The 288,358-nt window shown below is 40.9% G+C and overlaps 1 protein-coding gene and 1 pseudogene across 1 annotated transcript; both read right to left on the bottom strand.

The window, feature by feature from the left end:
• Nucleotides 1-63,075: 63,075 nt before the first annotated feature.
• RAB3C (RAB3C, member RAS oncogene family) lies at nucleotides 63,076-279,660 on the bottom strand. The gene is made up of 5 exons (XM_040977700.1): nucleotides 279,463-279,660; nucleotides 258,217-258,444; nucleotides 163,196-163,314; nucleotides 77,808-77,932; nucleotides 63,076-63,615 (listed from the first exon to the last, which is right to left on the bottom strand). Exons 1-5 carry the CDS (start codon nucleotides 279,484-279,486, stop codon nucleotides 63,428-63,430), a joined length of 684 nt encoding a protein of 227 aa, XP_040833634.1. The 5' UTR covers nucleotides 279,487-279,660; the 3' UTR covers nucleotides 63,076-63,427.
• LOC121154670 lies at nucleotides 179,478-180,256 on the bottom strand (annotated as a pseudogene).
• Nucleotides 279,661-288,358: the final 8,698 nt, after the last annotated feature.

The following is a 288,358-nucleotide window of genomic DNA, read 5'->3' as shown; positions in this document are numbered from 1 at the left end:
ACTAGGGACCCACATTCCCATTCTTGAAACTCCAGTCTAAATGCCCAGAGAGCAGTCTGTCCTTCACTGAGTTGGCGAGTCCGTCATCTGGTCCACCAGGTATAGGGGTTTCTGTCTCTTCACTGTCTCCCATAAACTGTGCAAACATAGCCTTCTTGATTTTTCAAACATGGTTTACATTCTTCACTGTCCATAGAGCAAGTTCTCAGGATTTAAATCAGTGGCCACATCTAAATGCCCCTCATCATCCTAACACCCTCCCCATTCTGTGTTGGCTCTGTGTAAGAGGCATCTTCACATTCTATTTCCTGCAGAAAGTGTTTACAAAGCTGGTAGGACACTTTTTTATTGTACAAAAATTGGACCTGGGCTGCTTGACACTGGAGAGTTGAGCAGAAAATGATATGAGAGCAAGACAACACATTTGCAACAGAGCAGTCACTCAAAGGAAGGCAGATTCCATGGTCCTAAATGAGCTCTTCCTCCCCTTGCAAGTTACCTACAGTGTCTTTTAAAGGAAAACAGGGAACTGGGGAAGGTGGTTAAATGGGTTTTCTGGATGGTCAGAGAATTAATAAGAAATCAGGCAAAAATTCAGTGGTTACCAATTATTCCCTTCCATCTCTTGTTTGGTTACCTTCCTGTAGTTTAACTTTCATTAGTTACTTAGAAGTTGAAAAAAGTAAAATACATTTTCCCACACAATTTTAAATTTGCAGCTTATCCCAAGGTTAGAAGGGAGGAAAGGAAGTATAGTACGATTGAAGTTTTTCTATCACTTTTCATAGTTCTTGCAAGATGATGCGATATTTGCTTTGAAGCAGAGACGGTCAACACACAGGTAGTATGGACATCTATCCTGCTGAATATGTGAGCAGCAACTACATCCTTTGGGGATTCACTAGGATTTATGACAGTTCAAATGTATGTGTATGGTTACTTATTTTTTAAACCTACAAATTAGAAGACTAGTTCTGAGGTTCTTGTCAACGTTGTTGCCCGTGTCCTACTGGTATCATGCAGCCTTCACCTGCTCATTTGTTGATTTTTTTTCTTTATCCATTTATGCATTTCACAAACTTTCATTGAATACTAGTCACTGTGCTACACATTGAGGCTTCAAGGGTAAACAGTATAGCAGTTCCTCTCCAATAAAAGGGAGATGTTGTGATGGCTAGATGGGATAATGGGTCATTAGGGCCAGGTCCCGGTTGGAATAAGAGGAGGAGGAGTCCCTTTGAAGATGCGTGGGATGCTTACTTTGCCCCAGAAGCTGCCTTTGCAACGGCAAAGCGCCAATCCCACACCCAAGTTTCTTCTGATGGTAGAAGGGCAAGGAGCCAATGATCCCACCCTTTTGAGTTCTTAGTTTATTAGGAAAATGAAAAGAATTTACCAATCGCACACTTCTGATGTCTTCTTGTTTGGGGCAAACTATTCTGATGTCTTCTTGTTTTGGGCAAACTAGACAAAACTAGAATTCCAGCCCTTTGAATTTTATGTCTTTACTCTGATTTGTAGCTGGTGCTCTGTTCCTACCCACCTTCCCAACTCCCCAGATGTGCTCAAAAGACTCTACTTCAGGGTCTGGTGCAGTGGTCCAGTAGCTAAATCCTCATCTTGCAAGTACTGGGATCCCTTTGGGGAGCCAGTTCGTGTCCTGACTGCGCCACTTACTATCCAGCTCCCTGCTTGTGGCCTGGGAAAGCAGTCGAGGACGGCCCAAAGCCTTGGGAACCTGCACCCACATGGGAGACTCGGAAGAGGCTCCATGCTTCTGCCTTGGATCAGCTTAGCTCTGGCCATTGTGGCTACTTGGGGAGTGAACTAGCGGATGAAAGATCTTTCTGTCTTTCCTCTTTATAAATCTGTCTTTCCAATTAAATGGAATAAAGTCTCTTTTAAAAAAGACTTTACTCTGGCCATTTTCTTGGTTCTTCCTTGCTTGAAGCTCCTGCCCACTCAGCCCTTGACTGCTGATTTTAACAATCTTGCTTTGCTCACTGCATTGTCTGCATGGAAATTCTTTTTCCAGGTGAGACAAGAACCAAAGCAATCTTTCTTTGCACCTTTCCCCCATGACAATGTCACAGAAGCATTTGGACTACACTGTGCTAAGTGTTCTGGTAAGAGGAGCATAAAGGACGGTCACCAGACCTTGCTGCGGTTTGAGGATGGATGGCTCGAAGTGTTTCTGGAGTAGATGCCTTCACGCTACCTCTTGGAGCTTGTTGTGCATGCAAGATAGGTAGTCTCTTAAGAATAAACAGCGTGTGTGTTGGAACAAGGACAAAAATTTTAGATTTAGTTTGGTTCCCTACCTATGTGAGCCTAGACTCTGCACCCTGGGGATATTTTCTCCATCATCTTTCTCAACCAGCCAAACTACATCCCCTACACTCCCAAGGAGATAGACCATTTCCTTGTTAACCCTCCCAGCCTGTTCAGCTCAGTAGGGTACCCTAGGTCACTTCATTGAAGAGACCTCTGTCCCTAAGGAAATCCTCTCTGCTTGCCATCTTCTGCAAGTAGCAGCCCATTTGATTGAGGAAGCTCACCTCAGCCCCGTATCCCATTTAGTTATTCTTCAAACACCCTCAACTCATCCTACCCAAGCTCTTCCCTTAATCCAGTTCAACCTCCTCTTCAATCGTTGACCCCACAGAAAAATTGGAAAGAATCCACATAATGCCTTCTCCCCAGCCCCTTAATGGCCCTTAGCTGGCCCATACTACATAAGCCTGACCCAAAACTAAGTTCTCACTCTCTTCCATGTGTTCAGCCTATGTGCATGCCAGCAGCTAACCCCTCCCAGGCTTATGTTTCTCTGTATTAATATCTTTGTCCTGGCTGTTAAGTTTGTTCTGTCTTATAATGTGCACATGCAAGGGAGCACAGGGCAGCCCGGTGCATGGGAGAGATTGCTCATGGCTGGATAAGCTTGTCAGGGAGTCGAAGGTGGCCAAGGAGACTGGGACTGATGCCATATTTTGAAGGGCTTGCTTCTACTCTGTTTGAAGGTTTACATGTTGTCCTAAAGTGACCCAATGTCTCATGCAGGTTTTCTCAATCACAGGATCTAAGAGTTTTATGAAATGCAAGTGAAAAGAAGATGTTTTTATAGAAATCTAGGTAAGCAATATTGGCCTGGCACAGATTTAAAAAAAAAAATGAAGAGAAGTGTTAAGATCCCAATGATAAAAACAATTGAAGTTAATGGTTGACTGAGAGCTGGGGAATGAGGGTCAGGATGTCTTCCCATTAGATAACTGGATGGGTACCACCGTCTACAGAGACAGAGGATACTCATGGAGATGTTGACTTAAGGTAGAGGCGAGAAGGAAATGTGGGCAAAGATAGAAATAAGCAAATAAAATAGAAACCAAAACCAGCCAACCAGAAAGAAAGGAAACCCATAACTAGGACAGCACAAGTAGTTTAGTCAAGAAATTTATCAGAAAGACAGCAGTGAGATAGGGAGTGAATGGGAGGTACATGGGAGGGTCGGATCGCAGTGCTGTTGAGCTGGGAAGCAAAGAGCAAGGGAGTCCACTCCTGAGCGTCAGAACTGGGGGCAGAGAGCAAGTCAAGAATGAAAGACGGAAGGTTAAAATGCAGGGGTAACTGCTAAGCCTGAGTCCCCAGGGAGAGTTCTTGAACACGGGGCAGCACTTTCCTGTGCAAGTCTTGTGGCTCTCCCAGGAGGCAGTTTGGAAACATGTGAGGCAGTTTTCCTTGTCACAGTGATTTGTCCTACAAAACAGGCAGTGAAAGCTTCCACAAGATAAACAGCTTCCAAATGGCCTGAGAGTCATCAGGCTTAAACACCATTTTAAACGATTTGCCTCTAAATCTTAACTGTTTGTTTTAAATATTTAGATAAGAAATGACACAGCTAACATACTCTAAATTTTTACACGGCTAACATACACTAAATTTCCCAAGCATGTAACCACTGTATAAATCAAATGAAAATTGTACTATACCACGTTGGGCGTTTCAGCAAGGATTGCTTATCATTTCAAGATGGTAACTTTGCACCTATTATTTCAGTTTCCATATTGAGCACCTGTATCAGTCTACACATTTGTATTTATCACACAGTGCTTCTACACTAACCAGGTGCAACCTTTGTCTACCCCATTATGTATGCTGGTATAGTAGGGCCTGAGCATTTACATATGGAAATGCATATTACTTTCTTTCCTTTCCCCTTTAGCTGATATTTGCAATATTAGATGAAATAAGAAATAACTGTGTCTAGCCCTGGTCCATTTGTGTTACCCAATATCACAAGCCAGGTACTGGGTATGAAGACAGAGACATAGAAGCCCCAGGTTGAGGGTTCTGTATCATGAAAGGATCTCCTTACTGTGCAGAAGATGATTGTGTGTGTGTGTGTGTGTGTGTGTGTGTGTGTGTGTGTGTGTGTGTGTGTGTGTAAGAGAGGAGGAGGAAGGGAACATAATTCTCTCTTTTACCAGGAACTGGACTCCCACAATAACTAACCCACTCCCAAGGTGATGACATTGGTCTACTACTGAGGGCTCATAAAGGTCCCAGCTGTTATTATTACTGCATTATGGGTTCAATGTTCATGAACTTGAGGGCCCAAGCTGTATTATTCTCTCCACAGTAAAGAAGAGGCAGGAATCTAGAATATTCTTATGTTAGGAGATCACTGGGTCTGACCCAGCTGAGGATGAGCAGCAGAGGTGGAGGCATTCAGCATAAGGCTGAAGACACTGCTGGGCGAGAGGATAAGAACAAACGGGACACAAAGTTGGTGGGGGTACATATACGTGAATGAATTCTCCTGTCGCTCATTCTCTACCCAACGGCACTAAAGTTCAGACTAAAGGAAGAATTAAAGACTGAAGGAAAGAAATGAGCATAGATGGTGACAGAGAAGACTAAGAACCACCTCAGTGAGCGGACACTGTACAGACCATGGGAAGACTTCCACATAGTGTTGGAAACACAGTCGAGGCTAGAGACCATGAATGTGTCAAGAGCCTCAATCAGCACGATGGATGACCTTGCCAAAAGTGCTCAGCAAGAGAACAGAAGGAGGCTGGCTGTAATAGTGGAGATTGGAGTAAGAATAGATGAAACAGCACCGACAGGCTGGTTTAAGTAGTAAATGGTGGCAGGAGCATTAGTGACTGCCCAGGGAGGTTCATGTCATTGAAAGCTCTCCCCTGTGTGATTCGGGTCAACCCTGGGATCCCCAGCAGTGGCACAGCTTTGCTCTTTTACTTCTACAAGTGAGTAGAGCTCTATTCCCTACCCGGTTTGTTATTCAATGGAGCTCTTAAAAACTGTTCCTCTGTTGAACTGCATGACATTTTTCACTGACGTTCATGGACTGACGTTTCCAGCACTCCAGCTAAAGAAAATATTACTTGATAATAAAAGGAACAGCCAATGGAACAAAGGATTCTTCTTCTCAAAATCAACACAAGATAAAAGCTCTGTACATTCCCACATAAACTCTGAAGAGTCAGCTGCTTTAGAATCAAGAGGGGCATTAAGCAATTTTTATCTAAATTTCTGTTTCCAAATCTCGATGTCTTGATTTTCACTCCTGATTGCTTCATCCAGACCTCTCCCTGTTGCCTTCAGCTTCTTCACTGCAGAGGAAGCAAAGAGTAGAAAAGGGATAGGTCCAGTATTTTATCAGCACGTTCAAGTTTGAAGACCTAAATGTGGAGAGAGGAAGAATGAGAGGAATTCACCAGCAGTGAACATGTACAAAGTAAGGACTTCAGGCAGCTCTGTGGTCTCGGTAGCACCGAGCCCAGGACTGCCATTTGGTTGGGGTGCACACTTATGCAGGAATGGGGTATGGGCTGCATTGCAGTGTGAGAATTGAGATCAAACATCTATAACACCTCCGTGATTAAGATGCAAAAGATATCTGCTTCCGAAAAAAATGAGAAGCAAAAATGACTAAGTCAAGAGGAATTAACATCAACAGTCCACCAGCAAGGAGGGAAAAGGTAGGAGGAGTTAGTTCACAGGAGGGAAAATCCAAATGGCTAATAAGAATGTGAATGTTGATCATTACAGAACTGCAAGGACAAATGAGTCCTGGACATAGGCAAGAAATTAGAAACCTACAGAATACAAAGCATCAGCAGAGTTTTGAAAATTGGGAATTGCTCAGCCATTGCTGAAGGAGGTGCAGACAGATACAGCCATTCTGGAGAGTGACTTTAATGGATTTAAATATGAGATGAATTCTTTTTATTTTAAAGATTCATTTGTTTTTATTGAAAGTCAGATTTGCAGAGAGAAGGAGAGACGAAGATCGTCACTCCCCAAGTGGACACAACAGCCAGAACTGAGCTGATAGGAAACAAGAAGCTAGGAGCTACTTCTGGGTCTCCCACGTGCGTGCAGGGTCCCAAGGCTTTAGGCATCCACTACTGCTTTCTCAGGCCACAAGCAAGGAGCTGGAAGGGAAGTGGAACAGCCAGCACATATCCCGGCCATATGGGATCCCAGTGGTTGCAAGGTGAGGATTTTAGCCATCAGTCTATCTCGTTAGGCCCTCAAGATAAATTCTTTAAAGGTTCCATTAAACAACGTCCCAACAATGCCATCAGGTGCTTTTTTTGGAGTGAGAAGTTGGAAGCCATAGGTGCCTATCACCAAGCAACTGCAACAGAAGTGTAGGAATACACACAGAGCATGATTTGGTGGCAATTAGAAGCAAGAACTAGATATGCTCATTGCAACAAGAATGTTGTTTTTGTAATAGTATTGAATAAAACATCTTAGACACAAATTGAAATGCATGCAGATACATTAAATGTCTGTATATATTGGGTAAAACTAGGAAATTGGATCAGTGACTATAATAGAAATATTCAAAGCAACAAGGGACTAAACTAGATAATTTATTTTTTTCCTCCTGCAATCCAGAAGTATAGAGTGCAGAATCATCAGGGACTTAGTTGCTTCTGTCATTTTCTTTGCCAACCTCAACTTATGGTTTTGATCCTGACTGCTTGATCTCTTTCCACCACAATCCCAATCACACCAAAAGAAGGGAGAAGAGGAAAGCAAAGAACAAGTGTCGGATCCGTAATGCCACAATCTAGAAGTCTCTTGTGTCACTTTTGCCCATATTCTACTGGCCAAAATTAAGTCATATGGTCAGGCCCTGTGCCAGCTACAAATTCTATTACTACATAAGGAGAAAGTCAGGAACAGTGCCTGCCACCATCATAGGCAAGGAACATGATTCAAATACATTAGGGAAGAAACGAGTGCAGATCAGGAAGGAAGGGGAAGAAGCACATGCAGGCAAAGCAAGAGAGAGCCCTGTGCGGATTCATGGAAATGACGGATCATGAAGTGTATCATAGACCGAGACTTGTGAAGAAAACATCCCTCTGCACATAAGGTTCTTTATAAAGAAAGAAAGGAAGGAAGAAAAATGAAGAGGAAGGAAGGAAGGGAACAAAAAACAGAGATTGTGGTGTGTCAAGATGGGGAGTTCTACAGAGAGTAGCAGTGTATGGCAGTGGCAATTGCATGTAAGTGAGTTTTTAGGTGTTCCATGACCACAGAGTAATTTCCTCAATATTCCCATGAACCCATGAGAAAGAAGCAGGGTTACCCTCCAATATCACAGATTATCTTAACCATTGGCTTTCCTTCTGTTCACAGACTGGTCAATATCCATTCTTATGTCTTATTTATTGGTGTTTGACTGCAAATTAGTCCTTTGGCTCCATGATCAAAGTAGTTTGGGAAATATGACGACAGCTCCCACAAAGAACCTACTGAGGACACATGAAATCAAATACATGACCAGGAGGCTTTCTTGGGGGACATATGGACTCAAAAGACAAAGGGGGTATTCTTTTACCTGGAAGCATTCTTACCAATGGCCATGACATTGAACAAGAAATGCCACTGAGCCTGTTGGAGGAAAACAGTCATAGAACAATTTTTGAACTTGGAGCATCTCAGCAGTCCCAGAGAACAGACCTGCTGGCTTCTGGGCACACACATAAAAGTAGACTAAAGGAGCCAGGTGCCAATTCATTCAAAATCAAGCCCCATAGAGAGTCAAATTGAAGTTTCTCCTAGCTCATGGACCAAATTAATCACCACAGAGCTCAGACTTCAAATACACCTGCTGGAGACACCAGTATTCTTCCAGGGATGACTTTCAGTATCTCCTTATAGCCTAGATGGGGAGAAATCTACTAACAGCTAGGCTCTTATTAATAATTAAATTTTATTACAATAAGATAATAAACTTTTATTATAACAAAGATTGCTAATATTAGCAAGTAAATTCTTTACTTGCTGGGATTCTCATGGGATAATTATACCCCTGGAGGATTAAGGTATCTTTTTGTTTCTCCATGGACAAGATCAAGCAACTGGTTCTTTCAATGATTTCCCCTTGATGGCTCATTGACTTAGGTGTGACGGTGAAGAAGGAAGAATGCATTTGTACACAAACTCATATTTTGGCTGACTTCTCAGCATAGATTTCGCTGAAGGATGATCATCCAAAATCAGAAAATTCATTCCCAAAGGCTCCTTGCTTCCACCCAATAAGTTTTAAATTTCATAGATGTGTATACAAGTGTATTATTCAAGGATACAGAAAAAGAACAATTAAGAGGTCAGTTTGCTTCGCTATGAAACAAGTTAAAACCATGAATAGCTTTCTGTAGTAGTGTTTCCATGAACTTTTTGAAGACCTCCACAGATGCATGGGTTTCCATGTTTTACAGCAAAATAAATGGATCCATTCATTCCAATTTCCATAAACAGATACTTCACTAGATATACATATATGTGTATATATACATTTTCATCGAACATTCACATATACACATACCTGAAAGGAAGACATATAAATAGCTATCTTTTCTTTTATGAAAGGGATCTTCATAGACGAATGGAGTAAAGACTCGCCTGACTCACTTCCACATTGCAGTTTATACCTAAATGAGTTTGTATGCTTGTACACAGTGAAAAATGAACATAAATTACTTCTCTTTTTGCCTTAGCTTCCAATGGTAACAATTCCATTTCTTCTGGAGCCTGGTCACCTCCACCCTGTTCCTTTTACATTATTTCCTTTCTGTCCTTTGATTTTTACTGTCCTTTGTTACATATGGTCTAATGTTATGAGATACTTTGAATAGCTCTGACTATCCGAATATTTTGAAATCAAGGACTTCTGCTCTTCTCTGATGAAATGAGTAGAATTCTATTATGTATTTTTTACCACATCTAGTAGTTTTGCCATAGTCAGTAAAGGTCTCCCTTTCCTTCCATCCAAGTTTGCTGTTTCTCTGGAAGGCATGCTGTCCCTTTAACCTTGGCCTTATTGGCCGGGCTTACATAATGATTTCATCATGCCTGCATAACACAGTCCCCACCCCCCCTCTATCTATAGCCAATCTTCCCTCGGTTAAATGCCCCCAAGAGATTCCAAATTGACCTTCTTTCCAGATAACTCAAGGTCTCATGGGTCGATCACTGCTGTGGTTAAATCTACGTATATGTACAATCAGCACCAAGTTTGCAATGAGGAGGTGGGAGCATATACCCGGTGGGTGACGGGGTTTGCTTCTCAGGCCCTGAGGCCTACATAGATTATTTTTTCTTTCTGGGATGATTGTATTGTTCTCCTTAAAAACCAAATAGAGATGGTTTTTCACTTCTAAGAATGGTTTTCTTGTCCTACAAGTCTAAATCCTGGCAGCATGGCCCGAGGAATTAGCACATTTATTACTAGACTAGGTGACAGACACTGACCCATGCGGTCTGTTATAGATGACAAAGGGCTAAAATCCCCCAAGGACCGGCAAAGGGGAGGTGTTCCCAGCTATGAGACTGCCAGGGCTTTCCTCTGGAGTACCCACTTTGGCTGGCCCTCCTGGGGGAACATCCATCAGGTCCCTACTGGCTTACCTCTACCTTCCCACCAGCATGAGGCTACAATGACCAAGCCATTGTTGGTTGGTATATTAGTTTCCAAGTGGTGCCATACAAAGCAATTAGCATTTTGGCTTCTAACAGGATGAAACAAAAATACTTGATTTAGGTTCTGAGTCTAGGAATCTCTAATCAAGGTACACTCTCCTATGGGTTGTAGAGGAGAAGCCCTCCTTGCCTCTTCCCAGCTCACAGTGGTTCTTCGCATTCCTTGGCTTGTAGCCACATCCATCCTCCACCTGCATCTGACACATGGCCATCTTAGACATATGATCGTGTATGAAGAATTATACTATAGTAATAACATAGGGGAACTCAGTGAGTGGGGAGGAGATAAGGGAAATCCCAGGATCTATGGAACTGTATCAAAACTGATCATCATCATAATAAAAAGAAGTAAAAGTTTAAAAAAAGAAAAAGATAAAGACAAAATATTGATCGATTCACTTACGGATCTAACTGGCTTTTATCTGCAGTGCATGGAGCAGGCCACACCACAATCTGGAAGTCAAGAATGCATGTTTTCATGTGTGGAGTAGGGTGAATGAATTTGGTTTATAGATGGGAAAGGATCTAGGAAAGTACCAACACCGAACAAAAAGTATATTGATTACCCTGAAAGTTACCTTCTTTCCCCACCCCAAAAATATATTTAAGGCATAGAGAACAGGAGATACAGATGTTCCATCTGCTGGTACATTCCCCAAATGGCCCCAATGGCCAGAGCCAAACCAAGTTCAGGAGCGAGGTGCTTTTTCTAGGTTTCTTCCAGAGATCCAGGGCCATCCTCTGCTGCTTTCCCAGGCCACAAGTATGGAGCTGGATCTGACATGGAGCAGCTGGGACCCAAACCAGCATCCATATGGATGCTGCTCCATATGGATGCTGACACTATAGGCAGTGGATTAGCCTACTATGCCACAGTTCTGTGCCCTCAAAGTTAGCTCTGGTAGAAGCAAAATTCTGGCATATCCTAAATTTAATCAGAGAATGAAGGAATCAATATCTGTGGCCCAAATCCACAAAGACTGTTCGTTAAAATCATGGCAGCAATGTCTTGGCGCTACTGCCTCCGGTTTGAAAAAAAAAAAAAAAACTTTCTAGAACACTAATCTCATGCAATCTAGAAGCAACCATCACTTTTCCTATACATTCTTTTCACATCTTCAAACTGTTTTCACTTTCAACTCAAATCAGAGAGGGAGAGGCTGAAAATTAAACCCAGTGTCTGGTCCAGAGGAATATCATTTCCAGGACATTGTGTGTTCTCTGCTCTTTCATTCCCCTAAAAATCATCTATCTGGAGCTTCCTCTATTCCTCTCTACCCTATGTAGGGGATATTTAAACTCGAAACATCTGGGCTTTTGTTTGAAGTTCACTTTTTCTCCTGGCTCCTGTGTATGTGTGCATGTTGATAAATGTGTTATATTTTTTCTCTTGTTAACCTGTCTTGCAATATAGGGATGTTATGAGCATGACTTTTAATAATTAGCAAGGTCAGGGACCTAGGTCAACTACTGAAAGTCCCAGGTGGAGAAAAAGGTTTATTATAGAGCAAAAAAAAAAAAAATGAAGCTTGCAGGTGGTTTTTCTGCTCTGTCTCACTTTTCAAAGATTGATTGATTTGAAAGTCAGAGTTTCAGAGGGGGAAGAGTCAGAGAGTCTTGCTTCTATTCCCCAAGTAGCTGCAATGGCCAGGGTTGTGACAGAACAAACCCAGGAGCGAAGAGCTTCAATCCCATCTCCCATGTGAGTGACAGGGGCCCAGACACATGGATGATCTGCCACTGCTATCCCAAGGCCATTCGTAGGGAGTAGCTAGGACTAGAACCAGCACCCACATGGAATCCTGGTGTCACAGGCAGGGAACCTGATCCGCCCCAAGGTCAGCTCCTGTTACTCATATTTGCAGCAGGTTTTTTGTTTTCATTTTGTGTAATTTTCCTTTCTCCCTAAATCATTTTAATTAGTGGTATCTATTGTTCTTGTCACTAGCAAGATATTAAAGTACAATTTTATCCTAAGTTACTCATTTTTAATATCTTCCATTACCTGTAGTCACCTTCATTTGTCAATGAAAGGAATTCTGGAAGAAGGTGCTGACTTTGAAATGAATTAGCCAGTAAGTAGCTGCAAAACTTTTACATCCAAACAGGTTAGTAAGCAAGGGACTGTCTGGAAGAGCTGCTCCAGTGATGCCGAAACAATAATGGCTACAGATTCCCCAGGTTCCTGGACTGCAGTCCAGGTCTTCTAGGTATCCCTCCGGACCCACAGCCAAAGTTACCTTTGCTCTATTTCCTGATTTCCAGGTGGATATGCCACGTACCCACCTATAGCATGGCTTAACTCAGAATGCAATAACGGGACCCCTGCTTAGCACCACTCTAACCCTCACTTTACTGTCACAACCACACATGGGGTGAACAGTCTTGAACTCAAACAAATTCTTTCCAAAGAACCACCCTCTTGAGAACTTGCTCCCAGTGACTTAAACATGTCTCATGAAACCTACCACTCCAAGGCCATAGTTAAGCCACTACCTTTAATTTATCAGCCCTTAGCATCAGAGGTTACACAACTACATGAGTCTTGGGGAGAGAATTCCTACAATTCCAACCCTTGACAGCTCTTATCATATAGATCATTGGTGTTAATCATGACAAAATTGTTAGAATCAGTTGAGGTGGTCCAGTTTCACTCAGAGAAATACTGTTCTATGGCTAAATTATAACGACATACATCACCACATCATTTCATGAGCTGCTGGCAAGAGGATGTACATAAAATGTGGCAAACTTCATCAATGCATCATTATCTCAGGAAGGACAGAGTCCCTGGGGAAGACTTGGCGGGGGACCCTCTCTGACTAGGGATAGTATGTTTGGATTAATGAGTTTGCACATTAAAATTAATGTTTTATATGGGCATCCTAGCTTCAAATCTAGTTCTAATTACTATAGGATGAGCCAGGCGGATAGCCACCACTGGAGTTCCTTTTATGGGGATGGCACACTATTTAATATCAGATATCTTAAACTAAAGCAATTCTTTCCAAACAGTTTCCTGATGTATGACTCACTAAAAAAGAGTGGAAAGCTAAAAACAAGATGTGACTTCAGCTGACATAAATTTGAGCACTTACCATGCTCTTTATTCTTTACCATCACCTCTAAAAAGAGGCCAAAGATCATGATTGCCCAATGACTGCAATCACTGTGCAACTGACACACATTCACAGTATAAAGATAAAAGCAGTGTCATTCAGGGTTCAAGGAAAAGAAAGCATTCATCTGGTGGGGAGGGTGTCCACTCTGGATTACATTCCAGAAAATTCTGTGACCTTGTAGAGCTATCGTGGTTCTTGCCCTGAACTGTGCTTAAGAAAACATGGCAGTGGCTTGTCTTCCTTGGGGTCCCTGCCTGCACATGGATTGCAGGTGCAGATCTACTGCTGTGGCAGGTGCTGCCGCTGAGCTACAGCAGCAAAGATGGTCTATGTGTTTACCCTTAGTGCTTCCTGGATCGAAACTTGGGACTCTTCTTTTGACTTCATTAATAATTAATAGGGAAAGAAAGGCGAATCTCCTGTGAAGCTTAGTGATGTTAGTAAGCTTTGTTTGCACCTAAGGATTTTTTGCTACTCTGCCACTTAGCAAAGCTATCGAATAGCACTGGAAGATGTCAATATAAGCCTCCTCTCTATATCTGGATTCTAGGGGTGGGCGGTTTGAAGTATTCTCCAAAGCATCAGCTGGGGCAAGGAGCCAGTTTCTATCTACCCATCCCCAACCACATGGCTGGCTGTGTCAAGGCATAGAGGAATGTGCCTGGAGGTGAGGAAGGGGCTGCCAGGAGCTGGGCTGCAAACTCCCACTTCTATTCTACCAAATAACTCTCAGGTTAAGAATCTACAATGTGAAAAGCAAAATGAGAAGAAAAAAAAAATCACCTCTTGGACATTTTTGAATACACCCAAATAAAGCCATGTCAATTCCCTCTAGATTTCAGAGTTTAAAATTTTTATGATATATAGCCAAATATCTCCTAAAATTGGTGTGGGAGAATAGCAGATTGGGAAGGTGGTGAAAACTAAGTGATGGAGTGGTCTGACATTTGGAGCTGCTTTGATAAGATGGGTTGAAATATCCAAGGCATCCAAGGCATCAAAAATGGGCTATTTTTAGCATCTAGTGCCTTGTCAGCATGCATAGGCATTCACCTTACTCAGAGAAATTTCAACATTTGCTTTGTGAAAAGGTCGGTGTGCCCTGAGGGAACGTGAGTGACGTCTGTTCAGAGCTATCATTCTGGATTCTGTTACAGTGGTGCCCATTTACTGCGGCTGGAACCACAGACACTTTTTAATGACATCGGGCTTTGCTTACATCTATAAGGCATGCAACAATAGAAAATCACCCTTGTCATACAGTTCTGCTTTCCCGTCCAGGATCACTGAAGGTGCCTTGGGACCATCACATCCTGCTGACAGAATGAAAGCTCCAGAGCACTCACTCTGCCTCTGAATCCAGTGACCTACATAGTTCACGGTCAGCCATTCACAGGCTCCTGCAGGAAACACAGAGTGTTTCTGCCTCTCTCCATGGTAATGATGAAGGGGAGGGAGTTGGGGGGGGGGTAGGATTGGACAATCAGAATAGGGCTATTCTTTGCAAAGGGCAGTGATTAGCATATTTGCCACCAATCGACATACATTTTCAAGTGCATGCTTGTGAAGGAGAAATGTAGGTTAAATTTTTTCAGTGAAAACTGATGTCATTCAGTAGTAAAAGCACAAGCTTCCAGCATTGCTGACCATGAGCACTATATGATCATTAGGTATAGGGCATCTTCCGTAGAAGCATTATGGTAAATCTAGGACTTTTACATCCTTCGGTTTCCCACAAGATCCCTTATTTGTAGTCTCAAAGAAAAGACTTCACTAGATGAACAGAGAGAATCCACAGGCTGCTCAGTGTCCTTGGTTTCCACGAAGGTCTCATCTAGTGTTCTGTGCTTTGGACTCCATAGGATGGCTCCCAGATTCTCAATCTATTTCTTTTCACCGTTCATTCTTTGGTTTAAGTTATTTCAGTTATTTTTCATTAGGCAACTTGTCTCAGGACTGGCACTGGCAGGCAAAACTAACAATTCATAACCCTTATAACACAAATGACAGACACAGCAAAGCCACTGAGGAAATGCCATAATATGGTGACTGTGTTTACCTGGAAGTCTTGGTTCACATCTTCTGACCCCTTTTACATCAACAACTCAGTTTATCAATCAATTCTATGTCACTCTTGCTAACAGTTTTAAGCTGGTCAAACAAGTTTTCATATAGAAAGCTTATTTTAGCAGAAGAGAAAATTCTAGATGAAAGGGAGAGGGGATGTTTAGTCCAGTGGTTTCCTTTAGCTACAGTAGTCAATAGATGTACCTGGGCATGGTTCAAAATGAAATATAGCTTGTAGCTGTGCCCTACCCCAGAGTAATCAGGTTTTGTTGATAAATAAAACATGAAGAAAGCAATGTTATATTACATTTTCCTTTACTGGAAAAGTCATATGTTAAAATCTATCTTTGTGACCCATGAAAGTAAACATTTCTGGTTTGAAAGAATGTTTCTTAGTCTACATTCAGATTTCACAGTCTACGAAGAGGAATGTCTACTCAATACTTGCATGATCTTCCTCCCACCTTCCATCTAATTGGATTCCATTCTCTGTTGCAAGAAAGAAAAACAGCAAAGGGACTCTCCTGTGTATGACATCTGAGGTGGTTTACAAGTTTGGGAGACATTTTATGAATGTCTATGACCACATGAAACTAGAACTTGGCAAAAGTCACTCTACCTCTGGTACCATAAAACATCTTCATTCCTGATAAAGACATAAGTCTTACAAAAATTTCATTAGTTTTGGATGCATACACTGTGTTTGGAATACTCAATTTTTTTAACAATATCTATAGCATATACTATATATATTTGTATAGACTTCAAGTACACACACACACACACACACACACACACACACACACACACTTAAAAGGAAGATGCACACAGAGAAAGAGAGAGAGATCTTTCATCTGCTGGTTCCCAAATGGCTGCAATGACCAGGGCTGGACCAAGCTGAATCTAGGAGCCAGAACCCCTTTGGGGTCTCCCATGCATGTGTAGAGGCACTTCGCCCATCCTCTATGCTTTCTCGTGAACACCAGCAAGGAGCTGGAGTGGGAAAGAAGAAGCTGGGACTCAAATTGATGCTGATAGGGGATTTTGGCATTGCAGATGGCACCTTAGCTCACTGTAGCACAATGCCCGCTAACATTTAACCCTTGAGTCTTTGCAGTGATTCCTTTTATCATCGACACTATGTCTGGTTAATCCTTTTGATGCACCTGTCACTGGGATCAGGTTGCTCTGCAAAGAGACATCTAACTTTTTGTTTGGCTTCACTATTGTTAACACTCAGTTCTCTACTTTTTCATTCTATCATTTCCTTTTTTATATTTAGTTATCTAGAAAGAGGAAGAAAAAAGCTCAAATTGGATTGCTTCATTGCATTTCATTTCAATATTAGGAGGCAAAACCTGCAGTGTATACATAAATTAGTTAAATAATATAAATCAAGTTAACATAGCCTTCCTTGGTCATAAGGTGCATACTGTGAATGTGAAGAGCCCTGTAGAACTTCCACTTTTTACTTTTTTCTGCTTAGCTTTTTCATTTTCACTACTAGTAGTATTTTCATTTATGACTATTGTAGACACTGTTACTTGTGAATTCCAGCTTCTTGTTTGTTGTTTGTTTGTTTATGAGTCAATGGCTTCCATTTTTGTTCTATTCAGTACCCTTTTCCTCTTTTTTCATCTCACTCTTTTCCCTCTCTCTAGACCAGCCCTCTCTCCCTTTTTGGCTTTACTTTCACTGTATTTTCAGATCCATTGTATTGCATATAAACTCCATTAATTTTAATAGCGCATTAGTTTCCTATTACAATGTAACAAATCCACTCTGACAAGTCAAATAATGTCCCTACCTCAAGATTCTTTTGTTTCCTCATAAAATAACATAAATTTCAGGGATGAGGACCGGGATATCTTTGGAAGATGTTAGTAGACTGCCACAAAGCCATGCTCTCCCCTTTTGTCATAAAATAGTTTTGAGTTCACAGTTTCCCAATAAAGCCAGAACTCCTGAGTCTGCAGTTACTCTGCCGTCATCTACATGTGCTTTTTTACTGAGTGTGGATATAAGGAGCAGGGTGAGAAGATAACAAACAGGACACAGAAGGAACAAAATTTAAGCAGATAGTTGCAGCTCATGTAAATTCAGAGTTAGTAGTTGTAAGCCCTTTGAGAGTGTGCCTCTTCAAATTTTGGACCCCACCTCCCTTCCTTCTTTACTTTCATTCTGGCTCTCATGTGCATCACAAGGAGCCACACTGTGCTGGCTCTGTGCAGCCAGTGCTGCCCCTGCTCAGGCTGTCATCTCAATCCACGTCATCCATCATTTGTGCTCTCCAGGCTTCAAAGCCAGCTCATCCACCAAGCCTTCAAACATGGAAAAGGGCTGTTTCTTTGATCATTCTGCTGGGGTCTCTGTGGAATCTCCCAACAGTTACATTTTGAACAAATTGCAACCAGAGACACCAACCATGATTGGAGGCTTGCCTATGTAAGAGTTACAGCCTGTACGACTGGAGTCAAACTGTGGTAAGCTCACGTCCCTAAAGAAGTCTAGTGGACTAAAGGGAGCCCAGTTATTCTTCCCACATTTGTCCCTTGAGTAAATGGCTCCATATTTTTTTAGGAAGGAACAATGAGTAAAGGGTAACAAAGAGCAAGCAAGAGAAATGCAAATCTAACAGATTTTTTTTTGCAATTGAAAGGAAATATTAGGAGAAGAATGATCTTTGCCTCTTATGCCATGTTTCTTTTGTCTTCTTTTTTTGTAAACTGTTGGATTTACTCACAGCCTGTGACCATCTGGAGATCTTTCTCAGAAGCCACTAGTGATCATGGGTATTATCAAGACAACCATTTTCATCCCTTTTCAAGGTTAAATTCCATTACCAACACTGCTGAGAGGGGTGCTGGGCCTGCTCATAGAAGTGTAGAATCTGCCTCTAGAATGATCTGAAGTAGATACAATGACCACTGAATTCACCTCCTCTCTTCCGCAACCCTTTATATCTGATTGTTTTGCCCATTGTGGCATCATAGGACCTGCCACAAGAGTGAATAAAAACATTGCTAAAAAACAAATGGTACAACTGTTGTAGCTCTAGAGCTAACCATGGTGACATAACTCAAACAGAAGTATAAATCCTATCAGATTGGAAGATGCTTAAACACATGAAGTCCAAACACTGTTGGGCAGTATCCAATTCATTGGGGTCCTAAAATGAATTAAAAGTCTAAAGTCCAAAAAGTTTCTTTCTTATTTTGCTTAGTTTCTATTAAAATCAAACTAACCCCCTGAGTGATACACAAGGGAAAGGCTTTTCAGATGTTTGTCTCATTTAGGATTCTGGCCAGTCAGCATCACTTTCCTGGCATGCAAGACCTGAAAACTTCAATTCACTAGAGAGAACTCTTTTTGGCATGACCTATAGCCTTGTGTAAAAGACAAAATCCATTTGGTATACCTCTTTGTTTTGAAAGCAGCTTTTGAGATATTGTTGCTTCCTCGAAGTGTTCAGGAGTTTTAAATGAAGGCAGCCCTAGGCACTACTTCCTATGGGAATTACTTCTTTCCTACCCAGCACAATCCAAATCTTTTTCCATTTCCTTTTGGAACACTGTGTTCCTGTCTTCTCTAATTTTTCCTGTCCTGTCCCATGCAGATTAAGAAAGGGAATCTGTCACCTTTCTTTGCCCTGCCTCTTGTACAGCAGGTGTTTGCTACTCTCTGCAAAATATCTTTTGTCCATGGCTTCATGATTTGAAAATTCTTAGCTCTAAATGTCTTCCTCTCATACGTGTTGTATGTGGAGAATCTAAGTAAACAGATTCTTGAACCAAAGCTACAGTTGATGCTTTTAGAACTTGTGTCCCTTAGGGCTTAGAAACCAGTGAAACTTCTCCAGTTGTCTCTTCAGATTCCACCTCTCCCTGCTTTTGAAGATCCCAGTCTGGTTCACCCTCATCCTGGCTTACACCGCTCCTCTTTCACCCTCCCTCCCTGCTGCTTTGCCACCATGGGGAAGATTTGATGGAACAATTTACTGCCTTTCTCAAACGGATCCCCGTTTTCAACACCACTTACCGAAAGAAGGAATTGACCCCTTGCACAACATTTTTCTTTTCATTATGGCCCACGTGTTTGCACTTAGCCATACTCTGGATTATTTTGTATTCAAAATGAACAACATCAGGTTAATAAGTTATTGCGTGACTTCTTCCACTTGAGTTCTATAATCCCTACTGGGAGACTTTTCTCCCATCATGTTGGAAGACAGTTTGGGGCCTGGTCTTCATGGTTCTCCTTTCATATTTTCCATGCTTTCTTTTAAAGATCTTAATTCTGCAGGTTTCTTAAAAGTATTCCATTGGTCTACTGGCTAACAATTCCAGGCCTTGGCCAGAAATTTCCAAAATTTTAAGGTTTTCTCTTACCATAGATTTTCTATTTTTCTTTTTGGGGACCCTTAAAATATTTCTAAACAAAATATTTTAAATCTCCAAAGATATATGTGAATCCCCAACAAGCACATAAAAGATACACTTTTGTTAGTTACTAGGGTAATAAAAAAATCAAAACTATGAGATACCACTTCACATCCTTTTAGAGAATTATCATAATAACAATAAAGGTCCATTTTAAACCAAGAAAATTACAAGTGTTGCCAAAGGTATCAAGAAAATGGAACCTTTGTACATGGCCATTGTGAATATGAAATGGCCCAGCTATTGTGGGAAAGAGTTTAACGGTTTCTCAAAAAGTAAATATTTATTTCTTGTGTATCCACTCAGAAAACATTCAAGGAGAAGGAACTTAGTCATGTCGAATGACTACCATTGTACATACATACAACATGCCTTCCTCCTAGCCCTGCACCCCAACAACCACAGAAAGAACTACCTGTTCCCTCTACCAAGAGGGATACAAGGCTCACAGCTTGCTGTGCCTGAGTGGGAAAGAAAGGGTTCAGATATTATCTTTGGGTTGCTGAAGCCAAAAGACACTTTAAGTCAGCTTAAGGACAACCATCTACTTTGTGTGGTAGTCATCTTTCTATCTGCTGCTGGGAGGGAATCACCAATATAACAGTAGTTAGAGAAAGGGGAGGAAAACAGTTTGGGCAGAGATGATGAGAGCCATTCCAGTGCTATGTCACTGGAGGGATTAAATCAACATCGATTTTTATATTATGAATCTTAAAAATTCCTCAAATGTGAAAAAGTTCAGTAAGAATTGCCGCAAGACTCAACGATTTCATTTACTCACAGGAACACTGAAAAGAGGCATTTGAACAACAATGGGAAGGTTTATTGTAAAACTATTCATAGTAGCTAAAGTATGGGAACAACCCAAGTGTCCACCACCGGATGAGTGGATAAACATTGCGGTACATCCATCCAATGGGATGCTGCTGAGTCACTCACAAAGGCAAAAATGGATGTGTCAATATGGATGATAGCTTAAAATACATTATGCCAAGCAAAAGAAGCCAGACACAAAAGTTGCATGCTTTAGATTCCTTTAATATAAAACATCCATAGAAACAGAAAACAGGTAAATAATTGGAAAGGATTTAGGTGGTTGGGAAGTGGGGTCAGGAATGGCTGATTAATAAATACTTACTAGATAGCTAGTCTCTGTCTCAACTCTATTTTTCCATTTTCACAGGAGTGAAATTCAAAGGGTTCATAGAAAATTTATATTATCTTTTAAATTCCATTTTCCATAAGCTCTTTAGGATCTCCTAGTATGCATAAATAAAACAGAATAAAATGAGCAAAACTAAGTGACTGCATCTGTGCCTTTGGGAACACAAATCTGATGTAGTCATTTTGGAAAACAGTTTGGCAATGTCTTATAAAATTAAACATACATTTAGCATGAGACTCAGACATGCTACTCCCAGACAATTATCCAAGAGAAAATTCCTATCCAGACAGAAACCTATGTTAGATGTTTAATGTTGCCTTGGTACACCTATACTTTTTAATACAACAACAGCCCAGTGGAATGCTGCTGGGTACTACTGCCTGTCCAGCCACGACTACCCCCATCCTTGGTTTTTAGGCTCACCAGTGGGAGCTGCAGCCCATCAGAGAGATGCCCTATTAGGCTCATTTCCAGCCCTGGATTTTGTACTTTTCTGGTGGTTCTGTAGTCTAGCTGGACAGAACTCTCTTTGGTTCCCAGCTGATGCTGCAGCAAAGCCCAATCAGCCTGCACATTCTCTGGCTCATGCATGCACCATGGGTACAGTTGTTTAGCCCAGCCTGGCTCTCCCCAACCCAGCTCACATGCAAGCCATGAGTATTGTAGCCCTGCCCAGCCTGTTCTGCCACGGTCCCAGTTCTCATGCTCACCAGTGGGAGCAGTGATCCAGCAAGGGAGTCCTTGATGCCTCCCTTCTGGGCTTGCCCTGCCCCGCCCCGCCCCGCCCCAATCCCTGGCCTTACGTGTGCCAGTGGATTCTGCAGTCCAATCTGGCATGGCCCACCTCACCTTGGCATTTGCCGGTGGGTGCTATTACTGACCTGGCCTGTCCTGTCCCTAGTTCCAGCTCATGCTGGTGGGTTCAGTAGGCCAGGCCAGTCTGTCCTACACTCACCCTGGCTCTCATGGGCACCAGTGACCTGCAGTCATGTCCAGCCCAGCTCGCCACCCCCATTCCAGCTCTCATGCTCACCAGTGGGAACTGCAAACCAGCTAGGGTGACCCCTTATCTTCCCTATCAGGCCTCTTCCAACCACAGATCATGCACATGCCAGTGGTTGCTCTGACCCAGCCCTGCACAGCCCATCGCCCGGATTGGCCTTTGCCATCTGATGTTGTAACCTGGCCTGGCCCAGCCCACCCCCAGTCCCAACACTCACTGATGGGTGCTACAGCTTAGCCCTGTCCAGTCTGCCTCATCCCTGTCTTTCATACAAACTGACAGGTATGCTAACCTAGCCTAATGTGGCCCATCCTCCATCCTGGCTCCTGCACATGCCAGTATGCTAAGGATTGACCTGTCCCTGCCCAGTCTGTCCTACCCTACCCCTACCCCCACCCAGAACCAACCCACACACCTGACGACAAGTAGATGTGCCTTGCCCAGCCTGACTAATACTCAGGCCTGACATGCTCACCAGGAGAAATGACGACCCACCCAGGGAGTTTTCCAAATTCCCCCGCCAGGCCTAATCCCAGACCCAGATCTCACATGTGCCAGTGGGTGCTGAGCCCGTAAAGGCATAGTCTGTCCCCTCCCTGCCCTTGGCCTTTGGGTGAGCTGATGGATGTTGTGGCCTGGCCTGCTCCCACACCCTACTCTTGTGTGCTCTATGGGTACTACAGCCTGGATCAGCCTGGCCTGTTCCCTATCCCAGTACCTTCTTTGGGTTCCATGGTCATGCCTAGCTCAGCCCATTATCCCTGTTCTTAAACAAACCAGCGAATATTGTAGCTCCACAGGGGTAAGCCCACATATCCGCCACAGAATCTGCCCCTAGATCTGGTTCTCATGTGTTAGTGTCATGGCCCAACCTAACATTAACTGTCCCCCTGTTCCAGTACTCACTGTTGGGTACTGTGATCTAGCCTTGCCAGGTAGGCCCCCAGCCCTAGCTTTAGTGCACACCGGTGGATAGTGGTCAGTGGTGGTCTATGTTAACTAGCCTAGCTCAGGTCTCCCACATGGGCAGGTGCCTTAATCTGACCCTGAAAGATCCTCTAGCTTCCCTCCTCCAAACTGCTCTGTCTCAGCCCCCTCACTTCTCTGTAAGTACAGTGGACCTGTTTGGGGAAGTCCCCCAGAAGTCATTCCTCGCCTGCAAAGTACTCTCTTAGCAGTCCTCCCTCCCACACACCCCCACACCCCCTCTCCGGAGTGATCCACAGTTCTTGCACCCAGAAGCACATGGCTTCCTCAGCCTGGTCCTTCCAAGCCCAGTCTTCCAGTGGGGTAGCATGCTGGCCTTGAGCTCTGCCTGTCCATTAGGGACCCAAGCTCCTGGCATGTGGGCTGGCGTGGGACCCTACCCTTCTGCCCACCCAAGAGCCAGGCATATTTATAGTTCCCCAAACTCAATCCACTAGCACGCCATGTCAGCATGCTAACCGAGGGTTCACCGTCCTCTCCCCCTCACTTCCTGCCCCACCACCCTGCCCACCTGGGATAGAAAATGTGTGGAAATCTCCAGGCTCCTTCCACCTGCCAGCGCCATCTCCAAGGCTCCCTGCAAGTCTGTACCCCCAGGCCTGCAGGAGCCTGCCTGCGCCAGCAGATGTAAATAATTATAATTACAAATATATATTCTAGAAAAGGCAAAACTGCGGGATAGAACAGAGAAATTAAATCGTTGAGATGCAGGGGTAGGAACTGACTACACAGGAAATTTGAAGCTAATGCAACTGTCCCACGTCTTGATTGTGAAGCTGGTTACCCTAGTTGTGGGCTTGCCAGTCTTCTGGGGTCCCAGCAAAAAATTCTATATTTTACTATATTGTGAAATGAGACTTTAATTTGGGAAACTGGAAAATATATGTATATATATCCCCATATTTTTGTCTACCACCTGACATATAAGAGAATTTCAAAAACTTCATGGGAAATGGATTAAAATATAATTTTTTTTTGTAAAGGAAAAAAATTGAAATCCTTGCATAATCTCCACCATACGTTTTTTCCCGTTAACCTTTCAAAGATCCCTTATAGACTCAGGCACTCAGGAAATGTGATGTAACCACTGCTTTCAACTTTTTTTGGTTTTTAGGTGTTAGCTGATGTTTGGATGTTACTGAAGCTTTCTGTAACAGCACTGCTGATAAGCAGAAATTGCTGGGGCATTTGAAACCACCAGAGTTGGGAATAGCTGATGTAAAATTTTCTTCCATATTTGAATATCTGATTTTTAGGGCAGATATTTCATTTGTCCTTGGTTTTAGCTGGGCCAGAAAGCACTCACCTTTAAGGAGAAAAGGGCTTAAAGGGCCCCAACAGCTATCAGAACATGTTCAGGGCCTATTGGAGGCAGAATGCAAAAGGTAACATAATACAGTGACTTTTATCCTAAAAAATAAACCCATCAAATATAAAGAACTGCCCCTTTTTTTTTGGTGGTGTGCACTTTCATTTCTTATTTTCAAGTGGGTTTTATTTAAGATATCATGGTGATATAGAGGACATTTAGTATTTTTAAAGTCCTTGAAAACAATGTAATGTTGAGGCTGGCATTGTGGCACAAGGATTTAGATAGCAACCCATGTTGGTGTGCTCATTCAAATACTGGCTTCTCTGCTTTTCATCCTGCCTGGGAAAGCAGTGGAAGATGGTGCTTCCTGGAGACCTGGATGGAGTTCGTGGCTTCAGCCTGGTCCCCATTGATGCAAGTCATTTAGGGAGTACACCAATAAATGAAATCTTTCTTACTCTCTCTGCCTCTCCTTGTCCCTCTGCCTTGCAAATAAATAATAAAATATCATGAAAATAAGTTTGTAATACTGTCTCATTATTTCCCCAGTACTTCTTCTCCGTCTCTTATTTACCTTTTACTGATCAGAAAAATGTAGGAATCTTTCCAGCAAACCCACTCCCGCTGGTTAGGAGTGAGCCAAGGTTTTCATGCACTGGGATCACTGGACAGTGGACATGAAACCCCATGACCATGGCTTTCATGTCCACTATACCCTAGTGCTGATCAGACTCTCGCTCCCAGCAGATACCAGCAAATTCAGCCATCTAGTGTTTCTGAAATGTTTTTGAAAATACACCAAGCATTTTCAAATTTTCAGGGATGTGCTCAGAAGTGTTGGATTTAAACATCAAAATCTGGGCTTTGAAGGTCACACATTTCCCCCACAGAAAGGGTGGAATTCACACCTTCTGGCAGCCTTTGCTGGTTCATCCTGTCTAGGGGAAAAACAAACAAAACAGCCCCAGTTCCATCTAGGCCATGTTTAGAGCAATTCTTTATCCTTGGCTGAACAAGAATTTATTTTTAAGTATTTATTTATTTATTTTATAATGAAGAGTTACAGAGACAAAGTGGGAGAGGGAATGGGAAAGGAGAGGCAGAGGCAGTGGGAAAGAGAAAGGGGAGGGACAGGGACAGAGAGAATCTTCCATTTGCTGGTTCACTCCCCAGATGGCTACAATGGCTGGTTGTCTGGTGCTGGGCCAAGGCAAAGCAAGGGGCCTTGAACTCTTTGGGTCTCCCACAGTGCCGCAGGGACCTAAACACTCAGGCCACCTTTGCCTGCTTTCCCACGCACATTCCTACGGAGGTGGATTGGAAGTGGAACAGCCAGGACTCAACAGATGTTCACGTGGGATGCCAGCATCACAGGATATGTCACAACACTGGCCCCCCAAAGATCTTAAGGTCAAAAACACCTCCAGATGCCACTTGACTTCAACTGCTGTGGAGGGTCCCCACGGATCTAAAGAGCATGTGACCACGTCTCCCTTGGTGCTGTGCAATGGCTTGGAACATGGTCTCTGGACTAAATATCACTCTGCAGCACCCCTACTGATGATGGTCTTTTTTTTTTTTTCTCCAGCTGGTTGAGATTTACCAGGCTGCTACACTATACTACACCTCAAGCTAATGCGACTTGAAGTTCAGAGTTGGCAAACAACACTCATTGACTGTTACGTAGCTAACATATTAGGGTTAATCTGAATTTATTCTGGCAACACCTTATTGAGGTCAAACATTTATTGTTTAGTGTTTTGCATGTGTGGTTTTCTTGTATTAATCATTCCTTACAGGCAGGCTTTAGACCAGTTATTCTTTGCCCAGGAGGCCACCAAGCCCAGCCTCCCGCCCACACACTCCCATCTCCCAATCTCTGACTATTGGAGTAGATAACAAGGTTGAACCCCTTGCCTCAGTGTGGAACTGAGAGAGAAAGCCTTTCTCTTTTTTAAGATTCATTTTGTTTCTTTGAAAGCAGAGTAACAGAAAAGTAGAAAGAGGGAGGGGGGAAGGAAGAAAGAGAAAGAGCATATTCCTTCTGCTAGTTGATTCCCCAAGTTACTACAATACAGGGCTAGACCAGGATGAATCTAGGAGAACCCTGGAAGCTCCTCAAAGTCTCCCATGTGCTTGGCAGGGGTCCAGGCACTTGGGCCATCATCCACGGCCTCCCCATGTGCATGAGCAGGGAACTGTACCAGAAGCAGAACATCCAATGCCCAAAACCAGTGCTCTATTATGGGGTGCCAGCAGAGCAGGCTGAGGAGGTACCACAACATCGGCCCCAGCATAGAGCCTTTCCATTGCACCAGACTGAAGTGAGTTCCAGACAGAGGCCAAATCTGACTTAGCTTTCCCTTGAGAGCATCGCCTAGTTGGATATTTGAACAGAAGTCCTTGTTGCAGACTCTCCTTAATGGTCACTTAAGACCGGCATAACCTTCACATCACCACAAATGATACGGGTTGGAAATAGGCCTATAGCCTTTAAGACAACTTGTCAAGAGTCCTGCAGACTATCAGTTCTCCATCACATGGCACCAAACCAACCCAGCTGAACCTCTCCAGGGAGAAAGTTGCCCACCATATTTCTGACTATTTTACCAAAAGATGCAAAGAATCATACTGACCATCACCAAGACACATAGCACATCATAGTTTAAATTTGCTGGGATCCAGTACCTCAATGTCCTATAGCCAGTATTATCACAAACTTGGTGGTTTAAGAAAGAAACACAATCCTTCATGGTTTTTGGAGTCCAGATGTTGGGATCAGGGTCCCTAGACTGAAGTGGGGGTGCCAGCAGGCTGTGTGATCTGGAGGTCCTACGGGAACACCTGCTCTTCACTCCTCCTGCTTCTGGTGGCAGCCACCATGGGGTGGCTTGTGGCAGCATTACTGCAGTCTCCACCTCCACAAACACATCGTCTTCTCCTCTTTGCCAAATCAAATTGAAAGGCAAAGTGACACAGAGGGAGAGGAAGAGGGAGAGATACACACACACACACACACACACACACACACACACACACACACAATCTTCCTTTTGCTGATTTACTTTCTAAATGGGCAGAAGTCCCTTCCAGGTCCCACACTTGGCTGTAGGGACCCAAGCACTTGGGACATCTTCTGCTCTGTTTCTGGTGCTTTAGCAGGGAGCAGGCAGATTTCAAATTGGTAGTCATACAGGATGCCAACATTACAAGCTATGCTACAGCACAGGCCCCATACAGCAAGTTCTTGATAACACAGTACTTACAATCCAGATCTCCTAGCTAAAGCGACTGATAGCTTGATTACAATTTCGCAGGTCTCCGGACTTAGTAACTTACCAACGTAACCATGGCTACACGGGTATATGTTAACACAACAGCATACCATGTTCTCAGACCAAAGAGAAAGGCTAAATGTCTATGTGGAGCTAAATTTGTCAGCTTAGGTAATTTTAACTTGCTCTGAAGCAAAAAAGATGGTATAATTTTCACTAAGCAAGAAACTCATGTTAGCTTTTCCCAGATTTCTTACTGAGAGATAGCATTGTTTTTTCACCTGTCATAGTTGACTTATTATTGGTAATGAGAAACTCTAAATTTTTATTTAATTGATAGGCAGAGATCTCTTTTAGAGTTTTGATGATATAAAAAAGAGAGATGTACTAAGACAAGGAGGTTATGTCCCTTGCTGCAATTTGCTGCTTTTGGTAATTGAAAAATCAGCATGTGGAGAAATCTAATTCTTATATTCTTTTTTTTAAAAAAAGATCTATTCATTTTTATTGCAAGGGCAGATTACAGAGAGGAGAGACAAAGATCTTTCATCCACTGATTCACTTCCCAAGTGGCCACAATAGCTGGCACTAAGCCGATCTGAAGCCAGGAGCCAAGAGCTTCTTTCAGGTCTCCCATGTGGGTGCAGGGTACCATGGCTTTGCGCCATCCTCTATGCTTTCCCAGGCCACAAGCAGGGAGCAGGATGGGAAGCGGGACAGCAAGGACATGAACTGGTACCCATGTGGGATCCCCGTGCATGCAAGATGAGGACTATAGCTGCTAGGCTATCATGTTGGGCCCTTGGATTCTCTTTTTACCTCAAGATTCTATTCTTGTGATAGAAATTGTTTTTGGACTGTTTAGATGAGTAGTTGGTGACATACTGATGTCTGCATTTTTTTTTTGTTAAAGAAACATTCATTTTTATGTATTTCAAAGGTTGAGTGACAGAAATGAAATAATCAAAAAAAGCACCTCCCACCTGCTGATTTACTGGTTGGGTCACATTAGAAGCAGGACCAGGAAACCACCCAGTGCTGCCAGATGGGAGGTAGGGACTCAGAACATGAGCCATCATCGGCTGCCTCCTAAGTGCATTAGCAGGAAGCTGGATCAGAAGCAGAGATGGTACTCAGTCCCAGGCACCCTGATGTGGCATGCAGGTATCACACGCAGCAACTTAACTCCCTGGGCCACACCTCCTCCTGATACCTCTATCTGCTCTGTTGCAGCTCCTGGTGTCTGAGTGCAGTCTAAGTTATCAAGGAGGGAGAAGATGGCTTAAAGTGGAAGGAGGTGGCGAGATGCCTAACAAGATGCAGGAGATTCAAGGCCCCTTGTAGAACATCCCTCCAAGAAGAAGAGAGCCATAGCTCCATTCTCTTCTTCCACCTGGCCTGCGTTGCCATGGTGATCTCCACAAGTGTTGTCATGGTGATCGCTACGCTGACTGTCACTGCAGATACTCAGGAGGCTCTCCTCTTCCTGACGGCCCACTGGAGGGATTTCAGGGGCTGCCGCTTGCAGGCGAGGCAGGCTGCAGCCCAGACGATGGCACAACGTCTCGGAACAGTGGGCACAGCTGTCAGAGAGGAGCAGGCGAGGGGAACTGGAGAGGAATTTTGAACAGATGGCTTTGTTGTCGAGTGAGGCATGAGCCTGGAAGAAGTCCAGCCTCACTGCTGTGTTGCACCTCTGAGGTCTGTCCTGGGTTCCCAGTTTGAGTGGAAAACAGGGGTGAGGCACAAAACCAAGGAATGTTTCTTTTTCTGTTTTTCCGAATTTAGCCAAATTGTGAAAAAACAGTCTCCCCTCCCCCCACCTCCCCACCCCACCTTTGGATGACAAAACAAGCGAAAATAGAATAAAATTCGTCTGTGACACCAAGAGATGAAGAAAATCAAAGAGTCATGTTGTATAGATTGAAATCAGCACTGACATCTATTTAAACTACAGTGGTTATGTTGGGAAGCTTGTTTTTAAAAAACAGCATACCCATTACCTTTCCATTTTCCATCTTAAATTCCTCCTAGTCATTCGAAGTGAGGGTGTTCTAGCTGACAAAGGTGCTGTTAGAATTGATGGACAGGCTCTGGAAACTTCTCTCACTTTTCTGTCAGCGCCTGTACTGTCTTTCCCAGTTTGCTCCCGTCTTTTCCCCTTTTCTCCCAGGTTCTCACTAACTAAACACGTGACCACTTTTACTAACATGGCTGGGACTAGAGACCCATGTGTAGTTAACAGCATCTCCGTCCACAGTAGCATCTTAGGAATATTCATGAAGAATCGGGTCATCAGGCCCCACCAAGTGGGCAAGTGGTGGGTAAAGCTGGGGACTTGGCATTCCTGCAGGGCTCAGCGCGGACCTGGGGTCCCTAAGCACCCTGAGGACCCTCCAGGTTCAGCCTTTGCTGTGCCTCTGTTGCTGTCAGTTTCTGCCCATTCTCAAGTTTCCATGCCTCCAACGTTCTCTCCACCTTCTCAGTTACTGCCCAGGTTACCGATGCCATGTCTGGCCCCCTCTTGGTCAGCACCTCACTTTTCACCAAGCTTTCTTTGGGAGGCCACCTCACAATTCCAGCACCATCTAGGTGCTTCCCTCAAGCAAAGTCCTGTACCATCCCTATTGGAACTGCTGCTCAGGACCCCTTATTCAGAGGGATGTTTTATCTGAAAAGGATTGAGGATTGCCAAAATGACTGTCTGCCACAAATCTGGCTTTTGGTAACAGTATCCATGGTTCCCACAGGTCTACTCCACCCATACATCATTCTGACATGGAACGTTGGTTGCTAGCAGCTTGGAGGGGTCAGAGGGGTTAAAAAAAGTGTGTAGCAAAAAAAGAGGGGAAGCTAGGTGTGGTTCACTAATTATGACAAAAATCACAACTATGAATTATTACTAACAGGCAAAGGGATGAAGTTCTATAGGATTCTTTGTATATAAGGGTTTTTTTTTTTTGTAAATTTGAAACTGTTCTGAAACAAAATGTTAGAAAAATCTGACATGAAAATAACTGCCAATTTATTTTCTTTTTATAATCCAGGTGGTATACTCAATATTTCTCTTTTATTAAAAAATATATTTACTGGGACCTGGCATGGTAGCCTAATGGCTAAAGTCCTTGCCTTGCATGCACCTGACTCCTATATGAGCACCAATTCATATCCCAGCATTCTCACTTCCCATCCAGCTCCCTGCTTGTGGCCTGGAAAAGCAGTGGAGGATGGCCTAAAGTCTCCAAGTCACCCATGTGGGAGACCTGGAAGAAGCTCCTGGCTCCAGACTTCAGATCAGCTCAGCTCTGGCTGTTGTGGCCATTTGGGGAGTGAGTCAGTGACTAGAAGAATGTAGAATTGCTTGTGTATCTTGTTTTAGCGATGCCATCTGGGAAAACACTTACATTTTGAAATGGACTAAGCTGAAGGATTATAGTGTTTAAAAATTCAGCCATTGCAAAAGGCTTCCTAGGGTCTTCTCCTTGGCTTGAAATCTATTGTGTTTCCACATTCAGTCTACAAGAGATCCAGGTTGCTATTAAATACCTACAGTTTTAATTTGCTTCGGATGCCAAAGCCCAGACTCTGATTGATAGCAGCAATTTTTTTTTATAGCGATGAAAAGATCTAAATCGCTCAAGTTCTCAGTAGCACCAGAATCCCAATTCTCACCAAGGCAGCCAGCGTTGAGCCCTGCACTGCAGTGTGAGCTCATCCTTACACAGCGAAGAGGATACATTCCTGCCAACTTGTGTCCCACACCTCTATTTATACATTCACATGTTTTCCGCTTCCTTCTGAGATAACAAAAAATCTGCAACTGAAATCACAAATTGCTTCAATGACCTTATTTAATCTGTTGGCTTCTTCCCAGGCTTGAAGATCATGTTGAAAGAATTTTAAAACTAAGGTCCACCTCTCAGCTTGGCCGTAAGGTCAGGCACCGTGTCTAGCCTTGGCTTTCATTACTCAGTCCCCTGCACTCCAACCACAAGCCTTCTTCACCAGCTTTCGGGACTGTTACTTTTCCCATAAGCACAGGCTAACACAGGCTCGGGAGGCAAGGAGCAATGGAAGAATGGAGGCAGGCTAGGAGCAAGAAAGGCTAGAACCTTCTTGTTAGGAGCAAGAAGTGCCAGGGCTCCACCACACAGTAAGGGTGACTCTTCTAGAGAATGCTAACATACTCTCTAGTTCTCTGACTCTGTGTGTCAAAATAAACAAAAATCCTAAAAAAGCAGATATTGGGAGTTTTCACCATAAAGAAATGTTAAAGGGTTGAGGAGATATAGTCATCCTGATTGTATGTTATACAAGGTACATACATATAAGAACTCCGCAAGGGGTACACAGACCCCATCACTATGCATCAATATGCTTTTAGGTGTCTGTTGAAACTTTTAAAAGGTACGAGTAAGAGCTGAACTAGCAGCAGCAAAAGCCAGTAGAACTATTTTCTTGTCACTTCTGCTGCCCTTCTGTCTGGTGTGTCTTTTTCTCTCCCCTGTGCAGGCTGTGATGCAAAAACCGCCAGGAGCATGTCCCATGGCAGACAGGTGGATGGGGATCCTGCCCTTTGAACTCCTGCAGCACTGACTTCACTGTCCCTCTGCGGTGTTCTCAATGGCTGGATCCACTCATAGAAAGTTCACCTGAGCACTCCACCCCTCCCACCGCTCCTCCAGAGGGTGAGTTCTTTGAAGCCACAGCTCAGCTTCACCCATCCCTGGCTCAGTTCCCTGAACGCAGTAAGCAGTCAGTAAGCTGGATTTCCAGGCAGTACGCTTTGGTGAATGGAACCATACACTCCATGTGGAAGGAAGACTATGCAGATCAGCATCGGATGCACTGGAAACTCGACTTTGACAGCTGAGCAACATGCCCAGTTTCCACTTCAAGCTTTGCCTCAGTAGCAAAGGGCAAGAATGGCTCTCTGGCCTTAGACCACCTTGAGGCTAACTGAACCCAATATACCTTTAACCTAGGGCCGTTAACAAGGGGTGTCAGGCATCCTAACAAGAGTCTTGGTTCTTCTACTTCCTGGATTCTTCCATGTGAGCAACTAATTGCATCTTCCACTTGTCTTAGAAACCGCCCCCTCCCCTTTCCTGCTTCAATAAGCTCTTACATGTTGCTATTATAGGTTACTTTCCCTTCCTCCAGGACAGCCACAGTGTCAGCCTGTCCTTGGTTGTCCCCATTGGAGGTGTCTTTATTCCAATCATGCATTTAACCCGATTTCCTGAACCCCCTGATCTGCGGCTGGAAGGAAGAGGAGTCAGTGGAGGCCCAAGTCAAGATTAGGAATGATGTCGGGCAGGATACGATGCCAGACAGGATAGAGACAGAACACAAGTCAAATCTCAGGGGAAGCAGCAAGCCTTTTAAAATTTAATCAATTAATTGATTAATTAATATTGGAGAGCAGAGCCGTGGTTTGGAAGGAATGCAAGGCAATACAACGTGGCATTCGCAAGTCAGGTAGATCGGTGAAAACAGAGAAGAATTGAGGTTAAAATGTCGTAGGCAGTGGAGTTAGCCTTGTGGCACCACAGGATAAAGCTGCCTCGTGTGACACCAGCATCCCATGTGACAGCCCTCACTGCTCCCTTCTGATCCAGCTTTCTGTGATGAGCCAGGACAGCAGGGGGTGCCCAAAGTGCGTAGGCCCTCGGTACCCACCCACATGCAAGATTCAGATGGAGTTCCTGGCTCCTGGCTTCAACCTGCTCCAGCCCTGGCCACTGCAGCCACTTGGGGAGTGAACCAGCAGCTGTGAACATGTTTCTCTGACTCCAAATGAGTGAATGATTCTCTTTGAACATGCAGCAGGTGGAGGACATCAGGAAAAACAAATGCAAGACCATCCGGAACTCAGTGAGCGTGATCTCAGCACCTCAGTTCGCCAGTTGCATGGCTGACTCAAGCTGGGGTCCAGGTAGAGCCCAGGGTGACAGCAGACAGGTCCTGGGCCAACCTCTGGGAATCCTCCATGGGACAGTCCCAAGCACACACCTATCACTCTCCTGAGATGGGCACTGGTGACGTAGCAGGTCCTGGGTACCGGTTCGTCAGCATCCCTTTAAGTCTCATTTCTTTCTCCACTGCAACGGCAGGAGAGCCAGAGACAATCCTCCCATGAAGAAGCAGGTGACCCCAGCCAGCCTGTGGCTGCCTGCAGGGAACTCAGCTGTCTTTGCAAATGGGATGGCCGTGTGCTTCTCTAGGGTTTCTCTATCGCCAGAGTCTGCACACTCTGGTTGCTGAGGTCAGCGTGCTGAGTGACAGGAAACAGAACCAGTGGTTGCCCTGCGATAGCCCTTGCATGACTCACTTCCTGAATGGCCACAACAGCCAGAGCTGGGCCAGGCTAAAGCCAGGAACCAGGAACTGCTTCCATGTCTCTCACTTAGGTACAGGGCCCCAAGCACTTGGACCATCTCCTGCTTTTCCAGGCACAGTAGCAGAGAGCTAGATCAGAAATGGAGTATCTGGGACTCGAACCAGTGCCCACAGGGAATGCTAGTGTCAAAGGGACAATAGCTTTATTCTCTATGCCACAGCGCCAGCCCAAGGAAAGTAGGAGCTAGATAAATGATCTTTCTGGGAGGTGTGTAAAAGAGGCTGTCATGGTGCAAGAAGACATCAGAAAATCTATGGAAATAAAAACTTAAGCTTTTATGCAAACATACTTTTCATCACCTTTTGCTAATGTGTAATATAGATTAATAGTACTTCATACATACCTACCAATAAACAAAGGTGAGTGTGCATGATCAAAATGTTTTACTAAGATGGGTAAGAAATTAAAAAAATAAAAAATACTTGGGGGATCCTGAGCAAAGTGAACTCTCAATGCGCCTTTCAGTTTTGAAGAGGCTGAAGCGTGGAAGGCTGGGTAGAGCGCCATCTGGCGGCGACTCCTCCCACCCGCAGCGTTTGTGCCAATGTTAGCATGCTATTGTCTCAGTGGCAGGTCAGCCTCTGGTGCTCAGGGAGAAGGCAACCCACCGTGTGGCACTGGAAGAAGACAAAGTGCAGTGCCACCTGCCCAAGGAAACCACTGGAAGAGAAAAATGCATGCATGGGCAGGTGTTGGAGAGGCAAGCGTGTAGAATGACAGTGGAATAACCATCTTTATTCATTACGCACAGTGAGACACCTGCAGAGTCCCCTGCAAAGATCCCTGTGCCATCCCGGGTTGCACTGGTCCAGGATGGCCCCCTCTCTGCCACCATTTTGCTCTCCAAGATTGAGGCTCATCACAGAACAGCGACACCTTGAGGCTGCACCCCACCTCCCCAGGAAGAAATCATCTTTAAAACACAAGAACACAGCCACAGCCCTCCACCCCTGTCCGTTAGAAGATGAAGGACATGACCCCTGCCGCTGCCGGCTGTACTTGTCCTTGAAGCAGCTGCTCCTTGGTGGGGAGGGAACTCTGTGGTTAAGAACGAGGTCAGCCTGCACGCAGCATTTTCCCAGGGCGGCTCAAGGGCACGTGCTGTAACGTCACAGGGGCAGCTCCCTGGGAGAGCGGAGCTGAGCCGTGACAGTTATGCCTCCCGCAGGCACTGGTGTCCTTAAGCTGCCTGCTGCTGCTCCTCCTGGGAGGAAAACGACAAAGGAGCCATTTGGAGAGCCCTGGGAGAGGTGCCTGGACAGTCCTGCTTTAATGTGTGCAGTGGGGACTCCTGTGTCTTAGAAAACACAGAAGACATGGGAGCAGACCACGCCATGCAGGCAGGGACAGAAAAGTCATGATGCTGTTCAAAGGCGGGAGGGTGCCGACCACACCTGGGAATGAGGCAGAGGATTGCACCAGAATAGCATGAGGGAGTGGTCAGAACCAGGACTAGGAGGAGTGTCCTGCAGGAGCAGGCACTTTCAGATGCAACAGGGACCCGGAGCTGGGGAGCTGCGGGCTTCCTTTCCCATTGCCCTGTGGGTGCCTGCAGGAGGGCCCGGCAGCCCTGCTGAAAGCAAGGTCTTAAAAAGAAGCAGACATGAGCTTTCCTGCACAGAGCTTACAGAAGAAGATTCCAGAGAATGCCCACAGGGCAGCGGCAGGAGGAGCATGCTGAAAGCTGGCACTTTGTAGATGGAGCCTCCTGTTGGTCACAGTCAAGGCCACTGTCCCACGGAGACTGCACGTGTGGTGTGGTGTGGTGGAAGGGGACGGGTATCTGCACTTGGGCCACTGAAATGACCTCTCGTTAGGTTTTGATGTTGGTCCCCTGACTTCTTCATCTGGCAGGTGGGTGTGTGGGTCCTCACATAACTGCACATTCCTTCACCATCTATCCATTCAGCAGTTATCACTGAGCCAGCGCTGCACACGGGCTGTGCAGAAACATCACCTGCTCCAAGAACTGTGTGTGTGCAATAAAAGCCAGCGGGCCACCCTTGCACAAACAAGGACACAGAGTGCAGAATTGCTAGGTGCCACACCAAAGCCACACAGCGGCCAGCAGCCAGCAACCCAGGAACTACATGGGAACGCAGGCAGCCCTGTACCCAGCCCAAGTCCCCACCCCCTGCCCTGCTTACCAATGATCATCTAGGATTGCCAGGCCATGAATGAGTTTGCTCCCACCCCAAAGGCCTGAAGAGTCCCACCCAAAGTGTCTCAGGTTTGAGGCAGGGCTGCCTGCTTTGGGGGAGCAGGGTGGGTTGAGGGGTGTTTCACACCCAGTTCACAAGGGTGGACACTCCCCCAGCTCCCCAATCCCAGTCCCTCCCTGGTTGTCTGTCACCAGCAGATGCCAGAAGTGGATATACACATGGGGTATATCGGGGCATAGTGTCAAGTCCCAGAGGCTGAGAGAAGGGAGAGAGGACTCTGGGTTTTGGAGGAGCCTCAGAGAGCCCTGTGCTGGGATGATTCTTCTCAGCTGCTTATTTTTATCCCATTGAGTAAAAAAGAAGTGGACGAAATGATATATTCCGGATGCCCTGAAATCAGCGACCGCAAGCCAGCGTCGGAGACCAGTGGCGAAAACTGCGATATACTGCCTTGGGTCTGGGCTGTGCTTCCGAGCCGGGTAAGCAGGCTAGAAGCGGAGTTGTCCTCTATCCTAATCCTGCTGTTCTCCTGGTCCTAACATGCAGATCTGAGAGTGGCCAGGAGTGGGGACAGAACCTAGGGTGGGTGGCAGCTAGTTCTGTAGGCATATACAACCCCTCACCAGGGAGCTGGCTCCAGGACAGTGTGGCCCATGTGGATTGTGTGTGCGCGTGTGTCTGTGTATGGAGTACAGCTGATTCTCAAGGACAGAAAAGAAATGTGTTTCTGGAAAACAAGCACAGTCAGCCAGGTCCCCGCCTCCAGAAGCAGTAACAGGCTCCCTCGTCTCCTCCACCTTGAAGGGAGCACAGCAGGTATCCCAAGGAAGGCGGTCCTCAGAGAAGGGTGGCAGTTGCCTTCCACTTAGGTTTTGGCCACACACATTTCCACAAATTTCTACTGCAGCACCTCTGGGATGTGGAGAGGGGGCGTCTTGACTCGGGGCTGGGGGTGGAAAACTCTAATTAGGAACACTAGTGGCCTAGGAAGGGATTCTTATCCCGGGCTTTAGAAACCTGCTCCTGCTCTCCCACTACCAGTCTCACCATCCCTGAGCCCGCAAGTCCAGAGTGTTCACCAGCACACTTGCATCAGTCAAGGACAGGCAGGTAGTAGCAGAATGTAAAGCAGATAGAGAGTGAGTGAGTGTCTGCCCACGTGCCGGCCCTCGGAGACTCTCGGGTGTGACGGGCTGCCTGGATCCAGCTCCCAGCTAACAGCCTGGGAAAGCAGCGGGAAGACGGTCCAGGAGTGTGAGCCCCTGTACCCACATGGAACATCTTGATGAAGCTTCTAGCTTCTGCCCGGTCCAGCCCTGACCACTGCACCCATCCGGGGAGTGAGCCCATGGGGGAAAGACCTCTGCTTCTCTCTGTAACTTTGCTTTTCAAATAAATGCAATCATTTGTTAAAGAAGAAAGTTTAAGAGACAGAATGCATCAGAAAGGCAGCAGGAAGAGTTCTGGGCTCTTTGCCACGGACAGCCCTTAATCTGGGTAGAAAAACCGCTGCAAATTGCTTCTCAGGGGAGCTTGTGACTTTGGGGAGCTACCCGCTATCACTGTCCCCATTTTCTAACCCAAGTAAATAGAGCTTTCTTCTGAGCAGCTCACACCTGCCCATTTCTGTTTCTTTCTTTCTTTTTTTTTTTTTTTTTTTGGTGCCAAAACAAGCTTTTTGCTTTCCCAACTCCGTGAATTTTCTGCAGTGCCCTACGTCCTTTGTGGCATCTCAGGGAACTTTAGGGGCAATCCCCGGATTGAGTCCTGACCACAGCCAGGAGAAGCGGGAAGACCACCCAGCTAGAAGCGCTAATCACCTTCCCGCACAAACCAAGTTTAGAGATCCGGAGACCTCAGCATTAGGTCATTTTCAGACAGGAAGGATGGTGGCCAGGCTTCCCCATTCCAGGCTAGCCAGAGAGCTCCCTCTAGTGGCTCTTCAGCGCATACACAGATCATTTGGCAATGCTGAACTGGAGCCCTCAGTGTCGCTGGCCCTTCAGCCTGAGATGACCCTGCACTCACACACTGCCATCAGCAGGTGGGTTTCTCTGTGAATCACCCTTATAGACTACTCGTAGCCAAATCTACTGTCAGAAGGTGGCCCACTTTACCAAGGAAGCTTCCTAGGTGAGGCTCATAGCTGGATTTTTCTAGTACGGCAAAAAAAAAAAAAAAAAAAAAAAGTAACCTTATTTTCTATTCTTCAATTTTCTTTTATCTAAAATATAAATAGTATACTATTTAATTTTCCCCTGCAGATGATAGTTCTGGAATAAATTTAAGCAATCTTTAGGTTTCTGAAAGATCTCCCTGATTCAAGGATTGACTTTGATAGGTATACACACACATACAGACGGGGCAGGGGGAGAGGTCTTTCTTTTGCTGGTTCACTCCCCAAATCATTGTGACAACCAGGGCCTGGAGCCTGGAACTCCATCAAGATTTCCCAGCAATAGGATCAAGAGTGAAGCAGCTGACACTCAAACTGGTGTTCTGTTGTGAGCTGCCAGTGTTATCGACGGCTGCTTAACCCACTCTGTGACCATGCATGCCCCCGAGGATCTGTTAAAGACTTGATGCGATTTGTAGAGCTGGATTCCAGAGGTCAAAACAGAAACTGGTTTGCAAGCCAGAAGGAATCAGGTTCGCAATCGACTCTGCCTTACAGCAGCTGTCTGATCCAAGTGGGCATTGAGCAGTTATGAAAGGAAGGAATTTAACCAGATAACTTTTCAGTCCCTGCTAGCTGCACTATCCAGTTTTGGTGGGTGCTGAGAGCAAGTTTATGGGGGTGGGGGGGAAACCGCCGTTGTGATTAGCAGTAATGTTGCCGCATGTGGCTAAGTCAAGGTCTTCATGACTCAGGGCCTGAGGGAAATGGACCAGCTGGCTCAGCAACTCAAGGTACCCACTCCCCTTGCAGTCACTGCGCAGTGCGTGAGAGCACCATGTCACTGGGCTTGGTCTCCGGTCCCCTGGGCTGCCCAGGGTCAGCCCTGCTGATGCATGGCCATGACAGCAGAGGTCCACACTTCCAGGCAGGAGTCGCTCCCCGACAGGGCTGTAGAAGAAAGTCAGCCTCTTTGGAAAAGTAGCAATGCCCAAGGCCTGGCTGTGTGCCACTGTCCCTGGGTAATCTCTACAGGGAGTAAGGGCAAGGTGTCAAGAACAGAGCTTGTCCTGGCACTGTGGGCCAGCAGGGTCAGGCCAGGGATAGAGGGAGGAGGACAGGAAGATTCAGCTCTCAGGGCTCCATCAGACCACACACTGAGCATGTCTATTTTGTTAATTCTGAAGTGATCAGCGTTTACAGGATTGTTTATTTTTTAAGAAGTCAAGCCATATGGGACCAATCTTCGTGGTTGGAAATAAGGAAAACCATTTTTTCTCAGTACTGGAATGGTAGATAGTAAAGTCAAGCAACTTAATAAAAAGGAGAATAATTTAGGAGAGTCAGCCGGGCCCTCAGTGGTGCAGTGTCAGAAAGGGTACATCAGTCCTGGCTCTCTAACAGTAGAATCCAATTCTGGCTCAATGACACAGAGGATGTTTTCAGAATCCTTGCAAAATATGAAAACCCTGGCTGGGAGTCCAGCCAGCAAGAAGGAGTCACACCTGCAGGCCCTCGCCCAAGAATGAATTCCATGCAGCTCAGACTTTTGCAGTTACAGACTGAAACTCTTTGGACGGTGCAGCTCATCAGAGCAGCCCAGCTGCAAGGGAAGCCGTGAACGTGCCCCCCCCCCCCGAGGCTTCTACTCTACAAAAAAGGGACAACTGTCCAGCCCTCATTCATTAGATTCTTGGCAGAAAATAGATGACACCCTCAACTGGGATGATTCCAAAGGCAATCATGAGAAAATGACTGCAGTGGTAAATGTCTGAATAGCAACAGGGAAAGCAGCAAGGGAAGGTCAAGCTCTCCCCAAGGGTAGTCAGGTGGGGAAGCCATTACGAACCAGCCCAGAGCTGCAGAGAAGGGAGGTGCAACCGCACCCTTGGGTGTGGGAGCCAGACCCGGAGCAGATGGAGGCAGCTGCTTCCAATCTGTGGGCTGAAGCGGGAGGGGGGGGGTGGGAGGGGTGGAGCCGAGATGGCAGATACTCGGGTCCTTCCTTCTTCCTGCACTGCTGCCTGTCACTGTTGCAGTTGGAAGCCAGGAGACTCAGGGACTGGGGACCCAAGGGGCCAAGGGAATAAGCCTTGGAGGATGACCAGTCTGGTGTACAGTAAGTTGAAGAGAGGCCCTGAAGGATGTTGCGGCAATCTCAGCAGGAACCAAAGGGGCTGGGTGTCCTGTGCCTCACTGAAAGCAAGTGCCGACTGCAGGCTTGTGAGGCGAGGACCCGGATGGAAACAGCACTATTGCTGCTGCTCTCAGCCGAGACACTGCCTCTTCCTATCAACAGGCCTTCCCCTTTCCAAGCCTTTTCGCTCACTCTCTCTTTTAAAGATTTACTTCCAATTATTTGAAAGGCAGAAAGAGAGATCCTTCATCTGCTGGTTCACTTCCTAAATGCCCACAACAGCTGGAACTGGGCAGGCAGGTGTCTATTATTGGGGTGGCTGGGACTCCTATACACTTGAGCCATCACCTGTTGCCTCCCAGGCTGTGCACGAAGAGGAAGCTGGGAGACGGGGGTGGGGGAGGAGCCAGACTCAAACCCAACAGTCCCATACAAAACGCAGTTGTCCCAAGCTGTGTCTTACCCACTGTGTCTGGTGCCTGCAGCCCTCCCTGTACTTCTTAACACTTTTCAAATGTTGCTCCATAAAACAAGTATTTAACGTTTTGTCCTTTCCTTTTTGCCTTTGCCTCAGGCTGTTTCCCAACTCTTTTCCTTTTATCTGAGTGAAAAGTGCTTTGGTCGGGTCGGGGAGGGGATCACCAGCCCAGATCCTCATCCTGGTTCTACAGGGCCAGGGGGTCACGGCGTTCTTGTGTGCATGGTGAGGCACCAAATTTCACTTCATTCACTGACTCAAAAAAATCTGCGGAGGAGCCGCTGTGTGCCTGGTGCTGTGCTTGGTGCTGGTGCTGCACCAAGTGAGGGAGGGGAGCCATGGTGCACCTCCTGAGACTGTGCCAGCTCACTCAGGAAAACAAGCACGAATGGCTCACTAAATCGGTAAGTGCTTGGAACTGTGACAAACGCTGCAGACATGCAGGATGCTGTGACGTCTATGATGGGAGAAACCAGCCTTTTGTCCTTATGATGCGGGTGGAGACAAGAAAGAGTTCCTGAAGGAAGTGGGCGGGCCCCACGAGGGCAGAGCGCTTGGCGTCTTTGCTCCCTGCTCCATCCTCAGGAGCTTGGAGAATCCCCAGCCCACACTGCGGGCATCTACTGAGTCCTGTGAAGACACACGAAGCAGGGAGAGCGAACCGTTCCAGTGAAGCAGGGAGCAAGGCTCTAGAGAAAGAGCCAACCACAGGCTGAGGACCTGAAGCAAGAAGGGGGCCGATGCTGTCGTGGCCTTGTGCAGGGATCAGCTCACAGGGCTCGCCTGAGAAATCTGACTTTAAGAGAATGGGGCGGGGGGGGGGGCAGTGCAGACTCAACAGGCTAATCCTCTGCCTGCAGTGCCGGCTTCTCACATGGGCACCGGTTCCAGTCTTGGCTGTTCCACTTCTGATCCTTCTCTCCATGTATGGACTGGGAAAGCAGTGGAGGATGACTCAAAGAAATAAACCTTTTTTTTAAAAAAAATAAGTGCATGAGGAGACTGAAGTAGTTAAGAGAGACACAGTGGAGTCTGCGTGCAGCTGGGCTTTGTGCAGTTTCATGGTTTCTCTCAGCCCACCATGGGTCCCTTTCACTCTTCCAGATGTTTCTCGCTCATACGTTTGTTACTCAAGCTCCTGCCAGGTGTGCACCCCAGCGGTAGACCTCAGGGTAACAGTCGTTCACACTATTCTAGAATGCAGTCATGGTCTCCTACAGGTGAACAAGGAGTCACGAGAGCTGCGCTGGACAGATGCAGGGAACCGTCAGCTAAATGCAATCAGAAATCACAGCAGCAGAGTCCGCAAGGCTCCGGGGAGGGACAGAGAGGTCATGGCACATCCCAGGCAGGAGGCGGGAAGGGCGCAGGGAGGAGGCCTCCCCTTCGAAACAGGAGGAGGGCTCTCGAGATGGCAAAAGGAGAGGGCTTTCCAGATACAATACGGAACATGGAGCAGACGCAGGAACACGCGAGGGTGCATGGGCAGTGCCTTGTGGTGGAAGATGAGAAAATGGGGGAGATGGGAGAAAGAGAGAACTAGAGAGAGGGGCTTTGGCATGTTGCTGAAGCTGGGTCACTCTGGAGTCATCGCCAAAGTCCAGGTGACAAAGACACAGGGCCTAGACCAAGGGTGCACCGATGGACATGGAATGGGGCGGGGAATGGCTGCCCAGAGGATCCGTGGCTTTCTGAGAACCACCCAGTGTGCTGAGTTCCTCCTAGCAACGCGCAACAGGGAAGGCCTGGAACTATGCAAAGATGCCCAAGCATTCAGGCCCTTGTAGCTAAAATGATTCTGGTTTCACTAATAGGAAGGGAAAGCTGGGAAAGAAAGGTGGCTAGGAAAGGGTGTCCTGATAGCTACTGCCCAGGTGAGAAATGGTCTCAGCAATGGAAAGGTGCAGAAAGACATTGTTCTCGCCATAAGAAGTACGGTGTGCACACTGGTGTGGAGCACACATGCGCACACACCCCAAATAAAGCACAAGTGGTGGTGGGTGCCAGGTGAGAGATACCAGAAAGCACACCAGGGGAATCCCAAGCGGGAAAGGGCTCTGGTGGGAAAGTTAAGGCTGGCTGCATGGAGGATGTGGGATGCAAGCTGGCCCTGGGAGAGAGGGCAGCATTTTGATAAATGCCTAGGTGGAAGATGACATAGGGACCTAACGGATCCTATCTAGTAACATTCAAAATTATATATTGTAGGGCCTAACGGGGTAGCCTAGCGGTCTAGTCTTGCATCACTGAGATCCCATATGGGCTCCTGTTCATGTCCCAGCGGCCCCACTTCCCTTCCAGCTCCCTGTATGTGGCCTGGGAAATCAATCAAAGATGACCCAAAGCGTTGGGACCCTGCAACATGTGGGAGACCTGGAGGAGGCTCCTGGCTTCAGATGGGCTCAGCTCCAGCCATTGTGGCCACTTGGAGAGTGAACCAGTGGATGGAAAATCTGCCACTCCTTCTCTCTGTAAGTCTGGCTTTTCAATTGCTGTAAAAAATCATACACAGTGAACCTGAAATCCCATTTGCAGTCTTACACTTTAGAGAAAGCCTAACTTTTATATCCAAGGATACACCTGCATGAAAGTTTAATGGATAAAATTAAGACCTACCTAAACATCCCTCTGCAGAATAAAATATGGTGTTTTATACAGTATTAACATGCTATGTAACTGTTAGTTTGAATTAAGGAGAGTTCCATGGGTCAATAGGGATATTTATAACAGTGTAATGATGGGAGAAAAACGCACATACTTGTGAGCCCCATCAAGAAGCACGGCACGCTTCATTCAATGAGGAGACGTTAGCTAGAGGTGCGTGTGGCTGAATGCAACAAGAGGATTGGTAAAATACTAGGGAGCCAGCACCCTAGGATATAGCGTTTGCATCCTTGAAGTGGCAAAAGGAGAGTGGGATTGGCAGAGCCTGGAGAGAGCTGAAGTCAAAAGAGAGAGCTCATGCCAGACATGGGGGCACTCAGGAGGCACAAAGCCGTTCGGTGGATGAGTCCCCCACAACTGCTCCAACCAGTGACCCGAAAGCCAGTGGGTTAAGACTTTAAGTCTGTTACAGCACAGATCCAGAAATCAGAAAACCAACACGGGCTTCCTGGGTTTCAAGTCAAGACCAAGGTAAGGCTGTACTTCCATTGAGAGTCCTGGGTGGAGGGAATCGATTCCATCTTTCAGTGCTGGGCATCGAGTCCCAGCTCATGAGAACCTGTTGGCATGGCTCACCATCACCACAGCTCTCTTGTACAACGGGAAGCAGGAAGCTGAGCCAGGTTACATAACTTTCCTGTGGTCACCCATCTAGGTGCAGGGGCACTGGACAGAAACCAGCCAGGGGCACTGTAGGGCACCTGCGCCTAACTCTTGCCTTTTGTTCTCACCCCAGGGTGTTTACAGTGGAAGAATCAGACGTGGCTCCCATGGACGAGGGCAAAGAGAACAGCAGCGGATCAGGGGTGTCACGCTTGGGTGACCCGAGAAGTCGAGGGAAGGAGCCGGAGTGCAGTTGCTGGAGAGGGAAAGGAGATCGGCGGTGCAGAAGGAAGATGTCAGGCTGAGGGGAGATGGAAGAGGATCCAGGAGAGTGGGAGGACCAGCTGCCCCTTGGGGGACGAAGCTGTGTGAGGGCGTGAGAGCCTCTGCTTTACCGAGAGGAGGAGGAAAGAAGAACAAAAGGCAGGAAGCACTCAAAACTGTTAAGACAGAAACAGCTTCAGAAACGCGCTTATTAAATATTTAGGAGGCTTTTTACTTGTACACGCTGCTTCCATCGGCCCTGGGGAAGAGGCAGCCGTCTTCCCCCTCACAGCCGCATCCGCCCACAGGAGCGCACCTGGACTTGGGTGGCTTTTGATGGAGGACCCAGAACCCGGTAGCCACAGGGCATGGCCACATTATTGATAGAGTCTGTTCTAATAAGGCTTAGCAATCTGCCCTTTATTGAAAAAGAGTTATGCTCCCTGGTTTTGCAACGCTTTTACAATCTGTCAACTATGTCTATATTCAAGTGGGATATCAAGCAGTAGTTGAAATAGCCAAGAAAAAAAGGGAGGGGGTGTTACAGGATGAACATTGCTGACATTTTTTAAAAGGTTCATTTATTTTTATTGGAAAGGCAGGTTTACAGAGAGGAGGAGAGACAGAGAGAAAGATCTTCCATCTGCTGGCTCACTTCCTAAATGGCCACAATGGCTGGAGCTGAGCCAATTGGAAGCCAGGAGCCAGGAGCTTCCTATGGGTCTCCCAGGCAGGTGCAGGGTCCTAAGGCTTTGGGCCATCCTCTATTGCTTTCCCAGGCCACAAGCAGGGAGCTAGACGGGAATGGAGCAGCCTAGATTAAAACCAGTACCCATATGGGATCCCAGTACATGCAAGAGGAGGACTTTAGCCACTAGGCTATTGCGCTGGGCCCATTGTTCACTTCTGAATTTTTAAAACTGCTTTGATTTTGGAGTGGGGTTGGGATTGAAAATGCTGGCTTCTTCTCTGTAGGTCCTAAGCAGACACTGGGGAGGAGGCAGAGGGTGGGGGATTGTGTGACTTTATTTTTCTCTGATATACTGGAGCTTAAATTTGAATACAATTGAGATCCATTTTAAAATACACTGAAGAATGAACATCTTTTAAATGAAAGGGGGAGAAAGAGAGAGGAAGAGAAAGAGGGAGGAAGGGAGGGAGGGAGGGAGAGAGAGAGAGAGAGAGAGAGAGAGCGAGCGCTTGCTCTTCATCTGCTGGCCCGCTCCCCCAGGCCGGGCCAGGCTGCAATCTGGAGCTAGGACTCCATCCAGAACATGTAGTATTATTATTCTGACCATACCCAATTTGCCAGTTCTCACCTAGTTCAGTGGTAGAGAAATTTGGGGATTGTGAGATTCTTCCAGTAGCTAAAAATAAGAATTATTGACATTCGCTTAGGGGGTTCCTACTCAGTAGGTCTGAAAGGGATCTAGGCACCCCTTAACCTTCCTCGCCCCCCAACACACACACACACACACACACACACACACACACACACACACGACAATGATGCATTGTTTCACAAATGAGCGTTGGAACCGCCTTGAGATGATCCTTTTGGGGTGTAAGGGACACCTAACCAACCTCTGCTCCCTGTTGGGCAGTTGGGGAAGCCCTTCCGGTAATGCCTGCAGCAGCCAGCGTGGGGCAGCATGCCAGCACATGTACCTGAGCGGTGTCTTTGTGGTCATTTCCCCAGGAGTCTATCGGCCTCATTGCTATCCTGGCTTTCATGGGTGTGAGGGTTGGTCTAGTGTATTGACAAAGAAAGTCATTCTTAACTAATAAAGTAGGAAAATTACCCAGGACTTCATTTTCGTTTGGAAAAGTAAGTAATTAAGGAGCAAAACCCACTTCGCAAAGGTCCAATTTGTGTGTCAAGCATCATGAATCCAAGCCGCTTTTAACAACAGCTGGCCACTGGCTCTCTTTCACCCATGACAGCTTTACCATTTCTGGAAGAGCTGGCTGCTGATGCAGCTGACCTGTGGGGACTCTGTGCTGCTCCCGGAGGAAAGTAACGCATCCACCCATGCCAAGGGATTGCCACTCAGCGAGACACTGACAAGGCATTTGAAATGACAAATCTTATTTTCCTTGGCAAGCATATTCCCTGCGCAGTCTCTGATAAGTCAGGACTGGCTGTACTTCAGCAATCATTTCCATCTGGGGCATAGTTATGCTGGTCTCAGTCCCTCCAGCATATTCTTGCTCCTGACACACACACACACACACACACACACACACACACACACACACACCTGGGAAGAGGTAGAGAGAGGGCGGTAGCCAGTTCTGGGACTCCATCAGGGTCTCTTACACGGTTGCTAACAATGCAAGCACTTGGGCCATCCCCACTGTCTCCCAGGAACATTAGCAGGGAGCTGGAACAGAATCAAGAGGTGGCACATGATGCCAGGCACTCGTATGGGATGTAGGTATTCCAGGTGATGGTATAACCTGCTGTGCCACACCCCCACCCTGAGAGTTTAAGTTTTAGCCTTTGATTTCTGAAAAACCTTTTCCCACCTGCATTGTTTAACAGAGAGCTAAATTAATTGTTTCTCTCCTCATTTAGTCTTTATATACCTCAAGTGTATATAGTATGGTATTTAGATTTTTCATGCATGTATTTTGTATATTTTGTTTCTCTTGCTCTCAAGATGGAAGGATTAGTAATTGGTATTTAAATGCTGAACTCTGTTGCATTCTAGTGTCACGTACCAATATTTGCATAAAGGTGCGATTATCATGAACTCTGCCCTCTGGTGGTAGCAACTCAGAGTACAAATGCTTCCTCCCAGCCTTAGCTGTATGGCCCACACATAGCACACATATAAACAGTAACATGTTGAACATGGCAATGCAGCAGCGCTGGGCCCTGCAACATTTTAACCTTCCTAATTTGGGAAGCTGTGGGCCCTGCAACATTTTAACCTTCCTAATTTGGGAAGCTGTTACAAAGAATTGGAAGGTCATGTTTTAAGTGTTTAAACCTACAGAGACAAATCGAAGGCTGTCCAAACCCACTCTACAGCCATCTACTGTAGGACACTCCCGGTAAAGGACACTTCCTTTTCAACATTCCTAACGGTCAAAACAGGTGGAACATTGGGTCTCTGAAAACTAGGTGGGCTCAAGGTCAGGAACCCTGGGCTTTACAGTTTTGCCCAGTCACAGTATCTGTCATTTTGGGCAAGGTGCTTGCCATCTCTGAATCTCCATCACTCCTTCACTACTGTCTTTGAGGGGTCTGGTGGGAATTAAATGAGTTCATTAAATGCAGACTGTGAGCAACTCATGTGATTAACATGCACAGGAAGTGCTCATGACCACAACCATGCTACAAAACATTGTGTGTGCCCAAATTCAAATTTGTTAGCCATACTTTGGGTTTTTGTCCATCGCACTCTTTTTTGGATGATTTCCCCTGAGATGTTAAAAGCAGCTTTCCCAGTAGAAACAAGCTTAACGTCTTCTGGCATGTCATACAGTTAATCCTGGAAACTTCCCCCTAGTTTATGAATGTTACTTTTGAGTCCGTTACATGCTTAGATCAAAATGAGAATTAGGATGTTGAATCTGCATGTTATTCTATTCACAGTCACTTTGGACATCTCATATTAAAAATTAATTCAATGGCTTCTTTGAGATTTGGTCACTGAACTGCATTTTATGCCAGATCATATGAATTTAACATTAATCTTGCTGACATCCAATAAAAATGTTGCAGTGAAGGAAACAAATGGTGTGGGGATGGCACAAATTCTTAAAACATCTCAGGGACTCATAAAAATATATGACATAATTTAAAAAATTCCCACAATGCTGGTAAGGATGTGGTGAGACCGGAAATTTTTATAATGTCAATGACTGTAATTTGGCATGGTGTTTTGGAAAGCCATTTGCAATGTGCAGTGTTAGAGCTGAAAAACCTTCAGACACATTGAACTTGCAAGAATCTGTTCAGGAGAGGCAGAAGCAAAGTTTCAACTAAAGAGCAAAGCTAATGACCAGGGTTCCATGGAGCCAAGGTGAATAATACGGAATCTCCTCATTCAACCGTGGTCTCCACACTAGAATGAATGGCAGCACAGCCATTCAAATGCTGACATGGGAGGTAGCTTGGAAAAAGGCTCATGATAGGGCCTGCCACATAATGGCTCAACGGGTTGATTGTCACCTTGCAAGTTCTGGGGATCCTATATAGGAGTGCTTTCCTGTCCCAGCCACTCCACTTCCCCTCTAGCTTCCTGCTTGTGGTCTGGGAAAGCAAGTAATGATGGCCCAAAGTGTTGGGACCCTGCACCCGTGTGGAAGACCTGGAAGAAGCTCCTAGCTCCTGGTTTTGGATTGGCTCAGCTATGGCTGTTGTGGCTACTTGGGGAGTGCACCAGCGGATGGAAGATCTTTTTCTCTGTGTTTCCTTCTCTCTGTAAATCTGCCTTTCCAATAAAAATAAACCTTCAAAAAATAAAAAAGACAAAACCTAACAGGCAGAAAATTAAGAATAAACACAAATGTATTATCATACATTGGCTCTGTTCTTTCAGCTCCTATCTGGTTCTCTGGCCGCATGTGTATTTAAATTGCATTTATTCATATTGCGTTTTAAATACAATATCTCTTTTCTATGTCATTCTCTAATCACTTCTCCTCTCCTCTCAATAGGATAATCAGGAAACTTTTGTACTTAATTAGAGCATTTCCATTAGTGCTGGAGAGAAAGTATCTCGCTGTCACATTTTCTACTTAGTTTATCATGGGTGTTGAGCTGCCTTGTTCGTAGACAACAGGGGTCTGAATCCAGAAATGACTGCTTTATGTTTATAACTGACGTGGCGTTCATAGCGCTTCCCTGGATTTTAATTGCCTGCTTTGCAGCAGTCTAGTTCTCTATGTGACTATAACTGCACAGTGCCATTTGATAAAGAGCCAGCCACTCCTTCAATGATAAACCTGCTAATTGGGTACCCTTGGCACAGTATACTTGGCTTTTGGCTTTTAAAATCACATTGTAAATATAGCAAAAATACCCTGTGTTCAAGTCAGCTAAGCAGTCCCTGAACGCCCATTTTGGCTGCTCACTGAGGAGAAACAGCCCCAGCAGCTGTAGTTCCTCCATGGCCCATCCCGGGGAGCCAGGTGTGAAACAGCCCACTGTGATATTACACGCGTGTGCAAAACCTTTCTGATTGTCTAGCATTTTAGGGTGCAGCTTAGCAATGCCAACCTGTGCTTTCATTCTATGAACAATCTTTTTTTTTTTTTTTGCATTTTCACTTGTGAATTGTAACCGACAAATAATAAACTGCACCTATTCTGAGCTATTTGATCGTCTTCACGTCAGCACATCTCTGATGTTTCAGTTATCTACTGCTGCATAAAGGATTTTCCCCCAAAGCGGCAGTTTCAAGCAACAGACGCATGTGTGATTTCACAGTTTCCGTAGAGGAGGAGTTTGAGAGTGGTTCAGCCGCGCGAGCCAGGTTCAAGAAGTCTCCCGTGGCTCCAGCCAGGGTGGTAGAGGAGCTGAACACTTCTGAACGGTTGGGGGAAGCTTTCCAGGTGGCCTGCTCTCACAGCTACTGGTAGAAGGTCTAGGAGGTTTGCTTGCTGACCCCAGAATGAGCCATGCAGGAGAGAACAAGCAAGAGGAAACGGCAGTCGTCTTTTGCAACTTCGCCTCCAGAGGCCATCATTACTTCCTTCTTGCTGCATTTGTCAGAAACAAGAGGACAAGCTCAGCTCGTAGTGAAGGGAAGGGCAATTTGGCTATTGTTAGTAAAAGGAGGATGTTTAAAGAACTTTAAGGACATATTTTAAAAGCACCTCACTCAGGGAGCCAGCAAAATGACCAGAGATAATGAAAATATCTTATCCTAACCATTTGGTTCAGAGCCAAGTGAGATGTTAGCGCCTGATATTTCAATTCTAAAGGAATCATTGCATTGCACAAAAGTGTTTTTTTTTTCCAAACCTCAGCTTGGATTTACAGAATACTTTTCAGTCTGAATTATTATCAAACCTGTTCAAATTATTAGCTGGCCCATCTTATATGCTCGAAGCAAGTCAGCACAGAAAAAGAACTTTCTTATTTTGAGGAGGAGGAGAAAAAGGATAGAGCAGGGACAAAGAAGAATATACTGTCTGCTCTTCAACACACTAGCAGCCTGACTTGAAGAGGAGATTATCTGGACATTCTGCAGAAAGTGAGTTTTGATAAACACTGAGAATATGCTGTCACTCCTGACATGCTCGCCCAACACCTCTTGCACAACTATGTACGTTTTCCAGACTCTGGGGTTATTCTAGCAGCAGAGCTGTCTTCTCAGTCCCTGTTGCCATCAATAGCAACTCCAGTGCCCACAAATCGGAGGCGCTATCCTTGTTGTAAACTTGCTAGTCTTAGTTCTTTCCATGAGCTCTGTGCTGGAGGGGTCGCAAGCCCTCACTGCTAATTTTTCTGCTAAGGATATTGGTGAAATGAACCCATCTGCCCTTGATTATTCATTCAAGCTGATTTTTTTTTTTTTTTGAGCAGCCCGTGTGCCAGATACCATTCTGATTGTTAGTACTGAGGATTCTACAGAACCAGAACTGCCCAAGTTCCACCCTTGACACGACACCCCTCCTCTGCTCTTCAGAAATACACGGAAGAAGCCAGACATTGTTTGAAAGTCTTCATCCCAAACAACTGTGTCAGCCACGCACCAACTTTGACGGGTATAACCATCACCTGAGCAGCTTACGGGGCATGTTCCTGCAGCTGCGAACTAACAGGGCTCAGGCAGCCGCAATGGAGACCATCATCTCAGGTGATTCTAAAATAAATGCTCCGTGTGCTGCACCCAGTAACACTACCCCAGGTGCACCACTATCACTATGGGAAAGGAAGGGGGACATTTTTTTCCACACTGTATCCAAATACAGTATCCTTTGTTTCTCCCCTCAATTTACAAACAAACAAACAAACAAAAAAAAAAAAAAAAAGAGAAAGAAAGAAAGAGAACCAGTTTCCTGAGTCCAGGTCAGTAAGTTCTAAGTTCATAATAATCTGAGACGCCTTTGAACTTGCTTCCACTTTCTTCCCTATTTTTGAAAATACAGCAGACCAGGAAATCCTTTTGAGAGACCCTGTACAATCACAGTAAGAATGGGCAAACTTACCTTCTTGGGCCACCAGTAGAAACCGGAAACCACTGGGGGGCTGGCGTTGTAGCACATCAAGTTTAGCCATCGCCTTCACTGCTGGCATCCCATACAGATTCTAGTTCAAGTTCTGGATGCTCCACTTTCAATTCATACCCCTGCTAATGGCTTAGAGAAGCAACAGAGGATGGTCCAAGTGCTTGGGCCCCTGCACCCATACCGGAGACCTGGAAGAACAGCTTAAGGGCCTGGGTGGAGGCTCAACAAGCGAATTCTTTTCCTTGCAGTACTAGCATGAGACACAGGGCTGCTGGTTCGTGTCGTAGCCGCTCCACCTCTGACCCAAATCCTTGTATGTGGCCTGGGAAGTCAGTTAGAGGATGGCTCAGGTCCCTGGGCACCTGCGCCCATGTGACAGATCCAGAAGAAGCTCTTGGCTCCTGGCTTCAGCTCAGCTACAGTTGTTGCAGCCATTTGGGGTGTGAACCAGCGGATGAAAGATCTGTCTCTTCTCTCTGTAAAATCTGCCTTCAAATAATACTAAATTAATCTTTTGGGAAAAAAAACAAAAGAAATAGCCTGAAGTAAAATGCGAGATGTTGAAGGTGCTAATTCCTCGGAGCTGAATAAGGCCACCTTGACAGTTTTCATCTTGCCATTCCTTGTGGATTTGCTTGGGGAGTTTGTATCTCATGACGCTGTCAGAGCTTAGCTAGTTCTGCTCTGGTTGAATCTGCATTCGCACGTGTTAAGCCTAAAGCAAACCAAGCAGCTGCAGCTTTTAGACCTGATCACTCCTGGGTGGTTACAGGATGCGGAAAGGTGGAAGGGCAACTGCAGTGACCTGGGAAGAGCTGGCTGACCCTGGAGGGTGAAAGCAGTCTTAATTTGCTCTTCATTGGGAACGCTGAGCTCAACAGTGCTTATTCATTTTTTTTCCCAGTGCCTCAAAAACTTAGGCTACAATAGAAATACCTATGAAGGCTTTAAAACATCCTTCTTCTGGGGTGGCCATTTGGTGTAAACTCTTACTTGAGATATATAACACTGTGCCTAATTTGAGCCATAATTTTATTTTCAATTCAGCTTCCCGAGAATGCATAAGCTCGGAGGTGACGAAGACAGTTCGAACAGCTGTGACCTGCACTGAGTCCTGGGTTTCTCTTTTGAGCCTGGGCCAGCCCTAGCTGCTTCAGGCATTTCAGGGGTAAAGCAGCAGATAATTTCTGTTTGTGAATCTCTGCCTTAAATAATACTAGATATTCAAATTTAATTGGTCAAGGTGGAAAGAGAGAATCAAAGTTTAAAACTTAAGCTTTTGAGATGTTTTGCTTAGGATTTCTTTGCTTTTTTTCCCCCAGATTTATTTATTTAGGAAAATCAGAACTGTAGAGAGGGGAAGACACAGAGTAAGATATTTTCCACCTGCTGGTTCACTCCCAAGGTGGCCGTAATAGACAAAGCTGGGCATGCCAAAGCTAGGAGCTTTCTCTGGGTCTCCCATAGGGGCGGCAGGGTCACACACATCTGTGTCACCTTCTGCTGCCTTCCCAGGTTATTAAGCAGGGAGCTGGATCTGACATGGAGTAGCCAGGACATAAACAAGCAATCACATGAGATGTCAAAATTGCAGGCAGGGGCTTTACTTGCCACGCCACAATACCAGTTCCTGGGTTGTTTCTACTCACATTGACCAAAGGCCGATGTGCTGTTTTCAGTAAGCTTAGAGGATGATGAAGAACTAAACTTACATTCCTGACACCTGAAGGCTTTTAAACTCTACTTTTCACTAAATAAGTATTGTAGGAAATAATACACATTGACGCTCTCCTGCTCCCACTAGAAGACTGGGGATATCATAAAACTGTACTTTGTTTCAACGATCATATCCTAGAGTAACCATAGGATGGCTCTAATACAGATGGTTTCTATTTTAAGTGTAAAGATCGGGTCTTGCACACTGCAATCACTGTGTTCATGGGTGGCTCGGGGATGATGGCAACGAAGAGCAAATCCCCATGAACTTATTGAAGTTTTCTCTATCCCGCTGTTCTTTGAAAAGATTCACCTTTCCTGCTGACAATACAAGGACAATCATCTATGTTTTATCACTTGAAGGCAGACAGATATGCAAGAACAACATGGAAATGTCTTCAACTGTGAGTTGCTGTAAACTTCCAAGACAGTTAAGGCTTAGGATTCTTCATGAGAAAAATTACTTTGAAATAGGAGAAGGGATGTACTTCTTTCAATGTCTTCTTTAGGTTCTGTTCATTTTATGATAATATCTAAGAAAATACAGCATTTTTGTCAACACTCTATTTGCAGCCCTAGAATTTGAACTTATGGTACCTGAGGAGCTAAGTAATCAAAATTTTTCTTATAAAAAGGGAACTCATGTTTTTCATATATACATTTATAATAGCATAATAGCACTAACCACTCTACCCTCTTTTCTTTTATACAATGGCATACTTTCAATTTTTTCTTATAATCACAAGACTACTCCACCCCACCTTTTTAAACCAACCTTTGCTTTGTTACTCATCCTCTCCAATCTCTATCAGTAAGCAATATCTTAAAGAAACCTCACTTTCCTTTTAGTTTAATCACCAACAAATGGCCTCTCATGAACACCATCTTTTTACTTGCTAAGCCTATAGTTATATGCTGCTTTGCAGAATTTCCATTACCACACCACCCTTCCTTCCAAAATTCTATTTTAAACATCCTTTTAGTTGTGGCTTGCTCTCCATTAGGTGACCCCCTCTCTTGACTTTTTTGATCTATGAATAGAGGCAAGGGCAAACAGATGCTGAAGGCTCCTCTAATTACACTTGTTCCAAAGCGATGCTGAACACATCGTACCCGGTGGTGCCTCCCCAGGCTGGTGGGGGTATAAAGGAGCCCCTGCCAACGTTTCACACACATTGTCTTCTTTGGTCCTCTGCAATCAGTTGGTGAGCAATGTAAAAGGCCTCAGCTCAGTAAGCCTTGTTACCCGCTTAACTAACTGCCTTCTAGTCTGTTATATTAACTGTCATCAGCTGTTCCTATCACTTCTGCATTGAGGTAGTCCTTTCTTGGTCTTCTGAAGGTGCCAGATAGAATGATTTAGGTCTAACTGCCCCAATGTTACTGAGAAAAAAATAACTACATAATAACTTTATTTTTTAAATTAATTAAAAGTCAAGACATACTAATGAGATGTAAAGACAGAGCTTACAGAGTCCATTGGATCTGGTCTAGCACAAGAACCTTGGGTCACCAAGAAAAAATGGATAATCCTTCTTGACTCTTGCCACTGGCAATGTTTTTTTTTTTTTAAAGTAAATTTTAGGTTTATTTTTGGCATTCTATCCTAAAACCCTTGTTCACAACATTTCATAGATACTTTTGGGAGTTCTTTTGAGATGAAACAAATTTCTAATTTTATGCAAGTTATTTATTAGATATATGTACCAGGAAATAAAATTTATGAACTGTGATAATTTATTAATATCAACTTGTTTGTTTTTATAACAACAATATGAGTTAGCTGAGAGTCTACTATGAGGAGTCTACTATATTTACTTTCATGTATACCAGAAAGGAAACTACAGAAGGCATTCTATAAAGGTCTATTGACAATAGAATGGGAAATTCCTAAATTTATTATTTTTCCTTATTTTTGATCTCTTACAAGTTTTGTCCACCAAACAGGTGACCTTCCTGCAACCAAGTTCAGTGTAGAAATCTAATCTGACCTATCTGGCTTTTCCTGGCATCTTCTTAGTTCGCTTATTGTCAGCAGAGTCCTAGAGACGATCTGCAGAGGCGTAACTGAAAGAAATGCTACAGAGTTAGAGTTGTTGACACAAGTTGAACCCCCAGAATCTCTAAAATACCCATGGGTCTTCTGTGATGCTGGATTGGCACTGTACTGCTTCATTGTGCCTTGGGACCCACAGCTAAGGGGACCTGACATGGTATCCTCCTGACTTCAGGAAGCACAGGGCATTAATCACACACCCGCCCATCCACATGTTCTAGCTGAGGAACCACTCCATTCGCTGAAAGTAACATTAAGGTGATTCCAAAATGATCATCAGGTATTAGACTTCTGCTATACAGACACATGGTCTTTAGGTAGCAGATATGGATTAATGCCTTGGCAGCTACTCTTGAGCCTATAGGAAAGGCCATTGTAACTCTAGATTACAGTTCATTCAGATCAAATATTACCTACCTTAAACAATGTAAGAATTGGAAGCTGCTTCCATGCCCAAACCAAACTCATAGCCCTAAATAAAAATGCATTCACTCTGTTCCCAGTCTAAGCTCAATGCTGTATACATGCTTGTTGAAGAGGAAGATATTAAGAAATAGAAAAAAGGTGTCTAGCAGAAAATGAAAGATGGAAAAAATTCAACCAAGGCTGAGAAATTCAGGAATATAGCCTCTTAGATATTTATTGTAATTTTCAAAAAATAAAACCAGATAAAGTCAAAGAACAGAAATCACTTTCCATACAGAATTCACATACAAACTGAATACCTAATAGAGCACATAACATGTTTTACACAATTAGTTTCAATAAAGAATTAAAACTTCACAATGTGAATACATTTCATAGTTTTAAACCCAGACAAGAGCTCCTGTGGACACATAGAGTCACAAATTTGCTAGGCAGCAGTTTTCAACTAAATGTCACAATCACTATATGAAAGCAGTAAGCTGTTTTCAGTATTTTCAAAAGAACAGTTCCACAGTGCAGTCACTGAGAAAGAGATAAAAGTGCCCGTGGTTCAGAGAAAAGTCTTTATCTGTGTATTCATTTCCCAATACCCTTTGTGGGAAATACGGAGCTACAGAACACATCTGAGTATACATCTGCCTGGGCAACATGGGATTAGACAATGTCCTGTGGTTTAGTATGCTGGCAGATTTCTAAATCAACTGCTCTAATGTGGCTTGAGTGCAGTTTGCATTCTGTGACCTAGTGTGAGGCTGCTTTGCAGGGAGAAATATGCAGATAGAGCAGCTCGTCTTCCTCACGGGAACCAAAGCGTGGGGGAACTAAATGAGGGTAACTGGACAGGTGTTGAAGAACAGTTTGGCTGTTTTGGGAAAAGCAATAATGTAAAGATGCCAGTTCTAACACTCTTCCGCTCACAAGGACCATCCTGTGACTTTTCCCATTGAGTTGCTTAGCACAATCTTCTTGCTACCGAGTATTTATTTTCCGCAATCACGTCTGACTTTCAGCAGAGCAGGTCACCCTTTCTCGGTGCTCCTATATCCCCATATAACTTAGTATTTCGATTACGTAGGGCATCTTCCCCTCATTCTCTTTAAGAGTAGGAACCTTACCTCTTCCATGTTTGGTTCCCACAACACTGAGCACATGGTGTTCAGTAACTATGCAGCAACTAACTCAACTTTTAATCATATTCTTAAATTATCCTTCTCATATTAGCTACATGCTTCCATTTTCTTTAAAAAAAAATTTTGGCACAAAGTCATCACTAACATATCTTACCCACTGTCGGTTACTTCTGTGGGTTTTGAGAACTTAGTACAAGGTTCAGTCTGTCATAGTTCAGTCTGGACCACACACTGCCCAAATATCACAGCAACATTAAATGTGGTTGGCACATCCTCATATATTAATTTGTGATCAAGTGCTTGAGAAAGAACTAAAAGCTTCATGTATGACGGCCATGACCTTCTAGAATCCGCTGCTCTCCCTCATTTTCAGTAAGTTTTAACTCATTTTTCTTCCTAAAGATGTCATGGCTTACTCCGATAATAAAACAGAAAGGTAAAGCGCAGTGTTAAAATGAGACTCCACCTTAAAAACTGAAATGTCAAAGAGACATGTAAGGTGGCTGACTTACCTTAAGCCTAATTTCTTGATTTTGCATCTCAGTGAAGTTCCAGGCCACTGATGGTGGGGTTAGCAAGGGAGTGTGAAGCTGAATGGATGAATTCATGATGGCATCCCAAAACGATGGAAGCACTCTGACTTATGTTTCTCCTATATCACCAGAGTGGGACAGTTGAGAATTGAAAGTGAATATAATGTTAGCCTCAACCTCAAGAGACACTGATATTTGAGAGTTCCCAACGTTAAATCACCAAACAAAATACAAAGTTGAATAACAATAAAATATACATATAAATACAAGCGTGAACATCCTTAGTAGACAGAATGTGTGAACAACCTTTTGAGAAGAAAACAAGCGGCTTTTCTCTGCACATATTTTTTCTTAGGTATCTAAACTAGTTTCTTGAAAGTAAAACGTACAATCACATAACATGTCTAGGGAAAATTCCAAATTGTAGCAGGGTATGCTTTTCTAAAACAAATCAACAGTCATTCTGTCTTGAAAACAAAACCCACATTTGTAAAAGGTAAAACTGACATGTATTTGCAATGACTAAACATTTGGTCTTGTAGGAAAGAAGTACTTTGAAGTAGGCACAGAGGAATTTCACATGACACCAATAAGATATTTACTGTATAAACTGCACCACTAGACAAATACTGCTACAAGAAATTATTGGAATAAGTCATACAGCCATCAAAGCATCGAGCGCATTCATTATAATTCACTCTTTCACACTAGTTTATATACACTGAGTAAGTCATTAAATATTGCACTTATTGGCCCATGAACCCTCAATTCTGAGGTGTTGAAAAATAGAAAACACATTATTTTTATAACATATTTCATGCAACATTTAAGACATTTCAGTTCTACAGACACCATTAAATAGTTGTACAACTGGACAGCCCAACAGTATCACACCACGTCTGATATTAACAATATATTAACAGGAATTATAGCACAGTTTCACTCAGCACACAACCTAGGGATGCTGAGACAATGCATGGAAATCATTGTATTGTTACAGCAAATGATCCTCAGACTTCACTTTCATTAGAAGTATGGAACCACTAGACAGATACAGGTCACGCTCACATCCCTGAAAGACCAGATATACCATCTGCATTAGTGAGAACAGCATTCGTGAACTTGTGTAATTGCTAGCCTCTAACAGCATGAATACACAGATATTTCCATTAACAAGTAAAACCATTGCCAACTCTCCACTGTCTGTGACGAAGGAAAGCATGAATGCAGGTGAATGAATGAGTGACACAGGTAACCCCCAATCTCATCTCAGGAAGTCATGACTAATGGAAGCTCCACCAATGACAGTTGTAAATGGGAGGGGAAATAATGAAACTTGATTCTGGTATTCTGTGAGGATAGTGCTTTAAAAGCCTGTAATGATGCAAAATTAGCAAGCCGATTAGAGCAAATCAAATAGGAAAGTCCATTTGGCCCACTAGCCAGGTGGTCTGATCTTCACACTTGAGCTCTGATTGAGATTTTGAAATGTTTACTAGAAAATGCATTTTTTCCTCACCCTCTGTGTTTAATGGGGATGAATTATGTGCACAAACACACAGACTAATCAAATCAAATCGGTGTGAAGAGCCTACTTCATGGGCCTTTAAAAACAAGATGTGGGCTGTAGCTGGTACATAGCAAAAGCTTCTCCCTAGAACCGAGAAAGCACCATTAACGGAATTTTCCCCTGCCTAGAAGAAAGTATGAGTGTTTCTGAGTATGTGTCCTAAGGGGCAGCACTATGTGTGTGGCTCAAGAGTAAATATTTATTTCAATCTACTAAAAGATGTTAGTTGACTACAGTGTCAAGCATTTTATAAATGTTTTTTTAAAAGAAAAAAGGGCATGCATTTATGAAATCCCACAACAAGATACATTTTACATAAATCTGTTCTCCTACACCTGTACAACTAGAATTAGATCCCTTTACATTTAGTGCAGTGGGTGAAGATGTTTTCATGTTTACTTTTCCTCTGGTTAGAAATTTCATCTTATACCCATTAGGCTAGACTCATTCTAGGGCATAAAACAGATTAATGTCTAATACTGACTTTGGTGAAAAATTCATCTACCACATGAAAACAACAACAACTGACCCTGACACTAAAAGATTTAGTGCAACATATTATGTTTTCCTAGCAAACAAGTGTGATGAATATTTACCCAACAAGGAGAGCTACAGATTGCAGTTTCTAGGAAATGATTAGAAAGGCCACACAGGGCTGGTTGCTGGGTGAGTGAGTATGTGGGAGGACAAGTTCCAGGGTCCACTCAGGTAACTAACAGAAGGAAGGGGCTCTTTGAGCAGCGAGTCAAGGTTGAAAGTATGCACTGCACTAAGGCTGTGAATCCTGGCAACACTAAAAAGATTTTAACAAACACTAACTTTTGGGTTCAGGAGGGCTTTTAGATAATTATTTTTCAGATGTTGGTGTTACTGTATCTTGGTATAGTTTGCTGAGGTTTAAATATTTGTCTAAAATGCCATGTGGCTAGCTGAAAGACTGGAGGATACACTTAGATGGCACTAGGACACATGTTGGATGCAGTATGTCACAACGGGCCATTCATTATAAACTAACAGTCCAAAAACTAATGCTGTCTTATGGGAGTCCAGTTCGTCATTGAAGGTATTTTACTTTCTAAGACATAAAAAAAAAAAAAAAACACAAGTTTTTAAAAGTCTATTGTTAGCATAGGAATAGTTAGAATTAGTTTCTTAAAAGCAACTAAATCTGCTTAAAGCAAAAGGCCTATCATTCATGTGGGTGAGCAGGTAAAATCTTGTTTACTGTGTATGTTGACACCTTGTACAATTTGAGCAGTTTTAATAAAGAATTTATAATTTCATGTTTATCATCACAGTGCTGTAGCTTTGCTACAACTGAAGGCGTCGTTATGGTTTTCTCTGAAGAATTTTAACACTTCTTCACTGGCCAGGAAGTGGGGGATACTGACTCCGGGCAGCTCTGAGGAAGAGCTGTAAGGGCCTCCAGCTTCTCCTACACTTGAGAAGGTCTTGGAGGCAGGAGAAGCTGCTCACTAGAGGGCAGCAGCAATAAGTGGATTCATGGTCCTGTTGCAATGCTCGCTGTGAGCCTGCAGATGGGGCACTAACGTTTACATCTCCCGTCTTAGCATTTGACACTGGATGCACTTTCAACAACCATTCACATATGAAAAGGCTCAAATGCTGAATCATTTTGAGGACAGCTACCGAGATGAAACAATTTTCAGTCCAAATTTTCCGTTGCATTGGGGAAAGAAGGCATGTGCCAACAAACGCTGAAGCCTGGACTAGTCAGGAGTTCATTCCTGAGAGTATTTTGGGTGGTTTGCTGATGAATAGCACAGGCAGAAAAATTGCTACTAAACACACTAGTTTAGTTGCATCAGATATAACTGGCAATGGTGCCTTAGAATTACAAGTTAAAACCAATATGCACTTTTTAAGACATCATGTTCTTTTCCATCTATTTGTTAGGCCACTGGCTAAAATGACGTGTGGATATTTAGGCTGTGGGCAGATGGAGGTACAGTGTGTGTTTGTGTGTAGTGGTCACTATTATTCATAAGTAACACAGCTTGAAGTAGCACACTTACTTAACCCCTCACTGGCTCCCGTATGTTCCATATTTGAATAAAACCAGGATCTACTGATGCAATGAAGACTAGAGCACAGTCTCTCCTTCCATGTACTCTGCAATGGAAATAAAAGTGTTCTTTCTCTTGAGCTGCGTGGAGTTTTTCAGAATGGAATTCAGGCAAGGAGAGAGTTTCAGAACTGAGAATCATCTGGGATATTCCACATGATGTGGTTAGGAAAGTCAGACGTTTCAAATATTTCTCAGTAATGAAAATTAGGCTATTGTTTCATCATTTTTTTCCTGACCTGTGTATAGTGGTTCAATTTTGGGGTGTCTGAAATAGTGTACATGGGCATTGCTTAAGATCCTCTAGTCTAAAATCCAATTAATTTCAGTAACAGTTCTTCGGGGAAAGGGTTTCAAGAGAGCAAAAACCAGCTATTTCCCTTTCAAGCTTACATCCTATCCTCTCACTTTTTTTTCTCACTTGACAATAATACACATATTGAGGTCCTTCTGTAAAAGCCATGTGCAATGTCTTAGCCAGGCCTTGCTATCTATATGTGTGTGGGGGTTGGGACAGCGAGGGAGGACAAGAAAATTTTCCTGACTTTATGGCTCCATGCTAGAGAGTAAAAGTGAGCTTAATAGCTATGTCTTTTAACACAGCCACATTCTGGCCCGAGTTACAGATCGTGACAGTGTTATGCAAACAAGCTCATTGTTATAGACAGTCCCAACCATGTGCCTCCCCTCTCTGCTTCTTCTATTTCACTGGCATTTCTGTGATTTTGAAGCTGGTTGTTCCATTACAATCCCATAACACATTGACATCTTCTTGTCCTCACTAAGTTGAGATCTGTCTCACAGTGTGCCAAAGTGGAAATTTACTACCAATTAGCAGATCTTAAACTAAGAAGGTGAGAAATTACATGAATATGCTAAAATCCTCCCAAATGCTTCAAATGTTTCAAATGCTTCTCCTGTTTTTCCATCTTTGCACTAGTACTGTGTGTGGCTTAGTTCCCTGCTGGCTGATGTTTACTCCCTAGAGATATCTTTATGTATGCATATTTTCCTATCAATGCCTTTGCCCAATAAACTTATACCCAATACGTTCACAAGTTCTTCTATTTTTGAGCAGTGAAAGCATCTTCAACGCAACCACTGAAAAAGGGGCAATTTCATCCAGCGTGAGTGTCCTTTACTATCTGCCAGACATTGTGTATGATGCACATGGCATGATGCTACACAGTGCTGACACCAAACTGGAGTTTCCTTTTAATGCTTAGCACAATTTGAAGGACTGGTTGCCTACTTGCTATTCGTGTATTTTCCTCAGGAAGTCTACATGTTTAAATGCTTTCTTCCTTGTCTGAAATTGCTATGGATTCCCAATGCTTCTGCTACTCTCAGCTACAAAGTGTTCTCCAGGCAGCCTAAGCATCTTGCCTAATGGGACTATTGAATGATGAACATCTCAGTTGAAATAACTAACGATGACATTTGCTCCTCTTTAACTCAGAACTCACTGGACTAGTATTCAAACAGTTCCTCAATAGACAGAAGGACACGGCCGGGGAAACACGTCTGCTCCTACAGAAAGAGCAGTCCTCATAGACTTTGCAATCCAACTTTGATTCCAAGAGTTGGTAAATGGTTCCAGAAAGTGATGGTAGTGAGGACGTGTATAGTATGGCAGTGGCAAGTCATTAAGGAAATGAGGGGAGTTGAGGCCTTGGAATTATTTAGGTACTCATGCCCCCTCTTGGTTCAAATGTGTATTGCATAACTGGCATTCAGCAGCCACATCCATTCAATGCTCTCAAATATTCTGAGAGCTGTGTAAAATCAGGAGAAAGTAGTCCTCAGTAAGGAATTTGCTTTTAAAGCATGTAGGCTAAAATTATTGTTGAAACCAAATTCCAATAAATTGAATGTCACATTTAGAGACAACATTTCAATTTCTTTGTAGTCAACGACCTCCCTGGTTATGTGTAACAGTGATAAAGAGATGTTTCCTTATGGGAAACTGATCAGACTTAGGGAGTGTCACTAACCAAGAGCAGATTTTCATTTGAAGTTCAGTTCAGGGTAAAGCAAATGCAATCTCCTGACACTTCCCATATTCTTTCCTTGGTGCACACACAAACAATTCCTTGGTGTTCATCCCTACAAGTGAAGAGCATAATTTTAATCCATGGCACAGAAGTCAGCTATAGTGAAATCAAAGTCTGATGCACCAGCAGCAGCTTAACTATGAAGGAATTTAGAAAAATAGAGAGCCTAGAAGACAAGTAAATAACACATCACATGCAAGTACTAGATGTCTATAGATGAATAGTCCTTACAAAGTTAAGATCACATATTTGTCACAGGAAATCACCCAAGATTTGAATGCATGTACGGGGCCTCTGACATCAAGGACTTCCTTCAAATAATTATTAGGCAGTATAAATGAAGGCTAACAGACCATTTATAAATGCTGTTTGTTGGCAACCAGAGCCCCTAGGAGCTTCCCGTGTGTGTGTGTGTGTGTGTGTGTGTGTGTGTGTGTGTACACTAACAGCCACAGGAGGACTGCGGTGGAGGAGGAGTCTCCTTGAGTCTTGTGTTCTGCTTTGCCGCAGTGATGGCCGGGTCTGTCTCCAAGCTCTCTGACATTTTGTCACAGATGATATCCACAAGTCGTTCAAAGGTCTGCTTGACATTAATGTTATCCTTGGCACTTGTTTCAAAAAACTCAAACCCTGGAAGAATACAGAAACACAGTTGGGTCATTTCACACTTTTTTGAAATGAAATGGAACTTGATTATGGTTTTGGATGGTCCTGGAGTGGTGGGAGTTTGGTTGGTGTAAGCATGAGGTACCGTTCAAGCAGATGCTGACATCTTGATGCCCATTAATCATGAACAGGAGGGTTTTGAAGTACAATTGGTGATGTTCACAATTTATTTTTCTCTTCCAATTCATTTAAGCTACCAGCATGATTGCACACCTTTTAAGAAAACTATCCACTTGCAAGAGTTAGTAATGGCAACATAAGAATCATTAACATCAAGTCAACCTTTGCCATCTCTTCTTTCCTTGTACTGTTTGACATTTTATTCTTTTCCAATTTCTGGATTCTACCCAAAATCGTACTTTTAATTTTTCTTATTAGCTTAAGGTTTAGAAGATTGTATGTTTATTTTCTGCTGCAAAAGAGACTATCAAACTCTACCATAAGTCAGCTCTTAGCTTCTTGCATGTCCAATCTTGCTGCTATTCTGTGATGGATATTGGAAGACCGGTCAGTTTTCAGTGACTGGTAGGCCACAAGGTGGCAATGGGGAGTCACAGGAATTCTCTTCAATCCATTCCAACTTCCTTTAGGAAAATTTTGAACAGTGGTGGTCTAACAGCCCCTGGGGCTTTTTCGAATACTGTACCAGTCTACCAGTTGCTGATGTCTCCAGGTTTCATTATCTAGCAGTAGCAATTTTGTTTCTTTTTTTACCAAAACATGGGCACTTGATCCAATGAGCTGAGAGAATGATGAGAAGACGCACAACACCAGGGCCAGAACCACCCTTCTCCGGATGTCACTGTACCTGGGCAGAAGCTGCCTTCACAGGCTGCGATAGACACACTCTTATCACTCTATTGTTTGCATTCACATTCCACTGGCTGAGCTTGCCAGTCAGTTGCCATGGCAACTTCCCCACTAGGCCAGACACAGATTGCTCAGGTCCATTCAGGGGATGTTGATTTAGGATGTACTGGGCTGCACACAGAAAGGCTTTACTAATCCATCCAGAATTTTACACCCTATAAATCCTTCTGGTTACATCTGGCCCTATCTCAGAGGAGCCACCTGGATTCGGAATGATTAAATCAGGCGGTTTCATCCCAGCTCCTGCGGCCAAAGGAGAAAGAACGAACTAACACTTTGCATCATGTGAAAATCCCTCTGATAACCTGGAAATGCTTACTTTCTTAAATAGTACTGCGGGGAGAGGGGGGAACAACAAAAAGCAGCTCATCTGAATTAACGTTTCTAATTTAATTATGATACTACTTGATTGGATGGCTACATCAGAGCCTGATTTTCACCAGCAAATCTGTCGCTAAAATCCAAGCGAATAATTGCAGGATTTGGGCTAAAAATGGATCGACAGAGCCAGGTGCTATAAAATGGAAGCAGACATTTGAAACCATCTTTGCTTGGTAATTCTCTTACATTTTGTCTCCCTGGACAATGCTTATATACTTATTTTAGAGTCTGTCTTTATAAATCTATAGGTAAGGCCACTCAATGTTAACAGAACTGTTCTTAAATGCTTGTTCAGGCTATAGCAAGACACCATTCATCATCTAACAATTCATCTTGGGGGAGGGTAAGTTGCTGAGATGTTAGACCTATTTGCATCTTAGTGGTGGATATTCCTAGTGCTAGTGGGGCAGGAGGGAGTGTGTGTGCGTGCCTCAAGGGGTGCCAAGAAGCTGCTGAAGAAGTCAAGATCCCTGGATGTGTCTTTAGAGGCAGAAATATCCTGCATATGATATAAAGGTCTCATTTACAGGTTCGATTCATTCATCTCTTGTGCTAACGTGTTTTTTTTTCCATTACATTAAAAATGTGAGTTTGGAAGGCACTGAGCTTGAAAGGATCACATCACAAAGAGAGAGAGAGAAATATTCCCTAATTCCCTATGTGCCAATTCATTCCCTTAAAGGCTGGCAACCAGTGCTAGCGCAGGTTGAAGCCAGGAGCGAGGAACCTAACTAGGTTTCCCATCTGAGTGGCGAAGACTTTATTCAAGCCATCATTGGTTGCTTTGGTGGGTGTGAATTAGTGGGAAGCCAGAATCGGGAGTGGAGCAAAGTTAGTTCAAGGCAAGCCTTAAACCTAAGAAGCTCAATATGGAATGCGGGCATCTTAAATCAGTGTCTCAACAGCCAGGTCAGTGCCTGCCCCAATATTTCTGCACTTTAATCACAGCAACACAAGCTCAATCTTTAACCTTGCATCCATAGACATCCACATCAACAGGGACCTGGAACGTTAGTCAGTGATGCTTTAAAAACACGCTTTGAAAACACAGAAGATTTTTTCCAATGCACTGGATAGGAAAGAGTGCTGAAGTCCGAGAAAATAAGTAGTCCAAGGTCACACAGCAAGCCAACTGAGAAGTCTGACAAAGGCCTCCTGATAAATAGGTTACAGAAATAGCTTCTAGCTGCAGACACCTGTCCCTCCAACATCAGTGGGTATTAATAATTTCAGCACACGACAATGTCTTAATCCGTGAACATGTTAAATACAGACACATATGCATCCTTTCTCATTCCTATCAGTACCTTTCCGGTTGTTCCCTAGCCGAGGCAACGGCAGTGGCTGGATGACCCATGTACTGTGTCGCAACACTTTTTTGTTTTGAGCTTTCCCATGCCTGATCTTGGAAAGACCACTCCTACCCTGTTCCAAAGCTACTGATGGCACAGTTGGACATGAATTTGTATATGACCTTTTGCTTTGGATTCACTTGTTATGAAGTGTTGTATCACAGCTTGCATAGATCTTATCTGGAAGAAAATGAAGAGCACAAAGCAAACTTGCATCTGCATCCCTAGAGGGTGCATCCCAAGGGGTGTCATCAGATATACTGATTTCATGGGGTCGGAGGTGCACCTGCACCAGAATCACTGGAAAATCCCATTTTAGACAAGCTGACCTGGTTTACATCTGCTCCCTTTGCTGTGCCTGGCTAAAAGAGGACTCTAATGTGGTGTGGTGAACTTAAAGGCCATGAGCTCCTCGCTGTTTGGCTGGCAGCATGGGCTGGTCCTGGACGTTGCATGCTGTGATTGTTTTTTCCATGCTGCTCCCTGGAAGTGCTCACACCAAGAGACTTCAGAGAGGTCTGGCATCTCTTGACTAATATACGCTGAGGGCAACAAGCAGAGCTTGTGGGTCAGAAGTCTTGCTCACCTGGGTGGCAGGCTTCAAGCTGTCACTCTGAAAGATCGCAGCACCCTACAGAGCATCTGTTCCACTTGGAAACATACTGTGTTAATAGTGATAGTCACAATTCCAGGAAAGGATAAAGCAGATTTTTTTTTAATGGCCATTTCAAGCCCCAGGTCCTGGCTTCCAGCCAGGCCTAACCACACGGTAGCTTCCTTTGGCTTTTGTCAGGATTCTGAAACTAGACATTCTATGGCTTGACAAACCCTGGTCCATGTAGAGAATGCTTCTTCTATCCCCTTCCCCTCTTGGTACTTGTGGAACACTTGCATTTGGCACTAACAGCACAGACCGGAGTGGCTGCAGCTGGCTGCTGCGGAGGCAGCACACGGTCCTGTCCATTGTTCTCCCAAGTGCCACAGTTATCATCCATTTGCTGCCTTTCGTCACTTCCCCTAGCCCAACACCGTCCCTGCACACGTACAAACACACCCCAAACCCTCCAGGTTAGCCAGGCTCGCCCCCTCCTGGGTGGTGAATGGATTTCACACAAGCCCTTGGCAGCCCTTCCCATGTGGTCTTCCCTTAAAGCACTCTACCCTACCTCTCCTTCTTCCCTGTTGAACTTCACCTTCAAGAGAGCTTCCAGTATGCTAGATCGGACCCCTAGATGTGTTGAAACCTTAACATCAAACTAAATTTAAAAAGAAATCATGTTTTCAGAGACCAGCATGGTGACACTACAGGCTAATCCCACACCTGTGGTTTTGGCATCTTATACGGGCACCAGTTCATGTCCCAGCTGCTCCACTTCTGATCCCACCCTGCTTGTGGCTTGGTAAAGCAGCAGAGGACGATCCAAGTCTTTGGGACCCTACACTCATGTTGGAGACTCAAAAGAAGCTCTTGGCTCCTGGCTTCAGACTGGCCCTTTGGGGAGTAAACCAATGATGAAGACTTTTCTCCTGTTCTCTACTTTCTCTGTAAAACCTTTTAAATGAAAATAAATAAATCTTTAAAAATATATTTTTAAATAGATAACTTCAGACATCTGGCTTAAGGAGTACTGAGTAGGTATGTGAGGGCCTCCCCTGGTACTGGTAGCTGGTGTCTCCGACTGACCATAATCCCTGTCACTCCTGACTTTCTTTGACACAAAATTTAAATTCCAACTGACAGTTCTCTTACTACTCACTTCTCTATTAACAGCAGGAACATGGGAGTCACATAGAGAGGTGCCTACTGTTTCAAGAACAAGAGAAAAGTTCACAACTGTTATAATATATGAACATATGAAGAGTTATTTTATAATATGCCACTGGATTATTATGTAATCAAAATAAATAATAAAATTTGTTTAGTTTGATAACTAAGTAGACTAATATTTTCTTTATGCGCTACAACTGATGATCTTAAATACCCCATTTTTGGCAGATCACTGCAAGGATAACTGGTCTAAAATGAAATCCAATCTGCCTGCTCCAAAGTTTAAAGCTCAGTACTAACTGTTCAGGATGTGTATGACAAAGTCTCTGTTATACAGTTCTTCAAACAAGACTCTTTGGGATGTGGCAGGTTTCCAACACTTAGATATCCCCAGATTTACATTTCTTTTGCCTAAAGGGCCATCTCCTGTTTGTCCACCTGTTGTGTCATATTCATGCTTTGAGACTGGGCTCACAGTTGCTCCATTGCAGCCTTTGTTGGGGCCTCCAGATGGGGATGATGTTCCTCTCATGAGCTCCTCTAACACTAAGTCTTTACTTCCACCATGGCATTTACATACTGTCTTCTCAGAGTCATTGTTTGTGTGTCCCTCGCACACTTTAATCTCCTTGCGTCTTGACATTCACTAGCAGTAGTAAAGCATTGTATCTTTACTCCTGATGGCTGCTCAGTACCTGGTGTTCAAAGATATCGAATGAACGAACGCATAAGTCAGTGAATGGAGGAAATCCTATCATGTTCCGCTGAATTCTATTTTGAAGTATCAAACTCGAGTGGCCAGAAAGTAATAAATTCCTAGCGTGACCTCATTGCAGTTTGGAAGACAGGCTTTGGCTCATTTATTTCAGCCAAGTGGATTATTATACAATTCCAAGTGGATATTTCTAAATCCTCATCAGACCCACAAATTATGCTTATCACAAAATCTCATATTCTTTCATGATTTTCGAAAGCCCTCTTAAGAATTTGTGTGCCCTCAGACCACGTGGGGGTCAGTCTAGGTGCATCAATAAGCCATTTTGGAAGAGCAGCTCCCTGTGGCTCAGCAAGGGCCCTGCCCAGCTGGGGGGCAACTTGATGGCTTCTCTGTACAGGCGCTCTGGCTAATCTCTTCTCCTTTCCTGTAGATCAGATTCCTTATCACATATAAATGTTGGAATAACGTGGGCCTTTAAAAGAAATTTGCTCTTGTTTGGATCTCATCCCACAGATTCTAATTAAATTGGCTTAGGATATAGCTCCAGCTTTGGGACTTTCTTTTCTTTTTTTTTGTTTTTTAAGATTTATTTATTTTTGGGCCCGGCACGGTGGCGCAAGTGGTTAAAGGTCCTCGCCTTGCACGCCCGGGATCCCATATGGGCGCCGGTTCTAATCCCGGCAGCCCCGCTTCCCTTCCAGCTCCCTGCCTGTGGCCTGGGAAAGCAGTCGAGGACGGCCCAAAGCTTTGGGAACCTGCACCTGCGCGGGAGACCCGGAGGAGGCTCCTGGCTTCGGATCGGCATGGTATCGGCCCGTTGCGCTCACTTGGGGAGTGAATCATCGGACGGAAGATCTTCCTCTCTGTCTCTCCTCTCTGTATATCCACCTTTCCAATGAAAAAATAATAAAAATAAATCTTTAAAAAAAAAAAAAGATTTATTTATTTTTATTGGAAAGTCAGACATACAGAGAGGAGGAGAGACAGAGAGGAAGATCTTCCATCTGCTGATTCACTCCCAAAGTGACTACAATGGCTGGAGCTGAGCCAATCTGAAGCCAGGAGCCAGAAAATTCCTCCAGGTCTCCCACATGGCTGCAGAGTCTCAAAGCTTTGGGCCATCCTCGACTGCTTTCCCAGGTCACAAGCAGGGAGCTGGATGGGAAGTGGGGCTGCCAGGATTAGAACAGGTACCCATATGGGATCGTGGTGCATGCAAGGCGAGGACTTCAGCTGCTAAGCCACTGCGCAGGGCCCAACTTTTCATTTTACAGATTTATTTATTTTTCATTGGAGATGTAGATATATAGAGAGAAAGATCTTCCATCCACTGATACAGTCACCAAGTGGCAACACAAGCTGGAGCTCAGCTGACCCAAAATCAGAAACGGGGAGCTTCTTCTGGGTCTCCCACATGGGTGCAGGGTCGCAAAGCTTTGGACTATCCTCTGCTGCTTTCCCAGGCCACAAAAAGGGAGCTGGATGGAAGTGGAACAGCCAGGATATGAACTGGTGCCCACATGGGATCCCTGCTCATGCAAGGCAAGGATTTAGCCACTAGGTTATCACACCAGGCCCAGCTTTGGGATTTTTACAAAGCCTCCTTTATTGTTGAAATGTGCAGCCAAGGCTGAAAGCCCTTAATCTAAATTCATCCTTCCTCCTACTTTTTTTTTTCCAAGCCACTGTCTTAGTCTTGACAGATTTGAGTTTCTTGAGGAAGAAGTTCCGAGTCATATTGGTGACTCCTGCATCTCTCTACTCTCAGACTTGCAGTCAGGAGTGGCTTCTCTCAGTGCCACAGCAAAAAGCACAGTTCACAATTCCTTGATTTCCAATTATTCAAGAAGGGACTTTCTTAAGTAGCCCTGATAACAATTTTTCCAAAACAACATTCTAAAGATACTGAGAAATTGCTACACAGATCAACAGTACTTATTTCAGTGTAAAATTTTAAAGCTCATAGCACCCAAGAATTGCCAGGATATTTTTGTTGTTGTTGTTTTTGTGGTTCTCAAAGAAGGCAAAGGATGGGTGGCTAATTATTTTCTAGTTTATTAGTTGGGGAAATTCCAGAAAATTCAGGAATGTTTCGAAATTAGAAATTACATATTTGAATAAGATAGCATTTATGAACTGGTCATTTTCTGGCATCTTTGACTAGATCCTGTAGCACTGGAAAATTGTGGGGGTTCAGGAACATAGTTTAAATAGTTTTAGCACTACACACAGCTCAGTATCCTCCTGGACATTGATAGACAACTACATGCATTAAAGAACTATTTTGTGAACACGTTGGTGGGCTAAGGGTCTGATGACTGAAGTGGAGTCTAGCAGTAAGAGAAGGTGCAAAGCTATCCTACTTTACTTTGGTGGAAAACCAACTATAAAAAGAATATGTTTGATAGGTTGAGGCTACAAGACTCTGAAGGCAGCATTCCCACAAAACCAAAACCAACCCAAGCATGCCCACCACCAAAATTAAGGGGGTGGAGGGAAGACTTTCCAGGCTTAGCTACAACGATGCTTCATTCACTTCAGTATTCTTGTCTCTGACAGTGGTACCAGGGATGTGAGGCAGCATGGTCAGTGTGCCCTACTCTTACCCTTGGTGGAACAGAAATCTCCCACAAAATCCAAACTCCTTTCATGAAGCATGGAGGATCTGCCTCCTCGGATTTATATTGACCCAGCTCTCACCTCCAGAGGTAACAGGCATTTTTGTGATGTGGAAGAGTATATACTATTCCCATGGAGGCTAACATTAAATTAGGTTAGCATTTATCAAACCAATATATTTCAGAATTCACACACACACAAAGTGTCTCTGTATTCCCCAAACAGAAATAATTCTCCATTCCTATAACTCTACGTCCTTTCTTCACCCTTCATTACACGTATATCAATACTTACCAGCCCCGTTTTATTCAAGTATTCATGACATGTGAGAATATTTCTCATAGACACACTACACCTTAAACTCCATGACAGAGATTGATATTTTATGAGTTCCCTTATATTGTTGTGTTTAATAAATGTTTGCCAGATGAATAATCAAAATACAAAAAAAAATCACTACATGGAAATAGAAGGAGAGGAAAGTTGTATTGTGTGGGAATCTTCCATGCCTATGTACTTTCTAGCTGGCAGAAATGTGCATGGGATTTCTCTGTTGGACGAGTGGAGATACAGGGGCCGAGAGTGGAGTATACTCGGACAGTTGTTTGAATGGAGAGGGACTGGGAATATCAGCTGCTATTTGATCTAGGAGGAAATGTTAATGAAAACCAGACACACTTCAAAAATGGTTCTTATCAATTAATTATTCATAATAAATCACTTATCTCCAGAAGCTATTTTAATCTATCTACAGTCTTTGTTTATTTGATTACATTTTGGAGAAACTTAAAGAGTTTCTGTACTTCCTGCCGTTTTAGAGCTTATTAAAATGTTTCAAGTACTTTTCCACCTAGAACTTCAAGGCAATACAAGTCCCTTCCCCTTTATACATTTTTTTTCTTTATTCCTATTTCCAGGCAAATTACTTCTACTTTCAGAAACTATATATCTTTAATTATATCTCCCATTTTTCTCATTTAACGTTTAACAGCTTTACAATTAAAACTTAAACTATGACAATGTAGTCTGGCACAACTTTTCCTTCTCTCCAAACACTCTGCACCTTGGAAGTTAGTGCTCTAAAATGTAGTATTATCTAGAAGCTATGTTTTTTTTATTTTTTTATTTTATTTTTTTTAAGATTTATTTTTTATTATTTTTTCATTGGAAAGGCGGATATACAGAGAGGAGAGACAGAGAGGAAGATCTTCCGTCCGATGACTCACTCCCCAAGTGACTGCAACAGCTGGAGCTGAGCCTATCCGAAGCCAGGAGCCTGGAGCTGCTTCTGGGTCTCCCACGTGGGTGCAGGGTCCCAAAAATTTGGGCCATCCTCGACTGCTTTCCCAGGCCACAAGCAGGGAGCTGTATGGGAAGCGGTGCCACCAGGATTAGAACTAGCGCCCATATGGGAATCTCGGTGCATTCAAGGCAAGGAGTTTAGCCACTAGGCTACTGCGCCGGGCCTGGAAGTCATGTTTTTAAAAAGATAGTTTCCTAGGCTTCAACTTTAAGAATTCAAATACAACAGGTCTTAATTGGGTTTCATAAATATGCACTGGAAACCACAGCTAATATGGCTGCAGATCATTGGCCCATCACTCTCACCCATAAATATGCACAGCTGAACAGGCACAGCTGGCAGGTGGAGAGAACAGCTAAAGCTTGATCGTGTGCTCATGGCTGCGATGCGATTTGGCAGTATTAGTGTGCAGAGAGTTAAAAGCTTGCAGTGGATGTGCATCTTCAAGGAAGGGTGTAGAGAGAGGAAATATGGGCCAAGCATAGAGGGATAAAGTACAAGAGACAGAAAGAGGAGAGGAGGAGACCAAGGAAACAGAACAAGACAAGACAGCCTAGTCCAATGCCACGGAGGTCAAAGTGGCGAGGAGCGACATACAATAAGGTCAAATGGCCAGGAACAGTAAGGCCAGTGAAAACCGTGTTGCTATCTGCATGATCTGTCTCAGGCTCTCTAATATTATTTCTAGATGGTAGGCTTAGTTGTCATTATATTCCCAGCACCTGGCATATTGTAAGCATTTAATGAATGCTATGCAAGCTAAACTGGATTGGCCAGGGCTTTTACCATACAAGAATTTTAAAGAGCTCAGCTATAACTTGGTTCCATCAAATATCCTCACTGGGATGAGCAAACATTATAGGGATAGAACATCCACAACGGAGAACTGATTATAACAGACTGATAGAGCAGTTCTATGAGCCACATGCTGAGAAGTGGTAATAGCCTTAAAAAAATGCCTAACCTCTGTGTGTGATAGTACTTTTCACCAGTAATTTAAAGACTAAAGGCCTGTAAAACCTTACATTTAGATTATGAGTTTTTTTATACACACGGTCTCTCCTGATCATTCGTAGAAGTGTGTGTAGTCATGAGAACAAGCACATTAAGAGGTAAATGACTCTCTCAGAATGCACGTGCATCGGTTGCTATGACGACTGTTGAGTCTCACTGAAGAGAGAGCAAAAAATCAATTAAAACCCATTGGAAGAACTTGCACAGGGGCATAAAATATTTCTGCCTCTCAGTTTCAGGACCCATCTCACATATGTGGCAGAATGCGAAGCATATATGTGTGCTGGCTGTTGGGAGGGTTCTAAGAAAAGTCACCCTTTTGATGTAGTTTTATAATTCTAAGGACTCCTTCCATAACTTAATCTTCTTAGCACACAAGTAATTTGTTTAAGCAGTAAAAGGTTGAGTCAGTTTCTCTGCTCTTTTATACCAATCACATTGAACAATTTTTAGTTTTAATCTATTTTTCTCTTTCTTTGAAGAAAAAACCCTCAGGCCTATATATAGAGGTAAAATGACAACTGCCTAGCATTTTCTGTCCTATATTGTCATTTCCCCTCACCTGCAGCCCCATCACAGTGGCATAAGCCTGGCTAGTCAAGAAAACGAAGGAAAGGAAGAGTTAGTTTCAGGAAGCTATTTTGTCCATCCATTTGTTTCTCCCTTTTCTTGGAGACAGAATATTTTTCATTCTTACCTTTCTAAGACACGAACGGCACTAACAGAACGATGAGAAGTCCCACGAACGGAGGAGATAAACGCTTTCAGTGAAGACTAGCCGCAATGAGACCGACCAGGCATTAACGGACAGGTTTTTCACGAGTGGCTCTAACAGTGTTTGGGTGGAGATGACTTGGGGCGGTGAAAAGGGCAGTCACTGCCCGTGACACTGGTATCTCAGATAGCACCAATTCCTGCTCTAGCTGACCCACTTCCATTCCAGCTCCCTGCGAATGGCCTGGGAAAATCAGTGGAATGTGGCCCAACTTCTCAGGCTCCTGTCACCTTTCTGAGAGATTGGATGAAGTCCTTGGCTTTAGGCTGGCCCAGCCCCAGCTGTTGTGGTCATCTGGAGTGGAAGACCTCTCTTTTTCTGTAACTCTCTCTCGTGTGTGTGTGTGTGTGTGTGTTTTGAAAAAGAATGTTCAGTAGAAATGTTCCCGTGATCATTCAGTTACAGCTTTCTGTGCAATGAACAGTGTAATGAATTGCAGCTCAGAGTGGGTTGCAGCTCAGCTAGGAGATCACACTGGGAGAGACTTAACCACGGATAGAGACTTTGCGTTGCTAATCTACGCAGCAGAACACCAAATCAACCCCCCAAAGCAACCATTTCATAAGTGGTTTTTAAAAATTATTCGTATTATTTCCCATGATTCAGTTTTGTGGGCTTAGGGCTTTCCCCATTTCCCTCCCCACCTGTCCTTCCTACCCATCTCTCATATTATTGCAGTAGTACAGTCCTCCAGCAATAATTACAAGTTCAACAATCTGCTAGCCATGTGCATCATGGCACTGTAGGTAGTGTGTAGGGTTTATAAGTCTCCACATAGCAGTCTGGGTTAGCAGGGGATCAACTTGGTGAGTTGAGACTATCATTACAAAAAGTAAGAGAGAAAATGGAGTGGATCTGATATAGTCAAAGTAGTGTGTTTTGTTCAACATCTGTTTTGTTCTCATGCTCACCCTCCTCCCATGTGAATGCACGGGTTGCTAATTGAGTGTAATTCTTACTGCAGGTCCTAACTTAAAAGTCACCGACAGTCACAAGTCCATCATTCCTCTATTGAAGTATATTATGTGCTTGTAGGTACAGACAATGGTAAAGTCCAGCACCTTATTGTCAAGATATATTTAATAGTTTTCTTTGAAGGTAAGACTCCTCAATGCTAAGAATTATTCAACATTTACTATGGTCCATAGGGGAAAAACCAAAATGAAGAAGCAGCTAAAAAGAATTCCAGCTTCTTCACTTCCAGGGTTCGAACTGTTCTCCGAACCCACAACTGACTTCTGTAGCTTTATGTTGGCTTTTAACTTCTCTATTTCCTAATCTTCAATTCAATTCCTTTCAATGTCTACATTCCACTTCAATTCACGGTGCCTCTCTTGGTAGCTTGTAGTATCTATCCTTTACAAAAAGGGCCTTTCAAGCCATATCTTTGCATCTAGCCCACACGATCTCTATCTCTTTTTGTAAGTCACTTCTTCCTAGTGGCTATGCTCCTTTCTACACATTCTCTCCCTAGCGTCATCTCTGTTTTGCTATGTGTCTGCCTCCTGTCCCACAGTTCTTGTTGGCGATGTGCTGTCTCCTTGTGTCTGCCTCTTCCCTTGTTGCTTTCCTCCTGACATGGGCCTTCTAGTGCATCACAAAACTGACCTGTTTTTTCTGTCTTGTTATTGCTGCACTCCTGCTTGTATTTCTAGGCCCTCTAAATGACTGACAGCAACTGGATCCTTGGAACTGCAGATCATATTTTCTATATATTGCATGATTTATGGTATAACCGAGGGCATGTAATAGTTGCACAACCAAATATCTTGAATCAACCATGCACTGCTCCTTTGAACTAAAATTCTATCCTGATATCTCTGGCATTTTTCTCTTTAGATTTGAGGACGGTTTAAAAAACAATGCACGGAAGAGCCTGGTGCGATAGCCTAGTGGCTAAATCCTTGCTTTGCAACTGCCAGGATCCCATATGGGAGCCAGTTTGTGTCCCGGCTGCTCCACTTCCCATCCAGCTTCCTGCTTCTGGCCTGGGAAAGCAGCTGAGGATGACCCAAAGCCTTGGGACCCTGCCCCAACATAGAAGACCTGGAGGAAGCTCCTGGCTTTGGATCAGCTTAGGTCTAGCTGTTGCAAAAGCTTGGGAAGTAAACCATCAGACAGAAGATCTTTAACTATGTCTCTCCTTCTCTCTGTGTATCTGCCTTTTCAATAAAAATAAATAAAGTCTTAAAAGAAAACTGCTTGGAAAATTGGAATCAAAATAAGCTTATTTTTGTGTAAAAAAAACCCTTGAATCCATGCCACCTTTTTTCTTATGATATGCATTTCCATTACCCCTTTGAAGAGTCCCTCGTAGAGGAGTGTTTGAAATGGCTCTACTGCTTCTGAAACGCTCTCAACTCTGTTACCTCACATGTATTATCTACAGTGATCTGGGTACACAGCCCGGGCATGATATTCTCTGAGGAGACTGGGTCACCAAGAGGTCTGTAACAAAATGTGGCTTATTAATGACATCCCTAGATCAGGAACTAGATCCACCTTGGCCATCACCCTCTTGCCAGGCAACCCTGGGAACAACAGCAATCACATAAAAGAAGTACTCCCTTCACATATGTGTACTCCCATACACATATGTGTATGGAGAAAAAAGGCAAGACTTTAACAGACCAAGTATAACTCATGTTCCCCATGCAATGAGAATTTGAACACCTCCCCTAGGATTAAGATCCTGGGTAACATTTTGTTTATGACACTGTGTTCCAATTCCAATTATGCCATAGAAAGAAAAAGGAAATGCACTGATCACTTACAGACAGCTTATTGTCTTCCACTGTCTGAAAACCTTTTCATGAAACTCCTCTTTGGAGCCCAGTGTGATGGCTCCGTTTGGTAATACTCTTCTTGGAAATGTCAGGATCACACATGGGGACCAACAGTTGTCCTGGCTGCTCCATTTCCCATCCACTTCCTGCTTGTGGCTTAGGAAAGCAGGAGGGCAGCCCAAAGCCTTGGGTAGCTGAATCCATGTGGGAAACCAATAAGAATCTCAATAAGCTGGGACACCTGCACCTGTTTTCCCCAGGTTGTTAGCAGGGAGCTGAATCTGAAGTGGAGCAGTTGGGATTCAAACTGGTACTCACATGGGATGCTGGTGTCACAGGCAGTGGCTGGCCTCTGATCAGCTCAGCTCCAACGGCAGCCTTTTGGGAAATGAACCAGTGCATCTAGGATCTTTCTCTCTGTCTCTCTTCTCTGTAAATCTGTCTCTCCAAGAATACATTAAAAAATAAATAAATAACACCCTATACTGACAATTAGCAGGGACTCTATGTGGTGTTATAAATAATTACCAAGTCTTCTTATTAATTCATTAATTAGTTTCTTAATCTTACCAAGCTGTTCTCCTAGACGTTGGCCTCTCTCAGTTGAGATGACCCGCTCATCTTCCATGTCACACTTGTTGCCAGCCAGAATAACCTGGGCATTATCCCAAGAGTATGTTTTGATTTGAGTTGACCTAAAAGAAAAAGAACAAGCATGAAATTGTCAGCAGAAAGCAGAGCAGCATAAAGTAAGAGGGAGAAGAAATAGATCCCGGTGATGACAAAAATAACAAAAAACTGAAACCCAAATGCATGACATTTAGAATTAATTAGATCAGTGCAGCTTCACTCTTTAGATACTCACCAGGGTATTGCGTGAGTCAAAAATCCAGGGAACAGTGATGTACCAAGAATTGTTTAGTCTCTAATGAGACTGATATTGCTATAGCTTCTTCCTTTTCCTAGGTCTACACCCTTGTTATACCTTTTCAGCAAGGAGTACCAAGCATCCAGGACTGCCCAACTTTTCTGGTTTTAGCAGTAAGTCCAACATCTTGAAAAGTCCCTCAGTTGTAGGCAAACAGATCTGGTTGGTCATTGTATATGCAGCGTATCACAGAAAAGCATCATTTTCTCTTTTCACAATAACTTAAAGAACTCATGTAATTCGGGTTTAGGAAATTCGAGACCATGATAGTTTTAAAAAGAAATATTAAGAACTAATATACTCATGTCTTACATTTTTAAAAGAAAATATCAGGTTGATGAATATAAAGATCATAATACAATGGACTGATTGTTTTTGAAAGATTTATTTGAAAGAACTACGAAGAGAGATGATGAGGCAGGAAGGGAATGAGGGAATGGAGAGAGTATGAGGGAGATACAGAGAAACAGAAAAAGATCTTCCACCCACACTGTTTTTATTCCCAGATTGCCACAGCAGCCAGGGCTGGGCCAGGCTGAAGTACAGAGTCAGGAGCATCTTCCAGGTCTCCCAGCTGGGACACCTGCACCTGTTTTCTCCAGGTTGTTAGCAGGGAGCTGAATCTGAAGCGGAGTAGTTGGGATTCAAACTGGTACTCACATGGGATGCTGGTGTCACAGGCAGTGGCTTTGCCTGATACACCATAATCCTAGCCCGCAGATCGACATTTTAGAAAAAGGATATGTAGAATTCAAAGTAAACCTCCAGTATGGATCATGACACAAAGGAACTTCTTGATTTTGAACTTCAATCAGATAATTAAATTGATTGTCATTTGCAGGTATTCTCATTGCTGTGCAATTAATTGCTTTGTATTGACTGATGAGCCCTTAGAATAATTTCAGCAGATATCATCATCTCCATTCTATAACTCAGCAAAATGTGGCATAGAGAGTTTGAATCATTTACTCAGTATCATGCAGCTGGTAAAATGACCGACCTGGATATCACACTGAGGGGATGGATTTGAAGCCTGTGCTCTTAAGCATGTTTCCATTCTACTTTTGAAAAGCTTGAGAAGCAGAGAGAGGACATTTAGCCTTCTTAGTAAGAAGTCCACCCTCCATATTGGAAGTCCTATGCTGACTCCCAGTTCTAGCTTCTTACTCCAGCTTCCAACTAATTGGATCCTGGGGAGCAGGGGTGATGGCTCAAGTCCTTGGGTTCCTACCATCCAGGTGGACTATCTGGATTGTGTTCCAGCTCCAGGTCCAGTCCACTTTACCCAGTGTAGGCAACTGGTGAGTGAGCCAGAGTATGGGCCCTCTTTCCCTGTCTTTCAAATTGAGAAAGTAAAGGGGGAAGAAGCTTGAGAAGTGAGGTCTTCATGTATTTATTATCTTCCAGAGAGAAAACAAGAGGAAGTTAAAGTCTACCCTCCTTGTATATTATTTGGGAATGACAGTTTAGCATTAAGGGTGCAGAGACCTACTGCCTAGTCGGTGATCAAGAGAGAGACATGGAAATACTGAAAAGCTAAGCACACGACTGAAGCCTGAAGGCACGGATTTGTAATGTGTGGGAAAGAGGAGCCTGAGACCAGGCTCACTAGCAATTGTCAAGCCCTCCAGGATTATTGAAAAGAAAGCCGTGAGGAGCTGTTCTCCACTTGATGACAGAATGAAAAGCAAAGAGCTCTCAACCGCGCCAGGAGAGCTTTCAGTGTGATGTGACGCCTGTTTGTCCCTCCTGAGAGCAAAGGGAAGAACTAAGAGGCAGAGCTGTATTTCAGAGCATTCCCCTGATTTCCAAATGAGATTAAAGTATCTGACACACTACAATGCTACTCTACCTGTCATCCCAGAGGCACAGAGTATTTTATTAGGGAATCTGGAGAGAGAAATGGTCTAATCTTATCTAACAATATATTCCTTTAGCAACTGTGAGATGTGGCTTGTATCCACCAACTAGGAAAGTGAAGAAAGAAACTCTGAACTCAATACTGTTTCCTCACTGCATCTTAAGTGTCGAATAAGGAAAGTGTGGGGTCATAAGGGAGGAATGGCCACAAGGAAAGGCTTTCTGAGTTTCCCGAGGTCAAGAGCTTGCCTGAGAAAATTCAGCACTGCTCTGACCTGAGCAAACTCATTGCACTGCTCCCCTGCATATCTCTTCAGCTCAGAAGAGCCTTTTGCAAAGGTCAGGAAATGACGCATCTCAGCACCTGCTGCCTGATTTGTGTTCTTTGATTGCATAAGGGAATATTTTTTTCCTCTTCTGTTGACACTGTAAACCATAGGGTTTTAGCCTACCACAATTCGTTCATGAATATACAACATTCCCTCTATCCTACCAATACACATAAGTACATAAAAGGAACATACTTTTTGGGCCATGAATCACATCAAAACTATCTTCCTTCCTTCTTTCCTTCCTTCCTTCTTTCCTTCCTTCCTTCCTTCCTTCCTTCCTTCCTTCCTTCCTTCCTTCCTTTCTCTCTCTCTCTTCCTTTCCTTCTTTTTCTTTCTTCCTCTTTTTCTTTTTACTATTACTTGCAATTATCTATTATTTCATTTTTAAAAATTTAATGTGTTTATTTTTATTTTTTTAAACTTGAAAGAGTTGTTTTTTTAAATAAAATATTTTCAGTTCACTTCATAATCACAGTGTTATACTTCTATTAGGTAAGTAAGTTAACAAATAGCAAGCAGAAAAAAATGTTCTTCAAGAATACATACAATATCCTGTACTATAAACAGGCTATAAACAATACTCAACTCTTAAAACATACTAGATTACATTTTTGTACTCTACATTAATACCAGAAAATCAGAGGAAACACATATTCCTCAATTTGGGGACTGAATTTTCACTAAGCATAATGGCTTCCAGTTAGAACAATTTTATTGCAAAAGACAGGATTTCATCCTTTTTATGGTTGAGTAATATTCCATCGTGTATGCACACCACTGTTTAATCCATTAATAGTATAAAGGACATCTGGGTTGATTTCCTATTTTAGTGATTGTTAACTGACAGATAATTCTTTCATATGCTGAATTCCCAGAAGTGGGAAGGTCAAATGGTGGTCTCTCCTGTCTTTTATAATGGTTGTACTGGCTTGCATTCTCACCAGCAGTGAGATACGTTTGTATCCATATCCTTGTCAACCTTTATTGTTTTCTGATTTCTGTGTGATAGCCATTCTGACAGCCAGTGATCCTATGAATTTTCTCATGTATCTGTTGGCCATTATAAAAAACACCTTCGAAAAATGCCTTTCCTGTTCTCTGCTGTTTTTTTTTTTTCTACACATGAAAGATGAGCTTAGGTTTTTTTTTTTTCTTTATTCAGGAAAACTTGGGAAAAGAGAAGGATAAACCTTTGAACTAGGAAACAAACAGATTTTCATATATCTCATCTATACTGGCATGAATTAAGGTTACAGGAATAATGGTAAAGTAATCTAATTCCCATCTTTCACAACTTAGAATTATGATACTTTGTGCAGCCAGTTTAAGGAAAAATTCTGCATATGGGGAAGGTGTTTTTGGGTCATTTAGTACTGGTATATTCACCCTGTAAGATGAGGCTACCTTTTTTTTTTTTACTCTGGGTACTTTGTGGGACAAACATGGTTTTAAGCTGGACCATGCTGTTCTTAAATTGCAAGTAACTCTTGACAAATGGAACACATTATTAGCTCTAGCTTGGGAAGCCAGCATTTGTTTTCCCAAATCCAGCTTAAATCATCCTTTTTAATTCTTATAACCTAAATATTAATTGGAAAATTTTCACGGAAGGATTTCAAATTCTGTCTTCAATAGATAATAACCCCCAGCCTGAGGCTCGAGACAAGTACATTTTAAACTGAGAGTAAATGATCTCTCTCTGGTATTTTTGTGAAGAACACAACATATGTTTGCAGAACACATTCTCCTGTCGGGCGGCAGTTAAAAATATTTACATTTTTGGTCATTTCCTGTGTTTTGCAAATTTTCTTATTTGGGCAAAGAGTTTTCAACCACCTCATTAGACGGATCTGTCTTATTTCTTGGCTGAGTAAATATACACATTTAAAGAAGAGTGGCTGTCACCACAAGATATACATACACGTGCAAAGATGACTTAGCAGTAGCTGCAGAAGACCCTTTTGGAATTACTGCTAATCTGAACAAGATTAACGGATCAGAAGCCAGATGCTGGTCACCATGGTTACCTTGCAAATGGCAGGCAATTCAGACCCCACCACGTGCTGATCATAGCTTAAAAAATAGGTTTGTTATTGAATTAGTACCCAGTAAAAATAAAACAAAACTCCCAAAACATCTCTAAAAAATTGTTATCTCAAGAGAAAAAAAGAGTAAAAGAAAAAGAAAGAGAAGGAAAGCACAGTTCAGTCTCATTTCAGCTCTTGTTTAAACACGAACAAAAGCTGGGATGAGATGAGGGACAGGAGAGGTTTTTTGATTTAATATTTTACACATAAGAAACTGAACTGTGTAAAAATTAACTTAAGCCTGGAGAGCTATAAACAGCCACCCAAGTACTCCAAACTTGCTTTCAATTCCTTCCTGTCTCCATGGAGTATGTGTGCCATTTCTTGTGAGTTGAACTTCTTCGCAGAGAGAACAATGGATTCCTGATGGTCACACTGTTGTCAGCAAGGGTCCAGACAGAATCCCTCAGTGAACCAAAATAGCAACTGTCTCCTCTGTCCAACTAGGCCGAACAGGGAAATATGAGGTTCCAGAGAGAAGGTAACCTGCTCTTCCTCATCCAGGGGTAACAGCAGTCCCCTTTTTAATTCTGGAAGCTGATATTTCATCACTGCATCCATTTTCCTGCTTTGGCTTCTCGGTATTGCAGCGTAATTCCAAGAAAACTTCCCAATCTGCTACTGTTTAGCACACAGGATTGGTTCTTTTGCTATTTTTTCCCATATATGTATTCAATTTTTCTGAACCTTCCAAGAATTTTAAAGTGGATCTCATTGCAGACAGTTAAATAATACTCTCTAGAGACTCTACCAGAAGTATTAAAAACACATTTCTCCAAATAATTTACATGAGCAATCATGGCTGATCATTGCTGGGATCACTCTTTTTATTACTTGCAAAAACTGGAGAAAAACAACTTGAGGAGGAAAGACAGAGAACTCCAATGTGTACTTCTCAAACGGCTGGGTTTGAGCTAGGGCCACAGCAAGAGCCGAGAGCTCAATCCGATCTCTCAATGTAGGTGGCAAGAACCCAATTGCTCGAGTCATTGTTACTACTTATGGCATCTGTTTTAGCAGGAATATGGGGTTAGGATATGAAACTGGAACTTGAACTCAGGTACTCCACAGATGTGTGATGTGGGTGTACCGACTGTGGGGCCAAACCGGCACTCCTCTTTCTTCATGTGATTTACAGAGGTAACATAAATTTTAAAATGAAAGAGTAATAGTAAGGAAACAGACTCAGGAACACAATAAAACGTGACGGTTTAAGTATGTATGCTGTAAATGCAGGTTTAGGAAATTAAGATGTTAGTCTGCCTATTTGCACATGAAGTCACTTAATAAACAAGTTAATCAAAGAAAAAAAAATTTAAAAGTATCCTCCAATAAATGCTAATATTTGATAAAACCTTTTCATATGGAAAGGACTAGGGTTACATATTTTGCTAAAATTGCCATATCCTCATAAAAATTCCAGCAATAGAGAGAAATCAAAGAGAAAATTTTCCATGATCAGAAACCTCCCAATGCCCTCTCCGAACATTCTGGGTAGATTCTGGTAGTAGTTTGAATTATTAGCTTCACAGTTCCCTGCCCTGCAGACTTTGGACTTCGGCGATTGGTCTGGCCAGCAGAATACAGGAAGGTTTGATATGCACCATTGCGGACACCAGGCAACAGAGGCGCGGTCAATTCCATCAGCTTTGTACATTCTGGCTCTTCATCAGGGGAAAAGCCTGCCAGAGAACAATCCAAGAGGGGCGCTGCTCTGTAGGCTTGTCTCTGAAGTGAGAAGACACTGGGAGCTCAGCTGAGTTCTGTACAGATCAGCCAAATCCAGAACAATCTAATCTTAACATGGCACCTTCATGTGAACGTGGGTTCCCTTTTGATCTTGATCTCCTGCTACCTGCCTTGCCCTCTATGAGTTTACTGACGTCTTTGAACTTCTCACATTTACTGCATTTTCAGTGAGCAAGGGCTACCCATAGGAAACAGGTTTTGTGAGGTGGAAATTTTTATACAAAATTGGGGGCTCAATTTTTAAGGACAGATGCAAATTAAATAGAAGGTCTGGGGATATTTTGAAGCAAGATGCTCTTGGTATTCTGTCACCCCACCCCCCAAGGTCTTACTTCTCTGTGCTTTCTGGCTGACTCCTAACTGTTACTGCCTGCAATTCTTTGTTTTGTAGTTTTCTTAAGAACCACAAGGCCACTCTGCCCATGAGGGAAGAAGGTATTTAATAGAGAAAAAGCATACCCAGGAACAGATCCCGGCAATGACTGTATAAATAGCCCAACTCCCTTTCTCCTCAGGTTACTACTACCTGATTTCCATGATTTTAAAGCAAGATTAAGGGCTAGTTACCCATCATGGTAACTGGCTTGATAAACAAACCTTTATTTGGCCATCTTCTCTTTCACATATAATTTCCCAGCCCCTGTGGATGTTTCTTACACTTTCTAAACAGGCTACCTGCATGCAAATTCCTTTCTCGGAGATTGTTTCTGGAAAAATCGATTGAGATCCATTCAGTAGGTTTGTCTCAGTAAAGGGCACAGAGCTTAACAGTGTTCTGGAGGTTGTAGTTTTGACTCCATTAATTCCACTTCCTTTTTTTCAAACAGCCAATATGCTAGCACACAACTGCAGGTGAGCTTCATTAGCTTGGCAAGAAACCCACAAGTACTATCACATATGCTATCTGTCTAAAGCACATTTTGTTCCCCTCCATCAGGCCCTCTCACTCTCTTCCCTCTAGTCTCAATATACACATTCCTCTGGTTTAGATGCTCCTCCATGTGGCCCACGTGGCTTTCATGAGGGCCCACGTCATATGCCAAGATTCAGTCACTTAGCCACATGCCTCTTAGACTACAAGTACAATGATGGCAGGGACCTCAACTGTTTGCTTATCCTTATGTCTCTGGTACGGTATTAGGTGCACAGATGGTATCAAACAGTAACAGTTCAGTAGAGGTTGAAAGAATGAGGGAATGATAGGCTGGCTGTGGCAAATTGCCTAAGAAGTTAGTTAATTCTAAACCGCAATGAAAAACATCAACAGACAACCTGTGTATGAAATTCCATCCCAGGTAATGTCAATTGCCTTTCTACCCCTTTCAGGTCATGATGCTAGCAGGGAGTTTTTTTTTTTTTTTTTTTGTGGTCTTTATTCTGGCAGCATCCATGACAAGGAAAGAAAATGTGGGTCCCTGAAAAACCTACTAATGAATCTGTGTGATTCATTCCTCTCTAGTGGAATCATAGTTTCCTATCTGAACCAGCATCAACAGCCTGAGTGAACACACAACAACAGGGAGCAACTTAGCACTTCAACATCACGGAATGTTTGCTCTGAAGGAGAGCTAGTCTCACTCCTTTACTTTCTAGGTGAAAAGCTTGGACTTTAGGTGTCAAGTGACTTAACTCAGATGATGCAACTACTTAGTGGTTGATGTGGATCCAAACAGTCCAAGCTTCCTCAGGAAGGCTCCTCTACAACACACGAGGAAACTTGACAAGATACTCATGTACTAATTTACTACCTTTTAATGATAAAAATAAATATCTAGGGGAACCAAACTTACCTCTGAATTTCCATCTCTAAGAGAGAGTCACTAGGCTGGATGGGAAGAATGAACAGTATTGGATGTGCCTCAGAGAACCCGTGTGATTGTTCCTCTCTTTGAAGATTCTATTGCTGAGAGTTCACACTGAGATTTATTTTAGGAACTGAGGTTCTCTATGATGCCACAACTACTGCGTACCTTACCTGACTCAAGGTTGTTAGCCCACATTCAACCTTAGGTCTATTTCTTTTATGCTTCTCTTAGAATTTCTGATCTCATTTTTGGCTTCCAAAAATATCAGATCCTATTTTTACAAACCACATGTGTGGTCAGAACGATTGGGCATCTCTCTCTTCCATGCAAGCAAAAACAAAAACAACAGCTAGTTGAGTTAAGGGTCACCATTCCGGACAAGTAAGACACAAGAATGGAAGCCTGAACTCGGAAAAGGGCCAGTGCTCTTCAGCTCACAAATGCCTTGTTATTGTTTCACAAGGGATAAAGCCAAAGTAGTGTTAATGGAAATGTTCTTTTTCTTAAATTAGACAAGATTGCATTGTTCTCAGGGGAACGAACGGTTTTTGGCAAGATGTGCTTGATTGTTGGCTCAGCGGTAAGGGACTCAGGCTTGATGAAGGGCATGCTAAACTTAAAGTGCAGCACCTACCCTGCACTCACTCACATACCAGGACCTCCTCCTTCCTTTTGTTCTCCCACCCTATGCCCACATCCAAAGCCTGAGCACTGATGTTTGCAAGATACTAAGTCAGGACTGTGGAGGAAGGAATTCTTCCTCTACATGGGGGAGATGGGGTTTTGTAGCCGGAGGGGTAGGACCATGAGTTTGTGCTGGGTGTGGGACTTCAGAATAGGAATTGCTGAGAAAGAAGGAAGCAGTTAACAGGCGATTAAGAGAAGGAAAGGAGAAATTCACCTGGGCCTGACTGAAAAAGATCAGATTTTGTGCATTTAATATACATAGTTTTAAGAACATAACAATACTTCTCACTCTCCTTCCAGTCTGCTTTTGTTATTTTTCTTTAAATTATTTGCAATAAGAAACTTTCACTTTATAATAAGTTTAATCCTCCTCTAAATAAAGAAGTCAACAAGTAGAAAGATAACTGTTCTCCCGGAGTATATGCAAAGGCTATACACAATAAACAAATCTCAAGATGCCAATGAAACTCACAAACCTTTGTTCCCTCAAGGATGGGAACAAAGCAGATGCAGATGCAACATCTATTCCTGCAACACTAGGCTTGCCAGGAATGACTGCAAAAAAATTTTGAAATGGGTCACAAAGATGGCTAGAGAGCTGGGTCCAGCAAAACTTTCCTGGTCATTTCTGTTTTACCTTTGTGTTTTAACAGTTTGTATAACTCTGTAGATGACAAAAAAATTGTTAATCAAACCAATGAGTTCTTGCTCATGAAAGTATAAATGAACTGTGTCTTGCAGAATGCGATCAATTATTGCCCAGTGGCTGTGAACCCCTGTTTTGCAACTCTTGATGAATTTATGTCAGCATTCTTGAGTGCTTCTGTGTCTGCACTAGCTGAATCTCTCCTTGTGCCTGTATAATACCTTACTAATTACATCTTTCAAGTCATGACTTAAAGTTTTTCATGTATCTATTTTATATTTGGATGAAAGCTGTGATTCTACTCTATATTTAAAATTTTTACCACAACAACTTCCCAGTAAAAACTGATGTAAGGGAAGGCTGAGATTGGAATGACAAGGCAATCTGAGCATGAGATGGTCAGTACCGTGAACCTAAAAGATAGCCTAACTTTCCATACTAGTGGCAATCCGCCGAGGAGCAGCAAGGAGCACTTTCTGTCATGAAAGTCAGACTGGCTGTCTTCACTGTCCCTCTCAGGTCTTTCTCAAGTGTTATCTTTTGACACTGGGGAAGACCCTGATCCTTGCTAACTCACATTGGGAGGACTGGCCACTGTGCTGGGGGTGAGTGTGATACAACAGCCATAAGCATGTAAGAATTGCATAGGATATATAAACACAAGCATAATTAATAATGAAACCAACTATTTTCCAGGCCAACATTGTCATTCAGATGTTAAGCTGCTGCCTGGGCTGATGCTGACATTCCATGTGGATTTACCTCCCTGCCAAACCCCAGGGGAAGCAGCAGAGGAAGGTGTACGTGGGTTGGGCCCCTGCTATCTACAGGTAAGTTTCAGATGAAGCTCTTGGATTCTGTCTTCAGACTGGCGCAGCCCTGGCCATTGTGGCCATCTAAGAGTGTACCAGATCTCTTCTTCTTTTGTAACTCAACTTTTCAAGTAAACAAACAAACCCGAAAAAAAGAGTACGGCCATTTATTAAACCCTTTCTTAGTGCCAGGCAATATACTACGAACTCTGCATGTATTATTTCAATTAGTTCTTAAAACAACCCGGTAAGGTAGGTTGTGTTTTCACTATATTTAAATGAAGAAACCATAAAATCAAGATTTATTTAAGGTAAGTTTCTAGAAACACTCAAAATATGTAATGGGATTGAAACATAACCCGCCCCCCCAACCCCGGATTATGAACTCAAAGTCCTGGGTTCTAGTTTTAGTATGTAGTCAAGAGAAAAGACTTCATTTTCTTAGTATATCTGCCTCCTCCTTTTACAAAAAGAAAAAAGCAAAGCTTACTTGTCTTCCTAGGATTTTCATGAGGCTAAAATGAGAAAATGTCCACGAAGTGTTCTGAAAACCAGAGCGTGCTATACGACAACATTATTGTTAGACTAATGTCGTTAATTACTCACATAGCACAGCACTGACCTATTCTCTCAAAATCATTCTATTAGCAATGCTCGGTGTAATTTTCTTGTTGTTTTGCAACCTCTAATTATGAAAGGTTAAGAGAGAAGAAAAACAAAAACAAAATACCGTCTGGTTCTATTCTAGCTCATCATGTAATGTTGAGAAATTATGTAAAGAGAGTGGGATGTGGCAGTAAAGATAAAAAATATGGGATCTGCTCTTGGAAATCTTCAATGTGTCCACACACAGGAATCCTCCAAATATACTCCAATCGGTAACTAATTATTAAGGTACCATGCACAAGACACTGGTGTCTAAAGCCTGTGGTGTTGGCTTTTTCAACTTTGATTAAGTGCTAGAATTGCCTGGAAGGTTTGCTAACAGATTATGCATTTCACCCCTAGATACGCTGACTCAGCTGGTCTGGAGTGGGCTCTGGGATTCTGCATCTCTGACAAGCACGCAGAGATGCTAGTGCTGCTGATTTACAGACCGCACACTGAGCAACATTGCTCTGGGGTACAGAAACAAACACTGGAGAAAGCCTGGCTTGCAGGATTCCTGGGCAACTCACAGGGATTCAATCGGCAGGGAGAAGAATCTGCTGGCTTGGGTTTGTGGTGATTGTTCCACAAAGGCTTTGGGAATTAGATGGGAAATGTATGAGGAGCAGGAACATTTGATCGTCTGTGAAACAGAGAAGGAGGTGAGGGTTGTATAACTCTTCCTTCCCCATTTTGTGGCCACCCCTGGCTGTATCCTCCTGCACCAACCCCGAACCCACCCCAAGTCTTTCTTTCCTGCGCTGTATACCCTGGCTATTCACAAGAGGCTGGTGTGCTCTTTGTTTTCCCTGTTTGCCACAAAAGAATGAAAAGGCAACGAGGCTTTCTATGATGCCCTGTGCCTTGCTTGTTGTTGTTAGGTCCAGAAATTCAGTATTTATTTTTAAATGACTACATTAAAATACATGTACATTTATTTGAAAAGCAGACAGGCAGAGAGAGAATGACAGGAAGCTTTGCCATTTGCTAGTTTGCCCCACAAAATGCATACAACAGCTGAAACTTGGCTAGGGTGAACCTGGAAGCTGAAAATTCAATCCAGGTTTTCCTTGTTGTTGGCCAGAACCTTAGTATTTAGGCCATCACCTGCTACCTCATAGGGTGTGCAGCAATAAGACACTTGGATCAAAAGGGGAACCAGTACTGGAACCCAGGTCCTCTAATATGGGATGTGAGTGTCCTGAGTAGCTTGTTAACTGCTGTGCCAAATGTTAACTCCTCGTAATTTAAAATACAAAAAATAATCATTGACATTTAAGCTTTTATAAGCCTAAAGAGGGATTTAATCATTGTGGTAGGGAAATGTGTGGGCTGGGGCAGAGGATTATGGAAAAGTCTCTGAGTGAAGAGCTGGAGGAGACCCTTCAAGGGACAGAGGCTGTTGGGAGTGCTGTGCCAGGCAGTGTTGGCAAGAGCCAAAGGGACAGTGGAGATGTGGGGCTTTGTAGAGAGCAACTCTGGGTTTCCACACCCATCCAAGGTTCACTTTTGTGAATTCAGCTCAGAGAAAACGATTGGGCTTTGGGAAAGGGACCATCCCAGTTGGCTTTGTGCCCTGGACAAATGGCAAGAATGGAAAGCCAAGGCAGAGGGGCAAGGAAAGATGGTCTAAGAGCCAACTAATGGTCTACACTGCAGTTACTGCTCTCTTCCAGACCTCAGGTTGTAATGAAACAGTTTTATAAGCGCTTAACTTACCTGCTATCTTCCAATACCATGCTGGCCTTTGTAACCTCCTAAAGCACATGTTTCTGAAGCATTTTTCCATGATTGTCGTAAATCCTATGAAATAATTTCTCCCCTTCTCTACACACACACACACACACACACACACACACACACACACACACACACACGAGTCTGACCTTTAAAATGACAATGTTTTTCTAATGAACTAGAACAAAGAGCTTCTGTCATAGTGGAGAGAACTCTGGCCTCAGGACGGCAAGAGAATATGAAAAGGCCAACCTCAACAGTTGCCATTTGCCCTGGTTGCAGGGAGTAATTGCTATTCAGTCCTTCAGTTCTCACTTCAAACAACAGAGTGAGTCCTGCTGCGAACTGTACACACACACCACAGCTCTCCTGCTAATGTCCTTTGTCATGCAGTGGAGAAGTCGTCCAACAAAACTCACACTCTTCAGATGCTCACATTATGGCTAGGTCTCATTGTCCATAGTTGTACCATCTTGGTGGGAGCCAATTCCAGAAGCCCACATTAAAGTAAGTGAGGAAGTCAAGCCACTACTGATGGGTAAGAGCATACATCAACTAAAGGATGCTTTAACATCCATTCTTAAGGACACACACTCCATTCTATGGAAGCTTTAAAAGAACTTATCCAGTATCATCATGCTTCCTGAAGGGATTCTATTACATTATAAGCGCATCAAAAATTAAACCAAACCAAATGAGTAGCTTCCGAGAACACACACACTCTCATACACACAGAGAGAGAGAAAGCTTTAAGAGAACTTTTGCAACAAGAGAGGCACTTCTGCTTTCTTGGTCAGCATTTTCTAGACATGTCAGGCACTTGTCTGAGTGTGCCGGTTTCAAATCTCTGCATTTGACTGGGTTTTCTGCCTGGAAGGCGGTAGACGATGGCTCGAGTAGTTGGGTCCCTGCCACAGATGTAGGAAGTCTGGACTTAAGTTTTGGAATCCTGGCTGCAGCCTGGACCTGCCCTGAATGTTGGCAGTCATTTTAAATTCTGTCTTCCAAGTAAAAAATGAAAATAAAATAAATGTTAAAGTCTAGGTTACTGCATGTCTCCAACTATTGTGGAGGCTTCAGCTGCCACTGCAAATTAGAATCAAAGATCAATAAATAATAAAAACATAACTAGAGGTTCTCCTACCATGACTTATCAATCGCAGAGATGGATTTTCATTAAATGGATATCTGTTGTTACTTAGAAGAACACTAAAACCTACTTGTTTTAGTTGTAGTGACTTTGTAGTATACCTTTGCCAGCTGTAACAAAATCCTATGGACTGGATGTTTTGAATGACAGAAACTTATTTCTCTCAGTTCGGACCCTGAGTAGCCCAAGATGAAACTGCCTGCTGAATCCATTCCTGATGAGGGCTGTCTTTCCAGTTTATATCCTCACATGGTGATTGTTCCCATGTTCTTTGTTTGAAGGGTACCCATCCCCTAATGGTGGAGGCCACTTAAATAAGCTGATCTAAATTGAATCAGTGCTCCAATGAGCCACCCCACATACTGTCACCATAAACTTTCACTTACAGATTTTGAGAGGATACAACTTGTCCCCATTTTTAAGTTTTAAGACAAGTTAAGCTGAAATATGGATTTGGGAACTTCCTGTGTCACTTTCTCTTACCTACCACTATTTCTCGTATTTTTAGATTCTGCTTTGACTAAGGTATCTTTTTTTTTTCCCTGAAAAATAGTTTAAAAAAAAATTGCTTTCAAAGCTAGATTTTTTTTTCCATCAGCGGTCTGCCTCCAAGAAGGTTTTAGGTACAAACTCTTTGTAGATATTTTGAAGTGTAAATTACCTTTTTTACTGGGAGTCACAGATACCCAGGATTGCCTTTCCTAACTAAAAAGAAACAATTTGTAGTCAAAATTAAACATTTTAACTCCAAGTAAATCATTTCACCTCCCCAGAATGTAACCTTGGATTTCATTCAGACAGTGCACTGAGTCCAAGCATTCTTTGGCTGCCTTCATTTTACTAGGTTTATGCTCTTACTGTTCCTTATGATAGAATGTCATTTTCTAGATAAGCTACAAACATTATCAATCCAGGGTATAGACAGTAAGAGGAAGCCATGACCACTGAATTTAGTACATGGAATTAGTCATATATGTGGTTAGAAAATAGAATGCTTATGAATCTCATTGTTGAAAGGGCTAAATGGAGACAGTAGGAAAGTTAATTATGTTGCTAATAATAGCGGAAGATTGCATCCTCTGTGGTTACGGCAGGACTTATTTTAAATATTGTAACAGTCCCAATAAAAGCAAATGTCAGGGAACAAGTAAGAAAACATAGCCACTATATAGCAGGAAATAATTCAGGGAACAAAAAGCTGAATGGTTAAATGTTAAGTTCATACCAAATATAAATTAACTATGAGTAGCTTCCCTTAGAAGCAATTCTTTTATTCACATCATCGTAAGTTACTTGTGTTACAAGTCAAGGAAATTGGAAATTGTAAAAACTCTTGGGCCATTTTATTTAGCTACCTGTCAGTACAGGATCTGTCTTGTGGTTTTACTTACCAGAGCGACAAAGTAAATAAATAAAATAAATAAATGAGGTGGTAAAGGTATTACAATGATCTGATTGAAAATATTAATTTTATTTCCTGAGACAAATACCTAATTTTCTAGTCTTTAGTTTCAGCTTTGGGCACATTTATTCTTTCTATAGTTTTCCTCTGAGCCCTGTATCAAATACACAAGGAAAGCCTTTTCATGCTCTGTGACTTCACAATTCATTTGTTTTTCCTGAAGCCAAATAAAGTTATTTGAAACATCTCATTAAACTCACGTTTTCAAATTTTGGTAAATTGATTTTACTTATTCAGAATCTGTATCTTTCTACATTTACTATTATTTATTTATTCTGATGATTTTTCTTTTTTTCATTGATATTACTGAACAGTATTCCCTGTACTATAGATTGTTATGAACCTAGAAATTCTTACGTTGTGACTCTAACACCAAATTTGCGTGGGGGTGCCTTTGGGAGGTAATTAGGATTAGACAATATCATTTGGGATGGCCCCTTATTGTTACAGGATGAATGCTCTGGTAAGAAGAGACAACCGGGCTGGCATTTTGGTGTAGAGGATTAAGCTACTGACTGCAATGTCAGCATCCCTTCTGAGTACCAGTTAGAGTCCTGGCTGTTCCACTTCTGGCCTAGCTCCCTGCTAATGAGCCTGGGAAAGCAGTAAAAGATGGTCCAAACACTTGGACTCTTGCCATGCATGCAAAAACCTTGATGCAGTTCCAGGTTCCTAGATGCAGCCTGGCCCAGCCTTGTCCATGTTGGACATCCGGGGATTGAACCAGTGGATAGGAGATACCGTTCTCTATTTCTCCCTTCCCCTAGAGTGTCTGTCTAAGAATGGTTTTTCAAACAAGCCCAATACAGCCATTTAGCCTGTTCTGAAGTACCCCACAGCAATAAGTGATACCTGCATAAACTATTTTTGATTCATTAGCAAAGTAGAAATACTTGTATTCAAACTATCATAAAATATACTCTCTTTTTTTAAGGTAGGCTAATGACTGGGAACAGCAGCCCACTTATTTCTTATTTTTCAGTCTACATAAGAAGTCATTAACAGCTGGCCTGGGGTCTTAAGAGTCAGTGGTAGGTGGGATTGGTTTAAACATTCTAATTTCTTTCCGATGGTTGATCAGAGTTTCTGATATCATTTCACCTCTAGGTATATCACAAATAGACTTTCCCTTTGGTCCTTTCTCCTCCCATCCTAGCACTGCATCTTCATTTATGTGTATTTTTTTTTCCTGACAATAACCATAATTATTAGCATTTACTGAAGAAAGCCTATGTTCTAGAGGCTGGGTCAAGGATTTTGTCAATCAGATCTCATTGAATACTCAAAATAACCCTGTGATATGGGGCTAATAGTATCCTCATTGTACTACTGAGTCAAATGAGATACAGTGAGTGTAAGTAGCTTATTTAGCATCACATAGTCAACACACGGAGGTGTGGGGTTCAGCCCTTGGTGTCCGGCTCCAGAGGCAGCAGCCTTCACTTCTACACTACTGTTTGGTCCGAGTAGATGCTCCCTCTCCTGCACTTACTACAGTTTGCTTCCTTCCTTTACTCATTTTTTTGTTGACAGATGCCACAAAGATATCAAGTCAGGATGATTAAAGGGACAGAAAAAATTAGGAAGGAAACTACCTAACCTGTTTACTTAAGTGTTTGCAGTTAAATTTTAAAAGGTAGGGCCTGGTCAGATACAGACTTCATGTCATTTCTCAGGGTGATCACTGTCAATCACAGATGCCTTCCCCGCCTTTATCCACCCAGGTCAAACACTCATGTTACCTCTCCAGGAACATTCCTTTCTCCTCCTCCGACTCTAGGTATCTGTGATCCCTCAAACAAGCCCAACTCATCATGTGGGGTACTTTCTCCATATTTTCCATCTGGAAGACCAATATCTTTATTTCCACAAATCCCCAATCTGCCACCTTTCAACTACCAGTGCAGATTTCACCTTGTTCTCGTATTTCCCATCCGCTGGGATTTTAGAGTATCTGCTATCTATACTGTGCATTGCCTCCTATACAAAGAAAGAACATTCCACTTTAAAACTGATAAAAACACAAAACAAAACAAAGCAAAACAAAACAAAACATGGGTTTCCTGGTAGTGGAATGAGGAACAGTACAGGATAAATAAATGGCTCCACATTGCTTTTTGCCAGCTAGCCTTGACATGAAAAAGAAAGCTGATCATTGCAGGTATGTCATCAACATATTCTATTAAAGAAATTCCACAGTTACCCAGATTTAGAGAAACAACAATTAACTAAAGATCATGACAGCTTACCAAAGAAGCCAAAGGGGGCAGGCATTGTAACACAGTGGGCTAAATCCCCACTTGAGTTGCCCCACATCGCATATCAGAGTGCCTCAGACTGAGTTCAGCCTCTACTTGTGTCCAGCTGCCTGCTAATGTGCATCCTGGGAGGCAGCAGGTGAAGGTTCAACTGGCTGGGCCCCTGTGGAGCGAGCTCTGTGCTCTGGGTTTCCACCTGCCCCAGCCCTTGTTGCTGCACACATTCTGGCAGTGAAATTGGCAGATGGAAGATCTCTGTCTGTTTCTCTTTATGTCACTCTGCCTTTCACATAAATAAGAACAAATATAGAGAACAGGCTGAATTCTTTCAAAGCCCATTGTTGTAGGTAACATTATTTTCTAGCTCCTTACTATCTTCTTTCATGACTTAATGTCGTTTGATCTGATCACACCATAAATTATCCCACTTCAGACAGTGAAGTAATATATTAATAAAGTTCTGCATCAATTACAAAAGGCAGCTGGCCATGAGAAAATAGCCTGACAATCAGAATCTCTTTTAATATTTATTGATATAGAGCTTGTTTTGCAAGAAAATGCATTAATTTCTGACAGTGAATAGCAGAGATTTGTCTGCTAAGATTATTGCACACCTCATTGGACATCCAATGGATGCTAAATTCATGTTTTACTTTCAGCAGTTTATGCCACAAAAATTTTAAAAAGTACTTAAAATGTCATTAGTGAAAATAACAATAAAAAAAAAAACCAAACTCAGCCGATTGCAGTGGTTTGGTTTTACTTCATTAAAAACTTTTCCCAAGAAATGGAGCCTGCTTTGTTTAACACTTCAGTCCTGGGAAGCCCAGCTGGAAGTGTTTCCAAAGAAAAGGAGTTAACAGTGAGAACTGAAAGACACTGGACTGCTGTCTATCTCCTCCTTCGGTTCTCTTCCTTTGTTCCAAAGACAACCAGCAAAGAATCTCAGTCTCTTTGTGGCTGTATAGAGCTAAATTAACAAGTGATGCCGAACGAAACAAGGGCAAACTGGAGGCTACAGGAAGGTTGTGTTTGCCTGGAAGGAAGTTGATTGCCCTCAACGGCCTCCTGTGTTCCATTTTGCAGAAGGACGGCATAAGCTATGACCTTGCAGGCACCATGCAGATGGGGTTAGCACCCTGTGGAGACTACAGTGATAAGCTGGAAGGAAACAGTGTCCCTGAAATGACCTTGGGGAGGTCTCCCAGCTCAGTCCAGCTGTGTGATCCAATGAGACATAAAGCGATGTCTTGCGTCATTTAGCTTTGCATTTTAGAATCCTTTTATCACAGCAGTTTAGCCTTTATGTTACCTATGCAATAATTTTGTCTAGATTTGCGTGAATTCAGTATGCCCCAAGAGCATTCATCTTTTCCTACATTCGCTTTTTTTCTGCAGATGCTTAGTCCACCAAGCAAGACTAGAAAATGCTTTTCATGGAGCTATTTTACAGCAGCAGATAGAATCAAGTCGTTCGTTCATCACTTAGTTTCAAAACTAGCTGTGATTTCCCAAATGTACCAACGCAGTTATTATTCTAATGTTCATGGCCAAGGCTCTTGGGTATGGGCTGACATTTCTTCTGGCAAACTGCATGGAATGTTTATGCATGATTTGTTTGTCTTTTGGGAATGTGCACAGATAGTCACTGCACTATAAATGTATTTCTTCAGTGTACACAATACCTGACAGGGGCCCTGTTTGTTATTCCTTTTAACCTGGAGCTAATGTGTGCTGGCTCATCAGTAAGGAATATAGTCCCATTATAAATAACAAAAAAGAAGCTCTCAGACAACCAAGAGTAAAGTGTGGGTAAAAGATTGACTGAGTATAATTAAATGCAACTTAATATTTTACCTTTCAAATGTACTATTTTTACATGTCCTAGATTTAAAACTTTTCTAAATATAGACAAGAATATTTTTTAAAATTCATAGAAAATGGAATTAAAATGTTTATTTTTGTGCAAACGATTTTTGAATGCACAGTCTCAGTTATAACTTTCTATAAATATTTTATCTAATATTTTACTCAAGGGGAATCACATATATCAGTGTTAAACTTTCACATATTTCCTATTAATGCAGTCAGGAGATTGTTCGATAGAAAATAGGAAACAACACTGTTTCATGCTTTCTTTGCTATGGCATCATGTCAGTAATAGCTGCCAACAGAATGATAGCTAAAAAGTCAGATGCGCTTTACAGAATTTACTTGATAGGTACTTTGATCACACCCCTAAACAGTCATTGCTGGCTCTTAACCAAGTTGTTCTGGTACTTTATGTTGTATCATTTCGAGACCTTGGCTTTGGGAAAACCAACATCAGTCCCATGATCCAGTGATCCTACACTTCCAGGAGGAGGAATTCTGGATTCAAAATAAAAGTTTCCCTTTCTGGGACCGAGCTATTAATTTCAAGTATTAGGATTTTCATCATTACCAATCCAAATGCTATGGAGACGAACTTCAAAATCCTCGCAGGAAGCTCGTGTCCAATGACTGGCTGGACTTTCACTTCGTTTCTGAGACTTTCTAAATGCTCAAGTACTCTAGCTTTCACTGCTTTAAAGTAATGGGGCTCCCCAGAGTCTATAGGCTCATGTGTCACTCTGTCACATGTGTGATTTCTAAGCCTGATTTCCCCGGTTTACAAAATCCTGGCCTTGCTCACAGTAGAGACGGTTCTTGAAACCATATTAGATTTCTGGTCTTAATCTTGCTGCCTTATTTCCAGAAGGTATCTGTATCTTATGTTTGTTTTCATATAAACCCAAAGTCCAAGAGAGATAGCTCTGCCACAGAAGGCACAGCTCTGTGGAGAAGGCACATTGCCAAATTCCTTATGGGGTTACTATTTTTCCCAGTCTCCATTAGGGTTCTTTTTTTTTTTTTTTCCGCAGCCTCACGGATACTAGTTATTTAAATCGATCCTCAGAAATGAGAGACTAAGCTGCTAAATAAATTGATGCGAAAAAAAAAAATGAGAGCCATGAGGTCAGCTCCTATTTTTCACTAAGAGTGACCAGGAAAAGCTGGAGCCATCATCAGTCATTTAGGGAGTCATTCAGTTCCTTAGGGAGATGAAGGAACTCTTCAAAAGTCCCTCGCAGCTTCCTGAGTCCCTTGGGATTCTCACATTTTCTCTCTCTTTTTGTCCTTCCCCTCAAGCTTCACCTTCCTCCTGTGGCAACTGAAAGGCAGCACAGGGCTGTGTGGCCCATGCCCTGATGCCTTCGCAGGCAGCTCTGAAACCCAGTATTTTCATTATACTTATGAGGACAAAGACACAGCAGGGATTTGCTTAAACATTCAAAAACACTCACATTCAGGAATAAAGAAAATAAGCATTTCCTACTTGGAGGGAAGTCCTAGCCTATTGCATTAATGGCTTAAAAACCCTGATCATATTCTCCTGCTCTATAAAGAAGAAAATTACTAATGGCACCACTACCCTGGTGAGAGCTTTTCTTTCCTTCTTTACAAAAGTCTTTCCAAAAAAAGATCTGGCTCTGGTCAGCAATTCATAGAATCCCAAAAATGAAATGTAGGGTATAAGTAGAAGACACCCTATAGGAGGAAGGGGAGCCAGTGCCCATGAACCATAGAAGAATGAATTTCCCTCCTACACAGTTATAGGAACTGAAGATATTTAAATAAGAATATTATTCAGATGCCATAATAATATATTTCTATGTCACATAAAGAAAATCTAAACTTCTAAACATCATTTACATGAGACTCTGGGCTGTTTTATCTGGCCATTATTTGAGATGAATACTTTGTCCAATGATACTGAGTATGCTGTTACATGATGAATCATCTCATATATGCCAGATAAATTGTTGTTTTAAAATAAGTTGATCATCTCTTTGAAGAAGGGGGCCACCTTGCAGAAAGATGTTTCCCTCGTTCTGTTTTCATTTAGGGATGATCAGTATAAATAAGCTTATGGTGAACTGTGTATTACGTTGCTTACTATTAAAGCTGTCTTCATGTTTGTTGACAGGTGCTGCTGCCTTGTCCACCCCACCCCACCCCTAGCCCTAGCTCTCATGCTCACCAGGAAAAGCAGCAGCACAGCAGAGGGGTGCCCACTGTTCCCCTACTAGGCATAGTCCCAGCCCTGGATGTTGTGCTTGCCGGGGGTACTACAGTCTCGTCTGACATGACTTGTACTCCATCCTGGCACTTGCCAAAGGATGCTGTGGCAAAGCCACACTTATTCTGGCCCACACTTATTCTGTCTCTTGCATGTGTCACTGGATGCAGTGGCTTAATTTAGCCTAGTTCTTCCCCAAACCCAGCATGCATGTAGGCCAATGGTGATATTGTCCTGCCAGTCTAGTTTACTCCCAGTCCCAGCTCTCAAGCTGACCAGGAGCAGTGGCCAACCAGAGAAGTCCCTGAAGTTCTTCTACCAGGCTTGGCTCCAGTCCCAGGTATTGTGTGTGCTGGCAGGTGGTGTGGCCCAGTCTGGCATGGCCCACCTTTGCCTTGGCATTTGCCAGTGGGTGTTGCAGCCTGGCTCAGCCTGGCCCACCCCTAGTCAGTCCCAGCTTATGCTGAAGGGTGTTGCAGCCTAGTCCAGCCTGGCCACTCGCAATTTCCAGCCTTTGCATGAATTAGTGGGTATTGCAACCCAACTTTGCCAGGTCTGTATCCTGTCCTGACTCTTGTCAGTGTGTCCTGTGCCTGGCTCAGGCTAGACCACCCCCAGACTCAATCCACATGTATGCTAACAGGTACTATAGTCTGGCCTGGCCTGGGCTGTCCCCAGCCTTGGCAACTGTGTTTACCAGTGGGATCTGTGACCTAACAAAGGAGTTCCCCAAGTTCCCCTAGCAGACCAGTTCTCAACCCTGGCTCTCATGATTACCAGTGAGAGCTGTAACCTGGTAGGAAAGTTCCCCAAGCTCTCCTACCAGGCATGGGCTGGGCTGGGCCAGGCCAGAGCACCCATCATTTTGTGTGGAAGATGGAGAGCCGGGGGCTCAACTGACCAGAAAACTGCATTTGCTGATACATGCATAGGCTAATGCTGGTGATAGACTGAACTGGACCCCATACTAGCTGGTATACACAAGAATCAGTTCTGGAGTCACTTATTTCTCTAATAGATACTATATTGATACCCAGTTTTATCTGGAGGAGTTTCTTTTCCAGGAACTCCAGGCCAGGAGCAAAAAGTAGCTGTCACCTACATACAGTACCCAGGCTGACTGAACTCCCTCTGCCATCTTGGACTATATAAGGTCCGAGAAACCATGTGGCAACCATAGGCAGGACATGAAATTCAATCAATCTCCAGCAGGCTAATTTTTGAGTTGTTAATTTTGTGTGGTCTGCAAATGATGCTACAAATACCCAAATGGCTCTAGGCAAAAGGAAGTTTTCCTACCCTAAGAACCTTCCTCCCTACACTGGGGACGCAGAGGAATTTTTAAAAATTATTTTCGATAAAGTGAACACATTTCACAATATAGTTTTAGAAGCACAGTGATTTTCCCCTGTCCCCTACCCTCTCTGCTCATGTCCCCCACCCATTCTCTTCTCTTCTTTCCCTCCTCTCTTTCTGTTTTTCTTCTTTTTTTTCTTTCTTTCAATTTATATTTGAATTCTCATCAGAAACCCTACAGGCTAGTAGAGAATGAAGTTATATAGTGCAGGTCCTAAAGAAAGAAACTGCCAACCCAGAATACAACACCCAGCAAAGCTCTTAGGGAGCTCAGGAATTCAGCAACAGCTACCCATCTCCCAGCCCAGTGCTCTGCAATACATGCCTCTTTTCTTAGGTCAGTAAAGGCTGGCAATGGGCTATGTGAGAACACTCAGTGATCGGGATTCTATAGCAACTCCAGCCAATTTTGAGGGTGTGCTATATCAATAGTTCCATTAAACCAAACATGAATTCTGACCTCAATACAATGACAGGAATATGTGCTTCACAGTCACATTTCCCCAAGTACTCCAGGATTATCTTTATATATGATTTCTTTTCTGATCAAGACTCTATTTAGAAACTGAATATTAAACCTCTGTAGTCAGTTTTAGCTTGGAGTGCTTTCCTTGTTTTTAATAACACTGCCATTGTTTTAGTCCTCAGGGTTAATTTTGCCCATTTGTAGAATGTGTCCGCATCTAAATTTGTTTCCTGTTAACTGAACTCAGGTTAAACGTTTCAACAAGAATGCTAAATACAGCCATGTATGATTTGAGTACAATCTCTAATACACTCCAGGTACCTAATGTCAGTTTCTCTTATTATAGGTGATGCTAATTTTTCTCCTAGGGTTAATGTGTTGCTAGATATTACTATTGTAAATATAATATTCTTGCCTTTGAAAACTTAGCATGCGGCACAAAGTTTTTAGTCTGGGCAAATATTCTAACTTGTAACAATTTCTTAATTTATCTTTCTTAGAAGATGCTTGGCCAAGTCATTTACTTCATGCGTGGACCAAAAACTGTGATTTCTCCCATTTTAGTTTTTCTTCCCCTGGCATTCTTCTCTAGAGAACAACCCCCTGAATATTATCATAGATTATTATTCTTGAAATAACCAGGTTTTAATCTAAAAATACCTATCATGGGGCAGTGAGAATTAGAACAAAAGTACCTAAAACTTTGGGCAAATGCCTGGAACACAGTAGGAATCTGACAAGCTATTGTTTCAAACAGTTATCCCATCCTATGTTTCAGAAACTAAAATATCAGTTTGACTTTGTTGAAGAAAAGCACCAACTGCTGAATCTTTTCCTTCCCCTGAGAAAAACAGTAATGAGACTACCTGGCCAAACAAGTTTTGGAAGTCCTCTGGGCCTGTGGATGAAAGCTTCCCTTTTTGGAGATGTAAATGGCACTTGCAGACTGCACAGAGGATTCACAGCTGCCTGTTTTCCAGTCACACCTCTGCTTGTCAAGACCTGCAGCAATGGGCCCTGCACAGTAGCCTGGTGGCTGAAGCTCTCGCCTTGCATGTACAGGGATCCTATATGGACACCAGTTTGTATCCCGGCTGCTCTACTTCCCATCCAGCTCCTTGCTTGTGGCCTGGAAAAGCAGTGGAGGATGGCTAAGGCCTTGGGACCCTGCACCTGCATGAGAGACCTAGAAAAGGCTTCTGACTCCTGCCTTAAGATCAGCTCAGCTTCGAACGTTGCGGCCATTTGGGGAGTGAATCAGCAAATGGAAGATCTTTCTGCATCTATTTCTCTCTGTGAAATTTGACTTTCCAATAATTGCAGGGTCTCCCACACAGATTCCTCTAGCACCCCATTGCAGGAGGGGGTGAGCGTACTGCCCATCATCCAGCCTCCTGGTGCGCGAGAGACAAACAGACGGACAGGGGTTCTGTCTAAGCAGTTCCGGTTTATTTGGGAAATTCAGTTTTTTACATAGAACAGGGAATAGCCTCAGGCCAGGAATTCCAGGAGAGAACTAGTAGCCAATCACTAGGAGCATGACTGCGGAAGCCACTTCTCATAGGCTAGGGGTAGGTGAGCAAAATGACCCTGGCCAATCGGTCTTTCTTTGAAACGACTTGACCCCTGCCCTGGTTCGCGCCAAGGGTTCTGTCCTTGGCTGCCTTTTGCTCACTGTGTGTAACCCAATGACCTTAACTATTAGTTGCCATCTTGTTGACTTAGTGACCTCTTTGCTCCTGAGCCCCACAAATAATAATTAAAAAAAAGTCTTTGGAAAAAAAAATATCCACGGCATTCCGAGCTCTCCTGGCTGGTCCTCACTACAGCCCCCTAAGGCCCAGTCACCTCCACCTGACTGTTCACTCTCTCTATGAAAGGAGTGAGAAGTCTCATCCTTTGGGACGACAAGCAGACCCAGTGTGCTGAGAATTCATTACTTTAATGGGTCATATTGGGGAAGAACAGTAATTAGGAACTAGAGGTAGCAGTGGTATCTGCTGAGTTAATTGTTTTATTTTTGTGGTTTTTTTTCCCCTTTCTGCATTTGTTGGCTTTTCAATGCTATGATGGAATACCAAATAAATGCTTTTTATGAAGGAAATAGGCTTATTTTGACACCTAGTTTCCTACTTGCCAGCAACCTTGTAAATAATTATAAAAGGCTCTTTTCTTGAGCCATTTGGGATGGACTCTGTTTCCTGCTAGGTCCTTGCTACATCTTGACATACCTGTTATCCAATGAGTTCTGTAATGGATGACGCCCAGTTAGTCTCCCAGCACTCTGCAGTGAATTATAACCACTCGGTTATCCCTGGGGGTCACTGAGGCTCAGAGAAACCACACGACGGGCCAAGTGTCAGACCTCTACCACACACCAGAGCCCAAGTTAGCATTTCTCTAATGCTACAGGAGACATTCCAAAAGGTGTGTGGAAAAACTGAATTAAAAATGAATTTTTTTGGGGGGGATGAGATATTTTGAAATTCATACCCAATTTTTAGATAACCTGCATTTCTCAGGCACATGCATAATATTTTCTTCAAAGACAACCCCAGGAAGGCTTGAATTTTATAGGTGAGAAGTTGCCTAAAGGTATTTATAGGCATTTGGATAAAACATCATAGGACTAACACTAAACACTAGGAATCCCCTAGAGTCTGTTAGACTTTCATTTCTCTGTCTAATCACTTTATCTCAAATTCAAAGGAAAGGTCATTCAGTGGGCAAACCTATTATATCAGCGAATCTGATTGGAGGAGATGCAGCTGTGAGAAGTAATCTTCCTGCAGCTGGGAATTTGCAGTCACCCTAGGAATTACAGAGAAGGGAGGCAAATGTTTGGTGGCGAGCACTGATGCACCATTAACCCTAACCACTGCCTGCTCTAGCTGTAAAAGTCTTTACATCTCCATTGCTAACACCTTCATGTTCTACTCCTATTCTGAAAAGTTCACTTTCACTTTTTTGAGACGCAGAGTCTCAGAATCTCTCTCTCTGTCTCTCTCTCTCTCTCTCTCTCTCTCTCACACACACACACACACACACACACACACACACACACACGGCTGGGGAAGAGAGGGAGGGAGGAAAGTGGAGAGAGGGAGACAGGGAGGGAGAGAGACTGAGACTTGTATTCATGGCTCACTTCACAAATGCCCACACAGGCCAGCAGTCAGGAGCTCCATCTTGGCGCTCCACATGGAGGGTAAGGACCCAAGCACTTGAGACATCACCTGCTGCCTCCCAAGGAGCTCATGAGCAGGAAGCTGGAGCTGAAGTGGAGAGGGAACTTAACCCCAGGCACTCCAAACGGGTTCCAAACATTTCAAGCAGGGGCTTAATTTGCTCAGCCACAATGCCTAACCCCTTTTCTCCTTTCTTTATGTTCAGACCTTACGCCAACACTTCCGCCTCACCTGCTATATTTCTGTCACTACTGTGGGATTTTTCTTCTTATCCAAAAGCTGCCTCAACTCCTGGTGGGTGTGCTTTCCTTTAGAGGAAATCTCTTTTTGTGGGGAAATAAGGCCTGTAACTGGGACAGCCAGTGAGACAGAGAAACCTAGCTAAGGCATTGTCACTAGGAAAGTTTTCAGTGAAGATTACCCAACAGGCCCAGGTGAGTAGCATGGGATAAGGCTATTGTGGCCTGTATTCTGAGGGATGCCCGGCCAAGAGGCAGAAGACATCAGGGAAACAGCAAGGGTGAGGGGTTTCCTGTCCTCAACTCTGAGCTCTCTCACAGGGCCGGAGACCCTTTTCTAAAGCTACTCTGAGGCATCACGATCATGCTAAAAACGTAGATTCCTGAGCTCTGTGGGGTCTACCAAAAGGGACTCAGGGACTGGGTTGGGGATCATTATTTTAAACAAGTTCAGAGGAGATTATTAGCTATATTAAATTACAACAACTATATGTGTGAGTGAAATACTTTGAGGATATTCCTTCTGAACCTTACCTTATGTGTAAAATGGGGAGAAAACCTCTTTCACAGATGTATTCTAAATGTTATCAGTCCTTTCTCTTACAGATAGTGTGCACTAATCTATGTCCATTTTGAAATGCATAATTAAAAGCAATGACTTCGGAGGTTTGTCCTGCTGGTAAAAGGCCTGAGCCTCATCAGCACCCCTGGATTCTCTGCCCAGATCCGGCTCCCGACTTCAGCTTCCTGTCAATGCAGCCCAGGACCCTGGGTTCCTGCCACCCATGTTGGGGAGCTCTGTGGAGTTCTTGACACCCAGCTTCAGCCTTAGTCACTGCAGGTATTTGATAGTGAACCTATGGGCCAGCAGCCTTCTCTAGCTCCCTGTTTCTCACACAAACAAAGAAGTTAAAAAAAATCCCAACAATTCTTCTATGATATGACTGATTAGCTAATATCTTACAGACATTCGCTGTTTATAAGGATACAGACACCAAAGAATGATTTAAGAGTTTAATTTGATAATGTGAACTACAAGTTGGGTTATAACCATATCAAAAATAGAGAAATTAAGAAAAATACTGTTTTGCTATTTCCTTTTGCATGAAAAATTACAGCTAGAGAAATCAAGTACTATTACAATTTCTATAAGTTTGCCTGCTCTTCTCTTTTCTCTTACAATTTTCCTTGAAGGACCAAGGCAAACAATAGAGAAGAATGTTAGGTAGGCAGAACAAGCCATTCTACATATTCCTTAAGGAATAATCCACCAATTACACAGGGGTGTGTGTCAAGCATGGTAATTTTTCATTGCATGGCTGGTATAGAAAGTTTTGAGTGATCTCACATTTTAATACATGCCTTGTTGAGGAACCTACAACTGAATTATCCTCTCAAACATGCAGCTTTGTACTCTCCATGCATACTTAACTGAAAATTACGGTTTCTAGAAAGGCACAGGGGGAATTTTCCTCTTCTAAGAATTCAATTCCAATAGTTATGTGATTTCTAAGAAGAACTAAGAACTAGATAATAAAAGGAAACAGAAATGCAAAATCAGGGTCACAGAAATTTCACTGAGGTAGAATAAATATTCTGAGCACATAGCTTTAAAAATGCAAATGATGATACCTGTGCCTGGATGGCCATCAGTAGCACAAGGACACTTTTAATTTTGTAGATTCTGGGGCCTCAAACAAGCAATACAAAGTCAGTCTATTCCAAGGTGAAGGCTAGAAACCAGACTTCACACACTTGAAAATAACAATCACAGCCTACACATGCATGCCTCTATCCGTATGTCTAAGACAGGTAATGCACACATATATACTAATTTATTCTATTAAAACTCCACTAAAAAAGTGAAGCCCACAACGCTTAGGGTAGGAATACAAGAGAAACGACTCTTTGCTTGTAAGTGAATTCTGAAAGAATTGTGATGGCATGGGACATAGACAGTCAGCGGGAGGTGATACCAGGAGCCAACGTGCGTGTTCATTTGTGCGTGGCACTAGGGCTTCACAAAGCCCTCAGCTTCACAGAGTGATTGCAGACTCTGGGTTCTTCCTACAGTGATTCAAATATTTTCCTGTTTCAGCTGCTGACTCTCCTTCAGCTAGGGGAGAGGGTCTCCCTCCGGCACAGGCAAAAAAGAGACTGCTGTATAAACCCCATATGATGTAAAATAATAAAACACTAAACATTTTCTATTGTCATAATGTGCCATTAATGTACATTATGTACCACTGATTATGTACATTATGTACAACTGAATACTCCGCCCTCAAAGATCAATCATTAGTTTGAAGTTCAACAACTGATTTTGAACTTTCATAGCAAATATATCCATACACACACACACACACACACACACAAGCAGTGTGTGTTTTAATTTAGAAACACTGAAACAAGGTGAAATACAGAGTATAACTTTTTTTTTTTTGCTGAGTTTGTTTATACATGAAATATTTTATGACACTTTGAAATATGTTGAAAAATTAAAGCTTGTATTTCATTTTAAATTGTTTAAAGACTCAAATCAATAAAATGTTGGTCTTTCAAGCCCAACCTGGACTCAACCAGTCACTGGACTGACCAGAAAAAAAAAAGGCAAAGAATGAACTGGGGCCTGAGGGTTAAGGAAAGTGAAGGGGATCTTTGTGGGACCGCCAGTTGCTACAGCAACAGCAGGACACTTTGTTCCCGGCAGGAATACACAGCTCAACAGTTCCGCCTGGTTTGGACACAACAGAAAGGTCTCTGCAGACCTGCTGGTTCCTGGGTGATTGTACACAGTGCTGGCTCTCAGGAGACAGACTCACTGTGTATCCGCTTAGCTGACAGATGGCAAGTGGGAGATGGGGAAACTAGACCTTTGAAGACAAATAACATCAAAATAAACACTTTTTGCTTCTTTTAAAAAAAGGAAAAGGAAATTGTTACTTAGTATACAATCCAGTAGTTGTCAGAATTGCCTCAGTTGGGATGTTTTACTTATTTGTGGTAGCATGATGTGTGTGTGTGTGTGTGTGTGTGTGTGTGTGTGTGTGTGTGTGTATACATATACATATGAATTTGAGAAGCAAATATTATGATTTATTTCTGGCTATTTCTCATTTTACATAACTCTTTTTTTCTCTTAGTTTTTATTTTTGCTGATGATGACGTGGTTGACCAGGGTGGGAAGGGTTGACAGTTAGGGAAAAGTAGGTGAAACCATTGTTTCCAAATCCTCTATTTCTTCTTGTCTCTGGGACGAGGGGAGAGATACAGGGGAAAGCCATACTCAGCTTCCCACATGTACTAGTACCCATGACTGGGAAACCGCCACCCAAGATCAACCCAGGGTACCAATAAACATAACTATTTTCTAAAAGAAAATATATATTTTTTAGTTATTCAGAAGGCAGGCAGAAAGATTCAGAGACAGAGACATATCTCCACCTGTCATTTCACTCCCCTGAATGCCCATAGTAGCCAAGGGTGGGAGAGGTAGAAGCCAGGATCTAGGAATTCACTCGAGGTCCCCCACATGTGCAGCAGGGACCGGTGTATGTATTCGCAGGAGAGTGAAATCAGGAGAGACCACAGAGTATTTGAACTCAGACACTCCAACGTGGGACACGGGCTTTCCAAGCAGCATCTTGCTCACTCTGCCCCGTCATAATTACCAACAAAACAGTCCTGATGTCAAGATGCAGTTGGCCCTGGTGTCACATACACAGGCCTCCCTGGGATCCACATGCGGAATGGTTTGAGGACAAACCTCCTCCCACGATACCACAACCATGGATGCTCAAGTCGCCCACACAACATGGCATGGTATTGCCTAACCCACACATATTCTGCCATATACTTTAAATCAATGCATGCAAGCACTACATGGAGATTCTACTGTATCAGAGAATAATGACAAAAATCGGAACATGTTTAGTACAGATGACTTTTTTTTTTTAAAAAGACGGATTTATTTCAAAGGCAGGATTGGAACGAGAGAAAGAGATCCTTCATTTACTGGTTCACTCCCTAGATGACTGCAATGGAAGGGACTAGGCCATGCTGCAGTCTGGAGCTTCCTCCAAGCCTTCCATAGGGCGACAGGAACCCAAACACTTGGGCCAACATCTTCTACCTTCGCAAGTATATCTGTAGGGAAGTAGGATCAGAAGTGGAAGAACTGGGACTTGAACTACAGCTTGTAAGGGATACTGATACCGCAGGTGGTGGCTTAACCCTCTGTAACGCTGGTCCTGAAATACTCTTTTCTAAATATTTTCAAAACAAGATTAAATCTACAGATACAGAACACACAAATATGAAGGATCAACTGTATTAGATAAACAGGCTGCTTTCTACTCCCTGAGTGCTTCTGTGGTTCACAGCCATCTCCTCTGGGCCAACTTCTATGCCACTCCTGTAGATCCTTGAGTTGTTATCTGTTCACTGTCCTCTCCTTTCCACTTTCATAAAGCAGTCTGATGGATTGCATGCATTGAGCTTCTCCATCAGATGTGTGGTTTCAACCACCACTGTCAGGCAGTGAGGATGTCCTTCCCTGGGCACACTTAGAACCACAGAAGGAATTTTTGCCCTTTGTGGCTGCAAGGCTGTTAACGTTACTTGCTTGAAAGCTGTTCTTTCCTGATTGTTTCCTTAATTCCCACCAGTATTCCAGATGTAGAAATCACCATGTTTATACAGGGCCAAAGTCAATAGCAACAGAACTTCGCCCATAATGCTAAATAATTGTAATAAGCTGCAGTTATGAATTTAATGAAAATGGAGGCAGATAAGATAAAAACAAACACTCCATTATCATCTAATTTCCCCATGTAAACTATCACGTTCAAAATCACACAATAACACTATCTCACATAGTTATTTGCATAGTACTTGCTATTTACAAAGCTGTTTCATATACGTCACTCTATTTGTTATTTATAACAACATTATTAGGTATTGTTATTACTGATCAATATTACACATTTTAGACAAGAGTAAACTGTTATTCATTACTTTCCCAGAATTACTAGGCGGTCAGAGGAAGAAAGAAAACTGACTGAGTATTAACGCAAATCATCTTTTTAAATATGAACAACTCTGGCTCTCTTTGCCTAGCACAAAGTAGGAACCATTATATTCATTCTGATTTTCTAGTTGGAGAAAGGCTAAAAAAAAAAAAAATCAGGGCAATGCTGATATCTGAACTGGAAAAATTTATCATCTGGTCCGAGTAACTTACAAAACATTAAACACTAACTTCTCATTTTTGTAGTTTCATGAAAGTTCAGCCCTCACATAAAATGCTGAATTTTGAGAAGCCCTCACTTAGTTTATCATCATAAAACCTGACATCAGGGACATGGATTAGCCAATGCTGGCATGGTAGATATTTCATTATAAATTTTTATTTGAGGAATCCAAGCATTCTAATGTAAGCATAAAATAATCAAATGGCTTCTCAGGGTCATAATGGCGAATTGTAGGGGATGTGGATTATGTTTCAGCAAAAGCAATATCATTTAAATATGAATATTTAAAATATCTTTTATATCTCCTGTTCTGTTCATCCTCTAAGACAAAGCCCAAATCAAACTTTCTTCAGTATCCTCCTGTTTTCTCATATGGACATGGTGCCTTCTCTCACACTCAACAAGGGATTTTTTTACTTTGTCCCATCTAGTATCCATAATTCAGAAAATCCACAGTTTACTATAAATTTACTCTTTTCTTACTGTGAGTCCACATAACTGAGCAGGTTAACTATCCCTTGATACCAGGGTTGAGTCTGTGGTAAAATCTGTTCAAATAAATCCCTTCTAGTTCAAGGTCCAATGCACCTCAACTGCAAAGGTTCTATAAGAGAGAAAATGACTCTGGTAGAATGACAGCAAGGAGGACAGAAGTCTGCACCTGTGACGGAGCTGACACCAGCATTGAAGCAGACGACAACCACAGGCAGGGCAAGGAAGAAGCTTTTCTAAAGTCTTAACTGGTAGGCAAAAGCCCTGATTCACTTTTAACGGGCAATAAGACCCACATGTTCATACCAGTTAACTTTCTGATGTGGATCGTTTAATTTGAGCATGATCTTTCTTTGGCATTCAAGAGGGGGCTCTCACTTTTGCAGCACAAGTGGGTGCTTCAAATTCCTCGGTGTTTGAAATCCAACAGAAGGATGATGAATTCATTGATCGGCCATCATGGTTTTGATTTTAGGATGGAGATAAAAGATAACTAATATATAATAGCAAGCCCTTCCTCAATCCTATAACAAGTGTTTGGTATTTTTAAAAATATGTAAATTAGGAAGAAAAGAGTCAAGTTTAAGGAAAAAGGACAAAGTGCTCTTTTGGATACATCATTTGATGCATGGAGGCTATCAAAGAGACCAGCTGCATTGATAAATGCAGAATTCATGAGAAGCTATAAGTGAAATACCTATTTGTCTATATTAGGACCACAATCATCTGGACAGCGTAAAACCCACAACGGCCAGGCCACATCCCTGACCCATTTCATTGGAAGCTCTGTATTTTTAAAGCCCCCTAAGTCAGTGCAATGTGTAACTAATATCAACACATAATGCCTCAGTATGTCTGGCTAATGCTTTAACTACTAGAAAATTCAGTTAACAATTCAGAACACCAGGGTTCTATTTATTAATTCAAGGAACAGTTTCTATTTTAGCATGCTCACGCACGTGCGTGCACACACACACACACACACAAACACACACAAACACACACACGGTTTTAACTATATGTCCCTTCCTGGCTTTTTCCTATTTCATCATTCGATGGCACTTTAAAACTAGAAATCACATGATGCAGGAGGAATACCAGGGGTCTCCGTGGTAGAACTGAATGTCTAATCCACTGGAGACCCTAATGGAGACACTATTCAGCCTCTTTGAGCCTGAACTATTCTTATTTATGAAAATGGAAATGGTCTTTTCAGAGGAATGAGCCTATCCATGAGATGATATAAATAAACTATCCCAAAGGGCCAGCAGTTTGCAGCTGTTCAGCAGCGAATGGTTGAAATGAGGTACACAGTTCCATGGACAGCAAGAGGAGCACATTTCAGTCTGCAGATGGTGGCTCTAAAGGCAGCTGGATTGGCAGCAATAGCTAGCAGATACACAGCATTCACAGCTCACATTCTTTCCTTCACCAAAATGGCTTTGTAATATTTTACCTTGATTAGGATTGTGAGCAAAACACATTGTAAATGAGGCAGCTGGTGCTCAAAGCTTAGCAGCAGCAATAAGATAAAGCAAAAAAAAAAAAAAAAGAATATATCATACAAGATATGGGTTTCTTACTTTGTCCCCTACCAAGCCCTGGCTTAGCATCTAAATTTTAGTTTTGCAATTCTGTATTTAATATGCATCTGGCTTCTCTCGTGCCTTTTTAAATGACTTTTCTCCCAGGCTGCTGGCTTCCACGCACCTTCCCGACCCTGCTTGTGCCTACTTAGTACACAGATCCCCTAGGCAGGCCTCTGTTTTTTAAATCTCAACTGTTCCCTTCACTCCAGTGGCATTATCTGGTTTTGCATACACTTTACACAACCTTGACAGGCGTTAAACCGTAGAAACAACCTAGGGAAAATAGACTGTGATACATTTACATGCCATCATCCAACATGTGAGATTTCTAGAGCTTATTTGTGATCATATCAATTGGCAACCATCTATTTCACTTCTTGGCACCTTTCAATAAAATGATAACAGAGATTTCAGTAGCACCTATTCAGAAGAGAATATTACATAAAGTAAACAAACGTGCCCCTTTCCGTCACTACACAGTATTCAATTTACTGATGCACTCCATGTGCAAAAAAATCCTTTACCAGATGTGTATTATGGCACACTAGAGTCAAGAAGTATTTTTACAAATATGATATTGTTTACACCTAAGCACCTCTGTTCCTGATATAACGTGACAGACAAGCAAAACTCAAAGCAATTTTCTTTGCATTCATTCACATCCAATAAAAGCAAACAATAAAAAACTTTAGATAATAGAATTCAGGAGGTTGTCATTTCAGGGAAAGACAGAATGCACAGGACTCACCCGGCAGGAGTTGGGGACAAGGAGGTGGCAGTGCTGCAGGTGTGAGGCCTACAGCACATGCAGGAAATACTCAGCCATCTTTGGCTATATTTTCAAAACAGAGGCAAGGGTGCAGCAGAAACACACCATGAACTCCTTATATGGAAAGCAGCCAGAATGGAGCAGCATCCGGGGAAGCCGAATTAAAATGTGCAGATTAAATGCACAGCTGGGTTTATGTATGTCAGTTAAGTTCAAAGCTTTTTGTCCTACTGATAATAGCCGGCTTGGCGAAGCAATGAACAATGACCTGGTGGCCTGGGGCCTGGCAGAAGGCAGTTAAAAGCTGCCCTTCTTCCCCTCACATCCATTTCTCTCGCACTGTTCTCTGCTTACTGGGGGATTTATCTACGAGCACTTTTGTTTGTATGGAAAAGACAAGGTTTGATTCCCACTTTAGTTCCGAGTCCCTAATCAATATTGGAATGGAGTGTTCAGCACCTAGGAAAAGGAGTTACAATGACTGAAGACTTACTAGCAATGACACTGACCAATGTAATCTAGAGAATGAGAAGTTTTACATTCTTAAATATGAACATTGTCACCAAACAGTACAAAGAGTTCGTCGTGTCACTCATGCTATTGTTGACTCTTTCTAGTTATCTGCAGGGGATGCCTACCTCAGCCCAGCAAGTTGGCCAGACTTTTGTAACCCTGCTGCCCCCCCCAGGTCTATCCATGGGGAAATAGTCTTTTCTTGACCATTACCCTATAGTCTAACCCAAGAAACTGGACACTCCACATTTTTTTCTTACAACTTCTTTTAAACATTATATCAACAAAACATTCTCCCAGGAAGTACAGACAAAAGAAAAAAGGTCAATTTCCCAAAAGTCTACTCCCTAATATTTTTGAGTATATCTTTCTCAATGAAGACTTCCCATGCTGTGTCTGAGTTTCATTCTCCAAACAAAACTACACTGTTTTATAATCTGCTGGGCAGTCATCTGCAAAGATGCCATAGCTGCAGTGAGCAGAGAAAATGTGTGTAATATCGACTATGTCTTTGCTGTGAACATGGGAAGGAAGTCAGCTGTACAGCACAAAAAAATGAGAAGCAGGAGCCAGTCTCGCAGCAGCTCCCTGTGAAAACGTCTTTAACTCTGAGCCCCAGGGCTTCTGGGGGGTGCAGGCAAGTGGAACCCAAGCTGTTGACAGATGCGTACTGCAGTGAGGCTGGCAGCAACAGTGGCTGACTTCACCCTCTAGGACTTAAATGAGTCTAATTTCTGAAATCTCGAATCTTGAAATGATACACTGAACTTTGGAACCCTCTGCACCTTATCTCTAAACTGACCTCCAACCTCCTGGGTTTCTTCATTTCCTTTCAGCTCTGTGCCAACATCCTCACAAAGCCCAGATGTTTTCTACTTCTGCATGTTGCCAGGCAGATGAGGCACACTTATAGCACTAGGATCTTTCCTGTGGGGGAGCATGCACAGGATGAAGCTAACCATGCTTATGTTTCACACATCAGAAGATGGTTAACAGTGGCAGGTTTATGTCCTTTTCTTCCCACATTGGGTCTGTTCCCTTTTTCTCCCCTTATCCCACACCTCCTTCCCCGCAGACCCATCTAGGCTTTATGCTTCAGGGAAGCTGTGCCATCTGGAAGAAAACAAAAATAACCTGTGTGTTTTTCTGGACTTTGTTTTTCAATCTAAATCTTTGGGAGAATTTAGGGAATTCATGAAGATATGCAGAGGGCCTTCAAGATTCAGAGAGGGGAAGAACTGAGAGAAGAATCTCCTGTTTCTTGGGTGGTTAAAGGAAAGGCAGAGCGATGAGGCAGGAGGGAGGAAAGGAGGGGACTGAGCTCTCCTTCTCTCAGTCTCAGAGTTACCGATTTCACCATAGATAGATCTGCCAAGATTGCACCTGCACAGGAACTGCTGAGGAAAAGAGGACGGACGACGGACAGGACAACCAGCTTGTAGCAATGCATCCCCAGACATGAGAACTAGAGGGAAAAGCAAAGCTGGAATTCAAAATCCCAGCAAAATCTGAGAAGGCAGTTTGGGAAATGGGGACTCAAGCAGGAAAGACAATGAAAAATGAAATGAGGTTCACTGTCCACCCAGGTTGTAGATTACAATCATACTTGTATGACTTCCCTATTCTACTGAATCAAATTGGCATAAATAAAGGTTTTAAACAATGAAAGCCTGTGATCCTACCCTTCTGCTGGTCAGAAGTTTGCCATAAGCTTTGCAAGGCTGAAATATTTTTTTTTTTTTAAAGATTTATTTTTATTATTTTTTATTGGAAAGGCGGATATACAGAGAGGAGAGACAGAGAGGAAGATCTTCCGTCCGATGATTCACTCCCCAAGTGAGCCGCAACGGGTCGATACTATGCCGATCCGAAGCCAGGAGCCTCTTCCGGGTCTCCCACGCGGGTGCAGGTTCCCAAAGCTTTGGGCCGTCCTCGACTGCTTTCCCAGGCCACAGGCAGGGAGCTGGAAGGGAAGCAGGGCTGCCGGGATTAGAACCGGCGCCCATATGGGATCCCGGGCGTGCTAGGCGAGGACTTAACCACTTGCGCCACCGCGCCGGGCCCAAGGCTGAAATATTTAAGTCCTCAGTCAGGCAAAACATTTTGCTGTAGGTTCTAGAAGAGAATCTAGAATTTTTCTTGCAATTTTTAGCATCCAGAGGACACCAAAACCCCTTCCTTCTTGGCCTGCTCCCTCTTCAAAGCCAGCAAGAGTCACATTTATCGCATCACCACACTTACACTCTGCCTCTTCACCTCCTTCACATTATGCCCACATGGACATCTCAAGGTCATTTATTTTGAAGTCTGATGATTAGGAATCTTAATTACATCTTCAACTTTTATTTTCCTTTCTTCCCTTAACAACATTTTCACAGGGTCTAAAGATCAGAATGTGGACATGCTGGTGAGAAGGGTATCATTGTGCTTATCACATACTTAACCCACACACCTAGATGTTACCCATTGTGTCTCTTTATACAGCCCTGTTTCCCTTAACCACATCTTGATGACTTTAATAATCTTCATGGGAAAGAGGAAGTTATTTTGAGTAATTTTTTTCTTTCACTGACATTCTGTGTCCTGCTCCTCCAAAGGGTGGCCTGTGGTAGAGCGGGCGCAGGAGCAGCAGCACCATCCGGACACTTGTGAGAAATGCCAATTCTCCTCCCACACTTTGTGAACCAGAATCTTTAACAAACATTTAGAGTACTGATTTAGAACATTCCTATCTGGGAAAGCTTTAGTGTTTGTGCAAGAGCAACATGCAAAAAAGTTGAGCACGTTTCTATCAAAAGAAAAACCTGAAGCTGAGAGAGGTTAAATAATTTGGCAAAACTCGTCTCATGTGCAGAGGTTGCCAAATAATTCTGCACACTAAAATCACTTAGAGATCTTTAGGACCTTTAAGAAATCCCAACAGCCTCCTGTAGCCAAGACCAAGGAAATCAGGTTCTCTGGAAGTGGACATTGCTATCAGGTACTTTTGAAACTCCCCAGATATTTCTAATGTGCAACTGGCCTCGAATCTAGGACTGCAATGACTTGGTTTTCAGGATGACCCTTTGTCTGGGCTTGCCTTGGATTCTTGTGTAGTGTACTGAGTCCTGTGTACCAGCAATTCCTCTGTGACTTGAGCATATTGGGACAGTTGATCATCTGTGCTTTCAGAAGCAATCCAGTCTACCTCACAATTCTCACAACAGTTGAATCTAGCTTTTCACCCTTAACTTCTTAACCGTTTTCTTCTTAGGTATGCACTGGTTGTGGATAAGCCATGGGAAAGCAGTGCCTGGACGCTGGGAGTTAGCCAGCCCAGTGCTCTCCTTTAGAACTAACAACACTCAGCTGTGTTATCTGCATTACAGCGCATATGAAATCTTACAAAGAGTTCTTATAGTGCCTCAATATCATTATCCATTACAGAAACACAATGGAAGGACACAATGTCGGGTCTCTCAACAACTTTTGTTTGGTTTATATTGCTTTCTCTTTACTGTAAAAGCGATGAAGTCAGCCAATGTTAAATTAATTCAGGGAATTCTCAGGGTACCTGCTTTACTTATGAAATTTAAAGGAAATTGTTGTTGGAAGATACTAGAAGTGGGCAGAAGAAAGGAGAAGTTCTTCATGTTTTATCCTCTAAAATAGTCTGATAGATTGGCCATGTGGGCAAATATGCCTATAGAATATGTGCCTTTATGGGATTTAGTATCCTCATTAATCCATTTCCTTTAGAAGTATTTGGTCCAAAGTGCCAGATGGAAAATATTTAGCTTTTGCTCTCTTGGTACTTTACATGTCAGGATGACCTAAAAAATAATTTACTTTTTAGTGTGTGTGTTCTCATGTCAACCTCAGCAGAAACATAAATAATTTATTTGGAATATGTTTTAATAAAAAACATATAATTTCTTGGAGGAATAAACCAGTTCACTTTTAGTGTACCAGGTAAAGGAGAAAATGTTTTTGTTCTAACTGATTCCCATGTTGTCTTTACTTATGCATTTCAGATATTCATTATTCTAAAGGACTGAAAGAAATGTCAATCTGAATTTTCTCACTCTACAAAAATAAGGTCACGTATTTTTTACTCTGTTGAACTGGAGGTGAATATACTTTTAACCTTTAATCTGAAAAATTCCCTGGATGAATCTCTCTGGAAATTCTCTGGAAAATGTTATGTCTAAAAAAATATATGATTTGGACCTTCATGCCTTATAAACATCTACACATGTTTGTTGCTCTCTGGTTGAATTCATTTACAACAAAAAAGAAAGCTAGACTAAGAATTGGAAGACACACTGAGACATGCCAGTGCTACACTGATGATAAAAAAATACCAGAAGCAAAAAGAAATCAAGTAGAATATAAAGTGTTACAGACTCACATTCTACATCTCTTTGAAATCAAGAGGACAACAGTCTCCCACCAGGAAAGAATGAAGCACTGGAGTAACATGACAGAACATAATAGAAACAAGAACCTTTGTAAAGAAAAAGCCCTCATATATTAAACGTAAAAGGCAAATGTGGTCTCAGAACCTTGCTCCTGAGAAATGACGCATTCTCTTATACTTTCTTAAAGGCTATACATACTCCGAGTCCAAAGCTAATATTCCCAATTAAGTTTTGACTGATTTGTACCGCTGCATAGCTTATGTTCCAACAGTATTTCAGAATTTTCAAACATAGCCAACTTTTAAATGTAATGTTTAAAAATTATTATAAGCATTGAAATGATATGAATAGGAAAAGAACGCTTAGTTTTCAAAATTGGGCTGATTTTTAAAAAGTAGCTTCCAGCAGTCACTAAAGACAGTATGTTATAAGCATTAAGAGTAAGTATTTAACATTTACTGTCAAAGACTAGCAATTATAGAATCAGAATGGAAATAATGAGCATTCATATCTGAAGTTGCTACTTAAAAAAGCACTAACTCGTGCACTGAGAAATTCTAGATTTAGACTAGGGTTATATAAGAGGAAGCAGAGGGCATATAGTATTTTGATGGGAATCAAAGCATAATGACATTTCACATGACAGAAAAAACACATATAAAGAGAAGAGGCCCAATGTATTCCAAGAATACTTCCTACTCCCAAGCCTCATTTGTTTAACCATAGGGCTTGAACCTGTGGCACACCGGTAGACGAGTGGCAATGTACTTCAAGTCACATTCATTCATTTGCTTTTATTCTTTCAACAAAGCTTCACTGACATTACACTTTCAGTCACAAGAATAAGAGATGAAAGAGCTTGTAGAGGAGGACTATGACACTGTTTGGCTCATTCTGGAAGTTCTTCAGAGGATTTAACAAAACATTCCAATGAAAGGTAGTGAGACGTGAGCGTTATGATAACGGCAAAATCTGGTAGAGATTAGCTAAGAGTAAAGTCCAAGAGAGTTTCATGCAAAAGCTAACCTTTGACCTTGGCCTTGAAAAATGATTAAGAGTAGACATAGAGTTGGGAGGCAGCGATGGATGGTGGGGGAGAGTAGATAGGAGGGAGACATTGTGGTTTAACCCAGCGTGGGTTAGAAAACTAAACAGAAGCACATTGGCTATGCTAAAAGGACATGAGAGGATACAGGCTGAGTATAGATGGTAGGAGCTCTTGTACACTAAAATATATAAAGCTATTTTCATAGGTACCAGGGAGCCACAGATACAGATTACAAAGGGTAATGACATGAAAGGACTGATCCAAGAAGAATCCAGTGAGTTTCCATTCCTTCCCTGGCTATGGAGAAAGACAGCTTAAGTATCACATAGCCATAGTCTGCTGAACCCCATGGAAGCACATAAAAGTAATACTTCGGACCCAGCGGCGGTGTGGTCTAGCAGCTAAAGTCCTCGCCTTGAACGTGCCAAGATCCCATATGGGCGCTGGTTCTAATCCCGGCAGCTCCACTTCCCATCTAGCTCCCTGCTTGTGGCCTGAGAAAGCAGTTGAGGATGGCCCAAAGCCTTGGGACTCTGCACCCATGTGGGAGGCCTATAAGAAGTTCCTGGATCCTGGCTTCAGCTTGGCATAGCATCGGCCATTGCGCTCACTTGCAGAGTCAATCATCAGACGGAAGATCTTTCTCACTGTCTCTCCTCCTCTCTGTATATCTGCCTTTCCAATAAATAAATAAATCTTTTTTAAAAAATAATATTTCAGGACTCTGAAGTGAGAGTCACAATTAGATATCCAAACTGAGATTTAGTGGGGACATGGACCCAAGCAGTACTTCCTTAGAGAGAAAGACTTGGAGGGGTACTGATACGCAAGGAGTGTTTTTACTAATCTGCTACACTAACATACATCAATCCTTAAGCTCCAGGCCTCCTCCATCAATAACTACACATGCACTGTCTTGCAGAATTCTTCCAAATCATATCATGTTTTGACTCTTGCAACACCAAATTTTGAAGTTCCATCTAAATTGTTAATTCTAGAAACCTAATCTTTCTCTAGAAGAGACTGTCTTTTCCAATCAGAGCTCTGCCTTCTATTTCTGCAATCTTATTTTTTTGGGGGGTGGGGAGATCCATAGGCCCACCATATGTTTTCATTTGATCACTGTTGCTTAGTTAAAGCTTGCTGTCAACAGTGTGCTCCTGACATTACTAACATGCTTTCTTCTTCTCCCCTTCAATGCTACCCAGCTATTCAGCAGCAGCAAATGCCTTCATAGGAAACATTTTCCTGTTCTTCATGACCACCTGAATGCAGGGGTCCTGCATCAGGGCTGTTGGCCCTGAATTTCCATCTTATCCTTTTTCTCGTAGCATTCCCCTTCCTTTGTGCAAGGTGGTCCTAGTTGGTTCTTAGATAACTGGTAAGAACTGTCGAATAGGTTCAAGTTATTCTGCATATTGCTTCTTTGTGCTATACACCTTTAGAAATACGGCTAAGAATTATTAAAATAATGGTTTTAAAACACTTAACCCTTTGTTTTTTGTTAAAGACGCTGTAATAACTAGGAAGTTTGAGATCTCACTATACAGAGACAATCTAACAAAGATACAGTTTGGGTCCTCTAAATTTCCTCATAAATCTTACATAACTACTGTTCCTAATGACTTTAACCTTGATGAGTCTATAAATGTGTTATTTGTGGTTGCTGATGACGTCACAAGATCCCAAGTTACAGTATGTCTTCAGGGTTAGTTGTATTAACACTTGGACCTAATGGTTGTACTGGCTATATGAATACTTGAACCTAACTGAGAAGGTACTAAGGAGTAAGAGGTGGATTGAGATCAGTCTGCCTTTGGATTCTTGTTAGCATAGATTGGGAAGTTTCTTTTTGAAGCTACTTTACAAGAATTCAACCTTAATCTGCCTATATCTGAAGAGCATCCCCGAGAAGGGGTGTCATGACATTTCACGTTAAATGGTTTGGCAGAGAAAGAATGAAAATGGTTTAGTAAATGATTGTTGTTGTTAGGATGCATGAGCTGTCAAAGACGATCCTGTGTTTTTAACCCTACCTGACTGGAAGAATGATGCTATTATTAACTGAGCAAGGGCAGAGCAAAATTGCAGTAAGCTTGGAAGTAAGGGTGATTCATTCAGTTTTGACATGCTAAATTAGAAATTCTTCAGGTCAGTGGCTGAAAATGTCACAAGTCAATCAGAAACAGAAAATTTTATAATAGAAATTTAAACTTTATTTTAAAGATTGATTGACTTGAAAGGCAGAGAGAGCAAACCATCTGATGGCTCATGCCCTAAATGAACACAACAAGTGAAATTGGGCCAAGCCAAAAATAAGAACCTGGAACTGCACCTGGGTCTCCCATATAAATTGTAGGGACAAAGTAACAGATGCACTTGCTTTCCCAAGTGCATCTGAAGAGAGTTAGATGGGAAGTAGACAGCCAGGACTCCAATCCATATTCACAGAAGACGCTGGTGATTCAAGCCATAGTTTTAAAAATTCAAAGTCTAAAATGATGGGCTTAGTTTTTCCAAAAATAGAAATATAGCTTTATTTGTATTATACTGGCTCAGTTATTCATGCAAATGTCAGATAAATAGCCACAATGTACAAGCTTGAGCAAGGATTAGGGATTATAAATCTGACCAATGGAATTATGGGCTAATCTCGATGCTTCCCCTCAAGAGATTCCCAATCCCATGGGACACTGGTAATATAGCATAAAAAAAAGTGGTTATACTTGCCAATAGGATACTGGAGTGTCTACCACTGTCTGTACCCACAATGTCAAGATACACTTAAGTAGCAGAATGATGGGCTTATGACAGCTTATGAAGGAATATACTATTGTAGTAATATAGGGGGAACCAGTGTGGTAGAGAGAGGGAATTTGGGGAGGGAGAAATGGAATTCCCAGAATCTATAGAATTGCATGATAAAATAAAAAATAAAAGTAAAAAAAATTAAAGTGGCTATAACTCAAGTTACTTAACTATCATAATGTTATGTGAATTGCTGTGGACAGGTATATTAACTGTGAAGCAAGGCTTGGGATGACTTCTGAGAAGAAGTCATACCTGAGATGCATCTTGGTGGCCTCAAAAGATTTTTGAGGTTGTTAATGCAGGGCTGGACTTTTCAGATTAAACCCTGGAGCATACACAAAGCTCACAGTAAACATTTTTTTTAAAAAAAACAAAGGCACTTTGACACATAAACTGAATGAGTTGCAGATGGGTTCGAAGGAGAGAAAGAAAAACAAAACTTATAAGATTCAATACATGGGTTGATTCTCAGGAGTCTGTTTTGAATGGACAGAAAGCATGACTGAAAACACTACAAGGGTATATTATTCTTACTTCTGCATTTTATTCAGAACACAGAGCTGTTTCATTTTCCAAACTTGTGCAAACTATTGGTGCCACATACCTGTGATTTGCGCAGGAGAACATGGGTAGAAGTGACAGCCACACTACTTCCATGCTTAGGTAGCCGCTTTCTCATGTGCAGTAACCCTCCAGGTAAGGTGTTGAGAATGGTCGTATTAGGAGACAGAAGACTCCTCTACAAAGTCTATAAAACAAACGGTCCTTGCTCCCAAACCCCTCGTGGACAGCAGCAGATCATGGCAGCCAATGGATTATGAGCAAGCAGTAGAGTTTTACTGTGGTTAACCACTGAGAATTTGCAGCTTATTTGTTTCAGTAGCTATTAGTGTTACCACTGTGAGCAGCACTGAAGGAAAGAAGGAAAGTGGTAGAGGTTGGAAGTTAACAAGAACATGATAAGCTTAGTTTACCTATGTTGAGTATGAAATTAGCACAGGGGAACCCCAAGGTAGTCAGGAGATCAGCAGGAAAATTAGTGTAAAGTTTAACACAGAGCTAAGGTTTTGGTTCTGTTATATTTAGAAGTCTTTGTAATAATATGGATGTATCCAAAGTAGGGAGGAAATTATTTAGCAAAGAAAAAAGACTACTCATTTTAGCATCTAGGCTGAGATGAGAATACAAGGGACAACTGTAGGGAGTACATTAATGTCTGCAGTATGGGAAGAAGAGGCAGATCAAGGGCGTGCATGGTGGCATAACAAGCTATCCTCTGCCTAGAGCAAAGGGTATCCCATATGGGCACTGATTTGAGGCTGCTGCACTTTTGATCCAGCTTCCTACTAATGCTGGGAAAGCAGCAGAGGAGTGATATACCTGAAGAAGCTCCTGGTTCCCAGCTTTGGGTTGGCCTGGCTCTGGCCATTGCAGCCATTTGGGGAGTAAACTCTTTCTCTTCCTATCTCTCTCTCTGTAACTTTGTCTTTCTAGTAAAAATGAGTAAATAAATCTCTTTTTTCAAAGAAGGAAATCTACCAAATAAATTTTGGATAACTTGGTAGGGGAGGATCAAGGAAAAAGAGACAGGAATATATTTTTCTTTCACTTAGCTAGTTCTCACCATGTAGATAACACATTAGATGCTTTTTCCACAAATCTACTAGAAATGACTTTTAAAGACCCAAGGAAACTGACGCTTCCCAACTTAAGAATTTAAGAGTTGGCATAGAGAGGAGATTATAACATTTGTAAGCTTGAGTATCTCAGAAGCCAAAAGGCAGAGATTTGAATCTAGCTAACGCAGTGACTGAAGCAGTCAGTTGTTGCAGAGAGAATCAATAAGCTAGAACAGGGCCAAGTCTTAACCAGGAAACAAAGAACACAAAAACCAAGACATGGGTTGTGGGGCAGGCAAAGTGATGCCAGGAACTCAAAGAGACGAGAAGATTTGAATTAGGGATGTGTTAAAACCTGAAGTTGCGTGTAGCAGTTTGGGGCTAGGACTTGGACAAACAAGGACTCACACTTCCAATCAATATTTCTCAGCACCGATAGAGTGCCATCATGGCACTTAGCAATTCAGCCAAGAGGATTTCAAATGCAGTGACCTGCTGGTTATATACATGTGACTCAGATATGCCCTTTTGGGTCCATAGTTATTTCCAAAAGTGTATGTTAGCTAACAACATTTAGAAATAGAGACACTTTACATAAAACTGGAAATACCGAAGTTGTTTTGAAAAATCAGATATCCTGGCAGTTCTGAGCCACTTTTCAATGAAGTGTCCTCTATTATGTGGAATGAAAAGTACCTACTATTTATCAGGGGGCATTTCATTTTGGGTGGCTTTAGCCCATTCCTGTTACCTGGCAACCTGTGGTGCACTTTAGCATGCAAATCTGCTCAAAGGAATTTAGAGAGAGAAATTCAAGCCTCAGGGGCTGTCAGAGAAACTTGCCAGATGACACTGTCTCACTTTTACTAGGTCATGGCGCAGTTGGCTTTGTTTTGGTTTGAAGCCCCAGATACCTATTAGAAGTGCTTGGGCATGGCATTTGGTATGTAAGTCTTATTATCACCTTAGCCCAGAAAGCTTTTCAAAGAGCAGAGAGGGTTGTAGTTAGGGCATGGAGGCATGACTGAAACTGTTGTTTTTACGAATGAGTTGGGAAATAGGGCTAGAGTAGAGGCTCCCAAGTCCCCTGGATGGTTGCACTCACTCCTAGCAGGGATCCTGCTTCTCCCTTTGCCTCCTCTCTTCAATCTCTCACCCACACGCCACAGTGCTCCTTTTCAATATACCAGATCATGTGACCCCTCTGCCCCAAACCTTCCCACAGAAGCATCCCCATTTCCCTAGTTAGAACACAGAATCTGTATTCATGACGCTCCACAAAACTCCCACGACCTAGTGCCCCATGCTCATATCCTACTCCAGTCCACTCCTAACTCAGCTCCAGTCACATGGGCTTCCTTATTGCTCCTTGATTTACACTAAGATCATTGCATCCTGACAGAGCACCTTCATGCTAGCTGTTCCCTCCTCTCTGAATGCAGATTTTCCTCATGTCTCATTTTGTCTTTTTTGTTGTTTGGGTTTTTTTTGAAAGATATTATGTCTTTTTAATTGGAAAAACAGTGCTATGGAGAAAGCGAGAGAAAGGGAATCTTCCATCCACTATTTCACTCCCCAAATGGCCATAATGACTGGAGATGGACCGGTCCAAAACCAGAAGCCAGGAGCCTCCTCTAATTTTCCCATGTAGGTAAGGGGTTAAGGCCATCCTCTGCCGCTATCTCAGGCCATTAACAGGAAGTGGAACAGCTGGGATGAGAACCGGTGCCCATATGAGATTCCAGCACCACGGGCAAAGGCTGAACCTGAAACACCATCACAGTGACCCCCAAGTTTCACCTAATTACTGACCTCAGGTACTGGTGTAGGTATCACCGATATCAAATGCTGGTTTTGAAAAATCATCCCTTCTCTCTCTGGTAGTCTGTACCCTGTTCCGTTTTTCCTCCACAAAGGCATTTAGGAATATCTATTTTTAAAAATTAATGATTTATATTTGAAAAAAGAAAGACAAAGACATCTCATCTACTTGCTCACTCCTAAAAAGCCTGCAACAGCCAGGCCTGGACGAGGCCAAGCTAGAAGCTTAAACTCTACAAGTCTCCCATACGGACAGCAGGAACCAAGTGCTTGAGCCCTCATTACTGCCTCCCAAGCTGCACATAATAGGAACCTTGAATCCAAAAGCAGAGCCAGGATTTGAACCCACTCTGATATGAAATGTAGGCAGATCAGGTTGTATCTTCGCTGCTGTGCCAAATTTTTATGTTTAATCCATTTGCTTTACCCTTTGGAAGGCAGAAGCTGTACCTGCTTTTTCTCCATGGATACCTCTGCAGTGCTTAGCACACAAGGGGTAGTCAAGTACACACTAGTTGGATGAAACAGCATGGCAGACTTAAGTACAGATACAGCCTACAATGTAGGGAATGGAAACAGAGACACAGACGATGAAGCACAGAATTGACAGAGCCCGATCTTGGTGGGGAGAAAGGAGTAGATCAAATCAAGAATTGGGTGGAGCAATTGGGCTGGAAAGGGCACAAAGAAACTTCCACTTTTCAGGTAAAAGGTGTGAAGGAAGCACAGAGAGGTCATCATTAGGAAGGAAGAAAAGCTAGCACTTTCCAATTACATTCACAAATGAATTCCATCATTTCACTCACACACTGCATTTCTGGCATCATCTGGGTTCCAGGGATACAGAGAATATACCCTCTGTTTTCTCTATGAGGCAGCAGCAAGGCCAGCAGCTGTGAATGACAGCACAACTACAGGAAGCTTGCAGGAGCATAAGGAGTGTGGAACAGCTGCTCTGGACACTGTAAGCGGAAGGTGGTTAGGACCTATGTTAAAACTGCCAAGGAGTCTGAAGGGTCCAGCTGAGGCTGTCAGGGTGCCAGTTGGCACAGGGATCTAATTTGCTCCAGCAGCATTTGCAGCTTGGGAGCAGCCGCAGAGAAAAGCAGATGGTTGGAATAAATTGGTCCTGGGGATTGCTAGCAGAGGATGTTAACAGGAAGGCAGGCTTTGAATTGAAGGGCTCCTCAGTCTCATGGTCCACAGCCTCTGCACCTTGACTCACTCAACTGGTTTGGAAGAACGACACTGACTAGCAGCTGTACCTCCTGCCACCCTCCTTCCCCCATGGGAAATCCTCTGGGGGTTCTTGATGCAGTACTGGCCTCAGTCGTGTGTAACCAATATGAGTTGCTCCACACTCTGTGAATAAGAGGAACTAAGGGGAACACTGGTATCCCCTCTTCAGCATTCCTTTCTTCTCACCTGTCATGAATTTTCCAAAAAGAGCACGCAACACAGAATGAAATCCAAGAACTAATCCTCCGCCATGCAATAGATATGTGGTCTGCTCTGTGATGAATCCTGATTTGTTTTACTTCTGGAACAGGCAGTGGCCATCTTTAAAGAAAGCATTATTCTCTGACTTCAAGTTAATTTACTATAGTCCCTTATTTGGATTCTCCAGAATACGCTTCAATTAATGAAGGTGACTTTTCCCATCCCTTTCTCTTTCATGCTTTAGTTGCCATAATGTTGGATACTAATCATGGCCAGTGTGTATCTTCTGGATGAGATCCATGCCTGTTGCTAGGCTTACTTTTCCTTTACTTGAACATATGAATATCTTCTTTAAATGCTATCAAGTTGATACAGCTGGCTGTTGCATTGTTCCATTGACTGTCTTTGAACTACTTCTGAAACATTTATCACCATTCCCCAGGTACACAGTATGTGTCCGCTGTTTTCTAGGAAGAATCTTGTAGTGATTTCTAGGTCAGAATTGTTGGGGAAATGCAAGAAAGCTATCAAACGCCTGCTCCTGCAGAATATCCTTCATTCCTATCTGGAATTTGACTTCTACACTTGACTGTACAGCTCTATGAATAGTATCATGACTTTTTTTTTCTGTGTCATTTAAAAAACACTCTACTTCTGCACTCTTTGTCTATACAATAGACCAGTGATATCCTTACCTCATATATAAAACTGAAGCAATTTAGGACTTTTGGTATATGAATGTGGAAAATGAGAAGGCAAAGATTTAGATCATTATGTTGGAATGAGCTATCAGGGATAGGTGGCAAGATTCTAAAATGAAACAAAATCAAAAGACAAGCCCCAGGAACTTGCCATCTTATCTTCCTTTTTCTCATAACTCTGGGGAACTTTCTCTAGGGGTTAAGCTCGGGCTGCCCTTAGCAGCCAAAGAGAATGGTGTATCACTGTGCACAGCAGTCCCTTTTTGTTTTTTACAACCCTTTCTTTATACAGAGACACTATTTTCAGCGTTCATTTTCTGCTCTTCTAATGGTTAGCCCCACTTACATGACAATGACCTCTCCACTGTTCTCCCTGCCCAAATCTCCAACCACCCTTTCCTGTATGACTCTATTTTACACATCACACATGCACAGTCTAGAAACACTGCTTTGGCCCTATCAGTCCTTTTTTTTTTTTTTTTAATTTTAACAATCTTTACATGGTTAATTTGTGCATAAAGGGTCAAGGGCTACAGGAAAGTGGGTAAGACTATTATTTCCATATGGTTTCCTTCATATATCTGAGGTAGAGGGGGATATTGAGGGAGAAGCCCCACCCGATTTCCCACCCACCCCAAGTCCCGCATGTGGGGCATGCTCCGAGATACTTGTTGAAGTGGTTTCAATAGGTCACCAGTTTTGAAATTGCTGCCAATCTTGCCTCTCCAAACACGATGAGGTTGTTGAAAAATCCATTAACTGACATTGTCCATCATAGCGTCTCTATTTGCCTGGTATTTTGTTGCTGAGGTGGTTGATTAACTTGTTCCATCTTCTGTCCCTTCATGGTTTGTGTTCTGAGTCTGGCATTTCAATTGGGCAGATCACCAAAGAAACTTCGTATGAGGTGTTCCCAGGCCAGATACTCATATGCACCAGCAAGCACCGGGCCCAGCACAGTCCATCACCCGGTCAGCTGGTAGTTGCAAGTGCTAGGTTGCTTCTGTTTTCAGCCCCACCTTCTACTGGAACCAATGGGTGTTGCAGTCCAGCCTGGTTCTGTACAGCACATACTTGGTCTTCACCTAAACCAGTGGGAGCTGCATCCTGATGAGAGCGACCCACAATAACCCCCACCAGGCCCACCCCCTACCCCGGTTTGCCAATATGTGTGGCAGACCAGTCCAATCTGACCCACATCCCCCTGGTTCTCGTACATGGCAAATGGCATTGAAGCTTGGATCCATCTACCCAGCTCAACAGTCAAGCCTTCACGGGTGTGCCTCTCTGTCTAGTTACCCCAGCCCCTGTCCTAGTTCTCGTGCCTTCCCGTGGCAGTGGTAACCCAAGAGGGGGGAACCCACTATTTCCCTCCCAAGTCTCTCACTCCCGGATTGTGCACTTTCCAGGTGGTTCTGCAGTTTAACTTGACAGGATTAGCCCCAGTGCCAGTTTCTGCCAGCTGATGCTACGGCTATGCCCAAACAGCCCTCTCCCATTCTAATTGTAGGTTGCACCCAAGGAACAATCAACCCATCCTGGCTTTTCCCTGGTCTAGTCCACATGAGGCGCCCAGGTGTTGTAGCCCTGCTTAGTCTGGTCTGCCCCCATCCCAGTTCATGCTCTCCAGTGGGAGTAGCTGTCCAGCAGGGGAACCTCCCCTTATTCCCCCGCTGGCTCTGTCCCCTCCCCTCCTGTTTCTCACGTGTGCTGGATGGGCACTGCAGTCACATTCGGCACAGTCAACCTCCTCCTGGCATTCTGTAGTGTGGACTGGTTTTTATCGCAACCAAACCTGGTTCGACCCTTACTCTATTCTGGTGCTCGGATTTGCCAGTGATGATGTTAACTGATTAGCCTGGTCTGCCCCCAATCCATGCCTAATGTTTGCCAGTGGGAAACTTCTTGTGGCCTGCTCTGGGCTGTTTCCATTCATGCTTCTTGCGCTTACCAGTGGGGTCTGTGTCCTGCCAGAGGAGTTGCCCAGACTCCTCCATCAGAACCTCTCCCAGTGCCGGATTTTGCGCATGCCAGTGGGTCCATGAGCCAGCCCTAGCCCAGTTCCTGACTAGCTTTTGACCCAATCTGGTTCTTGTTGTTGGATATTTCAGCCCAGCCATGGCTCGTCCAGTCCATTCCCACATACGGCTCACACATGGTTCAGTAGGGGTTGCGACCTAGCATAATCCGCCCCACTTCTATCCTGGTCCTCCAGGAGCACCAGACAGTACTGGGGTCTGGTCCAGCCTGGTGCGTCCAGTCCCAGTCCACACTTGTGCCAAGGGGGATTTCACTGTTACCGGAGCAGAACACAGCCCCCATTCCAGCCCACGTGCTCCTTGGCGGTAGCCTTAATCCAGTTAGTGTGTCTACTGGACAAGACACATGCCAAAGCTTTAGCATGAACTGGTATTTGGTGGTCAGCATTGCTAAGTGGTACCCCGTCTTTAAAGGAAGAGGAACTGTCATTGGGAAACTTTAGGATGTATTCAACTCCAACTCACAGAAACACATCGGGTTCAAAGTGGAGTGACATAAGCAGCAATTCAAACCACCAAAATCCCAGGGCTCCCCTGCCGGGCGGCCAGGAGGCAAAGCCTGGCACCAAGTGGCGCCCTGGCCGCCCAAGCCCGGTTCACCATGTGCCCATGATGGCGGGCATATAGGATCCGGACATGAGATGCCCTGTCCCGGGACCCACCCGCTGCCGAGAGGCAATGGGAGGTGCAAGCTCCCAGGTGCAAGGTCGCGCCCCAGCCCAATGAGAGCAGCGGGTGGGCCTGCCTAGCCCGGCTCCAGAGACCTCCCCCCTTGGTCGGTGCACTCACCCCAAGGAAGGAAGCAGCCCTGGAACTCCGGCAGGCAGGCCCAAGCCCGGTTCACCATGTGCCCATGATGGCGGGCATATAGGATCCCGGCCCTATCAGTCCTTAAGAACATTCTCCAGTTCCCTATTGCTAGCAAGATAGAGCCAGCGCTCTGGATTCAGTCATTTATGTCTGCAATCTGCCTGCATGCTACAAGCTAATGTCCTGTTAGCCAGAGTGTTTCACACAGCCAAGTCAGCACTGAGGACATGAGAACGGCACAAATCCAGGATGCTCTTTACTAAAAAGAATATCACTGCACACCTCTATCATATTCCCTCTAATTTACTCAGGTAATATTTCATTATTTCTCTTTTCTGTTTTTAGGTCTTGGGTTTCCCACACCTTCTCTTCTATCTTGGTGCTAACCGATGGGATCGTGATGCTTGGCCTGGAGAGGCTGAACGTCCTATTAATATCTTCACACAGACATCCTAACATTATTCTGCTTCATTAAGGAAGATTTCTGATCTCAAGACATTCACATGAGTAAACCCATTCTTGAATTCCAAAAACAGTTGTACATAACTATAATCATTTCTTTTCTAATTTTTGATGGCTTAAAATCTATCCTTGCAAGAATTACAAAAAATAAGTCATTCAATACTCAAGAAATTTTTGATATCCTCAAAATCCTAACCTTTAACACCACAAATTCTGAATAATTATTACCCTTGCTTATCAATTTCTTGTAAAGTATTATTCAAACAGATATTTAAGAACTTTAACACAATTTTTTTTGTCGTTTTCAAGTTCTTTCATTTATTAAGGTATAAAAATCCTATGACTTTTGTAGATTTTTATTCAAGAATTTTAAGAGTTTCTGTCCACTTAAAATACAAATGTTTAGCTAAATATTTGTGTGTACCTCTATAAAATGTACTAAATATGCATGCATACTTCATCATAAGTATTCATCTAGTATCTAGCATCATGACTTTTCCAACAAGCAATTACTATGTCATTTTTCTAGTACTTTCCTCATGGCTTTTGTCCAGAGGAAGACATTCGCATTTTGTCTGATTTATCTTGGCAGAGTAGAAGCCGACGACCCAAAGTTAGAAGCATGGCTTCTCTTTGTTTAGACAGAACAGAGAAACATTTTTTGTTTTAGGGGTCAGATGCATTTTCAGTGAGACATTTTTTTAATCTTCTAAAACATACAGGGTATTTTAAAATATTTTAGTCATTTTTAATCCAAAAGTGTGAATTTATTAGTTATTCTTTGGGTATGTTTTTCTGTGTGCAAGTGTATAAAAGTGTATATTTCAGAATGTAAAATATTCTTCAACTAAACAGTCTTCAGTTGCTTCCTATAAATTTCACATGCATACAAAGAAAGTCCAACAGTAAAAATAATTATGACTAATTATGGTAATTAATATTAATTATGGAGCATATCTGAACTGTTCTGTGAAATACAGTAAAATTTAGTGTTGCTTTTTCATTTTATTTCTTCCTAATGAAGCTCTGAATAAATCCCATGATCTTTAAATAATAGCAAAATGTCAATTATTAGAATAATTTGGGGTACTCAAAAAATGCTCAAAAATATAAAACAGCAGAAGGAAAGAAATCAGTCATTTGGAAGAAAACCTGAACCGGATTTAGCCTTCCATCAAATCCCATAAAGCCATCGTTTTCCTTTGCATACTGTCAGTCATCCAGACTGAACACTATGCCAAGCTGCTTGGCCGCTTATTCTGTCGCTTTGCCAATATCATCTCTGAATTGTAGACAGTGAATTCTTTTCCACTCCAAGTGATTTGGATAATCCATTAGCAGGAGACAATACCTAACATTCCTGCTATATCACACACATTTCTTTTTTAATCAATGAATTATCCATTGAGTTAAGAGAAAGGCTGGTTCACTAATTAAACATTCTACTCTTACCCCAGGGTAGAACACGGTAATAATTACCATACTATTCCTTAGTCATATTAGTCTGTGTTGAAGTGAATAATTAACTTACATAGAAACAACCCAGCAATGATAATTATAATTAACATGACAGAATGAATACTAACAGCATCATCACTGGACACAATGATTTTCTTTATTTTACAAAATGTATTTATTTAAACGGCAGAGTGACAAAGAATGATAAGGATTGATGGCTGGTTGGTGACTTCCATGAGAGGGATATCATAGCCCCTGCACCAGATCTCCGCCCTGGTCATATGACTTCATGGGCTGACAATTGGACTTCAGATTCAAAATGCCATCTTTAATCTTTCAATGGCCTTCTCCTGCTTATTTTTTTCAAACTCAGTGGTACCTAGATCGGTTCCTTGTTTGTATGAAGTCAGATCCCTGCCTGATGTTTTTTGTCTATGGGGACCAAAGGATGTCAGCCAGGAGCTGAACCTACACTTTGCACATTCGAGGCTCTGTTTATCTGCATGTCCCACTTAGTATGTCTCGTTGCCTTTGTTTCTCTATAGCAAGCCTTTATTTAGTTCAAAAGCCTCAGCCTTTACCTTTAGCTGTGTCCTGTCTATCTCTCAGATGCTGAACCCCACCAATGCCCTGTGGTTCACACCTGAATTTCACTATCATGTTCATGATAACAATATGCCCCTTCTGGAAGTTCTAGGAGATTTGGGTATTCCCACCTCCTAATTTGATCATTTCCTTCCTTGAAAGAATTATCCCTTCCCAAAGTGGTATTTGATTCTATAACACAGCTTTGTCTCTGGATTCTTGCCTTGTATCTGCAGTCTCACTTCTGCACTTTATTTCAGAATCATGTGGTTTCATGGGAAAACAGTGTGCCTGCATTGCAGGCTATTGTATAGTCATTAAAATGTCTGTATTGACACGAAGTATTTTCGGTGATTTATTCTGCAGATAACATTACAAAATGATAGGACTTCATTCACATTTGATGATATGTCTAACTATGAAATGAGATAGGAATGTAGTTTAACAGATAATTATGGCAATAAAGTTAGAAGTATCTGGACTCTCTCATTTACACATTATGTTTCTTATAGATCTAAAGTGAACAAGTAACATTTTTATAAAGAGGCAACACAATTAAAAAGGAGAAATCTTATAGTAAAGTCTTCCTACATGACTTTTCTTCTCGTATCTGCTGCAAAGCAAATTGAAAGAAATGTAAACCAAAGCAAGTGGAAATTAACAAAGTAGACCAGGAATAGCCTAACTTTTTGAAACTTAGGCCTTCAAAGGCATGTTGTACTTGGGACTTTTTCACTTTAAAAGCAGAATATCCTGGCTAGAAACAGCACAAGTCTATTCCGCACTGACTATGCTTTCCCCAAGCAGCACATCATCTTCAGCTGTTTGATCATATTATCTCTTCATATTGTCTTGCAAAATGTCTCCTGTTTTCCAGTGGATTCTCCTGACAGTCTTGAAGAAAACCAATGAATCTTTAAGCACAATATCACATTTTAAAAAGTGATTTAAAATTATAGCAATGTAATACATGGGGGAAAAAGGGAGTTAGGCTTGTATTCTGCTTAATATTTACTTCTGTTAGAAGAACAGATCATAGGTCGTACCAGCATAGAGAACAAAAGCTCACTGCTGCAGTCCCTAGAAATAGATCATTTTAAGAGAATCCAAATTCCAAATATAAACTGCTTACTGCAGGTATGAAAGGAAAGACATTGCAAATGTGCCAAGTTAAATTAGTAGTTTTTTGGTTGTTGTTGTTGTTAACAAAAAAGCAATCCGACAGAATGGAGGAGTGTCACCAAGCCTGACAATGCATTCATTTACACTGGAGGTCTGCGGCCTTGCAGCCCAGGGCATTTGGCTTCCACCTGTGATGATGGCATTCCAAATGAGTGCTGGTTCAAGTTTTGGATGCTCCACTTCTTTGTTTGTTTCTTTGTTTGTTTGTTTGTTGAGAATTATTATTGTTTTTGATACAATTTAGTTGGCATGGGCTCTTCCCACCCTCTCCCCCAAATTTCCTCCCCTCCCCTCTGTTCTCCCCTCTAGGATCATAATGTGTTCATAGCATGTAGAAATAAGAAGCAAGACCCACATCTTTCACCATACACAAAGATCAAATCTAAATGGATTAAAGATCAAAACCTACACCCAGAGACCATCAAACTTTTGGAAGAAACAGTTGGACATACTCTGCAAGACATAGGTGTGGGCAAAAACTTCCTAGAAAAACACAAAAGCAAAAGAAGTCGAGACCAAAATAAACAAATGGGATTACATCAAGCTAAGAAGTTTCTGCATAGCAAAGTAAACAATCAACAAAGTAAATAAGAAACCAACAGAATGGAAGAAGATATTTACACACTACACAGAAGAAAAGGGCTAATTTCCAGAATATACAGAGAGCTCCAGAACAGCAATAACATCAAAACAACAAACCAGTCAAGAAATGGGCACAGGAAATGGGCGGACAATTTACAAAGGAGCAAATTCAAATGGCTAACAAACACATGAAAAAATGCTCAAGCCCTCTGGCAACAAGGGAAATTCAAATAAAAACAAGACTGAGGTTCCACCTAATGCCTGAAAGAATCACCCATATACAGAAAAATACCAACAACACCTGCTGGTGAGGTTGCGGAGAAAAGGGCACTCTACTTCACTGCTGGTGGGAATGCAGGCTAGTGCAGCCACTATGGAAGTCAGTATAGAGAACACTTAGGCAATTAAAAATTCACCTACCATATGACTCAGCAATACCACTTCTAGAAATATATCCAAGACTTGTTATACGACAAAGCAACATGTACCTCAACGTTTACTGCAGCACAATCAACAATTGCAAGAACATGGAAGCAACCTAAATGCCCATCAACAGAGGACTGGATAAAGAAACTGTGGTTCGTCTACACTATGAATACTACCAAGCAATTAAAAAAAATAAAATGCATTACTTTGTGGCCAAATGGGCCAAACTAGAGACCATTTTGCTAAGAGAAATAAGCCAATCCCAAAATGTCAGATATCATATGTTTGCTATAACATAACATAATATAATATCTAGAGATATCATATATGGATCTTACTCTATGTTAATCAGTGTTACTTCATACTTACTTGTACCTAATGTAACAAGAAATTCTGATGTAATTCATTAATCAACCATCCGTAAGAGGTGGATTGTTTATAACCACCTGAGATAGTAAGTGTCCACATCTAACTGCTATTGGTACTGCCCATAAACAATGAAGACATAATCCTCAATGCACCTACATTAGGACCCCAGGATACAGGAATTAACCTCCAGTGGAAGCAGTATACTCCACTTCTGATCCAGTCTCTGCTAATGTGCCGAGGAAAGTAGCAGAAGTTGGTCTAAGTATTTGAGCCTCTGCCACTCATCTAAGAAACCCAGATGAAGTTCTTGGTTCCTGGCTTCATCCTAGCTCAGCCCTTGACATTTGAGCAGTGAAACTGCAGATGGAAACACACTCTCTCCCTCCCTTTCTCCCATTTTTTTCTCTCAATCTTTCTGTAACTTCTACTCAAACAAATACACGAACTTGACAAAAAAAGCGTGGGAACTTATTTTATTCTGAGGGTTTTTCTAGCTCAAATGAATCTTAATGGCAGGGGGCATTCCAAGATCAAGTAAATCAATTTTTTAAAGATTTATTTTATTTTTATTGGAAAGACAGATTTACAGAGAGAAGGAGAGACAGAGAGACAGAGCTTCCATCTGCTGGGTCACTCCCCAAGTGGCTGCAATGGCCAGAGCTGAGCTGATTTGAACCAATCCAAAGCCATGAGCCTCTTCCAGGTCTTTCATGTGGGTGTAGAGTCCCAAGGCTTTGGGCTGTCCTCTACTACTTTCCCAGGCCACAAGCATGAAGCTGGATGGGAACTGGAACAGCCAGGACATGAACTGGCACCCTTAAGGGATCCCAGCAAGTGCAAAGCGAGAATTTAGCCACTGAGCCGTTGTGCCAGGACCAAGTAAATCAAATTGCAAACTGGAAGTAGCTTGGGGGTTAAAAGTGACATGCTTCTCAATGAGAGAAACTTACTAGGAACAAAACAGTCCCGTGTGTCTTTCAGTAGAGGTATCTCTCGCATGGAGAGCTGGACATTCCCTCAGTTCCATGTCTCTGTCCACCTTTCTAAATATCGCGGCCAGCTGAGCATATGGCCATGCATTAGTAACTAAAGGTTGTTATCTTACTTGCATGGGACAGAGGCTACATCCAAAGGGGTGGAAGGGAAACTAAACCACAGAAGCTGAGACCGCTAGTCCTCAGGATATTGGAGTGACTGAAAGAAATCATCTCCAAAGTCTGATCCTTTTTTTTAAAAAAAAAAAATGTTGTATTTATTTTATTCAAGTCAGATTTACAGAGTGAAGGAGAAACAAGGAGAAAGATCTTCTGCCCACTGATTCACTCCCCAAGAGGCCACAATGGCCAGAGCTGAGTCGATCTGAAGCCAGGAGCCTGGAGCTTTTTCCGGGTCTCCCATGTAGGTGCAGGGTCCCAAGGCTTTGGACTGTCCTCTACTGCTTTCCCAAGCCACAAATAGGGAGCTGGGTGGGAAGTGGAGCAGCTGGAACACAATCTGGTGTCCATGGGATCCCGGTGTATGTAAGATGAAGACTTTAGCCACCATGCCAGGCTCCAAAGTTGGATGCTGCATTTCTGCATCCTTGAAGTGCAGATCTGTGAGTTGAGTTCTACAAAGCCACTCCAAAACTTGATATATACCCATCCCCAAAATAAGGATTGTTTTAATATTGCTCAAAAGTTTTCCCTCTTATTTGTAAAGAAAACAATTAAAAATGAAACTTAGGTCCAGCTCAACAGCTCAGTGGTTAGATCTACGGGTCAAATAAAATAAATTCGGGCCCGGTGCGGTGGAAAGTCCTCGCCTTGAACGCGCCAGGATCCCATAGGGGCGCTGGTTTTAATCCTGGCAGCTCCACTCCCCATCCAGCTCCCTGCTTGTGGCCTGGGAAAGCAGTCAAGGACAGCCCAAAGCTTTGGGACCCTGCACCCGAGTAGGAGATCCAGAAGAGGTTCCTGGTTCCCAGCTTCGGATCGGCACAGCAATGGCAGTTGCGATCACTTGGGGAGTGAATCATCGGATGGAAGATCTTTTACTCTGCTCCTCTCTGTATATCTGACTTCGTAATAAAAAATAAACCTTTAAAAAATAAAATAAATCCGAAATGATCTGACCTGATTCTTTCGACTTTCAAACGGGACCACTAGGAAAAGAACAATTGCATGTTGGCCACACAGGTTATTTCTACTGGAAAGCACTGCTTTAGCAAGTTAAACAAAGTGGTAATACCATTTCAGTAAACATTATTTACTTAATCTTGGACTTTAACGTCAATGCTGGAGAAAAAAAATAACAACACAAATAAAAATGGAGATCATAAAGAACAGTTTCTGGGGAGTTCATATAAAACTAATATGGTTCTTCCTACAGAGAATGATGTAACGCTTGCTGGTCATCATTTATCGTCTCTGAAAAACAAAAGATGAAGAAACAACTGCAATAAATAGCACATGTGTGGTTGTGTTTTATCTTTTATCCTTGAAGGAAAGCAAAAAAAAAAGGTCAAGTGGGTGTGTGTATGTGTTAAGTTCAAGGTTTGCAATAGAAACTGCAAAGAGCTGAGCATTCACAATGAAGAACAGAGGAACTAACTTAGCTAAGCTTTAAAGGTGGGTGTTGGTTGCCTTGGAAACAGATAAAGTTCTTACATCAAACAAGATCTTGGAAGTTGACCTATTTTTTCTCAAAATACGCATTTAATACATTTGTCACCTTATTTTTACAAACTGGATTTAATTTATTTATAGGTATAAAATAATTAATTGTATAATTTTAATGCATAATAAAAGTAAAAAATTATGTAACTATTAGGTTAAAATTCACTAATATCAGATAAATTGAGCTTCTTCAGATAAATACCTAAATGCATTTGACTAAAACAAACATTGCATTAGACTTTCTGAATTAGAAAATATAAAATGTTCATTTAAAAAAAAATTAAATCAACACAAAAGCCTAAGGAATACAAGTGGAAAATATTTTCCTGCAGAGTTCCAGATTTCTCTGTTGAAAATGTCTACGGTAAACGATTCGGTAGATGTCCTCTGTGTGTGTATGTGTTGGTGTGTGTGTACGTGTGTGAGAAAGAGAGAGATAAAGTGAGAGAGAGAAGGAAGGAGAGGAGGGACAGGGAAGGAGAGACTGCAAACATAGGGAAAACACCAAAACTACTCCATGCATTTACACACAAACAGATAAACAAGAAAGTTCTGCTGAAGAATAATTTTGATGGCCAATGTGGGAGGAATATCAGAATTGGAAACATGATTTTTCAATTGTTTCAGTAAGACTGGATTAGAAAAGATTCATCAGTGGATGTTAACTCTAGAGGGAAATCTTGATGAGCAACTAGATGCAAGCAGAGCTCTAAAATGCTTCCAACGAGACTATCTGGTGGCTGTGGCAGTGAAAACTGTACGATAACTACCTCTGGGGAACTCAGAAAACTATTAATTGGGGAATTAAACTCAACACCGGGCACGAGGGGCAGATGGACATAGTGTGTCTCCAGTTGTCATATACTGAGAAGGACACATCACCTCCTCACATCACCATCTCTGCAATATTCCAAGAGAGAATGCATCTCCTGGAAGGAGACAAACTGCAAATGAGGCCAGCTCTGTTACAACAGAACTCTAGCCTCCCAAAATGTCAACGTCAGTAAAAAGAAAATGAAGAAAGACTGTAAAAATATCCTGTTTCCAAAGAGGCTAGAGAGACATGGCAAATAAGAAGGCATATCTAACAAGAGACTGCATCCTGTGCCAGAGGGGAGGATGCTACAGAGGACCAACACTCAAGCAGAAAAGTGGATAAGAATATTCTATGAATGTCTGATATGCTAAAATGGGCAATTGCAACTGGGTTTGGGAAAGAGAACATCTATATTTTTAAGAGACCGGTACTGACGTCTGCAGGCCATGCTGTAAATGACTCAGGCTCAATCATTCAGAAAAAAATGCCTATGATATTAACATTTTTATTGTGCACATATATTCGTGTGTGCACATATACATGTCTGTGTATGCATATATGAGAAAGAAAGAAGGGAAAAGAAATAAATTGCAAAATCAGCTGTGTGAGATACTAACAATAAGTGATTCTGAATCAAAGCTCTAGGGTATTATTTAGATCATTTTTACTTCTGCAACTTACAAAATAAAATTTATTTCCAAATCAAATGTCAACAAGAGGGTGAAAATGTCAAAATGGACAATCACAGTAAATAAAAATTATTTCACTCAAGAAGATTCGGTGAGTTTTCACAGTTTACAATGCTAAATCTTTTTTTGCACTATAATCTTTAAAACTGTCTCATTTTGGGCTCAGTGCTAAAGTCCTCGCCTTGCAAGTGCCAGGATCCCATATGAAGGCTGGTTCTAATCCTGGCAGCCCTGTTCCCATTCAGCTCCCTGCTTGTGGCCTGGGAAAGCAGTCAAAGAAGGCCCAAAGTCCAAAGATCTTCTCCCAATCTGTGGGTTGCTTTTTTACTTTGTTGATTGTTTCCCTTGCTGTACAGAAGCTTCTTAGTTTGATGAGGTCCCATTTGTTTATTCTGTTCTCAACTGCTATTGCTTTTGGTGTCCTTCTTAGAAAGTCGGAACCTACTCCTAGGTCTTGCAGGGTATTTCCTACATTTTCCTGCAAGAGTTTGAAGGTTTCTGGATGTAGGTTTAGGTCTTTTATCCATGTAGATTGGATCTTTACTCTGTTAGACCTATCTTCAGACCATAGAAGGTCTCCCCAAGAGGCCACTGAACTTATCTGGACAATAAGACGCTGAACTTTATGCTAGGCATGTGTTTGCAAGCAATGAATCTCAACTGAACTTGAACTATGGTTATGCAACAAGGTGGAGGAATCCACCATGGGGGGAGGGTTATGGGAGGGGTGGGGGGAATCCCCAGCGCCTATAAAACTGTACTACATAATACAATGTAAGCAACAATAAAAAAAAAAAAAAAAAAAAAAAAAAAAAAAAAAAAAAAAAAAAAGAAGGCCCAAAGTCTTAGGTCCCTGAATCTGCAGGAGAGACCTGGATGAAGCTCCAAGTTCCTGGCTTCAGATTGGCTCAGCTCCAGCTGTTGCAGCCACTTGGGGACTGAATCATTGGGTGGAAGATATTCCTCTCTGTATATCTGCCTTTCAATAAAAGTGGATAAATCTTTAAAAAAAAAAAACCTGTCTTATTTTTACATGTTGAGAATCAGTTGAAAATTAAAAATGAGAATATGAGATAGTATCCAGCAGTCTGCATACTTAACAGTTCTTTGGGTTTCAAATGCTGCCCAGCAGAAATGAGATATAAACTCCCTGCTGTCCCTGCCTAGATACAGGTTCCCACAGAGAAGCAGCTTTCTTCCTGCATCACAGTCTTGGACATAGGCACTCCCTTGCCCGGAGGCTGCCATCAATCTTCCTTCTGTCCTCAGCTGCTCCTGTCCAGTCCCACTGCCCCCAGTCCTGACACGCAGGTTGATCCCGTCTGAAACACCGTCTTGCAGCAGCCAACGCAGATACAGTTCACTGCTGTGTGCAGCCGCACAGTGATCAGGAGTGATGTACCCTTTATAACTGTTCCCCCAAACACAAACATCATTTCACAATACAGAATGCACAAAGTGCATCCGGCCCTAAGGAACAACAGTCTACATCAGATGCAAACACCACAAAAGAAAGAGAGATGTTAAATGGAACTAGCCAATTAAGCTTTTTATTTTTTTACATCAGGTTAGTTCGGGTTTACTAGCACATTAAATCAGGACATCAAAAGGTACTGCTCTGGAATAAGAAGTCAACCACTAGCACTGTCACTGCACTTCTGTGGAAATTGTCCACATGTGCCCCCCTCTGTTATCCTCTTGAGGAGGACCGCCCCCTTTGTCAACAGGCTGTGTAACTGTTATTCTTTTGGGGTTGTTGCGTAAGTGATCAGAGCATGGCTTCCAGTCCATAACATATTGGCTGTCAACTGCAATTGCACCTCTCAAATTCAGCATCTTAAAACCAATCTGGATCATTTTCTTCTCTTCTTTTTCTCTCTCTCATTCTCTCTCTCTTTCTTTCTCTTTCTTTTCTTTGCCTATGTAGCCTGGAATTTAACTGACAGAAGAGGCATTATTGGCTTTGGTAGAAACTCCACCCACCACAAAAGGGGGCAGGACTCTGTGCAATTTATTATTCTTTTATTTTTTTCCTGATGAGCTCTAGAATCTTCCTCAAATATAAGAAATGGAGGCACAGAAAACAGAACAGAGAGGTACACAAATAGCAGAATTGCTAACTGCCTATTTGGTCAATTTATGCTAATTACACGCAATGACATACTGTACTGTACCCCTCACATGTACAAATATTACATACTAAATTTTTAAAAACTCAAGAAATTAACAAAATTAATGTTAGTACAATGAATGTGAATTAACATCAATCAAAGGTTCCTCCTTGCCACTACAGTTTTTCCTGGCTAATATAGTTGCGTGAATATTGGTCCTGGCTATACCTGGTCTAGGGTCATTCCCCACTAATTTTCAATGTGTGGGGAAGTCGATGCTACATCACAAAGGCAAACATCATCTCTTTATTCCTTACTCCATTGTTTCTAGGCCATACGCATTTAATGTGTGGCAAGATGTTCATACTGACCTCTCTTCCTTTCAGCAAACATTTACCTGATACCCAGTCCAAGTGCCTACCTGGGTCAGGTAATGCCAAACTAGAAATAGAACACTGAGCCCTCCATTAAGAATGCTACTCAGTCACAACCATCACATAAATTTGGTTACACAAATTACAGAGCAATAGTTTCTGTAAGACTTTGGTTAATGAAATGGACATTACATAATAATATGTTGTGAAGTGCAACAGAATATAATATTGTGTTGTGAAGTGCAAGACTGTATGGAGTACTTTTCATAAAATAGACAAGCGGAATAACCCCAAAAGGACCAGAATTGGGCTTCTTCAGTTGGAAAGTTTAAAATGTCTTAGGCATGTCTCTGTCTTTCCCCTCTCAAAGCTTCTCTCACTTTTCCTTAACCCCAACCCAAAACTGCCCTGCTGCCGAATGACAAATCTTGACCCACTACAGTTGGCAAGCAACTATTTTTCTTCTTCCTCCAACAGGGAATAAACCCTTTCAATGTGGTAACACTGACAGGACTACAGCTTGGGGCATGGGAAGTGGTGGGTCTGTGCTCTGTGCCTCGTTCTCCATGGCTGTACCTTAGCCCAGGGATGGGGGCTTTCTCCCTGGCACCAGCCACAGGGCTGCTGCCATCTGCTGCTGCACCTGCTTTGCTCGGTTCTTGTGAATTTGGTGCCTTTCATGGGTAGGGCCAGTCAGGGAGGGCTTTCCTTCCTGCCCTTCCTGCTGATTCAGCTATTGACTTCACTATAGGGCAACTCTCTGGTCCCAGCTTTCCATAACATTGACATTTTCAGATTCTCAGAAGTTTCTTCTTGCCTTGAAAGACAACTAAGGAGGAGAGAAAGAGGGAGTATCTGGTGCAAGATGAGTTTTGGACCAAAACAATTTTAGGGAACCAAGAGAATAACAGTTTGCATAGCTAAAGGTTGACTGCTTATGAGAGTATGTAAAGACTATCTATGGCCTTTTCATAAAATTCAGTAGTTAAGAATTATAAAATAGCATGTGTCATTGAGATCTTTATCTTACATTTTAAAAATCTTGCTTTTCTTGGTAGGGGCTTAACAAAGCTAATTCTGTAGTTCAGCTAAAAAGAAAGATCGAACTGATAACCACAATTCGTCTCTTTCACAGGCTTCTGACAGGACACCCACCGTAGAAGTTAATTATTTTTGTTCAGCAAAACATTAAGCTTCAAATAACTAATTGATTCAATGAATATTTATGAATCTTGGAGGAATCTTAAATAGGCACAAAACATCCTATTCACCAGTTTTCCAATAGCCATGTACATTTTTTTTTTTATGATCCCCTTTCTTTGTAGAAGGTCCCTGTTCCAACTGCCCCTGCCCAGGATCCTGAGGTGATGATTTTCATTGCAACTGTCATGAGGCATTTAGTCTAATTCTCTACATGCAGTTAGATCATCAATAACTATTTTCAGATTGGTAGTGAATTTCCATAATTCAATCTTTTGGCAAGCTAGTAGATGATTACATTATTCAAACAGCACACTATATTTTAAACATGAATAAATCTGCATTTTAGGTAGTAGATGAAAAGTAATACAATTGAGCAAGAAGAATATAGGAATTCCAGAACTCTCTATGCTTTTCCCCAAAGCTATATTATTTCTTGTTTATTTGGTATTTCATTTAAAAGTGGGAGAAAGTCTATTAGTAATCAAATTATCATTTATAATCAAGCTAAAAGAACTTCACTGAGAATTTCCGTTGACTGGCTTCCCTGAAAACAAATCATAAAATCTTAAAGATCAGATCTGAGGTGAACATATGCAAATATCCATAATGTCTTTTTCTAGGCCAACTTATTGGGTTTTTTTTTCGGTAGTTCCATGAATTTTCTGCACTTATGATTTTTGACCTATTCTGCCTACAACAATCCCAAAACAGCTTTCCAAGGATATCTCTTTGGGACACAATCCTGTTGGGAGTACCCGTGATTAGTTATGCTCTGATTTATTTCCCACAAACCATTAGGAGCTGGTATCTTTGTCTTCTCTAAGCACCGAACTGCAGCTTTGTTTTGAAGGTATAGTAATAGGTGCCCTTATTCCGGTACTGCTGAGCAGATTTATTGCCAAACATTTTCAGATTTCAGGAAATTGAAAGCTAATAGTTAGAAAATTTTATCCTTAAAAAAATTTACACAGCATGCAGCAATCTGAATTTAGTTTTAATGTACCAGAGTTTGAGCAAAATGGAAAAGTTTGTATGTCTGCATCGATTTCATTACCAGTTTAAGAAATGTCTAGAATTCTAAATACTTTCAATGCCATTCTGAGTTAAAAATAAAAGGCATACTGACTTCCATATCTACTTGGCTTCACTCTGCCCAAGAGGTCAGAAGTGGAACTGAGAAGGAATGTTTAAAAGGCTTTAAGTGAAGGAAAAATCAACAATTATATCTCTGATCTATACTTAAATTGTTAATTTGCAGCTTCATCTAAAAAAAAAAAAAACAGTGAAGCAGCAGCCTTTATCTGTCCTACTCCTCAAACCCCCAAGTTCTCAGGGCTGGAAGGAGGAGCCTGTTAACCCTAGAGACGCCCCCTCCCCAAGAAATACAAATGAAGGTGTCTGTAAACCATACTAATCCTTAAGGCCGCCTGCTGTGCCATCCGCCGCCGGTACAGGGCCCAGCGGCAGGGGGCGCCAGCACCACTCCCATACAGAGAAGCCCAAGGACCCAAGTCGGGTACAGGGACAAACTGAGCCTCCTCTCTGCTTCTCTTCCCAAAGAAGCTACAGGGAGAGTCTGGAGGGGCTGGGCTGCCACTCCACATCCACACCCCCTGCCCAGGGTGAATGCCACAAAGCCAGCCTGTGGAGTTCAGGCACCTGCCATGCCCTTAAATAGGAAAGAACCTTCAAGTCTGGTACTAGGGCCCCAGCCTGGCTGCTAAAGCTAAGATGGGACTCCCATCCCATGAGGAATTAGACCCCACATGAGACAGAGTTGGTCCCATCCTAAAAAGCAAACACTGTATTTCATAATCAAGCCAGGCACAACAAGCTCTTCATTTATAGAATATAATCAGCATGAACAGAGTCATCACTACTAATATAAGCAATTAATTTATGACATCAATGGACTTTCACAAATTGATGAAATGATGGAGTCTCACATGTGCTCTGCTGTTGTGGACCCGGTGTCACCTTACCAGATTCCCTAGGCTCAGGAAGTCTAAATCCCTGCTCAGCACACACCACCACTCCTGGCCTCTGTTCAAACCCCTCACCTTGCTCTGCTTACAGTTCTGTTTGCTCCGCTCTCCAGGTCTCCCCGACTCAGGCCCAGGATTACCCCTGGACAGAACTGCTTGGCTGGTCGTGCATCATGCTTGAACCGCTGCTATCACTCCACAGCTGCTGAGTACCTGCCATCTGTCTTCAGCCACTGCTTTAGTCCTGAAGATATGGTAGTGAACAAACAACACTCACTTTTTCCTTTCTATTTATGATTTTAATTCATTGTCATTTTGCTCAACTCCAGTACAGACCCACAAAGAGAATAATGGTCAAGTTGTACACACGACAGCACAATTAAATAACACAACTACAGCACCCACTGACATCTAACATAAATTAAGCTTCTTTTTTTAAATGAAAACATAAGCCACATAAGGTAAAAAGCGAAAGATTTACAATCTGATTCAGAAGACTCCTAACTGCAGAAGTGATTTTCACATATATTAAAAGAACAAGATCTATTCAGTTGTTTTCAAGAGCCAGAAACCCAATTTATTTTCTTCTTTTTTTCAAAGCCCTTTTAACCTGAGTTGCAATGTTTTATAATAAATATTTCTTAGAGTTTCCAGATCTATTACATTTGCTGAATGCAATTCTTCCCTAACAGATTCTTAGAGTGACTGAGTTGCAAAGAAATGGGCCAAGGCCAGCCGGTGATCGGATTCAAGACATACATCAAGCATCTATTTTCGAGGCTTAAACAGACTTAGAAAGAGTAATGGGATTGGTGCCCCTGAAGCATTCACAGTAGCAAGGAGAAAGAAACACCGATCACAAAGCACACTATTTCTTCTTACTTCTTTTTGCAACCTCTCAATTCCTTTTCATTCCTCTTATTAGTTTCTACACTTCTGACACTTGGGAATCCATCTCTTGCCAGACAGAACATCTTTGAACTGCAAAGAATAGGAGGGAAGGCCGAACTGCGGAGCTTCCTCTGTCATATAAAAATATATCATAAAGCGCAGCTGTCAAAATTATGTGATATGTGTTAAAGATAGAAGGATGAGGTAGAATAGAGATCTTTGGACTGTAACTAAGTCTCTCAGTTCAATAAATTGTAATATGGTGTGAAATGAATGAATGCACAAATAATTATTAAGTATAGATTAATAATGGTTGACATAACTTATTTATGATTACTCCATACAACCATAAGTTCCAGGCAGCTAAAAGAATTGAAGAAAAAAAAAACTCTCAGGCTTAAAAAATTTGTAAGAGTATGATTGTTGAAGTAAAAAAAATGATTAAAGGCAAAGTAAATACCTAAAACCATTCATCACGAATCTAAAAAATATCATAAGTCATTCCTGATGCATATGGTCAGTGTTCAAATACCAAGCCAGTATAGTATATCAAATGTAATATCCCATCTCCATTGAACACAGAATGAAAAGTTACACGGGGTGATTCCGTTCAGTGACAAACCTCACATTCATCCCCTAAGACCCAACTCAAAGCTTCCTTCTCTGGGATGCCTCTTCCTCCGCCTCAAGCAAGGTCTGCTTCCTCCGACAGACTTATACTGCTGCTGCATGTTTAAATTGTATTCCCCTGTGATGCATCTTTTACATGGCTATTTCTTTTGCAAATTGAGCAACTAGCCTTTTTTTTTTTTCCATTCCCAAAACTAGGAAGGATGTATACTTCACAAAATGAACAACCACTTTTAAATTCTTCAAGAATAACAACTTCTCAAAACAATAACTTTTCTGAATCATAACATTAAAAATGGGAGGAGAAACGTAAGCATTGTTTGTGTGGTCAACGTTGCAGCACAATGGCTTACGCTGCCATTTGCAAAGCCTGTAGCCCATATCGAAGTATGCATTCAAACACTGGCTACTTTGCTTTTGACTCAGATTCCCTGGGAAGGCTGTGGAAGATGTCCTGAATGCTTGGGAGATCCAGATGAAATTCCTGGCTCCTGGCTCAGCCTCACCCAGTCCCACTGCTGGGCCATTTGAGGGAATGAACCAGTGAATGGTGGATTGGAATGGCTGTCTCTCTCACAACTCTGTCATTCTGCCTTTTAAATAAATACATCAATACTTTTTTGGAAAAAAAAAAGGAAATAATACATCATGTGAATGACAACTTCTACAGGAGGAAAAATGGAACAAAATCGAATAGGTATACTGTGAAATTTTGTATACAAAGCACATTATGAATGAGGCCATTTTCAAACAAGCCTGTGGCTCAGACATAAAAGAATTTCACTGTTTGCACAAATAATGCCCAAATAAATGTTTCTGATTGATAGGGTGAGGAAAGCTCTCTCTAGGTGTTGTTCTAGAACTCCACGCTCCTTCCATTTTCTGGCTCTACCATCTTTAACACAGAGCTTCTAACATTCTGCACCAAGCCAATCAAGAGGACAGCAGAGACAGGTATTTGGCCTACCAGTGAAGACACTGGTTAATGAGCCCACAGCCCATGCTGGAGTGTTTGGGCTGAGTGTCTCAGCTCTGAGTTCCGTTCCAGTGAATACCGACCCTGGGGACCAGTGGAGGCTGGCTCAAGTACTGGCATTCCTGCCACTTAAGTGGGAGACCTGGATTGAATTCCTGGCTCCTGGCTTTATCCTGGCCTCGCCCCCACTGTTGTGGTTATTTGAAGAGCAAATTAGAACACGGTGGATGTCTGCTTGTCCTCTTAGCTGCTTAGGTCTTCCTTCCTCTTCCTGCCTTTCAAATTCTTTTTTTTTTTAAGGGAGGAAAGCATGAATGAAAGAAACAAATTCAATTCATAACCGACATGGTATACACAGATTCATGAGCTCCCATTCTATGGATTAGAATCTCACATGCATCCACTGGGAAATGCAGTCTCTGGCTTCAAGCACTTCCTAATAACTAAATTATGGAAGGGGAATATAAATTGGAAGAATTAAATCTATCCCCTTCATAATGATTTCTAATACCTTCTTAATTCTTTCTAAATGGATTTCTAGGACACATTATTCCACATATACTATATGTATATATACATATATATATATATATATATTCCACATATACTTATGTACATATTTAATTTCTAGAAGATAAATACACGCAAACACACATAACAGGCAAATCTTTCAGAAAATATAAAGCTGAGGTTACAAAGAATGCAACAAAATTAGAGATATGATTTTCCCCAAAAACTACTGAGTTGAATTATTTACTTGTCTCCAAATTTTAAAACATTCTATTCGATAGCAACAATGCTCAGAGTTTTTGAAATAATTCCCACACATGCTACCAGTCAGGTAAAACACTAAACAACCGCAACAACAACAACAAAATAAACGAGGCAGGATTTTTGTGACCCGTTTAAGTTATCAGGATAGCAGAGAGAAGGACACAAATGTAGGCAATCATAATATCAAGGAGAAACACAAAAGACAAAGCCTGCACAAATTTTAATACTCAGACAAGTTAATTATCTTTCCTGTTCTTATTGTTTCCCCAGCATTGTCTCTGGATTATTTCCCCTTGAAATTTCTTCTGAATAATGAGGTATAACCTCTGTGCTTTTTATAGAATCTATCCTCTATATTAACAAATATGCGGGCTGGAGTAGCAAAGATAGCGGAAAATTTCTTTACCTCACTAATTCATATTTTGCTATTATTCCCTTCTGTAATTCAGATGACAGTTATCATTAGGGTAACACATGAGAACAGGACAGACTTTTATTTTTCCCACCCAAAAAATGTTGTTGTTAAATGAACTATTTGAATACCTGAATGAATGAAAGGATTTATTTGATAAGGAGAAGCGTTGGGGTTAGGTAATATTAAATCTCATTTAGAGTCATTTAAGGCCTTGGACACTTTTTCAAAGCTTTGACTGTAACTCTTACTGCAATCTAAAATAAGTATTGGCTGAATATTTATAAAGCAAATGATTTAGTCCCCGGAATTGTCATACAGGTTAACTTAATGACCCCCTCCCTTAAAGCTAAAGGACTTTCGTAATTCCATGGATAAAAAAGGATTTCTAGAGAAATTGTTAACCAGCATATATACATATACACTTATATACATAAGAAAGAGAGAGAGACAGTCAGAGAGAGAGACAGAGAGAGAGAGAGGAAGAATGGGGGAGAGTGGAGGAATAGCAACATACGGATACCAGTAACTCCACACACAGCCATTTCCTTTGTACTAACTTCCCACATGCTTTTGCTAGAAATAATAAATATTTGGAGTAAACAATAGTATGTGTTTGGATACCAGCTGAGACTTTTAGATTATGGGAGAGGCAGATGTCAGGGAAAAGTAGAAGAAACATTCAACTGAGAAGTGTTAAAATGTTACAGTGTCCAAAAATTATCTGCATTATTCAGATCAATAGCTCTCTAAGAAATAGTCCTTCCAGAGAAAATCCAGGACACTCAATTATATTTGAATTTCAAATGAATGATAAATGACTTCTTAGTACAAGCAGTCTCCAAATACAGTGTGAGAACACTTACACTAAACACGTATGCATTGTTTCTCTGAAATTCACAACCAAATGGATAGCTCATATGTTTATCTGCTACAGAAGGCAATTTTATTAAAAGCTTTTTCAAAAATTATCATAATTTATGTTTATTGTTGAAATTTGCATCAAGAACAGATTTGATTAGAAAGAGTATTAGGGAAACATGTAATTTTTTAAAAGATTCATTTATTTATGTGTGTGAAAGGCAAAGTGACAGAAAGAGAAAAGAGACAGAAAAAGACAGAGCTTCCCTCAGCTGGCTAACTCCCCAAATGGCCACAATGGCTAGGACTGGAGCAGGCGGAAGCCAGGAGCCAGGAATTCCATCCTAATCTCCCACATGAGGGGCAGGGATCCAAACACTCGGGCCACTTTTCTAGGAACATCAGCCTGGATGGGTAGACAGCCAGACCTGGAACCCGTGCCCTCAAACAAGATGCCAGCATGCACAAGGCAGCTTAACAAGCATCACCACATCCCCCATTTCCATGGCAGATTCTGCCGTTGGTGTTGGGTCAGTGATAGACAGATCTGCTCCGGCTGTTTTAATTCCTAACAAGGATGGGGGGACTTAAAGCAAACCAATAAGAAAATCAAAAATCTCCCTGTTTCAGCCCTCCTCCCCACTATGAGCTACCTGTCTATGTTTTCTGATGGACAACTTAGATAACAAGTTCACGGAACCCATCAAGCAATTTTCTGATCTAAAAACAAAATTGATGAAGTCATTTTCAACAGCAATTACTCAAACGATAAAATATCCTCACATGTGCAAAATGCTGCAGTCTTTAGATCTTTTCAGAATCTGTTAGCACATTAGATTTGCAAAACAACTATGTGAAACATTCCTCTATTTCAGGGAGAAAGACAAGACAGTCTTGATTTCAGAAAAATTCTGTGAATTCCCTCAGCGACTGCAGAGGTAGCATGAAACAAATATTGCTTCCCATTTTAGCTGTCAAACGAGTGCTTTATGGATGAGTTAATTATTATGCAACATGGAACTGAATTGCATCAGCGTGTACTGGCTGCTAATGAGGCGTCATAAATCAAAGCCCTTCATGTCAAGCTCCGGCTACCACAAGTTGTGGCTGAAATGTTACAAGGATAACTACGTGCGTGTGCATCTGTGTACGCTGACCCTCTGTGCCAGCTGCTTCCTGGCTCCTTGCTAAAATATTCAACACGTAACCCACTCCCTCCTTAGTGTTGTCTTTGTTTTCCTTAACTCTCACATATTGCAGAGCTCACTGAAAATGATGGTGACAGGGTTGGGCTGCCCAAGCATTCCACAAAAATGATTCTGCTCCATATGCTTACTTCCTAACAGAGGACAATGGCCACTTGCCGGAAAGAAAAGATTCCGTTTTGTTTTATCCTAGTCTCAATCAGAAACAAGCAAAATATCCTTCTGTTTGTACTTATAAATCCTGCAGAAATCTGAAATTGGTTTGGGTATAAAACTCTCCTTTTAAGATGCAAATGTTGCCACCTACCTTATCAATTTACTTATCAATTTACATAATCTGTGAATTGTTTCACTCTGATTAGTTCCTGGAAATTATCAAAACAATCAGAGAATGGGGACTTTGACAGAAAAAGGTTGGACATAGGCATTTACTTTTCTCATCATTTATTTACTGAAAACTGATGTTGAACATAAAGTTCCTTGAGAGCTCCTTTAGAAGACATAGATACCTGAACAATGATAATACAAAGTGGAGTGAAATAAGTGATTCTGAAATATGTAAGAGGATGTGCTGGGGAAGCCCCAAGGAGGCAACTGATTTTGAGCAGATAAAGAAGCAGGGAAGACAACTAGCAGGAAACACCTGCCTGTGTCAGCATCTTGCCTGACCCTGATTATCAGGGGAAGGGATGTAGGCGGAATGAGCTTTAGGGGAAGAAGGGTACTGTCAAAGTCAGAAACAAAGAAAGAAGCCCCTCACTCTGATAGAACAGAGGCACAAGGAGCACATTTTAGTACCAGCTCGGAAGCTGGTGTGGATGCAATAAAGAAAGGAATATGGGATTATTATATCCCATCTACTTTCTAAGTGGTAGACTTCAGAGAATGGAGGCTCCAAAAGCCATGTAGTGGCATGAATGCCCTGGTCACATGGAGGCCACGGAAGGTGGCCAGGGCTGAAAGATGAGCCTGAGAGACAATACTTGGGACGAAGACCTATTGTGTGACGGTGGCCTAGACATTAGGGTACTGCAGGTTTTATTTTTCTCGAAAGATTCTGAAGACAAAGACAGTAGGATGTAGCACATTTCCCTTTGGGTTCCTCTCAGTGCTTGCCATGCTGAGACCTCTCAATTGCAAAAACAAGAAACAAGAACCCTTGTTGGCTGAATGCAATCTCATGAGGTTCTATGCAGCACACTGTGAACTTCATATCCACGTTTAAAACCACTAGATATTTGGAAAGCAATAAATGTGAACATCTCTATCACAGCATTTCAGAAGCTTAAAAAGTTCCAAGGCCAGTGTTGCCTCTTTTTGGTGTAAGTATCCCATTAAAAACAAAACCAGAAACCAAGAAGCAGCCTGTGTATGCCTGATCTCCTCAACTCAGTTTTCCAGACAATGTCAAGATTCATGAGAACCTTGTTCAACACTAAGTTGGCTAAGATGAATATGCTGATTGCAAATTACCAGCCTAGTGCATGTGTGAGGACATATTTGATACTTGATGACATACTTACGGAAGGCCTGTAGAAGCCTTTTCTACATAATTTTTGTTTGTCCATTTCCAATAATAAGATGATCACTGGAACCTGGGAACTTTGTTTAGATAACATTGATGAAAACCTCTGATAGAAACACTTCTCCTCATTACTTTCTTAATCTTTCCAAGGGAAACCACTCATTTTACCCATGAGTTTTGGCCTATCTTTTTCATGTTGCTTCAGACAGCAGCTGAATCAACTGCAGGTCCTATCCTTACAAAGAACAGATCCTTTTTATCAGAATCCTGCTGTTCCAAATTTTTCAGTTGGAGTTCCCAGTCCAGGCCCAGGCTGTATGCCATTTGTCTAACTGAATCACAGAATTTCTAAAAATCATGTTGTAAAATCGAGGTATCCAAAAGATTAGGAAGGTATACAACATATATTTTTGTACTTTACCAGAATGTGATGAATACATGAGTGTCCAATTACAATAACATGCAATGAAAAAAAAATTGTCCTTGAGAAAAGCTTTCAGTTTTTAGTATGACCTCACACTGCAATAACCTGGGAGATCTTATAAACATCCTGATGTTAGAGCTGCAATAGCCAAGACTGAATGGATAGATGATTAATATGTCTTCAAAAGCTCTCCGGGCAATTTTCATGTACAGTCTGGACTGAGAACAATTGTCTGACATCAATTGAAAGTTAAAAGAATCTTTTAGTGCTTACTCTATGCTAGGTACATTTGATTTTTCTCTTTTGTTCTTTATAGCCAACATTATGATCTCTTTCCTTATTTCAAAGACAGGTGAAGTTGAGAACGGTTAAGGACTGCCACATGTTTAAGATTTTACACTATTGGGCCCGGCGCGGTGGCGCAAGTGGTTAAGTCCTCGCCTTGCACGCCCGGGATCCCATATGGGCGCCGGTTCTAGTCCCGGCAGCCCCGCTTCCCTTCCAGCTCCCTGCTTGTGGCCTGGGAAAGCAGTCGAGGACAGCCCAAAAAGCTTTGGGAACCTGCACCCGCGTGGGAGACCCGGAAGAGGCTCCTGGCTTCGGATCGGCATAGTATCGGCCCGTTGCGCTCACTTGGGGAGTGAATCATCGGATGGAAGATCTTCCTCTCTGTCTCTCCTCTCTGTATATCCGCCTTTCCAAAGAAAAAATAATAAAAATAAATCTTTAAAAAAAAAAAAAAAAAGATTTTACACTATTTACTTTTGTTAGATTTCTCTAACTTTGAGACGAGAAACTGCAAAGAAAGATTTGAAAAGTTTTCACAGCCCCTCTCACCAGGATCAGAATTCCCAGCCTGCTTGCCTCTTTCCCTTCTCAAAATAGAGCTTTAATAACCCTGCTCTCATATGACTTCCTTCTTTCTGCCTGATTTCCTCTCCCAGCTTCATATTGCCATTGGTTTTATATGGAAGGAATTTCTAAATAAAATGAAACTTTTCCTTTCAGCTTCAGAAAAATTTTTTCTGTGATAAGTTGTCCTATCCAGCTACATAAATGAAGTCATTTTTTTTTCCCAATAGATATTGCAAGGTTAAAGGATGTAAAATTCAGTGCTCTGTCAATTCAGAAAGGACTTGTCTCCAGAATATAAAATATGAAGAAGAGATTTACATAAATTATCATGTTAATATACATATTTAGATTCACAGTTTATGAAAAATGAAATGATAAGGAAATGATTTCAATTATAGCTAACAGTCTATATTTTCAAGTTGTTTAAATTTGATATGGAATGAGAAAGCATTAGGTTTAGGATGGGGGATATAGATACAACTAATTCTCAATATACTTAACCCCTTACATGCTCAATATACTTAACCCCTTGAGTGCCAGATAAGAAAATCATTTTTAATGTTGTTGGGCTAGTGTAGGGATGCATCAGGCTAGTCCTCTGCCTGCACACACTGGCATCTAGCTACTCCACATCTGATCCCAGCTCTCTGCATACAGCCTGGGAAAACAGCAGAATGGCCCTAAGCCTTGGGCCCCAGTATCCATGTGAGAGGCTGGGAAGCTCCTGGTTCCAGCTTTGGATTAGCTCAGCTCCAGCTGTTGCAGCCATTTGGGGAATGGACCAGCAAATGAAAGACTTGCCTTTCTGTCTCTCCTCTCAGTGTAAAAATCTGCTTTTCAAATAAAATAAAATAAAGATCATGTCTGGATCTTGAGTGAGTCAGAAAGGGTGTGGTGCTAAAGGAAACAAGTGAGATCAGAGATGGGGTTATGCATAGAATAGGGGATGCCAAACAGCTGTTATACTAGTTGCTAATAAAAAGAACATTTTGACATTATGATGTGGGGATTTAGATGAAGCAGAAGGGTTATGTCAAATGGCCTTGTCACATGGGCTATATCACTATTTTTCATTTCAATGGCAACAAAATCACTTTCTTGAACAGTAAAACTTGGGCAGTCAACAAGGGCAAAGAAAAAAAGAGATGGCAATAGGGAGAATAGATGAAAACAGCAGTACTGACAAGGTCAGGAAGTGATGTAGTTACTGCACACCATTTTCATCAGCCCCGTGGAGCTCCATTAAGGGATGGTTTAGGGCAGTTTTGCAAAAATGTTGTCTTCCAACATGATGTAGAAAATCCTTTAAAATTCCTGCTTTTAAGATAAGTATTTACTTGTTTGAGAGGCAAGGAGACAAAAAATATAATCTTTTGATTCACTCCAAATACCCACTAAGTTTGGAAGTGGGTTAGGCATCTTCTACATGGGTGTCGGGAACTCAATTACTTGAGCCATTACTGTGACTATAGTCAGGAGTCAGAGCTGAATATACCATCTATGCACATCAATATGGAATACTAGTATCTTAACTGCTAGGTTAAGTGCCTGCCCTTAAGTATATCTTCTAGTATTTCGTTCTCTTGTGTTTAATAATGTACCTTTCAAACTGACACTATAAAATGTGATTGTTATTTATGAACAAACTAATGGACAAGTATAATAAAGAATTTGTTGGTCTTTGTTCCTGCTTTGATACGACCTCTAACTCTCTGGATCTTCCCATGTGATTAGCTCCAGTTTTATGGTAGAACCCTTAGAGTACACCTGATGGTTTACAAGAGGCCCACATAGACCATGCCAGAGAGGTCTATGTGATTAGGTGGTTCCAACACTGAATCACATGATATTGGGTTCACCTCTGAGGAAGGTAGGATAGACACTGAGTCCAACAAATTGGGCAATGAGTCAATTGCTCATACCTGTATCATAAGGAAACCCTAACAGAACTTCTGAACCCAAAAGTATGGGTTAATTTCTCTGGTTCTTGACACTCTTTATACCATCACACATCAATATTCCAGGTGGGTAATAGATCTCTGAGGATGTCAGTAGCTTTGTATTTGGAATCTTCCAGATCTTACTCTATTCAGCTCTCCCTTAACAGTCTATAATTTGTAAAGTAATCATAAAAGTGTGATTATAAGTATAGCATTTCCCTGGATTCTGTGAGGCATCCTAGGGCATTATCTAAAACTGAGTGTTCATAGGAAAATCCCAAATTTTAGCGAGCTGGGTCAGAAGTGAGGGTGGCCCTAGGGTCTCCAAAATTTAAGGTTGGCATTTGAAGTAAAATCAATCTTGTGAGGACTTTGCCCTTAACCTTGAGTTTGGTTGACTATGTGTAGGCATAAATAGGGAGACTAATTCAAAAAATGTTTTAAATCTCTTAGGGTATTTGTTTGTAAAACAAGTCTGGAAACCACCTTAGAATGCTCTCAACTGTTTTGATATTTCTTCTTCCTCCTGTCATTCATTAGCTGTTTCTTTAAAAAGTATATGAAAAGGAAAACTATAAAAATTCACTGGTATTTAAAAATGGATTATAGGATACAATAGAGTTTAAGTGGAAATCAAACGTTATTTGTGAGTGAAGAACATGAGAGACTGCAGCATGCGTGAAATGTATCGAAGTTCTTTCATTCACACCATAATACTTGCCTTTCCTTTAGAAATTTGACACTGCAGAAGTAAAAGGTGTCTCAGTAAACTTAACAACAGCTTGACTGCAAGTCACAGAATCTTGCATCACACATCATCCGTTATCCCATGACTAGCCAGGGATTATTTATTTCATTTGAACAGTTCCCTTTAATATCTCTTTATTAATTGCTTTTTAGGCAGTGGGATATAGGATTTTTGGTTTCATTTTGTTATAATTGTGTTTATCTGAACTGAAGTGCAAAGGTAAGTGGCTAAGCTTCATAAAAAGAATAATCAGGGTTATAGAATTCTCTAGCTAAACAAGCAGTCCCATGCTCCACAATGGTACAGGTCTGGAAGTAGGTAGACAGCAGATTGTAGTGGCACCAATTTTATTTAACTCTACCTTTATACTCATTTCAAAATGTAGTGACTACTTATTTGCTATAGAAATAAGGAAACAGAAATTAGGGCCAGTAGTACTTACATTCAGTGTAAAACATATTCCTTGAGGCTAGCAAATGGACTTGATTGAGATCATACTCATAATGGGGCTGATAAGATTGGCAAAGTTTAATACATCACAAGTGTAAATGCTCCCTTTTAAAAGCCTAAAACTTTGCTAAACAGGAATCTCAACAAACCTACAGATATGCTTTTAAACAACAAAAAATTTAGCAGTATCATCCAGAAGCCAAGCTGAACAGTGAGGACTGAAAATGGGCTTTTATCATAATTCCTTCCCTACGGAGTGACATGACAGGCATAATTATTGTCCTCCAAGATAAATCCATCCTCCAAAGCCACATAACTAATTTGAACAAAAAGAAGGCATATTGTATCAGATGGCATTCCAAAGAAATTCTGTTAAAAAACACTAGTATTCACAACAAATATTTTGACACAAAATTGCATGTTAAGAGCTGCCAGAAAGTATATTTTCAAAGTGCAAGTGAAACAGAACAAACAGCAGTGATATTAATGCAGTATCTTCTATTCAAGAGTCTAAGAGTTTTATTTAATCTTTAAATTCCTTAGATGTCTGACTGCAGTAAGGCTATATCTACTGGCATTTAGCTTCTAGCCCTCATTTCCAAAAAATGGTGGAGGCTAGTTAGGCACTAAAACACAAAGTGATACAAGACAAGTGTCTCTATTTCCTTATTACCTCTCAGCCCATTTACTGCTAATATGTTGTTTAACCAACATACCATTTGGTATTTTCCAAGTTACAGTATTTCTGGGTTATAGACACATACACACACACAAACAAATTCTCTGTGGCCACAGTGTAAATCCAGGATTGCTTCTTTGGGCTAGGCAGATAGGGTTGAAATGAAATGCTCAATTAAGAGCTCTTTAATTCAAAGATTTGCATTTTAACCTGTTTGCATTATTCATGAAGCTAACTTTTATCTTAGCCTAGAGAATTCACTGGGGGAAGCTAGATCCCAGTGCAGTACATGAAGGAGCAAATGGGAAAAATACAGGAGATTCCAAAAGCAAAAATATGACTTCTTGGAAACAGAAACAGGAAGAGAATTATTGAACTGAGGCCAGGAGAAGCAAATAGATATTTCTTATTAGGTTAGGTAATATTTATGACCTTTGTAGGTACTTAGAATAAATGCTGTCCTTACGTTCGCACTAAATCAATCCACATACATAGCTCCCTAGGAAAATACTGGTTTATGGATGAAAAGTGCTACAGTAACACAGCAGACAACTTCAAGTCGTATTGTGCAACATGTCAGGTAAGACACGTGTTGGTTTCTTTTTACCACTCTTACCATGATATTGCCTTCATCTTATTGGGATGAGGGAGAACCTCACTGTACAAACAGTTTGGCAAAGCTCACTCTGCCTCTCTATATGATTTGAATGGAGACCACAGACGGGTTTTATTATAATGTTCTGATACTATTCCAGAACCTGGCCATCAATTTTTGGAAAAAAAAAAAAAAAGGATGACATGAGCCTGTGTCCAGGCTAGACTACAGAGACACAAAGTGAATGTGGTTCTTTCTTTTTTTAAGATTTATTTTATTTAATTGGAAAGTCAGATATACAGAGAGGAGGAGAGCCAAAATCTTCCATCCATTGATTCACTCCCCAAGCGGCCGCAATGGCTGGAACTGTGCTGATTTCAAGCCAGGGGCCTGAAAATTCTTCCCCATCTCTTACGTGTATGTAGGGTCCTAGGCCTTGGGCCATTCTCAACTGCTTTCCTGGGCCACAAGCAGCGAGCTGGATAACAAGCGGGGCCACTGGGATTAGAACCAGTGCCCATATGGGATTGTGGTGCACGTAAGGTGAGGAATGCAGCCGTTAGAATACCATGCCAGACAACATGATTCAGTTTTATATAACTTTTTTTTCAGTCATGCACACAATCGGCAGTTCAACAAACGTTTATCAAATACCTAGTGAATGTCAAGCTACTCATAAAAGGGGCAGAGATTCTTGCATTCTTCTTGGGGCAACAGCTAAAACAACAGTGAAAACAGTGGGAAGTGGATAGATTATGAATATACAAGTGATCCTCGCCACTCACAGATGCCATATTTGCAAAATTATCTATTTGCTAATTTGTGTTTGTAACCTTGCAAACGACCCTCATGGTGCTTTCCCAGAATTTTCAGACTTGCTCAGAATGGTGCAAAGTCAGTTGCCTGAAGCACCTGTTCCCATCTCTTGATTCAGCCCTCATGTCGTGAACAGGTGCTGTTTTCACAGTCTAGTTAGCGCCCTGCTTTTTGCATGTTTTTAGCTTTTTATTTGTGATTCTGTTGCTTAAAATTTGTCCTGTGCATTGTGTAAAGTGCTTTCAGAGGTTTGTGAGCACAGGAATGCTGGGATGAGCCTCCCTGGGTGTGTTAAGTTTCTTTTCGGTTTCAGTTATAGTGCTGTTGGCCATGAACTCAATGTTAATGAATCAATAACAGATTTAAAATAAGGTGACTATCAATAGAAACACATATGCAACATGCTCGTGCCCTAACCAGGTGACAAAATGTAGGAATCATAGGTTTATAGGAATGCAAGCTCAGATTTTCTTTAAGGGCATTGAGTCAGTACTTGCTAATTCACTGTAGACAATCTGTAGGTTATAACTACTGATAAATAAATCCAAGTATACACTAAGTATTTTTCGAAGATGTGGTTAGAAAATGAGAAGTTATGTTTAACTCCAAAGTTTTAGGTCTGATAGACTGGAAGTGTCATTTACTGGGACTGAAAAAACAATAGGGGAAATGGGGTGGTTCTTCATTTCATTGTGGGAAAGAGCAGTGGATAAGGACACTCTATCTTCTAAATACAAGCCTGAGATTAAGTTGGGCTATTTGTACAGCAAACATGTTTCATGGAAACATGTTTTGCATGAAAGCACTGAAAGCACAATTGAAAGCGCAACTATTACTTCCAAGGGAGTAAGAAGAGCCAAGCAGGAGGTTATGATGACAATATGGGACCAGATTCCTGTGCTCTAAGCCTACCATTGCCTCCTCTAAACCCTGACAGCCCTCACTCACAGTGAGAGAAGCCTTGGTGAGATCAGGAAGCTCTGAAAAAAAATTTACCAACTGCTCATCATATCTTAGTTATTCTTCTTGTGTTAAAATGACTTCATGTTTACCACGAGGTCACCTTCAGTCAAGATTATCAGTCTTATTCAGGAGAGAGGAAAAGAGCAAATTACAGAGAAAGAGAATATTGGGAGGTGAAATTCCACTTTAATTGCAGTACATGTGCAATGGTATTCTGAACAGCACAGAAATGAATTATTTAAAATTGGTGAGAAGATGGTGTTAGACGTTTATCCTCAGTCTGGTGGCTTTTTAGAAATATCAATCTGCTCACCAGATTTGCTGTTTTTAAAATACACTGTAGTTACAGTTACTTGTTGTGTCAGAATGTAAACAAACAGGATAGAAGGAGATTACCTGCTAACATTCTCCCACAGGGAATACAGCAGCCCATGGACACATCACACTTAGAACAGAAAGACATCAGAGTATTTGCGTGTGGTGGTGCTTGTGAGGGATGTTAAGGCACATGAAGATGCACTGCAGGGTGCAGATGTTTTCAGCCCCAGTGCAATGTGTGTAGAGATGTGAAGCAACTGGTTTGAATTCTTAAAATTTTGTGCCGTTGTGACCCAGTACATTCTCTACTTAGTCATTTGGAATACACTTCAGAAAGAGTGAAGTTTTTGTGGTAATTTTATTTCTATCACTATCTGGTTGGTGCCTGTTCAATAACTGATGATTCATTCAAAGATTAAATCTGATGCTACTGGAAGTGTCAAAGCATACAATACCATGCTTTCTATCTCAGCAATAGGTAGCAATCTCTGGCATCTACAACTCTGTGCAGTTTCCTTCTTAACAAACTGCAGGTTTAAACTAATGTGAACCTGGTAAGTCAGTCTAATTAACTGCCTGTAATTGCACCAGTTTGCACTGCAGGGCTGTCTCTGAAGGTCACTGTAAGCTTTGAGGTAGCATCCAGTAAGACAGCCATCTTTTGGTACCCTGCCACTGGACTTCAAAATTAGACAACAGTCTCTTTCTCCCTGTTATAGTGCAGTGCCACTGAAGCAGAGTCATTGTGTATTCCTATTTAATTAACCATATTGCATGCATCTTTTGTATTTAGTTCCCACATTCCTTTTGAAGATTTGTAGATGCTTAAAAATGTATACATAAGCTCACAGTGAGAATAATTTTGTATTTATTATGGGAGAACTAGAGGTTGGGTACTGTGATACATCAAGCTAAGCTGTCTCCTGGGAGGCCCACATTCCAGAGCGGAGCACCTGCTTGCAGTCGTGGTTACCCCATGCTTCACATCCAGCTTCTTGCTGTTGTGCCTTGGAGGCAGCAGATGATTATTCAAGTACTTGGGTTCCTACCACCAACATGAGAGACTCAGCTGGAGATCCTGCCTCCTGGCTTTCACCTGGCCAAGCCTTGGTTGGTGCAGACATTTTGGGAGTGAACCAACAGCTGGAAAATTTCTCTCTTTTCCACTATATCTGTCTGTCTTTCAAATAAATCTAAAAAAAAAAAAAAAAAAAAAACAACCAACCAAACAAACAAAAAACCCCTGGGAATTTGGACCAAAGTGGTGAACTATTTAAACTCCCCAAGCACAGTGCATTCAAAAGAGGAAGGGTCTCCCTGATTGCAAAAGGATCTGCTGGCTTCTTCCTGATGCTGCCGGTCTGCATCTCTATGCTTGCCTTCTCCCTCACAGGTGAGAACTTGCATGAAATGAAAGTTCAAGATGTTTAATACGTAATCTAGTTTTTCCAATAGCTAGATAACTTAATATTTTTTCTAAAAATCACAGTCAACAGTCTTTTTCTTTCTTGATAATCAAAATATATTTTGTGAGGGAAAGTAAGTGGCAAATCAGCTTGAATTTTTTTTGTTATATTTTTCTCTTGTTTTTCTCTGTCCTAAAGATAAAACTCCAGAGCTCAATAATCTAAAGAACGTGCCTATTTGTGCTCATTTCTCCAAGAATCCCTTCCTTCCTGCTGTAGGAAGACAACAGAAGGAAGAGCAGCAAAATCTCTCACCCACCACCCTACGCTGTAACCCTACACATGGGAAGCAAATCTGAGCTGTTGTGCTGAAATTTTTTCTCTTACAAGCCTTTCCCTTGTCTTGTTCTTAACCATAGTACAATTCCGTTATTATTCCTTTGAACATTTCCCATGACCTGAAGCGAAAAGAAGGAGCTATAACAGAAGGTTGCCAAAGGACTCTAGTGAAACAATGGTAGCAAGGAAGCAGAGGAATAACTTGGGGAGAAATTCAGAAACTCAAAATGATCAAATGTGTTGGTCAATGAAATGTGATAGGAAAGGGCAAAACTGAAGAGTGTTCAGATTTCTACATAAGGCAACTGGATGATGGTGGATCTATTAACTGACATAGTAGATACTAGCATTATCATTAAACACAATGCTTAATAGATTGTCACAGAGCAGGGTTTGGAACATATTGGATGGTTTTTTTTCAAAGACAACGAGGTAACAATTATGCAATTGTGACTGAAAAAAAGAAAATAGGTAAAATGTTGGTTTTGTCTGTGTATTGCCAGTCTATCCTCACGTACCAAGACTGTATGTGATATCTGTTCAGTCACCATTGGGAGTGCTACTTCTTTCCCCATATCACACAGAGCTTTGGCTAGCTTCTGGCTCTTTGCATAGAACCCCGGCTGTTCTGGCAGCTCTGCTGGTGGTATTCATGAGCACTCTTATTTCTTCTAGTTTCTCAGCAAGAGGCTGGTGCAAGGGGATAAAGGGAGCTGTGGTCATAGAGTAAGCCCCTATTGAAATCACACTCATCAGAATCACAGCTATCTTCAGATGATGTGATGCAACTATGAGTCAGAAAGGGCATACCTTTTATCTTTTGCTTCACCCTAGTCCTTTGAAAGTTTTCTATTTGAATAACTTATTTAAAAAATCTCTTGGACAAAGCATGAGCATGTTTTTTCTTCTGAAAATGGTAGGATGGAAAAAAAATTTAGGCTTTACCAGCCATAGATGGCCTTTGTTGCAACTCCTTAACTCTGCTGTTGTAATTATGAAAATAGCCATATACAATGAACAAGTACATTGGGTTGTATTCCATAAAACTGAATTTATAAAACAATTTTATCTGTGGGCTACATCTGACATGTGGGTCATAGTCTTTAAATTCCTATTTTAGACCACTAAGCTTTCAGCCTATGCATCATTGATATTTCAAAAAAAATCAAAAACATTGCATTGGTTTCCACAGAAGTCAAGAGAACAGGATGCTGAGCACTGGAATGAGTACAGTGGAGCAAAATCATGAAAATGACTTCTCACCCATCCCTAAAAAAGAGTTCTGCACATGACCAGTTTTTCATTGTTTTATGAAGCATGGGTGGGATTGCATTTTACACAAGGCAAACATATCAGAAGACAGCATGATCACTGCTTTGGAAAACAATAAAAAGGTGAACAGAAAACCATCATGGCTAGTATTGATGTAACTTACCAATCTTGGACCGCATTGAAGGATTCTTCATTTGTGATGTCGTACATTAAAATAAAGCCCATGGCCCCACGATAATAGGCTGTGGTGATAGTCCTGTATCTTTCTTGGCCTGCTGTATCCTAAAAAATAATAATAACAATAATAATAATCTCAGGAACAAAGCAATTCATTTTGCGGAAAATGATTTAAAAAAAATTCTGGAAAGAGTTTCAACACAGTCAAGAATTTGCAACATACAGCTATCTTTTTTTGTCTTGTTTTTCCTGAAGATTTTCATATGGCAGCACCAGAAGTTTCTCAAAATTCATCTTTGGTGAAGATCTAGCTCAAAGTATTTTCTACATATGTTCATTTCCTTTCAGCCTGAGTGTAGAAAATAAAACAAGAGGAAAGATTGTATCTATCTGAAATCTATACCCTTCTGTGTAACAAAACCAGAGGCTATATGGCAGCCTCTGTTTATATCTATTGTTTGTTTATAAATACAAGCTGTTGGGCAGGCCCAGGGCAGGTTAGATTATGACAAGGTACCTTTCCCAAGGCTTACCGTTCAGTCTTAGTTTTTTCGAAAATGAAATGAGAATTAAACCATGTATTTGGCGTATATGACTGAGTCAGACAAATCTGGGTTTGAGTTTCTGTTCTGCCACTGGATAAGCTTTCAAACTGTTCTAAAACAAACATCCTCACTATTGTTGATTATTCTGCCATAAATACAGTATTACAGGTCACTTTCTCATATGCAGATTTTGTTTCCTTTAGATATATTCCCATAAGTGGGTAGACGGGTCATATGTCAAATCAATTTTCAGTTGTTTGAGCATTCTCCATACTGAATTCCATATTGGCTATACTAGCCTACTTGCCCACCATCACTGAAGAAGGGTACATTTCTTCCCACATCCATGCCAGCAGCACAATCTACAATAGCAAAGACATGGAAACAACCAAGATGCTTGTTGAAAGAGAAATGGATAAAGAAACGTCATTGCCTTTATTCTACGGAATACTACTCAGCCATGAAAAATGAGTGAAATTCTACCATTCTACCATGGTCCCAACTAGAGAACATTACACTCAGTGAAATAACCCCATCCCAAGTGAAAAAAGAGCATATGTTCTCTCGAATATAAGATAACTTTCATGCAAAAAAAAGAAAAATAGGAAAAGGAAGAAAGTATAGATTTTAACAAATGGAAACCTAACAAGTCCTTGAATAAAGAAAACTATGATAAAGTTAAAATGTTAGAAAATAAGACAAAATATCAGAAAGTAAGATACTAAGATTCAGAATCATTAAAATGTAAAATGATGCTCAAAATCATGAGAAAAGTATTAAATATTCCAATTATAAATGCTATTTGTCACATAATTAGCTACTAAATTTGCAAAACTCTAATAATGTAAATGCAATGCTGCCAAAATGCATTCATATATGAGTATTACTGAAGTGCTTTACTATAATCTATAAATATTAAAATGCAAGCACATATAAGTATGCTAAGAGAATAAGCTGAATGTCATCAAGACCATTGAAAAATTTATTAGCAGAATAAAGCCAATCTCAAGCTAATTTTGACATTCACAGGTAGTCACTGGATTTAATTCAGTTAATACGTATGTTCAATTGTGGGGAAAAAAAGAAAATTAGAGGACATAGATTAAAATATACCAATATATGTTAGTTCTCTAAATAACACAACTTCTTATAATTAGTTTTTTAAAAGTCCCATTTTAGTTTGTGTTTTCCTAGAACATGCTACCAGTTATTGTGAGTCTCTCTCCCTCGTTCTTTCTCTTTCTGTCCTCCCCCCGACCCTTTGCCTATTTTAAGTGATTTTATATAGCTTGCTTTCTTGCACTGACTATTTTTTGTGGGTTGTGGGCTCCACACCCACTGCCTTTTCTCTACTGCAGGCAGCTTCAGCCTAATTTCTCAACAGGGAAGCAATGCACCACATACACTGTTGAGGGGTGACCTAGACCTTGCCTGTCAGGCATGTTTTCAACACAGACACTGAATAACAATGTTGGAAAACTGACTTTTATCTCTTCCTTCCTGACCTCTTCCAGTGATGGTGCCTCCTTTTCATAAGATGTTAATTTTATTTTGACAGTAAAGATACTAGTTCCACTGTAAAAAATGCTTCCATTTCACACTGTGTGTATATTTAATCTTTGAGAGGGCAGAAATGAAAGCGCCATTATATAATGATTGAAATGTTACAGGAAACTGCTAGAAACCATGGCTGTGCATAGCCATTATGTACCAATATTAAAAAAAACAAAACATAAAACACCAGGATAGAGTGGGAGGATGGCTTTCAAGATAAAAAAGAAAAATGAAAAAACAAATACTTTCAAATAATACTTAAGTGTAAGCAAGGAGCAGGATCTCTGACATGTTTCTGACTTGAATTAGAAACGTGACCTAAAACTGGAGGAATCTGTCACCCGAAAGCTCTTAAAGACAAAAAGAAATCTGTGCCGACTCTGGGAAAGTGTAATATAAATGCAAAGTGGAAATATCTTGTCCAAATGCAAAGAAAACAAAATGAGTAAAACTAAGCTTATACACAGATTCCAACATGACTCTATTGGTTTTGGATTGAAAGTGATTTCAGGATTCCAAATTCATTAGTGTTTTCTCAGGAAGAAAATAAGTCAGAAAAACACTTCATTACATTTGACATTTACTAATGATAGAAGGTTACATTTGAAAGAAAAGAACATTTTATAATGTCAAGTGCCACTAATGTGATTAAATGTGAGCAGTCTCAAAAGACAACTGACTAAAATGGAGCCTCTTCTAAATGTGCTCAGGAAACTGGCTCTGAATCTCGGGCTTTGCATGGCTCCTCTCCCTGGCTAACTCTAAGACCAGGGCACCCCTGCTGATGTTCTATAAATGTTTCTACTGACTGAAACTCTCAACTTGAGATCTCTTCAAGAGAAAATGAGGAAAGAAAATATTATTAAAATACGAAAACCCTCTTTTATAAGTGATAGCTTATTTTTTTTAAAGAAAAAGAATGGTTTAAATAACTTTTTATCTAACAGTATTCCCACTACAAACACTCCCATTCCCCAACACTGTTTTCCTCCATATTCTTACATATTATGTTACCTATGACATATATTATATATTACATATTATTACTGTTGTCTTCCAACAACAGTTATAAGTCCAACATTGTGCTATTTGGTCTATCATGACATGGTAGGTATAGACTATGCTAGATACTTAACATTTTAATTGGGAGTCCATCTTTTATTCAAGATTAGAGATACATACTACACGGTATCTCCTGATAGTTTTCTAGATACATTCCCTCTAGATGAATATATGTATATACATGCTTACCTGTGTATCTGTTAATCTTGTATTTTGCATGAAGGTTATATTGTATCAGAGAGAACATATACTATTTGTCCTTTTAATATTGGGCTATTTCATTGAGTATAATGTTCTTGGGTTGGACCATTTTGTTGTAAATGTCAGAATTTCATTCATGTTTCATGGCTGAGTAGTATTCCACAGAATAGAGGGACCAGTTTCCATGTTTTTGCTATTGTGGATTACCATAAATATAGCAGGTCACTCTACCAGATGTAGTTTTGTGTCCTTCCGTTATGTTCTTTGGAGTGGGATAGCTGGATTGTATGGTAGATGGTAGATCAACTTTCAATTGCAAATAGTCATTTAGCACTCTGTACTGACTTTCAAAGTACCTGCACTAACCTACATTCCCACCAACAGTAGTGTAAGCTACCCTTTTCCCCACATCCATGCCAGTGGGTGTTGCTAGTAGATTTCTGAATACAGGCCAGTCTCATTGGTGTTAGGTGTAACCTCAATATAATTTTTCTTTGTTATTTCCCTGATAGTGAGTGAGCCTGAGTATTTTTTTATATGTATGTTGGCCATTTGATTTTTTTGTTTGTTTGGAAAAACGTTCATTTCCTTCACCTTTTACTTCACAGGGTTGTTTTGTTTTGCTATTGTTCAGTTTCTAAAGCTCTTTGTAAGTCCTGGTTGTTAGTCTCCTATCGGTTGTGTGGTGTACAAAGATTTTCTCCCATTCTGCTGGTTGCTTCTTCACTTTCTTGATCATTTCCTTTGCTGTAGAAAAACTTATTCATTTGATCTAGTCCAATTTATCTATTTTGGCTTTGACTGCCTGTGCTTTTGGTGACTTAGAAAAGTCACCAAAAAGGACTATTTTCCAATGCCTTTCTCTGTTTTCCTATGGTTTCTGAGTGCAGTCTCAGGGCCTTGATCCACTTAGAGCTGATTTTTGCATAAGGTGAGAGGTGGGAAGCCTTGCACTGTTATTCAATTGCTCAAACAGCATTTGTTGGATATCAAACATTTTCTCTCGCGTATTTTCAATTCTATTCTTAAAGATTAGTTAGGTACACATGCGTGGGCTTCCTTTGGAGTTTTCTATTCTTTTCCACTGATCTTCTTACCTGTTTCTATACCAGTACCAGACTATTTTTGGTAACTACCGTCCCATAGTGTATCTTGAGGTCTGGAATTGTGATTCCTCCAGCTTGATTTTTATATTTCAGAATAGGTGTGGTTATTTCTGGTCTCCTGTGTTTCCAGATGAATATCTGAATCATCTTTTCCACCTCTGAAAAGAATGTTGTTGGGATTTTGATTGCATCACATTGTATGTGAATATGACTTTAGGTAAGGACATTTTGGTGATGTTGATCCTGTTGATCCAAGAACATGGTATGTTTCCTCATCTTTAAATCATTGTATATGTCTATTTTTTTAATGTGCTGTAATTTTCATCATTGAAGTCTTCCACATTTTTGGCTAGCTTAATTTCAAGGCATTTAAGATTCTTCAGTCTTTGTTTTGGAAGTATTTTATTTCATTTTAAAATACAGAGGAAAGCTCTGCTGGATATGTGATTCTGGGCTGATTTTTTTCCCCCTCAGGATCTGGAATATGTCACTCCATTCTCTCCGGCCTGTATGGTTTCCTCTAAGAGGTCATCTGTGAGTCTGGCTTGAGGTTCCTCCATAATTAAAGAAATTCTTCTCCTGTGCATATTTACATTTTCTTTATGTTTAACTGAAGTGAGCTTGATTATGATGTGTCATGGTGAGGACTGCCTTTGGCCGGGTGTATTTGGAATTCTGTGCCCCTCCTGAATTCTTCCCATTCTTTATGTTAGGGAAATTCTCAGTTACTATTTCATTTAATACATATTTTAATCCTGCTCCTCGTTCTACCCCTTCAGGTACCCCCATAACTCCTATTTTCAGGCTTTTGATAGTGTGCCTTAATTCTTTAAGTTTTACTCAGTTCCTCTTCAATCTTTTTGGTTGTTTCAGCGTTATGGCATGAGGTGTCTTTCAATTCTGAGATTCTTTTGTCTTACTCCTTCTACTCCTGAATTTCTATTAAACTTTTACTTTGTTGTATTGTATTCATTTGTAATAATTCATTTTGCTATTTCTTGGGTAATGTATTCATTAAATTCCTTGAACTCCTGAACGTGCTTTTTTGTTTTTAAGGAGCTTTATTACAACATTCTCCTCATTTCACTCTGAGCCTGACAGTCTTTTACTCCTTTGTGGGAGAGATGTCAGTAACCTCATTCACTGTGCCTGTGCCTCTTTTTTGCCCTTGATCATCGCAACTGATTAGCAGATTCTCTTCCTTGCGGAAAGTTTATAACTTGTAGAGTTATACATAGCTCTACAAGTTGACTTTACTCCTGCCATTCAGTGCCCAGTTCTCCATTTGCCATCATCCATGCCACTCCCGCCAATGAGTTTCAGTCCCGAGCTCCTAGGTTGCACTTCTGTCATAGCCTCCACAACCATGGCTCCCAGGTCGCCACTGTCTGGCCCCTGTGATCCCATGCTGGAGCCACACCATTGTCTACTCAGCCTTTCTCCCACTCCCAGCTCCAGCAGTACCCAGGATTAGGGAGACACCAGCTTTGACTCTAACTTAGATCACAGGGCCATCAGTGGTGCCTGTTTGAAGCTCTTCTTTCCCCTTTCCTCTTTTTGTTCAGAACCTGCTGGCAGTTAGTTCTGGTGGTAGCCTGGATGTATTTTGGATAGAACCTGTGGGATGCCTAGTTGGTATTATTTTCCCAGTATGACCAGTGCAATGTGTTGAGCTGGAAATTAGTTCTCCATTGGCTCAGTGCTTATACAGTTCACTACTGTCCCTACCCAGGGCCTTTGCCACAGAACTCAAAATGGTGTCCTAATGTGGTACTGTTGAGGATCTCAGGTAGGAAATCTACCCTGGTCTCACATCCATCTGCTAGGGCTTTGCCATTCTGCATCTGCTGATGAATGCATTAAAAAATCAGCAGGATCCACAGTTTTCTGATGATCTTCCCTCTCCAAATGACTTCAGTGGTCTCCGGTCTCCACTGTGGTATCTGTTCATTGCAGCACCACGCCTCTGTCTCTCTTGCTTTCCTGTGCTCACAAGTCCCCAGGTGTCCCCCTGCCATCACCCTGCCCTCTCTTATTTTCCAAGATCGCGCCTTCTCTGCTTCTCCTTGGCTAGTCCTTCTCTATTAGTTGTAACATGTCCTCTTCCTGTTCTTCCATCTTGCACTCTATCTTTGATTTCTCAATAATTCTTCTCCTTGATTTCACAATCATATTTTCAGAGCAAATTTTTTTACTTCAGTGGTAGGTTTGGTTAGATACTGCCTGGATATTTGGCAAGAAGTGTTGTAAAATGAGAAATGTTAGCAGCTTGATAAACAGTAGCTAAGAACCTTTGTGGTTTGAATTTTGGCATGTTTGCCATGGAACATTTTCTCCCAAAGAAACATGAAAAAAATAATCTGTATTTGTTAAATTTGCAATCCCTTCTGAGGCTGTGCAGTTTTAAAATTAAGGAAATGGATTTCATGTGTAAAACACATATTATATTGCAATTTATTTTGGTTTTAGTGGTTACTCCTCTTGATTGAGTTAAAGGGGAATAAAAGGACTCATTAGTAAAGGAACATAATTCAAATAACATCACCACAATCTCAATGCATTTATTAAACATCAACCAGGGAAAAACAGATTGAAGGTCAAATAATCTTAGTACATGATAAATTAGGTAATTTTATATGTGGAGAAATCAAATTAAAAGACATCATTGTTGGTTGATCAACACCAGTAATGTAATTAAGCCAACGGAAGTAATAAGCAGTAACTCAAAGGAGAAGTAAACAGAAATGAGAGCTAGGAATACTGCAAATCAAAACATAAAAGACATTCTGACTAGTGAATTTCCAAATCAACAATTTAGCCTTCAAGCATGTAGAAATCTCTTAACCTATAATTTTCCATGTTTTATCAAAAGGAATTATTTTGAATAATTGGAAGACTGGACTATGCTCAATAGTGTTTAACATACGTGTTAAGATTCATTCACTCAGTTAATAATTAGGGAATGGCTGCCACAGATTAGTGACTACAGTAGGTACATCAACACTTTGAGTTACTGGAAGCACATTTTGCCTTTTTAAGACTTTATAAACTAGGAGCATTGCATTCATCAAAATACCATATTCTCTACATGTCTATAAAACAGTAAAAACTATTTCTAAAGAAATATACAGTCTAGAAATTTTAAATTGTGATGCAGACTACTTGTGGAATGGTGAAATTCTTGAAATCATAGTTGCTCTTATGGGTTAAATGGTTTACCTCACATGAGTATACAGAAGTGTTTACTCTATAACCTAGAAAGTGATATTTTTTTGGAAATAATGTCTATAGATGGAGTCAAATTAATACGATGTTATGTTGGTTCAAGGAAGATCCTAATCAAATTACTTGATTTTTCAAAATGAGAATACAGAGATGTGGAACATGCAGAGGAGAGGGCTATGTGAGGAAGAGGAAGAGACACTGCAGTGATGCTGCGACACTAAGATGGGAAACGACAAGGACTGCACAGTAACCAGCAGGCACTGAGAGAGAAGGGTGCAACAGACTTTCCACTAAAACCTTTGCCAAGAATATGGGCCTGCTGGCACCTTAGATGAGGACTGAGCCCTTGCAGCTGTGACAATACATTTCTGTTGTATTAAGACTTGTGTGCAGTGCTTTATAATGGCAACCTTTGGGATGTAACATTCACTGATCCTAATTTGGAATCTTCAGGATCAGGCTAAAATCAATAACAACTTCACAACTACCCTTTTAATCCCTCCTTTACTTTACAGAAGAAAAATGAAGAAAACTACCAGTCTTATGGAGAAGTCTAGTACAGTATCACTATGCAAATGAAGGAAAGATGGTATACTAAAATGCACTAACATATTCCACTGATGGCAAATTAACTCTGCTCAGACATAAAGCGACTTCATAGATCATGTTTCTTTAAAAACTCTTCATTAGTCCTAACATATTTCTTACTAGAAGGGAAGAGCAATACTGTTTGATGTGAAAAAATTATTTATTACTTCAGAATTTCATCCCAATGACTGAGATACTAATACAAAAAAAATTAAAAATGCAATTCTTCCAACCAAGAGAAACAGGAAAATGCTGATAATTAAACATCCATTCTTTTGTTTGATGCTATTTCCACCAAGTTACATTTGTTTTCTCATTTTCATGAATAGGCAAATTACAGCATTCAATTTGCCTTCATAAAAATAGAGGCAACATAAGAAGCTTAAATATTTTATGCTTTCTTGCTTCATATTTATTTTTGGAATAAAATAAGAACTTTTTCTTCCTCAATGCAGTTAATCCTCCATTAAAATAAAATTCATAAATCGACTTTTCCTTACTGATCTTGTGCAATCAGTTTGAATTCATTTACACGCACTTAGTTCTACAAACATCTCTAACATAAGCCCACATTTCTTAAAGAAAATAAGCCACATTCTAACTAGTTATTCAATCAGTTGAAATATTCTCCCTACCTACTATCCTTTCTCCATCTTCACACCAGCCGATTTTATTGATCAGGTTTTTTTTCTTGTCAATGATATTTGGCTTTGAAATACCAAAACCTTCATTTTGCAACGGCATCTACTTCTAAGTAAAATCTAATAAAATAAGCCCAAGGCAGGAGGAGAAAGCTTGACCTATTATTTTATGACAGTGTTACCATGGCAATTCATCTTTCGTGGAAGAGAGAAACAGCCATGAAGAGCTCTTTTACAGGGAGCCTTTGACTCCATGGTCAAGAATATTCTCACAGATCTACCACTTGTATATTGCTGCTCTTGAAATTAAGAGACATTTTTCCATAAACACTATTTAAATACTCAGATGACCCTCTTCAAAATCTTTATAAAATGTATAACCAAATGGGTAAAAATAAAGCAAATCTTACATATTTTGTTTAAGATCTAACTAGTAAAAATATTAAACACAAAGGAAGAGCAAGACAACATTTTTGACTACTTCTAATTAATCTTTTGACTCACTTCTTCCCAGTGGAATTTTGATCACGCCCATGTTTTTGGTTTGTTTTTGCTTTTCTGTAATCTGGGACATAAATATAAACATGCAGGTTGCTTAGAGCTTTCAGCCCATGTTGATAATTTCTTTGCTTCACAGAACACAAAACAGTAGACTTGCACAAGGTCAAATATGTTAGCTTCTAAAATGTAGCAGGCTTTGAGTAAGATTTTTTACTATTGTTTTAAAATTGGTAAATGAGACTCAATCCAGTCTCTTTACAAAAAGGTGGGAGGATTCACACAAGCTATATATCAAGTTAGCTGGCTGGCCAGTGTCTGCTTAACCAACTGAATTATTGATCTGTGCTTGTGCAAAGCTATTTGATACCTAGGCAGAGATAGCAGGGTTCAAGTATGGGGGAGGAAGACATGGAGGAAAAGTAATATTTCTCAAAGGTTGCTATGATGAAGCTATTGAGTTTCTCATAGGCCAATAAATATCACAGCAGGTAGCTGCACTTGGCCATTAACCTACTCCCAAAAGGGCTGTGTCTCACGTGATGTATGGGAAGCCATGGGGTATCACAAAGGGTCAGAAGGGAGCTGAAGAAATGTTCATAAAGAAGGAATCCAAGGCAATCTCCCATGCGGAGGCACTGTGTGGTGACAGAATCCTTTAGAATTCCCTGAAGATACTGCGTAAAAAAAAGTGGTATCCAGATGCCAGTCACACAGAAAATGCTGGCATCAACAGACGCTGCTGAAGAAGCCAAGACAGACTTGTAATCACATGTCTAGTGAAGGACAGTCATATGCCTCCTTTTGTCTCTCAGCTTACCTTCTACCCAGGATATCAAAGCAGCAAGATCACAGAAAAAGAGTAAAAGAGCAGGTGAAATTTCTCTTCTTTACTGTTTTGGAGTGATTTTTTTTTTCAAACAGAGTTACAAAGAGATTCATTTACATCTGCTGGTTCACTTGCCAAACAGCTTGCAAAACCTGGGGCTGGGTCAGGCTAAGTCCAGGAGCCAAAACCCCATGGGGGTCACCCACATGGCTGGCATGGCACAACGACTTGAGTCGTCTGCTGGATTGAAAGTAGACCAACTGGGATTCAAACTGGCTCCAATAAGAGATGCTGGTATTGCAGACAAGAGCTAACTTCGTGCACCACACATCTGTCTCACCTAGGATTTTTCTTGATTCTAGTTTTCTATTCTCCAATGAGAGCTTTTTAGGGGATTCTTCCCTCACACAATGCCTCAGCATGGGAGATTGACTTTTTTCTAACTTGCCTCGGCTCTCTTCTGACTGTGACATCCCAAAGTTTCTCATATATCATCTGAGAATCAACACATATCTTTCTATATACTTTTAATCAGCTTTAGACTACTTATATTGTCATATCTAGCACAATAGATAAATAATAGTATTTAGGGAATACTGACAAGGAAAATATTCTACACATATTTAGTACAGACACTGCAAGCATGTGGTTTTTTTTTTAAAAAAGATTCACATATTTTTATCGGAAAGAAAGATTCACAGAGAGAAGACAAGACGGAGAAAAAGATCTTCCATCCAGTCGGGAGTGAAAACAGAACCAACCCAGCAACTGCAACCACCAGCTGACTGGAGCGATAGACGGTGCCAGGCCCTGTACTTGTTAGCACATACAAGAAGTTTCTTTGGAGATCTTCCTAATCTAAATGCTGGAGTCAGAACCCTAACGAAGAAAAGAGAGAAGACAGAACAGGTCAACCAACCATCTCAGCTATGATGGACTATGTCAATCAGTTGATTTTTCAAAGATCTCATAGTGCTTGGAGTGGCAAGATTGACAGCGATTCATGACTGTGGCAATATCAAAACCACTAGAGCAAGAACCTCAGAGCATGCCCTACATCTGGGACCTGGGGAGGGTGGGAAATTGGGTGGGCCTTCTCCCTTAACTAACCCCCTTTAAACATGAAGGTAACAATATGGAAAACATACTAGTATTATCCACTTTCATGTAGCCCTTGAACCTTCTTACCCTAATTAACTATGTTAAAAATGTCAAAATAAAATCATAAAAAAAAAAAAAAAAGAAAAGAAAAAGATCTTCCATCCGCTGGTTCACTCTCCAAGTGGCTACAACGATCAGAGTTGAGCTGATCAGAAGCAGCTTCTTCCGGGTCTCCCACACAGGTGCAGGCTCCCAATGCTTTGGGCAGTCCTCAACTGCTTTCCCAGGCCATAAGCAGAAGGCTTGGTGGGAAATGGAGCAGACAGGATTAGAACCAGTCCCCATATATGATCCCAGCACATGCAAGGTGAGGATTTCAGCTACCAGGTTGCTGTGCCAGGCCTGTGGATTTTTCTTTTCCCTTTTTTATTTTATGAATTCCATAGGCTCTGGGATTTCCCTTATCCTCTCCCCAAATTTCCTCCCCCCACTGATTCCCTTATGTCATCACAATGGTGTAATTCTTCACAATCAGCCATAAGTCTGTCATTCTGTGATTTAAATGTATCCTGACTCTGCGGGTACAGAGGATGGCAGAGAATCCAACATCCTATTGTCAAGATATATCCAATAGTTTCATTGGAGTGCAATTTTTTTTGAAAGTAGAGATGGATACTGCATTGTATCTTCGCATCTGGATATGATACTCCATATTACATAGTTACTACTTGTTCCCTTAAATGAAAAGCCATAAAATAAAATCAACAATGGGAACAAAGCTAAAAACAAAAAATTCACAACACCATGGAGTTAAGTAACATGCTACTGAATGACCAATGTGTTGACGTAGAGATGAAAAAGAAAACAAAAAAACGTTGGGGAAAATGATGCTACTGTATGACCTATGAGTCTCTGAAGAATTTAATAAGAGAAAAACTAATCTGAAGAAATGAAAATAAAAACAAAAATATCAAAACCCCTGAGTTGCAGCAAAAACAGTATTGAAATGGGCTATTGATCTTATATTTAGCATGAAGGCTGCCTTAGTATATCAAAGAGAACATATGCTATTCGTGCTTTTAGGATTAGCTTATATTGCACTGAACATAACGGTCTCTAGTTGGGACCATTTCGCTACAGATGGTAGAATTTCATTCTTTTGAATGGATGAGTAGTATTCCATGGAGTAGATGTACCACAGTTTCTTTATCTACTCTTCTTTGGATGAACATCTGGGTTGTTCCCATGTCTATGTTATTGTAGACTGTGCTGCTGTAAATCCCTTTCTCATACGCAGATCTCACTTCCTTTGGATACATTCCCAGAAGTGAGATAGCTGGGTCGTACAACAGGCATGTGATTTTTAAAAAATATTTTCATCCATGTTTGGTTGAAAATTGGAGATCCTGAAGATGCAAAACTAGTGGGTATGAAAAGGTAACAATTCTACTATTGATAATGACACGCATTTCCTTCCCTTTTAGTTTGGAATAAACTTTCATTTAAAAAATTCTAAACATATAATGAGATGATATCACATCCAAATTGAGTATCGAAACACTCAGAGAATTCTGAGTTGCTCAGCACTGACTCACAGGTTTTTAAGTCACTGGACAATATTAAGCCATTTGGTTTGCAGTCTGGAAACACAGCAAGCAGAATAAGGCCTCAGACAGTCTGGAACACTTCCATGTGTGACTTCTGTGACCTCACATTTCCACACAGATTATACAACATCAAACTTTACAAGACAGAAAGTCATCCCTATCCTCCTAACATCAATGGTAATTGCACATAAGTCTTCAAGATCACACAGCTAATTAGACGACAAACTGGCTCTCTCCTACATGTTTTTTTTTGTTTGTTTGTTAAGTTGAAGACACTTAGAAATAAATGGCTTCAGTGGCTACTGAAGTAGTTCCTTCTTTTCCACTTAGCTGTAATCAGATACTAGTTCACTGGCCGAGACCAGTGCTCTGCTCCCTCACTGCAGGAACCGAAATCAGTGCCCAGACTCAGAGAGGAACAAACTGAGAGATGTGCTCATGGAAGACAATTCCTGGAGACTTCCCTAAACCTCTGACATCTGAAAAGTGACTTTATACCCACGGTGAATATACAAGTCTTTCTGATAGATTATGCAAAGTGTCTTTTTCTTTTTATGCCACTTCATTCAAAATAGGACTGGACTTTGCAACAGGAAATGGGGCTTTTTCCTTGGCTGAAAGGACTGGGTAAGTTAGGAAGGCTAACACCCTGGCTTGAGAACTGGACTCTGAGGTATGGACTCTCCCTGGTAAATGGCAAGCTGCCCCAACCACAGAGTTAGAAGAACCAGGACTGGGAAAGTAGAGTGAGCCCATAGGCACTCAGAGTCCCTTCTAGACTGGTATTATGGGTGCCAAGTGCCAAGGAATAATAGCTTGGCCGTTAGAGTTAAAAGAAAACAACATCTAAAATAGAGGCCAGATTCATATGGAAACGACACAAGCTAAAGCCTCAACAGTAGCTATCGAATTCGCTCAGTCCGAGTTCTATGTAGAGAACTGTTAAAGCAGTAAAAGCAGATTTTCTGGAGTTATTACAAGTGAATTAATCACATCCTTTCCTGAGCAACAGAAAACAACAATAAAAAGCCATAAATGAGAAAAAAATCTATAATAACTTACATGAACAAGAGAGAGAAGACAGGCAGATATGTGTTGTACTTCTGCAGTATGTAAAAACATTCCCATGCTAACATTTTCAGTTTATGAAAGGTTAGGTAGAACTGAGAAAAATCATTATTGATGGAAAAAAAAACCCAAGCATAAGACAAGATTTAGGATTCTTTTAATTTTTCCATAATAAAATGTTACTAAAATCACTGCCTTGCCAACAGATCTAAATCATTTGCCAAATAATCTGGCAGTCCATGAAAGCATTTTTATCCATAGTTAAATTACACTGACAACAACAGAGTTGCTGATATGAGAAGTCTAAAAGTGTAGTATTCTGACTACCACCCAAATTCCTACTTAGAATGTGAAAGGTTCTTCTCAGACTTACACGCCAAATATATTTTCTTACCGTGTAAACAGACTACGGCTTGAATGACTTCCTAACAGCCATGGAGCAGATGCACTGGCATCCACTGATCCTTTTCCTGCAGGAAAGACGGAAACTTCTCCAGCTGGGCACCACCCTGGCCGTCTTATGCCAGGCCTGATGATCATGCTGTGCTAATAAGGTCAGGATCTGATCCCTGTGTGTTCTTCCCTCTGCTTGACCACATGATCAACCTGCTGAGGTGTTTCACACATGGGACATAAACACATGAGTAAGAGGGTGAGGCTGGACCTGCTCACACCCAGCATCCTTTACAGAAAGAAGAGATGACCTCAGAGAACCTGATCAAGTGGGACAGAATTTCTTCCCTTTTGGAATTCAGGATAGAATCTGATGTAGCTCAGACATGGCGGGGAGAGAAAAAAAATAGTGTAATGTCTTCAGGTCTCTCTTTTTCAGAGATGTTCAGAAGACCTATACCTGCAGGTTAGTTTATTTAAAGTAATATTTGGTAACTTGACATATATGCCACATTCTCAAAAGTTCTTCCTTAATAGACCTGGCAATGGGATATCAAATGTACAGTTCAAGATGGCCACCATAAACTCTTCCTAAACGAAGCAAAAAAAAAAAAAATGTGTCTACAGTTGAACTCTCCTCCATACTTCCTTTTAGATCACCCTGTGGTTGTTGGCACTGTTTTTACTTGTATGTTTAAAACTTTTATACCAAGGATCCACCAAAACATCAGAGAAACATCTTTAGAGTCAGAAATCACAGTTTTACACTGGAGGCACTGAGACACAGAAGGTGTAATTTAATCCACTATATCCTGTAACTAAAGCTTAATGCTACCATGAACAATGTGAAAGTAAGAAGAGGTGGATTGGGCAACACAAAATTAAATGCAGCCTAGTCACTTTATCATAGGAAACTGGACATTTCAGATATAAGCACATTAATATGTAAAATTTAATTTGCTCCACTTCCAGAAACAAGTTAAATCAGGTTAGGAGCCATAGGGTCCTTTAAAGAGAGAGAAACCGAGGGACCGGAGAAGGAAGGAAGAGGGGAGTGCTCCATTGGGCGTAGGGGGAAGTGTTTGTAAACAAGTCCTTTTATTTGGACAAGCTGGACAGTGGTAGGGTGGCTACCTTCTAGCTCTGATGCATACACTCACTTCCAAGAGACAAACATTCTCTTCCAAAAAGTCTCATCTTTAACCTTGTTGATAGCCACTGAAGCACATGCTAATTTTACCTTGGATTCTGAATTCACGTACCTCTTACTACCTTGTCTAATAAATGCAGAAGCTGGCATTTCCAAAATTAATCTTTAATATTCTTAAGAGTTCTAGGAGTGATTCTGCCTAACAGCAATGCTGTGAAAATTCTTCACTATAGATTGAAGAATCTAATTCATAAGCTGCAAGGAAATTCACTCAGGAGAAGCTCTTTTACTCCTGAAGGTAAAGGTTGTTTGGCTACTTGTCAAATAAGAATTTGAGCAGCATCCTTGGAGAGACAGTTATTCTACTGGTCATTTATACTAAAAGTACTTTGGGAGCAAATATCGTCTGAAGTAATATCTAACTTACTTTTGGCATAACAGATAATGTGATTCTATGTCTGTCTGTATGGTTAGAGAAGCATTATCCAGGATCCAGGATCACAGTGATTGTGCTTTATTTTCTGTTTGTTTTCGAAGTGGATCTTTTTAATGTTTTTCAAAGCTTAATGAATAAATAGTTCTCTTGATGACAGTAGAGCAAGGCCCTTGGTAATTTTCAAAAACATCACAGTAACGACAGCTTTCCCACTTAATCTGTAGTGTTCTATAATGATTAGAAGTTACTTATATGAAACTGCTGTCAAACAAGCAAGACTGCTTTTATGTATCCATCATTTTTAGGATTGTTGGTAACCTGGGCCTATTTTCACTGTATAACCTTGTCTTCTTGTGTCACAAGGCCCAACTCACGCACATTTACCTCAATGACAGTGCCTTTGGTAATTACTCCCAGAGTTGTACATAATGGAGCTGATGGATTCTTTTTTACACCAAGCACTGGCAGACAGAAGGTGGCTTTCAGTTCTAGATGTGTTACATGGGCTGTTTTGAAACGTAAGCCCATTGGTCTAATGCATCTTTCCTATTTGGGTGGTTTTCTTGTAAAGCCATCTCCAACAAACCCAACTTTGGTAACCATTTTCTTCCATGCCTACTTCTTTCTTCCTGTGAGAATAACTTTCAGTCCTTCTGTTTCTCCCTCTGGACATGAACTTTAGGCAGAGGAAATTCCCATTTCCCCACTTTCTCCTTTCGTTTTTGTTTAATCATATTAGAAAGGACTTTAGCTCAGGACTGTCCCTCTCTGGCCAGGAGACAGGCTGGTACTGCTCCCTGGGGAGTCTTTCTTTTCATCATTATTTTGTTTGTTGTTTCTCCTTCCATACATCTTGAGCATCTTTTTCATCTGTATTTTCTCAGCATGGCGCTGCTCGTGGTAGAGCTTAGCCTTCAGACCAATCATCTTTTTTTGCCTTCTTGAAATGTTCATGAGTCTCCCGGCTTTCCTTTTTTCTCATGGTAATCCAAATGATACCCACAGCATTTATGGTGTAATTCAATATATTTATTTTGTGGCATGGTGACTGTCTCAGAACAGCTGGGTGCTGCCTCCCAGTTGTGAGCACCTTGCAAACCTTCTGCACTTGGAAGCATACCGTGATTTGTTTTTAAAGACTTATTTATTAATTTATTTGAATGAAACAGTGACAGGAAGAAACCGAGAAGTGGAGAATCACAGTAAGAGAGAGAGAAAGCGAGAGAATGAAGGAGAGAGAGACAAATTTAACCTCCATCTGCTGACTCTCACCCAATGTCTGCAACAGTCATGTGGTTGCATCAGCCTGAGACCAGGACCCAGGATCTCCATCTGGGTCTCCCACATGGATGTCAGTGGATGTACCTGGCAATGATCCACTGCTTTCTTAGGCACATTAGCAGGGAATGCAGCAGCCAGGACTAGAACTAGCACTCTTATTTGGAAGTTTGATATCTCTAGCAGCGGCTTATTCTGTATGACACAATATTAGGCACTGATAGGGATTGTTAAAAATAAGGTCACTAGGGCCAACATGATGGCATATAGGGCTAAGCTGCCCACTGTAATGCTGGCGTCCTGTTTGGGAGCAGTGGTTCCAGACTAGGCTGTTCTGCTTCTGATCCATCACCTTACCAATGAATCTGAGAAAACACCAGGAGATGGACCAGGGGTTTGAGCCTCTACCACCCACGTGTGAAACCTAGATGGATTTTCAGGTTCCAGACTTCAGCCACTGCAGCTACCTGGGGAGTGAACCAGTAAATTGAAGATATTAATTTCTCCATCAACTAAGTAAGTAAGTAATAATAAATTGTGATTTCCTTTAATGAAATTTATTCTGAATACAATATGATATTACCACTCACTTTGAGCTTATCATTTACAAAATGAGGTAAAAACTTGTGCAGTTATTTGATAGTAGTTCTGTTTGGGGTCCACCACAATGGCTCAATGGCTAAATCCTTGCCTTGAACATGCCAACATCCCATACAGGCAATGGTTCATGCCACAGATGCTCCACTTTCCATAAAGCTCTCTGCTTATGGCCTGGGAAAACAGTAGAAGAGGGACCAAACCCTTGGGGCCCTGCCCCCATAGGAGATTCAGAAGCTCCTGGCTCCGAGCTTCTGACTTCAGATCAGCTCAGCTCCAGCTGTTGTGGCCATCTGGGGAGTAAATCAGCAGACGGAAGATCTTTCTGTTTCTCCTTCTCTCTGTAAATCCCTCTTTCCAAAAAAAAAAAAAAATCTTTTTTTTTAAAAGTTATAACTAGTAATTTGTACATCTGCCTGGCATAATTAATGCTAAGAGCAGTGCCCAACAAACCAGTTTCCATGAAATTTAACAATGTGATCACCACTCCTAATTCAAAGCGGAACTCAATATCCAACCACAGAGTAAATCAAGGCTATAACGATCAAAAAGAGGGAAAGCTAGCTCTCCTCAGACTTCCGAAATACTAAACAAGATAATCCACGTAAAGGAAAAACCATTCCTACCTGCTCATCGCTTTTCTTTCAACTCTGGACTAGGAAAATATCCCATCACCTGTTCCCTTTAGCACAGATCACCGTAGAGCACTGTTTTTGTACATCTTCACCACAAAGTTCCCAGTGTTTTCAAGAATTGTGGGACTAAAGTTATAGGCAGCTCTTTAATTTCTCCACATTAAAAAAAAAAGGAGAATTATTCTCTATTTTGGAAATACAACTATCCTTGAAGTTGAGTCTATCCGTCTTTTATTGTGGATGTAACAGCTTCCTCTTATCTGAGTACACCAGCAGGCAAACTTAAGCACTGCAGACTGCAAATTACATGCAAAGTCTAAGCAGTATGCCCTTAATAAAGGAGATTTCATGGCTCTGCAGTTTTCATAATTACATCAAAGCCAGGCATGTTTCTCTTTAAACACCAAAACGTGTTTTTGTGACATTAATTTCAGGATTTTTCATTAGAAAGTAAAATGGCATTTAGTGTAAGGAAACAGAAGCTTGAAATGTGCAATCCAGCAGATATTAGCAAAGCCTGGTTTGTTCTAAAAGCAATGAGGGGCCTTGGACTTGGATAAAACACTTGGGTTCCTCAATAACTCAGCTTGTTGACTCAAGAGAGCTCTCTTTATCGTTTCAGTTTCCTTATTTACACGAAGATATGACTGAGTTACACATTTAAAGGTCTTTTTCAGTTCTAAACAACTTCTTAAAATGAAGCCCTTTGGAAAGAACTGATCATCAGTGAGAATTCGCATATTGTACGGTCCATAAAGTTGTTACTGCATTAATTTTTAAAGCGGGTTTACTAGCTTTGGTGCAATGAACTTTACAATTTATGCATCAAAACTTGTGAAAAGTGGAGATTCCTGGATTTCAACATTAAAGAGAGATATAGTTGGGCAGTGGGGATTTGTACTTTAGATAACCTGCCAGACAGTTCTGATGCAAGTGCCCCATGGACTGCATAAAGAGATTCAATGGGTGGCTTGCAGGGAATAAGCAGTTTCTGCAAATCCTGACTTGAACCCTCGAAAATCACAAAGGGATATCACTGCAAAATAAAAAATGTCAAAAATGCCTTTTTTTAGAGATATGAATAAATCTGATACTACTTATCAGGAGAAGTTAAAAGTTATCTGCCATAATTCCTGAAGCATGCTTTCTTCTTTAATAAAAAAAAAACGGTTTTGTATATTTCTCTTCTTCAAAGAAGTCTTTGTTAATTACCATATATTCTGAGTATTCATTAAGCCACAATGCAAGGTATTAAACATTAGATCAATATGTAGGTTGCCCTGGCTTTTTCTCTGAAAAATTTCTAGTTATAACTCATGGCCACGATCGCAGTCAATGCCAAGTCTGTTTCCCGGGACCCAAATATCTCAGCCATTACTGCTTCTTCCCAGAGTGAGCATTAGCAGAAAGTCAAGGCCAGGCAGGCACAGAGCCAGGCCTCCGATATGGGATGAGGGCACCTTAATTATTATGTCAAACATTAATGCCTGCAGTTATTTCAAAGATAAAATTGAGAAGAATCAAAGAACAACTGAATATAGAATGGGATGAAAAAGCTTGATAAGCTTTTTAAGCTGGAGTACTGTTTGAACATCCATAGAAGGGAGCTTAACTAACATGTCACCATAACCTTTCTTGAGGGGTGTCACTGTAAAATGTTTTATGGCTTGAAATTTTTCACCACATCAAGTCAATTTCCCAGTCAACTTAAGCAGACCACAGTGTTTATTTTGTATATACATGTTAAATATGTGTTAACTGCATATATATGTATGTATACATATTTTAACTATATTAAATTTAATAGCATATTGTTCAATTTCCAAGAGTGCCTATACTTCCTGGGGAGTTTTGAGTTGTTGATTTCCAGTTTCATCCCATGGTGGTCTGAGAGGGTACATGGTATGATACTAATGTTTTGGAAGTTGTTTAGATTCGCTTTATGTCCTATCATGTGATCAATTCTGGAGAAGGTGCCATGCACCGCTGAGAAGAATGTATAGTCTGTGGCCTTAGGATAAAAAGTTCTATATATGTCTACTAAGCCTAGTTGTTCTATTGTTTGTGTGAGCTCTGTTGTTTCTTTGTTGAGTTTTTGTTTCGTGGACCGGTCCATTGTTGTTAGAGGTGTGTTGAGATCGCCTACAAGAATTGTGCGGGTGTCTATGTCTTCCTTTAAGTCTGTAAGTAATTGCTTTACGTAACTAGGTGCATTAAGATTCGGTGCATAAACATTAATGATGGTGATTGCTTCTTGATGGATCATTCCTTTCACCAGTATAAAATGGCCTTCCCTGTCTCTTTTGATATTAGTTAGAATGAAATCTATTTCATCTGAAATTAGGATAGCTACCCCAGCTTTTTTTTCTCGTCTATTGGCGTGAAATATCTTTTTCCATCCCTTCACTTTCAGTTTCTTTGCATCCTTTCTGGTTAGATGCGTTTCTTGTAGGCAACAGATGGTTGGGTCTTGTTTGATGATCCATTCTATTAATCTCTGTCTTTTGATTGGTGAATTTAGACCATTTGTGTTGAGAGTTAAAATTGAGAGTTTGCAATTTTGCCCTGCCATGTGATTGTGTTGTGTGTGTGTTGTTGCCAATGTAGTTGTCTTGTTTGTGCAGCTTTTAGTTTGGAGACCTTCTTATTTGCCAGCTTTGTTTGTGATTTGCCTCCTTTTTGTCCGGGACTAGTGCATTTCTAAGGAGACTTTGCAGAGCTGGTTTTGTGTAGACATATTCTTCTAGTTTTTCTTTGCTATTGAAGTATCTGATTTCGTTCTCATATACAAATGAGATCTTTGCTGGGTAGATTATTTTTGGTTGACAGTTGTTTTGTTTCAGGACTTGGAAGATCTTTGTCCATTCTCTCCTTGCTTGTAGGGTCTCTTCGGAGAAGTCAGCAGTGATTCTGATGGGTTTTCCCCTGTATGTGATCTTTTCTCTACTTCGTGCTTGTCTCAGGATTCCTTCTTTGTCTTCATTGGAGTAGAACCTGAGCACCGTGTGTCTGGGTGAGGATCTCTTTGGATCATGTCTGTTGGGAGTTCTCTGTCCATCCTGTATGCGGGGTGGATTCGTGTTCCAAGTGTTTTGGAAGTTTTCCTGTATAATTTCATCAAGCACTGCTTGCATCCCAGATTCTCTTTCTACTCCCTCAGGGAGGCCGATGATCCGAATATTCAGTTTTCTAAGGTAATCCTTCATCTCTTGCATCATTTTATTAGTTTTGCTGAGGTTTGTCTCCAGCTGTTTAATTCGCTGGGCACTTTCATTTTGTGTGTCTTCTGTTTCAGAGATCCTTTCCTCTGCCGCATTTATTCTGTTGATGAGGCTTTCAATCTTATTCTCTTGGGCATCCAGTTTGGTTTTGATTTGTTGTATTTCGGTGATTATGCGGTTCTGGTAGTCTTCCAGCTTTGTGTCCACGTCTCTGAGAAATTTTAGCATTATTTTCATCAATTCCTTTGCTGGTAACACGTCCATGTCTTCATCTCGCATCGCCGATATTGATAATGGCTTTTGGCCCATGTTTGGTGGGGTGCTGGCTCTTTCATCTGGAGCACAGCTCTTTCTGGTGGTTTTTCCCATTGCGTTGGTGTATTCTGGTGGGGCAAATGAACCCGTGTGTTGAGGGGCTGTCAGGTGCTTTCCTGTAGAGATTGGAGCCTGCAGGCGTGGTGTTGCCGGGCGTGGTAATTTTCAAGGCACCGTTGGTGCGTTCTCAGGGCCCGGGGCTGAAGAGCACCACCTTGGGGGCCCAGTGGATTCCAGGCACACTCTGGGCACCTCTTCAACAGGTGTGACACCCCAGGGCGTGGAGGGATGGAGGCGCTCTCTGGGTGTGCCCCCTGCACGGGAATCCACAGGACTTAGAAGGTTTTATGTGCTTTCTCCCTGCGTTCTCCGTGTCAGGGACTGCAAGGTTTTTCAGAGCCCACCTGGTGCGTCTCCCACACACGGGACTGTGGGTGAGGCACTTTCCAGGCGTGGCTCTTGTGCAGTGAATCCACCACTCGTGGTGTGTGGGTGTTCAGAGCCCCTGCTCCTGTGTGGCTCTCTCACACCGGCCCTTAGCGGGGGAGTGGCCCAGGCGCCCTGTTATTATTTCACGGCAGGTTCGCACCGTGTCAGTGTGATGCAGGAGTTTTCAGAGCTCTCCTGGTGGGTCGCCCACGCTCAGAACTGCGGGGTGGGAGGCGAGGGGTGAGCAGTTCACCCTATGGGAGTGGTACCTGCGTGTCGGGGACACACAGCGCTACACTTCCCAAGTCTCAAAGCTCCCCTGACATCTGACACCTGCGCTGTGGAGGCGGCTGCTGCAGGCGGGGCCGCCTAGTCTGCTCGGCTGCTGCAGGCGGGGCCGCCTAATCCGCTCGGCTGCTGCAGGCGGGCCGCCTAATCCGCTCGGCTGCTGCAGGCGGGGCCGCCTAGTCCGCTCGGCACAGCGACCAGGGTCTTCCCGATGTTATCGCGCTTCCACCAGGCAGGATGTGGAGGACTCCAGATCCTCACCAGCAGCCTCTGCGCACTGAGACGCACTGGCCCTCTCAGTGTAGGAACATCCGAGGCGCCTTCCTGGTGCCCCCTCAGCCACCAACACCACTGTGCGTAGTTCCCAAGGCATAAACCCGACAGCTTCAGTCTCTCTGCCCCGCGTTCTCAGAGGCTGGACCCTCAGTAGGGGGTCAAGGAATGCGGAGGCTACCACGTCAACCCCACGGCTCACCAAACGTCCGGCCGCTGCAGTCTGCCTCCGCCTCCCGCCGGCGACGGTCCGCCCGATCTCCCCGCCTCCGGGCTGTCCGCGTCTCCCGTCAGGCCGCTTTCAAAAGTGACTCAGCAGGTCTGGAGTGGGATGTCGGTTTCTCTACCTTTGCCCTGCTCCGTTCTCGCTGTTCTTCCGAGTTGTGTGGATCTTTTTGGCTCCACACTGTCCCAGGGAGCCTCACGGACCTCTCCCTGCGATTCCCTGCTGTTCCACTTTGCTGCTTCTGTAACTTTCTATCCCTCTTTCACTGGACGCTCTCTCACAGCCTTCCTCCTACGTCGGCCATCTTCTCTCCGGGACTATATTAAATTTGACTGGAAAATACCAATGCTCTGCAAAGGAGCTTCTTTGTGGTTCATAAAGTACAATCTCATATAATACCTTGCTTGATCTTGAATTTTGCAAGGGGATACACAATGAATATCATCTCTGTTTTATAGATAATCGGGTTAGGGCTCAGAGTTGGGGGAGACATTTTTCAGGCAACCCTCGGAACACCAATTCTCTGATTCTTCTGAAGAAGTTACACTCCATTCAGTTATAACGTCACAAGCACATTCTTTGCTTTTTTTTTTTTTCCCAAATCGTGCAGCATTGAATACAAACAGGTAAGTAACTGGGATACCTTGGATTTCACAATCACCTGGAAGCTTCTGAAAACCACAGCGCATGAACTATGTGTAAAGACACCACTCTGTCTTCTGAAGCAATTCCATTATTGAGTTTTAGTGACAAAATGTTTCCTGAACAGTTATGAAGTGACATGTCTCACACTGACTTTAAGAATTAAAAAAAAAAAAATGATGACCAGATAAAATCTTTCCTACAAGGAGCTTATGTTGGATGAGACTAGGATAGATGTTCTCACATAGAAAATCTCCAAAATGCCCATATGACTCTACTTATCACTTAAGAGAACTGCCCTGGGAATAGTCTATAACTAGTATGTCATCACATAAAAATGTATCAAGTCCTTTATATGATGGTCACTGGGTTGGTCACTGGATTAGACACAGGATAAGATACTGCACTGGGAATGCTTAGAGTGTGAGAAAGAAGTGACCAAGCACCTAACGTTGGACCATCAGGGTCACTTTTGGTAAGAAGCAGCTGATTTTTAGATTCACTTTATGCTATCATAGCTCTATCACTTTCAAATACCACTAATCAGAGTAGTGAGCAGAATATTGAAATCTTTTGACAAATTCAGGTAAAGAGCAGAAAAAACTGTAATGACTTAAATTAAACAAGTTATATTATTCCCTATCTTATTAAGGTTGGAAATCAAAAACTTGTATTCACAGGTTATGTTATAATTAACTTTCTAGCCCAAGTAGTTACATAGTTTTAAGAAACTGCATTTTGAATTTCTACAGGGTTACAGTAGTACAAGTGTTTTAAGGAATTACAACCAATATTTAAGTACTTTAATTTTGGAAAAGTACTTGATAAATGAAAAGAAAAAATAAGGCCAAAAAATGTTAGCTTAAAAAGACTTTCTCATAACTGGCATAGCTGACTTGTTTATGTTTGAGCAGAATGTTGCTGTCATCTTCATGTTTACTAACTATAATAAAAACTATACAGAGTTCAAAACCCAGGAGTAAACTTAATATTTCCATACTTAAATTTCTTGAATCTTGATAGTAGTGGGCTAAACGCTATGTTTACTATCAAAACACAATCCTGATTATTAGCAAAAGATATCATTGCCTGAATTTCTTACTAACTTATGAACATAAGATCATATTATTCTTTATTTTCTCGGAGGAAATAACTGTTTAAATTGCTGGTTAATGATACATCAGTAAATTGATTTTTGAAAAAATGTATTGTCTACATACATAAATATACACCGAGTATTCTACTAGTTAACTTCTGAATTTATGAATCCCTGCAATAAACAGGCAGGAATTTATGTTTACAGATGATTCTAAATCATTTACATAATCTTACTCTTTTATTACTGCATTGCACATGTAAGTATTTAAATATCTGAGGCTATTTTCATGAAGTTATGACAGATGCATTTATTAAAGGTGAGTAGCAGGCTTACTCACTCTTGACTGTTCTGTCCTTGAAGGACACATTGATTTATTGTTTTTGCTGAAGTCTAGACTAATGCCCTAGTCCAAAATGCACTTGGGTGCAGGAGCCTTCAGCGCACAATCACATTTTGTGAAAAGTAGAATGATTCATTTATGATTAAAGAACAAAAGATCAGTCTGAACAATACTCAACTCATGGTGAAAATGGGATTCACCTCATGTATTTTTCCAGTGACATCATAAATGAGCAGAAAATAAACTTGTGTCAAGAAGTACATTATGCAAATAAATTTGTGCTTTGACACTACATATCCACTTAACATGCACTACATGGCTAAGTTCTAGGTTTAAGCATGATGAAGAAAATATAATTAATATTCCCTGCCTCTCAGAAGCTTTTGGGAATAGAACTGTAGGTACATTCATGGAACGGACACGTCATACCAAGACACTTCCTTCTGAATGCCACTCAAGGTCCTCAGACAAAATATTATGTCATGTGACTACTCCTATGTCCCCTTTCCAACTAAATCTTTTAATGAGTGTGCTTAAGGATTGTCTGGGCTGTTTCTCCACACTTCCGAGTCAATGCTGAGAGGAGCGTCTCCTCCCATCTTTGTCACTTCTTCCTTTGACATTCCCTGTCCTGTGTACCTTACCCATATTCAACATGCTATTGCCTTATCTACTTGTCTCCAACATTCTCTGATTACTGAGCTCCTCACTGTAAGGAAGACGACTCAGTCCACGTTTTAACTAATATGGATCAAATTCCATTACACATTCACCTGCAAGGGACAATCTTCTAAAACGTAAAGCTTTCCAGCACATTCTCATTCTCATTCAGTGTGTTCACATTCTCATTCTCATTCAGTGTGTTCTATAAGGACACAGGGCATGTTTTTAACCCACAAGTTCCACCCTCTTTCTTTCCCCTCTCCCCTGCCACACTGACCTTTCTCTCGTGGGACAGGATTATCCCAGCTTTTCTTTGAACAGATTCCAAGAGCAGCTCTGACTGTTGCCTGTGCCTGCTGAAATGTTCTCCCAGAATCTCACAAGGTTAAATTCTTTCAAAATTTGGTTTTCAACTTATAACTTCCTTAAGGATAATTCCTCTAAAGTCCCATCTCAAGCTCACTCACTATTACTACAGAACCTGAATTTGCATATTTGTTTGGAATGATCTATGTCTACACTGCATGACAAATTCTGTGAGGGCAGGGACCCAGTCTGTACCACTAGTTCATTCACAGAACAGTGCCTGACATATAGAAAATATTTAGTAAATAGTTTTAAAATTGTGGACTGAAACTACTATTGACTCTGTAGTGACCATATAAAGATACACTCAGAGGCGACTGTACAGAAGGAGGGGTGAGAGTATGGCGGGGTGGGACGGAGGGAGAAATAGAAATGCTTCTGGGGTGGGTGTGGGAAGAATAAATTCAACTGAAAAAAAATGAAATGTGATAAGCTGTGAAAAGCAAAAATACATAATGAATGTAAATATTAAACCAAACCATAAAAGCTCCTCAATTGACTTTGAGCTATATAAAAAATCACAAGTACTTTGTTAAAATAGAAAAATTACCTCACCTAGGCTGACTTTAAACAGTCTAAAAATCACATGCACTTTATTCAGATAGAAAAATTACCTCATCAGGTAATTGACGCCCCAGTCACTTCAAAAGTTTTGATCATGCCACATTTATTCATTACAGACTTAGCTGTGGTAGCCACATGCTGGCTTGCCAGAAAAGTCGCTGGAGTGACAGATATCCTTAGACATTTGAAATCAACAAAGGAGAAGCCTGCATCCACTCATTCATTTCCGACTTGGTCATATCCCACCCTCTTTCACAGAAAAAAAAAAAAAGAAAAAAGAAATATATATTCCACCCTTGAAGTCAAGATCAAGATAGGTTTCATCCAGTGAATCCATTTTAATTTACATGCTGATCTCCTGAAATAAAGGCTTCTAGCAGAACATGTCACTCTAGTGTGTTATTATTCCAGAATCTATCACAGGAAGTGCTAAGGTGAAGGCAATTTGAGTATTTCACACAGATGTCACCTCTCTATGTGTGGGTCAATACACAAACACAAAGATTGGGCCTTACTGCATGAAGTTGCTGAAAATATTCCTGTAGACCATAACACCCAGATGTTGTTTATGTTATCTCTTTCTACTTTCAGCATAAATGGGATTAATCTTAAGTCAGCCTGAAGACCTATGATCCTAGTATAAATATAATGTAGGAAAAGAATGCAAACCAAGTGGTCAATGTTGTAATGCAGCAAGTTAAACTACAGTTTGCAACACCGGCATCCAACTGCAGTGTCGGTTTGAGTGTGGGCTGCTCTGCTTCCCAGTCAGTTTCCTGATAATGCACCCGAGTAAGCAGTGGCTGATGGCCCTTCTGCTTCAGTCCCCTGTCAACCACACAGCAACCTGGAAGAAGCTCTAGCCTTCTGGATTCATCTGGCCCAATCATGGTTGTATAGCCATTTGGCAAGTGAATCACAAGAAGGAGATTCAACCTCTTTTTCTCCCTTTCTCTGTCATTTTGCTTTCCAAACAAACAAATAAATATTTTTAAAGATTCGTTTTGTTTATTTGGAAGGCAGAGTGACACAAAGAAAGGGAGAGGTAAAAACCTCTTCCATCCACCGGTTCACTTTTCAAATGGCCACAGCAACCAGGACTGGCCCAGGCCCAAGCCAGGAGCTTCTTCCTGGTCCTCCATCTGGGTACAGGTGCCAATGCACTTGGGTCATACAGCACTGCTTTCTCAGATACATACAAGTGCTGTAGATGGCAGCATAACTCATTAGGCCAGAGCAACAGCACTCAATTTATTGATTTATTTTTAAAAATTGTAAAGCAATATAAAAACGAATACTAGGAAAGAAAACATTAATTTCACTTACTGCTCTTTCAGATTATTGCAATTTCTTAAAGTTTCATCATATCTATATCAGACATAAGAAATTACTATATATTGAATTTATTATGAGTCATAAACATGCTCAATATGTTACAGAAAAATTTCAAAAACCCATTATAAGTTGGTTTATGCAGCAAAAATATAAATGCCATCTATGAGGGCTCCATTGAGAGTCAGGCTTTATTACCAAACATCTTACCATGAGTTGTACAAGCGAAAGATGAGATATTTAAAAACACAGAAATGTACTGTTTATTGCACAAAATATTCTCAATGCATATTTTAACTGACTTTGAAAGGTAGAGTTACTAGAGCTGTATCTTGAGGACGTTACAGAAGCCTTTAATTTGATATCTTTTAAAAATCAAATAGCTATGAGTCTCAGATGTGATTTGGATATCAGGGGCATCTCTGCCTACAACCCAGAGGTAGGACAAAGATACTTTCCAAAAGGACCTCATGCTAGCCTTCCAAACTACCTATCCTTGTATTAACTTACTCCTGGGTATCGAAGAATGAAGGAGGGGACACAGATGCTTGTGACCATCACACTTTGCAAGTTATTCCTATTCTGAATAGAGCTGTTCTGTTTTTTGAAATATGGAGAGGGATGACAGAGTAAACTAGTAGGTTGTCAGTTGTGACATCTACTTCTGACTTCAGGACCAATGACAATATGCCTTAGTCTATGCATTTGTGTATGCTTCAAATTCAATATGAATGCTATTTCTTTCATAAATTTCTTTTAAAGATTCATCCTATTTATTTATCTATTTATTTGAAAGGCAGGGTTATGGAATGAGAGGAGCAGAGTAGGAGAGGAAGAGGGAGAGGAAGACAGTGATGGAGAGGGAGGAAAAGAGAGACATAAAAAGAAAAATTGCATCTCCTGGTTTACTTCCCAAATGGCTGCAATGACTAGAACTGGGCCAGGGTGAAGCAAGGAACCAGAAACCCCATCTCTACCTCTCCTGTGGATGGCAGGGGCCCAAATACTTGAGCCATCTTCTACTGCTTTTCCAGGGAGAGTAGCAGTGCAGTGCAGCAGCCAGGATTTGAGCAGGTGCTTATTTGGGATGGGGGTGTCACAGGCAACAACTTAACTTGCTAAACCACAAGACTGGCCCCAATATATCTGCTCGGATATCACCTATCCTTTACCACTCCAGATCACAGGGAGGTCACTCGTGGCTGCCTTTCCAGGCAGTGTATTCCTTATAACAATGTGGTGAGTTACGTATGCTTATTATCACTCCAGAGAAAATTCATAATATTTCTTCCAAATTGCCATTAAGAATGTCAGCGAAGAACTGTGGTGGATAATTTGGTGAAACAGACTATGCCACAATGTTCATGTCTGGGAACTATGTAGACAGATACTTTCTATAATCTCTCTGTTTTCATTCTCTCTCTCATTTTACTAAGGGATCTTCTGTGATCTGTAATAAAATAATGGATTTTCCAAGTTCATATTTAAAAGCCACCATGAAAAGTTTTCAATGGGCTCACAGTCACTCCATTTGTGGTTAATTCCCTTTTTCTTCCCTTCAAACAATGAAAATGATGTTTACGGCTTATCTGAGGAATTCTTAGACACTGTCTTAATCTTCCAAGATAAAATCATAATGTGCCTCACAATCCAAACTTGACATACCACAAAACTTACTACAGAAGTATCACAGCATAAAGCATTTTTTTTTTCATTTTCTGCCCCCAAATCTAGAGCCCTCTATGGAAATAAGTCGGCATGTTTTTATGTATCAGTGGAATGGTACTAACCAACACAATTTTTGGTTTATTTGTAACTTAAATGTAGAGGTGTTGTTTAAAAATAAAGATACAGATAGCAAAGCTACTGATTTTTGGCATTTCTTTAGAAACACATATTCTGACATTTCTAAAACATTTGCCAGAATTAATTGAAGTAGCTGATATTTTGGGAATAACATATTCCATTGAGGTGTGAAAGATAATTTATACAAGAGGAAATTTCAAATAAACTAATATAATCAACCAAATGTAATCCTAGCACATCTAATTCAGGGACTTAGATCATGAGTTTTTAATTGTGAAAAGTCAATAATTCTTAAACCAAATAGTACAAAATAATGTGTTGACTAGAAAATATGTCAGGGTATCTAAGTAACAACTTACATTCCTTATTCAGTAATTCTAACTACATCTGACATGTGGGATCAAGTGCACCACATTTAAAGTAAGCTCATTACAGCAAAGGTAATTTGCGATCAATATTAAACTTCTCTTTAATATTGCATGCATATTAAAGATAAAATAAAGATGCATGAGGTCATCTCATTTTCCCCTTTCTATTTACACACACTGGTATTGACCAATATTTATTATGTGAGGTTTGTTAATATTCATAGAATTAATATTTTTAAACACAGGAAAGAACTGCTCCACCAACTATGTTACTACTGAAATGTTGACTGAGTTTTATTTATTTGCAATTAGTTTTATGGCTGCCGTTGTTTTTAATTCAGAATTAGTAAACTTCATTTTTAACTCTCTTGTAGCCAACAATGCTAAAAAATCAACTCAAATGAAACTCCCCTCCAGTTGTCTACCATGCAATAGCTCTGGAAATAGAAAACAGAACTTGTTTAAAATGAATTCTGGCATTACTCCTTCTCTTTTAAAACTTGGCAGAAAATTCGGTTTGGGGAATGAATGCACATTTTTGCAAAGACAGCAGGTTATTCTGGTATCTAGTGGGTGGACAAATGAATAGCAACCATTTCTAGAAGGGCTCCAGCTCATGAAGGCTGACAGAATGATCACACTGCCAATAGCCACCAAAGATAACCAAGGCTACCCTGTCATGTAATCCACGGAACAGCTTGATGGCTGAATCCAGTAGTCAAGGAGAAAGTATTGGCGTTGACTTGAGGTCACTTAGTTAGATATCATATTGAGACTGAGATTCAAAGCAACGTTTTCCTTTCAATTGTTTTAGAGAATTACTGGACTTCCATTAGCCTTGGCAGTGTCATTGAGGAGATGTCGTTAAATAGGTGAGGCTCTGCCCTTTGCCAATTAACTGTCATTGGACACTGGGTTGAATAAATGAATGATCAAGAGGAAAACCGGCTATTCATAAATCTATTTCAAGATGAAAGGTACTGTTACAATTCCTTCTTTTCCTTCTCTTCTGATTAAAGCTGAATCTGAGAATGAAGTTTGCATTCATGCATGAGAGACAAAGAACAAAAAAACAAGGAAAGGACTCACAATTTAAAGGAAAAAATAGTTGCTGATACTTTTGCTAATGATCTCTAAATGGGAGACATTTAGAAGCAACTATTACCAATCATTTTACTTAGTGCTTGAATGTTTATCTTGGCACTGACAGAGAGAGTTAATTTGTGTATCATGCATTTTTTTTTCACTTAAATTACAAAGCTAATTAGAGCAGTTTCCCATTAGCTTTTATCATTAGACAAAATTTTACTGAATCCAACATTACGTTTTTGGGAAATGACAATATCCTCTTCTACAGTGGAAAAAATTGACAAAAATGTGATATTTTATTGTGTTCAATTCAATCAACACTAACGGTAACCTTCCTTTCTCTAAGCAGTATGCTAAAGAAGGTGATACAAAAAGCCATGAAATACATGCCTGCCCTTTACAGCACCCACAGACACAGAAAATCAGAGTAAAAGCCTATTACCTGATTGAAACAGCAGTGAACTAGCTGATAGAAATCAGATTAATATTAATTTGTTTAATTTCTTCTTTGTCCTCATGAAAACTTTCTTTAAAAAAATTAAAAAGTTTGTAAAAACACAGTTATTTTGTTCATTGACATTCATTTCATCAAGTCCTCTGTTAGCACATTCACTATTTACCAGTAGAAAATAAAACTTTTACTTTCAAAAAAAGTAAGTGAATATGCTGCATAAAAACATATCCATATTAAGATTTTTCATTGCATCAGAAAATTTTTATTCTATTGATTGCATCAGTAAAATATGGCAAAGATACTGACCAAGTGGTTCCCACTGCCTCTTTTAAGAAGTTTACCACCCGAATTTCTCCACTGTTTATATAACTGCTCAGATCTCTATCCTTCTTGTCAATTTTTCCCACAACTTTCCATTTCCTAACCACTCTTCCATCTTCCCCTTATCTTGAAAGGACAATCCACTTAACCCACAATGAAACTGCGATAGTGTAGAGTACATACTGAAAAGCAGAACATTTTATTTGTAATCTTGGCATTACCAGGAGCTTTATGTGGTCCTGTGTAACTCAGCCCTTCCTCCCTACACACTCCGGTTCCTTCTTTACTGCAAAGCACAAGGAAGTGTTCTGCTCTTGGGGTGGGGACTCCAGTCCTCCCTGGAGCTAAGTTGGCCATGTCACTTTAATTCTTTGCTGTGCTTTTTATTGTTAACTGTTTTCTAAGTTATAAAATAAAATCTCCTCAACTTCCTCTCACTTCAAGGCAATCTTTTACGGGTAGTGTTAATAATTACTTTGAAAGATCTTGATGGAAAATACATGCTTCGTAGACTTAAAGCCAACAAAATGGAAGCTCTTTTAAGTATCTACATTTTCTATACTGTCTGTTTCTCTGACCCAGTCTTGCTGCTGCTTATTCACTGAAGATTTCTGAATGCTGGAGGCTAACATCTCTGAATGGTCCATACATTCTTCTATATTTATTCATAGGTGAATGTCTTTGTCAATATCTGTATCTTTCCTTCACATATCTGGAATCTCTTACACATAGAATCTAAGGCCACAGAAAACAAGGATTTGAATAATTTATTTGTATATTCTCATTTCCCCAGTTTCTAGAAGAATGCTTAGCTCAGACTTAACAACAGATAAGCGTATTAACTAAGGGAATAAATGATCATAGCCGATATTACATTGATCCAGTTTTCTCAGTTCTTGCCTGTGGTAGCTCTAAATAATGGCCCAATGATGTCCATGTTCTAGTCACTACAACCCTCCTTGATTGATAAATTAAGTTAAAGAATAGGGGATGTTTTTATGGGGGGATCCTATGTAATCACAACTCTTTCTATAAAGGTCAAAGAAGGAGAGGATGGTTAATTACTGGCCTTGAAGATGAAAGAAGAATGCTATGAACCAAAGGACAGAGATGTTTAATGGAAGTGGTAAAGTATAAGGATTTTTTCTGGAGTCCCCAAAAAGAATACCATCCCTTCAGTCCCAATTCAGATGTCTGATCCCCACAACATCTCATTTCTGGCTTTTAAGCTACACTTTTGGTAGTACTCTGTTGCATCAACAGTAAGACATTGACACACCAGCCTAGTAAGATGATAAAGCATGTTTATTCATGTTTGTGGCTGCTGAAACAACCAAAGTGCACACGCGTATAATTTGTTCCAAATGATTCTCAGGGGCTTACACAATTGAATTGATATCCGGAACAAGTCATTCCAGACCTGCCACTCCCGGCCCAACCAAAGCCATGGATGCTCAAATCCCTTACATAAAATGGCATAGCATTTGCAGATAAATCACGCATCCTCCTTTATACATTAAAACATGCTCTATGTACTTCAATCATAAATATTACATTGAGAAGAAGCTATTGTCCACAACAGACTAAACAATGTCTGAAAAACACTCATTTTCCAATTCCTAGAAACTCCTGTAAGCTTTAAATCAACTCTAGTTTTATGCATGTAATACCTAAAACATGGTTGATATTTGCATTTTTTAGGGGAAAATGACAAGAAATGATTTCTATGCATATTCATAGAAATTACTTTGTTTCAAATATTTTCTGCCCCAGGCTGTTTTTTCAAATATTTTCACAAGTTAGTTAAGTCTATTGCCTTGGAACTTGTGCAGGCAGAGGGCTGACTGTATACTAATACTACATTTACTTTTAAACTGCAAAGTAACAAAAATGCAGACCAGGAGAAAAAATAGGAAAAGACTCAAAGAGTCATGAATTGAAATTGAATTTTTACATAAGTTACAAGTTTTAGGGATTTAAAATGTGTCAAAGTGGGCATAAATTTGTGCTCTTGTTTGTGCACTGACAATACAAAGAGACATAAGCTTCAGCATTTGGGGCATAAAATAATAAACTGTATTCATTAGAATCACATATATTCTCAACCCCAATACCATAGAGAAACTCCATAGTGGAGCGTCTTAGAGAGAATCCTGTGTAATATGGTAAACAATGTCCTCAACAACATCATACTCATCAGTCATGCATTGTATAACACCATTTTGGTAAATGACAGGCACACACAACAGCAGTCCCATAAGATTATATTATCTTACAACATCACAGCTGTCTTAGTTAATGGGGTGTGTGTGTGTGTGTGTGTGTGTGTGTGTGTGTGTGTGTGTGCGCGCCTGAAATAATGGGTACAGTTATTTTATGTAATGTCATTTTTTCATCGTTTCTTTTTTTTCTTTCTTCTACACATATATTTCTTAAAACTGATCAAAGCTTAATAATGGAGCCATTTCAGTGGTAGTCATTTGGCACAGCAGTTGACACGACTTCAGATATCTATATATTATATCAAAGTTTCTGAGTTCAAGTCCCAGGCCCACTTTTAGTTCCAACTTTATGCTAATATAAATCCTGATAGGCAGCAGGCAATAGTTCAAGGATTTGGGTCCCTCATCAATTACGCAAGAGATCTAGAGTGAGCCCCCAGCTCTTGGCTTCGGCCTAACTCGTCCCTGCAGTTGGGGATATTTGAGGAATAAACTAGCAAACAGAAAATCTCTTTCTCTGACTATCAAATAAAAGGTTTTTTTAAGAAGTCAAATGTAAATTCAGAGAAGCAAAGAGAAAAGCGGTGAACTTCAGGCAAGGAAGGAACAACTGGTTTTATGTGTAATGTAAGGCTAGAAACACCATAGGGTAATGAGAATTATAATGTTATGACTTTGTGTTACAACTTCATGAACTTGCAAACCCTCAGGAACATGCTGAGTAAGTGCCCCAAACCTCAAGAAATGCTCACACAAAACCTGAAGAAATGCTTATGTGCAGAGTCCTAAAATAACCATGAATACTTCTACTCACTCTACACCACCCCATCTATCCCCGCTCTCTTTCTCTCATATATGCACCACATCCTTAATTACAGCAGTACATGATACAGAATGCAGCTCAATCTACTCAGAAATCTCAACATTGGGATTTCTTATTTCTAAAACAGTAGTAAAATTGTCGTTAAGTGATAGTGTCTCACAAAAGTCTTTTTCATTCTATTTTAACAGAGTAGCAGTAACACTGCTACATTAATCGGTGTGGGGCAGGGAATTTTTGGAGGGGATACGGGAAATCCTAGAGCCTATGGAATTGTATTATAAAATTTTAACAATCTAAAAAGTTGTTTGATTACAAATAAAATATCTCACATTTACTAAATGAAGTACAGTTTCTAAGCAGTTGTCTCTTTCTGACCTTGATTGCTCTTCCCACAGTATGTATTCTCTATCATGGATTGTGTGCTATAAATATAGGTTGCAAGTCACTTTCTCATATATGTTGAGCTCACCTGAACGTCCATTAGCACATCTGCAGACGACTTGAACTCCACATCTTTCAAACTGAATCTCCACATGTTCCCAATCCCCTTTCACTGGCAAACATTCCTCCCTTCCTGTTATGTCAGTTATCAAAGCTAGATTTTAGAAGCAATGATTTCCTCTTTGAGTCACCCTCTTCTCTTGGACAGACTGCAACCCAGCTGCTAAATCAGGTGGACTCTTCCTCTGCATGACTTCCGATTGGTTCCCTCTTCCGGCACTACCATGGCTACCATTCGTTTTGCTCATTAACTTCTTTTCCTAAGTAGCTCAACTTAGATCTAAGACACAGTGATCAGATTAAGCTTTGCCAAACACTCCTTATTCCCATCTGAACTTTGTTATCTGTTTCTAGTCAGGTTTTTAAGGATCCCATGTTGTGGTTTTAAAATTTCATCTTTTCCTTTCACTTGTCCTCAATTCCAACTATTATTCCCACACATATGCGATCGCTTTCTTTTTGTCATGGTTCACAGACATTCATACAAATATTCATTTTGACAGCCCATAAGCTTATTCTTGTATAAAATAGGGCAGAAAATTCAAATGCATTGGTCTCTCAGATGGTCTCAGCTGTGTCAATTTATGTGGAACAGCTTAATTGTAACCATTTAAATGGCAAATTCTGTCATGGAAAATAACAGTGCCTCTTGCCCAAACTTTCTTGTGGTCCCATTGGCTGCTATATCTTCCAAAATTTTCTTAAAAAAAAAAAGATTTTGCTTATTTGAAAGGCAGAGTTACAGCATAGAAAGAGATCTTCCTTCAACTGGTTCATCACTCAAATGGCTGCAATGGCTGGGCCGTGGCCAAGCTGAAGCCAGCAGCCAAGAGCCACTTTCTGGTCTTCCTTAAAGGTCTAGGAGTACAAAGGCTTGTGCCATCTTGTGCCGTTTTCCCAGGCACATTAGCACGCAACTGAAGTGGAATGCCCATACTGGATGCTTCACTGCAAGTAGTGGTTTAACCTTCTACACCAGATCATTGGTCCCAACTCCCATCATCTATCTATGTACCTATCTATCTATCTATCTATCTATCTATCTGAAACAAAGTATCAGACAGAGCGTATTTATTTATTTAATTTGTGAGGGCAGGCTCTTAGTATTGTCCAACAAGGGGGGAGAAACACAATGAGTATCCAAAGCAGGGGTTCGGGTTCATAAAGCACTTTGCTGTCTATTCACATGCTTCTTGCCACGTAGTGACCCCAGAAGCCATGAGGGAGAACCTGTAGGAATTCTTGCAGACAATTCTGGACTATTGATGGAAATGTGCCAATGTCTTTAAATTCATCAGGAAAGCCATCTGATAGCTTCCATACTCCTTCTGATCCTCTTACACAGAATCTTTGATTTTTTTCATTTGTTATAACTTAGTGTCACGTTTTCCTTACCAACATTTGTAAGCAAAGTGAATTTCCATTCTTCCTCAGGTTTGGAAGACAGTGGCCATATGCCATTTCATATGGTTTTATGGAAGAATTTTAGGTAAAAAAAAAAAAATAAAGAAAAGTGCAAAAGGCACAAAAGTTTGCTGACAAACTAATCTCTAAAAAACAAGCTCAATACATATGTCCACATAAAAACTCAAACATCCCAGTGTTCGCTGCTCATTGACTTTGAAGAAACATCACCTCTGCCGACTTGTGCAAAGGAGACTGTGAGCTTGCTGACTAATTTATACTTAGACTCTGCTTCTCACTTGGATTTTCTGTACCAAAGACTGTATTAACTTTTATTCAGTTTAGAATACATCTCGTAAGCAGAAACAGGAAAAAAAAATTGTTAGTAAAAAAAGAGATTTTGTTGTTGTTGCTTAGCACACTTTTTTTTTTCCTAAGACACACAGGGAGGATTGTCTCAGTACACAAAAAATGAAGAAAATACTTTGTTGGCTAAGAGAATAACTCTTGATGCATTTTTTCCTATTCACTTTCCTAAAGTCAGTAGCTTAATATTGTCATATTACCACATGAAGCATCTTCTCTTAAAGAAACTAAACAGGAGCCCAGTGCAATGGCTCACTGGCAAAATCGTAACCTTGAAAGTGTCGGGATCCCATATGGGAGATAGTCTGGTCCTGGCTGCTCCATTTGTCACCCATCTCCCTGCCTGTGGCCTGGGAAAATAGTAGAGGATGGCCCAAATCCTTGGGACCCAGTGCCCATGTGGGAGACCTGAACGAAGCTGGTGGCTTCGGATTGGCTCAGTTCTGGCCACTGCAACCACCTGAGGAGTGAACCAGTGGAAGGGAGATCTTTCGCTCTTTCTCCTTCTCTCTGTAAATCTGCCTTTCCAATAAAAATAAGTAAATGTTAAAAAAAAAAAAAGCTAACCAATTATCTGGTTGATTCAGTGAACTCCCTTAAGATACAAATAGTCAGCAGCAAGCTTGTACCACAACGGTTAAGAGATTTTCCAGGATGCCCACATCTCATGTCCCAGTGGCTGAAATCCAGTCCTCTCTCCACTCCTGATTCCCGCTTCCTACAAATATGCCATGGGGAGACAGAGGGCGATGGCTAAGTTACATGGGTTCCCGCCACTCGTGTGGAGCCCACACCAGGTTGTTGGCTACTGGCTTCAGCTTGGTTCAGCCCTGGCTACTGCAGGGACTTTGGACACTGAACCATCAGTGGACAGATCTCTGTATTTTTCTTTCAAATTTCTCTCTGCCTTTCAAATAAGTAACAGCAATTTAAAACACACACATATACACAAATTACTATTTAATCACTTTGAGCATGATTTTGTAAGGTGAAAATGTTACTATCTGCAGAACATTTAAAGTTCATTTCTATTATCAAACATGACCCACGCAGCTTTCATTACCAGCTTTTAAAATTTAGTTTTTGGGGACACAGCATTATAGCCTAGTGGCTAAAGTCATTGCCTTGTATGCGCTGGGATTCGATATGGGTGCCAATTTGTGCTCCAGCTGCTCCACTTCCCTTCCAGTTCCCTGTCTGTGATCTGGGAAAGCAGTTAAGGACGGCCCCAAACCTTGGGACCCTGCACCCATACGTGAGAAAAGGAAGAAGCTCCTTGCTCCTGGCTTCAGATCAGGTCAGCTCTGGCCATTGCAGCTACTTGGGAAGTGAACCAGTGAATCAAAGATCCTCCTCTCTGTCTCTCCTTTTCTCTGTAAAATTTGACTTTACAATAAAAATAAAGATGAATCTTTTAAAAATTTAGTTTTTAATGTTTTCTATAATGTGCGTTTCTTATGTAAAAGATAAATATATATGAATGGGCATTGCAAAAAAAGACATTTAGATTCAAAACAACAACTTTTCATCATTACTCTAAACTACTGGTAAGTTATTGTCATGAGTTGTGATGGGTGTTATTAGGCCTCCCTTACCTATATACTCCCTAAATATTTACATACACAAAATAATCTAGCTACCACCACCACCCCGTCCCAGTGAAAGCATTAAACATGGTTTGCCACTCAGCCAAATCTAGGTTTCTATCCTGTCCTCTAAAGTAGTAATGGTGCTGCCCTTCAGTGAACAGAAATGTCAGTATTGTTTTAACCCATTGGCTTCTGAAGGATTTTGCCAGTCCTCTAGTATTTCTTCACAACCTGGGGTCAAATTTCTAGATAGCCCCTTATCAGTTCAAATGGATAAGCTATTATCCAGACATAAAGTTAAAAGTTAACAATCAGGTTACATGAAGTGAAATAAGCCAAGCAGAGAACAAGCAACACGTCCTTTGCCGCTTTTCTGGGCCACAAGCAGGGAGCTGGACGGGAATAGGGTCACTGGGACACAAATTGATATCCATATTGGATCCTGGCGAACCCAAGGCAGGGACTGCAGCTACTAGGTTACCACGCTGGGTCTCATTTTCTATCAACTTTTAAGTCTCTTTGAGTGTTAGAGTTTAGTATGGGTTTGATTGAGCTCCTCTCTCCTCAACGTCAGATGCCCCAAGCTTCAAAATGAAACAAGATTCTTTAGCATTTAGAGAGAAGTTTGTCTGAATGCAATGGAATTTCTTGGGTTTCTGACAGAGTTTGGATAAGAAAGGTCTGAGAGAACCTTCTAGAAACAGTAAATTAGGCATGCCCCCTGGATCTTGGGAAATGTGGAGAATTTTCCTTTAAAATGAGCCTACAGGCACCAAGTTGGTGGGAGACAGCTTCCTGGAGAAGCAGAGCTCTGAGCTATGTTAAGAAAAACCTGTCCTTCCATGGCATCTCAGAGTGAAGATGCCCAAGGAATTTCACAGACCAGACTGGTTCCTTGAATCACCAGGCTTAGGCTAAAGGAAAGCAATCCCACCCAAAAGAGCCACCTTTTAGAAAGCTGATGGACAGCTGATGACAGTGGAAGAGGAGCCATGGGAACAGGATATCAATGCCTGGGGAATAATCCTCACAAGCTGAAAAGGCACCATATCTCAGACTCACCACGAAGAGCATTCTAACAGAAATCCTAAACATGAAGTTATCATCAAATCCCACGAGAGTGTCACACTGGCTGAACTGTTACTGACTTGGATTTTGATGTTTCCTTTCACTAGCCATTGGCTTATAAAGCCAAGAAATAAAAATTGAAAAAGGCAAATGAGCTTTGATGGGAGATACTGATGGCATGCAGAAAAACACATTTCCTTCTCAAATTCTCATTTGCTGTGCTGGAATGCCTACCATGTGTGGAAAGCAAACAATGGTGAGGCTTTCTGCGGAGAAGGAAAAAATTTGAATCACAGATGGGAGGGAAAAAAGAAAAAAAAACCTTAAATAATGAGATACAGGATGTTTAAAACAGAATCTTAAAGATATTCAAGAAAAACTTGTTCTTGCTGATATGAGAGCTAAGCAATGGTATAGCCAAGAAAGCTTTCATGGGGATGAAGAAATAAGTTTGAAACACATTTTGTCTTTCTAAGAGATTTTATTCACTGTCATTTGAAATTCAGCCTCAGAGAGTCTAAATGAACATGACAGGAAATGAATCCAAGCCATTTTTGTGAAGAACTCTTCCAGAAAGTAAAATCCTGAGCTGCGGATAGATTTGCACATGCAATTGGATAGATCTCTCTGACCTCACCCATAAGTTTTTCACATGAGCTGACCAGAAAACATGACTTGTTGGTATTTTATATAATATTCCACTGCTTTCCCTTTCAAACGAGAAAAAATGGAATCTTCCCAGCAGTGGCAATCAGACATTGATTAGTTTATATTCAACCACAATACTGAGCTTTCAATTAAAAACTCAATAATCAATGGATTTACTGAAAAACACAGTAATATAAGTAAAAGCAACAACTTTAGTTCTGAAGTTACTTCTTAGAGACTGACAAAAATCACGCTTTGAGGTATAAATCATTGCAATCCCAGGTGATTCACATAGAACATTCAAACAGGTAGTCATCACTCTCACTGATAAATACACGTAACAACAGATGAGATGACTTCATTGTCAATAGTGATCTCAATATGTCATTTCTATATTCCCTGTCTTGACTAACTTGGATATTAAGATATGATTTTATTCTTAAAAACACTCTGTATCTTTCCAAATTCACTACAGTATGGTCTATAATCACTGGTCTATTCACGAATGCACTAAATGTACTTTCATAACTGATTGACTTATGTCATTTGTACAATGATTTCTATACGTGCTTTTCATTTCTTTCATTATCTGTCTCTTTGTGTATATAAAACAGTGCTACAAAAGGCATTTACTCTTTCCAGCAGCAATCACCATCTCCCCTTTGCTTGACCAAGTTGTGAAAGATACGTTCAGGTTACAAAATCCTTGTATGTCACCAAACCAAGGGAGAAAAATAAAATTAACCTGTGCATAATGAATCCTATTTCTTTTGAAAAAGGATTCAAGCAAATCAAATCCAATGTCCCGCCCCCTACACATCCACAAATCACAAGAACAAAGGACAATAAAGGGCAATGTAAAGAATCTGCTTGGAAAACAGACATTTGGAACACGTGCTTGGAGCATCAATTTAAGCTGTCACTTAGAATGCCAACATCCCTTATGGGAGTGCTTAGGATCACAAGTTCTGCCTCCACCTTTCATTCTAGCTTCCTGCTACTGCTTCTAAGGCTACTGACAGTTTAAGTGTTTCAGTCCCTGCTACCAATACAGAAGACCCAAAAAAAGCCACAGGTTCCTGGTTTTAGCCTGTCTTTTGTGGGAATGACCCATAGAAAGAAGGTGGGTTTTTTTCTCTCCTTTCTTCTGCTTCTCAAATACGTACAAATGAATAAATGAGCATTGTTAGGAAAAAAAAAAAAACACAAACACCATACACTTTCCAGGAAAATCCTATGTGATGTTTGACTTCTGAATTTTAGTTTCAATAAAATGAAACTGTAGAGTGAACTGGAAGTAATAAAGATGGAATTGATTTGCAGAAAAGAAAGGAATAAATCCACTAGAGTTTCCCCAGTACACTTTTCCAAACTGGATTATCCTTGATGAACAGGGAAAAGTAACTCGGAATTGGACCCTTGATAAAAATTTTATTTTGGAACAGGCCTCCTAATAACGGAAAATTATATTTATCTATGTATAGTATAATTAGAAAACTCAAGAAACCTGACAAAATGTAACACAAAAGCAAGTCAAGAGTCACCAAAAGAACTTATTGTAAGGATTACAAAGTTTGCTATATCCAATTTATTCACAAAATAGAACTCTTCATGCAAAGCAGCTTGGCATACTGTCTAGAACACAATGGATTCTCTTAAAAGCCCTAATTCATTTTTTAAAGATTTATTTATTTTTATTGGAAAGGCAAATTTATAGAAAGGAGGAAAGAGAGAAAGATCTTCCATGTACTGGTTCACTTCCCAAGTGGCCACAACAGTTGGAGCTAAGCTGATCCAAAGAAGGGATCCAGGAGCTTCTTCCTGGTCTCCCATGTGGGTGCAGGGTCCCAAGTCTTTGGGCTGCCCTTGACTGCTTTCCTAGGTCACAGCAGGGAGCTGGATGGGAAGTAGAGCAGTCAGGATACAAACTCGTATTCCTATGGGATCCTGGCTCATGCAAGGCGAGGATGTTAGCCACTCGGGTACCGTGCTAGGTCCTCCTCTTTCATTTTTGTAAGCCTTGCCTTCCCAATTGCACCCACCCATGTCCCCAAAATGATCTAACCCCAAGACCCATATGTATTTTGCAGAATTAAGTGTTAACATATATTCTTAGTTTATCCTCAGGGAGAAAAAGGAAGTTTGCAATTGACAAGCCCAATAGGAAAAGAGTTCAGCATGTATCAATGATTATCCATGGTTTAATTTTTTTTTTCCTAGGATACAAATTTGGTTGGCGAGCAAAGATGGACTGTGTTTTCTCCAAGCACCCATTTGCTCAAAACAGAACTACTGGTTGAAACAGTTGTGGGGGCAAATTACAAAATTTTCATCATTTTACTAAGTATATACAAACATAACAAACACACACACATAATGTGTATCTCAACTATATAAAACAATATTTCTCAATTTTCAATAAAGCTGAAAAATAACCAAAAACAACAATAAACACGGGTTTGCCAAAAAAGAGAATAGGTATAAAATATGCCAGGGTAAAATGCCTTAAAAATTCACTAAAGCTTGATTCCTTATGATACATATTTAGTATCAAGAAAGCAGAATGTGGCTCCAGCACGGATTATCCCGGTGGCTTATCCAGCTAATCCATCTGTGTCACTGGCATCCATTATGGGTGTCAATTAGCATCTAAGAGCTCCACTTCTGATCTAGCTCCCTGCTAATGGTCTGGGAAGGCAGCAGAGGATGGCTCAATTCCTTGGGCCCTTGTACTCATGTGAGAGACCCAGAACAATTTCTAGGCTGGTGGCTTCAGACAGGTTCAGCTTGAGCCTGCACAGTCATTTTGGGGAGTGAATTAGAGGATGGAAGATCTCTCCATTTCTTTCTCTCACTGGAATTCTGGTTTTTAAGTAAAATAAGTAAACCTTTAAAAACGCAGAATGTATGAGAACCATGCACTCCACTGTTCTCATTTCAGAAACAAGGGATTTCAGACTCATTTCAGACTTCTGATCCAGCTCCCTGCTAGTGGCTTGGAAAACAGCAGCAAAGCATGGCTCAAGTCTTGGGCTCCTGCACTCATGTGGGAAACCTGGCTTTGGATCAGTCCAGCTCCAGCCATTGTCACCATCTGGGGAATGAATGAACCAGCAAATATAAGATCTCTCTCTCTCTTTCTCTCTCTCTCCCTCTTTCTTCTCTTTCTCCCTTCTCTCTCTCTTATCTCCCCCTGATTTTCCTTCTCTCTGAATCTTTGCCTTTCAAATAAAAATAAAACAAATAAGTTTAAAAAATCATAAATCACCTAGAACTAGAACAACGCCTGACATGGATAAAGCTTGAGAAAAGAAACAACATAAAATCCTTGCTGCGGAATCAATGATGAAGTATGAGGAAGAACAAAATGACTACCAAATGGGATTCAGCCTATACAGTAAGTACATTGAGTATCATAAGTGACTCCCATGTTAACCTGGTAGAAAAATAAATATACCGGGGTCCAGAGAGGTGTAATGTAATCAGCTCAAACCAAGAATCCAGTTTTCCTATGCTCCTGCCTAAAAGTGCTTAATGGCCAGGACTTTGGCATAAGTTTGAACTCACATCCATTTTTTCACATAAATCACCAAAGCCAATGGAGCATGTACTATGCACCATTAGGCAAGGTTAGCAGTGAAGTGTGACCATGACTTCCAACTTTGATGGGGAATCTGATCATGTTCTGCAAGGTAATCAATGAAATAAAAATAGCCCACTTTTCATAAACAGACATGAGGTCTCTACTCCACTTACTTGAACAGTCATCCCTCAGGCAAAAAGCTTAATTAAATAAGAATTGCAATTTTATATTGCTTGTATTTTGATGTGATTAACATATTTATGTTTGATATTTTCACACATTTTCCCCATACACCTTTTTCTTACATTGGAAAAGCATAGTTACATGACTTTGCTTTGAGATTTGGCAAATTCTTTAGATATTTGGTTAACTTAGAACATTATCACATTCAGCATAGCTCAGAAGTCCAAAATCACCCAAAAGAAAAACTGTTCAAGAGAACTGTATCTTGTTCTTACATGGCAAGCATATATCACTTTTTGCTGTTTAGAAAATGTTTTTCTTCAATTGTATCTGAGCCAAGGTTTAAAAACACTTTTAAACCATCCTTTGGAAAATTTTCTTATCTTTAGCAGCATATATAGGTTGAGTAAACGACTATGCCACTGCTGAAAGTCACACAGTATATAATCTGGTGAAGAGGGTGGTAGGCTTCTGAAATGGTCTATTACCTATCTTCATATGTATGTTGTGGTAGTGTTAGTGAAAGAATCAGTATAGTTTGCATCAGATTTTCAAATGATACAATGGTCACCTTTTCCCACAAAATAAAACCAGCTTCAAGAATATGCAGAGACATTAAATGGTTTCTGTATACGGGCATCCGTGGAGGAATACTCATGGGAATACTGTGGATGGTAGACAGTTGACTCCTGTCTAAAACTTCCAAACACAAGTGGATGAAGGTAAAAAGATCAAGCCACTCAGACATTTCTAAATCAATCCACGAGTGAAAAAAACATTAGTTCCAGGAAAGACATGTGAACAATTCATCTTTGAGGAGAACAAGTCTATCAGTTTTTTGTTCACGTGGTCCTTGGTCTTGTCATATTAAAAGAATTTCAGATTATAACAGACTTAAGAATTAAAAACTTAGCATGAATCATACTTGCACTGACTTGATATTTTCTTTCAAGATTTATTTTATTTTACCTGAAAGAAATACAGAGACAGAGAATCTACATCTGTTGATTCACTCCCCAAATGGCCACAGTGGCCAGACCTGGGCCAATCTGAAGACGGGAGACAGATTTTTCTGGATGTCCCATGTGGGTGCAGGGGCCCAAGCACATGGGCAATCCTCCACTGCTTCTCCAGGTCATAAGCAGGGAGCTGGATTGGGAAATTGACCAGCCAGGACTTGAACTGGCATCCATATGGGATGCTGGCTCCACAGGCCTATCATGTCATTGTACCAGCCCCTGACTTGATCTTTTTAATTCCATGAAGTTGATGCCATTTCACAGCTGGAAAGCACAAAGATGATAAATGCCTCTCTGACAGTCGCATGAAAAATTCTGTTCCTGATCTGAGTGTGTCTGACTCCTGGGTTACTGCCTCACCTGGTCTATGTTACTATGGGACAGCAGCCAAGTGAGGATAAACACCATTCTTAGTCTTTTTTCAAGACAGAGTATGCAGGGCCTGAAACACTTAAGATAGAATTAGGTGCTCTTTGAGTGACTTGCACCCTTGGCTATCTTGCCACTGCTTATTAAACCACACAGTCTAAGGTCTTTAAAATTCAATGATTCTATCATTTGACCCTAATTATTCCTCCTAAGCATACATCTGGACCCAGAAGATAGAATTTTGTAAACTCACATGATCTCCATGTAGAAGTTTTGGTTATGAGATCCATTAAAACTATTCACTGAGTTTGAATAGTGATTTTATGCAACATTCAGTGCCATAGAAATTTCCAATAATCTTGAGGATAATTAACTACAATTCTGGACTAATATTAAAATCGAATTTAAAACTAGATTCTCAATTTGTTTCCTGGGATCCTAACCTTTCTCTGCCATATCTAAGCTGCAGACTGTTAATCATTTCTTTGCAAGCTAATTTCTCCCCTTACTTCTCTTCAAGGTTCAGGTAAATTTGCCACACTTAATGTTCTAATCACTTTTCTCTAAAAAGGGAAGGAAGAGGAATGACTTGGCACAGACAGACTTTTAAGTTAGATCATTGCAATAAAAAAAAATAATGAAACAGTCTGCACCACTAAAATACAGTATTAATTTCAGGATACACGTAGTAAATTGTGTCATCTACTTACAACCCCTACAATGGGCAATGGGTCATTTATACTCAGGCCAGTCTCTCTCCACAGCATATATCTATGAGACATGAATCTAATATGTTTCTTTTATAAGAAATTTCACCTGTTTTGAGCCCTCTGGAGATGGAAACAAGTCAATAGAACACGCGCAGAATAATATCACCATGTAAGTACATGTCAAGAAACCAGCCAGGAATCCAGCCAGGTTAAAATAAGTAAGACCTCAATTTCTTCAAGTAAGTTTACCCTTCTATTATTATTGGCATATTTTTAAAATGCTACTGATTTTTCAGGAAGTTTTTGTAAAATAGCACAACATACTTCAGGGGCCTGCTGTCAGAATAAATACTATACATATGAAATATTTAGAAACACATGAGGGCAAATAGTAAATTCTTAACAAGTGATTCCCATGTCATCTGTTAGGAATTTTGTCAGGGTCTTTATAACAGGCAAACCAAAATCATCACTTGACTGGATAAATATACTGTGGTAGGGAACCGATGGCTGCAAAACCCATTTCCTTCCCTGTTTTCATTTGGTTATTATTATCCCTTTTTTCCCTAAAGGATGGATTCTACACATCCAAGCCTACCAACCAATTCCAGGAAAGCAAGAAGAAATGAAGAAGGCATTATGTATACTCTCAACACCCCCCACAGCATTACTCTAGATAAAAAATGATAGGATTCCTAGTTCTCAACTTTAATTTAGTAGAAACCTAAGCCTATTCAGTAGAAATCTCTCTACATATTACTTGCTAGACTTCAGTCTCATGAACTCACAGAACTATAAACGAGTTTGAGTGAAATGTTATTAACAGGGACTCACCACAACCCTTGACAAAAGCTACCCCATAGGGCCAGCATTGTGGCATAGCGAGTAAAACTGCCACGTGCAACATTATCATCCTATACAGGACCAAGTTTGTGTCCTGGCTGCTACATTTCCATTTCTGCTCCCTGTTGATGACCTGGGAAAAGCAGCAGACAATGGTCCAAGTATTTGGGTCCCTACACCCATGTGGGGGAGGCGGGAGAAGTTTCTGGCTTAAGTCTACCCTAATTCTGGCTGTTCTAACCATCCAGGGAGTGAACCAGCAGACTGGATGAGCTCTCTTGCTGTCTCTTCCTCTCTCTGTAAGTATTTTTTGTTTCAATGTATAGGACCCCTTTCAACGTATAAGACCAATTTTCATTTATCTCTAATTAATATTATATTGCATTTCTGTGTTTGAGGATGGGGAGGTGAATGGGTATTAAGAAAGCAACCAGAAGGGTCTGCCAGCATTGTGCCTACACTGCGCTTACACATCATGTGGCTGATCTAAAAACATCAGATAACTTTGTTTTCTAACACTAATGGTAATTGCTTATCTCCCTAGGACAAAATGCTCTAAGGTTCAGATGAAATAAAAGACCTATCTTTGGCTTTGGTCTGACGTTCCACCCACGTCACTACTTCACTTCTGTTTCCATGTCTCCGCTCAAGTTTGCAAGGCCACTTTCCGTGAATCATCTCCATTACCCTCTGAGTCATCACACACATAATTAGCTTTGCGTTCAGCAGCTGTATTCAGAGAAGTTGCAATCTCCTCCCAGAGATGGTGCAGGCCTTCCTGCTCCTATCTAGCTCAAGCTTGCACTGATTGCAAACTCTGCCTTAGCCAAGTGCACTGCCAGCAGTCTCTCTCCAGGCTAACTCTGGTTGGCCTCCAGGGATACTTCAAAGATTGGGTTATGCCAGTTTCCTAAAGGATAATTAACGCCACGCAGTACAATTTGTTCCCAATTGACCTTTTCTATCGATTGTTTCACCTCTCACCCTCCCCCCCTACATGTTGGAATCTGCCAGAAGCAATGAATTAAAATATAGTATATACTTAACGGTTATACATTTTTCCACTACTTTCTTTATGAAAGAACCGTTAGTTAATTTCATGACTTTATGGAGTTTCAAAGAAAGCATGTTTATCAAGTTTCCCAATTCTTACAGATATGAAACAGAATCAAATATCCTTCATTAACTCATTCTTTTATTATAAACTACACTTATTGGGAATGTGCTGTGCCGCAGCAGGATACATAGTTGTCTGCAGCAGTGGCACCCATCCGGGTGCTAGTTTGAGACCTGGGGGAGGCCTGAAAGAAACTCCTGCCTCCAGACTTCAGATCCACATGGGCACCTGGGGAATGAGCTAGAGGATGGATGAGCCTTCTCTGTCTCTCTCCCAACCCTCTCTAACTCTTTCAAATTAAATAGATGCTTCTCAAAAAGTGAAATAAGCCAAAGAATGCTGGAACTCTTCACTTTGCATATTCTGCATGTGTAGCCATAACTTTATTAAATCTCTTAACACGATGAAACATTCTGTAGTTAGAAAAATACAGAGGCACTATTTGATGCTGCAGACGAAAGAAACATAGTATGCTTAACAGAGAGCAGCGCTGGGTTTACCAACTCCATTCCACCTCAGCTCATGTAGATGCACATAGCTATTTTCTTTGTGTCAACACCTTGAGGAAGAAGCATGCTGTATTGATAGAATAAAAACTTTTTTAAAAGCAACTTCATTGTATTAAAAACATACAATCTACACACATTTCACACAGCAGCCATCCTCCCTGTCTAGCTACAACCACAATTAGCAAGCCCCATATGGCCTTGGAAGTCAATCCCACCCAGCCCCCACTCAGTCAAGGATTTGGTTCCTATCACTATTGCTTTCATTTTGTCTGTTCTAGAATTTCCTATAAATGGAACCATATTAAGGTGTCTTGGCTTGATGCTGAATAATTATGCCTACTGGCATAATATTGGTTGGCAAATAACATAATTTACATCATTGTGGACTTTCCTTCACCCCTTCCTCCTATAAAGGAAGAAGATGATTCTGATGCTTCTGCAAGCTTTATTCAAGTCCAAAATGTTCTATGAGAAGAGGCAACACACACACAAAAAAACCCCGACAATCCTGATTTTTTAAAATAGAACAAATAATTGAATTTCTGCCTTGTTCCCCATCACCTTCAGGCTGGAACAAATTCACAGCAATCAGCTCTGCTTTTGCTGCCCCTCTGAGTCAAATGATTTCCAAGAAAGGACACCATGTCCACGCACAGAAAAAAGGAGTACGGGAAGAGAACTAAAAGCCCCAGAAGCCTGTCCAAAGTCAACGTAGACAACAAAACTCAAAGTCTATTCTTTCTTCCAAAAGGGATATCGATATCTTGGATCTGAGCCCACTCCCATCACAGGAGGAATAGGGCAACTGAGAGAGTTAGTATTTCTTTCCTGACATCTCAACTCTGCCACATCCCTCCCTGCTTACACTAGAAAATGACAGAGTCTAGGGCCCGGCGCGATGGCGTAGTGGTTAAGGTCCTCACCTTGCACACCCAGGATCCCATATGGGCACCGGTTCTAATCCCAGCAGCCCCGCTTCCCATCCAGCTCCCTGCCTGTGGCCTGGGAAAGCAGTTGAGGACGGCCCAAAGCTTTGGGAACCTGCACCCGTGTGGGAGACCCGGAAGAGGCTCCTGGCTTCAGATGGGCATAGCATCGGCCGTTGTGGCCGCCTGGGGGGTGAATCATCAGACGGAAGATCTTCCTCTCTGTCTCTCCTCTCTGTATATCTGCCTTTCCAATAAAAATAAATAAATAAATGAATAAATGAAAGTGACAGATTCTAGCTTCATTTAAAAAAATGATTTATTAATTTTTATTGGAAATTCAGATATACAGAGAGGAGAATAGGCAGAGAGGAAGATCTTCTATCCACTGATTCATTCCCCAAGTGGCTGCAAATGGCCAGAGCTGAGCCAATCTGAAGCCAGGAGCCTATTCCAGGTCTCTCATGAGAGTGCTGGGACCCCAGGCTTTGAGTAGTCCTAGACTGCTTTCCCAGGCCACAAGCAGAGAGCTGGATGGCAAGCGGAGCAGCCAACACATGAGCTGGCACCTATATGCCGGGAGCACATGCAAGGTGAGGACTTTAGCCAGTAGGCTACCGCACCAGGCCCTTTGGCTTCTTTTGCTTTTATCCTGCTTCATCCTGTTCGGTAAGTGTTCTCTTATTCCTCAGCCCATCTCTCCCTCTGATGTCATCCCATGATGTTATAACAACCTTTAGAGAAAACTTGGGTGAGGGAAGGTACTATAGGGGCAGACAGTTCCAGTAACTGGTAAACTGCAGTAACAGACTTCATGGATTCCGTACACTAGAGATGCTTTAACCTTCCAAATAGCATTTCTCTTTTCATTGCTCCTGCCTTCTCAAATACTATCATCACTTGCATATGGGTAGATCCTAATGGAAGAAAGGATATTGGGGAGTTAGATTCATCTCTTCCACTGCCAGTCTCACTGCAAGGTAAAGGTAGTCTGTTTGATGGCAAAAACATAACATGACTTTTTAGTTCCCTGCTCCATTGCCAGGACAACAACCAATCAGCTCTGAGAAGGATAGTCACCATACTGCTGACCATACACGCACCATGATCAGAGAATCTAATCAAGATCATAAAGGTCACACAGTCAAGTCCTATCCAAACTGCTGATCCACAGAACAGTATTAGGCTAAATAAACTATTGCTATTTTAGGGTACTAAGCTTTAGAATGGTTTATTGGGCAGCACAAGATAATTGATCCAAACAAGGAAAATTTAGCCATTGTATTATCCATGGCATAACATTTTTAGAGGCTGCCAAATCCATTCTACTTATTTTTGAAAAATAAAGTTTTCTTTCTTCATATGTAAACCAGAATTCCTTTTTCCACCATGCTCACGTTGGTGAATACAGAAGGAAGCCTGAATTTAAACTCAAATATCTCACACTAGCATGTGGGCCATGGGGAAGCCACCAGGATTCTCTCAGGTTTAGCTTGTCCCATTATAAAATGGGGATAACAGTATCTCACCAAGCTTCTTTGGGAGGACTGAATTAGCCAGTCTAGGCCAATTATCTGCTACTATATCTGTCACATAATAGATATGTATAAACCAATTATTTTTAGTCCAAGACTTTCTTGTGCTTTTTCTCTACTTTTAAGTGTGCAATGATACCTACTGTTCCCTCTTTCCCTATTTAGTTCTGGAGTCATTACTGTGAGATAAAGATGCAGTTAATCTTTCCAACGTCTTTTTCCTTGCCTTCTTTTATTGAATTTGGCTTTCTGAGGTCCAAAATAACTACATTATATTGAGTTAGCTCCGTAACTTATGTTAGGAATCAAGCTAACAATTAGAAGAAAAGCACGACATGACACATGAGAGTAATTTTCCTTTGCATTAAATGAAGAGAAAAAGCAAGAGAAAATGACTTTCTCTTATGTTAAGGTACATTTTGTTAAGTGGGATCATGCCATTCCTTCCTCTGAAATCCTCCAGAGGCTTCCCTTATAACTTAAAATATGAATTCCTCACCACGGCCTACATCCAAGACACTCTTTAATTCCTGCCATCTCTGCCTCTTAGCTACCATTCCTGCACTTGGGATTGGGCTTGAATGCTAATGGACTCCTGCTGTTCTATGGCAGAACCAGGCTTTCCACACTCTCCCCCTACCCTGGGCTGCCCTCCACACTCTCCCTCTCCCACCAAGAGGTATGGTGTTTGCTCTGTCCCCCAAGTCTGACTAGTCCTCTCCCAATCCACACAGTGCATACATCACCAAGGGATCTTCTGCCATGTCGTCTCTCTGGAAGTCCCTCCCCTGACCACTCCTTCCAAGTCATGCCCTCGTGCACTCCCTGTGCCCTCCCCCAACGTCTGTGCTGCTTTTTTCTTTTCCCATGTACATGTTTATTTCATTTCTAAATACTTAAATTCTCTTGGCCCAAGAGTAGTTACAGTGTATTTCTGCCCATTTCTACTAATACAAAGGGTGCTGTGGTATTGGAGGCAAATATTAAAAAACTGTTTCAACTTCATAATGAATTATGGTCTTTAGCATTGTGTTTAAAATTTTCTTTGGAGATTTTTTTATTTTTAGTTAACCAAAAGTGTATTTGTGGAGTACAAGGTACTTTTTGGGTGAAATGATTAATTAAATATAAACAACCCAAACCTCATTTCACACTTTTTATTGTATTGACAACACTTAAAATATACTTCCTTACCTATTTTCAAAATTAAAGTATCTTATTTTTTTTTGAAAGAGGATATTTTTAATGCATATAACTTGATTTGTTTACCCAAAGTCCAGTAGATTTTTTTTATTAATCACATTGCATTAAAGTATCTTATATAATTACAACAGTCACCAGGTTGTATAATAAAGGACTTACGCGTTGGAGAATGTTTTACTGCATATCTCTTCTATCTTTTGTTTAGGCCTGAATCCTGTTGTGTAAGAAGTAAATCAAAACCCCTGTTTCCCTTCTACCATTTGCTGTAAACATCTCTGCTGATCCCTTTAAGTTAGCCTTTCCAAATCCCTTTGTTGGCTGTATCTCTTATAAAGCTTGTAAGTACTTGGCTTTATTTTTCTGGACACTCTGGAATTCATTTTGCTCTAATAAGTGATGGATACATTTGACCTCAAACCCATCGCAGTATTTTACATTGCTTTGACCGTGGCATTTCATTTACCATATTTCAACATAACTTTCTCTAAGACAAAAAAAAGTAAGCAGAAAGGTTTCCATTTTTGTTCTACACATTATTCTTTACCTTTCACCATAACTTCACTTCTCCTTTCTCATAAGATAGTCATTTTAATCTGTATCTTTTGCCTCCTCAAACAACTTATTCTAGCTTTATATTTCCTTATCCTTCCTCCATTTCTTAAGTTTATTTCAACTGACTGACAAACACTTAACTTTTACACACAATTCTTCCAGCCTTACCCCACCTTTGTTTCTGGCTTCCTTTAACAAATACTGCAAGTTATTTTTCCAAAGTCTCCCCATATATGGCTTCAATAGAGAAAGATCACATACAGTTGATGCCATGGGAAGAAGCCTGACCATTATATTCCATGTAATTCCTAGAGATTATATATAAGTCTATATCTTAATTATAAGAATGAGCTGTAAGTAATTTTATTTTATTGCTCTATATAGCTTGAGAAGTATGAGAGAAAAGCTGTGAATCTAGAAGGAGACTTAAATGTATAGGCCTTCCACTATTCATTTCATCTTGCAATGATACACCTATGGAATACACACACACACACATATACACAAATGGAATTACTCAGACATACATATGAAACACATACAGAAAAGTGTGTAAATTATTCATCACTATCTAAATTTGAATTTTTATCATCAATAGACATAAGTAATCAAATCTAGTATTATTTCTCTCATCCATAAAAAATAACACATGGGCCCGATACAGTAGCGTAATGGCTAAAGTTCTCGCCTTGAACATGCCAGAATCCCAAACGGACGCTGGTTCTAATCCTAGCAACCCTGCTTCCCATCCAGTTCCCTGCTTGTAGCCTGCGAAAGCTGTCAAGGACGGCCCAAAGCGTTGTGACCCTGTACCCGCATGGGAGACCTGGAAGAGGCTCCTGGCTCCTGGCTTCAAATCAGCTCAGCTCTGGCCATTGTGGCCACTTGGGGAGTGAATCAGTAGACAGAAGATCTGCCTCTGTCTCTCGTCTCTGTATATCTGCCTTTGCAATAGAAATAAATAATTCTGTAAAACAAAGAAAGCTCTTAGAGACTTTTATGTCACATCTCTTCCTCCTGAAACACAACAAATTTGGAAGTATTAAGAGAACGAGAAATAAACAAATGCCTTTGAATCATCACTGCAGACATTTTAAGCACACCTGAACTAATCATCATGTATTTACAGATTTCCAAACACTCCTTTTGCACACATTAGAGACAGAGCATGACAGGAAACAACTTCGTTTGTATTTGCTTTGGACAATCAGCTTCTTAATGGTTTTTCATCACAATAAGAATTTCTTGAAAGAAGTTCTCATCTAAGTGTTAAAATTCCTCTCAAAATTCGGAGAATTAATGGTGAGATCAATTATGAAAGCATCTTCGATCGTAGAAGTTGTTACTGCAATTTAAAATACTCAAAATATAACTGTAAGGGGAAAGCTCAGATATATACTCTGTGATCGTGTAGAGTAAAACAAAACTACAGAATTTTTTCTTATTTTTCCTTTAAAGATGTAGTTCAACTTGCTGAGTTCTCCGGAATGAACCCATAAATCCTTGACTCTTTTCAACTTCCTTTTATTATCTGCCTTGAAAAATTATTTCCTGGGGGTGAATTGTAATCTCTGAGCAATACTTCATTACTTACATGGTACATGAGAGTCTAGCTGGGATCTAAGAAATGTTTGGAAGCCTTTATATTGTGAGCTTTAAAATCAACGCACAGACTAAGCCAGTAACATCAAGAAATCAGACCATAAACGAGACGGCAAGGGAGAAACAAATGCGGTCACACACATCAGACAGTTGGAAAATGAACATTTTTGTAGCTCAGGGCTTCATTTCTGGGATTATTTCAATGAAGATTTTTTTTTCTTTTCTCCAGGCTGATGTTTTGTTATGAATAATGGGTACTTTAAGTTGATTACATGTAAACGGAAATTTGTGGGATTTATTTAATACGCACAAAACAGTACTATCGTTTTTTTCAGTTAGGACACAGCATGTATTTCTAGGGCTTGAACTATAACTTAAAGGCCCACAATGCCCAAATCTCTGTCAAGGGACCTGTCTCTTTCCTTATGCTTCAATAGGCATCACCAACTAAAAGTCTTAACAACACCACATCACAACACTGTGAAACTACCAAATTCTTCCTAAATCGCCTTGCAAATTCACTATGATGAAAACAAAGTGCCAGCAGATTTTTCTTTTGGAAGTCATCTTACTTTTTCAAAATTATCCTGAGAAAGAGAGGAATATGTCTAACAACAAACAAGGGAAGGGAAAGAAAAGCATCCTGCCAGCATCATGTTTTCAATGAAATGTATGATAAAGTGAGAGATATCTAAGCAAAGATCCTGGCATTGAATGAGCCTGAAACCGACGGATGGAAAAATAAACATGGCGTTACAAAACAAGAAGGGAAAATGATTACGGAATTAATGCTCTTGGACCACAAGGCAGTAACTCAGAAAAAAATAAATCTAAATCCATATATTGTTTCCTAGGATGAGTTCGATATCAATCTAACATTTACGTGCAAAAAGTGAAAATACAATTATTGGAATGGAAATACGGATGTGTATAACCAGATACGTAATACCTTCTAAATTTTTTAACTACTTAGAGAAAACTGATTGATGAAGGAGATATTGGAAAAAATGTCTGCAAAATGTATTCAAACAATTGAAATCTTTAAGTTACATAAATAAGCTATAGCAGCAAGATATTTTTCTGATGAAATGGCCGATTCAAAAGTATTATAGAGCATGGTATAATTTTACGCAGTGTCATATTTATTCCTATAAGATTGAAGCAGATGAGGTAAATGTCACGCTACAAAATTTTATTCTAAAAGGCATGAACTAAGGTTTTTGAAAATCTTTATTGTCTTTTTAAAATAGATCTGTATTATTTGAACTTCTGACAACAAACATCGGTAATCAGCATAGAAATAATAAGATTATTTACAGCCAAATAAAATTTATGTGGAGGAATAAACATAGGAAACATCCAAGAGGGCAGTGAAAAATAAAAATAAACAAAAGTTACCAAGTCATATGTTTAAAGAACATATATTATGGGTGCAAACATCTGAATATATGGCGATCTTAAGGTGGATTATTTCTCAGGAAAAAAAATCTGAATTCATTATTTATTGTATTTAACTCTCTGTTCATCCTCTCATTTTCTGTGGAAATAAAGTAACCACTTAGAAATCATGGCTCGATTTCTCTGCTTATGAAATTGATAAAATATAACAAATTCTGTTTTACGTACGTGCAAATTAATAACATTTTTATTATAATCATCTTAAGCTAAAAAAAATCAACTCATTTGTTGAAAGAGTATTTTATTAAGAGTTGGTTTCATTTAAAATTTTTAATTATCCTTTTTCTAACTTAGATGGCTAATATTCAAGAGTACATAGAAAACTGTCATGAACAGATTAATCTCATCCTTTAACTTTTTATTTTTCTTTCCTTTTTCTTTGGTAAGTTAAAAACTCCTTGACATCTCTGTATCAATGTGTCTGTTGTGTACACCCATACCAGTGTTTTGGAACCACCAGCTGTCACAGATTATTAGAAGAATTTCTTCTAATAATTTTCCGATGAAAAATGGCAACCTCCAGGCTGTGCTGAGGACTTAGATATAATACTTCCAACTGCGCGGGTCATATAATGATGACTCCATCTCTTTGGCAGATAAAGGAAGAAATCTCAAAGTCATTAATATTTTATGAGAAAAAAAATCACTTCCCTTACATAAGAGAATATAAAGCAATTGTGAAAGTTAGTTTATAGAGCAGTTCATTAGACAACAAGGTGAAAGTGTTGAACAATAAGGCTAAAGTCTTTCATGAGCCCCAGACCAGGCCAGTCATCTTTACCCATCATGATAAGCTTACAAAGCATCACGAACCTCAGAATTACCATCCAAATCAACTGCTGTCTTGAATGGAAGGCTTGTCACTTAGGTGATTTACTATCATATCCCCAATGTCTAACACAGGGCCAGTACAAAGTCGCTGTGAAAAATCTCTATTGAATCAAGAATAATTAAATTAACAAACTAGAACTGAACTAAACAATCTCTACAATGCATGGTTTTATTTGGTTCACATATACATAATAAATTATATATATATGTGCGTGTGTGTGTGAAATATTCACAAAATAGATTTTAAAGTCTATATATCTGTTCTAATACTTATTGCAAAACTTTTAGATAACCAATCTAAGTCTCATATATTGGCTCATTTAAGGGCGACAGAGAACATGTAAGAGATGGAAGCCATAAATGTACAATGTCCCTCATGATTAAGCAAATAGGCAGTGGTCCTTGACTACAAGTAGTGGAGATCAACATTTCTGTGTCACAACAATGATGTGACAGTTGTTGTCAAAGCACTGAGGTTGTTACTATTAATGCTGGCATGACTGTTGCTGGTTGTATGGTAAATGGAAACCACTGATTAGCCCAAATTCAACTTTCAAATGTCAGAGACAAATCAGGCTGAAAGCTGATGCCAGCCAAAAAAGACATCACAGCTCCTATGGAACTAACTGTCCAGTTTAGCACAGGCTGAAAGTGCTTCCTGAATCATGAGTGATCCCAGTCTATATGAAATTGTACCACAAAATTCAAAAATTCAAAATAAAGAATAAAATAAAGAAGAAAAAAAAATGGAAGATGATACAAATGATTGCTCAAAACTGCTTCACACTTCATTTCAGAGGTTCCGCTTTTCTTCAAATTAGCATCTTTTAAACTAGAATCCGTCACAAAACTGTGGAAGTCATTTTGCAAATGGATATTGGGATCTTAGTCAATTCTCAGTAACTCACAGGGGAATAGTGGATATTAATGCCTGAACTCAAGTTATACGTGCAAATAAAGCTATGAGTGATTCAGAGATCATAAGAAACAGAAGCCTTGCAAATAAAACCATACTTATTTTTCCAGGAGCAGATTTGTTTGTTGTAATATACAACCATAATTACGAAGACTAATCGACTGCAGTATGAAAGGACTGCTGAGCTAATAAATGTTTAGCACAAATATGCCAACAAAAGCATGCACCAGAAACTCTCAGTCTCTCCTCTCCCAACAAGAGTTACCAGATTACAGGCTAAAACCATTCTTGAGTGTTCTCCTTTCTTCACTCGAAAACCAGAATTTTACATTAAATTCTTTTCATCTTTGCTAATATGTTCTCCAGTTGAAGCCAGTCTTCCCTTCACATTCCCTCCCATCCTCTCACTTTATTCCCCTCACAGATTTCTACTCTCTGTTCGATATTACTAAATCATTAGATGAAGATACATCTTACATGTTGAATTTGAATGATGATCAGAGTTGTAAATGCCATTGTCACATTTAGGAAGATGTGAATTAGTAAAAAGCCACTTTTAATGTTTGCTCACTTAAATTGTTCCTGCCTACATGCAGCTGAGATTTTAACTCCATGTAATTATCATTTCAACAACAACATTATTATGCTTTTTCCCCTAGTTTGTGATGGTCAGATGCTTAAAACTCTTTGCATATAAATTGTAAATTATAGACATAATGGCAGGAATTCAAGAATGCAGATAAGATAAAAATCAGAATCTATTATAGATAGGACAGGAATAGTGCAGTTGGATGCTGCTATGCTGCTTAAGAACACAAAGAGCATTGTGTTTTGAGCCACGCTTTTACCTTCAGCCATCTACAGCTGTCAGGCAAACGTGTTGTCTGGGATGGGCAATCCATTAAAACATAGCACAGACCTATTCATTACTTCCGCTAACAGAGTTTGAAGGTCTTAAGAAATACAATATTGGCCAGATTTTGATGAGGTGAAACTGAGAGGGACACTGCAAGGAAGCAGAGGTGGTCCAGGTCCAGCTTGGTGAAGAACGGCAGCGAGGCCTAAGAAACTAAGAGAGGTGATGAAGATTTTGTGTGCCTTGGAGGGAACAACAGATGCTCCCCCTGAGTGATTAGGAGGCTGAGCAGGAAAAGAGGTGTGCAGTAAGGTATGGCAGAAGCAGCATGGATGCTAAGGGAGGTCTGTGTCCTGGACAAGAATAAAGGGTGAACTCCAGGAAAAGCATAAATCAGTAATCCAAAGGAGCTCCCATAGAAAAGATAAGATCTTAAATTAGAGGACAGTGATGACAACAAGTAAATTTGGAAACGGGAGTTTAGGAAGATACTTAGATGATGACGCAATACACAAAACCTTTACCAACTGGTGACAGAGGGTCACTTAACAACCAAGGGATGCCAGGTAGAGTTCTGAAACATTGTACCAGAGCCTATCTCCTTTTGAGTATGAGGTCTGGATCACAGAAAGTTTCATGAGCTCTCAGCTGGTGGTAGACCCTTTGGAAAATAGGAGACAGCAACAGTTTACCATACCAGGGTGGCAGAATGAGCTTGGAAGCAGTTGCCTTGACAGGACATTTCTAGACATTGACTTTTCAAACAAGGTGGGATCAGATGGCAAGTTTGTACAAAGGAAAATGAAAAAACAAGTGATGCTCTGTTGCCAGTTAAGAGTAGTGTTCGTTGAATTTAAGATAATTTTATGCAGGATGACAAAGAAATGTGAAAGAAAGTGGTACTTTTCTCATATCTAAGTTGACCACTTGCTGATTTTAAGGTCACTTTTTCCAGTATCAGAAAATTCTGAAGCAAGCTACAGGATGACAAACTCCTATGATGGAAGTACCCCAGGGGCGTTGTGATGTTACTTAAAGGAGGGCTGCCAGAGAGAACTCCAACAAGGAAAATCAAAATCAGACTTCATAAGACCAAGGAATTAGATTTTGTTTTATTCAAGTGTGGAGATTTTGAAGCCAGTTAGCTGACTCTGATAGAACAGGAGTCACTTGCATTCCATTTAGGTGACTAGGAACAGAATGCAGGGTCACTGGTTCCCCTGAGCGGCTATGAAACAGTCTACAGACGTTCAAGTAATGATCAAAATCAACATGTTTCTGCATTGTGTGTGAGTCTTTGTAAGAAACAGGAGAGCATTGTGGTTTTTGTTTTTTCTGTTTTATATTTTACGGCACAAATTTTCCCTTAGGCTACAGAAATTGAGGAGCTTCTATTTATACTCAATTTACAAATCTAAACCTGCACAATCACATATTAGATTTGGAAGGGGTAGAGTTAGACTCTTTCCCATCTTTGCATCCACAGTACAGAAACTAGATTAGATGGTTTATTCAGTAAGTGTTGAATGAATGAACGAACGGAATTATGGCTACAAGAAAAGTAATGTGGTGAGGAAAAGTAGATGAAAAACTAATTATGAGATCAACACAAGACTCCTGTTAACTAAAATGACATAACATTCTCCATCAAAGAGCGGACTTTGAAGTTGCCCATTTTCTCGTGAGATGACTAGGCTCTGGGGAAATAAAGTGATCAGCTCATACCCAAGGAACACTCAGATGAAAACGCTGGCTTAAATTATTCAATACTGGCATTATTTTCCCTATCCTGTGTCCCTTGTTTTTGACACTGGATTGTAAAAACATTACCTGTAAAGCATAGATAACATCCATCTAACCTGAAACAGTTGCAGTAAAAAGAATACAAGGAAGTCCTCAAGTACAATACTGCAGTCAGCATCAAAGAAACACAGCAACTGTCCCCAGAATAAGGCATCTTCCTTACCCTTCCCTTGTTTCCATACGTTAGTTAAAACTCACCCACTGACACTGTAACTCCCTGATCTTAGTCTAGTGGATTCTAATATTTCCGTAAGAATTTCAGCAGCCTTCTTGAGGAGAGGTAATTTGGAATAGGGGATTTGGGCCCAGCTAACTTAGCAGCTTCTGTCAGGAGTCCACCTGCTTGAAGCCCTGGAAGCACTCTCATCAGAACAAAGCCTGGCCACCTGCATAACTGTCCACTGAGCAGATTCTTTGCTTTATTTCCAACCTCATCCTGCAGCTATCTCTGTTATTTGGAAAAAAAAAAAAAAAGAAAGAATGAAAAAAGAAAAGAAACCATTGCTGGCTTAACACATAAAAAGCACATTTTGAATCAAAAGATGTCTCCTTCCCCAAGATTCAGGCTTCCTGAAACAAACTCGTTCCTCTTATCAACACTCACCTCCAACATATACGCTATCCAGGCAGCAAGCGGCCTAGGCCTGGCTATTTGTGTGGTAATACAACCTTCAAACTTTGTAAGGATTTTGTCAGTTCAGATACATGAGAGGCACTGTGCATGATTAAATCTCAGGGCAGGGATTCTCATTAACTTCACGCTGTCATTAAAAATATTTTATGATACTTATTTATCCTGTGCTCAACACAATACCATCTGCTGTCAGATATTCTTATGAAGTTGCCTGAAGGCATAAATTGTCAACCAAAGTATGAAACTAAAAAGTTTTAGGGAGAGGCAGCTAATAATCTGTTCCTTAGAAAACAGAGCAGAAATATCTTGGCTAAAAAGCTGGTGCAGTGATATTTACCAAACTGGTGGTTGATTGTGCTTTTAACTGGCTTGAGTGTCTTATCCAGCAGCTCTTCAAAACACAGAATATGGATTCAGTTTAAGATCTGGTACCTAAAGAGAAATAGTGGGTCATGCAACACATTGCTACTTGTTGTGAGTACTCTTTTTGGGTGGACCAAGAGGTAACAATAACAGCCTACAACACATGATGTGCAATACAGAGTGTGGTCATCATTCCCCATGGCTACACACTTTAAAACAATACAGAAGAAGGTGCCAAAGGGCAGCTTGGGGAGAATTATTTGCAGGACTCCTAATTGAATGTGTCAGCCATGACAGATCACTGGTCTCACGGCTTAACGAATGCACGGAAACCCAGGCCAGTGATACATGGGACCGGCATTCTCTCTCTCCCACCCACACTGCTGAGGGCAAGGGCCACAAAAAGCTGAAGGCAAAACTGGGAAGCAAGCAAAACTGATTTTTAATGCCTAGTCTTTCCAAGCCAGGACCTGCCCTCTAGGTGCAGCAGCAGTGCCATCTCCTGAGTGAACTGGATGCGCCTCCTTCCTCCTACCAACCCACGGAAGGTCTGGAAGTCAGCCAAGCACCTAGGAGAGATGCTGTGTCTGTTTTGCTTGATGGGTTACTGGCGTAAAGCTTGCCTCATGAATGGCGACTGTTCCTAGGAAATTTCATGCATGACAGGTCTTATTAAAAGTCATCAGAACAGCTAACTCACAGATTCATAAATTATTCTTTCAAAGAACTTTTTATCAGGCGCTGGTCTGTTTCAGGTGCTAACATCGACAGATACTGAATAAATACATTGCTTTATGTCTCTCAAGGAAGTGACACAGAAACAGGGGGTTTTGCAGCATCAGCTACAATCCTTAATACCAAGTACAGAAGGAGAGAGTGCTGTGGAATCGAGGAGGAAGCCAAACCTGGCCTTGCAATGAGGACAGGTGGTGCTCAGAGGTCTGTCGTTACTCAAAACAACAAAAACAACATAGGCATCAAGCATTCCCCTGCCAGCGGAACCACCTGTCTTCATCTTGCTTGGGCAGCCCTGAACAAAGGACCCAGGAGTTCTGAATGGTTAAATTACCCTTTCATCTCCAGGCTGCAGCAATGGTCCTGTCCAAATCACAACAGGCAAAAGGAAGGTGAGTGAAGTCAGCCTCTGGAATCAATCTCTCCTCCTCTGGAGTGGAGGGCAGCAGCATCATTTACTCACCTCCAGCCTCTGCCGGACCAATCTCTGCTTCCTGGAACTCTACCCATATGACATCATTCCGCTCCCTCCGCCTGGAAGAACCCATGGCAATCTCTCCATTCCTCTGGGCTCAGAGAACTTACCAGTTCCTCCAGGAAGAGGATGGGTTACTTCCAGTCTTTTACAAATTGTAGTAATGACTCTGACACCACTCATTTGATTTAAGAAGTCTGACCTATAGATATATATATATATATATATTTTTTTTTAATATACACTACCTGGAAAATGGTGGATTGTGGTCAAAGCATACATTTTTAGTCTCTATATTAGCTACCTATATATATATACACACACACACACACATATATATATATATTTGTCTTTTTGAGGCTTGCCACATTTCAGTAAGCATAATAATCTCCAATTGCAGCCATTTTGGTGCAAAAACCAGGATGTCATTTTTTTTTATGTCTGAACAGTATTCCATAATGCATTGTATGCATATATCACATTTTTTTTCATTCAGTTGAAACTCTTTGATTTGCTATGATTATAGAGGTATAGCTAACTCTTTCATATGCTGATTTCAAATGATTTTCATATGATGATTTAATTATCCTTTGGGTAAATTCCATAGTATGGGATGGCTGAGTCAAACGATAGATCTATTTTCAGATTTCTGAGGAATTTCCATAATGGTTGCACTAGTTTATATTCCTATCAACAGTGTATTAGGGTACCTTTTTTTCCATATCCTAGCACCATATGTTATTTTTGGATTTTTGGATAACGGTCATTCTAACTAAGCTGAAGTAAAACTGTATTGAGGCTTTTATTTTTTTTTTTAAGATCTATTTTATTTTTATTGGAAAGGCAGATGTAGTGAGACAAGGAGAGACAGAGAGAAAAAACTTCCATCTGCTTGACATTCCTCAAGAGGTCGGGAAACCATAGCCTCCTGCTGGTCTCCCATGAAGGTGCATGGTCCCAAGGCTTTGGGTCATCCTCTGCTGTTTTCCAGGCCGGGAGGTGGAAGGGAAGTGGAGCAGCCAGGTTACAAACTGGTGCCAATATGGGATCCCACCGCATGCAAGGTGAGGACTTTATCCACTGAGCTGCTGTGTCAGGCCTGCATTGTGGTTTTGATCTTGAGATCTGATTATAGTTTATAGCCCTTGTCTATGCTACTAAGAAAAAAGGCCTTTTAACTTTCTTCTTGTTGCATTCTTTATTTAGCAGAGGATTAAGCTAATAATTATAAAGTAAATTGGAGGTTAGAAGTATTATATTCTCAAAACTATATATATATAATATATGGAGTCTGTTCTCTTCTTATAAATAACAAATTCAATAAAGAAAGAGGGGGAAGCACACATATGTACACTAGATGGGATTAAATGAACAAGCCAGTGGAACACTTTTTCTTTTTTGTCATGTTTAGAAAAGCTTCCTAGACTTCCCAAAAGATGTCCCATTCAAAGAATAAATGGTGCTAACTTCTCCTTTCATATTCCCAGCTTGAGGTATTTCCTGTATCTGCAAATCTGAAGCATATTTTTCTTATTAGAAGTGAGACACATGATTGGTCATGGAAATATATGCTCTACACATTCACTTAGGAGAGCTACAAGAGAAAATTAGAATTCAATGATCTCTCAGTTTGTTTTCTGTGGCATTGATAATCAGTTCGTGCACTTGCTGACATGCCACAGCCTAATAGAGTTTGCACAGGGAGACCTGTTCAATCATGCTTCAGCCTCCATGAGGCTACCACATCTCCTGGTTGCCCTACAGACTTTACACAGGGAACTTCATTAAATTCAGTCATTCTCCTTTCTTTTCCTGATGTCTGCATGCCTTGGCCACTCTTCTGAATACTCAGGTCCCCAAATGACACCAGATTTTGGTCATAAAATCACTTTCTTGTAAAAATTACTTGGTTCTCAAACTACTCAGTTGGGATACTGACCAACAGAAACCTACATCAGCAATTCATTTGTGCTCTTGCCAAAAAAAAAAAAAAGTTTAAGAGATAAGCTTTTCTCAAGGTGTATACCTGATTTTTAGCTTTCTGAATGTGTCTGTTGTGGCTCACTTAGAAACATGGGAGACACAGAGACACAATGTCTACAATGGTTTTTAACACCAGTAATTGAGTGAAAAAAGAACCAGTGAGTAGTCATGAGAAATAGTTACACTGAAGACATTTATTCTAATTTCCTAACCTTGATTCCTAACTAGAGGGGCTCTTAAGAGTTTCCTGACCAGTAGGCCCCCAAAACCACCCAGGGAGTAAGGCAACAGCATTACTCAGCAGCAAAAACCACCAGAAATAGTCTGATCGAACATGTCTGTTTATTGTAAAGCAAGCACAAGCTTACATAGACTAAGGGCGAAGGCAGAAGGGCATCTCCCAATAGTCTTCTCACCCGACAGTGACACTGTAATTGGTTAGAAGGCGTGTCTATCTCTCTGGACCCTCCAGTCATGTAGTAGGCCACATACAACCTCATGGCTGGCAGGTAACATGGACCACATCTAATTTCTCAGAGTTGTTTGTCAAGCAAGTCCCAGCACAGTTCGTCCAAGGAGAGAAGAGAAACTGTGGTGCCACCCACTGCTCTCACCTGAATAGCCAGTGATCAGGTCAAGTTGAGGCTTCTGCACATCAAGACCATTGCCGGGAGGGTTCCTCTGAGAACATGGTGTGCCCGTATCCTCATGACTTCCCACACAGCCAAACAGATAGAGATCCAGGGACAATATTGCACAGAGGGCCACAGCTAAGGGAACACATCTGGCACCTCCCTTCTCACTCATGGCTATCAAGAATGACTCATCTGATCAGCGAAATGAGGTGGAGGGGAAAAAAAACAAGACACTTTGCTATAGGGGTACACTCTGCTCTGTTTTTCAGGGTTGTAGGTTTCACAAGGACCTTCTTCTTGTGGGTATCCAAGGCAGCCCAATACCCTCTGTGACTGGGAGAGAGGTTTCTAACTTTGGGGCATTCACAAACAAGCTACTATCTCCAAAATTAACCTGATAATTAATAAAAGTGAGTTTTGGGAAAGAGAATCATTGTTATTAATATGGTATGATTCTGTTATGCATCTCACCAATGCTGTCTTGGGGGACAGATCATTTATCCACTGAGTATCTGTGAGCATATAATTCCTCTGTGCGTTCGTTTGCTACACAAAATTGTGACAATAGTAAGAGTGGTCGGCTCATGGGATTACTGTGAGTACACTGTGCCTAATGCAGCCTAATTCTTGTTTCTTTCTGTTATTATCAAAATATAATCTTTGCAATTTTTTTTTTTTTGCTCTTCTCATCAACCTAATGCTTTTTCTATACATGGTAAACAGTTGAGCTAGAGCAACTACTGACTCCTCAAACACAAGAACTAAACGGAACTTGAGGACTTAAATTTAAGCTTGATCGAAGATGACACAGAGACCCAAAGCACTAATGCAATTCACACAAAGTCATAAATGGTGGCACCATTTGGCCAGACTCTGGATCCACTGATTTCTCTGTAACTTAACTTCCTCCCTCATAATAATGACTTCTATTAAGTACTCGTCTCACAATAACTCTACCTGGCCAATAAATGCAGCTATAAAGCCCAATTACCAGCCATAGTGCACCTTTCAAAACTCAGTCACAGGACTCTAACGTAAGCCTTCTAACAACGACAATGATCACAACAGCAACCCGAGCTCCACAAAGCATTTTCCCTGGTGGAGAAAGCTGAGGCAACGCTTGCCTGGAATAATCAGGTAAGCTTACGTAGAAAATGGCATTGCCGATTTACTAACATCCCTTGTATTACCCTTGATTTTACAGCCAAGAACATTTTTAAAACCAGATATTTATTTCTTGAATGTTCTTCTAACCCTACTGTTTCCTCCCTGGGGAACTCTCTTCTGTTTGTAACATCCCAGGGAGTACAAAGTAAATAGAGTACTGAAGTAAAACCCCTGCAAAGCTAATGAACTATTTCATGGAAAGTGAGGCAGGAAACCTCTCAGCAATAGTATCGAAATTAATTGGATGCGACCACACAAAGGCATGATTTCAGAAACAGGCAATTTAGAATATGGAATGTAGAAAGTCACATGTGACAGCTTGAAAGGTAGAAAATCATTACTTTCCAATCATGCACCGACTTGGAAACTAAATCAGACATTCTTAATGCAGGTTTCTAAGTGAATGCTATCTGCCCAGATCTCCAAAGGGAAAATACAGTATAGTTGTCAGTAATTTTTCTGTACAGCTAACTACCAATGCCTATCATGAAGAATCTGGTATTCACCATGCTCTACACATAAATTTCTTAATTATGAAGCATGCGATTGAGTATTCTTGCAGATACAGCAAAAGATTCCTGTCTTTTAAAAATATCCCTCTTATGTTAACGAGGGATGGCTATTTTACATTAAATGTAGGATAAATAACACAAATGTCAGTTGGCAAGTTTACTTTTACTTACGGTCAGTTATTCTACTTCTAGTGACACTGCGGCTATTTTTATAGGCTACAAGTAAAGGATACTCTCTTCCCCTTTTTTATCTACTTTTAGGAATTATTTTTCCTCTTTATTTATGGAGACTAGAGTCCAAGCTAATTTTGCCATGTTACCAAGACATAAAGCTAACTGAATGCAAATTGCAAAATAAATTAATACAAATATTACCAATTTTCATAAACATAACAACATGTCAAATTGCCTAAGAAGTCCTGCATTTATTTTCCACACACACTGCGGGTCTTCCATGAAATAATACATAAGATAGTAGAACAACAAAAGATCATTTCAGTCATTTATGAGAAATTGAGTCAGACAATAGCCTAAGGTTAGTATGAGTCCTAACATTGGAACCAAATCCTGGCTCTGACACTTACTAACTGGATAACTGTAAGAGAATGATTTAACTTCACAGAAGTTCACTCCATTTCTTTAAAATTTTTTAACAGATTATTTATTTCATTGGAAAGGCACATTTATAGAAAGAATGAGAGACAGAAAAAGGTCTTTCATCTGCTGGTTCTCTCTCCAGGTGGCCACAATGGCCAGAGCTGAGCCAATCCAAAGCCAGGACTCAAGAGCTTCTTCCAGGTCTCCCACATGGATGCAGGGTCCCAAGGACTTGGGCCATCCTCCACTGACATCCCAGGCCACAGGTAGGGAGCTGGATGGGAAGTAGAGCAGTCAGGACTGGAGCCGGCACCCATATGGGATGCTGAAGTTTGGAGGTAGAGTATTAGCCTGTTGAGCCATTATGATAACCCCTCACACACTCCTTATAGGAATGTGCTACTGACTTTATAAGGTACAATAATGACTCAACGGTTTAATGTGTGAAAGACACCACCCAGTGACTACATGGTAGCAGAAGTTACTCAATAAGATACTATCCTATCTGACGACATCAAAAGTAGACAGAAAAAGCCATGTCTAAAGAAAATTTAGCTCTGTTTTAAACTATTAAATTTGAATGACCATAGAACAGAATTGTTAACTGGGACTCAGATATGGTAGAGTGAGGATCAAAAATTAAGATTGTGGAGATAAAAAGTGGTCAAGTTGGTCATCTAGGAAAATTTAGTAAGAGCAAAAAAAGGACTAAGAAAACCTCCAAACGTCTAAATATTTATGGGATAAGCAGAAAGGAATACCCATAAAGGCAGAAGAGTGATTAGAGGCCCAAAAGGAAAGCAGGAGATGCCAATGCCATGGTAACCAAAGCAGAGACGTGACCGAGCATAGATGAGTCCTGAATAGGTCTTTATATTAACAATCACGAAGTCATGTTCAGCCTTAGTGTGCAGCTTCCTTGACCTTGTGGAATTGGAAGCCAAAATGTAGAAAAGTCACAAAAAGTACAGGTAGTAAAATCAAAATAAACAAATGGAACTACATCAAACTAAAAAGTTTCTGTACAGCAAAGGAAATGATCAACAAAGTAAAGAAGCAAGCAACAGAGTGGGAGAAAACCTTCGCACACTATATAACTGATAGGGGACTAATACCCAGGATTTACAAAGAGCTTCAGAAACTCAGTGACAAACAACCATGTGAAGAAACAGACAAAGAGAATGAATAGACATTTTTCAAAAGAACAAAAATCAAATGGTTAATAGACATAGGAAAACATGCTCAGGCTCCCTAGCTGTCAGGGAGATACAAATGAAAACCACATTGAAGCTCCACCTAACTTCAGTGAGGTCGGCCTATATTCAGAACTCTACTTACAACACATGCTGGTGTGGACGGAAAGGAAGGTACCCTTCTTCACTGTTGGTGGGAGTGTAGGCTAGTACAACCACTATGGAAGTCAGTATGGAGAGCACTAAGAGAACTGAAAACAAATCTGCTGCATGACCCAGCTAGCCCACCTCAGGCAATATATACAAAGGAAATGAGATCTGCATATGAAAAAGGGATCTATAATCCTATATTTACAGCAGCACAATCTACAATAGCAAAGACATGGAAACAATCCAGATGCCTGTCAAAAGAGTGGATAAAGAAACTGAGGTATATCTACTCCATGGAACACTACTCAGCCATTAAAAAGAATGAAATTATACCATTTGCAATCAAATGGCCCCAGCTAGAGACCATTATGCTCAGTGCAATAAGTCAATCCCAAAAGGACAAACAGCATATGTTCTCCCTGATATTAGGCAACCTTCATGCAAAATATAAGATCAATAGCCCATTTCAACACTGTATTTGCTACATTTCATGGGCTTTGATATTTTTGCTTTTGTTTTCATTTCTTCAAAATAGTGTTTTTTCTCCTTTTAAATTCTTCACTGACTCATAGGTCATGCAGTAACATCACTTTCTTCAAGAAGGTTTTTTTATTTTGTTTTTCATCTCTATAACAACACATTGGTCATCGACTAGCATGTTACTTAACTCCATGGTGCTATACATTTTCTATTTTTCTTCCTGCTATTGATTTTGTTTTTACAGCTTTTTAAGGTGGATGTACAGTAACTATGTAATAGGGATTATCATATCCAGATGTGAAGATACAATGCAGTATACATCTCTACTTCCAAATCAAGAATGGACTTCCAATGAAATTGTTAAATGTATCCTGACAATAGGATGCTAAACTCTCTGCCATTGTCCATGCCTACAATGTCAGAATACATTTAAATAAAAGAATGATGAATTTATGACTGATTGTGCAGGAATATATTATTGTAATACTATAGGGGGAATACGTGACTAGGAGTGAATTTAGGGATGGCCTAAGGAAAATCCTAGAGCCTATGGAACTGTATCATAAAATAATAAGAAGAAAAGGAAAAAAAGAAAGGGAATCCAAACTAAATGTAAGAGAAGAATATTTGCAAATCCCAGAAGAAGAGTCAGCAATTGTTTTCAAGAAATCTTGCAAGGAAGGGAAGAGAGAAGAGCAGGTAGCTCTTGATGGGAATGAGCGCAGTCTATGAGACACTGATGAATCTGTTTTTCCCAAATGCATTATTTTCCACTTAACAGTTAGCTATCTAATTTTGCTAATTCTTGTCACAAAAACATGAACTGAAAATACACGCTGAATTGGTGGCCAACACTTTTAAAGTGGGCGCACCTTCTAGACTGCCAAAACTGCTACCTTCCTTCATGCAGGGCCATGCAGGATCTGGCTCCATGGCCCATAATTACCTTCATCTTTGAAGCTCTAGGGCGTTATCTGGACTGGCCACTGGGGACAATGATTAGCTTTTTCCCAATGTGGACCTCCACTCTGTATTAGTATCGAAGGTGTTTTGTGGAGAGGAGGAAGTTAAATGACAATAAAATAGCCTCAAACTATAGATACAGGGAGTCAGTATTTTTTCACTTCTTAAAATAACATAACATGTTCTGCATTCCAAATGACAATAAGAAAATTAACATCTGGAAGTCTATAAATTTTACAGCAGGTTGCATCTAAAAATTGCACAGGATTTGTTTTGAAGATTACAGCACATGTTATGGTAAAGATATTCGTAGTTTTTTTTTTAATCTGTGATTTTGAGAATAATACGGGCAAATATTGAGATGGACAGTAAATAGTGGACAGTGAATAGGGCTTAGTTCCATAATCTCCTCTGTTGTTACACGCAGATGAATCCTTGGTTCTCCTAATTACTTCTTTTTCTGGGCTTGCTTATAACTCTAAGTAGCATGGCTAAATCTTCCGTTATCAGCTAAGGTAGTCAGGAGGTGAGAAAGCCGGATGAACAGGAAGTTGTTCATGTTGCCCTCCAAGTTTATATCCTGTTGATTACTAAGTTTATGTAGCCTGCACCAGCAACACACCACCTCTCCATTCTTTCTTATCAGTCAATTCAGCCTTGATCTGATAAAAATTAGATGAATTATACCAAATTGTGTTGATGAAGTTGACTACAGATGATGACAGTCTGTTTGCCGGGGAGATCAAAAGCAGCACATGCAGTTTCTTTACAAACAGGACTCCAGATTGCCCAGCTTAGTGAGATAAATCACAATCTAAGGTGGGTTAGATGAAGAAAACATGTGTTTCCTTGTTCCAACAACAGGGGTGCAAAACAGTAACCGTGTCACAGCGACAGTTGTCTCTTGGAAGCCTCCTATCAATGATAGGAAAGTCATATAATTATAACATTTGCACTATATGTTGCAGTCCCAGAATGGCTGTCCTCATTTTCAAACGCTTAAGTGTGGCCAGTAACCTTCAGGAAAAGACACTTCCTCTGACAACATGGCCCCTGAAGGACATGTGCTTTCTTATTCAGTCCTTCCATCTCAGCATCATTTGTGCATGCTTATGAGAGTATTTTTAGAGTCATATATTTCAGCTGCAGTTTATATACCACCTGAAGCAAGGCAGCCTGAAATGAAGACAGCGCCGAGCATCGTGGAAGTAATTATTATCTATAATTACTTCCTCACAGTATGTTAGCTCATACATTTTAATGGACCGCTCTCTGGAATGGTGATTGCCAACCTGTCTGGCACTTATGGGATAAATGTTTATCCAAACAGAAATAATTTATGCTGAAATAATTTCATGGTCAGCCTGAATCTTCCATGCCTTATCCCATATGCAAAGCTCTTTTAAAGGTAGAGGGTTTCAGGGGAAACAGAGAGGTTTCCCCGCAAAGTGGTTTCATCCAAAGTTGGAAGTTCTGATGCACACAGAATAACTTCTGAGTAGCTGGCTGGAAGAGATCAAAGATCAGTGTGAAACAACTTGAGGCCACACACACCAGTGTGTTCCCAACACCTGGAACTGAGTTCCTCCATTCCAAGAGCCAGGATGAGTTCGAGAATGGACTGCATTTTTGCAAGAACACTCAGCCTTAGCAAATGCTCAGATACTATTCACATGCACAGTGGATTCCCTGTAGTGAGCTCCTCTAAGCAATTTAAGCACCATTGATCTTGGAAGAAACTGACCATTCCAATTAGAAACGTGAGGAATCCCTAACAATGAAACATCAATGCAGAAGGAAGAGCTAACACCCTCACAATTAGAAAATAAGAGTTTATATCATTGTCTCAGCACCATGAACATACATGGGTTTAAGACCATTGCTGGAATTTAAGTTCTTTCAATGGGCAATCCTGAGAGATAATCTTGAAGGTTGGTGGTTTGCTTGGTAGATGAATTTAGAAAACAGGAGTAAAATAACAGGAAGTGCAAAGATTGACTGCTTGAAATCCCCCTCAAGTTCACGTATTTAAGCCCTAATCCCCAGGATCCCTGTATTTAATGATGGCATTTGAGAAGTGATAGGGTGATCAGTGATGAGACTAAGGAGAAAAGGGCGATGTAAATACACCACCTTGGTGATAAGTAGTTATGAACAAATACAGAGGTCATTGCTATCATATTTTTAGTTTGTCCTTCTTCAAAATGTCTCCCTCACTTTAGTTGGCAAGGATGTCTCATCACTTTGATAATCTCCCAAAAAGCATGCAGAAAAATTCCCACCACATATGGACAATGGTCCCATTTTCTACACATTAGCTACATGGTGCTGCAGGTGTGTGACACGGGATCCATGGCCCTACATTCCCAGGCCCTGCATCTGATGATGGAGCTAGTGAGCTTTATTCAGAGGAAGCCCAGCAGGACCAGAAAGGCCAGTGTGGTATGAAAGCAGGTTGCCAAGCAGGAGCCTGTCTGCCCTTGCAGCTGGGCTAAATATCAGAAACAGGCCAGAGCTGTGTGGGGTCTAGCAGCACCTACTGCATACTTTCACCCTCCTAACAAAGACCTTTTTGATCACATTAGCTGCTCCCAGAGCCCCTGAACGGTGCCTCATACTCCTCCTCTCAAAGATATGCACAATGCAGTCCCTCAGCTCATGACTAGATTAAGAAAAATGTGATACAAATAGACTATGGAACACTATTCAGCCATAAAAAGAATGAAATCTTGTCTTTTGCAACTAAATGGATCCAACTGGAAACCATATACTTATTGAAATAAGCCAGTACCCAAAAGAACAATGTTTTCCCTGAACTGTGATTACTAACACACAGAGTATCAAAAAATACAATCTTTATGAATGAGATTAACATCCTGGGAGTTAATTATTGTTTGCAGCTTTTGTCTAACTCCTGAGGAATAGATCTTTTTCTTTTTTAACTTACTATATGTTGGTATCTTTGCCTGCTACAGTGTTAATAACTGCAAAGTAAAACAAAAACATGCTTTTGTAAAATTAGGGGAATAAAAGAGAGCAGCTAGGAAGGAGGGTGGGGTGACTCTAAATATGTACTATGGAATATACAAAACTCAATCACTTTATATAAATAAAAGTAAAAAAAAAAGACATGTACATATTTTGATGACCAAGCAGCCATATATCTATTTCCTGCTGTTTAATTCTGAACTTTGTGTTTCTGCTTTGACACTGTATTCTACAGGTGTTGAGCCTGTAGTTTTCATTTACTTACACCTAATATTTTTATGTGAGTTGCAGCGTGGGTTATAACTTTAAAAGAAGTTTATATATATATATATATATACATACTTCCCTCCTTCTTCCCCAATTTCCCTTCTCTCTTCTTTCTTTTTTCTTTAATTTGCAAACACATAAGTTCAATTCATGAATAATCAAAAGCTTAATGTATCCTCCTAATGATAATATGAATAAGATGAATAAGAATACATACATATATAGTCATGCATACATACAAACATGCATATATATAGACATGCATATTTATATACACACACACACACCAGATTTATTTGAAAGGCAGAGAGAGTCAAAGACTTCTATCTTCTGACTTCTGATTTACTCCCCCAAACACCACAACAGTCAATTTAGGGCCAAACCAAAGCCAGAAGACTGGAACTGCATCCAGAGCTCCCACGGAGGTGGTCTAACTAAGTACCTGGGCCATCTTCTGCTGCCTTAGCAGGGAACAGGATTGGAAATGGAGTAGTCACAACTTCAACTAATGCTCCAATGTGGGATACAGTAGGTTGCAGGCTGTGACTTAACACATTGTAACAAAGCATCAGAGCCTAAATATATATTTTAAACATACTTAAATATAAATATATATTTCATGATGATTTTGACTTTATACATATTTCATATTTTTGGCATTAGTATGGCTTGACTTTTGGAAATACTTATTTTTAAGCAAATAAGAAACAGATCTGACTCCATAAAGCATGCCTGAAATATTCCATGAATAAATTTAAGATAACAAAAAAAAAACCTATTTGTAAGAAATGTAGTGTATCTGCAAGTAAGAAAAAGTGTCAGAGGTCAGTAATAAAGTTGCACAGGATAACAGAAACATATGCTATCTCTGATATGTAATACTTAATGTATAATACACTAAGATGAATAAGAATAAAACAGACATCTTATGATATAATTATTGTTTTTAGCCCTCGATTATATTCCTGTGGAATTGTGATCTTTGTAAATTTTTACTTTTTAAATATTATCATTAGGAGGATACATTAAGCTTTTGATTATTCATGAATTGAACTTATGTGTTTGCAAATTAAAGAAAAAAGAAAGAAGAGAGAAGGGAAATTGGGGAAGAAGGAGGGAAGTATGTTTATCTTCTTAGCACACACATTAAATTTATTTTCCTCACAGTAATACAAATTTTAAAAATAAAGAGACATTACTAGCCTATGTAAGAAAAACTGAAAATGAAAGATGACCATTTAAAAAAGATGCTCCAAAAAATGAGAGGGAACATAAAGTCAATATAAAATTGTCCATTAGGGTCCCACGTTACAGGGCGGCTGTAATGGCCTTATCACAGTAACAGACTCCCAGCTGTCCTAATCCCGCTTCTTGTTAAGGTATCTGGAAAACAAGGCAAGATGTCTCAAGTACCGAGGCCCATTCCACCTGCATACAAAACCTGAATCACACTCCTGGCTCATGGCTTCAGCTTGGCCCAGCCCTGGCCACTGCAGCCATTTCAGAAGTGAACCAGCAAAGGCAGGATCTCAATCTCTCCATGTATCCCTTGCTGTCTCCGCTGTCTCCCTCCCGCCCATTCTCTTAGTAACTAAGCCTTTCAAATAAATAAGCAAATCAATGTAAAAATAGGTTGGCAAGCAAAAGAATGATCATGCAATGCACTGCAGGGTTCAATGAGATGAGTACCATGTAGTCTCCAGCAGAGAGCGTGAAATAACAGTCCTCTGGAAGTCAAGTTGGCAATGCAACAATAAAAACCTCCAAAATTCCATGTCCCATGAATAATCCTCACAAAGAGGTTTTCACCACTTCAAAAATCTCATTATTTATAATTGCAAAAATAATCACACCCAAAAAATCCAACAAAAATCACTGGTTAAATAAAGCATTCCTACAATGTTTATTTTATCTGGCCTTTCAAAGTATCTTTAAATATTTTAGAGCAGATTCATCACATATAAGCAAAACCACAAGAGGTAATATAGCATATATTTCATCATCAAAATGGAAAAAAAGTTCTATGCCAAACTATTAATAATTATCTTTAGGGAGCAACATTTATAGTGATTTCCACTCTGCTTTTTAATATTTCCACCTTTTCTCCAATGAAATTTTCTACCTCTACAATACCAATAAATGCTAGTTATTTTCCAAAAATTCTATGCCAGTATTAAAATTACCTATGACTAAGTCCTGAGTGGGTTGATTCAACTGCTTCTTCTGTCTTCCCTCCTTTTCTTGTGGGGATTTTTATCTTTTAAAGGAACACATTCATTTTTAAATTTATAACATACGCTAAACGTAAAGAGTTACTCTAAATGTTATCTATTCTTCACTTAAATTCTTTTATATAGTAAATCCAGAAGGAATTCAGAGGCGTCAGGTACAGAACTCTTAGGTCTTTCATGGTTCTAATGTCAGAATACTCAGAGATAATGAAGCCAGAAAGAGAGTGAAAGAAAGGCAGATGCCTAGATAAAGACAAAGAATGGCAGGTGAGAATACAGATGATAACTTGCATTTTCAACTCCTGTTTCCTTTTGCTTTCTTTCTGAGTCCTAACAATCAATAAGCCTGGCAAAACAAAGAGGTATTCACTATTTCGATAATCTCATTACTTATAATGGCAAAAAATAATCACAACCCAAAACTCCAACAAAAAAGCACTGGCTAAATATGTTAGTCCTACATTACTAATTGCATCTGGCCTTTCAAATTATCTTTAAATATTTTAGAGCAGATTCATCACATATAAGTAACAATACAAGGGATAATATAGCATATATTTTGTATTCAAAATGGGAAAAAGTTGAAATTCTGTGCCAAGTTGTCTTCTAAATACGCCATTTTTATAATATGAAAACACTAGGAGTGGCAGAAATTAAAAAGCAGTATTAAAACCCACTCCACCTGGAAGTGGCGTTGGCAATAAATGTTCTTTGAATTACAAAGCAAAAGGATGACAATGCTCCTGAAATGCCTAAGTGCTTCCCTCAGTCACATGTTCATCAGCTCTTCCTTGCTACAACCAAACTCCCAATGCAACTGATAAAGAGAATAGGCAAGATTTTGGAGGTTCAATGTCCAAACCTCATGATGCAGGTTGTGCTTCAGCAATGAGCCCATGGTGGGTACAAGAATAAGAACAGAGGAAGGACTTCAACGTGAGGCAGGAAGCAGAAAGTATGGTCGGGCCCAAACTGAATCCTTCATAACAACCCTGTCACGAGAACGGACAAGGCCACACAAGAATGACTTTCTAAGTCATAACTCCTAAGTGCTACTATTGGATTGGTTTCCATCCTCTTTTGTATCATTGAGTTATGACTTCGGAACTTAATGTTCTACATGATTTTACAGCCCAAATCATGTTTGAACTATCAAATGTTTGGCTAGTTATGAATCTGATCAAAGAAAAACAACTTGATCTCTTACCAAAATATCCTTTCCTTTGCATTTATCAGCTCTCTCAATATTTTGTAAAAGATTTGTTTATTTTATTTGCAAAGTCAGAGTTACAGAAAGAAAGGAAGAGACAAAGAGAGAGGTCTTCCAGCCACTGGTTCACTCCCCAAAAGGATGCATCAGCCAGAGCTGGGCTGGTTCAAAGCTGGGGGCCAAAAGCTTCTTCCAGGACTCTTATGGGAGTGCAGGGACCAAAGGACATGGGCCATGTTCCACTGCTTCCCTAGGCTATATGCAAGGAGCTGGATCAGGAAGTGCTGCAGCCAGGACACGAACCAGCACCCATTTGGGATGCTGGCACCAATAGGCAGAGGATTAGCCTGTTAGGCTACCAGAAGCCCAGTTTGTTCAACATGTTAAGATCATCATTTCCATTCTAGATTATCATTTTCCCTTTTTCGTTTCTTCCAACCTCTCTCCCTCTTTTCATTTCTCTTTTTTTCCTTTCTTTAATTTATTCAAGAGGCAGATAAACAAGAGGAAGTATGTTCTCCCCAATTGTTCATTGCCCAAATTCATAACTAGACTGGGACAGGCCTAAACTGGGAATTGGGAACTCAATCCAAATGTCCCAGATGAGTGGTAAGTACCCTACTGCTTGAGTCTTCATCTACTGACTGCCTGAGTGCACACTGGCAGAAAGCTACAACTGAAAATAGAGTTTGGGATTCAAACCAAGTACTTAATATAAGATTCAGGCATCATGACTGATGTCTTCACAGGTAGGCCAAAAACCTGTTGCTAAGGTGATCACACAAAAACAGACAAAGACATTATCTCAAAAAAAAAAAAAATGTCTGAAAGGCTTTGACACAGACAGAAGTGAGAAAACGTCTTTCCTCACAGGCTCAGCTTTCTTTCAGGAACCCTGTGGTTGCCTGCTGATTGCAGTAGTGAGCACTGGGAGCTAACAAGCATGACTCACTATTTCACGGGTGCTTCATTTTGCATTCTGGTCTGACATATTTTTCTTCCCTTTAGTCTTTTGTCCTTAGAACAGGCTGACAAAATGATCTTAACATAACAGACTGGAGGAGGCATTTGGCAAATGTGGTACTCAAACAATGGATCAGGATTTGGAAGACCAAACAGAAAACTCAAGAAGATGAGTGCATATCAAAAAGGTTAGGAAAAAGGAAAATAAGGGGACAAGAGAGCAGATGCAACGTGATGGTTCATCAAGAGGCCTAACCAGCAGGACATGACCCAACAGATAGGATTCAGAGTTGAAGGTATAGTAGATACTTAACCAGAAACTAAACCACAGAGATTAGCATTCAGGTGCAGGGGGGTTGCTTCTGAAAAAAACTGAGGGGTTAAAATAGGAGACCTACACAGGGACTCATCTACTAGAGAACTAAGGCAGAGGATAAAGAAACACAATTCCTAGAAACTGGAATATCAGGAAGAAATGGGAGATGCACGTGAAATCAAGCAGATAAACAATGCATTTTGATTGCATGCATTCCTCCTAGTGAAAGACCAAGCTCCAAGCAGCAGAGAGGAGTTCAACAGATAAGCCATTATTTCCACCTCTCTAAGCTTACAGGTTTAAGGGCAAAGCATCTGACAATTAAGTTAAAGCTTTATCCTCTTTCTCCTCCCTCTAACTTCACTGATACAATGTTATTTGGTTTTTAATTTCTTTAGACTCCCCATGTCTTTTTAAATGAACTCTCCAAATGCAACAATAAATTGGATCACTGCTATTAAACAGTATGCTAACGTAAATGTAAAGGCATGTCCCTTTCATTACCAAAACACATAACATCATCAACAGTGTTGTCCTTCGTCAGCAACCCTAGACTGTCTCCTCCAACAGAAAGAGAAGGATTATTTCTTTTCCTTTCTGTGTCCAGAAAGGGAACAAATGCTCAAGGACAGCAGATGGAGAGGCAATGCTCTAGAGCACAGCCTCAGGGGCTAACGGAGGAAGTCAGGAAGAATCTCATGATGGACAAGCGTCATTCTGACAGGCACCTAGACCAGCAAAGTCCCAGGAGGCTTCTAGGTCCAAACTCAATTAGTCAGATTTCAATTCCCATGATGACAAATTTCTGTCTAAGCTAAACATATTCCATTCTATAAAGCTCAGGGAATCTATCCTGCATACCAGAAAACACAACTTCATTTTTTTTTCCACCTTGAAGGCAGGAGTTTTTGTAACTCATCACATCGATATTTAAAAACCATCTCACTCAGATCAAGATGCGTTCACTTGAGAGCCCTCATTAAGGATGGACTGTGACCTTCCTATATATTCTCCCAGGTTTGGCAAAACCACAAACTCTTCCTTAGGTTACAGCTCTTTATTCTAGCACTTTTTGTTATATCTCTTCCAATCTTGTCCTTAGAGAAAATAAAGACTTCATCCCCTTTAAGGAGGATCCAATGCATGTGTTCAGGATAGAGAGCTCAGATAGCCACCCCTACAACTCATACTGAACATGGAGACAACAAATTTCTCTGCCCCATCGCGGCTAGTTCAGACATCTGCCTTATTGTGCACCCATTATGAAGAGAATTTAACAATGTATTTTGACCAGGAAGTGCTGCTTTTTGCATAAAGCATTTCATAGTCTGCCCCTTTCCCATTATCACTATCGTTGTTATTTTAGTCCAACTCTAAGTATTCATGTTGAGTAACCATTTCTTCTACCATAAAGATCAATAATCTCCAGCACACTGATAATACACTGCCTCAGTATTTTTACCACTGCCCTAGTAACACAAGGGTGGATCTAGGTTATGTGGGACCAGAGTTTGCACTCCTGGGAGGCCCTGGCATGTTGCAGAACTTTCAGTTTTGCTGAGGTAGGGAGTTAGAGAAGTGTACAGCTAGGTAGTGATCATAGGACACTTTGGCTTAGATTCCTTACACCAACAGTGACTGTTTCATAAACAAAAAGAAGCACTCTTTTAGACAGCAGAGTTTTCATATGGTCCAAGGCACAACAATAGCAAGAACGAACATTTATGGAGTTTTAATATCTATGAGGTTCTGTCACTAAAGTCCATTTTTTTCCCTTGATTCTTCCTCATTAACTACTGTATGAGGTAGGTATTTTAACTGTGCCCATTTTACAGATGAAGGATCTAGAGTGAGAGACATTAAGAAGCTTTTTAGAAGGAGTTGACTCAGAAATTGAACCCAGGCAACTTGGCACTTGGGCCAGTGCTCCTTACCATAATGCTGCAATATACCCTAGGAGATGTGACTTTTTCCAGGTAGCTAAGTACAGGAGTAAATACTCCTCTGCCCAATAACTGAAATAATGGAAAGGAAGAATAGCAGCAATTAGAAGAACTGAACATATGTAAGTAAAATTTGTAGGCAAAAGAAAATAAGATCCACACATAAATATTTTGTAGGGTAAATGTGGACATTCCTAAGTCTATTAAACACAACAGCACGCACTCATATGTTCAGCATGAATTGATATTCTGTATGGACCAATGGTGAAACTGCTGAGCCAAATGATACCAAACCCATGATCTATGGGAGCTCGTGACTTAGTGGAAGAGGCAGGAAAGAAAATTCTCAGAGCATTATTTAATATTCTGTTTTCATTACAAAATATATCTGGGTGGTAGCAGATTCTCCTGTGGGTGAGATGCCTTAGGTCTATGCCTTCCCCTCCACCTTGCTTTTGATTCTCCACTTTTAAGAGACCTTGAACTCCTTCCATAAGATGTGCCATTCCTCATGCGACTGAGCACACAAATGAAGTCAGTCAGAGGTGTGCCTGCACATGCCCATCCTCCAATTTTGCAGAATAGTTTTATAGGCTTAGGTCTCCCTGCCTTTCTTCAGGTAAGGAGAAGGGCATTCACAAAAGGGAGACTCAGGGCTCTCTACTCTGTTTAAAGCAGGTCGTTTCCACCTCATTATTGTGATTTTACATATGCCTTCTGAAGATATGACACTATGACTTAAACTTAAAAAAATCACTGTAACAAATGTCAGGGATCTTCAGAAAATAGACTCTCCTCTTGACATAGAAATCAGAGAGAGAGAGACTGACAGACAGACAGTACTGGAACCCCCCACTTTGGTTCTCAGAGATAAAGAATAGACTATTGAGTTAAAGGAGACTAGAGAGAAAATGCACCTAGCACTTAGAATCTAAGAATATGGAGAAGAGGAATGCAAAAGAAGAAATCAAAAAGTAAAGTTGGCATACTGTAGGAACAGGACTCTGGTCTTGAAACGTTAGAATGACACTGACAGGGATGAAGGGAGAAGTACAAAATTGTCAGACAGTGTGCAGCAGGCCCTAAAGCTTGGGGTTGTTCTTGGCACACATACCCTCTATCCCCAGCTCTTCTAAAAGCCTAGCCTCTAGACGGCAGCCACATTTAGATCGATGGGAAGCTGTTTTCTGACTCTAGCCATCAGAAGCTGGTCTGAGAAAAGTACCTTGGTCAGCCCCTCCCCAGACCTATCTTCAGTTTTAATACACTATACTTACCTATAGCTATGCATAAGCAGACACCCCATGACAGGATGTAATGTGGGTCACCTGGGGACTTGCTCATTAGAACAGCAGTATCTGGGATGCTTATTAGAAATTCAAATTCCCTGGTTCTGTTCACAGATTCTGATTCAGCAGGTCTGAAGCAAGGCTTAAACACCCACATTTTAAGCAAATCTCCTAAATAATGCTCACTGGAGACTCATTTAAAGGTCTGGCAGGCTAAAAGCATTGACTACATGGCTCCTCTGGGAAACAAAAGTGCTGAACACCCAACTGAGCAAAGGGGTCATTCATCTAGACCCCTGCTTTCCACAGCCTTTCATCTAGACCCCTGCTTTCCACAGCCTTCCTTGCTCAGTTGCATTCACAGGTGAATTTCTCCCATGTTCTGAGATTAATGCATCTGCAGACTTGAATGCTGCCCCGCCACCTTCATGTTGCTCGAGTCATATGTCAGGCCAAAGTGTGTTAGCAGGTCCCGATTCTCACCTGAGCATGGAGCCGCTTTGTTTTAATGCCTGTACTCGGGTCTTTAGCAGCTTTATCATGACAAAACTAACATTTCACTCTTAAAAACACACCTACTGACCTCATTACAACATCTGAATAAGCTAATCATATAGCAGAGAGGGAATAACGCTGTCAGTTCTTATTCTCTTGTCTCCAACTGATGATAAGTTTCCAACAAATAAAAAAGCAGATATCAAATCTCTGGGACTTTTTCTTGACTTGAACATTAATCGCATTGCTAAATTAGAGTGGGGAAAACTGCCAAAACCACAGTACTTTTCTCTATCTTAAAAGACTAAGACAGATGTATTGGTGTGTTAAAATGAAGTTATTATTTGCATCAGACCATTCCCTACTCCTCAATTACAGTGAAGTGTCAACAACATGCCTTGGGAGTCTGGGTGGACCTTCTCTCAGTGGTTGGTCTACTGTGAAGCGTCTAAGGATGGTGGCAGGGCCACCATGCAACTCGTTGCTAAAAGCTCACTTATTCTTTTGGTCAACAGAGAGAAAATGCAAATACCTTAGACTACTTGTCTACCTGCCATGTATAAATTGACACCAATTGGCATTCAGCTTCTGATATACTTTGAAAGATCAGCATTTCCAAATCCAAAATCTTTTTCTCCCATGTTAATGTTCTCTCTCTCTCTCTCTCTCTCTCTCTCTCTTTCTCTCTCTCTCTCTCTCCCTCCCTCCCTCCTTCCCTCTCTCTCTCTCAGAATTTTGCTAGGACATTCAATAACATCCCTGTTCAGCTTTGCAAACTAAGTGGAAACTGGGAGAAGGTTGATTCCTCAGACTCATCATTGGACTCCCTTCCCAGAACTGGGGAGAAGAACAGCCCAAGGATCCAGGAGTGAGCAGTGAGGCTGGGGCCTGGACACCTAATGATTATAGCTCTACACTTGCTGTTGTCATATTAAAGTTTGACATAAGGGGAGAATGCTTCTACTTCAGCTTTTTTCATTCTCTCATTCAGATGTCACTGAAGCAAAAAATCTTCTTCTGCTTCTGTCTCAACTGGCAAAGCTTGCAGTCTTTGCCCTAAGCCTGAAACCTGGCCTCCAGCAAAGCTGTATTTGCAGATCTTTCATCTCTGATCTGCCAGCATATGACAGTTTTCTAATCATTGCCAACAAAGCCTCTCTATGGACATGGGCCTCTCTACAAAGAAGCATCTCGTATGTTTCATGCCAGCATTGCTGTAATCCTCCACTAACATTATTAATCATCTACTTATGCACCTTCTATGGCCTAGAGCAATAGTATTCAAATTGTGGTCTGGGGGAGGGGGTGGGCGCTCTAGGCCATTTTCAGAGCATCTTTGAGGTCAAATAACTTTCACAATAAAACTTCATGGTTATTTGCTTTTTTCATTCTCATTCCCTCATGAATGTACAATAGAATTTTCTAGAAGTTAAATGATATAACAATAGGTTAAATGGGGAAGCTGATAAGAAAACCCAGTTATTCTCTATTAAGCTAGATATTACAGTTATGAAAACGTAAAACCATGCCACTCTTTACACTAGTTTTGTTGTTTTTCAAAATACAGCTACTTTCATTAAAGTATATTTTATGTGATAGGTTGCTTATAATTTTAAATAAATACTTAAATATTTTGTGTTGTGATTTCTAACACAGAATATTATCAATAGACAGAATCCATATATACACATATTTCCAGAATCCTGAATAATTTTTATAAGTGTAAATGAGTCCAAAAAACTGAGAATAACTTTAAGAAGTAGATAAAATGTATCTTCTCTCAAAACAATCATATTAGGGAGATATTTTCATCATTTTCTAAAAAACCAAAACCAATGAAAAGCAGAGGTAAATCATTTGCCTACAGCCCAACTACCAGACACTTTCTGTTCCCGTCATTCTCACTCTTGTTATTAAGTTGGCCTAGTGTTTGGTATAATCATGAAATACTAAATACACAAATGTGCAATTGCTACACCACACATAAAAATGAAACTCTGCTCTATAACTTGAAGCAACCTGCCCCAGAAACCAACCCACTTACCTACAATAAACAACCTGGGAATTTGTTCTGCTAGAAGTCAGCCAGCACACTCTCCCAGTGGCAGAAAGTCAAACTAACCTCTCTGACAATCAGCCCCAATGGGACAGAACTGATTCAGTAACTGATACTTCCCCTTATCCCAGCTTCCACCTCAGGACCAATCAGAGAAACTGTCCCTAACTATCAATATAGGACACTCCACTATACCTAGACAGCATCCTACCTAACAAGTCAAGAACCCTGAACAGGGCATATCTGAAGCTCCCATTAACCACTACGAAGAGTTGCTATGTCTATCCACCTTTGCAATCTCAGCCAAAATCCAAGGGATGGGGGCCAACTTCCTTGCGCTAACCAACCTTGCTCTCATCCGGTTGATGTTTGTTTACCCTATATTGTGGCATTATCTTGTAACTCTCTGCAAGATGGGAAACTTAAAAACTCTAGCCTCCCATGCCCCCAGAGTATAACTCTTTCCCCAGCCTAAGTATTCAGTACTTTAAGGAAAAAGTCTGCTGTTTGACTAAAACACAGCTAGTGCCTGGCTGTCCAGTTACTCCGCACACTGAAAAGCCCAGAGGAGTCTACACCACTACACCCTCCATGTCACTGCTAGGATTCCAAGGCCAAAATAACACTGATAATCAATAAATACAAATGGATGATCAACAGAAGACTGCCAATTTCCCAATTTTAAAAAAAAAAAGGCCTTTTAAATATCTCCCAGATTGCTTTTTAGTGGAAATGAATTAATTATAATCAACAATGTTTTAAGTTAAAATGTTTCTTAATATGGAATAAGGCTAATTTTTGTGAAAAACAAAGATGTTGCCTTACTCTTCCAAGGGAACCCCCTTGTTGGAGATAGTATGGTCAGGGATTGGTATTTGGTATCATTGAACCCATTCATACAGGGCAGAGGTTGGAATTTGGGATCACTGCTTGTATAACAGGGAGTGTGCTCAACTCAGAGCAGCACAGGGTCAACTGGAATCCCTGTCATCACAGAGCATTAAGTCCTGCTTGCACTTTAGGCTACTAAACTCCGATCTTCATTGGCTTTTTTTGTTTAATTACATTGCATTATGTGACACAGTTTCATATTCTGACTTTTGTTGTCAATATCCTCAGGCTGTTTTTGTTTCTCAGAGAGGGTTAAAAGACATGAGTGCCCTGGTATTTGTTTTCCATGCTGACACCAGTTTTGAGGGAAATGTGTAACATGTATTAGGTGGAAGGATTTAATTTCAAGGACTTAATTTGTATAAAATTCTGACAATTTAAAGTTTTACTTATCTGGAGCTTATGCAAAATAACCACAATATTCTAGCTGTTGCATTTGAGAGCTGCTCAGCAGTGTTGGGATGCGAATTTCAGCGGAATGAGGCTGGAGTATCACTGAAGAGGTCCATCTGGAGGAACGTAATGTTATGACTATGTAAATTTCCTACATAAATGTCTGGAATTTCTTTTTACCACTGACACTTGGATTCCTTCCGATATTTAGAGTAGTAAAGTTTAAAGCTGATCTAAAGGCAGTGGAAAGAGTTGTGTGATGAAAGGGAATTTATTAAGCTCTCAAGCATGCTGGTTTGTTCAGACCTATAAAAACAGCAATATCAATACCCACATTTCAACAATGTTATAAACATTAAAAATACCCTATGCACAGTGACACAGCCATGAGCCAAAAGCTGTCACTGCAGAGAAAGAGAGCGGGAGAATATCTTCAGGCAAAAGCTTCCAAAGCTAGGAGGCATTTGCCAGTTCTGCTAAGCGCTTCATAGCTATATGACATTGGGCGACATAGTCATACTTCTGTGTCTCTGTTTCCTCCTTTAGCATCTAATTCATGGGGGTTTTGTGAGCATTGGATGGCTTACTGTTTATTTTTCCTCCTCTTATAATCACAATTTTTACTGATCATCATATCTCCAGAAGAAGAAAGATTGGCAAACAATGAAGATGCATGACTAGAGACAAATATGATTGCCAATATTTAGACTCGAAATCAGATACATTTCCTGCCTTTAGCTGTTTAGATGCCTGGGGATTTAGAGATGGAAGGAGTCTTACTGATTCCCTCGAGTCAATTCCACCTACGTCCAGATGAAGCAATTGAGTGATGCTCAAAGTTATGATCCGACTTGCTCAACTGAAAAGCCATTGGTTCTAATTTTCAGGGATAAAGAAGCCAAAAGCACAATTCAGATACCGCTACTGGGTAGAGAAATGCTACTGTCTGCATTGAGTCCTTTGGAAAGAAAAAAATAAAAGAGAGAAATTTGAAAAACCTAATCACATGATCCTCAGCTTAAAATGAAAAAGCTTGGTGTTTGTGTTTACATGTACACATGTTTGTAAATGACAACCAGCATGTGTTTGTGTGTGCAGGCATGTGAAGGTGCACACATATGCATGCTAACCCCAGTCTGTAAGCTTCCTCTGTGCTACTCTGCTCTGCCAGCTGTAACTGCTTCTCTTCTCCCAGAGCTACAGCCTCCAGTACAGGCTAATTCTCTATTCAAGTAGAGATGAACTATCATGAAGCTGACTGCAGGGTAAAAGTTTTCAGCTCCCTCTAAATGGGTCCCAGAAATGTGTTCCTATGTTGATCTGCTTTCTGTTATTTTTGTAAAAAATAAAAGAGAAGTTTGTATCTTTTTTCTTAATGAGGATCAAATATAAATGCTTCAGGCCCCAATAGTCTAAATCTATTCCTGATCAAACAGAGAGCAAAACGGGAGAAAAGTCAGAATCTGATACAAACATTGCAATAAATGCTCTACATGAAGCCACGATGGTGCAAAGAATCCTGCCATAGCAACAAAAACACCTCTCCTTGCGAAACAGAACATTTCCCCTGTTTTTCAAAAACCTTGTTCCTATTCAATGGTCCTCTTGACTACTGAGTCAAAATAAGGCCCAGCTTCTCCAACTGTTTTTATCAGAGGGCTCTGCTGAAGTTACAGCATTTCCCACAATCTGTACATTTTTGCCTAATTTCTTTTCGATCTCAAATTCCTTCACAGTACCTTGCACATAACAGAAACTCAATAAACGTTGACTGAATGAATGAATGAACAAATAATTGCATTTAACTTGTCGGTTCTCAGCTCAGCTACAGATATCCCCCATGATGTGTTTTGAGAGTAACCAGACTGGTTTAGCCATCTTTCTCGTGCATCCCCTGCTCAGACCTTCTGGACCATTTACAACAGCAGATGGAGTTCCACCTCCTCAGCAGATGGCTGGCTCCTTATGGAAGACCCCATGTATCCTTCACCCTTGTATCTCCAACACCTAGCACAGTACCTGGGACATACCAGGTACCTCCCCAAAACACTTGATTTGAATAAGATACTTAATTGAAAGTACAAAAGGCTGAACGCTGGCACACTGTTTTTAGAAAAGAAAAAAAAAAAACATTGAATGCTGATTTGGGGACTAATATTGAAACATTCATAATAGCAAATATATCATAGCTAAGGGGCAATGAATAAACAAAGGAACAAAGAAGTCTGAGCTTGAGCTCACACAGCTAGTGAGAAGCCAGGGACGATCTGGACCCTGGGTCACCAAAGTCCCCGCTTAAGCCAGTGGACCACCCTGCCTTTGACAGAAAACGGTTACCAATCCACAGGATGATTATTCTTCTATGTCTGTGCCCCTGTCTTCCAGCAGAGCTCATCTGCTATAGCAGGCTGGGAACAAAGCCTTTGCCCTTCCATGTGTTTTGTCAGTGCTGTGAAGAGTGGCTTAAACCCTGTGGGATGCAAGAACTGCTGCTTTCAGCTGTCAATGTTCTCATGCATTGGACATTCTGTACATGCTGTCAACTCCCTCTCAGGAGTGAGACTAAGTCTTGCCTTCCTCCACCTCTCAGGCAGACCATAAGTTAGCAGACATGTGATGGGGGAAGCGCACACCAATCTAATCACTAAAACGGCCTTGCCAACTCTCACTGACTTTTGTTTCTCTTACAGAGTTTGCCTGGGCAGAGCATGGTATTTGCTTTTTTATTTTTTAAAAGATGTTTTATATATATTGATTTTTATTGAAAAGTCAGATATAAAGGAAGAGACAGACAGAAAGATCTTCCATCTGCTGATTTATTATCTAAGTGGCTGCAATGGCTGCTGCTGCACTGATGCGAAGCCAGAAGCCAGGAGCCAGGAGCTTCTTCCAGGTCTCCCACATGGGTGCAGGGTCCTAAAGCTTTGGGCCGTCCTCGACTGCTTTGCCAGACCACAAGCAGCTGGATGGGAAGTGGGTCCACTAGGATATGAACCGGCACCCATGTGGGATCCTGGTGCATGCAAGGTGAGGACTTTAGCAACTCAGCTACCACTCCAGGCCCTGTATTTGCTTTTAAATAGCCTATAGGACATTAACACATAATACCAATGGGCAGGGAGATTAGGTTAAAAGACCACCAAATGCAAAGGATATTTTACTATAGGTATTGGTTCCATTGAATTTAGGCTCCTTCTTCCATATACTATTTATATGAACATTCCCTGACAGTGGGAATAAAGCATTCCTGAACTGTGCAAGAATTTACTAGAATGCGCTCTATCCATCTGAATTATATGTAACTGAATTTTGAACACAAAACAGATAACGCACTCAGTGTCCATGCTGACAGACTGTTCCAAGCAAAACTACTGATTACTCACAATAAGTAATTTTTTAGGACGGGTTAGGGGAACATTTGAATCTACTTTGGGAAAATTACTTCCCAGGGATAGAGGTATTTTAGATTTAATATCAGATTCCCTGAAGACTCCACAAATCTGGCCTCTGTGACCCTCACTTATATTGTGTCATTAATTACATGGGCCTTCAGCTTGGGCCTCAGTCAGAATCCTGTTTCTAACGCACCCTGACTGTGATCCGAGACAAATTACATTAACATGCAGAGTCTCTTTTTCCTCATTTATATACTAGATCAACCTTAAACTTATTAAGTGCCAGCAAAAAAAATGAATTCTAATATGTATAATTCATAAAGTGCTTGCTTTATGTGTCAGCACTGGAGCTGATAAATGTTGCCATTATTAATGCTATTATTAACACCACTGAGTACCAATACAGGGTTTGGCCAGAAGATGAGATCTTTTCCTGACCTAATGTTCTAGGTCTCCAGATTCTGAGATCCGGAAATGCACTGAGCCTGTGACAAGAAGAGCATTTAGAATTACAGTGTTTGTCAGAGTGGAATCGGTGCCACAGACTGCCCTTGGGGCATCCTGCCTTCTGCTTTAACTGTGTAATTGATTTATTCTGTTGCTTTGTCATCTGCAGTATTGCTTATCCTACAGGAATTGCCCCTCCACGAGTTATTCAATCCCTAAAGATGGCAAAGACAGCAAAAAACTCACTGATGCATGCTTTTCAAACTTTTCTATATAAAGACAGATATAGATAGATAGATAGATAGATAGATAGATAGATAGATAGATAGATAGACAGACAGATAGATAGGCAGATAGGTAAACAATAAAGAAAGCTAGCTAACCCATCAAGAGGCCATATCCGCAATCATCACCTTGATGAGTTTCTCACCATTCCTGGCCACTCTCATACCATATCATAATGCACCTGCCCCATCACCTCAGGTCCAGGTACCATGCAGCTGGGGACAGCTGCTAAACCCCAGCACTCTAGAAACTGATGAGAATAGCCTGAACCTGTCCACCTGCATCTCCAATGCTTTCCTGCAGCAGCAAATGAAGCTTCACCCACAGTCCCAACCTCCTCTTCTCAAGGCCAGTTCAGCAACTCTCCTGAAGCTCTGTGTGCCGCAATCTCAACCCCCTCTAACACTTGCTCTGGAGTCTAAAGTACAAACAAACAAACAAACAAACAAAACACCATGAGTATTTCAACAGCAGTTGCTCCCTGACCTGTTGGCTTGGTCATACTTGAACAGTAATAAGTCTCATGCAGTACTTCCTCAAAACCTCTGCTAACAAAGCAGTTTCTTTCTCTGGCTTTCTTCCATCTCCTTCTTTCTATTCTGAGATAGTCACTGTCTGCATATATAATTGCTACAGAGGCATTCAAATCTCCTCTGATCCCATATAGAACAGCAGACTGAGAAGATAGTACCTTTCCACAAAGGCTGCCTCCACCCACATTCTCCCTCGAGACAGGTGGGACTCTGAGCAAAAACACAAGGCTTGGTAACTGGGGCTCTGGCTGCAGTGCAGCCCCACTGGACCCCCTGGCTGGCACCTTTGTCCAGTACACAAGAGCACATGTCTGAGTCACAATCCTGGCTGCTCAGTGTCCTAATGATGAGCCTCCCAGGAGCCCAGCCGACAAAGCTCAGGAATGAAGAGGAGGGATGAAAGGAAGGATGGAGAGAGATGAAAGGCAAGAAGTGAGGAGGGGTGAAAGTGAGAGCGAAGTAAATGAAAATGCTGCTTAAAAAATGTTTTATTCCTAAGGAAATCATAACTTATTCTGTTGACTAGCCCCTGCCCATTTTAAACCTAACTGAGCTACATATTTTGAAGGCTGTCTTCCATTAGAGAAAGTCTTGACTTCTGCAAGTCTTGACTTCTGGTGAATGGTAAGCACCAACTACAGGAAACCCATGTCAGTTCACTGAGTGAAAGAGACTGTCAATCACCCAGAAGAACCACATTGTCACGTCTAGTCATCCTGTCTAAAGTCAGTAACTGTCAACACTCCTCACTTTGAAAGTATTTTTCTAAACCTCGACGTTCTCATACTACTCATCTAGATAGTGAAGATAAATACAAAGTACATTTTCATCATAATGGACGGCATCATTTTCAATCTTCTCAGAAGAAAATTTCATCTACCTAACATTTCTCAGTGATAAACTGTTTTCTAAATTTTAAACAAACTGTTACATATCCAACTGTGAAAATCTTTTATAATTAAAGTGGAAAACCACTCTAAGTCTCTCTGACAGTCTTAACAGCATGACACAGATAAAGCATTAGTCCAAATAGTTAAAGTAGCTGAAATTTTAAAAACTTGACTTGAGAATCATACAAATGATAACAAAAGAAAACATGAATATGATGATGAATGGAGGGATTCACAAGTATATATAAGTATGCCAAAAAGTTCATGCAAAATAGAACTTAAAAGATATACGTTTTGATGTTAAAATTTTTTAAATCTAGTGGCTAGCAGGGTGGTCCAACAGGCTAATCCTATGGGTGCCAGGTCATGTTCAGCTGTTCCACTTCCCATCCAGCTGCCTCGCTCCATCTCTCTATAAATTTGTCTTCCACATAAATTTTTTTTTAAATCTAAAAAAAAAAAAAGACATTGGTCTTAAAAATTTTTTTAAATTCTATGTCCTGCAGCCCAAAGCCTTGGGACTCTGCACCCATGTGTGAGACCTGGAAGAAGTTCCTGGCTCCTGGCTTTGCATCAGCACATCACTGGCCATTGCGGTCACTTAGGGAGTGAATCATCAGATGGAAGATCTTTCTGTCTCTCCTCTGTTTATCTGACTTTCCAATAAACAAAAAAATTATATGTCCTCATTGTAATTTTGTTGTTATTCTAATTCATACTGGTTGTTGACCTTATTTTATGGCTTCTCATTTAAGGGAATGTATAGCCATGGAGTAACAGAGACTACCATATCCAGATGTGGGGATACAATGCAATATGCATCCCTACTACCAAATCAAAGATGGACTCCCAATGAAACTGTTGGACATATGTAGACAAGGGGATGCTGGACTGTCTGACATTGTACCAGCAATGTCGGGGCACACTTCAATAACAAACTGATGGAATCATGACTCTTTATGAAGGACTATGCTATTGTAACAACATGGGGAAAATCATTCGGCAGGTGGGAACTTGGGGCAGAGGGAATCCCAGTCTCTACAGAATTGTATCATAAAATTCAAATTTTCGAAACAAAAATTCAAAAAAAAAGGAAATTTCACAAAACATGTATATAATGAAAAGAATATGCATAGATTCATGGACTTTACAAAACTACTATTACCAAAATAAACATGGATTTTAATTTCATTTCCCCATGAACTTTTCAAAATACCCTCCTATTAACAAAACACAAGATTTCCAAGTACAGATGAACAACCACATAGCTTTAAAAATCTTTATTCCAAAGCAGCCATAACTTCTACAGAGGAATAACATGTTTAGGAAGAGATATCAGTTTCAAGTAGCCATCAAAATGCCTTATTTGAATATGGACTGTTGAAATCCAGTAATCTGGTCTGTGGAACCAGTAAATTCCTATAGCGTGTTATAGAACACATTAAATAATCCAGTAAAAAAAAACCAGGGACTCCTTCTCAAGGAACCTCTTCCCTTCTGACATAGGAGATATAATACTTGAAATCAGGTCTGGAGCTAGGTCCTTCTTTGCCTAGTAGACTTCACTGGCAATTAAATGGGAGCTTCATCACAATTTTCATGCTATACCACTTACCTTGAGAGTAAAATTTGTGCTTGTGTTGTAAAAATCAGAATGTCCCTGACAGCAGAAACCTGAACAACAGACACTGCTCTGACACTAACTGGAAGGTCAAGTCAAATGATTTAACTCCTCTAGATCTTGGGTTCCTAACTGATACAGTTCTATTTATAAGCAGCTTAAATATAATACATTAAGTGATCAGAATCATATCAATATCCACAGCCTGTCTTGGCTAAGTGAAAACAGTGCAGTGAATGACTCATGATGCTTTTTTATGCTAAGAAGCCTCCATGTTGGCTTTTTGTTTTGAAATATAGAATAGGTGATTTTGATGATGTGGCCATCTTGATGAGTCAGCTGGACATTAAGATAAGTGCACAAAACACTACAAGATGGGGAAAACGGTGAATTATTTACTTACTAAAACATAACATGACAAACCTTACATGCTAAAAATACACACAAATAAAATGTTTCTTCAGATATTAAACATTAAACATACACAAGTATTTCCTATAAACTACTGTTAAGACAAAGCAAGGCTTCCCAGAGTCATTACAGAAGTGTGGTTCTAATACAAACCACTCTGCTATCCCTTAGTATATCTTTCCTGGATGCCACAGCTTATTGAATTGGTCAAATTGTTCAAAAAATATCTGCTGGGGACCTGGGATGCGTGGGAGGCTGGGTGGGGCTTTTCTTTTTATCTCTCCCCTTACCCCAGATACAGAAAAACAAAATACTATTAATGTGGAAACAACGGTCTTACCCACTTTTCCTGTAATCTCTTGACCCTTTGTGCCCTAATCAACTATGTAAAGATTATTAAAATAAAAGAATTTTTTAAAAATCTGCTAAGATGGAAAAGCATTTTTTCCATCTTCACAAAAACACAACTATGGTTAATCACTTCTTAATCTTAGTGTCACACTGGATGGAAACTCAGCACCGTCTTACATCTGACAGATTGAGCCTGGCTTTTATCTGAGCTACTCACCGTGTATGACTCTGAACAAGATAGCTCACTTCCCCTGGAATTTTGCTTTCATTCTACTTTCCAGATTTAAGAAGGGAGGATTGTAAGAAGAAATTTGGCCTACCATTTAAGATGCCATGTTCCATATCCAAGTACCCAAATGTCATTACAGCTCCCGCTCCTGAATCCACTTTCATGCCAATGCAGGTTCAGGGAGACAGTGTTGCTGGTCCAAGTCTCATGTTCCTATCACCTACCTGAAGAGCTCTGAACTACTGCTCAGCTCCTGGCTTCTCCTATTAGCCCCAGCATTCATAGACATTTGGCGAGTGAACCAACAGTTGGGAACACTCTTTTTTCTCTATTCTGGTCTTTCAAATATTATGAATAAAATTTTTAGAAACGTAAAAAAGAATACCCTGTTTCAAAACAAATTTTTGTTTTATTTCTTCTGTTTTATGTGAGGGTATAAATAAGAACAGTTATTAGAGATAAAAACATAAATTCTGCAAATGGAGCTTCAAAAGTTAAAAAAAATGTAATTAAATACACACATTTATTTAAGTACCAAAGCCTTTTGAAGCCTGGCATAATTTTTTTTTTCAAAATAAACAGTTCCCATGAACTTTCTGAAATTTCTTCATGTACATGGGTCTCAAGATTTTTCTGCACAAAAATAAACAGGTCAGACCAATCACAAAAAGCAGAGCTAGGCTTCTCATTGGGTGTTCCCTCCACAAGCAGCAAGACAAGACAGAAGTCTGGATGTTTTTTCTTTTGAAGACCATTACGGAGCATAAGTTCTCTGCAAGATATAATTCATTGTTCAGACCTTCAGAAGGCATCACCCCACTGCCTTTGAAACGGAAGGCTGTGTAGGAGAGAACTTCAAAATTAAAGCTTGTGGAACCAGGGGCTGGAACAAGGCAGCAAGGTTTTCTCCTACACACTTACATGTTCGATGCTGCCGACTGAAGAATACTGTCAATTCAAAGTGACTTACCCAAATCTGAAGCTTGATTCTCTTCTCATTTTTGAATACAGTTTTTACTTTGAAATCGATTCCAACCGTGCTGACAAATGCAGATGTGAAGGAGTCATCCGCATAACGGAACAGAAAAGATGTTTTCCCCACACTGCTATTGCCAATGATGAGCAATTTGAACATGTAGTCGAAATTCTGATCAGAGGAGTCTTTCTGGCTATATCTGGCATCTTGGGTAGAGGCCATCTGTAATAACCAAAACAAAAAAGAGGAATGGATCAACCTTTCATTGCCTATGAAGCTCACAGCACACTCATTATTGGCCTTGCCAGAAACAGATGTCAAACACTCAGGAGGCAAGTGGAGAGTGATCCCCAGCCTTCCTCTGATGCTGGTATCCATGGCAATAATTCCCTGCTGGAAGACAGAACAGCAAATCTTACAGCTCTTTCCAGCTGTGTTGGTGCTTGTCACTGCTCAGCATTCAGAACCAATCAAAGACACCAAAGGAGACGTTTATAAGGGTAACATCAAAAGCAAAGATATGAGGAATTGGCTGGGCATGCTGACTTTCAAACTTTGTAATTCCAGTAATGGAGAAGCCAAAGTGCCTGAACAGCAGGGTGTTTCTTTCTGAATTATCTAAATTATTAGAGTTCTTCTTATTTTCTAGGGAAAAACATCCAAAGCACATTTCCATTTTATCTATTAAACATTTTATCAAAGTAACACCTTAATATAAAAAAAAAAAAACAGTCTCTCAAATCAAAAGTAATAATGATAGCTAAAATATACCTTCCAAACAATGTGCCAGGTACTGGTTATTTATTTAACCCTCACAACAACACAAGGTAAGTAACTTTATAATTTTCATATTAAAATGAGGCCCGGAGAAGTTTAATAACTTGCCAAAGTCCACATATGCGTTCAGTAATAGAGACAGGATTCCAGTCAGACAGGTAGGGCCAATGCCATGTTCTTGATCCTGGTTCCGTTTTCCAATGATGACTATGGAAATGTACACAAAGTGCCATGGAAAGCCACATGAAATGTATTCATTGTGAAAGGCATGAAAAAGACCCCTACCTATTCAAAGCTTGGCTCCACTATTTACTGACTTTGTGACCCTGGATTTGTTACTGTAAATTGGTGCACCATAGTTTTTTACAAGAAACAGAAAAATAGCATCTATCTTGTGAAAATAACAGGTGGAACAATAACAAAGCAGGTAGGTAAATCACATAGCATAATAGAAAAATGATCTCTTATTAATTATAAATGTTTTAGGCATTTATTTTTTTCACATCTTTTTTGTTTATCACCTTAACTTTAACAAATATGGTATTGCACTATTCCTAAGTATAATTTGTCTCACCATTTAAAAAACCGGGCATTTAAATGATGATTCCCAGTGAGAAATTAACGCCTTCACTCAGTATCTTTCCTAATTCAAGTAATTCTTCAACAATTGCTCTTTTGTCCAATACAGTAACCAATGGTTGCATATGGCTAAACTATATTAAAAAATGATAGTCTCCATTACAGTTGCTATACATCCCCTAAAATGAGAAGACACAAAGCAAAATCAACAACAGGAAGGAAAAAAAAAGAAATTAACAATGCCACGAAGTTAAATGACATACTACTGAATGACTAATGTGTCGCTGAAGAAATGAAAAAGAAAATCAAAAACCTTCTTGAAGAAAAATGATGCTACTGTATGATCTATGAGTCATTGAAGAATTTAATCAGAGCAAAGTGTTTTGAAGAAATGAAACTAATCAAAAAAAATCAAAATCTGTGAGATACAGTTTCTGCTCGTCTTTGTTGGTGCAATGTGTCTCCTGCAGGCAACAAATACATGGGTTTTGTTTTTTTAATCCAGTCTACTAATCTGTGATGTTTGATTGATAAGTTTAAGCCATTTACATTCAGGATTATATGAATGGGTGGTAATTTGGTCCTGTCATTTTAGTAATGGGTTTTTCATGCATAGTAACTGTGTAATGGAGACTATCATATCCAGTAGCATGTTATTTAACTTTATGGCATTGTAAATTTCTATTTTTCTTCCTATGGCTGATTTTGTATTGTGGCTTTTCATTTAAGGAGATGTACAGTAACCGTGTAATGGAGATTATCATATCCATGTGAGGATACAATGCATTATGCATCTCTACTTCCAGGCAAAGTTGGACTCCCACTGAAGCTGTTTACTATAGCTTCACAATAGGATGCTGGACTCTGCCATTATCCATGCCCACAATGATAAACACACGACTGTGTATGAAGAACTATACTATAGTAATTATACAGGGAAACTCAGTGAGGGGGGAGGGCATTTGGGAGGGAATAAGGGCCTATGACACAAATAAAAAGAAATAAAAATTTTTTAAAAAAATATTAAATATATGATTAAAGTTTTGTCTTTCAACTTCACCAGTCACCTTTTAGGTACCTACTTCAACTGCACAATACTGTGTGGAGCAATGCAAGTATGGAACATTGCCATAATTATAGAAAGTTCTACTGGAGAGTGCTAGCAAAGACTATTTTTCATTTAACATAAAAACTGGTTGATGCATGGAACTTTCTCTTGGGAATGTTATGGGTTAGATATAGTTTGGGTATGTCCAAGTGCTGGAAACTTGGTCTTACTGCAGTGGCAAACGTTTAAGAGAGGGAGCCTGGCAGAAGGTTGTTAGATCACTGGGAAACTACTCTCGGAAGAGATTAATCTCGTGCACAAAGGACTCCGGTTAGTTCCTGCAAGAGAAAATTATAAAAAGAGAAAGCTTAGCTTTCTAGCCTCTGGCTCAGAAACCTGTGGTAAGTCCTCTCACACACGTTCCTGTGTGTCACCTGCCATGTGGGCATGCAGCCAGAGGTTCAGTGGTAAGTAAACAGATGACAGGTTTAACTGATGTGCCACATTAATTCTCAATTCTAATCTTCCCGCAAGTCCTACTAAATAGAGACAAAACAGATTACTTCTGGCTAACAGCTGGGACCACAGCCTACTTTAGAATTTTTGATATTTCATTTTGAAAATAAATGGTAACAAAGAAAAAAATAAATTATATCCAAACATTAACTTAATGGCTTAAGAATCTACAGCAAACTAAGCCACTTTCTAGTTACCACGTGCCAGCGGTTACTGAGAACAACCTCAGGGCTAGTGGGATGAGGATTCAGTAAACTTACCCGGAAAAAATAGCAATTTTCCTTTGAGATTAGAAAGAAGAATATAAGGATAGGACACTGGCATTGGAAGGACATAAGTAAAGGAGTTTCACACATCTCAATCATGTGTTTCCTGGACGAAAAAAAGTAAATAAATAAATAAAAATAAAAGTACTTTTTCTTGAGTTTTGAAACAGACTAAAATTTTAAAGCCTAGAAGGAAACTATTAGAAGTTAGGATTTTCAAACATTTGTCATCTGGGCCGCAGACTGATTCTCCCTGCTGAAATTCCTCATTTGTGCACAGGTTTCCGTCCCACTCTGTTGCCTCTCGGGACGGGCTGTTACTGTGATGCTTTTTGCAGTCTCTGGCTTGCCGTTTCTCCACGTGTCTGCTACTGTTTGCTCTGCATGAGCCAGTTGAGAAGCAAGACACTGCCCATATCACTACTGACAAGTCAACATTCAACTGAGAGAATCCTGTCTAGAGCAAGTCTTTGAGGATTTCAACTGCAGCTCTGTCTTCTGAAAGATAGAGCTTGGGAAATCTAGGGCACTCATAATTCTTTCCAGTTGCTTGACTCTAACAGGGAATGAATGGCAATCTCATGGGATTCACAAGGCAATGCATACAATCATATGCCGTTAAATCATGCTATATTTTACATGTATTCTTCAGATCTTTCAGCGTCGCGCTGGATCTCCATCTCATGCAAAGCTTGTTGAGTGCATGTGGTTAACCCTGCACATGTGTACAGGAAATAGTTAAATAAATAACACATCATCAAAGCTGTCACAGGCACTGTACATGTACTAGAGCTCCTAATCCTTTCACTACTCCTGGGTCCAACTAATCATATTCCAGTTTTAGAGAGAAAGAATGCACTGCAGTATTACAAAAAGGTTACCTCTTTCCACTGCCTAGTGGAAATTTATTTATGTTTGAACTTTACTTTTAAAGAACTAACGGATGGGACTCCTGATGGTGAAATTCACAAAAATATAAGGAACCCGCTTCCCCACCAAAAGCTGTCCTCCGTAATGGGAGTCTGTCTCTCTCAGAATTGTTCTCACTGAGCCTTCAGTAATTCATCAATTACGCTTTAGATTTTTGTACCCCAGTGCTGGTTCCTATAGAAGTTTATGCTATGTAATTTGAGGCAGTAGAGGGCAAGATAGGGCATAGACACAATTTGCACTATGACCTTCTTCTCTCATAAATCTAACAGGAGCTGTTGATTTTCCATTTGTTCAGCTTTTTCCTTGTTTAAAATTGAGAGTGACAGTTTGCAGGACACGTGCAGAACTGGAAATCACCATCACCATTTGAAAATTGAAATTAATGGAAGTTGAGGGAAAGCTAAAGCTTCTTGTTATCTTAGTTTCTTTTGGTCTTTGCATCGAGCCCTCATTATCTGTGCCAAATAGGTTCTTCATGACCTCGCAGCCTGCAGACTCAGCGAATTTACCCTGTCCTTCACCAGATTAACAAGTCTGAAATTTCAATCACAGAGGTAAATAAACACAGAGGTAAAGGAGCTTTTTGTCTTCACTCATAAAAAAGATTGATCCCTTTATTGGAGACTTGACTTAAACTGGAATATGTATTTATATACTCACATACAAAAGGGTACCCAAACACTTATGAAAAATAAAATGAAAAGGTAAATTTATCTTTGTTGCAGAATTTCAGAAATCCAGATAGTTTTTTTTTAATAATATGTATTATCATGGTATTTTTGAAGGCCTTTCACATACATGCAGCTATGAGACTACCAGAATGAGACACAGGAGAACAATTTCAAGACATAAGAACAGGAAATGGTTTCTTTGAGTAGGACTCCAAAGAGCACAAAAGCAAAAGTAGAAAACTGGGATCACATCGAGCTAACAAGCTTCTGTACAACAAAGGAAACAATCAACAGAGGGTAGCAGAACAGGAAAAAATACTGCAAAGTATTCATCTGACACATGAAATCATTTACAAAATATATCAAGAATTTTAAAAACTTAACAACAAAAAACAAACGACCAAGTTAAAACATGGGCAAAGGATCTAAAAAGACATTTTTCAAAAGGAGAACTACAAATGGCCAGGCAGTATATAAAAATACATACAATATCACTAGCAATCAGGAAAACACAAACAAAACCACAATATCCCTTACTAACAAATGTTTGAGAGGATGTGGAGAAAAGGAAATCTTTATATACACTGTTGGTGGGAATGCAAATGAGAACAGTACATTACGGAGAAGAGTATGGGAGTTTTCCTTTTAAAACTAGCAATAGATCTACCAAATGACCCAGGTACCCCACTTCTACCGTGAAAACCAAATGAATAGGCACCTGCACACACTTGCTCAGTGCAGCTCTGTTGAGGCAGCTGAGCTAGGAAACTCCCAATGAACGGGCAGATAAAGAAAATGAGGTATATACACACACTGGAGGATTATTCTTCCACCAAAGAAAATAATGCAATTCTGACATCTGCAGCAAAATGTATGGAACTGGAGATCAGTATGTTAAATAAACCAGACACAGAAAGACATGTTTTCTCTTTACATTTGGAAGTTAAAACAAACCCTCCAGCCAAATGCAGAAATGTGATTAGTAAGGAATAGACAAGGTCAGGGAGAAGGGATTGAAGGAGATGGGTAACACGTGCCAAAACACAGTTATGTTCCACAAGATAGTGGCACTGACTAGATCACAAAATAACCAATTATATGCTGTGTAAAGAGCTGGAAAATCCTGAACAAAAAGAAAAAAATAAGGATGTGAAAGGCAACTTGCCTAGCTTGGCCAGTTTATGTTATGTGTATTTGTCAAAATATTACACTGCACCTTATAACAAGGTATATGTTTTACGTGTTAATCAGATTTGTAAATCATAAAAATCACAAAATATCTTAAATACTTAAGGTTTTCCAGCTATTGTGAATGGGACATCTTTTTATTCTTTTTTTTTTATTTTTATGAATATAAAGATAACAAAGTACATGTATTTCATAGGTGCATGTACTAAGAATGAAAATTGAGACCAGCATTGTGACATATCAGATAAAGCCACCATGTGCAACATTAGCATCCCCTAGGGACAGCTGCAGAGATGCAGGGACTAAGCTGACTCTCAGATACTGAGGCCAAAGGATCAATAATACAGTCCTGGGGTGCTGGGGAGTACCCAGTGATTGTCATCCCAATCTTATAAATCACAGGATGAAGAGCATTAGAAAAATACCACCCTACGGTTGCCTAGCTGTGAATGCAGAGCACTCCCTCCACACTCGTGGTGTGATGACTGATTCTCACGAGCACACTCCGTGGCCAGGCTGAGAGAAGGAATCCCATGTCTGCCTAACTGTATACCAGGCTACTTGTACGAACCTGATCATGGTTTGTTTTGGTTTTAACTCTTCCATTTCTTTTTTTTTTTTTTAATTACTGATTCATTTCTTTAGAAGGGATAGAAAGATTATCTTCCATTCACTGGCTCCATAAATTCCCACAGCCGAGCCAGGCTGCAGTCAGAGGCCTAGAACTCCATCCTTATCGCCCATGTGGGTGACAGAGGCCCAAGTATTTGGGCCATCGCCTGCAGCATTCCTACGCACATAAGCAGGAAACTTGATTGGAACTGGAGCAGCTGGGACTAACAAGGGCGCTCCAACATAGGATGCCTGTGTCACAAGCAGTGGCTTAACCCACTGTACAAACAATGCTGGCCCCTGATTTTACCTGTGCTAAGCAGCAGTCCCCTCATCAATGGTAGGAATTAGATATTTGACTAAAACTTCCATGATGGAAGCCAGCATTGTGGCACAACAGGTAGAGCCACCACCTGTGAGGTCAGCATCCATATCATATTGCTAGAATTTCCAGCAGCTCTACTTCTGATACAACTCCGTGCTAATGATCAGAGAAAAGTAGTGGAATATGGTCCAAGTGTTTGGTCCCCTGTTACCCATGAGAGACCCCAAAGAAGCCCCTGTCTCCTGGCTTTGTCCTGGCCTAGCACTGGTCACTGTGGCCATTAGGAGAGTGAACCAGCAGATGGAAGATAGCTCTCTCTTTTGCGCTTGCTTGCTCACTTTCTCTCTCCTTTAAAAATGATATTCACAATAAATACATGTTTTTAAAAATCTTCCATTATGATCTCTGATACTCTTCTTGTATAGAAATGATGAACCAATGAATTTCATTACCAACACCCAATCCAAAATAGTATTGTCAGTTTTATAGAACTTGGTTTTCTTTACTGTCTAAATTCAGGGAAAGGGGTCTTGACATCCAGCACTTTTGCTCTATACATTTTATAAATACCAAATGAACGCTTTTCCCCTAATTTCAAGTATTGCAACACATAAGAAGGAGTATTTCCCAGTGTCACTCTCAGGGACAAAGCTGAGAGGTCAGCGTGCACAGGGCAGTTTTCCGTGTTCCAGAGAGAGAGCTGTGTGGAGAAAAACATGGCTATCAAAAATGTGATCAGTCCTATAGCACTGCCTGCCACGCATGACTTCCTCAAACGCATCAACTCAGGAAATCCTGGAATATAAACGGGATTTTACACAAACTGAGAAAACGTTGAATTCCGCAGATGGGGACAGAATTCAAGCAACACATGGTAAGAAAAGGTTGAGAAAGGGAGACCAAAAAACTCAGAGGGTTGTGGGCAACTTTCTTTTGTATGATTGTGGAGTTGGTTTTGGATGAAGTTCAACTTAACCTTTTATACCGAATTCAACATATCAGCAAAGTCCATGACATTATGTCTTGCACACATGATGGCTATCTCCATTCTTTCCCCAACCTCTCTAAAATAATGCTAACATATTTTTCACAAAAGCAAAATCGTTATAAAGAAAGATAGGGGGCAACAGTAGGATAAAATGGGGCAGGCATCCGGTGCAGTAATAAATACACTGTTTGGGATCCCTTGCTCCATATGAGAGAGCCTGAATTTGAATACTGATATTGCTTCCAACTCCAGCCTCTCAAAGTGTACCATGGGAGGCTGCAGGTACAGTTCAAGCACTTGGGTTCCTGGCACCATCATGCAGCCTACATTCTAGATTGCTGGCTTTTGCCTGATGAATTTTTGCTGTTTCAGCATTTGAGGGGAGAATCAGTGGACAAAAGACCTATTTATCCACCTCTCCCTTCCTTCCTCTCTGCATCTCAAAAAATTAAAGAAGAAAACAGATCAACAAAAGTTTGACATCTGAAAGTTAATGGATCAGAGAAAGCAGAATCTTGAGCCTGCTAAGGAGTTCACAAGACCACCTTCCTGTAGAAACTTGAATGGTTTGAAGGAGGCAAAAGCCAAGCATCTTGACAGAAGGGTGCGGCTAGAATGACCACCTGCCTCGGTTTTCCTGAAACTGAGCTGTTTCATGGTGCAAAACATGACTTTCAGTGCTAAAACCAGCCAACTGGCTGGGCGGTTAGTTACCCTAAGTGGGGCAGGCAAACAGCAAATTGGTTGAAAGCTGAGGCCTCAATTCACTCCCCTAAGTAGCTAAGGAACCATCTTCCCCATTTACAGCATTACCGATTCTAAATTAAGATTACATTATACAAATCCATCAAACATTTTGACATTCATACTCCCTATATGCAGCTGTACATTTATAAAAGCATAAGTGCCTCTCTTGTAGTAACAAAATATAAAGAAAATGACTCTGACAGATATGCATAAGAAAATATACAAGCTTTTTACTCTTAACAGTAAGAAATATGAGACGTAGTATTCTTAATACCTGATCTCTCCAGCTAAACATATATTTTTACTCAGAAACACACACACACACAAATCCTCATAGGGTATATCAGTTCTAACAGATCTAATCATGAGGAACTCCCCTCAAATTCTGCAGAAGCAGAATATTCAGGCTAGGGCCAATTCTGTCATTTTTAAAAGCTATTTTCAGGTTTCTGTTTTAAAGCTAGTTTCAGACTCATAATTGCTTGTTACCAAATGTCTGCATAGAAACCAGGGCAGGTTTGTGTTGTTAAGAACTCTGGACTCTAGCATCAGAAGAGACTAAGTTGTCTGCCATTCAGGCCGCCATCCTGGGGTCACGGAAATGTGATCCTACAGCTCTCCAGCAGCTGCTGTCTTCACCAAATACAGCCAATGACAGACTTCCTCACCAAAATGTTGATTCTCACAAAGAAGGCTCTACATCCTCCAACGCTGAGCCTGCCCAGAGAGGTTGACCTGTGAGAAGTCTACACTGGTAAAAGCCCTACACTGGTAAAAGCTAGAACCTTCAGAGAAGCAGTAACATGATTTCACTGGGAGGCACATTGCAAACTAACAAGGAGGTACAACCTGTTGAGAAGCAATGATCGTGTTCTCAGAGCATAAACAAATCTACTCTGTTCAACTGTGTGCGTGGTGACTTTCACCTCCTCCATCAGTCATTTCCAAAATAACACACACTGGACTATGCCTCACTCGCTGAGAAAGCTCTAGCATATAAAGGAGACCAGTGTCCAAACTGAGACCATAAAATGAATATATGATACCACAGTATCTCCTCCTGAGAAGAAAAAAAGAAAAAGTAGATAGAATGAACTTACCCAGCACTGTGTGGTGTAAGAATAACCTCTTTAAGTATATATATATATATTAGGGGACAGGATTAGCAGTTAAAGCCTTGGTTCGAGTCCCCAGCTGCCCTCACTTCTGATCCAGCTCCCTGCTAACGGCTTGAGAAAAGCAGAGGATGAAGACCTCTGCTTGGGTCCCTACTGAGCATGTGGGAACATGACGAAGCTCCTGGATTTGGCCTGGCCCAGCCCTGACTGTGGAGGCTGTCGGGAGTGCGCCAACCAATAGAAGATCTCTGTCTCTTTCTCACTCATTCTCTGTATCTCTTTCAAATAAATAAATAAATAAATCTTTTAAAAAAATAATAATTATCTACTGAAAGACTAAAAATCTTTATGGTTGAGTGGGAAGAAATAGCCTAAATTTTAATTTTAAGTGACCCTCTGAGATACACCTCCAAAGTTTTGCTATCAATAGTCCTTTTGAATCTGAACATCTCTCCTTCCTTCCTCCAGTGATCAGAGCAGGTCAAACATAGAGACAATCACTGTGCTGTCCACGCACCTAGAAGACAAATGGAGTACCCAGGCCGTCCATGAGAAATTGGGCGTCTTAGCAGCCTACCTACTTGCACTTCCTGGCTGCATAATTATACCAGCTAGAATGGCTTAGAGAACCACTTTTCTAATTATAATTATCCCCGCTTTTCATTCAGGAGCTACTGCTACTATTATTTACTACAAAGACAAGCCCACACACATTGACAGAGCATTCACATCCACAGGCGTGCCACATTTCCCTTTTCATCTATCCTTCCACTCAGACAGGTGTGTACTGAATTAAACATCCAAGAGAAAACCCGTCTTTTGTCTAAAACACCACAGTTGAGTGCCATGTGAGTCATAATTTGCCTCTCTGTATGTAATAGGCCCTTCCTTCAAGCTCCTGGAAGATCACAAACTATGGCCATTTGAACAGAAATTATTCATCAGCGTCAGCTTCCAAGACTCTCTGAGACTCAGTCATATACCCAAACCACAAGGCAGCCAACAAGTAACGCCCATTTGCCTTTGCTTGCCTGGGGTTAAACTAGAAGCAGCGAATGAGAGGTTTCACAGCCTCCTCTCTCTCTTAAGGTTAGATTAAAATTTAAGTTTCCAGACATTAACAATCTGACAGCTCAAAATTTTACTCAGAAAGCCAACTAGACACAGAATGTGACTAATACCATATCCTTTTCAATCAGTATTATTGCAAGGTGTGTCAGGGAACCGCCGACCCTGTTTGTTTGTTTGTTTTGGTTTTATTTCCCATTCACTAGAGACCAGAAGATCTAGAGATTTCAAATCAATCAGAAGCAAGCTGATGCTGGAAGAGATATTTTGCTTCTGCAGAGTTAATGCTCTTCGAGAATATATGTTGGAAAAACAAAAGTGATTCTTAAGATTAATTTATATTTACAGTTTTGTACTTGAGGCCCACAATTCTATGTTCAAAACAGTAAGAAATCATATCAAGAAACAATAATTTTTTAAAATATAAGTATTTTCTCCCCCAAATCTATAAGGAACAATCAAGCAGGAACATGGTTGACGCTTTTTTCTTTTTCTATTTTTATTTTTTACGATTTACATTTCATAGAAGCTTTTTATAAGAAGTTCATTTAATGACTGAATTTTATTGATTTCTGCACCATTTTATAGGTCAGTCATATTAAACTCCTCAAAATCAGAATCAAGAGTTTACACATCTTTATATGCTTAGTAACATGTCTCCAGTATACAAGCAGGCAAAAGCAAGCCTTAAAAAATTACAATCATTGAAAAGAAAAATTGCTGAGTGGGCCTAACAAAAGTTCAAAAATGACAAAAGATTCTCTGAACTGAAAAATCAGTAGAAATCATGCATTTGACAAACATGAAAAAAAAAAGGAAAATAATCTCTAAATCCTAAACAGCAGCTAATTTCAGAAAGTTTATGGGAAAAAATGCAAATTATAAATAAACCATGCCTAGATTTCAAAATATTTCTCCACAAAACTTATTTTTTAATTCTGTTTTTCATAAGCATTTTGAAGTACCATTGTATATGTTTCTATTGTCTCAGAAAGAGAAAGGCAATAATACAACAAAACATTAAAGTTATAATAACCAAATATTTTTCCAATCTAGGGAAAAGCACAAATCTACACTTCCAAAAAGCTTATTCAAGCTGATAAATATAAAGAAAGCTACACCTAGGTATATTGCAGTCAAATTACATCAGTTGGAAGTTAGGATATCTTGAAAACTAGAGAAAACATTTTACATCCATGGGTGCAGCAATATGAGTACATCTGAGCTCACATCACAGCGAAGATCAGCAGACAATGCAACAACACGGCGCTGGAGAAAAAGAAATCAACCAAACTGATGTAACTGAACACTCTCACTCGGAAATTAAGGCAAAGGGGACAGAAGTCTAGCACAGCAGTCAAGATGCTGCTGGGAACGGCCGTCCCCTCTACAGAAGTGTCAGGGTTCAGACCCCAGCCCTGCTCCTGCTTCCAGCTTCCTGGCAGTGCATAGCTCAGGAGGCAGCAGGGATGGCTCAGGCACATGGGTCCCCACCTCACTGGTGGGATCACACTGAGGCACCAGCTTCCAGCCACGCCCAGATCCAACCCTGCCAGGACTCGGGGAATGAACAAGCGGAGCGCAAATCTTCATTGGCTTCTGACTCCCTGCCTTTCAAATGAATTTTCTCAATGAAATCTCAGAAGAAATGAAGCCAAACTTCAGAAATATATTACCACATAAACAAAAACTGAGAGTATGTGCTGCCAGCAGAACCACCCAACAGGAAACAGCAATAAAAATTGTGAGATGCAGAGGAAGAGCACCAGAAAAGACCATCAGATGACAGGCATTCATTTTTCTCTCTACATACACATCTCTCCTCTTAATTAAAAAAAAAAAGCTTGACAGCACTGGGGATTTATAGTCCATATCAAGGGTAATAACACGTGACAACAGTTCACAAAGCATGAGGTAAATGAAATGATATCCCAGCTCACTGTGCTTTAGGTGAGTCTGTACAATACTAAGTCTAACTAAATGACACAATAAAAAGATGCACGTTATAGTTGTTGGGATAAACACTACCATCAAGACAAGCTACACATTTAAAACATCAGAGTAGAGGAATAGACTTCAAAATGTTCATTAAGCAATAAGAAGGTAGAAAATAAGAAACATAGGGGAAAAACAATAAACAGCAAAATGGTCATTTCAATTCAACCAGAGATAACCACAATATATGAAAATTCCAATTCAAAGACAGAGATTTGTCCAAACTGAATCAAAATGCAGGATCCAACTGTACACTGACCACAGGATTCACACTCTAATGCCACATGTAAGTTGAAAGTCAACCAGGAAAGCAAATATACATCATGAAAACACTAATTATAAAGCAAGTAAGAGTGTTTCTAAAAGACTAAGCAAACTAACATAACAGTATCAGCAGAGAACATGAGAACTTCGCAACGATGATAAAAATTAAGTTCTTCAGAAAGACACGACTTTACAAATGTATGTACCCCACTCTCAAAAACCTTCAAAATATACAGTACGGAAACCCAAAAGAACAAGAAGCCATAATCATAGCTATGGATCTGAAAACCTCTCTCTCTCTCTCAAGTAAATGACAGAATAAACAGACCAAACATTAACGAGGATGCAGAAGACCTTAGCAAAATGGCAACATGCCATGACCTTCTTGACATTTATGGACCACTAACCACACAAGCGCAGCACGCATAAATGTATGTGAATGTTCATTACATGAGATCATGCATCTCCTGAAAGCAAGTCCAAAGGGTTTCAAAAGTTTGAAATCTTAAGAGAGAATATGTTTTCTAGTACTAACAGAATCTAACTAGATAGCAATATCAGGAAAATGTATCTATAAAGTTATGAATTAAAGAAGAGCTTCACAAGAAAATGAGCACATAGTTTAAACTTAAATCTAATGCAAATACTTTTCAGACATCTGTGAATCAGTTAACACAATCCTTAGATGGATACTTGTCATTATTACACTTACTGGAAAAAAAAAATTTACAACTGATGATCTAAATTCCCAACTCAAGAAGCCAGAGCAGAACTATTTTCAAGAAAACCCCAAATCAAAAAAAAAAATACAAACTAACAACAGAGAAATTAATAAAGACATAACTGGGTTATTTGAAAACATTAACATTGTCAGTACCTAGCAAATCCTGACAAGACAAAAAGGCAAAAGACTTTAATTCTCAGTAACAAGAATGTGGAAGGAGATATGTTTACGGATCCTAGATAAATTAAAAGAATAGTTAAAAAATTAGCAGTTCTATATTTGTAGAAAAAAAAATAGATGAAATACATAATTTACCAGAACTGACTTCTAATGAAATAGAAAATTTTGTATATGCATGTCTGGCTTTACCTCTTACTGCCACAAAGGATTTCTTAAACCTCACTAATTTGTCATTACTGAACATGACTGTGTGGACCATAACCAACATGCTGACTAGGCTGGGTTTCTCTGGGATGTCCTAGAGGAGTGTCAGCCTCCAAACTCACTCAGGCTGTGCATACTATGCACTTGTGGTACTCAGATTCCTGTTTCCTTGACACTGGGCTTATCCATCTTCCAAGCAACAATCCTTTCCAAGTTTTCAAGTCTGACTTCTTCTGCCGCATCTCACTGACTCCATCAGAGAACAGTTTTCTGTTTCAAGGGCACATGTCATCAAATTGGACCCACCTGACAATCCAGCTTAATCTCCCCAGTTGAAAGTCAGTAACATTAGACACATCTGCAAAGTCCCCTTGTTATACAGAACTAACTATTTATTTACATATACCAAGGTTATGTCATGGAAATCTGTAGGGGGTGATTCTTATTACAATATTCTAGAGGAAAATAGGTAGGTAGGTAGGTAGCTAGAGAGAGAGAGAATCCAAAATTTGAATTTATCATAGGAAATCCAAAAAGAAAATTTCAGGCACTAATGGCTTCCTTGGTGAACTCCTTTAATCACATTATGAATCAAAATATGTCAATCTTATATAACAAAATCATTCAGAAAGCAGAAAGGAAAAACAGTACTTCTCAGCTTATCTCACAAGGCCAACAAAACTCCAATATTTACAATCTCAATTTCATAGTCCAATATCCACTTGAATTCAATGCAACAATATTCAACAAATAATAAACTGAACCCAGCAGTGTGTAGAAAATACAATATATGACTACTAACTGAAATATTATCTAAGGAATGCAAAATTAACTTTAAAAAAATCTATGTAATACAAAGGGAGAAAGCTGAAAAGCCACTCAGTTACATACGTAGATGCACCAATAAATAAATAATTCTATATCACTAAGTCAAAAACAAATATTTCCAGCACATTAGGAATCAAATCACATTTATTCAACATGATAAAAGGTAAAATTCCTGGGCCCGGAGCGGTGGCCTAGCGGCTAACGTCCTCACCTTGAACGCGCCCAGGATCCCATATGGACCCGGTTCTTATCCCAGCAGCTCCACTTCCCATCCAGCTCCCAATTTGTGGCCAGGGAAATAGTCAAGGATGGCCCAAAAGCCATGGGACCATGCATGTGCATGGAAGACCTGGAGAGTTCCTGGCTCCTGGCTTTGGATCGACGCAGCACTGGCCTTTGTGGTCACTTGGGGAGTGAACCATCGAACGAAAGATCTTCCTTTCTGTCTCTCCTCCTCTCTGTATATCTGACTTTGCAATAAAAATAAATAAATCTCTTAAAAATAAATTAAATAGGGCCCGGCGGCATGGTCTAGTGGCTAAAGTCCTCGCCTTGAACGCACCAGGATCCTATATGGGCACCGGTTCTAATCCCAGCAGCTCCACTTCACATCTAGCTCCCTGCTTGTGGCCTGGGAAAGCAGTTAAGAACGGACCAGAGCTTTGGGATCCTGCACCCGTGTGGGATACCTGGAAGAAGTTCCTAGATCCTGGCTTCGGATCAGCATTGCACCGGCCGTTGCACTCACTTAGGGAGTGAATCATCGAATGGAAAATCTTCCTCTCTGTCTCTCCTCTCTGTATACCTGACTTTCCAATAAATAAATAAATAATCTTTAAAAAAATTAAATCAATCTTTTTTAAAAAAAAAAAAAGGCAAAATCCCTATAAAAAAACAAAATCCCTATAGTTAAACCCAAACTTTAATAGTGAGAGCTTGAAAGTTTTCTCCCTAGGATAGAGAACCACTCAGATACAGTTGGAGTCATCACTTCTATTCAACACGTTATGGGTTGTTCTATCCTACGCAATAAGAATCCGTTTTCAGAAAAGAAGAGGGGATTACTAAAAGAAAGAAGTAAATTCTATTTGTTAATAATGTGTTTAAGAAATTTCCAAGGAATCTGAACAAAGAGAACAAGTGTAACATGGTCTCAGGACACAAAATGAAGACTTTTAGTAAAGACAGTACAGAAGCCAGATACAGACCCTATCCACAGTAAATAGCCTAGATGTCATCAAAATAAAAAAACTCATAAAAAATACTATTCAGACTATGAATATGTAACTCACAAACTGTGAGAAAATTGCAAATATATTTACATATAAAGCACAAATTTAAATATGGTACAACTATAGCACAGCATATATTATACATAATATGCATAATTTATAACAAAGGACTGATTTGGAGACTAAAGATTTTCTGCTACTGATTAATAAAAAGAAAAACAAGCCTCTTAATTGGACAGAACAGGTCCTTCACATAGGACAATACAGAAATGGTCAATAAATCCACAAGCACAGGAAACCATGCTCAACGCCATTCCTCATAAGAAAAATGCAAATTAAAATCACAAAAAGGCATCAAAAACACTCATTACAGTAACTAGAACTACAAAAGTCTGCTGACACCCCATGTTGTTGAGGACACAGAGCTACTAGAACTCTCTCATGCTGTTGCCAAGAATGTAAAATCGAACCACTACTTTGACAAAAGATATGTTTCTTATAAAATTAAGCATACATCTTAACACAGAAACTCTACTTCTAGATGTTTACTCAAAAAAAATGAAAGCATAGCATTATGAAAAGATCAATACAAGAATATGTACAGTCTTATTCATAAAAACACCTCTTTTTTCTTTCTCTTTCTCTCTCTGTAACTCTGCCTTTCAAATAAATAAATCTTTTTTCTACTCAAAGTAGAAATTATCTCAAGGTCCAGCAACAGCAGAATGTATTTAAAAATTATGGGAGGTTGATAAAACAGCACAATATACAGCAATAAAAGGAAATGAATTATTGATACATGCAGCAAGTTGGACAGACTTCACTCACATATAGCATGTGAACAAAAAAAAAGCCAGACTCAAAAGAACACATATATCAGTTCTGGAACAAGCAAAACTGTTTCATGTGGGGAAAAAAAGTAAGTTTATAGATCAGGTAGATTAAGTAGAAAAAACCATGAAAGGACTAATTGGAGTGACTGGAAACAGTCACTCATTAATGTGCTATGTGTTAAACAGACGTGTTCCTGAAAGCACCAACTGTAGGATCCGAACATTTCAATGTACATAAACACTATCTCAGAGCCAACCAACAAATGAAAAACACTGAAGATCATGCAATTCCAAAGAACTCTGACCGATTTAATCCTAATGGGCCATAGTCTGCTTGGTAATTGATGGCTCCATCAAATTCTCCGACCCAAAGTAATCAATGAAAAGAAGTACATACCCAGACAACTTTTAATCTGTACAAGAATATTTTTTTTTCCTAGCAGTCAGCTGTTTGTATTCAGTCAGCACAGTGTCTAACAGCAGTCTCAAGACACATTCCTCACCATAAAAATGTATTTCCTGGGCCCCACGTGACAGTGTAGTGGTTAAAGTCCTTGCCTTGCATGCCCGTGATCCCATATGGGTGCTGGATCTAATCCTAACAACCCTGCTTCCCATCCAGCTCCCTGCTTGTGGCCCGGGAAAGCAGTGAAGGACAGCCCAAAGCTTTGGGACCCTGCATCCGCATGTGAGACCCGGAAGAGCTCCTGGCTCCCAGCTTCGGATTGGCTCAGCTCCAGACATTGAGGCCGCTTGGGGAGTGAATCATTGGACAGATCTTTCTCTCTGTCTCTCCTCTCCGTATATCTGCCTCTCCAATAAAAATAAATAAATCTTTTTTAAAAAAAATGTATTTCCTTTTCAGAAGCTGATGTACATGAAAGGAATTATTGATATAAATACAAGCTTAGAATGGCAGCAGAAAGGCATGCACTAAATCCAAAAATTCTTGGTCTGAAAATACTGAAACTGAAAAATCCCTCTTCTATGACATAAAATAATTTTTAATATAATTCCCCTGCTGTTTCCCATGTCCCCTTGCAGAAGAGAAGTGCAGCAGGTAGGAGATAATTTCTCGTTTGTCCAGCATCAACTAGGAATTTTCACTGTTTCTAAAGATGATGACTAAATTCCCCTTATCAAAAAAGATGGAAAGATAATCATTAAAGATGGATATGTTCAGGAATTCAACAATAATGAAAAAAAAGAATTGTATTGCTTTTCATAGCCAAATGCGGTATTGATATTCATATTTTAATTATTTATAATTTTCTTTTATTTTGCCCTGCATAGCATTATTCAGTATCCATCTAATGCTTTCCCTCCTCGGTTTCACCTTCAGTCTAATTCTACAGTCTGTCTTTAGTCCTCCTAGGTTTGGCCAAACTGTGCACTTTATTAAATGCTTTGGATATAATTTTTAAAGATGAATTTATTCTTATTTGAAAGGCAGATATTACAGAAAGAGGAAAGGGGGGGTGTCTTCCATCCACTAATTCATTCCCCAAACAGCTGCAGCAGCTCTAGCTGACCAATGCAAAGCCAAGAGCCAGTGGCTTCTTCTGGGTCTCCCACATGGATGCAAACACCCAAGAACTTGAGCCATCTTTCTGCTGCTTCCCGTAATCAGGGAGCTGCATCAAGAACAGAGCAGCCAGAACAGGAACCAGCACTCACATAGATGCCAACGCTGCAGGTGGAAGATTAACCTGGTACACCACCACAACAGCCCCCACATAACTTTCAAGAAAATGTCATACCAACTATCATTCTATATGATTTCATTGCCATTACAAAAGCAACGATTATCCCTCATTTTCTGGCACTTCAGAAACAGTTCTCAGATAACAAAGACAAGTACTTTGAAATGACATCAAACTTTCTACTGGCACATCAAATGCTTTTCAAAGGGCATCATGTAACTTTTAGAAAGTTTCTTTGATTTAAAAAAATAAGTAAATCAGCAAAGAAATTTAAAAGTTCATTTTGTGTCATAACAGATAACTGTTTCTAAAGGGAGAAAAGACTCTTGGGATAGCAAGACGCTAAAATGAAGTTTGGTTTGTAACTCATTTTCTAGAAATAGAAAAAACAATTGGTCATGATTTTAAAATGATAATGCAGCTCAGATTTCAATAAGAAAAGAAATGTCATCTCTCTCACACAGAATTTTCATCAACTAAATCACCTAGAATATGATTATGATTCCCAAGTACAGGCGATGAAACACTACTTCACACACACACACACACACACACACACACACACACAAATTAAGCATGTTTTAGTTTTTATCCTCACTATAATAATATGGTTCTTCTACATGACAATAATGGAGAAGATGTCATCACAAAAACAATTTATTAATTAAATTATATCAATGAACATTCTTTAAAATACTCTGATGTCTTAAAATGCACATGTTATTCAGGACAGCATTTGGGAATTTAAATTTTTAAAATTTCAACAATCTACTCCAATTAATAAATCATCTAAAATTAACTGTCCACAAGATTAATTTCACTTCACCTAATTCTTATATTAACACATCAAAAAAGTTCTAACTAAAATAGGGAGCTGTGGTGTTGACTACACAGTTAGTGGACGCACGAGATAGAGTTATTCCCCAAAGCTTTCCTTTTACACCGAAGTTTAACGTTTTAATGGCTTATCTGAATACTTAAGCAACTTCTGTAAGAAAGTCACAGTGATGATATGGTGTGTTAAGTTTCAAGTAATGTATCTTGACAGAAAGATTTCAATGCATCTATGCATTTGGCTTCAAATATTAACAATTACAATATGTTTTGAAAAACATGTAGAGAGTGAAACTAGTAACATACTTTAAAGTCAACTGCAAATGTTTACTTAAAATCAAATATTAATTTAGCCAGTTGGACCCTAGAAGCCCTTCTAGTAATGAAAGTTATCAGAAGCCACGATAGCTTGATTACAACCTGTACCTTTATTGTTTATACAGATTCTTTTCGCATCAAGTTTATTATGAAAGCCAACGTCATAAACTGAGATAGCAGATGACACAACGGGACCACTGTTCTCAGGAACAATCCAATTTTCAACAACGCCTAAGGTAATCGGAGAGTCCCTATTATATGTTCCTTAAGCAAACGGTGAAATTCTATAGATGATCCACCTAACAGTCAGGGTCTGTCTACATAACCTATAAAATAAATGAGAGGTGAATCGAAGCAAGCTCAAAGTTCCTGAATCATGAGCAAGCCAGGTGGAAAAACGTGTGGGCTGAAATTGATGTCAAATATTTATACCGCGGGAACTGGCGACAGGGAGACCAGGTGTTCCAAATGCTGTGCTGCGTGCTCCTCTCCATTCCATTCACAAAACGCCCTTGGCTCACGCAGTGGGATCGCGCCGGTTGGTTCAGGCACGGGGCTCGTGCTGAGCATCTACACCAGCTGCACACACAAACTAGAAACAGCCGCTCCTCTTTACTTCAGGAGGAAGCAAAGGCAGGGGCCACTTGGCACCAGAACGGGTTTGCATTTCTCTGAGGAAACAAATCTCAGCCCGAGACTGAGGAAAGGGAACGCACAACCTCACTGAGCAAGCCTGAGGGACAGGACAGGGTCTCGGAGCAAACCGCCTGTGTGGACAGCGACAGACAGCTGGCAGAGCGCGGGGACAAACCAAGCTCGGACCCGGGACCGAGCTACTGACTGGAGAAAGGGGACCCGGGACCCCGGCTCTGGCTTCGCCTTTCTTCCCGTGCTCTTCGCCGAGCAGAATTCCCCTCGCGGTCCCGACTCCAACAGAGAACTGAGGAGTCCAAACCTCACCGCCCCGCGATCACAACCCGGGGAAGGCTCTGTGGCAAACGGCAAACACGAGACGCCGTGTTTCTCCTACTTTTGTTCGCCCGGGTTTTCATTTTAGTCAGACACTCTCACCCTCCCTACAGAACCCGGAAATATAATGAACACCCACATCCCTCCTCAAGGCAGCCTCCACAGCCGCCCCCCAACCCCGGAACGCACAAGACCCCCAGCTTCGGCCCCAGGACCTAACCACGCGGTCCGTGACTTGGCCGGTGGCCGCCTCAAGCTCCCCGGGGGTCGGGCACCTCCCCATTCCTCCCGAGGCTACTACTCTTTCTCCTCAGACCCACCTGCATGGGCGCCTCGTGTCTCATGGTTGGCAAATGTCCTTACTCTCTCCGGCTAGGACAGCGCTGGCCGGGCTGCCGGGTCGAGTGTGTGGACGGCCCCGCGCGCCGCGCGCTCCACACTCTGCGCTCCAGGGTGCGCTCACCCGCTCCCAACATCAGCACCGGAGCTGTCCTCTCCCGGCGCCGCACACGCGTACTGGCCGGGAGCTCCCGCGCGCTCCTGGGAGTTGTAGTCCAGGGCTTCCGGCTTTCCTGCCACACCGGCGAGCCGAGAACTACATCTCCCAGCAAGCAAGCAAATAAACAGGCTCGCCCCCTCGGTCGGGCTCCTCCGTGGAGCTGTCCTTTTCCTCCCTCCTAGCGCTCCTGCCTCTCACCGCTCTCTGTCTGCTTTCCTTACCCGTTTTCTGGAAAGTCGCCGCGGTTTATTTCGGCTGGACATTTTTCTTTGCTAACCATTGCCTTCAGATGCCGGGGTTGTGATTTTTTTTTCCTGCTTAAAAAGGGCTCTACCTTGTGCTCATTGCCGATAAAAACGAAGCCCAAGCTGCGCTCTAGGATTCCCAGCCTTATCCCTCCCTGTCCCAGATAGAGAAAGTTTATACATTTCCCTCGGCTGAGTGTGCTAGTTTTACAATCCAGTTTAACGAACGTAGGACAGAAAGATGACGAATCGCACGCACAGACTCACACAAGGAAAGTGGATTATCCGCACAATTGCCTTGAGAAGGTGCGCGCCCTCACGCACACGCGCGCACACAGACAACTCCACACAGCCAAGTCCACGGAAGCAGGGTTCCTCGCCCAGCTCTCTGGGGAGCCCCGTTCTCCCGCTTACCTTTCCGTACAGCTCCATTGAAACTCAAGCAAGTCTCCTTGCTACGAATGAAGTGAGCCTCTCACGCAGGCAGCGAGGCTAAACTGCAAAGACAACACAATAGAAGGGGTAGGAGTGGTGGCTGGCAGGGCGAGATGCGAGGCAGTGGAGCAGAGGGCGACAGCTAATTTAGATGGATGGCTGCCTCCTCTCCCGAGGAAGCGTGGTGTCTGCAAGTGGCAGCAGCAGAGAAAGGGATGCCAGTGGCTCGGGAAGTGCCAGGGCGCCACAGCCCCTCCCAGGCACCTTCCACCGTCAGCGGCGCGCAGGGGGCCGTGGAGCAGGCTGCCGAGCTGATAGGGCACCGCGTTATTTCCCCACAGCAAGTCAAGTACAAATGAACACATTCCTCACCAGAGCTCAGAATGAAAAGGGAGACCTCTGCCAAGTTATCCTGTCTTTCCTGTAAAACAAAGCCATTTCTCCTATAGCAGTTGTGCTCCTCCCAGACCTCTTAAAAAAAATGCTCTTCAAATCTTCAAGCTGTGCTTTCTCCTACACTAATTGTTTCCTGTCAATTGACTACTATATGTGACTCTTCAGGGTAGACATGTGTCACCCAGTTAGACAATGGCCCACTCCCCTGAGACGCAGCTCGTGGGACAATGATCCCGGCCTTGGCATGAGGTCCAGACTGTGATGTGGGAGGCAGAGTAGAAACGGGATGTTTTAGTCCGAATCTGTGGCCAGTTGTTCGATGCTCCGAGCTGGGGAGGATCAGAAGGAAACAGGTTTGTTTTGTCTCACAGTTCTGGTTGCGGAAAAGAGTGAGATAGCACCAAGAGATGAGGAAATTGGCCTTCTTGCTGCCAGAGGCCTGGGCTGTATAGGCCAAGAAGTGGAAAGAGACAGGGGCTACTCAGGGGTATCTCCTTTGCTCGCTCTCTCTCTCTCTCTCTCCCTCTCTCTTTCTCCCTCTCTTTGTCTCTCCCTTTCTCTTTCTCTCTCTCTCCCTCTCCTTTGTATGGGAGTTCCAGGAACTAGTGCCTTTAATAAAAACTCCAGAAGCCCACAGGCTTGTGGTTCAGTGAGTTCCACCTGGTTCAGCTGGACTGCTGCTCCACCGTACATCCAACCCCCTGATGACGCACCTGGGAAGGCAACCCTTAATGACTCAACTATCTGAAGCCCTGCCACCCCTGAGGGAGACCTGGAAGAAGCTCCTGGTTTTGAGTGGCTCGGCTCTGGTTATTATGGACATCTGGGGAGAGAACCAGCAGACAGAAGATATCTCTCTTTCCCTCTGGCTCACTTTCTCTCTCCCTCTCCACCCCCACCCTTTATTCTCTCTGTAAATTTCAGGGCCCAGCGCAGTAGCCGGGCAGCCGAAGTCTTGCTTTGCACGACCCGGGATCCCATATGGGAGCTAGTTCTAATCCCAGCTACTCCACTTCCCAGCCAGCTCCCTGCTTGTGGCCTGGGAAAGCAGTCGAGGACAGCCCAAAACCCCGATACTCTGAATCTGTGTGGGAGACCCAGGAGAGGGTCCTGGCTCCTGGCTTCGGATCAGCTCAGATCCGGCCACTGTGGTTACTTGGGGAGTAAATCAGCAAATGGAAGATCTTCTTCTCTGTCTTTCCTCTTCTCTGTATATTTGATTTTCTAATAAAAATAAAATAAATCTTTTTTTTAATTTGCCTTTCAGATAAAAATAAATCTTAAAAAAATAAATAAGTAAAACAATGTAATGTGGGCCCAGCTTTGTGGTACAACAAGTCATGTCTCCACCTGCCATGCTGGCATCCCATATTATGTCAGTGCATACTTGCACTGTAATGTCAATACAAGTGAAGTCCTATGTAAATAAATAAATACGTACTCAAGTTGAATGTATAGAAATCAGCACTTCCATCATTACATCAATATGATGTTCTTCTTGGTTGTTATCCTTTGAAACACCTACTATTTGATGGGTATTTTGTTTATACCAATTATTTTTAATCCTCAGTCTTATCATCCAAATAATGTTAAACCTTATTTTATTTATTCTTTTAAACTTGATCCTAAAAGAAAATATCTAAGGGTCAAGGAGAAACTAAAAGCCCTGATGTGGAATCTTAGTAATATTTTGGTCTGGTGTTGAAAGCTCAGCGTACTCTGCAAAACTCATGCTTACAGATTTTCTACTAAACATGATGGCTTCAGAGTAACATATTTTATAATTTTTTACAAATAATATTACTGGACTTTGTCATATTGTTGGTTTTGTTTGGAAACCTTATGAATTTTAGGGTTATGCCTATCTTAATATAGTACTTCTGAATTTGAAGGTTGTCAACAGCTTGAGATAAATAGTAATTCATTTTATTCATGAGAAATATGACTAAAGAGATTTGCATCAAACTGAGTCATTGCTGAATTATATATATCTATATATCTATGTATCTACATATTACATTTCGGGTTATAGAAGGCAGTTTTAGAATAAATGGATTATAATTAAGCAAATTACAATTTCACAGAAGTACTAAAAAATAACCCACCACATCTCATACAAAGTACTTATTCAGCTACAGGTTTCAGATGGATAAGAAAAAGGCAATGTATATTACTCCTTATTAAATCTTAATTGTACCTACAATGTGACAGCTGTCTTTATTTTTCAACAAATTACTACTCTCAGAAATATATTACAAATGTTAGTAATAACTTTTAATCAAGATCGAATTGATGGAATTTAGGTATGAGCATTTGTACCTCTAGTTTTTTCCTGTTAAAACAGAGGCGATTCAACACAGTGACTCTGAGAACATGGAATGGCTCTAGGTAGGATACCTCAGAAGACTGGCCACAGGGCTGACGTGGAGTCAAAAGACGGCAGGGTTTTCAGATGGCATCCCTGCAGAGTACCAGAACGGTGAGCCCGCATGCTCTCAAGATGGATTCCTGGAGTTACTTGTCTCTCTCTTTGTAATTCTAAGCTAAGCTTGTATCTCAAAGCCAAGTCCAACTATCAAGCATGAGGCTCACAATAAGTATCTATGCCCTGGACTTACGTGTAATTTTACAAAAAGGCAGATTAGTATGCCAAGGAGTATTCTTACAGATAGTGTAGTGCACAATTCATTTTACAGGTGAGAAATTAGATTCCAGAAATGTGACTAAAACCATACAGATCAGCGAATGTTGCTACAGCTACTGGGGAAAAAGACAACTACTCTAAAATTTTATTGCAATTTATTAATATAATTAAATTTATTTTGAATGATTTATTTATTTTTATTGGAAAGGCAGATGTACAGAGAGGAGGAGAGACAGAGAGGATGATCTTCTGTCTGCTGATTCACTCCCCAAGTGACTACAACGGCCGGTGCTGCGCCGACCCGAAGCCAGGAGTCAGGAACTTCTTTCTGGGTCTTCCACGTGGGTGCAGGGTCCCAATGTTCTGGGTCCTCCTCAACTGCTTTCCCAGGCCACAGGCAGGGAGCTGGATGGGAAGTGGAGCTGCCGGGATTAGAACCGGCAGCCACATGGGATCCTAGCTAGGATCTTAACCGTTACGCTATTGCGCTGGGCCCAATATTAAATTCAACTAAATTACTTTTAGGCTTACCTATTATAGTGTAAAATGGAAGATCATAAAAGATGCCTTCCTCATCCTCAAGAGGGCTCCAAACCAACCGGGGAGACCTGTCCCAGAGACAAGGTAATAGGTGACAACACACCAGGCACAGAGGTAGCCCTAACTGTCACAGCATTCCTCTTCACTCTTGTTTTCAACAATTATCTAAAGATTCACGGAATATCCGTTAAAGTAAATCATGCCTGTAGGTTGGCTTAAGATCATCAGAGTCCAAAGGTAAAATGAGGGGCACACACTAGAAACTCTAGGGGATCCTGATGAAAAGAACTTGAACCTTGTTTATCTCTTCTACCTTGTAGATGAATAGTCAAGACTCAAAAATAAGTAATGACTCACTTAACATTATGCTAATTAGCAACAAAGCTAGAACTACAAAGCAATTCTTAATAAATATGTATTTCAACAATTACTGCTTCAGATCTGAACTTATTTCTGCCTAACAGTTTTGACCATACTTTGGCTCAGAAATCATGAAATTACCACACATTAAATGAAAGGACAAAATTTGTCTAGAGAAATATGTAAAGTAAAAACTTAGAAGCGCCAACTTTATTCTTTTAAAACTGACATTAATTAAACTGTAGGACTAAAGGTCTTATAAACAAAAGTACATTTGATTTAAGCATTTATTTATTAAGATGATCACTGAGGTAAGTATAAACTCATTTGCTGTGCTGGGCCTCTCCTTGGGGAGTTGCTTTTGCAAGTCAACATGACCCATTTACAGGCAGGTAGCTCCACTGTTTCCCAAGTAAGCTAAGATCACAGGCGCCATGTATCACTTAGTTTTGCTATGTGATAATCCCACAATCTTAAAATTTAGTGTTTGAGCTGACCATCACTTTTTAGTTTCATAACTCTGTGAGACATGATACCGAGTTTAAACTGAACTTTGCTGAACAAATCTTTCTGTCTTATTGTTACACGCACATATATAGTCAGTGAAAAATCAGCAAAGCAACACTGCTTCTTGCGTGTTGCCATGACATTGGCTTGGAAGAGGAACAGGGACAAGGTCACATTTCTTGGGATCTTCGAATAGGCTATCTCAAGTTTGCACGCCTGTTATTTTTAGAGGATTACAAGAAGGAAAAATATCAAGGGCATAAAAGACTCCTAAAGACCTCGATTCAGACCTGAACCAGCATTATATCTGTTGTTATTATATTGGCCAGACATCACAATTCAACTCAGATTCAAAAGGTGGTGCAATAGACGACATCTTTGGATGCGTGAAGTTGCAAAGTCATACGTCACATTCCGAAAAGGACTCAGATGCAAGAAGGTATAGAGAATGTGATCATCGCTGCAATTGCCCATATCTAAGAAGTCATACCAACACACACACCCTGCGTTCTGGTGAGACCTTGCCTCTGCTGCCCTGGCAATCATAAGGGAGGATTTTAAATCACTTTAAGAAATAGAGTTCTACTTATCTCTCTCTCTTTTTAAGGTTTATTTTTATTGGAAAGTCAGATCTACAGAGAGAAGGAGAGACACAAAGATCTTCCATCTGCTGATTCAATCCCCAGATGACCAGAACAGTCAGAGCTGAGCCAATCCGAAGCCAGGAGTTTCCTCCAGGTCTCCCGTGCAGGTGCAGGGTCCCAGAGCTAAGGCCATCCTCCTCTTCTTTCCCAGGTCACAAGCAGGGAGCTAGATGGGAAATGGGACACCCAGGACATGAACTGGTGTGAATATGGAATGCTTATAAGCAGAAGATTAACCAATTGAGCCATCATGCAACCCTGACTTATCACTTCTTAAATTCTGTATTTGAGGCTGATGAGAATATTGTATTGGGGGAGAAGCGGTTTTGGAACCCTGAAAATGACATCATAGTTGTAATTAGAAAGAAGATTAATTTGGTTTGGAAAATGTACATAAACAATTGTTTGAGTTCATCTGCAAGTGTGAGTGCTTTGAAGAGTGAACCTTGGAAAGTTCCAGATAAACCAGGATGAACTGATATTGCCCATTGGGAAATGCAAGACAACAGTAAGCATCCTTTAGGTGCTTTCCTATGCTTGGAAATCCAAGCTGAAGCTACCTCAGTGCTGCAGAATGCAATTTCTGAATTCCCTCTTTCATTCTATGGCTAATGGAAAATTATGTCTCAATAGGAAAGCACTCACCCTGTGAACAGCAGCTGATCGAGGCCAGGGAATCTCAGACTGCCAATTCTCTTCGCGGACTCCATGGCTGCTTTTAGCATACCACAGTAATTGGTTCTCTGAGAGTCACCCTGTGCACCTTGTGATGTAACTGGAAGTGAGAATTTTCAAAAAGGGACGTTTCCTTTTAGACGCTTCATTACAGATGCAAGAGCTTTTGTGGTTGTTTGTGGTTCTTAACTCTTAGAAGCTACTTGAAGGAGAATTACTTTTATCCCTCAAGAGATCCTATCAGGATAGAACACAGCATTCATACCCAAACACTTGAGCACTATTTGAATTTCAATAAAGTGCATTGAAATTCGGTTCAACTCACTCAGTTATTTCCTTGTTGAATTTCTTATTTTTGTCCCTAGAAGACATAGTGGTTGAGAGATAGAAAACAAAGATAAAAGATTATAAGAAATCTTGATGAATTGATTTTCTTATATAAGACATAAAGTGGAAGGAATATATATTGTTGAAATGTTTTCCAGTCTTATTCAAAGTCAGGAGAGGGGAATCTACTTAGCTTATTCATGATTTATAAAATAATTATAAATTCAACTCATGTAGTTCAAATAATTTTCTCGATCACGAGGGGTTGTGAAGACAGACTGTGTAGGAATGACATCTATTGAAGTGGCCTGTGAAAAGTCCCAGGCCAGCTGGGACTTTTCAGCTACAGTTGAAGTTTCTTTTTCAGGAAAGTCTCATCTTTGCCTTTGGGCCCTTCACATGATTGAATGAGGTCCACTTAGATTGTTTAGGACGATCTGCCTTACTTAAAGTCAACTGATATCAGACTTCAATCACACCTACCAAGTTACTTTATAGAAACCCACAGATTTGATTGAAAACTAGAGTGTTGGCCAGCTAATCAGACAAATAGAACTGACCCACCAGGGCATTCCTGGGACACATCTAAATATTTAAACTTATCCTATTATAGTGAACATGATCATATTATTTATGTTTCTTACTTACTAACTTTTTTTTCCTTTGGGTAACTTTGAAAGAAAAACTTCCATGTTCTTTGTTATGTGTTTCTTCAGAAAGAATAAATTCTTTTCATAAAATGGAAAGGCCTTTGTACTTGTGCATCCGTCAGCCTCACCACAGCGCACGTATGCAATAACTGTTGATTACAAATCTGTTCAAAAGAGCTAAAGTAATCTTTTAAAAATGGTAGACTAATGGATTGTTTTTTACACTTATAAACATTTTCCATTGATCTTGGACTTACAAACAGTAAATGCTTAAAAAGAAGTGGAAATAACTGTGGGAGTGAATGAGCTTTTTCTTCAATAGCAATATAGTACAGGATTTTGCTGTGTAACTAATGATTGGAAAATATTACTAAATGTGATCCTCTCTCTCAGTACCTTAGACAAATGGTAAATACCCCTTTTTATGTATGTCACAATGCTGTGAATAACATTTGGTAATCCTTAATAATCAGCTACAAAAAATAAAAATATTTCAAACATTACAGAGTCTTTTAATTTGTTCAGAAGAAAGGAGAAGGAAAGTAGATATATCTACTTATGAGGTGCCGCTAATGGTAAGAAACATAATCATTTTATTTCTTCTTAGGAAGAAAAAAAATCCCTACCAATCAACCATGACAATGCCCCGTGTCTCACTGTCAACTTGTCAATTGTGTCCCAGTTTCAGACACATTAAAATGTAAAAACTAAAGATTCAAAGGTCCACATCTTTCAGAACTGATTAAATGTGATGTATAATCCTGTACCATGAAGGATGAAGACCAGGTACCTGCTCCGTTTTGCCTTGTGTACAATATGAAAGCAAGTCTAAGTATTGTCATATTATGTCCACCACTTGGTCATTATCTTTCAGTACACTGGAAGTAGAGATGGATTCCTATTTAATTGATTTCCAAGGGATCTATCCTTCTGGCTTTAAAAGTAAGGTTGATACCATGAGTGCTATACACTTACTCAAACACTAAGGGTGCATCTTACTTCAGAGTGATTGCCGGGCATTTTTGTCTCCTAGGAAACTGAAAAGTACATCATAAGACTGTAACTTCCATAGCCAGACCAGCAAAACTTCCCCTTCCAGTTATAAATTAACTAACCTGTGTCCAGGCTTTCTCATCTGAAAAAAAAAAAAAGAATTATAATAGTATGACCCACAGTGCATGACTGAATACATTTACACAATGAATATTCTTAGAACACATTTGGCTACTCATTTTTAAGTCCCAGGTTTTTTTTTTTATTTACTTATCACTAAGGATTCTTAAGGAAATAGAGA

This window comes from Ochotona curzoniae, unplaced genomic scaffold (genome assembly GCF_017591425.1).
Source record: "Ochotona curzoniae isolate NIBS_2020 unplaced genomic scaffold, NIBS_Ocur_1.0 contig_2754, whole genome shotgun sequence".
NCBI lineage: Eukaryota > Metazoa > Chordata > Mammalia > Lagomorpha > Ochotonidae > Ochotona > Ochotona curzoniae.
This window is presented reverse-complemented; position numbering and strand designations above follow the sequence as displayed.

Excerpts from the sequence above, each read along its gene's own strand:
- RAB3C (XM_040977700.1), bottom strand. The coding sequence starts at position 279,486 with ATGAGACACGAGGCGCCCATGCAG. Across the intron at positions 258,445-279,462 it reads GACACGAGGCGCCCATGCAG|ATGGCCTCTACCCAAGATGC; the intron begins GTGGGTCTGAGG and ends TGGTTATTACAG. Across the intron at positions 63,616-77,807 it reads ACGTCTAGGAGAACAGCTTG|GGTTTGAGTTTTTTGAAACA; the intron begins GTAAGATTAAGA and ends GTATTCTTCCAG.